Source organism: Amblyomma maculatum, chromosome 1, assembly GCF_055883805.1.
Source record: "Amblyomma maculatum isolate TAMU_Amacu chromosome 1, ASM5588380v1, whole genome shotgun sequence".
Taxonomy (NCBI): Eukaryota; Metazoa; Arthropoda; class Arachnida; order Ixodida; family Ixodidae; genus Amblyomma; species Amblyomma maculatum.
Window position 1 is genome coordinate 310,827,969 of NC_139344.1, and position 250,526 is coordinate 311,078,494.

The window sequence follows — 250,526 nt, forward strand, 5'->3', positions numbered from 1 at the left end:
ACATTTCAAAGTATAAGACACATATTATTGTATGCATGTCTACAGATTGCAGATTATGTTGGCTTGCTTCTGAATGAGACTGCAAAATGCTGCAAACAGTGGCCACCTTTCAAAGCAGCTTTTGCAGAAAACCGTTTGATTTTTCTATTCCCCATGAGCCACTATTTTTCGAGGCCGTGTAAAGGTGAACGCGGCCACTAGAAAATCTAGGTTTGTCAGTGCCACAAGGACCACCACTTTGTAGTACATTTGGGCATATCTAATGTTACCAAATGAGTGTTAAAGAGAGACATGTTGCTTTCAAAATAATTTATTGGTTGGCCGCTGGTTCATCAGTGCACACAAAATTTTTAGGCTAGAAGGAAGTTGACCTAGAGCAAGACATCTTTTATTCATGCTTCTTTGCTGTCTTCCTCCCTCCTAAATATACAAATGTGTATATACAGCTTCACAATCATGATGTGTTGAGGTCAGTGCTAAATAAAAAAAAATGCATCCGACAAAGGTATAGTTAGAGATTGAGTACAAAAAATTCATTCTAAGTGAGCCTATATATGTCTTGTAGATTCCAAGGGAAGGCAAGTATAGCAGGGGGCAGCAGAAACTCAGGCAGGCAGGTGAGATTAAAAAGTTTGCGGGGATCAGACGGATGCAGCTGACAGAGGATCGGGTTATTTGGATAGATATGGGAGAGGCATCTATACAAGCAGGTATATATACAAGTGCTCAATTATGATGCATTTGCGGTCAGTGCTAAAAAAAATTCCACCCATCAAAGGTATAGGTGGGGAGTGAGTACACAAAATTCATTCTAAGTGAGCCTATATATGTCTTGTAGATTCCAAGGGAAGGCAAGCGTAGCAGGGGGCAGCAGAAATTCGGGCAGACAGATGAGATTAGGAAGTCTGCGGGGATCATATGAATGCAGCTGACAGAGGATTGGGTTATTTGAATGGATATGGGAGAGGCATCTATTATGATGCCTCCCCCATTATGATGTATCTGCGGTCAGTTCCAAAAAAAGAAAAATTCTACCCGTCAAAGGTAAAGGAAGGGAGTGAGTACACTAAATTCAAAGTGAGCCTATATATGTCTTTTAGATTCCAAGGGAAGGCAAGTGTAGCAGGGGGCAGCAGAAACTCGGGCAAGCAGATGAAATTAGGAAGTTTGCGAGAATCATGCACCTGGCACTGGATCGGGTTATTTGGATGGATATGGGAGAGGCATTTGCCCAGCAGTGGGTGCAGTCAGGCTAGTGATATCAACAAGACTAACAACTGGATGAGTTGGTACTGATTCATCTTAAAACCAGCCAGAAGACGAAACACGTGAGAGGAGCGCAAGACAAAGTTTGACTAACAACTGAAATATTACTGAAGGAAAGAGGCAAAAGATGATTCGCACAGAAATGCACCTGCACGAAAAACCCCCAAAGCAGTGAAAGCGTGGAAAGCAGAAAGGGTCTAAAAAATCATCTAAAAAAAAGCAAATTCCTTATGGTCAAGAACCACTCGTTACAAAAGGGAAGCCACAGATTCAAATCCAAAGGCACACTATACTGCAAAGGCTAAGGACGTGTGTGTGGCTAAGAAATCAGTCAACAGTCTTTTGGAGCCTTTTTTACATGTGCATCTCTGTGCAAGTCTTCTTTTGCCTCTATCCCTTAGTAAAATTCTAGTTATTAGTCCAGCTGTCCTGCAATTCTCTCTTCTCATGTTTTCTGGCTTATTTCAGAATGAATAAGGTGATGACTACAAACCTTGTGCAAACTGGAAACCAGTGTAACTGTCAGATAGAAACCTTTCCCTTATTTGGCTTGCATCACAAATAGGGAAGACTTTACTGTGATGTCTGCCGAGGCATCCTCAAAGCCAGTGCGCAAGCTGGCTGTAGCAGATGTAGCAGTGCCTCCTGTTGACAAGAGAAAAAGCAATATTCACAATTCAGCATAGCAAAATGAAAATATGGTTTAGGTCTTTTACAAATTTGAAAGTTATTCATGCATCTGTACAATTCCCGTCTAACAGAAGCTGTACAGTGTAACTTTCACTGTCAATTTATTCTCCCTAGAAGTATGGCAAACTTTGAATTCTGCTGCAGGTGATTGAGAGAGAATGAGACCCACCCAATATTAGAACTCCAGTGCAATCACAATTTGCTACTGCAGCAAAATAATGCCTGAAGGCAATGCAGCTTTTGACTGACAAAACCTGGTAGTCGTCTTACACCCTTTATACTATTGTGGCCGATGTCAATGTCCACGCTGATATCATCTGCATAGCACTAAGATGTTAAATATGCGACTTATGCATTAAGCAGCTCTGTGCATGGAGTCATTCTATTCGAAGGAGGCATAAGTCCACTTCTGTCAACGGCTCTCAGTTGTTTTCCCAAAACACGCCACGTGCCAAACTTTCTGCAAGTGCCGCAAAACTACTCTATAACTTCATTTGCTGACTGTAAAATTTCCAACACTTACTCAAGCTGTGGAAGTTTCAGTGTACTGGCCTTTGGAAGACCGTCTTTCTTTTGTTTTTTGGTTGTCACATTCCAGCACATGTAAAATGTCAGTGTCAAAACATTTTGGAGAGGTTTACTGTGTGGAGGTGTTGATGATGGTATCAGTGAAGTCGGACAATTTTTTAAAATTATATTTGCACACTATACAACACTCACCTAATGTAAGTGGGTAAAAAAACAACTAGGAAATAAAACTTGAGTTCTGGTATGGTGATTGTTCTGGCAGCAAGTGGGGACAGGCTATAACAAGAGTTGTCGGGCTAGTTAGTGATTGTCTGCAGAAGCAAGTCCTGCTCTGTGTGTTTTTCTCTTATGTGTCATTTTTTAGTGCATTTTCCCACGGTTTCTGCAGGAGACAGGCTACTTCACTGCATGCAATTTCACTTAGCACAGAGTCCTCCGAAATGAGATTGTTTTTGTACTTATTTACTGCATTTCTTGTGGCATTCTTTATGTATTCATGTTTTGAAGTGCTGCACTTGCTGAAGGTCATACCTGGCTAATAAAACAAGCAAATGTGTCCGGACAGAGCTTTTTTTTTTTTTTTTTTTTTTTTCCGTTACTTCACATCAATGTGCATGCCCTTTCTATTTAGCAAGTTCACACTATCAGATGATGCGTGTTTTCTCATTTACTCGTGCATGGAATTAAGCAAACCAGTAATTTGCATGGTGAAACGTCATGCTCATGCGCACCTTCTACGACAACAAGAAAATTATGAAAACCAGCGATGTTGTGTTCGCGCTAACGTGGCGCATTATCGACACTGTAGACAGTGTAGGTGATCGCAAGTAAGTAACGTTAAAGGGGAAGCTTTCTTTTATTAGCACTGCCTTCCGCAATAGATTTCATTACAGCATTTCTTGCTCGAGAAAATGAAAAACAGGTGGCCGCTTGTTCAAGTTATGTCGCCTTTCGCTCAAGATTCTTACCTTGTGTTCTCGACTAGCAGTCCATGATCAAGAAGCATTTGGAGTAAATGCGGATGATCTGTAACACCCAGACGGCTGCTTCAACTACGTAGTCGCCGCCGGGAACTCGCCAGATGCTCTCAAGAGCAGTCGGCATCGGCAAGCGCCGGCCGCAGCTGCACCTATTCGAAAGCTTCGGTTAGCGATTGCGCACTCTCGCAACGGTCAAACGTAGGCTAGGCTGCAAGACTCGGACATACATACCAATGCGTAGTTCCGAAAAGGCTGGGATCGGGAGGCTGACGGTCGGGGCTTCTGCAAGCCGGAGTTGTGCCGCGGTTACCGCGGCCTCTCGACACAAGTGTTACTGTACCGGTCGCTCGCAGGCTCCATCCTCGCCGACCTGGCACCCGAAAAGTTGCGTCGGCGTAAGGCTCAAAGCCCACGATGTAACCATGTTTTAACAGTAGCAACTATATTCTAGTTCACTATAGCAGCACAGCGACGCTGGAACCCACAGATACCACAGAGGAACCTAGGCGTCGGCCATATTAAAGAAACCCTGTGAGAACGTAGCGTAGAGTAGGGCACAATTAGAACCTCTAAAATGCACCGAGCTCGGTCAACTTTAGTTCAGCAGGCTCCGGCAACGAGAGCTTCTCATTGGCTTAGCGCTGTGACATATCTGTTGAGTTGAGGAGGACGCGCGCTAGGAAACCGAAATTCTGTTTTTGTCGCTATTAAATCAACGCGGGCGATGAAACGAATCGCGGTATATTATATGATGCAGGACAAGGATTCCATTTAACCAAGCCGTGCAAAATTTCCGGAAAACGTTTCACGACCCCTTTAACCTCGTCCTTCATCACTAGCGGAATGTCTGACTGTTCATTACTGTCCTGACTACTGTGGCTACTGCAGAGATCAGTATAGAACTCCTCAGCTACTTTGACTATCTTGTCCATATTCGTGATGACGCTGCCCACCTTGTCCCTTAGCGCATACATCTGATTTTTGCCTATGCCCAATTTCTTCACCGCTTTAAGGCTTCCCACATTTTTTACAGCATGCTCAATTTTCTCCATGCTATACTTCCTTATATCGGCTTCTTTGCACTTTGAAAAAAAAAAAAAAAAAGTTTTTGAAAGGTGCCCCCTCATCCAACTTAGCCTTACATTACAGACTAATCTTAATGATCCTGCTTCGTCGCAGGTGTCGGATAAATCATGCAATCCGCTCCTTGATACGGCTAAGATTATTTTCAGGCATCACGATAAATTGACTAGGAAACTCGGTGAAGCTCATTGCATTCATAAAAATAGCGACACGTGTGTAAGCACACCGTCAGTAATCATCCATGATTGTAAAGTGGATTCATAGCAGTATGTTTAGTGGTTCTGGAAGGAAAGGGTAGCGCATGCGCTTCTGGTGGTCATATGAGAGTATATTATCCATATATACGTTTCAATAAACTTTCAGTTGTCAGCAGCGCTTGTCCTTTCGTCTTTTTCTTGTTCCCTGTCTCCTGTCGCAGCACTGATGAAAGTGATGAAGATGAACTAACTATATCAAAATTCCGCGTTACTAGCTTTACCTTACGCGCTAAATTCAACACCGCCTTTTCGAATTTTAATAGTCAATCCCGGATGTAGTAAAATCTCGTTACAAGAGACACTTGAAAATGGTTTGATTGGTTTTCCTATGTTTGCCACGCTAACAGCATTGCATATAAGAGACATGGTTACAAGAGACACTCTGTTACTAAGGGCAACTTTTGCAGGCCCCTAAAGTAACTTCTTCACTATTCAGAAGAGACACAATTAACCCAGGTGTGCTCATGCAATGCAGCTGACTCGTACCAACTCATATGTGTGGCAGTTTAGACTTTTATATCCCATATTGATGTCCTTTTTTTGTTGTAATATGTCAGGAACCAAGGAGGAGTGCCTCTTCTTGACTGGGAAGTTAAAATGTCCCTGTTGTTTCAGTCACACAGGAATGTGATGACAGTGGCTGAAACAACGTGGACATTTTCACTTCCTAGTTAAGAGGAGGCACTCCCCCTCAATTCCAGACATATTGCGGAAAAATAAGACTCGTATAAAACAAAATTTAGCTGAGGGAATCTAAACTGCTGCACATGAGTTGGTGAGAAGTTTTGGTTACAAGAGATCTTGCTTAAGAGAGACATCTTTTATAGGTCCCTTGAATGTCTCTTGTAACGAGATTTTACTGTATTGGATTATTGCTTATATATCTAACTCTCAAAATAAGTTCTTGAAAATCCCACGAAAAAGATAGCAACATTGTTCGCGTTTATCGAACTCCTGTTCAGCGGACTTTAGATGTATCGAACTGCGTGCCGAGCCCCTTCAAAGGGCGCTTCTCCGAATTATCAGTCTATCACTTCTCGCGCATATGTATCAAGGCGGGTCGGTTGCGTGGCTCTTGGCAGCAGCTCTGTGCTAACGCATTAAAGCCAGTTCACGAGGTCTATGTCGGGTAAAGTTCCCTGCGGTTTGGCCTTTTTTTTTTTCATCGTGATACTTCTGTCAAGCGGTGCAGCCAGCATAGCTGATTGAGATGGCGGCTTTGCTGAAGGAGATTCTGAAATCTACAGTATTATTGCACTTGCAGGTAACATAACAAGAATTTGATCTGTGATGGCTGTGAACTGCAGCACTGACGTGCTGCAGTGTGTTCTGGTCTGTCCCCGCTCTGGCGGCATGTGAATCCAAAATTTGACTCTTGGGAGGAGGCAATGCTCGTGTGTACGCCTCTACTGGTGTGCCAACTTTATCTTGATTCTTATAGCGCTGACGAAACACCACAGGAAGAAAGGTGTTTCGTCAGCGCTATAAGAATCAAGATCATGTACCAACTAACCCGTCAAAAAGTCCTGCCGCCAACTTTATTCGCCACTTGGGGCGAGGACAGCACTTCACCGATGGCGTGGGTACATCGTATTCACACTTCTGGATTATATCTGTTGGCATTCATTGTTATATATTGATATATTTGCCATCTCCTACGAGATCTTTCTTTTTACGATTTTGGAGAAATAAAGATATATCTTTTTGGTTGAAATTTATAAATTGAACAAACCTGCCGCAGTGGCTCAGTGATTAAGATGCTTGGCTACTGGGTTCCAACCCTACAGAATTTCGATACAAGGCGAAACACAAAAAATTCAGTGTGCTGTGTACCTGCGATGTCAGTGCACTATATAAAAATTCCCAGGTGGTCGAAACTACTCCCTGCATTATGGCACCACTCTTCTTTCACTCCCACCCCTCTTCCCTAAAGGCGCAGTCAGGTGTCCGATTATAGAAAATAAAGATGCAGTATCTGTCACAGTTCTCAGTGGACACCTGAGCTGCACCACGACACCACCTCAAAAAACCCTATGCTGTCCTTTGTCTCAGCAGCTGTTGGCTCCTTCCTTATGCACACACTGCCTATGTGAAGTTATCAACCTGCAAATACCAACCTGGATATTAAATTAATTTAAACCAAATGAAATAAAATTCAAATAAGTTGTTAGTTAGCGCCTGTCCTTGTGTTTGCCTCTTCTTTGTGAATCGTCTTTCGTTTTGCACTTCAATTTACTTTAGGAATTCCAACTTGTCGCAATCGTGTTTTGCCCCTTTCTATTTCATTTATTAGAGGAACACTATTGATCCTCAACAGGTTTCTGTCACATCAAACTAAAATACTCTGCTAAATGTGGTTGTTGTACAGGTGCAGTAGTGTTGCAAACACACCAGTATTGCTGAAGAATTCTTTATTTTTTTTTTCTTCCACTTGCACTTGTTGCACATAACACACAAGAAATAAATCAGCCAATTGCAAATTCATTATTTTCCAAAGCCCATTTCCGCATTGCTCATACAAAAATTTTCAAAGCTCTGGTATGCATACTTTTTACAGCTTCCTATGAGCAAAGGTGGCTGCCTTTACAGTCAAGCAGCAACTATACAGCAACAATGGGCACTGCTAAAAGAAAAATCTTGTATCACTGACAGAGTTGTACACGCAAGTGTGACATTCTCCTTTGCTCAGCACAGTCCATAAGTATGTACAATAAAAATTCAGTCTGCTGTCTCACATACTTTCGTACATAAAAGACAGTAAGTACAGAAAAAAAAAAAGAACATAGGAGAACAACAACATGCTTGCTGTGACAGAGGTGAAGGCGGCATGCTCGCACTTGTGGGGGAAAACGAGCACTGTCTCTTGTTAAGGCAGCCATCACAACCCCACCACTTGCGGTGTCCACGTAGGGGACCTGCCATCTGAACAGGATGGTCATCGTTTTAATGTCCTTAAATACATATACACTCACGGGCGACCTAGAAGAGCAGCGTGCTCATGCCACCCATGTCTCCCTGTTCCTTGATGAAGATCTCAAAGTACTGGTAAATGATTGTGACAGCAAGGAGGATACCAGTACCACTGCCAATAGCACCTGCACAAAGGAAAATAAAAGCAATAATTTCACTATGTGGGCTTTGGGATGGCATGTTTCCCGCAGCTGTAGAGGCCTGAGTATAGTAAAATCTTGCCGATAAGCGCAGGAAGAAACGCATTACTCAGAGGAACGTCCTAATTTCGAAAGGTACTATTGACAATTTCACGCTAGTATAACATTTCTTGGCATAAGGCATGAAAAGCTCCTTTTCTAGTGCTCGCAGAATTCAGACATCAGCTGTGTTGTACAGTAAAATCAAATTAAGTCAACCCCCGTTAATGGAGAACTATACTTCGTCTCACAAGATATCTGCAGCACTGCGAAAGGTAGAGGAGCGCTTGCAATTGTGCTCCTAAGTGCCTCTCGCCCCTGCATACTGTAATAGAGAATTGCACTCCTTCTGTCACCACCGCCAATTTGGGAAGGGGGGGGGGGGGGGGGGGAGTGAGAGGTGCGTAGGAGCACAATTGCCTTTGTAGTGCGAGTGATCCTGATTGGACCGGGGTGCCTCTGCCTTTTGCAGTCCTGCAAACATCTTGTGAGACGAAGTATAGGATTGTAGTTCGAGCTGGGAGGGCTCACTACAGTTAATTCTGAATGGGGATTGCGTCGAGGTGTGACCCACAGCGATCACCAAAACAGCCTCCATGATGATTGTGCAGTAAAGAATCCTCAAAACATGACAGGAAGAGGCACCACTGCTACTGCGTCATAATGCGAAATGGGTTGAGGAGGCCTTTGCGATTTTTGAGCAGTTGAGTATTCCTGACAGTGCACAAGGTGAAGCACCTCACGAAACCAGGAAATCCATTCATTCTCATTGAGGTTTGGTTTGTGAGGTTCCATAGTGGCTCAGGTTATGAGAGATAGTCATTTAGGTTCCATCTCAAATGCAGGCAGGTATCATATAGTTGTTCACTAGAAAAACTTGCTGTGATGCAAACGGTTTTTAGCAGTTTTACAGGTCCAATCAAGCTATAGCTAAATATTTTTTCTGGTCCCTTGGAGGTTGAATTAACGAGAGTTTACTGCAGTACTCTGCAACATATCCGGCCCATCGATGGCAAAAGCTGCCAGATTCTTCCTTGGTTGTTTTTAGATGCAGCTATACACTGCCAAGTAGGCTCATTGTTATGACAGAGCTCTCTCTCTATCCTTCTTGGAATCAAGTCAGACATGCTTATCCCACACACACGTGTATGGCCTGGTTAAAGCAGAGCCTTACATCAGGTGGCCCTTCAAATAATGTGGCAAGGAGTGTGCAAGAAATAAATCAGGCATAAATCAAGGAGGGGGGGGGGGACAAGGTCCAAGAAAGAAAACGTTCATGTATGTCACATGAATTAAATCCTGAAAGAACATGTACCGTAGAAACCCACATAGAGTATAAGGTGTAATTTCGGAATAGCAAAAACGAGAAAAAAGTTCATCCACGTATAATGTGAGCGAGGAAAGATCAATCAAAGCATTTATTTGCACCAACTTTCACAGTTTTCCCGTGAGTCGTACGCAGTCCATGCTTTTGCGTTCAACACAACCCCGCACCAGGTGTCGAGTAGTGCCCCGAACCTTCGTGTGTGGGTGCTGGTCCGCCCCCCTTGCTCGTGCCGACAGGCTTGATCGGAGAATTTCGTGTGCCACGAGGAGATGCAGCTCACATTCGCTCGGCAATTGCGGAAGCCACAGGGTCCTCCAGCTGTTCTAAAACCAGTAGGCAGCTTCCAGCTCAGACGTGGGACGACAGTGCATAAACCTGTTGCCCATCATGTATTATGCTCGCGCCTGTTCGCGTCTAGCACCGGGTGGCGTGTGTGCCCACAATGTTCTCAGATTCAAGGTTTTTGCGATCATTGTCATCCGACCGTTGTCATCTATTGTAGGATGACAACGCTCGTGTACAGCGCGCTGCACAATAGACCTCTCCCTGTTTGCAAACAATGGGGGGCGCACCGAAGGAAAACCGGCTTGGTGGACAAAAGCGTCCTCTTTAGCCGAGTCTTCCTGCTGCAAGGAGCGTCGGGGAGCTGCAGTTTTGCCTCATATTGTGCATTAGCTGTATTCAGATCCGGCACAATATGCATCACCCCTTAGTATATGTACCCATTAGCAATTCTCACTTTGAAAAGGTAGTCTGGGCAAGCATGCAATTATTTTTCTGTTCCATGAACAGGCGTGGTCCGTTGTGGACGGTCTGAAGTCTTACCAAACGCTTGAAACGCATAGAACTTAAGCATGCTGGAAAAGGGGTCAATGCAGGCCTATCATAGGCTTCAGGTTTTTTTTTTTTTTATGTCCTTCACAAAACCCGACTTCTGGGCCCCGCAAAGGTTGGAAAATTTTGAGCGAAAACAGCAGCGCATGCGCGAGATAATTCGCGCTTAGTTGGGTGATTTCCCTCCCTAGTACAGACATTTTTAGTTTGTGTTATGTTCTTCCAGACAAACAATATACAGTCAAACCTCGTTATAACGAAGTCTCATTTTGCGCGGAAATTCGTTCGTTATATCCGATATTCGTTGTAAAAGTACACACAAATTCCTACAAAAAAAAATTCTGTTCATAAACCCAAGTAAAGGCTACCCTAAAATGGAAAGCACAGAGCTGAAAAAAAGCATTTTTTTTTCTTTAAAGCTGGTATAAGCACGCGAAACCTTACCTTGCATTTTGCACTGCCAAGCAAAAATGAGCACACAAATCGGGATTTAGGCCACGCAGAACTGATTTATTTAAAAAAAACGACGTAATCTTCATTTGGCGGCACTTCACACTATTCGATAGAATAAATTTCTCAACGAAATAGACATTGTACAGCGCTTTCCCAATGTCAGCTGATTTGGCCACAGGTAGGTTCTCAAGGTACCTTCTCAATTTCCTCGCCATATCGGCGGCCTCTGTGCTGCTGACAGCTCGCTCTTCGCCTTCTTCACTCTCATCGCTGCTCGTAGCATCATCTGTAGGAAGCAGCTGATCGACAATTTCTTAATCGGTCAGTTCGGGCACCACAGCCAAGTTGTCATCGGCAGCAATAAAGTCCTCGAACGTAACATTCGGAAATACGGAACGTTGAGCTAGTTCGTACATGATTGCAAATTATGAGCGCTGCGACGGAGAACAACAACGAGAGAGTAATGAGCGCCTGTCCTTGTCCTTACTCTCTCGTTGTTCTCAGTCGCAGCGCTCGTAATTTGCAACATTCGGAACCGCCATGTCGTCTCGTCGAAATTGTCCGCTTCACCTTCAGAATCGTGGGCGTCGTTGGACTCAGTCTCGCTGGTGGATGGGGCTAGGCCAGCATCAACAAAGCAATTTCTTATTGTCGACTGTGCCACTTCGTTTCGTGCACCGTACAGCATGTCCAGCGAAGTTTTGAGGTTTATGGCCGTTGATACGCCCCTGTCTATGTCAAATACGAGCTGCGTAACCAATCGCTTTCGGTAGCAGCATTTTAGTGAGCGTGAGCGAATGATGCCCCTGTCTAATGGCTGCAGCACTGAGGTCGAGTTTGGCGGAAAAAAACTAGGCGGACCGCTTCAAGTGGTACAGACACCTTATGGGCAGAGCAGTTGTCCAATATAAGGAGCACTTTCCTGCGCTGCTCTGCCATGTCTTTGTCGAAGGCCTTCAGCCATGCTTCAAAGAGTGACGACGTCATCCACGCCTTTTTGTTCGAGCGATAGTCTGCTTGGACATACCGGGTGTTGCGCAGGCCCCTGGGGCGAGCAGATTTACCAATAACAGTTAGCCGCCTTTTATCTGACCCATCCATGTTGACACAAACAACAACGGTGACGCGGTCTTTGCTTTTCTTGCCTCCTCGGCACAGTTCGTTCTTCGCAACGAGTGACCTTTCCGGGAGCAGCTTAAAAAAAAGCGCAGTCTCGTCCACGTTGTAGACATCGCGCATCTCGTAGCCATCCAGTTGCATGCGGAAGCTTTCTGCCCACTTCTCGCAGTTCTCTACATTGACGGCTGCTTCTTCGCCCGACAAGGTGTGGCAAACAATCTGGTGGCGGTCTTTAAATCGCTGCAGCCAGCCACTGCTTGCATAGAAGTCATCGTAGCCTAAGACGCAAGCGAGACTTCTTGCCTTCATTTGAAGCACGGCACCAGACACAAGCAGGTTGCGCGCTCTAACGTCCTTGAGCCACGCGAACAAGGCATCTTCAACATCCTGGTGCCTGTCTTCTTCACGGCGCCTGCAGAGTGCACGTTTTCTATCTTCTGCCTTGCGCTCAGTATGGTTGACAGAGTGCTAGGCGTAACGCCGAAGTCTGCGGCAATCTCTTTCTTCTTGCGCCCGCTGTCGACCGCCCTGAATATTTTTATCTTTGTTTCAAGAGAAACTGCTTTGCGTTTCGGCGCCGCCATGCTGCAAGACGACGGCACGACCTCGAGGAAAGTGAGCACACGCGTGAGTCGGCAAAAAGTAGGGGCAGGGCCACGCGGGCGGTGGTTCGATCACGTGCAGGTCACATGCCAGGCAGCCGTTGATGCTAGATTCACTCGCGATCCCTAGATGGCGTGGCGTGCGAAAGCGCGGGTGATTCAAACACATTTTAGGTGGAGGCGACGCGGGCGGTGGTTCGATCACGTGCCGGTCACATGCCAGGCAGCCGTTGCTGCTAGATTCATTTGCGGTCCCTAGATGGCGTGGCGTGCGAAAGCGCGGGTGATTCAAACACATTTTTGGTGGAGGCGATTGATAAAACCGAAATTTAGCATTTTGAAAATATTTTTCTTTTGCTTCTTTGCGGATTTTGAGTCGTGTGAATACAAAATATGCTTCGTTATAACCGATTTAGTGTCAAATTTTCAGTTTTTCATTTCGTTATACAGATAGAACTTGAGCAAAGTAGAGTTCTGGGCTAGTTGGTAATACATAATTAGTGGGAGGCTCGTCCTGTGTGCCTCTCTTGTCCTTGTCTGTTCCGCGCTAAGCCTCCCACTAATTAACAGATAGAACTCCCATAGAAATAAAGCACAGCCAACCAAACTTTGCTTTTACTTCGTTTTATCCGATAATTCGCTGTATCCGTGTTCGTTATAACGAGGTTCGACTGTATTATCGGTAGTTTATAGTCGTTGAGTGTGCGGGAAAAAACATTATTTCCGCCTTCTCGTGCAATTCAGTCACTTAAACTGTGTTACGAGGAAGTGTGAATTTTTCCCGCAGCTATCAATACCACATGAATGGGTCTCGCGGTATGGAAAGTAACAAAGCGCGTTTCGTACCACATAATATTCATGCAAGGCGTAAAAATATTCATAAGTGCACTTAAATGATTCCAGTAAAATCACTTTTCGATTGGGACATGACAGCCTTTGAACGTGCTATAAGTATTATTATTCCGTCTAGGGATGCGGCTGTACTAAGTGGTCATGCCGCTGACATGACCTTGCCGAGAAAGAATCTCTCAAAGCGCTGCCATTGATCGCATGCCGTCTGCATGCTTTTAGAGCATGATCGGTCAGCATTCAGCACGATTCGCTTGGAAGGGCAATAAAGCAAACTAATACATGCTTGTTCGTTCTCCCAGAAATACGGGAACGCATGAGTATACCAGAAAAATGTGCTTACTGTCAAGTACAAAATCGAGGCCTGCGAGCACGTGACTTTTGCCGCTTCGCTTTTTGCACAGCTGAAAAACGCATTTGGGCGCTTCTCGAATGGAACAAACACGTGCCGCTGGTCATCTCCGATCGAATATCGCATCATACCACACGAGAGCTTGACGGCATTGAGAAAAACACAGCAAGTTGTCACCAGACGAGACCAAATCTGCCGCACCACGCCACCAGCACCCGAATGTTTTGCCCGCCAGGCCAGACTACGCCCCCTTTGCTCTTCCACAGATACGTCATTCGTGACGTCGGCCAGGAGAGGTCTGTTATAGGTGCGCTGTAGAATGCTTCTCTAAGCTAAACACGGAATCCTCGCAGCTCAAATTTCGCAGAGAAATGGCATTTGGTTGTCAGTGCCCCTTCTTGGACCACTGCCTTGTCGTGGCGGAGGGGCTTGCGAAACTCGAAGTCGTGAGCTCTGCTATGTAGGGCCACCCAAGATACACAGGTCACGGCAGAGAGTTCTGACAAAATGTGATTCACTGGAGAAGGTAATGGCAACCCACTCCAGTATTTCCTGCCAAGAAAACTTTATGGCCAGTCACAATACCATTAAAGATATGGCGCCGGAAGATGAGCCCCCCAGGTTGGAAGGCGTCCCACGTGTTACTGGGGATGAACAAAGGGCGATTCCTAGTAGCTCCAGGACGAATGAAGCGGCTGGGCTAAAGCCAAAAGGACGCTCAGTTGTGGATGTGTCTGGAAGCGACCAGAAAGTCCGATGTTGCAAGGAGATATATCACATAGCAACATGGAATGTAAGATCTATGACGCAAGGTAAACTGGATGTCGTCAAGCGAGAAATGGACAGTGGCGATTTCAAATATGCCGTTTATTTCTGCACACAAGTCCTTGTGCACTATATTAAAACTCTTTTCCAAGTGTTTTCAATAAATTCTGCAGTGTAAAAATTGCCAAAATGCATGCCATTGGTTTCTCAACACCAAGTATGGAATAAGGCAAAAATATCACCCTGCCTATCACATAACTCGAGATACCTGACTTGTTATACGCAGTCGCCCGCCAGGTGAAGGCTAGCCGAACCAGCGATCAGTGTTCTAAAGTGCTTGTGCTGCCCACCATTCATGAATGGGCTGCTAGGCATCATTAAGCCCGAGAGGCAAACGAGGCAACAGCTTTCAACAGTGTATTTTTCTTCGGTCACTTTTGCAGCATACCACTAACAATGTCCAGATTGGGTATCGTTGGGCTCTGGTCCAGGACAGTGACAATGGAAAACTGGGGGTCACGAATGCGCTGCTACCACAAACTATCACTACAATGAAAATTGGGCCATGATTGCAATTTTGGTATGGCGGACCACAGCTGATTAGCCCTAGGGCTATCTGCCACTGCCATGCGCTGGGAGCAGCTCCAGTGAAAGCGTTCCATTGTACCAACTCAAGATACTAAAGGCGTGGTTACATACCCAGAAAGTCTGCCAGCACAGACAAGGCTCCAATGCAGAGGCCTCCAAAGGCAGCAGCTGTAGGGATGTACCTGTTGAGTTCATGGATCATAGATTTTTCTCTGTGGCCACGCATTACCATCTGCTGCTCCTTCAGCTGCTTGGCAACCTGCAACCAAAAGCAAGCCTCTGTTGGCAGTTGAATGTGGATATCGGATTACTACTGCTTGTATCAAAGTTACCACCAATGTTCACTACTGAACTTAATGAATGTTACATGGGCACTCTCACAACCACACTTAAGACCTGCCTGCAGTGCTCTGAACATGGGGTGCACATGGTCGATGAATTGGCTTGTGAAATGCTTAACCACAGACAGTGGAGTAGGATGACAACTTGAACCGGAATATCTGCCCTGAATTCAATGAATACCCTGGTCTACTTGTGTTGCACCCACGTGAGACAAAAGGTGAATAAACTGATAGCTTTGTATAAGGCTATTAATTCCTGCTATTTTGTACACAGAGGCTACAGTTTGACGCTTGCTGCATCTAAAAAAGCGGCAAATGAAAGAACTCCATAAAGGAATAAAAAAGATAGAAAATGCAGTGTTTGTGCTCGCGCAACTACTACTTGGTGCTCACAGTGGATTTTGGGCACAGCCTGTAACACTGGAACGATTAAACTAATTATCCACCTGAAGAGGACTCACAAAACAGCAGGCTGCAGCGCACGTGTTACCACATATTCAATGCTCTCGCCAGAAGAAAAAACATCTGCTTAGCTTTTACTTCAAAATTTGAATTACATGACCTCATCTTCCGCAAAACATTTTGAAGGCATGTCTCTCGTAGTCCTTACATCACTGAAGGTAAGTGTACAAGCCAAAAATATTTCATTCACTTTTCGAATTTCCTATAACTGTAGTGACTTCAAAAGGCAATTCGCTGTGCATCCCAACCAAACCTGGAAGGCATCCAGTGCGAAAAGGTCCATCTGCGGCTAGAATTTGAAAGCAGTCTGTTCCCATATTTTGAATTTGCATTTTACCGCACAGTATGAAAATGCAAAACTACATTGCCATGCAAGCAGAATAGGCAAGATGTGCACGCGACATCTGTGGGAACGCAACGAGTGTGGCATCTGGCAGGAGTGAAAGGAAGCAGGCAGCGCCTGCTACTTTTTCAGTTCGCAGGAGCAAGTTTCTCCTCTTAAGGGGAGACGCGGGTCTTAAAACGGTCGAAAATGGTCAAAAAGTCGATTTTGGGAAAAACTCATTTTCGGAAGGTTTATCCTTTCGAGCATCTACAGTAAAATTATTAACGCTGAATTCGGTCGGGAAATGCGATAAAATCGGCTTTCAAAACACCACGGCAGCGACGAAATGGCCCCGAAAAGAGAGACTTTGTTCGAACTTCCCGCGCGCGCCGCCGGCGTTGCAGCCGGCCGATCGCCGCCATCTTGGGCTTGTTTTGAAGCTGGTTTCTTTGTGCGCAATTTGAGCTATCTCAAAATGGCGTCGCTCAAGCCGAGCGGCGGTTCGGGCCGGTTTCCCGAAGGCCGTTTTCGGGTCGCTGATTGGCTCGCACGCGGCGCGCGAAGCGCGCGCGCCGTTCTGCGCCTCCCATTGGCTGGTGTGACCGTCTACGTCATTTTTTTTTCTTTCTCTTGCGTTCGCCGCTGTGGCTGTCGCTTCGTGCGCGTCTGTTTTTGCGCTCGTGTTTCTCTACACGCCGTGTTTCCGCCTTGTGCCGGGAGTTTCTCTTTGCGATCGAGATGCCGGGAGACAGTCGATTGAAACCGAGCACGCAACGAGCTTTTGGAAGCCGGAAGAAACGTCCGTGGAACAAAAAACAGCAGGCAGCGGCCACCAGTGCGTCGCCGGGGCCTGCAGTGCCGGACTCGTTGGATCCGCCGGGTACATCAAGCACGCTGCCCGATGACGACACCGCGGGACCAAGTTGCAGCACGAATCGTATCTCGGATCGTGGTACACTTCGTGTTGATGCTGTGTACTATTCGTCGACCGAGCAGGCGCAGCGTGTTGAGCGATCGGCGCAAGCAAAGTCCGTTCTGTCGGAAAAGTCAGCAACCCAGCGCAAGTTTGACCTTCTTGGCGTCAGTGCGGATTACCAGACAGCTGATGCCGGTACCCAGTTCGTGATTGTGGACTTGAAGGTTTTGAACAATTTTTTCGCGCAAGCGAAGTGCGGAACCTGCGGCGCAGGAAGTCTGCGTTTGAGCAAGGCAACAGATAAGAAGTACGGCCTTGCTGTAAAGCTTCTGCTTGTCTGCGAAAACTGCGATTTCGAACAGAAGCAGTTCTCTTCCCCAAGAATAAGCGAAGCAGTTCTCTTCCCCAACTGTTTGCCCGGTGGAGCTCTCGTCTCCTTGGCTCCGGTCCTCACTTTCACCTCAAAAAAAAAAAAAACAAAACAAAAAAACAACAAAAAAAAAAAGTCAACCCCTAACTTCTCGAAAGTAACCTCTATAATTTCATCACACTTACACATTCGACATTTTTTTTTTTAAATGTTTCCTTGGATGGAATAAGACACTTTTTGTTTTGTTTTGTAGGGAAACTGATAGGGAACATCTGAGTAACATCCGTTGTCGAAGATTCTTCCCAATATTTTCTGCACTCAGTGTCAAAACTTCAAACGAGTTTTTCTCAGCTTCATGTTTTTTGGTGACATGACTAGCCTTACGGAACTTTTCATTGGGTTTTTGTGGTGCAATTTTAATAAATCTTATACCGTTGAATTCAGAAAGGTTTGAACTGTGGAGCTATGCTATTTTTATATTGCTAAGTTGAACATATCAAATTTATTGAACAATAATGTCAGCTAATTATATTTTCGAATTGTGGGGCATCTACATAATTGAATATTTTTATACTGTGATGTACATCAATGATAATATAAATAGCATAGCTCCACATGGCAGGTCTTTGGCTACAACTACATTTTAATCGGAACGAAAAAATATTGAGGGAAACTGTCCTAACGACCCGTAAGAAATTACCAAATTAGGCTTTGGTTATTTCCCAATAAAATTAGAACTAATTGAGATAGAGTAAAACTAATTACATTTTTGTAAACAGGAGGAATAAATACATATACACACCCAATTTCGTTATTATATCTCTAAAAATAAAAATTTTCATTTTAAGACCAGTGTCTCCCCTTAAGGGGGGACACTGGTCTTAAAACTATTTTCCTTATTTACCAATCAAAATTGATGCAACTTGGTGGGTTTGTGTAGTTTTTTGTGCAGATTCCAAAACTGCAATTATTTCTTCTGTGATCCAATTATTTCATGAAATAATTATACCAATTAGTCTAATCTTACAAGAACGATTACAAAATGACCAGTGAAGAAAAACATCATATGAACACATTGCTGGACACTAGAAAGAATGAGAAACACAATGTTGCAAGCAGTTTGATTGAGCAATTATTTATTGTTTTATTGCATAACAAAGTTCAAAGGTCAAAATATAGCATATACTGGCCACAAAAAAAAAAAAGCCATTTTGAAAATTTTGAACAAGAAATTAAAAAATCTACTTGCAACATTGTATGCTTCATATATTTGGCTTTATGTTGAAAAAGAAATTATTACTCTATCTGCAGTAGGTGCCGAGATATTAAGGACGCAAAACTGCAAGTGGTCGACAATGCATGTTTTGAGAAAAGAGCAAAAAAGAAACGGGATTATTTGACAGACATTCACTCGTGCAATGCACACATTTACAATTTAAAATGGCTAGAAACCTCCAGGAATGTAGTCTCTTTGCTTTCCAACGTCGAAGTGTCGTCTCTTTCATTTTAATTTGTAGTTGCAGCATATTCAATTGTCACTTTTTCGACTGCGCGAGTCACATGCAGGCAGCGACCTTTTATTTATTTTTTTACGGCCGTCGTTTTGCTACGTCCTCGCATCAAGACCGCGGTGAGGAACGTTTATTAAAGAAATGTAACTTAGAGCTGTTTGCTGCTTCTCAGTGCTCTGCATTGCACTGGAAGCAAGTGCATTCACTAAGGACTATGAACGAGGTCCGATCGGTGCAAACGCGCGGCATTTGGAGAATTACGCATTGGAGAATAAGTTTGAACGGGGATAAGAAATCGCCGTCACGTTTTTAAATGCCAATATCGCCGCCGTATGTTTTACGCTTCATCAATCTCTGCAAACTGTTATCTGACGATCGTGAACTCCGCCTCGCCAAGCGGACTGTCCGCCGTGCTGCCGTCATCGTCACGAAAACAATCCGTCTACAGCTTCGTTGCTGGAGCTGGCGCGAGTTCAAGCCTTTTCTGTTTTGAGCTTATCTTTCTGCTCATCTGCGGCCTGCGATATCACCGTCGCGGCGGGTGCGACCGCTGGCAGTAGCAGTCTCCCGTGCTGGGGAACGCGCTAGGCCTACTTCAGGCTCGTACATACAATCGTTCGGCGCACGACTTTCGTCGGCCTGAGTGTACACAGCCGGGGCAGGGCATCACTTGAGATGATTAATCAACTATTTTTTTTTTCACTTTTGTTCACGAATCCTTGCCGTGAACGCACCTCGCGGTTCGGAACCAAGAGCGGCCGGCGTCACGTCTCCGCCGTCTCCCCGCGGCTCGGGCGCGCCGAGCAGACGCTGTCAGCCAGCTCCACCAATGCGGTGACGCCTTATCGTCATGTGCACCCCGAAAGCCAATGAGATTGCAAATGCCACGTTTTCTTTTTTGCCATTTTTTATGCGACCAATGGGTGAATGTAAACAGCAGAGGCGGCAATTTGAAGACGAAAGGTGGCTCTTTCGAATGAGACCAAGATGGCTACGGTGCCGCGCACAAAATGGGAGCTATGCCTCGCGGAAAATGGTTGTTTCGGGGGTCATATTCGGCCCAAATTTGGGCGACATTGATTATATAAATTGCCATTGTGACTAAAATACCGACCCTAGAGACGAAAAACTTAGCAGATAGGTAGATAAAGAGCTACTGATTTCGCAAATCACATTTTCTAAAAAGTGATTTTTTCGCGATTTTTTGGTCCGAAAGACCCGTGTCCCCCCTTAAAATATGTGACCGTCATCCACATTTCTGAACATGTTTCAGAAACCAATTCTGCATTTGTAAGAAATAGCTCAGCAGCTGCTGCAGCAGAAGCAGGCACTAGACTGCAGTGACTATTGCCACGCTGTACAATACAAATCCACCACGTTCGAGTTGAGAGTGCAATGTCAAACTTGGTGCACCAGAGTTATGAATGGAAAAAGGGCACTTGCATCTTTGGCACTGGAGCCAGACACTTCGATCCACGTCTTGGAGAAGAAAGCGCAGGAGCCCAGCATAAACACAATGTAGAGCACCGCATGGACGGGGTCTTCCAAAATGTGGGCCAGGTTCTCTGGTGGCGACAGGTAGTAACAGAGGCCCCCAATGGGATATGCCCGGGCAGGACCAGCACCACCCACATCCTGCGGCCAAGGTCAGTGCACACTAATGAGCACCTGAACACAGACGCCGACACCTCCATTGCACTGCAAAATTGGTACACACAAGGGTGGAGGGCAAGAAATATACCTGGGAAAAGTTTGATGGAGCCAAAACATGCAATACCCGCATTCATCCTATCGAGGTTTGAGACTGCACTGAAAGCAGGGTGAAAAACGTGCTTCATGCCAATCTTGACTTGCAATACTTCATGAAGTCAGTAGATTTATGGAGAAAGTTTTCATTCAAAGGCCTCGTAAGAGCTGTTCAGTAATGAAAAAAGTAACTGCATGGCACCATACATTAGCTTTACTACTGTATTTACCAAAGTCTAACGCGCCCCCATTCTAATGCACAGCCAATTTACATGACCGAAAGAGAAAAGTGGAAGCCTTGAGTCTAACACGCACATGGCCAACTGCTGTGAGCAATCGGCCTGATCTGCCATGAGCTCACCTTCAAGATTGGGAAACCTTCCCACTCTTGGAACATGGCTGCCTTTGCTTGATGTCCGGCTCTCAAAGATTGACTTTTTCAGTCTTCGCTAGTCACGGACACAAGTCTCAGGTACGCCAAAATGACAGGCTGTTTCCCTATTGCCGCTCTCTTCAGCACGTAGGATAACCTTACACTTAAAACTGTTCTCACCTCGGACACGACGCGCTTCGTTGCCGCTGCGGTATTCATTCTCGTACAAGAGAGCCTATGGATTGCACGACAACACTGAATCGAGTGCAAATGGCTCCCGCGATGCCAAAAACAATGAGCAAACGTGCCGCTATGGTTGCCAATCGCACATGAGCTGCTGAACCCGCATTATGGCGATGGGCAGCTATAGGCCAGTTTCAATTTGTAGTTGAATCTAATGCGCATGCGATTTTAGTACCTATTTTCGCCGAAAAAAAGGTGCACATTGGAATTGGGTAAATACGGTAGTTGTTAATTCAAAGTTGAAATGAAATTTTCGAAGCTCAGAAAGTTCTTCGTACTGCCATTCACTATGCTGTATTTGTTTCACTGCATGCCTTGGTTTATGCATTATTAATAAGCAATTTATGAGTTAATTAGACAGTATAATGTGACTAGAAGCCATGTTCTGTTTAGTAACACCAATTATTTTGCTGCATTTTATAACTCGTGCTATGGTCTTTCCAGTTGTGATGTATGGATGCGAGAGTTGGACTGTGAAAAAGGCTGACCGCCGAAGAATTGACGCATTTGAATTGCGGTGCTGGCGAAGACTCTTGAGAGTTCCTTGGACTGCCAGAAGATCAAATCAGTCGATATTGTCGACCATAAACCCTGACTGTTCATTGGAGGGTCAAATTCTAAAGTTAAAGCTCAGCTACTTTGGTCATCTGATGAGAAGAGAGGAGTCGCTGGAGAAAGATTTGATGTTGGGAAAGGTTGAGGGTCGCCGGAGAAGGGGTAGGCAACAAACGCGATGGTTAGATGGCACCCTCGAGGCACTGCAGATGAAGTTATGTGATGTTAGGAAGATAGTGAGAGACCGGAATGCGTGGCGTGACATGGTCCATAGGGTCACGAAGAGTCGGACATGACTGAACGACTGAACTGAACTGATGTTTTTGGAACCACTCTCCTCTCTAATGCCTCTGACCATGAGGGAATAAATAATTGACACTTTTTCCAGTGCCACTAAATTTGCTTGTGTGATGTGGTTGACTGTCAAGAGAAAAGAGTCAACATACCGCCCAGACTCCCAGAAGGTTGACGAAGACGTTTCCGCTGAACTTGACAGCAAGCATCTGGGAAGTGTGGACAAAGCAACATAAGTCCAGGTGAGGAACTCTGAAGAACACATAATTAAGCTAAGAAATTCTGGCTTACCTGAGAAATGACGTAAAGGTTGGACACGAGTGCAGACTGCAGGATGATGGGGATGTTGGACGTGTAGAAAAGTTTGATGGGGTACGAACTGTACTGTCCACGGTAGCGGGCAGACTTTATTGGAAGATCCACACGGAAGCCCTGCAGAGAGGAGAAAAAGTCCCAATTAATTCTGGATGGGAAAAGCAGGATACAATCAGAGGAAAAGCATGTCATCCAAACTGTGCCATGCTTCCGATGCCAAGAAATATACAGCACGATCTTGACGATAAAAATTGTCCTGAACATTCCCCTGCACTGTTGCTATGAATGACAGGAATGTATGAGCTGTGACCGCAACCTACATGCTGCCCGCACAGGGAGCAGTTCGCAGAGGCCACTCGTGCTGTGCTCACCGCAAGTACAGTAAAAGCTCGTTAATTCGGACTTCTAGGGACCGTAAGATATGTCCAAATTAACCGAATGTCCGAATTATCGAGTCTTGAAGGCCGGGTCTTGAAGGCGGAAAAATCGCCCAAAAATAAATTTTTAGAAAACTGAAGTATTAGAATCTACAACTATTATTCTCTGATTCCACCAAGTTTCTCACCTCTCGTGTCAATATTTGAGGCGTAATATCAATTTATAACAAGTCGGCTGGCTCATTTCAAGCTGATGTTTTCACTAAAATAGCGCATTTTCAAAAAAGTATAGCTTCCGTTCCACGGCCGCGCTCGCGGCGATCTTGGTCTCTTTCGAAAGAGTGGCTTTTCGCCTTCAAATTTCGCGCTCCTGCGCGTCGTTTCGCTCATTGGTTCGATACAAACAAAGAAAAGAAAAAAAGCCACAGCACACGTTCCTATTCGTTGCTTCGGTGCATGTGACAAAAAGGGACCCTGTGATTGGCCATTCGCGTCTCGCGTCGTCTGCTGCGCGCGTCAGGGCAGTCGGAGCCGTGCCCTTAGACGCCATCTTGCCTAGCGCTGTCAGCCTCGAACGCCTCGGAGATCTCGCAGCGATGTCTACGCCAACGAGAAAGTTTGCGATGCGTCATAAATACGGCAAAAAAAGGAAAAAGTCGTCGATCGGCAATTCTAAGAAAGGTGATTTGGTGTTGCGAGACGCCGAAAACGAGCAGATTCCTGCGTCCAGTGACCGTGTCGACGAACCTACGGATCAGCTAGGCCTAGCGGGCCCGTCAAGCGAGCACACTTCAGACGTCGTCAGCCCCGTTCGTCACGATACAACGCTTCTGACGCCTTCCGATCTGGCAAGTGAAAAGAGAAAAGCCGACGCCAAACTGCGGGAGTTGGATTCAACGCCAGCAACGAAACGTAAGACAGACTTTGCCGCCAGCGATGCCGCGATCTGCCCGCTTGATGAGACGAGCTTCGCCGTGATTTGCATCGAGTCGATCAACAGCCTTCTTGACGGTGCAAAGTGTAAAACGTGTGGAGGGAGTGTTAAAATCGGCCGAGGTGATCGCGAATACGGCCTCGCTGTCAAGCTTTTCTTGACATGTGTCAACTGCGGTGACAAGGCATCGGCGTGGAGATCGCCGCGTGTGGACGGAAAGCAAAGTGTAAATCCTTTCGCTGTGAACATTCTGGCTGCGCGCGCGATGCAAAGTACCGGCAACCGGCGGACTGCATTCAACGACATCTTTGCCGCGATGAATATTTCCCATCGTGGACTGCACACGAAAACGTGGCAGAGCTACGTAAAAGAAAAGCTGACGCCTGCCGCGACGCGTGCAGCCGAGAAAGTGACCGTTGAATGCGCGGAGTCAGTCCGGAAGCTGTACGATGAACTGAACGTTGTCATGTATGCAAGGCATTGCGACCAATTTATGAGCGCCTCTCTGACAAGAAGCTCCTTGAGCGATGTGCAAGGGGAAAAACCCAAAATAATAATGAGAGCCTGCACTCTCTCATATGGGCACTGGCACCAAAAGAAAGGCACGCATCCCTCTTCAGTGTTGAGGCCGCAGTTGCAGAAGCAGTCTTGAAGTTTAATATAGGGTACCAAAGGACCTCGGTAGGAATTTTGAACGAGCTGTGTTTGAATCCTGGCCAGAGAAGTGTGCGGCGTATGGTAGAAAAGGACAAGCTTCGGTCCGTTGCATCTACAAGCAAGCGTGCATCGGCAGAAAATTTGCAGCGTGCTCTGAAAAAGCGCCACAAAGGTGGTAGTGCTCAAAATGACTATGCCCCTGGGGCATATTAACAATGTCTGGTAGTTGACATGTACATATTTTTTACTTTTAGTGATTAAAAATGACTTCCGTTTGTTTTTCTCATTTTCTCAAGATGTGAATTTTGGTCTCCTGTCAAGTTGGTGAATGCGATATCTCAACACCCATTGCAGATACAGCAATGATTTTTGTTTCAGCATTAAGCCAAATATGTGGAGCACACAATGTTGCAAGAAAATTTCTTAATTATTGCTTTAAAATTTTTTAAAATGGCACTTTTTGTGACCACTGTGTTTCCATGTTACGACTACTAAACTTCAATGTGCAATAAAATGAAAAATAATCATTAAATCAAAAATCTGCTTGCAACATTGTGTTCCTTATTCATTCTAGTATATAGCTATATGCTAATAAGAAGTTTTTGTGAAGTGGTTTTTTTCCTATTGTTTTCACAGCAAGTGCACCATTGTTCTTAATTATCTCAACGCCTAATTGGTTCAGAGAAAAACTAATTATATTTTTGGAATCAGCACCAGGAACTGCACACGTGTGCCAAGTTTCATCACTTTAGTTCAAAAATTAAAGAAAATGGCTTTAAGACCAGTGTCCCCCCTTAATTGATGTCCATGGCGATGCTGCTTTTGGGTATCGCTATTGCGCTGCGTTCGTCTTATTTTCGTTTTCGAGCCTCGGTAGCTGCCCGAAGTTGTCCGAATTACCCGGTGTGCGGTCAAATCCGTCCGAATTAACGAGAGTTTCGTCGCATAGACTCCTATACATAATTGCGGGGACCAGGCACTAAGGTCGAATTAGCCGATTTTCCAAATTAACGGGAGTCGAATTAACGAGCTTTTACTGTAGTGAGCTGTGGTCGCAAATAAATTTCCTCAGATCTGGTTTGGCTTGTGGGGCTTAATGTCCCAAAGCAACTCAGGCTATCAGATGCCATAGTGGAGAACTCCGAAAATTTCGACCAGCTGGAGTTCTTTAATGTGCGCTGACATCGCACAGCAGATGGCTGCCTTGCATTTTGCCTCCACCAAAAAGTGGCCACCATGGCTGGGATTCAATCCCTGATCCTTGGGCACAGAAGTCAAGCGCCCTAATCACTACACTACCATGGCGGGAGAATTCTCTCAGATCTGCGTGAATGCAGGGGTGGATGTGGTGCTCCATTTTGCTCCAAACTGCTTTTCATGTTCCAAAACTACTCCAATGGGTTGCCACAATGTTTTACTATCAAAAATAGGTTAACAGGAGAACGATGGCAGCGCACTGGTGGTAGAGGTACAATGCATCTTGCACTGAGCCACAAATAAAATTTTCTAAAACTAGGGGAGCACGGAGAATAATAAACATTTCTTCGCAAGTAAATCTAATGTGAGCTACAAGCGATTGGAGGGAATTAACTGCAAAAAAATGCACTGCACATAGCACATCCTCCCAGCCTTTTGAATCTGACAGAGAAGTGAGATCAGCAAGCAAGGCAGACAGTGCGAACTGTCGCGAGCCATTAGGAAACTTGTCTGGGTGCACAAGCTACATGAGTTGTTCTAATGCTTTTGCTGTCAAAACAAGCAGGTGCTTCACCATCAAGCCTCTTCGTCAATGACAAGCGTGTCAGGCCCACGTCAGACAAAAGCATGCTTGAAGCATTATGGGGTGGTGCATGAAAAGTGCCAATCATTAGAAACCTTCTGAAGAGTATTGGAAAGCCATACAGGACTGCCAAGATGTTAAAACTGAGGCTTCAGCATCGCTCAAGCAAGAACATGAGGAGCTACTGGTAGGAGGCAGTGAAGTAAAGAAGCTGAAGGATGAAAAGGCTACCCTTGAGTGCCATCTATCCTTCCTGATGGCATTACTAGTCAGCGCTTTGGGAATTAATCAGCAGAGGTGAAGGATCAGAAAGGATATACACAAGATAGAGAGCAGAAATATGCTGCTCACTGATGTAAACTCCAATCTAGTGCGACTGCTTGAGTGCATTTAAGTGGTAGACTCCACGTTTGAATGTATCAAGTTAAAATAGGTAAAAGCTTTAGGTGAAATATGGTGTTCAGCTATGAAGCGTACAAGCAAGCATTTCGTTTGCTGATAGTCTGTTTCGAATTGCTGCTTAGATCAGTCTGCATTATTTTAAACATCTTTACCTGTTTTGGCTGTTTCTCTTGCCTTTCAGAGATGAGTGCATAGTCGGAAAAGCATTGAAAATTGCATAAAAAGGAATCAAATTGGAGATTTTGTATGTCAGGAGTATAAAACAGCAATTATTAATAGTGTTTGAGCCTAGAAACATGCTCTAAAATAAAATATGAATGCTTCAAAGCTGCCCCAGAATGGCATTATAACTGCTCCCTGAGCTGCTCCAAAATGCTCGAGCCTACTTCCACCCCTGTGAATGTGTTTTGATGATACAATGCCCTTTGAGATCACCAATGTCATCCTCACCTGGAAGTATATGACTATGGCAAAGACGAGCACTGTGGCCAGCAGGTTCATGAGGTTTGGCAGGTTGGCCCGGTAGAAGGCTTCCCGCAGGGCCCGCACTTTGTCCGAGCGAGTGGCCAGCAGGTGGAAGAGGGCAATGATGGCCCCTTCAAACTCCGTGCCTGCACAAGAGCAGTCATTTCATACACCTCATTGTTGCTGGCTCTGAATGGCAAGCAGCTGTCCTGTGACCATCGTAACATGGGCTATCCCAACGGAACACAAATGTTTTCACTGCTCCCACAGAGGTCTAAAATGAGACTGCCGTGGCGTGCCATTTATACAGAGCTTTATGGCCGCAAAAATGACCAAACACAGGGCAGTTTATTTTAAAAAACTCGTTCCTTTGATAAACTTCAATACGTGCAAAAAATCAAATGCCTGTTTACCCAAAAGCAGCACAAGGTGCAAGTTGTGTGAGGTGTGCGTGTCCTACACAAAAGCAACATACAACTACTGCGAGAAGTTCCTCGTGTCTACATGACTTCTCCCAAGAAAGGCTTTACAGAATGCAATTTGTTCTTTATCTCCTCTTTCCACATGGCCTGCCCTTTATCTCTCAATTTCCTGTTACAGTCGAACCCGGATATATCGAACTCGAAGGGGATCGCGAAATAGTTCGATATATTGTAACAGTAAAGAAGAAGATGAAGTTTAGAACACAAGTGAAGGAGAAAGACGTTGGAAAAAGACTCTCGTGCCGGATGCGCTGCCGTTGACCAGCTGAGCTCCCTACCCTATCGTCTTGTTGTTCAGCGCTCCGACGTCTTACCCCCTTCGTAACAATAGCGATAATTCGATATACAGAAATCGGCTTGGGACAGCACTTACAATGCGGAAAAAAAAAAACGATACCGCATTTATCGCGTAATCAACGCACTCGCATAATGAACCCACCCTTCACTTTTGCACTCCGTTAAAGCGTTAAGGCCAGCTCGCTTACATGCAAGCGATTAAGCGATCTCAGCGACGAGCGGCAGCGACAGAGCAAAGATTTTCTAACTTGTTGGAACTGCGTCCCTCTGCTGCCGTTCGAGCCACCGCGGCAGCTCAAAACAAGGTTTCTGTGTGTCGCCGCGGCTGGCATGTCGCACTCCGTTTTGATCGTCTCATCCACAGCTCATTTCTTGGCAGCGTGCCAAGATAACGTCGCAACGTGTTTATCTTTTTACAGCTCCTGCGGCGGCAGGGAGTGAACTTGGTAGACTGCCCGTGATGGCTTGATTGCACAAGCCTGGTTCGATTTATCACGCAGCGCTTGGGGCAGGCGTAATCCACTGCCCCAAAATATTGGAAAGCGTGATACAGTAGCTGCAAATGCTGTTTGAAGCGAAAAATGCTAAAAGCCGGTGTCATGATCGCAGCTGACCGCGTGCTTTCATTAATTCATACACACAAGAATAAACGACTCGTGCAAAAAAAAAAAAAAGCCGCTTCGTAACGCCATATCTTACGCTACGCCGCGCGTACAGCACAACGATAAAAATAGACAACTCTCGGAAAAAAAAAATCTGCCACTTGTTAACTTCCGCAGGCGCCATAGCCACGTCAGCCGCTGCGCAGAGGGTTCGCAACACACGCTGGGGAAAGCGTCCGACGTTCTGTCTAAAAACGGGCTGAGCTGGTTTGGCGCATGCGTAGAGCGTGCTACTGAGAACGAAGGCCGGGAAAGAGGAAGGAGAGAGATAGCTCGGCAAAAGAATGGGCACACCCTTGCGCTTCGCTCTGTCGCGTTTTTCTCCACTCGTTCCCACCGGTTCTCTCTGGTTCATTCACGCACATGGCTTGCAAACGTCACGTGCTGGCGCGCGGGAAACGATAACCGCAAATGCGCGCGCCTTAAGGGAATGGGCGCGACGCTGCCCTAGCCGAACTGTCCCCTCTCATTACTTCCGAGCGCGGCTTGAAAACGTCACGAGGCAAACGGCCAAGGGTGATGGGATCGTGTTTGGGAAAGGCACACTTTCCAGTGCGTGGTGCGGAGTTCGATATATTGAACGACCGGTGAAATTGAGTTCGATATATGAAGCGGATTTCCTATACTTTTACATGGGATTTTCAAGGGGATATTCTGCGAGTTCGATATAATCGAAATTCGATATATCCGGGTTCGTCTGTATTAACACCGAGGCACAGCCAGCGAGCCAAGCTGTTTAATCATCATCATCATCAGCCTGACTATACCCACTGCAGGGCAAACGCCCCTCCCATATTTCTCCAATTAACCCGGTTCTGTGCTAGCTGCATCCACTTGACCCCTGCAAACTTCTTAACCTCATCTGCCCGCCTAACTTTCTGCCGCCCCCTGCTACGCTTTCCTTCCCTTGGAATCCAGTTTGTTACCCTAAGCGACCATCGATTATCCTCTTTTCGCACTACATGTCCTGCCCATGCCCATTTATTAACAATCCCTATCCAATCGGGCTTGCACAGCCCATGCATGAGCTTTCTCATTATCTTCAATCCCAACACGCTTGAGCACCTAATATTAGGTGTTTGCGAATACTCGAATAACGAATTGAATGCAAAGTATTCGGATGTATTTTGTAACAGACTCGGCACCCGTGTACGGAAAATGTAATACGTTAGAATCTCGTCGAATTGACCTACCGTATTTACTCGCATAATGATCGCACTTTTTTTTTTAAAAATACTGACGCAAATTTCGGGGTGCGATCATTACGCGGGGTAAATTTTCTACAAAAAATTTTTGAGCACCGAAAACGCAAACAAGTTGCAGGTCAGACGTCTTAGAACATATATCTCGATTACAACCAAAAATAAAAGCTGAGTAAGGCTTACCTTCGCAATAAACACGCACATTAAGCATCACATGGAGTGCACAATGCCCATTTATTTTTTTTCGTCAGTACTCTAATCAAAGTCTGAATCCTCGCCATCCTCGCTTTCACTGCTGCACGACTCATCGGAAACGGCAGTGTCGTCACTGGGAGCATCTTCACAATCCCACAGGAAGTCATCTTCCGTTCCATCCAAAGCGTTAGATATGCCTGTCTTCTTAAGGGGAGATGCGGGTCGAAAAACGCGGGTTTTTTCGAAAATGACTGATTTTTTTGTTTTTACTTGTTTTGTCAAGTTTAGTATCTCTACTTTCATGAAAATAAAAATCAAAGCTGAGTTTAAACAGGAAATGGGCTGAAATTACGTTTAAAGAGCGCACAGTGGCAGTTAAATGACCGAAAGTATGCTATCTTCGAGCATCCCGCGGTCGGCATAGCGCAGTTGATCGCCGTTGCGGATCACGTGAGGAGATCAGCCAAGCCGCATTCTCCCAATCACCACAGTTGCCCGGCGTCTAAAACGCAAGCAATAATAAAAAGAAGCATGCCTACGTCGCGTTTTTCGAGCGCTGCGACTGGTTTTTAAATCACGTGGTACGAATCAAGCCTCGCCATTGGCCGCCGCGCGCGCGCATGTGGCGAAGCCCACTTGCTGGCTCCATGCTACGTCGAGGTGCGTCTCCGAGTGACGATCGTTCAGCAACTTTATCTTCGTCATGGATGAAGCACAATTGAACCAGCGCAGTCACCGAGGAGTGAAATACTATTCTGTTCACAAATATAGAGGACGTTGGCGAAAATCGAAAGAGAAGGCTCGTCCAGTGACAACTCGACCTGTGGCAGTTAGGCCTAGTGGAACCGACGCCGATCCCTCCAGCGTTTCAGATGCCTCCGAGGAATTTGAAGCGGCGTTAGATTGTGTGAGTGCCTCGGAAAAAAAGATTGGGCATTTCTAAGGTGAGGAAATAGCCTGCGATGAGGTGTCGTCTGTAGTTACTGACTTGGCAGCGGTGAACGTTCTTGTGGGCGGCGCGATTTGCCCAAGCCAGCGTTCAGGACTTCCAGTATTCGGGAACTGGCCGCAAAGCGCAGACTCGCTTCGTTTCTTGAACTACTCTGTGAGAACTCTGCCTGCCCGCAATGTGTGCTTTCCACAACATACTGATTGTGGCGAGTTATGGCGTGCAGGGATGCGAGCAGAGATTGACAGCGGGAGCTCGGATGTAAGCTTCGCCGTCAACGTCAAAGCTGCTGTGGTGGCCTGTTTTATAGAAATTGGATATGAGCAGCTAGTGCGATTTTCCTCAATTATTGGACTCCACAAGCCAATGCATCATAGCTTGGCACATCCAGAGAAATAACAATGCAGAAACAAATGTCCTTGAAGCTGACTGCGGAAGCGAATGCAAATCGCCGCACACTGAAGAAAAAAAGCGCATGTCGGAGTCCACTCGCAAGGGTCATGAGGGAGCGACATATGCTGCAGGAAGTTTCTAGTGCCAGTGGCTGCTTTATGGACAATTTTCTTCTTTTGTTCCAAAGTTTGATGGGAATGGAAGCTCTCTTTTTTAAATAAACATGCAATTTTAATTTCAAATGCATTTTTCTCAAAGTGCAATTTTGGGCAATTTTCAGTGTTTGCCCTTCATGTTTTTGGTACTTCTGATGCTCATATCTGAATGAAATTTTGCACACATTTTCTCTGAGGTATGAGGAGTGCCATTATCTCTTTCAAGAATAAATACTGATCAAATATTTACAAAAAAAAAAATAATTACCACATGGTGGTGTCTTGACAATGTAGACTTTGCCAGGTTCAAATTTTTCATGTCATTAGCATACTTAATATGTATTTTATTATTAGTTTTTGGCACTCTACAGTTTATATGGATCAAAATGAGCCATCAACGATGTGTGTTTATGGAATTTTAGTATGACAAAGAAGGGGGGCAAAAGAGTGTATATTTTACACACTGTCACTGAACAGAACAAAAACTATGCAACTTACAATAAACCTAATTGCAGATTTGAAATCAGCATAAAAAACTGAATTATTAACCAGAGTTTCATAGCTCTAAGTCAAATATTAAAGAAAAAGTGTCTTCGAGTAGCATCTCCCCTTAAAACTCTTAGCCACTACCTCGTCGGGGGCTGGGAGCCGCTGGCACAACGACGTCTGCCGCCTCAGGGAAAGTCCATTCCGTCGCATAAAGCGAGTCGTCCAACCGGAGCTAGCGCGGAAATCCTTTGCGGCGATTCCCAGCTTCCTGGCAGTTGTGCGCGCCTGCGTCTGTATCATTTCTAATGACACTGCACAACCATCCTTGCGCAGGTCCCTCACGTATTCTAGGACCGCCTCCTCAACACGAGGGAACTTGCCCGTTTTGGGTCCACGGAAAGCCCGCCGTGTCTTGTTCGTAGCCATCAGCTTCTCGCGCTGCTTCTTCCAATAGCGTATCCTCATTTCGTCCACGCCGAAATGCCTACCAGCAGCGCGGTTGCCATGCTCCAGTGCATAGTCGACAGCCTTGAGCTTGAACGCGGCGGTGTAACTGGCATACCGCCCCATGGTGAAATGGCGTAAACTCGCACAAAAACACAAAGCACGCTACGACGCTGCCGAATTGCAAAATGGCGAACGCCGCAAAGCATGGAATCATGGGAACTCCAACGTTACTAGACTAGGTTGGGAACTCGTCGGAATGCATTCGCTGCGGGATGACTGCAGATCAACCACCAGGCGGCTCCATGTTCGGGGTGCGATCATTACGCGGGGAATTAAAAAAAAAAATGGAATTTTGACCTCAAAATTCAGGGGTGCGATCATTATGCGAGTAAATACGGTATTTAGTTAGAAATACGGATAGTTTGAACAAGCAGCCCGTCCGGGACGATACCCATGAAAATTTGTGGCATCATATGCTCATTTACACGGACAGCGGTTCACATTGAGGAGCAATCCGAGAAGACTGCGAGCAACCAAATAGACCTCCCTGAACATGAATTGCTTGGAACAGTGATGCCTACGCACCTCAGATGACGACAATCAGAAATCCTGCATAGGTAACCCAGCAGCACAGTTTCAGTTTCACTTCTCCTAATTCACATCATCCTGCCGCTGCCACCAGGCATTGACCAGCTGCACACTGCTTTGCTTGTCATGCCGCTCTAACAGTTATGTATATTTCCCTCTCATATCCACGTGCTTCCTCCACACTTCAAGAATGATGAGCCGTCTCATTTTGAAGGTCCTTCACAGCACAGGTATTACTCCACAGTCCATGCGCTGAAGCATCTTCAAAATACAACGGGGCCATTTGCGAAGAAGTCCCACTTTTATCGCACTGCAAATAAGCAGCAAATGCGACTGGCATCCCTAAGAGTGAAACCAATCCACACAGTGTACCCACCTCGGCCGGTGTTGACGGTGGCCGGGCTGAAGGCCTTCCACACAATCGTCTCGCAGATGTTGGTGGCAATGAAGAGGGAGATCCCCGAGCCCAGACCGTAACCCTTCTGCAGCAACTCATCCAGCAGGAGCACGATGAGGCCCGCCACAAAGAGCTGGATGATGATGAGGAAGCAGACGCCCGCACCAATGTCTGCCGGGTCGCCATACATGCCTGTCATGACGTACACGATGGCCTGGCCAATCGTGATCACCATGCCAAACACTGGGGAGCAGCCAAAAATAAAATACTGTCAGCACTTGGCTCAAACATCATTTGCCTAAGCAAATTGAAAAAAATTACATTTCTCAGGAAAAACGCTGCACTTTAAGCACTCTTCTCGATTCATTGCTGATTAAATTCAAATTGCCAGCTAGGTCCAGGCACTCCCAAAACCCAGGACCAATTACGGCAAATTCACGGTTAATTTCTCTGCCTCATTTTTGTGGAATTCATTACCATTCAGAATAAAGCAATTATCTAACATTCATGCCTTTAAGTGTAGTTTTCGTACTGTTCTGCTATCGCGCTAAATATATATATATATATTTTTTTCATTGATACAAAATACTTATCCCACATTCAATTGTTTGTCTTACATTTATATAACATGTTCTCAACTTATGTTCTGTTTATATTTACGACATCTTGTATTTCTTTGTGTTCTACATTTATATTACATAACATTTCCAGTTTTCACCCGCTGTTGTTTGTACTTAATCATTTTTGTTTTGCATACTTGTAAAAGGAGGTCCCCTGTGCAGCCATTGGCTTCGGGACCTCCTCCTGTATTTAACAAAATCTTCGTATTCAGTCATTGCATTGAATAAATTCTGAATTCTATGGCATACTTATTCGAATGCCTTGCACCTCTTCAAAACGTACGATCCATACCTAGCTGTAGAAATTGTCAAAAAGAGTAGATCACGGCTGGCAGTTCGCGTTCAGTATCGCTTCTTCCCACGATACCAACCAGCATAACACAGTTGAGCACAACCCTAGATGCCGATTGGCAAGCCACTGGTGTTTCCTATCATTTTCCTTCCTCCTCGCCACCATTTTTTGTTCTCCATCTTAAAGCCGATGATAAATGTTTTCCCATCCATCCATTCCTCCATTTGCATTCGAATGGTTTGATTCTTCCAGTGCGCCAAAACTGTGCGCTCATCAGCTCGGTGATGCTTACTCACATGCGTATGATGAGTAGAGAACACCTCCATCGAATAGTGAAGGATACGGAGGCAATGATGCTTCAGTTCCGCTTCAACACTCTGGACAGTAGGCTAAGACTAAACGAAATTTGAAAAACAGTCACTGCCGCAGTGTTCTAATCTCAAAACTGGGAAACCATTACCCAGTCTTCCACTAAATGCATTTACTGTGATGCAAGCAGTTTTTGCAAGTTTTCTTTTTTCAGCAAATTGATATTCAAAAAAAATTTTTTTTAACCCCTTTAAGTTCAAATCAACGACTTTTACTGTACTGTGATGCAATATGTGCTTTATAAGATTTCTTCACTCAGGTTTAAGAGCAGCTCCAGTGTTTCTATAGAGGTTACAGATTTCCAACGAAACTTACATTGCATGTTTTTCTTTCATTCTTGATTACTGCTACCAAGTCTGGCAGCCATGGGAGACTGAATTGTGGTGCAAATCCATTTTAAAGTTTAGCAGTTTGCTATTTCAGTGGCCTCAGATGACTTCTATGGTGAACATCACATTTTTAATGTTGCAAACATTCTCAGCACATCACTAACACACCACCCTTGAGGCTTGTGATAGATTGCACGAAACATTTTACGCAGGGGACTATTGTTTACAGTCCCTACTTCAGTCATCGTACCTGGCCACAAATTGAGTTTCAGCCATCATTTTTAAAATAGTTCCACTCTGATATTTTGAAAGACAGTTTGTTGTGTCAGAGAGAGAGAACATGATGTGATGGGACATAAAACATTCAGAAAATCTCCCCTTGTAACATGTCTGGCAGACATACTGTCTGAAGCAATGTGCTACGACAGTAACGCAGCCTTTCTTATGATAGCACACTTACGCTTCTGTGCACCATTGAAGAGTGCCCTATCTTTGGGTGTGTCGCCAACTTCGATGATCTTTGCTCCAGCAAGCAATTGCATGATGAGACCTGATGTGACAATGGGCGAGATACCCAGCTCCATGAGGGTGCCCCTGTTTGAGGCAAGGATCACTCGCATCCAGTAGAAAGGGTCTGCCGAGTCTGAAGACATGATTCCAAATAATGGGATCTACAAAGAACAAATAAAAAGTAAGTGACACGCCCACTCTGAGCACACATGACCTAGAGCTGAAAAAAAAAAAAAAAAAAGTGCACCAAAATACCAGATTTATTTAAATCAAGACATCACCCAACAACCGACAATCTATTACTCAGCCTCCAATAATGCCCGTTCCCAAGCAGGTAACGTAGCTCATATAGAGTACAAGCTATTTTAAAGTTCCAGACATATATGTATCCGTCAATACAGGGCCTGTCCTCATTTTCTTCTCCCGTACAAGCCATAATGCAGCGCAAGACAACTTTTTGGATGTGCACTGGATATCTACTACTTCCGCAGGCAAGGCAAGCAGCCCTGCAAGCCTAAACTAATTGCACTAGCACAGATGGCGACAACTTTAGGAGGGATGGCTCGCACAGAAAAGGAAAAAAAAAAAGCTGGGTGTCACCAAGAGACTTCTATCCCACTGCGGGCTATAGTTTAACTAGACACTGCTGACAAGTTATCCACTTCAGTAACTAAACCATAAAAACTCAAGGAATGTCAGTCGGTTTTTTGTTTCTACCAATTCTATGTCAGTAATCTAAAGCAGTTGTGAATCTAGGAGGCCTAAATTTAATGAAATTGAACTTTGTCACTAACGTAGCCATCTGGGCGTGTTGGGACATATGTTCTCCACAAACACTAACTTCTAGTTCAGATTTAGCTGGTCAGTGTGGCGACAGTTACCAACTTAAAATCAAATGCAATATGTGCAACACTCACATGCAGCACAATACTTAACATATCACAAACACGTTTTCAGGCTTACCTGACAGCAAACAAGGAAGATGAAGAGAGTTATCGCTGTCCATAGCACCTTTTCTCTGAATTGAATCTGGAATGTCAAAAAGGAAAAAAATGCAGCATTACAATTGTGGTCACAACTCGAGCCACCAGGTCATCACTCACCTTGCGTTCCGGCTTTGCCACTTCTGGCAAGATTCCGCAGAAGGGTTTAATAACTTCCAAAAACTTTACTGCAAAGATAAAGAGGTGGAGTTTGTAATTCAAACCAATGCGACGAAAAAGTTTGTTGTGCAGCTTTTTACCGCGGGGTCGCATAGGGGTTATTCAAATACAGCATCGAACGTACTCAGACCGGCCAGAATTTATGCTGCTCTTTCTTTAGAAACAAACGGCGACGACTCAGCACGCGCATCCAACTACACATGGCTTTAAGCGCCACGAACCGCACAGGATTAAAGCGCTCCATTGCAGAGTTTAATGTCACCGGTGTTTCACGGTCAGGGGCACAAGTGACCCAGACTTGCCAGACATGCGCCCATGTCGCTTGCCTCAAAAACAACACAACCCGGAGAAACTTAGTTATGCTTCGACAATAATGGACAAGCGAAATGGCAAACAGTCTGTTGCAGGGCACCGGCAACGTGTCAACGTCACCAGGCTGACAGTGAGGTTTTGTCTAAGATGACCCAAAAAATCCATGATCAGTGGAGATCATGCTTAAAAATTAACCAAGCGATTGCACGAGGATGATGCATAAAAACAAACAGTGCATGTCAGCGTGACACAGTCACAAGACGACTGTTAAATTAGGAGCTAAATCGCTTAGCTACAAAAGCCGGTAAAATGTGCTCAAGGCTTGTACGCCAAGTGCCAATCCTAGCAAGAGATGCTCAATAATTCGTGCAAACGGCAAATAAAAGTTCGGCGCTGCCCGAAGGTTTCTCAAAACGACGGCGTACTTACTACCCATGTTGTGCGCTTGAGAGACCACCGCTTAGGTATGTGTAGAGTGGAAACGACGACCGACAACTGACTGTCCTACCACGCAGACACAGCCGCCAGCGGCAGCTAACAACCGGATAGCGTAGAGTACACCGGAGCAAAAGAAGTGACCACGTCGCCAGCGTTGCGCATGACGTTGCAGCTCGCCCAATGTGGAGAACGTTTGTAAGTTATATGACTGATTTTGGGCTAAGCAGAACAAGAACACCAAGTGCTGCCGAACTGCAAAAATGTTTATTGGAAAACAAATTACTTTTTTTTTAGCATTAAAAATGCATGAAAACTTAAAAAATTTAGGTGTAAACAAATAACAAGAGATAAAACTTTTTGTTTTCGATATGGTGGCTAGTTTCGATACTCGATTACAACCACTTCTAGCTTCTCGTTTCCTTTGGATTCTTTTTTTGCTGACTTTGCCTCATTGTATTGGAACTTGCTTACTGGCGCGTTGTGCCGCGCACGCACCCGCGTTTTTGTTCCTCACTCAGCGGTGTGTTTGTCGCGAAAACGATTCATGTGGCCATCCTGTGATCGTCGACGGTGCCATTCCCTCCGATTAGCGAAGTTGTAACGAAGCCTTTGTGCGCTCGTCGCTTACTGGTTCGGGGCTGACCAACCAAGTGCTGTCGCTTCCAGGTTTGTCCTTTTATTGTGACTTTGACCAATAGGTTTTCTGGGCCGTCGTTCGAAGCTGATGGACTGAATTAAACACCGCCCGCGGTACGGAACACGTGCTAAAGTGAAACAGCATGTGCGGCAAAGCTTATTTCGGTCGACGTAGGGTGTTGCGTCGTTAGTGTGGCTGCGATGTTTCAGCCGAACCAAATAAATGTCAGCGCAGGCGAGCATAGCTGGCGTTCGTCACCACACCTTATTGTGATGGGGGGCCTTTGTGAAAGCATGTATCGCCGTTCACGATGCTGCTCTCTGGATGGGGTCGTTGCATCAAACAAAAATGCGCCATTAACGCCGTTTGGCGATTGCATCGTCCTTTGAGAGAAAGGCCTAGCCCTTCTTGGTAGACTGCTTTCGAGAGCAAGTTTTCCTGTGCCTTTTCTTGCACGCTCTTGTTACTCTCTATTGCGAGTCTGCCAAGGGCTATTTTAAGCACGACCTGTTGGATCGTTTGGCCATACACGTAGTGACCTGCTAACACCTTTCCAGCGCTCTTTTCAACTTGTCAAATCTTTCCGCCTTTGATTTTTTTTTTGTAATTTTGTTGCAAAGTGCCGTACTGAGCAGACTTCGGGTGCCTCTAGAATACAGAGCAAGTTGAGTTTCACTAAAGGCACGTCATTAAAGACGAAGCGTGACTTTGAAAGAATTTTTCCATCTTAAGTTATGCGCGTACACTCAAAAATTTAGAGCCCAGCGGGTAATCCGCTTCTAAGCCGCGTAGCAGCGCTCTTTTATCATTCATGGAAGTCCTCGCTGGAGAGAGTGGGATGAAAAAAAAAACCTTACCTTCAGGAAATTTGGAACACTGGGAATGACATCGCTGCGACCACCTGCCCATCCACATTTTCTAACGGTATAATTGCTATATTTAATAACATTTTTTGTTTATACCTGTACCCACTCCTCATGTAGTTATGTGATGTAACGGTGTGGCTCAGAAGCAAACCCCTTGGCTCTAATCATTTGATAAGGACTACATGGATACAAAAGCTAAGGTTGCAATATTTGATGATTTATTTTAGGTGACCTTGTAATGCTGTGAAATGGCAGACTGGATATTTCAAGCTCTCTTTCTGTTTGCAGGCATGCCATTGATTTTGGCGTGTTATTCGTTGCTGTTAGAAAATGTTGGGTCATTGTATGCTTTGACCATCTTACACGTTACTGTGAAACTGCCGCCATACCTTCCGCCACCGCCGCTGACATCTTTCTTCTTCACGCTGTCGTCCTCAGTCATGGGCCTCCTCGTGTCATTATTAGTGACCGTGGCCGCCAGTTTACGGCAGATGTTGTGGAACAGTTTCTGCGCTTTTGTACTTCACTCTACACCGTACCACCCCGGCAAATGGCCTCGTTGAACATACGTAAACTAGACACTGACAGACATGCTTGCGCTGTTGCAGGACTTTTTGACGGGTTAGTTGGTACATGATCTTGATTTTTATAGCGCTGAAGAAACACCCCAGGAAGAAAGACACAAAAGGACTGAAGCGCAACTTCCAGCTTTAATGAGCCGAAAAGGAACCCAGGCACACTTTTATAATCTCTGGTCTGCATGAATGTGCGATAACCACCACACTAAATTCAGAAAACCAAGCTTGCGCTGTATGTCGGCTCTCAGCACAAGAATTGGGATGATGTGCTTCCCTTTATTACATATACCATAATACCTCGAAGCATGAAACAACTGCTTATAGGCCATTTTTCCTTCTCTATGCCCGTCCAACTTGAAGTTCTCTCGGCATCATTTTGCCGTTCTCTCTTGACACCGAGCCTTCTGTTTCAAGCACTCTCTGCCGCGCTGAAGAGGCTCGCCTGGTTATGCACTCTGGCCTCGCAGGACCGCCGCTGGCTCTGGGTGCCTCTCCAGAAGTGTGGTTTGTCCCAGAAACTGTTGTTGCACTACACAGGCCCATTTATTGTGCTCACACGCATCAGTGACGAAATACGTGGTGTCTTGCCAATGTTCTCAAGGCCGCCGCGCTCGAAAAACGCAAGTTCTGCATGTCGCAAGAATGAAGGCCTGCCACTCTCCGGACTCTGACTGACAGCCCAGGGGGCTTCGTCTGTAAAGGAGAAAATGTCAAGCAGTGCTGAGGAGAGAAGAAAGAAGTGTGAGAAAGAGGAAGCTTGCCAACGTTCAGTGAATGCACCAGGCTTAGGTGGAGTCATCACTGTAAATAAACTTAATATAAATCATCATCATCATCATCAGCCTGATTATACCCACTGCAGGGGGAAGGCCTCTCCCATATTTCTCCTCCTAACCCGGTTCTGTGCTAGCTGCATCCACTTGACCCCTGCGAACTTCTTAATCTCATCCGCCCACCTAACTTTCTGCCGCCCCCTGCTACGCTTTCCTTCCCTTGGAATCCAGTTTGTTACCCTCAGCGACCATCGGTTATCCTCTCTTCGCACTACATGTCCTGCCCATGTCCATTTCTTCTTCTTAATTTCTACTAGAATGTCGGTAACTTGAGTTATTTCTCTGACCCACTCTGCACGCTTTCTATCTCTTAATGTTACCCCTACCATTTTTCGTTCCATAGCCCTCTGGGTTGTCCTCAACTTAAGTAGAACTCTCTTGGTTAGCCTCCACGTTTCAGCCCCATAGGTGAGTACAGGCAAGATGCAACTGTTGTATACTTTTCTCTTGAGCGATACCGGTAAGCTGCTAGTCATAATCTGCGAGTGCTTGCCAAATGCGCTCCATCCCAATCTTATTCTTCTTGTTATTTCCTTTTCATGGTCTGGATCTGCGGTTACTACCTGTCCTAAGTAGACATACTCGCCTACTACTTCCAGTATTTCGCTACCTAATGTAAACTGCTGTTCCTTCCCGAGGCTGTTGAACATTACCTTAGTCTTCTGCATATTGATTTTCAAGCCTACCTTTCTACTTTTCCTGTTTAGGTCATCAATCATTATTTGCAGTTCATCCCCCGAGTTGCTTAGCAAGGCAATGTCATCAGCAAATCTCAGATTACTGAGGTATTCTCCATCTACCCTTATCCCTAACTGCTCCCATTCCAAGTCTCTGAATACTTCCTCTAAACAAGCTGTGAATAGTACTGGGGAGATTGTGTCTCCTTGCCTAACACCTTTCTTTATGGGGATTTTGTTACTTTCTTTATGCAGAACTATGGTTGCTGTGCAGTTGCTATGGTTGCTGTACAATATAAATAATTTGGTCTATATCAGGATTACCTTTTTATTTTTTTGATGTCCCAGAGAAACTCAAGCTATGGGTACGCTGTAGTGGAGAAAATTTCAATACCTGGGGTTGTTTAATATGCACCGACATCACGCAGCTCACGGGACATGTCTTGCAATTCGCCTCCACTGAAATGTTGAAATCTTAGTGTAATAATTGCAACTCAATCTGACCAAATATTGTTTTAAAGCTCCGTTATTTAGAACAATGCTTAAAAGTGTTTGTGCTCTGAATTCAGTTCAAATGCAATTAGAACATTCAATGTGCGCAAACAGGGGTACTGCTATGATTCAGCAGTACATGCTTCTAAATGTTAATAGTGCTAGCACGATAGTTCACAACATGGTGCTATGGTTCACACTTTTTTTTTTGTACATTTTTGTTCACACTTTCTAGCAGTTGTGCAGTTGAGTAGGACATATGGCAAAGAGAACATATATTTTAGTTCTCTGCAGCTGTGCATCCTTCCTTTATTATTTTCTAGATTCAGATCTGCTGGTTAGAACGATGCTTAAAAGTGTTCGTGCTCTGAATTCAGTTCAAACGCAATTAGAACATTAAATGTACGTAAATAGGGGTACTGCTAGCACGATAGTTCACAACATTGTGCTGTGGTTTGTACGTTTTGTTCACAATCTCTAGCAACTGTGAAGTGGAGTAGGACATATGGCAACAAGAATATATATTTCAGTTCTGTGCAGCTGTGCATCCTTCATTTTCTAGATTCAGATCTGCTCGTCACCTCAGAACCTTCACAATCGATCAGATAGTAGGAGAAAGAAGTGAAACCTTGCTGAATAAGAGTTTGAGACTGAGGTACTACTTTGAAAGAAGGTTGGGTAACATGGATTCTAAGGCACCTTCCTGTTGGATGAGTGGGTTTGGGCTATTCTGATTCTTCACAATCGATCAGATAGTAGGAGAAAGAAGTGAAACCTTGCTGAATAAGAGTTTGAGACTGAGGTACTACTTTGAAAGAAGGTTGGGTAACATGGATTCTAAGGCACCTTCCTGTTGGATGGATTCTAAGGCACCTTCCTGTTGGATGAGTGGGTTTGGGCTATTCTGATTAGTACAGCAGATCATCTGGCTCATCTTTGATAGGCGCTACATGCAGGTGTTATTTGACACCTCTTTTTTCTTTGAAAATGTGTGGATTTTAAGCTTAATCTGTTATTTCTCGTTCGATTTTCTGGGTCGAGGCAGTTAAAAAAGAACGAAGTGTTTAAAGATACGTCCGACGTTACCATTCAATTCTCGTAAAGATATGGCGGACGGCGGTATACAGGCTTATAGCTATATGCACGTCGAACGCGTATGTCCGCATTCCGCTTGATACGCGTGAATTAATCTTATCCTATATGATATCAGCTAGCCGCAACTCTCGATGAGTGCTTTGAACAGTTCGCCCATTCTAACATAGATCACGGTCTTACCTCAGGATTGTGTACGGCAAGCATCGCTTGTCACGCACATAGCTGCAGGCAATGCGGCGTACTGCACCAGCTCCACCAGCTGACATTGAGATACGCACATTCAGCTTTCTCTTCCCACTAAACTATCACCTCGATCTGTCCGTAATGCAGGCGAGCTATTTCTAGCATTTGCGCTGTCTTAGATCCCGCATCGACCTCCGAAGATTGTGCGCCTGCGCAACACACACACCTCGCCGTGCAGAACATTTGGGCGTCCAAAGTATGTATATACGCTGTATGTGAATTGCCATGCTCGTTCTTCACATGCAGACAGAGGAAATAGGATGTTTCTAGTTAAATCGTTCCATTAGATTGTAGCTCAGAGCCGTGGCAAAAGACATGCCGAATCTACTAGAAGCCTACGTGGATACATGCGGCGAGCTGCACGTTGACTCGCCGAGGCGAAGACCCGCTGCACCGCAATACATGAGTGCACAACCGGAAAGCCGGAAGCGCGAATGATCCGCTTCTCTACGAACCGCAATTTTCTTTGGTACTAGCCTTGGTGCAACAGGCAGCCGACCTGTTGGACGCCTAATTTGAGTCCTAAATAAAGTGCATTACTACTACTACTTTAGGGGAAGACCTCACAAGTGCTCAGCCTGCATCTTTTTCTCATCTTTGAATTTTGCGAACATGCACCACATGCTCGAGGTTAGCGTGATCCGACTGAGCAGCCTCAGCTTTGAAGCGAGCCGGCGATATGCATGTGTCGCCGGATTTCGGTATGTGGTAGAAAATGTGCACTGCACATTTCGTTTCAAAAGCTGACTCTTGGAATTTTGCAAAGGGTGCCATACAAGCGATGGTTGCTACAACCACGCATCCGTGTTCCCACGGCTGGCCTACCCTGAGGCACATAAATGCTCTACTGTGGACATATCAATGATCGAAGAGCAGACGGATTTTCATAATATTCACAACTCAGTGTTTCAGGTGTGGTCAGTAGCTTTCAGTTCGAACAGTTCGCCTTTCAAGTCCGCGGCCATCGCTGGACCGGCGGAGCGATTTTCCACGCTACACTGCTGTCCTGCTAGAAAGCCTACCTAGGCGGCATTTGACATTCAGCTGCTTTTTGTGGGCTCCGTAATGGAAAACAACGCCTTCAGAAACGCACTAAATGTTCAAAAATGTTTTATCTTTAACACTCTCACTCCAGGCTGTCTTCAAAAAACAAAGCAGGCGGACGCTGATAAAACAGTTGAGTACTCTAGTCAAAACCAAACACCCGCACGTCTTTAGAGATCTGTAAAATCACCTTCACGGTTCTTAAAATTATGCTAGAATTTGGAAAAGGTCACTTTTCGATTGCTGGGACGTTAGACCCGCATGACGGCGCTGTCATGTGAATAAGGACCACACCAGACCGAAAGCTTATCTCATATAAAATAGCTAACTAAGGTATACCTTACGGCGTTGTGTTGATTTTTATAATGCATAAGCGACTAATACTGCCATGTACCAAGAACAAGGTTTAATGTATTTATTTTGTGTGTAATGACTAAAACATTGTTTAGGGTGTAGCTTGTTTAGGAACATTGCTTCATTTTAGGAAACCAAAAATGCAGGAGATTTGAACTAGTGCGGTCTCTCCTAGGATCATGCTGGGATGGAGAGGGATCTGTTGCAAAATTGTACAAGATGTTTTCCTCTTATTTAAGTCTGGCGCTTATGTAAGAAATATATGGGTTATTGTGAGTTTATCTCCACGCTCCTTGCATATTGGTTTGTCCTCTTTCATAAGTATGAAGCTGTGTGTCAGGTGTGGGGGTGTCTTTTGTGAAGATGACCTAAAATGTCCTCCATGATATGTTATTGATGACTGCATGATTTCCATTCCTCAATGACAGGTTTGGCAAAGTGTACTTTGTTGTTTATTTCAATAGTTCAAAATTCCCGACTCTCAATTATCTTTGTACAAGCTTCTTGGTATCTTCATGCAGCATATTCACCCTGTCCCGCTTTCATAAAATGTAGGGCTTCTGACGACAGGAACTCCTTGGAAGTCATAGAAATAAATGAGACCCACAATCATAAGCTATCTAAGATATGCATATATGTCCATTGCTCAGTGGAATGGTGCAAGCATTCTGTTAGAACAGGTCTTGTGGTAACAACCATTGTATGAGGTGGTCCTTTAATGGGCATTGAAGTTCCATCTAACTGCAGGTATTGACAGAGCTCTTGATCATGTTATGTGATGATGCCGCCCTTGCATGCATATAGGTATACATTTCAGAATCTGCAGTGCACCGCTTGACCATTTGCGACCAATGTTTCTGCAAAAATGTCTTTTTCATGCATGTTAACCAGCATGAATAACAGATGGACCCTGTGCACAAGCCAAAAGTGCCACAAACCAAATGCCACGAGGCCACACGAATGGCAGGAGCTGTTAACTCGAGCTTATAAAGTTATATTTAGAAATATGTTCTGGGACCTTCAAGCTCCGAGTACAGAGATCTATGCCAGGTTGTCTATCACATAACAGGGCAGCCTAAGACTGTATGCTAATGAGCATGTGTAAGATAACAGAGAATAAGTTAAGGAATTGGTAATTAAGCTTGTAGCAAAGGGCATGTAAATTAATGGAATCCACAGTGGGATCCGCAAACAAGAGCCATTAATGCTGGCGCATCATACCCTTACAGGCTGAGATTAGGTGTCTCTATAATTTTTTGTCTGCTCAAGGCTTGTAATTTTCTTCGTTCTTCCAGTTGAGGAAGATGTGAAAATGATAGCATCAAGAATGCTTGAGACCATCGCTAACGAGGATGCTGATTTGAACAGCATAAAAAAAAATATTTCACAAAAGATGGGTGACACAGTTGAAGCTAAGTGAAAAGGCATGAAATTGAAATGCAACAAATGCAGAGATATGTTGCGAGACGACCAGTCTGAGGCGTGTGACATCTGTCTCTGTTAGTTTCATCAAGTGATTGGACAAAGCAGATGGGGCTTGTGGTATTTTTTTGTGAGAAGTGCAGTGTAGTAGCATAGATGCAACCTTGCCCATTAACAATTGGAGTGCAGTAAGTGCATTGTTTTGTTTTTGTAAGATGTTCATGGTTTTCATACAAACATTATGAGAAATTTCTTCCCAGAGAATGTTTACTGAAATGTGAATATAATGTGCAATAAAACTAGTGGTTTTTTGCTATTTACTTTTTCTTGTATACATTAGTTCTGTGAAGGAAACCACAGGCTAGAAGTAAATGTAATGGCATGCATTTTGTTACTTGACCCTGTTGTGTTGGCTCAGGCTGCTGAACCCATAGATGGAGATTTCATTCCAACCACAGCGGAGGCATTTCAATAGAGGCAAAATAGGCTGTCGTGTACCGTGCGGTGTCGGCGCATGTACAAGATACTGGAGCCCTCAGCTGTTGCGTCCATCATAGCTGTAGTTGTTTTGAGATGCTAACCAGATATTAATCACATCATACACTGAGTAAGAGGCTGTTCATGGTCAGTTAATCATATACAAGTTGACCAATTTTTTTCTGCATGGGACAGCAGCTGTTGTACAATTTTATTTTAGGCTTCATGAAGAATACCACACTGGCTCCACATGGACTTTGTTGACCCTTGATATGTGTCACAATCACACACTCGATTATGTATTTGTCTAAGGGCATCTGTGCATGCACCTCCCATGATTAGTTCCACAAAACCCCGGCCCTCAGTCACCAACGGCTGCGGAATACCTGACCACGGCGGCAGTCAGACCTGTGACGCAGCAGGAGGTGCTAAGAATTCCTGGCTCCGCTGGACAGGCCGCCATTGGAAACTGACCCGAGCAACGTTTAACGCTAGAACCCTAGCTAGTGAAGCTAGTTTAGCAGTACTGTTAGAGGAACGAGAGGGCATGAAATGGGATGTCATAGGGCTTAGGAGATTAGGAGGCCGAATGAGGCGTACTACTATACTGTACTGAAGGATGGGCATGTACTGCATTATCGAGGTTTACCGGAGAGGCGAGAACTAGGAGTAGGCTTCCTTGTCAATAAGTATATAGCGGGTAATATAGATGAATTCTATAGTATTAATGAGAGGGTGGCAGGCATTGTAATTAGGCTTAATAAGCGGTATAAACTGAAGGTTGTACAGGCCTATGCACCTACTTGTAGTTATGATGACCAGGCAGTTGAAAGCTTCTACGAAGATGTAGAATCGGCAATGCGAAAAGTAAAGATGCAGTATACTGTACTGGAAAAGTCCTAACAGGGAGACTAAAAATGAAATTGACTTCATAATCTGTTCAACCCCCGCCATTGTGCAAGATGTAGAGGTAATCGGGAAAGTGCGATGCAGTATCCACAGGATGGTGAGGTCCCGAATGAGCCTAAATCTGAAAAAGGAAAGCAACAGATTAGTAAGAAAGAAACCCATCAACGAATTAGCGATGAGGGGGAGGGCAGAAGAATTCAGGATCTCGCTACAGAATAGATATTCAGCTCTAACCGAGGATGGCGACATTACCCTAGAAGCAATAAACAATAATTTCAGGGATATCATTACTGAGTGTGCGGTAGAAGTAGGCGGTAGGATAGTTAGGAAGGATACCAGTAAGCTGTCTAAGGAGACGAAAGATTTGATTAAGAAACGCCAGAGTATAAAAGCTTCCAATCCAACAGACCAGATCGAATTGGCCGAAATATCAAAGCTAATCAATAAGAGCAAGGTGGCCGATATAAGGAAGTATAACATGGAGAAAATTGAGCATGTTGTAAAGAACGGGGGAAGCCTTAAAGCGGTAAAGACGAAATTGGGCATAGGCAAAAACCAAATGTATGCGATAAGGGACAAGGCGGGCAACGTCATCACGAATATGGACAAGATAGTCAAAGTAGCCGAGGAGTTCTATACAGATCTCTACAGTAGCCAAAGTAGTCAGGACTGTAACGAGATTGGCGGCAGGGAAAAACAGTCAGACGTTCCACCAGTGACGAAGGACGGGGTCAAGAAAGCATTAGAAACTATGAAAAGGGGGAAATCGGCTATAGAGGATCAGATAACTACAGATTTGTTGAAGGACGGGGGGGATATCATGCTAGAAAAACTGGCCACCCTGTATACGCAGTCCCTGGTGTCATCGACGGTACCGGAACCATGGAAAAATGCAAACATTATCATCATTCATAAGAAAGGGAACTCTAAGGACCTTAAAAATTACAGACCAATCAGCTTACTGTCTGATACGTATAAGGTATATACTAAGGTAATTGCTAATAGAATCAGGACAACCTTAGACTGCAATCAAGCAAAAGATCAAGCAGGTTTTCGGAAACAATACTCTACTATTGATCATATCCATACCATCAACCAGGTGATAGAAAAATGCTCTGAATATAACCAGCCCTTATACATAGCATTCATTGATTACGAAAAAAGTGTTTGACTCAAACTTCAGCGGTGATACAGGCATTGCGAAATCAGGGGGTAGACGAGCCGTACGTGAAAATACTGGAAGATATATATAGTGGCTGCACAGCAACCATAGTTCTGCATGAAGAAAGTAACAAAATTCCCATAAAGAAAGGTGTTAGGCAAGGAGACACAATCTCCCCAGTACTATTCACAGCTTGCTTAGAGGAAGTATTCAGAGACTTGGAATGGGAGCAGATAGGGATAAGGGTAGATGGAGAATACCTCAGTAGTCTGTGATTTGCTGATGACATTGTCTTGCTAAGCAACTCGGGGGATGAACTGCAAATAATGATTGATGACCTAGACAGGAAAAGTAGAAAGGCAGGCTTGAAAATCAATATGCAGAAGACTAAGGTAATGTTCAACAGCCTAGGGAAGGAACAGCAGTTTACATTAGGTAGCGAAGTACTGGAAGGACAGGTAGTAACCGCAGATCCGGACCGTGAAAAGGAAATAAGAAGAATAAGATTGGGATGGTGCACATTTGGCAAGCACTCGCAGATTATGACTAGCAGCTTACCGGTATCGCTCAAGAGGAAAGTATGCAACAGTTGCACCTTACCTGTACTTACCTATGGGGCTGAAACGTGGAGGCTAACCAAGAGGGTTCTGCTTAAGTTGAGGACAACCCAGAGGGCTGTGGAACGAAAAATGGTAGGTGTAACATTAAGAGATAGGAAGCGTGCAGAGTGGGTTAGAGAAATAACTCAAGTTGCTGACATTCTAGTGGAAATCAAGAAGAAGAAATGGGCATGTGCAGGACATGTAGTGCGAAGAGAGGATAACCGATTGTCGCTTAGGATAACAAACTGGATTCCAAGGGAAGGAAAGCGTAGCAGGGGGCGGCAGAAAGTTAGGTGGGCAGATGAGGTTAAGAAGTTCGCAGGGGTCCAGTGGATGCAGCTAGCACAGAACCAGGTTAATTGGAGAAATATGGGAGAGGCCTTCGCCCTGCAGTGGGTATAATCAGGCTGATGATGATGATCTATGCATGCATGGAGGGGACCATTACTTTCCATTTGACAGAATTTAAATGCATGATCCACATCATTCCTGTAGTTGAACCGCCTGCTATTTGAACTGTCCAGCATTGATGCAAGGTCCAAAGAACTGCAGTTAGCAAATTAATCCAAGCAGGAAACCATGCCAAGAACTGCTTTGGTTTTATCTTCAACAACTGTTTGAGAACTACAATTAGCCAAATGTTGCACAGCATAAATGAGGTTACAAAATTTAAAAAACAATGCGCCCTACTTGTGGCATGTAGGGTTGCACATCCTAAAGTGACATGTAGCTATGAAGAATACTGTAGTGGAGAGCTCCAGGTTAAGTTGACTGCCTGGGCCTTGTACTTTGTGTTGACATCTCGCAGGAAACAGATGCATTTGCATTTTGCCTCCAACAAAGTGCGGCTGCCATCACTGGGAGTAAATATCACGATCTTGGGGCAAGTAGCCGAACGCGCCTCAGCGTGTACGTACATACTATACATGTCAACCTTTTCAGTATTACAGCTGTCACATGCATGGCAGATATTCATGTTCAGCTAGCATGAAAAAGCAAAATAAATGAAGGGAAAACTAAAAATAAATGAACATAATACATTGAAAAAGCACTAGTCATTAACACATAAAGCATATTCATTCCTTTATTAATGATAAAATGGCCTTCGACAATAGTACAAAACCTGAACATTTAGGAAGGTGCTGTGCCAGGCAGCTAATATTTTACAGAAGCCTGAACCATTTCACCTGTAGTAATGCGCATCTCGGCAGTGCGGGGTGGGCACTTAATTTTCTCTTTACTCCAACATGCGATAACTGTATCATGCGCATTCCCAACAACTTTGTGCAAGGCCAGGTTAAAGTATTGGCGTTAAAATTTTTTTTTCGAAGCTTCAAAGCACACAAATGTAAACTATAGGTTGTGTACTTTGTAGAAATATCATTTTCCGAGTTTTGAGCTCTGTAGTGCAGTCTGATAACAAATTGTCGATGACTTATTATCGTCTGGCAGTTGCACAGTGTATCTAAATAAATTCCCACAACACTCTTTTTACGCGACATTCTTGGACTTAGCACTGCACCTATGACTGCACCTAATAAACACTGACATGCATGTGGGACATCGGCGCACTCATCACATCACTCCCGTAGTCTCACATAGCAGTCTTGTAGGACATAGTCCGGACATCACAGCATCTCACGGAAAGCACAAACCGGCGCCTACACCTCCAGTCGTACAGCAAACAAAAATGATGTGACGCTTGGGCTAGAGACACGTCAGCAGTACCCAGCTTTTTCAGTGCCGCTTGTATGTATGTAGAATTTGCAGTACCGCAAAGCACATTTAAACCTCAATACGAGCAAAAAAGCGGCGTGTTACGTGACACATTTCATCACAGATGATAGTGAGAAAACTTTGAAGAATCAAAACTACATGACTATGAGGACCAAATGAGTGGGCGTGTGGCCGCGGGCTGGTTGTCAACACCGCGATTACATGCGCTTGCACTCTGGTCATGCTTGCCACCCTGCCGCAGTCCAACTCGCGTAAACCTATCATCATGCCATAGCATAGTCTGTCACCCATTCTAGGCACTATTCTTGCCACTCTACTATTCTTCGTAATTTCACATTTCACGCATGCAGTACATAATTCTTGCTCCTCGCACACCTGGTATCAACTTCGATTTGACTACATTTGGCTATGCTACCAAGTTGTTACTACAACCACCCTTGAAACCACTACAACCACACATTCGGGGGTCTCGGATCCGTCCTGCTTTTCCTTTGTATCCCAAGGCCCATCTACCTTGCGTATCCCGAAGAAAAATGCATCTGGTCCGTCAGACGTAAACCTGCACCCCACCGATCGGGTCCCTCCGCCGTACCTCTGAGAAATATTTCCCGGATCCGTCCGACATATCCCGGAGAAAAACGCACCAGGTCCGTCCGACGTACCTTTAGCCACAGCCAAAAAAGCAACATCATTTAAAATTTCTTTCATACTATGGTGTTGGCATCACAGGAATTTGGTAATGGTGTAATATTCTTTTGTTGAAACATAACAGGAAAAATTCCTTTATGTAGCCACACATTGGACTCAAAAAACATAGCTCAGGAAAAAAGACAGGGACGACAACGAGACAGGACAAGCGCTAGCTTTCAACAGAGAATTTATTGCGGAAAGGACCATATATACCCTTGGGGATCAGCAGGGGAGGGGAAAAAAACGAACAAGCTGCTGACAAACACCCACGTGCTATACTTATAAATCAAGCTCTTTCTTTGACAATGCCACAGACGGCTTACTGATACACTTATCCCCCACCTGAGCTATCTTCAATACTTCCACGATCTCCCTTGTCAGCTCATTGCGATGTCGATGCAAGATGATCTATCAAACGGAGGATGGCAAGGTCTTTCCACGTCACATTTCCATTGATATCAAGGTTTTGATTTATTCATTGCCTCATGAAGGGTTGCTGTCCTGCGTCGAGGCTGCAATGGACGAGTGTGGCGTTGTCCAATTTCAGAACGCATGTGGTATAACTATGGATGGTTTTTTTAGAGCTTTTATCATTGTATTTGACGTCTGCCATTGTGGTTTTTGACATTTACCTGCAAAAGCAGGGCGTTTGCATAGCGTCATGTATTGCACCCATTTTAAGTGATTTGTTTTTAGCTCGATGTGACAACGCTGTTTTTGAGCGGCTAGGTGACCTTAGGATTTTAAATATTTTCTATTATGTTGATGACTTTTTAATTGTTTTAGACAAATTTGATTTTACTGACCCTATTGTCTCGCGTGTTTTAGACTCTTTTAATGCGTGCTTTGGGCCGCTTACATTTACCTGTGAATGGCCCACACAGAACAGAATCAGGTTTTTAGATTTGCTATTGGCTGTGATCACACATATTGATTGTATGAGCCTAGAACCAACAAGCCTCCTTTGCCGTATAGCTCTGCACACTCAAGGCTGGTCAAGAGAAGCATTATCCTTTCTTTCTTGTCTAACGCTCTCAGCAAGTCTTGTGATCATGTCATGGATAAAAGTGCCAATATGCAGGTGGTCCATTTGCAGACGGCGGGCTACCCTAAACATGTTATTGTATTAGTCACTGAAAGTCCGCATCAGAGAAAGAAAATTGCATCACGCATGAGTGACGAAAAGCGAGCGGAAGAGATGAGAAAGAAGGAAGAAAGAAAAAGTAGCCATCATTCCCTCATAACCTAAAGAAGGTGGGGCAACTTTCTAGCTTTAAGGGCTTGCTTGTTTACAGTGTCAAAAAAACGTTTGGGTTTGTGCAGGAAGAGCTGTCCTATGTGAACGCGGAAACCAGAGTGCCCGATTGAACACAAAGGTCCCATCTATGTGCCCTACAGGAGGGGGGTTGTTTACAAAATTTAACTTTCATGTGGAAAGCACTACATTGTCCAAACTGGCATATGTTTAAACGTGCGTCTTCTAGAGCACAATAAAATAGTTGGTAGCATTGCCACAAATGGCCATCTGGCTGCACATTAAAAAAATTGTGATGTGGAACGACCTGGCCATCCTTTGTTTGATAAGACGATCATCTTCTATCGACATCGCAATGAGCTGACAATGGAGATCATGGAAGCATTGGAGATAGCTCAGGTGGGGGATAAATGTATCAGTAAGCCATCTGTGGCATCGTCAAGGAAAGAGCTTGATTTCTTAGTGTAGCACGTGACTGTTTGTCAGCAACTTGTTCTTTTTTTTCCCCTCCCCTGCTGATCCCCAAGGGCATATATGGTCCTTTCCTTAATAAACTCTCTGTTGAAAGTTAGCGCTTGTCCGGTCTCATTGTCGTCCCCGTCTTTTTTCCTGCGCTATGTTTTTTTAGTTACGATGTCTAACCAACACGCCTAATCCTATCCACTTCTGAACACATTGAATTTCTGATTTGTTAAGGCAAACCAGCAGCAGAATGTGCTTCTACTTTCTATTAAATTGTTTTTCAGCTGTAAAATAATTGCGCTATTATTTCCCATCAACAACACGAAATAAAATTTCGTACATTTCATGCCACTGGGTGTTCCCTGCAGTCTGTCCAGACTATGGATAACTGGTGGTAAGGTTGAAGGTTGGGCGAGTTGAATCTGGTTCATTTTGAAGGTAGCGCGAAAAACGAGGACCAAGAGTGTTGTGTCCTTCTACTCTTGGTCCTCATTTTTTGCGCTACCTTCAAAATGATATCTGGTGGTTGTGCACAAAGCTTGAAATTGTGGTATGCTTAAAGGCATGTTCTGTTAGCGCAGTTCTGTGAAATATCACTACCTGTGTTTGTGCTTTTTCCTATGATTTCCTCTATATTTCCTCCCTGTAGTTAAGAATGCAGGAGCTGTTCTGAGTTGATTTTTAGAACTAGGCTAGGCGAGACCAGCCCTGCACTCAACTACTGTTTAGAAAATGAGCCCACCCCACTATTTATGAAAGAATTTTAACTGAAAATATGCGAAGGAGCCTTGGCCCGGCAAACATCGCCTGGCAGCCGGGAGAGGGGTGCGTTTCTGGAACATTAGAGCTGAACACATGCAGCTCAAAATGCATTTTTATATATCTCAGATTAAGTGCGGTGATTTGCATTGACTACGGCCCTACCTAGAGTTTTAGCATCTTCACCAAACACCACTCTGTTCCGTAACAGCTTCGCTGTTTAAGTAATAGTAAGAAATATTCATCTTGTTTGCTTAATTTGCAAGTTCTTGATGTTTAATTGTGGCCACTTTGTTTTTCCCAGGAATATCTGAAATAAATATATTGGTCAAGCAAATTCATTTTTTTTTTTCACTCCTAGAAGTGAATTTTAAGTATGCTTATCTGCTTGCGCCTTATAGCAGTAAGAAAATTGCCACTATTGAAAATAATAATGGGTTTACAGGAGAGGAAAGGCGCAGTGTCTGTCACAATTTTTTTGTGGACGCCTGAACTGTGCTGTAAGGGAAGGGAGGAAAGCGGGAGTGAAAGTTGAAAGAGAGAAATAGCTGTAGTGGGGAGGGCTATGGAGTAATTTCAACCACCTGGGGATCTTTAACGTGCACTGACATCGCACAGCACACAGGCACCTCTTCGTTTCGCCTCCGTCAAAATGCAGTTGCTGACGGTCGGGTTTGAAAATGGCACTTCTTTGGTTTTGCGCATGCAGCATCATAGTTGGTGAGAATTTGTTTTTCCTTAGGATGGACAACGGCGACAATGACGGTGGGAATATTTCTGACTCTTTTCTCACTGCAAGCGGCCAGTACATTGTACATGCAGAAGGTACGTCCCATTTGTTCTTGTTCTGCTGTGTGACTTTTCAGGTCTTTTTCTGTTGCATCAGAAAGCCTTGATGCACAAGTGCTTGAAGACCCTACAGAACAGTGGCATTAATATGACTATAGAAAAATTAGTCGGCACACACATTTTGACATTTTGTGATGATAGAAACAATGTTGCATGAATGCAGTGAGGATCGGCAATGATAGTAAATCAATACAACTCAGTCATCATGATAGAAAAACCCACGACTGTTATACTTTATGTACTATACATGCAATCACATGATTGGATAGTGCCAAGGTTTTGGAGCAGAATATATTTGGAAATATTTAGTTGTGAATTGAAATTACCATTCCTGACCTACAAGGCAGTCTTGCTTTATTTTTATTCATTAAAAAGTGGTGTCTTATTTGTATCATTATCTGTCCATGGCACTAGTTTTTGCCCTTGCGATGAATAACCTGAGGTAAATACTGGCCTTGGGTAGCATAGCATGGTGAGGAAAAAGAAAAATGATCAGGGAATACTCTGCCAGCAGAACTCTTATTTTTCAGTGAAAACTGCCATGGGTAGCATTATTGTTGCCATCTTCATGAGGAGATTATCAAGAAATGAAATCCTGTACTGATTCTAGTCTACAGCAAACTACGGTAGCTTGAAAAAGGAAGTGATAGCTACCCAATTATTTGCTTCCAGGATCCCTGTCTGGCACAGAGGGTGAGGACGGTCTTGGAATTGCTGGTGATGGCTCAGACCAAGGTGACAGCCAGAAAGACACTGAGCCTTTACGGGAACAGGTATTGACATTGACGATGTGTGCGGGGTGTGTTTTGAAGAAGGCTCTTGTTTGCAGGATCGCTTTCTTCCTATTGCTAATGTTGCTCGAATAATGAAGAATGCCATTCCTAAAAGCGGAAAGGTGAGAAGCTGCTTCCACCATTTCATGTGTGCTATTTGCTGCCTGGCACAACTATTTTTCCCCTCTCTCAGATTGCCAAAGATGCGAAGGAGTGTGTTCAAGAATGCGTTTCCGAGTTTGTCAGTTTCATCACCAGCGAGTATCCTTTTTGCACCAAGACAGTTCGCACCAAAGATTGAGTAACCAAAGTGGAGCTGTTGCTAGGCCATTTGCTTTGAAAAGGTGGTCCCATTGACATCACCCCACTGTTGCATTCCTGGTTTTATGCACTACGTCTGCCATGCAGTACAGGCTTGGCTGTTTTTATCACAGCTGTGGCAGTGTTCCCGCATGACGAATGTCATTTCAATCAGTGCTGGCATGCGGGTACAGACTCAGTACAGAGTACAGTACAGGCATGCGAGTATCATGATCTGAATGCGAGTACAGACTCGCATTCAGATCATGATTTGAATCATGACTGAGCCCGGACTTGCTTGAGTGAGTCCAAACTGACCTTCAGCTCATGATCTGATTTATGGGTGTGGACTCTAATTCACATCGTGAACTGCGTCATGAGTTCAAACTCTGGCTCAGATAATGGTCTGCAACTTCGTGACGACACTGTGCCTTTTTACCCCTCTGCGAAGGGAAGGAAATATTGCCACAACAAGATCTCTTTGTGTCGGAGAATTAAAATTTCATGGTACTTCTATCTGCATGCACTCCTTGGCGCATTTTGTGCATTTGGCACACTATGAATGCTGCCGCAGATATTCAGCTTAGAGTAAATAGAGGTCCAGTCAAGCCCTTTCAGCCTTTGTGTTTATGTCTGCTGACAGCCTTTATTACTAAACCTTGATTGCATTTGATAAAAGAAGTAAACATCTTATGTTGTGCTTGACTCACATGAAAAACGATCAACAAAATCAAAGCATAAGAAATGAAGCCTCCTATCTAAGGAGTTCAAGTTCGCTTGGGCATATGAGATTGATCAGCTCAGTGAACGAGTCCAGATGAATCGCGAGTAGAAGTGAGTCGCAATAAGTAGTTCACTCTGGATGCGTCGTGAGTCTAAATGAATTTGAGTTTATGAGTTCTGTGAGAACCAAGCGTGTGTTAGTCTGAGTTTGAGTGAGCTCACAGGTTCACCAAAATTTTGTGAATGAGCACTCATGATTTTGCCAAGATGTGGTAGTGTAATATTAGCTGCTGTGTTACCCTAATGGCGCTACCATATTTCCTGACTTTTTTGACAACTTTGACGTGTAAATTCCTGTCTAAACCAAGAGTTCTGCCCACCCTAGTTAGAGAAACCAGATGCCTCATTCCTGAGCTGGCCAACACAGAGCCAGCGATCGTTGCCACCAAGAGAAGAGGAAAACAATCAATGGGGAAGATATCCTTTTTGCCATGTCCACCTTGGGGTTCGACAACTACATAGAACCGCTGAAGCTGTACCTCCAAAAATACCGCGAAGTGGTGAGCACACTGGTCTTTGTTCGCTCTTAACATGCGCTGCTAAAGGAGGCCTGGTCTTTTGTTGGCTTGTGCAGGCCATGAAAGGTGAGAAGAACGTTGGCACTGCATCTGCATCCGAGACCTCGCTTGAAGAGCTTGCAGATGACACCTTTCGTGAGTGTTGCATCCCCTTCATAGAGTTAACCAGCACCTGCCTATTCATGCAGGGCAATCTACTGCCTTCACAGTTGTGTTTGGATCCATTTTTACCTCAACACGTCTGCTGTAAAAACTAAGGCGGAGGCCACGGACATTAAAAGGGGGAAAGGATGACATCAGCATTAAGCTCAAATACATGAGTGACATGAGGCCTGCATATCATTTGTGCAACCTAAGAGCATCCAAAGGATGGCAAACTATAAAACAGTCACCATCTCTGTCTTTATCAGTCTGGAATTTTCAAGAAAAGTAAATTGGTTCACCTTTCTCTATAAACAGGAACTATCAGTAAAAGGCTGTGCTTGCAAATGCTTGCTCACCTATTTTTGCCAAAACAAGTGCATTTCAGAACTGTTATGTGTCCCTAAAGCCGTGGCAGAATGGTTTATTTTGCTTTAGCATGTTTTTAGACAATGGTAGTTGCATTATCGGCACATGCTTGACCAAACGGGGCATTTGCGTTTCCTTCCTGTGCTTGCAGCCAGCATTCTTGCGCAGGAACCGACGGCTCAGCAGAATGTCATTTTCACCGCTTTTCCTAACCAGGCAAGTATCTTCTTTAGCACCTTGCCATAGGAATTTTACAGTTTCTCCTTTCTTCAACAGGATCTCACATTTTGAGCTGCAGCCTAGGACAGGTGTCTGCAGCAGCAGCATGTTCGGTGCCACTCCCATGTGTACATAGTGTTGTTTTATTAAACAGCAATCTTGCCCGTTATTTCACACTGTTGGCTGTGTGTGTGAAGATGAAACAAAGAATGTCCGCAACACGTGTGCATTGCTGGGAATCATTTGTGTGAAGGAGGAACAGAGTGGAATGTTGTAAAGCTCATGATGTTCGTCTTCACGCTAATATATAGTGGCATATGCAGTCATGGTTTTCAGCAGCACACAATGCACATTAGCTGTAAGTAGCCCTCTGGTGGTGAGGCAAAGAATGTTTCCTCGCAAAAGTTCGCTTAAAACCTGTGTTTTGAATTAGCTTTGCTGACCCCGCAAATGAACCCTGCAAAAAGCACTATTAAAAAAGAAATCTGCACAGATGCTAGCTACAGTTATATGCTGCCACCTTTCACAAAATTAAGGTAATAGACGACATTACTGCACTATTTTTTGTATTGCAACATCTGTGGCAGCAACAGCTATTGGAGGGCCCTCTCAAGATTCCTTACATCTGTATAGCATGAAAATCACTACAGGTAGTATGCACTGGTGCCCACATGGTGCCCAACCACGCCGCTAGCCGCCATTTTTGTGATGCACGTAGCAGACGAACTCCTGCCAGTCGTGCTCCAAAAGCGCATTTTCATCGTGTTACAGCAAGGCTCGCGGGCCATATTCTCTTCAGTTAGAATCTGCATGCATCGGAAATCTGAACCTAACAGCTACATGTCATACGCGATAGCTGCATTAAAATTGATCGTTTAAACGCCACGTAAAGGTGGGCACATGAGCTGGTTATAGTGCTGCTCGAGTCGGGGTACGCGAAAAGAGCGCAGTGCCGAATGTTCTTCGGTTTCTCTCTATTCCGAAATGAAAGCTCAGACAATGGTGACAACAGCCTTTCTGTGAACCCAGAAAGTACACTCAAGGGAAATTAGGAGGACGGGACCAGATGGCTGCAGCTGGCCTACGGTGCTCTTGCGTTACTCTGGACAAACTATCTGCGCAGAACCCTCGATTTCCATCTCTTCTGTTTATGTGACCTGGACATAGCGCTTCAGAATTTAACCTCAGGGTCACCTGTGAAACTGAGGTACATCCAGAATAAGTGCAGGAGGGGCAACAATTAAACTTTCTCAAAAGCTGTACGTATGAAATGATAGGTGACCTCATCCTGTTTTGGACTTTGAAATGAGTCTCTGTTGCATGAGCTTTGTTTCTTGGGGATGTTGTGGCCACCCTGGCGATGACTTTTTTTACTTGTACACTACTGGAAATCTATGCCTGTATCAGGGCGATAATGCAAGCTCACTGCCTAGCTCGGCAACCTGCCAGTTTCTCAGTGACTGTACCATGCGTGCGTTGTGTTTACAGATGCCAGCATGAAAGACGCACAACACAGTGATGAAGAATGGACTGCTAAGTACTGGCTACACTCATGTTGACTTGTCGGCACGTACGTCGCACAGTGTAAAAATGTACCACTACCGTGCACTTAGCCTAGTTTGGTGCCTTAATGAGCGACCATTGCGACAGTGGACAGCCGCCTGTGTGTAAAAAATATTTCTTAGTGTGGTAATGATGAGGCGTCCAAATTCTGACTCTCCAATTTCACGGAAGTGTTGTGGCCATTGCCCATTACCTGCGCTTTAAGTCAGCCCATGCGTCGTGAGACCCGTTTCTCAACCTTGGCTCGAGCAGCGCTAAGCAGTGCAGCTGCCCATCTGAAGCAGTGTTTATTTGCGACATAGTTTATTGCTGCTGTCATGCATGGCGACGGCTGGCTAAATCTATCATGCTCGCGAATTCTGAGTAGCAATCTGAATATGCTGCACAAGAAAAGCATGCTAGCAGAGGCGTTCATATGCTGTGTGCGCTGCATAAATGGTGGCTTCAGACGGCATTCTTAGCGCAAAAAAAACACGCACACGAGAGAGAAGGAGCGACACGGACAAGCGTGTCTCTCCTTTTCTCTCGTGTGCGTGTGTGGTTTTTTGCGCTAAGAATGCCGTCTGAAGCTGAAAACCATCTAGCCCGTCTACAAGTTCTTTTAAATGGTGGCTGGCAGTGTGTTTGGGTAATAGTGCACATTACCTATATGCAGTGGTTGTTGGCCACTGTTGTATAATTGATACAAACTAAAATATAAATGGGGTGTTAACGGGAGCACATAACAGACAGCCACCCAGTGGCACAGTGATGAAAGCATGGAAAACTGCAAAGAAGCATAAGCAGGAAGAAATGGGCATCTGTGTCACTTTTCGTTCATGTTTCTGTGCTGTTTTCCACCTTTCCAAGATGTGTACGAACAACAAACCTTATTACCACACTTCACACTGGCAAGCAAGTGGACAACAAACACATTTTGCCCTTGCCCAAAGGTAAGCTTTCCTGGTCCATGATAAATGGCTTACGACATGTCCTTGAGGGCCCCTATCACCTCTGGCCAGAAGGCATTGCCTGTCATGATTTGCTATGCTGACAATGCTTCTAATTGAGACAAAAGCTCTTTTTTTCTGCTTTCACTGGAAGGTTGTGTGCAATTTGAAGTACCAGCATGCACCAAATCTTTTACAGAAGCCATGTCGCCAAAGAGATGGCCAAGCAGCATCATGAACAGAGAACTTAAGGCGCACAAGGCTTTGCAATGTGTGTTCAAAAGCCTTTCAGAACATTGCTTCATGCAAGTTATTCTGCACTAGTACTGTTCATTCTTATATTACAAAGTGCTGACAAGGGTACCGTCTGCATAATATGCAGCTGTCACCTTGGTAGGCTGGTAGCAGTTTTAAACTAAGAAGTTCCAGGATTTCAAGTGATGTGGGGTTCTAACCACTTTTAAAGTGCAGAATTCACATTGAATATTTCACTAGTTGAAATTTTTGCAGGCCTTGTTAAGTATTTCAGAGAGGCGATTGTGCTTGCGGCTGCTACTACTAAATTGCTCTCAAGTAATGGCTGCTGGATAACATTATGAAAACCAAGTTTTTCTGCCATTACAAAGTGAGTGGCTTCAGGCTTCTGTGACTTTTCATCCCAATGGCTGAAGGAGCCTTGTCGGATATGTGCCCATATCCTCTCGGCAGCACTCATTCAAAGGCAACAATAAATGAAACATCGAGATGAATCCGCTAATGGTATCTAGATCGATCTGGAACAATGTATAGAGCAGTCACATATGGCTGTGATCCTTCGAATCTTGCATCGTCCTTGCCGTGCTCCCTTCTACCCAGTTTTTTTTTGTCTGTTTATTGTTTCCTTATTGTCTCTTTATTTTACCTTTGGCCTGTGCACCAGTTCTGGTGCCGACCTGTTTCAAAGGGTATGGCCCCGAGCATCATCATCAGCTGCGCGCGGAGAGCTGCTCCTGACTGCGCTTTGAATGAGGCGTCGGCATAATAGGAGCCTGTTATTTTATACCCCGGTCAGACGAGCAAGTTTAGTGTCATTTTCAACGAGTGCACTCGCGTTTAGTGCCATTCGCATCGTGTCACACGATGAACTTTAATGACACTTGCTGCCGAACACACTGAGTGAAGTGAGTGAGTTTGCGGTCTGCGCTGTGAGCCGGCTGTCAGTGAGAAAGTGATCATGCAAATGCAGAATTTGAAAGAGCAGTGAGGCGGTGAAAGTGCAGTGAGTCACGACAAGCGGAAACGCAGGAGTTTCAAGCCGGGCCACAGCATGGGTAAGGCACGGAACACCGTGCCACGGAGCAATCAGCATGCCGAGAGCGAGGAGGATGGCGATGACTGGGTCGCATGCACGAGCTGTGACATGTGGCTGCAGCTTCACGACACTCCCTTTAAAAAATTGGAAGAAGCTAACGCCGCATCGCACTACGTGTGCAAACGATGTGCAAGGATGAACGTTATAGAGACAGAGTTAGCACTCAAGTTGAGTCAGCAAAAGGAGGAGTGGACCCTGCGTATACAGAATATGGAGGCCAGAGCGGAGAAAGGCTCGGGCACAGAGGAAAGGTCGAGGGTTGAGGACCTACGGCGCCAACTGGAGCAAGAGATAGGCAGACGCGAAAGTTTGGAAGCGCAGGTGCAGGAACTGCTGAGGAGAGTAAGCAAACAGGGAGAAGAGTTGCAGAGACTAGGGACCCTTAGAGCACTCGGCAGGCTGGACGAGGTGTCGGGGGAGTTGGACAAAGCGATTCCGGGCCGGTCGTATGAGCCAGAACGGACGGCGACGGGGCCGCTAAAGAGGAGTGAAGGGCATACAGATGGCAGCGGACCCATCGGAAGGGTACAACCCGAGCAGGGAGGACTAAGGACGAATAAAATCAGCGAGGGGAGCGAACTGCACTCCGAAGTGCAGTGCGCCGGGGAGAGCGACTCCTTGCAGGGGCTCGCCGATCCTCGCTCTCAAGACGGAGGCGGAAGTGTAGGCAGGAGGGCGAACAACGAGGATCAGGAGAAACCACACGGGAAGAAACATCAGATGAAGGACACTGAAAAGAAGATGCGCGAGAGGGAAACGGGAACACTGGAGAGCGGGAAGCCCAGTGAGCAGCAGGAGAGCCCGCAGAAGCTAGGAGCGTCCAACGAGAAACGGGCCATACAGCCCCGAAAGGTTTTGGTGGCCGGGGACGAAAATGCGTTTAGACTAAAGACGGGCGTCCTGACCGTTGTGGACAGGGACAGTCGAGTGTCTTTCTTCACAAAGGCGAGAGCGACACTGGCAGACACTATGGAGCGGGTACACGAGAAGCTGCAGGCACGTCAGGATGACCAATGTCTGGTGATCATACATGCCGGGCTGGAGGACGTAGAGGAGGGAACAAGGCCCGAGGAGATGATGGGCTCCCTGAAGAAATGGGTGATGCAGGGGCAGGAACAATTCCCCGATCTTTTCTATGCCATCTGTGCGCTTCCAGTGGGCGGGGAAATGGAAACAGGTCCGAGAGAAATGCAGGACGGCGAATGGACTGATTGAGGGGGTATGCCAGGAACTGGGACCACGAGTAGAGTTCATTCGTCACAGGGGAGAGGTGACACAGACAGGAGCCGGCAGACGGCTGTATGCGAGAGAGCCTGCAGGGCAGTTAGGAAGAAAGCTGGGCAGACGAGCGTGCGCTTTTTTAGGGCGTCCGTTGGGGACCGGCAACCAGCGAGAAGCCCGTTCCCAGCAAGGTGCAGGGGCAGCGAAACCGAAAGGCAGCCCCAGGGGGCCCCACCACGAGAGGGTGGGGCGACCGGACAATCAGCGCACTCAGAAAATGGTGAGGGCGCTGGCGAAACTGCTGCTTCAGGCGGGGGTGGGTTACTGACTCGCTACCGGAGGCGCGGGGACTCAGATGGGCTTGAAGATAACGACTCCCCAAAACCAGGCGTGGGTAAGCGTCAACCCCAGGGACAGCGTAGTTCAAGAGTGGGAACCCGCACACGAAGAGGTAAACACCGCAAACAGCGAAGGCCAACGAATATATCGCCTTCCTGAATATGCAAGGAGGTCGGAGGGCGCAAAAATGGGCAGAGCTGAGCACGGAACTTGCAAAACGCCAGATTGACGCTTTCGCAGTGGCAGAAACGCATCTGCGGGAAGTAGAAACTCCCCCTCAAGTCGATGGATACGGGTGGGAGGGCTGTAACCGCCAAGGGTCGGAACGCCAAGGGGGAGGAGTAGGGTGTTTATGGGTGGAGTCGCACCAGGCAGTCGTGCCAGGAGCACATGTGGCTAGCTGGAGCGATAGGAGGTAAACCAGTGGCGTTGGCAGTGGTATACATGCGCTCGGGCGGGGCTGTAGAATACAACGAGGGTCTGTACGAGTGTCTAACGCAGGACATACGAGCGCAGTCGGAAGTCGTGATAGTCAGGGACATTAATGCTTGCATCGAGGACCTCGACGGGCACACAGACGCAAACAGCAGGCAGCTGTTAAAGTTGGTGGAAGGGGAGCGGCTTGTCATGGTGAATGGCCCGGGCAAATGCGAGGGGCGCACAACCTTGGCGTGTAGGGGCATGCAGTCGTGCATTGATTTCTGCCTGATGACAGAAAGACTCTACGAGGAACTAGAGCGAATAGTCGTCGATGAGGAGGGCGAAGGAAATTTGGGGAGCGACCACAATCGGTTGCGCCTGCTGTTTGGGCACGTGCACCGGAGACGGGAACGGCCCCAGAATTCAACACAAGGGCGGCTTAGCGAGGCCGAGCTGCGAAAGATAGCAAACGTTCTTAGACTCCTACGACGCGATGATAGGAGAGATGGTGGGACAGCTCACGGCATGCAGGGGGCGTACCAGAGGCCATCATAGGGCGAAAGCTCGGTGGAGCCCAGAGGTGGCGGCGGCCATACTCCGGCGCCGAGCGGCGAGTATAGAATACACCGCCAAGCTGTCAAGGGGCAGGACAAGGAGGCCATTGCCAATGCGTGGGACATATATAAGACCCGGAAACAGGAGGCAGCGGCATTGATCCAGTCGCGGCTCCACATCTTTAACCGCAAGATGATGGATGAGCAGCAGGCCGGCAGGCGCCTCAGCGTTTTTGGCGCTGGGTTAAAGAGACAAAGCATACCCAGAGCCCAGCAGCGTTGAAAGCGGCCCCAGGGGGCGAGGCGGTTACAGGGCCGGCCTGTGTCCCAATCCTGGAGAAGTGGTGGTGCATGATGCAGGGGTCGCCGGTGAACACGGAGCTCGAAGGCAGAGAGATGAGCGAGCCCCGAAAACAGCAGAAGACCTTGCGGCAGACCTTCGTGCAGCACCTACGGATCGGGAGTGGGAACGGGCAGTAAAGAGGGTGGAGGTCAAGACCGCAATGGGGTGCGATGGCATTCCCATGAGCCTGATCAAGGCACTGGGGCCTAAGGCACAGTCTAAGTTGAAAGACTCCATCGCACAGGTGCTGGAGGATGCAAAGATCCCGGAGGACTGGAGACAGACAAGAATAAAGCATCTGTATAAGGGGACTGAGGACAAGGAGTGCCTGGAAAACTACAGGCCAATAGCAGTGACCCCGGTACTAGAGTAGCCGCACAGGTGGCAAAGGCCCGATTGCAAGCGTGGGCAGAGAGAAATGGGGCTCTTGGGGAGCTCCAAAATGGTTTCCGGGCGGGACGGCGCATTGAGGACAATTTAGTTGCATAGAATAGCACAGCAGACGGGAAACCCACTCTTCGTGGCGTACCTGGATATCGCTAAGGCTTATGATAATGTGGACCGAGCCATATTGTGGAGCATCCTGCGGGGTTTTGGCCTTGAGGAGTCCAGCATCGAGCTACTGTAAGAGCTGTACGACGATGTCAGAGCTTGCGTGGAGTGGGTGGGTCAGAGGACTAGTCTCTTGGACAGCCCGAAGGGGCTACGGCAGGTGTGTCCACTGTCACCACTGCTGTTCATGTTGTACGTCGCAGGGGTCACGGAGCAGCTGGAGGTGTCTGGGCACGGATGTCGGTTTGAGCATCTAGAGGCCGGGGTGAAGGTCGAGCGACGTATACCAGCGCTGGTGTATGACGATGATTTTGCGGTCCTCGCAGGGACACCAGAAGAGCTGCAGAGACAACTGGACATTTGTGCTACGGGAATGAGCGAGCATCGACTGAAGTTCAGCCCAGCAAAGTGTGTAGTGATGGCATGGGGCGAAAGGGACAAGCTGAGCGGGCACAGGTGGGAACTTCAGGGAAATCAGATAGAGAGGGTGGATTCCGCCAAATACCTCGGCGTCCGCGGTTGTCGGCAGGGGCAAACTACCTCGGGCAACACGAGAGGGAAATGCGGGGGAAAACGGCTCGCTGTAAGGGTATGTTGGGTCGTCGGTCGCTCTGGGCGTTTAACCGCTACGAGGTGACGAGAGCCCTATGGAAAATGGTGACGGTGCCAGCGCTGACATATTCAAATGCAGTTCTGTGCATCTCCGCCGGCACCCGGGAGTTTCTTGAGCGACAGCAGAGGGCAGTCGGCCGGGTAGCTTTATCGGTGCCCAAACACATAGCAGTGGAGGGAGTCCAAGGCGAGGTCGGATGGTCCTCTTTCTCAGCGAGCGAGGCGGCGGCCAAAGCAAAATATGAGGACCGACTGATGCGCCTCCCGGCAAGTAACCTGGCAATTCAGACGCTAATCCACCTGGTGTATGCTGGAATAGCAACGAAGTAGACAAGGCGGATAGCGAGGCTGCAGAGACGGTACCATCTGCCAACAGTATGCCTCTCGGATGTACCGGCGGTGAGCCAGGGGAAGAAGCTCAAGGTGAAGGAAGCTGAGACAGCTGAGTGGATGCGCAGGGCAAAGGAGAAGTCATCCCCGGCATTGTACAGCGCGCAGAAGACAGGGATTAGCCCAGAACCATTTTATGACAACTCTGTGGGGAGCGGGCTACTAGCTGAAGCCAGGTGTGGAGCCTTGAGGACGCGGCAGTGGCGATCTAGGTTCACTAGCAATGATGATGATGATTTGAGGCTGCACTTTTTGTAACGGGTGGACACTAAACTGCGTCCCAGCCAAAAAAGAAAAAAAAAAGAAGAGTTAACGGTGGACGAGTGTCCACCACATGCGGAGACGGGATTTTGTGACTGATGTAGCACTGCCACTGTTGTCACCACGTTCACTGCACTCCGCTGCTGTGAATCCAAGTGCTAGGGGTAGCGTGGTGCCCTCTCTCGGCTGGGGCGACAACTTTGTGCATCTGAGGACTACGTGCTCCGTCGATTCTTCTTCGATCCCGCAGGCTCTGCACAGCGCCGCTTGAACTTTCGGGGCGGTGTCGAAGTGGCGGCGGTACACCAGTGTGCGAAGCGCTCCCGCTCGTGCTTCAAACAGGAGTGCGCTACTGGTGCTGTTGTCGTACAGCTGTTCAGCGGAGATCGCTCTTTTGTGTGCGCTGTATAGCGCCAGAGTCGTCTTTTTTGGGGCAGCAGCACTCCACTGCGCGTTCTCCGCCTGCTGTATGAGGGTGCGTATGGTGGTCTTGGGCAAGGCGGTCTGGTCCTGGGTGTCCGTCTGCGCGCTGTACTTCCGTCGTAGAGTCTGCACACGAGCACACCATTTTGTCCGAATGCCAGCAATGTGTATATACCGTAACAGCCTCCTCGCCCATCTGTTATTGTCCATGGCGCGGAGTCTGGTCTCGTACCCAATTTTGCTTTGGGCTTCGCGGGCCTCGAACGTTGACCAGCCCATGTCCCCCTGGATGGCCTCCACAGCAACGCGACCGTGGCAACCGAGCGCCAGTCGTCCCACCTCGCTTTGTCCGCGTTCCAGCCATTCCCTCGTTTGGGCAGATATGCACAAAGTGGCGTTTGCGAAGGTCAGCCCAGGCACATGTACTTCCACAAATCGCGCACCATCATATATCGATTGCACCCCCAAAGGCATTGTCGTCTGAGGATATGGCACGCACGAGTTGAGGTCATTTTCAAATGTTTTTCCTGCGCCGCGTACAGGGCACCTTGTGTGTTGAGGAGCACTCCAAGGTAACGGTACTCCACGGCGCGCGGTATGGGGTCTTCACAGGGCAGCAGACCGTAGGGGTGTCTTCGGGCGAGCCCGAAAAACGCAGCACAGCTGACTTGAGAGGATTGAAATTTAGCCCCAGAGTAGATAGGTGGTCAGCACATATGGTCACCAGGGTCTGCAGTTGTGCCTCGTTCTCGGCTAGTAGCACGAGGTCGTCCGCATACGCTAGCCCTGGCAGCGTCCATGTCTCCGGGAGACCTGCCCATGAGAAGGAGAGCCGAAAGCCTGTGCCCGACGCGATAAGCAGCCGTTCCATCTCGGAAGTGTACAGCATGTACAGGAGTGGGGACAGGGGACATCCTTGCTTCAGGCCTCTTCGGACGACGACTGGCTCTGAGCTGCTGTCGTTGAGGCTGGCCACCACGGTATTGCCGGTGTATAGGCGGCTCAGCAAATCAGTCCACTCCCGTGGCATGTCGATTGTCCTCATGCGGCGTAGCAGGGGCTCATGTGGGACGCTATCATACGCCTTTGCGACGTCCAAGAAGCAGCCGACGAGACCCCGCAGTTGTTGACGTGCGATCTCGATGCACTGGGTCAAGGTGAAGATGTTGTCCTCCAGCCGTCGGCCCTGTCGGAAACCAGCCTGCAGTTCCGTGAGGTGGCCGTGTGCTTCGGCCCAGGAGACCATCTATTTCTTGATAATGTGTGCAAAAACCCGGTACAGCACGCTAGTCACCGTGATTGGCCTGTAGTCCCGGAGAAGGCCTCGGTCACCTCCTCTCTTAGGGACAAGGCACACGCGCCCCTTAGACCAATCACTGGGCACAGGGTCACCCGATATGATGCCTGTGTATATTGCGGCCAGTTGTTCTCGTGACTGCGTGTCTAGACATTTGACCAAGCCTGCTGGAATGTCGTCAAGGCCTCGTGCGGTTTGCGCCCCGATGTGTGCAATGGCCTGCTCTAATGCTCGCGGCGTCACCTGCCATGATATATCTGTTTCGGAACTGTTCAGTTCAGGGCGGCTTTCTGCGTCATTTCCACACGGTTCGCAGTGTGGTTGGTCATACACTCTTTGCATATGCCGCGTCAGATGGCGGGGGAGGTCAGTGATCGGTAATCCCGTCGCTTCATCCCTTGCGTGTCCGACTGCGCCCTCTGCGGAGCGGAGGAGGAAACTTTGGAGCACGTGATACCACGGCCGGTATCACGGCCGGATACCACGGCGCGCGCCAACGCGCTCTCCCTCGAGACCGGCCGTGGTGATACTTGGATGACTTGGATCAACGTTTTTAGATTAGGGACTTGGATGTATAGTGTTCTTGGATGTGTTGCGATTTCTCCCGCCCCTCGCACGGCGTCGCTGCCGGTCGCCCTTGGCTTCGCAGGGAAGCCGACGGGGCTGCGGCGTCACCCGAAGAGGGGAGCGGAGTAGAATCATAGAATCCCTTGGTGCAGTCGTGGAATGTACGAAGAGACGGCTGGAGTTCTGGTGGGCACGAGTAGCAGTGCGGCCGGAGCGGCGCAAAGACGTGGAGTGAACTAACATCTATTCTCTCCTCTTTCCTTTCCTTTTTTTTTTGCTGCCATATCGCCATCGCCAACTCACTACACCATAGAGTTAATACAAAGACTATACTTTGCACTTTGTCCGGCAGGCGAGTGTGTAGTGTCTACAGCAGGGCAGTGACATAACACTCATACATTTTTTTGAGAATTACAATGTTTTGAAATGTTTATCGTAATTTCATGAGTGTTTCTATTAATAGGCAAGAGATTTAAACTGTCCCCAACTGAATACGATACATTGACCTTGAAAACGATGCGTACACGTGAATAGCTACCCTCGGTCTCTGTGCTTGCGCTAATGCGAAGGACGTTCGTCTGCTGCTGCACTTCGATGGTATGCGGTATCTCAAGCTGCATCAACGAAGTTGGAGTTATTTGTAACCCACTCTCTAGAAAGTCGTCACTTAACAGGCAGCATATTGCTCAAGTTCCGGCCGGAGACACCACCGCTTTTCCTCCCGCAAGCCGCCAGCGCCAAGCTAGCACCTTTACGGCGCATCCTGCCCCGCTGTCACCGGCGTCAGAGAAGTGCGCAAGAATTTGTTTCTTCTGTAAATAATGATCCCTGAAGTAAAGCAGTGTCAGTAATTAATCCTTCTTGGGGATTGTTGGCCTATACCAAGTCGCTAGTAGGTGTAATTGCTGCGACACAAGCAAATTTCTGCTCACAACTTCATAGCCATCGTCGTCGGCGGCGCGGCGCAGCTCACCTTTGCAGTACACGTATACGCTATCTAAGTCTTCGATTTGAATTGCACCTGTCTCTTGTTATGAACAGACAGCAAGGTTGACAATAAGGCAGTGCCACGAGTGAGCCATATATCCTATTAAGCTGGCCATACAAAAGCGCCGCCCACTGATACTTCGATGCGAAACAAACTATAGGCCTATAGAGACGACGGGCTTTAGAGACGACCACGGAAGAGCGCACGGCCAAGCGCTACTTGCACCGCGCGCTCTGCCGTTCACGGGTGCTCGCGGGCGGTACTACACAGCGGAAAGCTAGTAGCATCCGATGCTGTTTAACGCTGCGAACTTCTCGTCTACTTTCGTGATGCTGCGGAAACTGCGGACCTTTTTCGACGTTGTGTACAACGGCAAGCAAACGCTGCGAAGACTTGACGATGCTGCCGTACGTAGGTGCTGCGCCGCTGGACATTTTAAGCTGCATAGAAGCGCCGCCGGACATGAATTCGAGTGAAAAATGCACGCTGCTCTTATACTTCTGTCACACGGGCAAGTCCCAACTCCCTCGAACTTTTCTATAAAGGACCACGCATGGAGTTGGTTCAGCCCCAAAGGAGTTGTCGCCGTGTCACACGGCTAAGAACGAGCTACTCAAAGACGCCGTTAGGGTCCCATTAGGCGCTGTTCGTTTTGTGCATGCATATAAAATAATCAAGTTAGAAACACGTAAATTAATTTTTATCTGCTTTCTTTTCAACAGTTTGAATTGAATTTAAAATATAAATGTACCTTCATTCATATGAAAGGAATGCGCTGGTACGTTTACTAGCATAGTGGGTTTGTCCTTTCTGCTGGCCACAATGTGCTTGCAAAATTCTTGCGTGTATGCTTAGATATTAGCGCATTTCCTTTTTTCCATGCTCTACGTTGTGCTACAGTATCAAAATTAGTTAAAAACGCAAAATTAATGCTTAAGTGCTTCTTTTAAAACCTGCACTAAAGCTCACGGGGAACCAGAGTACTCCCTTTACCTGCTCGAGGGAGATGATTGGAACTCCTTACGCTAGGAACTTCCTTAAACTTCCTTTCCTAAAGGACTGCCGTGTGACACGGTGCGTATCTCCATTGAGATAAGGACTACCTTGGTTGAAGGGAGTTAAAAGGAGTTCAGCCGTGCCCGTGTGACAGCAGTATTAATCATACTACCTCGATAACTTTTCGCGCTCGAACAGCGGTGACTCCGCTCCATATGTATACACGCTACCGGCATTTTCTCTGATAACGAGTTTCTGAATATAAGTATCTCGGCGTATATTTCACATCTAACCTTGCGTGGACGAGACAAGTTGAGCAAATTACATCGAAAGCCTGAAGAATTTTTAATTTTTTAAAGCGTAATTTCAACAAAGCGCAGTCAAATGTCAAGCAGGTCCTGTATTTCACTTACATATAGCCAATTCTTGAATATGCATGTCCTGTATGGGATCGCCAGTTTATTTACTTATCTGACATGCTCGAATGCGTCCAAAATAATGCTGCCAGATTTGTGTCTAACAATTACAACTTTTCATCTAGTGTCAAATCTATTAAACATCTTGGTTGGGAATCTTTAGCTCACCGCAGAAAACATTTCAGATTGCAGATCATGTATCGCATTTATTTTGGAAAGCTCAGCATTGATAAAGACCGGTACCTGCTTCAACCACACTTTTATCTAGACGACTTGATCATCAGTGGAAGGTCCGAGAAATAAAATGCCGGACAGTTCAGTTCAGTCGTGTCCGACTCTTCGTGACCCTATGGACCATGTCACGGCACGCTTTCCGGACTCTCACTATCTTCCTAACATCACATAACTTCATCTGCAGTGCGTCGAGGATGCCATCTAACCATCGCGTTCGCTGCCTACCCCTTCTCCGGCGACCTTCAACCTTTCCCAACATCAAATCTTTTTCCAGCGACTCCTCTCTTCTCATCAGATGACCAAAGTAGCTGAGTTTTAACTTTAGAATTTGACCCTCCAATGAGCAGTCAGGGTTTATGGTCGACAATATCGACTGATTTGATCTTCTGGCAGTCCAAGGAACTCTCAAGAGTCTTCGCCAGCACTACAATTCAAACGGGTCATTTCTTCGGCGGTCAGCCTTTTTCACAGTCCAACTCTCGCATCCATACATCACAACTGGAAAGACTATAGCACGAGTTATACGGATCTTGGTTGGTAATCTTGGAGCCCAAGAAGAGAAACTCTGTCACAGCTTCCATTTCTTGTCCATTGATGCTCCAAAAATGCCGGACAGATGTATATAAAACCTCGTTCTTTCCAGCTGGCATCACTGAGTGCTGCATAGAAAATTTATTTCGAGCTTTTTTATCAGATGTGTGACGTAGCGCCCAGTTCGCTTGCGTGTGTTTCATCACTTTGTTTTTAAGTGTTTTCATCACTTTGTTCGTCGCGCAGTTGCCCCCTTTAGATGCCTGTTTCTCATTCTGCATTATCACTTGTGTCGTGTTATTTTCTTCATTTTTATGTATTTTCATTGTACTACTGGCGTTTCTAGCAATGCTATTTGTCATCTACCCCCCTGCAATAATGCCTTCGGGCACTGCAGGAATCTGTAATAAATAAATAAATAAATTTACCTAAATTGTGCTTTATCCAGCATACGTCTGTGACGTTGAAGCCTTTCAATTACAGATGTGCAGAAACAAGTTTCAGCTGTGTGTATTTTGTCCCACACTGTGTGCTCATACTTGATAAAAACATGTTCAAATAGTGGAGATTAGTTCGGCATGGTCATCATTACCTATATCCTATAAGAAATGTAACATTGCTTCATTTTGATATTTTCTTTTTTAGTTTCAGGCCAATGAATTCCTTGATGCCAACACAATCAGTTTTCATATTCAATTTACGGCTGACTTGCTTTTAAGCCAGGCATCAGCTGTGCTTTCTGTAGCTTCTTGGTCCTGTCCTTATCAAAAGAAAATGTATAATTGGGTGCAAACTGAAGTAAACGTCAAGAATTGTACACTTTGTCTTCTTGGTGACAAGAATGATCCATGTACACTGCTCTATTCAGTTTTGCATTACCTTGTTCAATTTCATATGCTGCTCAGTAATTAGGTTAACACCTGTAGTGAGTACGATGTGGTTCTGCATCGCTGTTACGGTATTTCTAGTGTGTCCACACATTTAAATAATGTAGCTTGTAAAGCTGTGTAAATCTTTTTGGCAAATAGTTTTGTTGTTTTTTTTCACTTCGGGGCATGAAAATTCTGATAGCCGTGTTAAGTTCGGATAGCATCCCAAAATATCCCCTTTTCCGGACATCGGAAAGATAAGTTTCATATTAGATATTTTCTAGACTTTTCCTGAACATGCGTTATCTCCCATCCCGGACTTCCGACCGCCATCCCTAGGATACTGATGCATTGTCAGGGTTATTGTGGCAAGTGGTGACAACTTGCCTTGCAACAGCAACTGCCATATGCGCAGCGTGCTTTTCATTGTAATAGGGGGGGTCGCTACAATATCACAAACAGGAATTGAATCAAAGAAACAACTGCAACATTGCTAGAAATATATCCACCTAGGCCTTGTGACAGTTTCTCTGGGACCAAGAAAGCACGCACAGCTTACAAGTCACCAACGCGATTGCTTGACCAAGCCAAGTAGGCAACCGGAAGCTGTGGTTGAGGTGTTGCCAGACCACTAAACAGTTTCGCTTATTTGCATGATTCTCACAAGGCTCCTGCAAAAGGCAGGGCCTAGAACAATATGCCTAGGAAACCTCCTAAACAATGTCCCAATAAGCTTCTATAACACCCCAAACACGTCCCACAGCAGTACTGTTTGAGACGTCCTAGAGAGGCTTGTTTCATTTGGTATGCGTTGGGATTTCTTTGGGACTTCTCTGGAGTTCGATAGGACATCCCAATCTCCCATAACCGGAGGCAGTGGGCCGCGATGCGTGAATTCGTCTTTGTTACTGACGTTGCTGCGCTCTTGAAGGTGTGTTGAGACATCGTCCTGTGTGTCCCATGTAGTTGGCATTGCAGGAGAGGTCGAACTGATACAGGTCGCCTTTGGAGGCGTCGACACTGTCTCATGTGCTCACTATTGTTCGGAACAATTATACTCGGGGACACTTTTTCTTGGCAATGAGCGCAAAGGTAGGATGGCGGGGCATCTTTAAACGTGTCACTCCGCATGTAGTTCGACCGCGCGGCTTTCGGTCTGCATGGACGTTGCAGATCATTTTCTTCGTTTGCTTCGACAGCCAGCGTCTCTTGAACTTGACTCGAATCTTGTCTGGTGAAAACGCTTCCAACCCTTGCGGAGTAGAAGATCAGAACCGGAATTACCCGAACAGGCGACTGTCGCCATCTTGTTTGTAAAGTCTGGGAGTCTCGAAAACCCGCGACAGACAACAGACGAGAAAACCCGGTGGGACCAAGAAAAGTGTTTTGGGCATGCAAGTTTCATTTCGGAAAATTGGTTCCGTGATAAAAAATATACCGTAAATAACTAGCACTATGATTTCAATTTGTTTTTGCAGAGATTGCTCACATAACTAGGGTCTATATTCAGCTGCGCAGGAAGATGATGCGTTTCGGCTCCGTAGCTTTGGCTCTATTGCCAAGAAAAAGTGTCCCCGAGTATAGAATATTGTATAGGCACTTTGATGATGCAGGTTGTTGTTGTGGCTGTAGGAAGAAGGAAAAGAAAATGCATGGGCCTGCTACTGGCTCTGTATACTCCGTTTCATACATCAGGTGCAACGCAGCGAAAGCTACGCAAGTAGTCCGCAAGAAAAAAAAACAGGAGGCGTATCACTACGCGCTCGTTCTGTAGGCGAGTGGTTCCTGCCGAAACGGGCTGTATTCCGAGCATATACGTTTGCAATAACATGCTTCGCATGCTTAGACATCTTCACAGAGCGGATCTTATAGAAAAAATGCGCACCAAAGAACCATTTTTTCAAAAAGAGATGCGCAGCGCTGATGATGATGATGATATAACGGTCGTGCCCTTTGCAACGGGTGGACGTCGGGCTAACCGAGTCTGACCAAAATGAAAAATTAAAGTACAACACCAAAAAAAAAAAACCCAGTATGTGCTGTGCTAGCGGTGCTCCGGGCACCATCAGTCAACACCACGCACCACGGCCCACCACTCAGCCAGGCGGCGCTTGCAGGCTGCTACTGCTGCCGGTTTAACCTGTCCAAACCCGAGAGCTTCTGACAGCGTAGCGCCCTCTAGGGGCGGTGTCTCGAGTCCGCGACAATGGAGGACGAGGTGCTCCACTGTTTTTCCCGCCACCCCACACACCTGACACTGCGTGCACAACACTGCTGTCTCGAAGTGGCTGCGGTACTGCAGCGTACGGAGAGCCCCAGCCCGGGCCTCGAACAGGAGGCTGCTAGCACCGCTGTTCTCATATAACGGCACAGGCGCGATGTCTGTCTTGTGCAGGTGGTAGAAGAAGAGAGTAGACTTCTCCATATTTGCAGCCCACACCTCCCGCTCAATGTGCTGCACACGATCACGCATTTCAGCCGTCCACTTCGTCACGGTGTCGGCCACAATTCGATCCCGAAAAATGCCGCAGTCCTTCTCTATCGCGTAGAGGCGACGTGTCCATGCCGTGCGGACGCATGTTGCTGCCAGGTATTCAAACACACGGCGGGCCCACCGGTCTCGGGGCAGGAACCGCAGGCGGCCAAGGTAGACCAACTTGCTCTTGGCCTCCCGGGCTTTGAAGGTCGACCACCCCAGGTCACCTTGAATGGCCTCGTTCGCCACCCGGCCATGGCATCCGAGCGCGGTGCGGCCCACATCTCGCTGTCGCCGCTCCAACCAGTCCCGCGTCGCCGCCAAGAGGCACACCACCGCGTTGGCGAATGTAAGGCCCGGCACATGCACCAGCTTCCACAGATCTCGGACCATGATGTAGCAGTTGTATCCCCAGAGGCAGCGGCGGCGAAGTATGGACTGCGCCTTAAAAGCGGCCTGTCGTAGGTGCGCCTCGTGGAGGTCGTACAAGCCCGCTCCTGCGCTTAGCCATACTCCAAGGTATTTAAATGCCCTGCACACCGGGATACTCTCTCCGCCCAGTGTGAGATCCGCAGCTTCGGAGGGCACAGCCAGCGCCATCTGGTGGCACAGCTGGCAAGGTTGCAAGGCAGCAAAACGCGGCACGAACAAAAACGACATAAAAAAACATACAAATTAGCCGAATCCGACCTTTTCTCCCTAAAAAAGGTGCTTTTTATGAAGTTGATGGCAACTGTAAAATGTATTAAGCTTGCAGACAAAGCAACTATTATTTTCTATCGTCAAGAGCAGGCACTATTTTTTATCGCGGATGCGGAGAGCGCAAACAAGAGCTGTAGCTTTGGTAGTGTTGCACTTGATGTATAAAACGGAGTATAGCTGAGCCACCCGCTGCCTCGTGCAGAGAGAAGAGAAAATAGAGAAGAAAAGAAAGAGGGAGAGAAAGACGAGCGCCGCAGCAACGGCCGTCGTCCACCACCGAAACGGTGGCCGGTGCAATGACGGCCTACAACAGATAAAAATTCTGTGGCAGGCTAGCCCCCGCCGCAAGCGGCGGTGACCTACCTGTCCCAGCCCCATCAGGGATGACGCGGGAGGTGGTCGAATCTTCTCACGTCATAAAACATAGGGACACCTGTATCAGCAAACCCATTTTTCTAACCAACAATGAAGTTGCATATCTAGATACAAGATGACTAAAAGTGGTCTACTTTTCATGTCCGTTATTTATATATTTTTTGCATGTTTTTAAACCTTCTTTTCTTTTTTTGAGATTTCTTTTGATAATGCATATAAGTATAGTGTACTATGGCAAATAAAGTTAGTTGAGAGTCAGCACTCATCCAGTGTCGTCCTTTGTTTTCTCGCGCTGTTCGATGCGATGACTACAGGCTATCTCGCCATAAACTACCACCACCTTCTTTCACCCTGTCTACCCAAGAGGCAGCAACTTACAGCTGCCTAGAAACTAACGCCTTTCACCATCTCTCCTCAACCTCTGGTACCCTTCCTTTTTTTTCTCCAGACTTCCCTCATTGTGGGAAGCGGGCATCTCCCTAACACATGGTATCAGCATTTCAAGTTACCCGTGCTATATCTCCACTCCCTCACCTCTGCATAGAAGATTGAGAGGCCGCACTGCAAAAACCTCCCTCCCTGGAGCACAAGCAGCGGCTGGCCTGCTGCGCAGTTACTGCAGCCTTGGCCAGCGGGAGCATGGAGTGAGGGTCCCCCCCCCCCCCCCCCCAAGGCTCACAGAAATATTAGAAATGTTTGTCCTCGTTCAGACTTCTAAATTTTGTGTGCAATTAGAGAACTATGACTGTTATACGCCATTAGCGATGTTTTCATTGAGGCTAGGTGTGGTTAGTTGAGAGTCAGCGCTCATCCAGTGTCGTCCTTTGTTTTCTCGCGCTGTTCGATGCGATGACTACAGGCTATCTCGCCATAAACTACCACCACCTTCTTTCACCCTGTCTACCCAAGAGGCAGCAACTTACAGCTGCCTAGAAACTAACGCCTTTCACCATCTCTCCTCAACCTCTGGTACCCTTCCTTTTTTTTCTCCAGACTTCCCTCATTGTGGGAAGCGGGCATCTCCCTAACACATGGTATCAGCATTTCAAGTTACCCGTGCTATATCTCCACTCCCTCACCTCTGCATAGAAGATTGAGAGGCCGCACTGCAAAAACCTCCCTCCCTGGAGCACCAGCAGCGGCTGGCCTGCTGCGCAGTTACTGCAGCCTTGGCCAACGGGAGCATGGAGTGAGGGTCTTCCCCCCCCCCCCTTCAACGCTCACAGAAATATTAGAAATATTTGTCCTCGTTCAGACTTCTAAATTTTGTGTGCAATTAGAGAACTATGACTGTTATACGCCATTAGCATTGTTTTCATTGAGGCTAGGTGTGATTGGCACACTTTGTTCGCCCGCCGACCCCAAAGTTTTTTTACCAAACTGTTTCTTTAATGGAACTTTTTAAAGCACTGACACATTGCAAGACTGCACTGCTTAAACTTGTTGCACTTTCGGGTAGTTGGCTATATGGAGGCGGCAAGGGAACACCTCTGTAAAACTGCTGAACTGTCAAGAGAACTAGCATTCGTTTTTTTGGCGAGAATTAAAGGATGGCTCTGCGCCGGCCAACAAAAGTGCACAGCCATGTGTGACGGCCATCATTTTTGGCACTGCAGGATGCTGCGCCAGTCAAGTTGCTGCCTGGTGGTGCAACAGCTACTATATAGTCGCACAACTTTTTTTTCTTTAGCTATTTCAAGCTTAGGCAGAGTGCCTGCCTAAGCTTTATATCAGCAGTTAATCTGTAAAGCATGCGCAGAGTGCAGTTTTAAAAACCACAGGACAAAGCTTTTGCACTTGGGTATACTGTGCGACGTTGTCATACGTTTGTAGAAATATTGCGAAGTTTCTTTTCTTAATGGCCAGTCGCTGATCTTGTGAGCTTTACTCCAAATAGAGTTTACAAAATTACCAGTAACTGCTAAATGACTGAAGTTTTAGTGAGCTCCTTCAGCTTTGACATACGAGGACAGCAACTTGGGCATGTTGGTTATGCATTTGTGAACGATGAGCAAAGAACAAGAGGACAAGAAGGAGACAAGCGCCGAAGAGACAAGGGACCAAAAAAAAAAAAAACGCTCGTCTCTTCCTTGATTCTTTCTGCACTGTTGTCACAAATTTGACATATAACCACTGTCAAACAGTTGGGCGGTGAGCTTTGGCAACTGCACCTTGTTATTCAAAACACGCATACTGGCAGCCAAGGCATGCAAGCCGCAGGCTCCAATTTAAAAACATAAAGTAAGCAAAAGAGATGAAAACAAAATTTTCCGCTCCAAGTTGAATAAAAATTTGGACCTTTTCGCTGCAAGAATTTTGTGTGCTTAAAGGTCCCCAGAAAGGGGTCACCAAGAAGGGTAAACAATGCCATAACACTGATAGTTATTGAACCACCCATCATTCTCCCGCAAAAATTTTCGATCTAGCTTCTGCAACACCAGAGATATCGGCGATTAAAAATGACCTTTCCAATTTTCCCTCTCAACTCGTACGCCGAAGGGAGCCATAAAAAAACAAAGAATACAAGCAAGTTCAAAGCTTCGCCCAGACATACGTCACTTCGACGAACTTCCGGTTGCCGCGCGCTCGCTCGCTGGCGTACTCCGCCAACCCGTCCTCGCTTGCACACGCCTGAGGAGTTCGCCAGTTCGCGCAGCGACGGTTAGTGTAACCGCGAACCCGTGGTTATCCTATGTTACACGGCGGACCAAACCATGGTTGCACCACTAACCGCGGTTACCGCAAACCGAGCTTGACGACCTCGGTTTGCGTCGTTAACCGAGGTTATGACGGCGTCTGTTGACGGAAGCTACTCGTCGGCGCCCGAGTGCGCGAAACGTACGAGCGGGTCTGCTTCACAAAGTTATTCATTTGCCCACTGTATCACGTTTAAAGATCGATGTATAGATTATGGTGCCGCCCGACGTCTTCGATTACAGCCGACAGCGCAGCGACTGCGTACTGAAGCCTTGTCGAGCCTACAGTATCGTTTGAACGGCTTGTTGCTGAGCAGAACGCCAAAAAATACGCGGCCTTAGCTATGAAAGTACACGAGTTTGCAACGCTTGCAGCACGGGATGCCGCGAGCAGGCTGAGGTACGTTACACAATTACCGCGGGGGTGGAACGTGCGAGCGCGGCGAACGCCGGCGCCGTGCGTGACCGTCCCTAGTCGTCGCTAGGCCTATTGTTTCGCTTCGAAGCCGCGGCGGTCGACGCTTTGGAACATGATCAACGCTGTCGTAAATCGTCTACTTATGAAACTGCCTTATAGTGATTCCTATCTTGCCATAGTAAAATAATTATAGGATTAACTCTGCCGACGCATTAATCGCAGAGCTAGTACGAGCAGATCGGATCAGCCGAAATGCACCAGCGGCAGCTGGCTTGAGCAGAAACTAGTTTGTATCACGGCATCACGGCTATCGCTCTTACCAGCAATTTGCTGCTGGTCAGCGATCCTCACGAGGGCTTCATACTTGATATTCGGCTCAATATTCCAGACGCCAACAAATTTTAGCACGCTTTAAGCGGGAAACGCATGTGAGCGAAAAAGTGAGCGAAGTGACAAGGCGGCGCGGCGAAAGCGATCATGGTTCGCTCCATCGCCTACTGGGGAAGACGCATGCACGCGACAGCGCGAACCGAGCGAAACGGCGACAACGCTCTGTGTAGGTTGTGTGGCTGGCATTTGGCTGGCATAGTGGCTTAGTATACCGCAAAACTATTGCCAAATCCAACAACAGTCATAACGATTGCAAGAATTAACGTTATTTTGCGACAACATGGCAAAGTAAAATGTATTTACAGCAAACCGTATGGAATGTGTGTGAACTTGCACTGTAATCGGCACGAATAGTCACGTGACCCCTTGGTTCTATTGTTGTTTCGGTTGCGATTAGACGTTCTTTGAATCCTTGGCTATTCATCATTGTTCGTACAAAGCGAAATGTTTACGCGGTAATGCACAATCACAATGCAACACAGCAAAATAAAAAAAGCATGCGAAATGAGCGGCAGTGACGCACGGGTACTTCCGGGCGAACGAGCGAAATTTTCTATTTCGGCAGATCCGAGCGACGAGTCAAGGCTGAATCACATGCACGCGAAAACTCACGCGAACGCGAACGCGACGGCGGCACGCGTCGCGCGAAGCCTTCGCGCGAACAGAAATGCATGTGTCGCTTGGCTCGTCGCTCGGATTTGCCGAAATAGAAAATTTCGCTCGTTCGCCCGGAAGTAACTGTACGTCACTGCCGCTCATTTCGCATGCTTTCTTTATTTTGTCGTGTTACATTGTGATTGTGCAATACCGCTTAAACATTTCGCTTTGTACGAACAATGGTGGATAGCCAAGGATTCAAAGAACGTCTAATCGCAACCGAAACAACAATAGAAACAAGGGGTCACGTGACTATTCGTGCCGATTACAGTGCAAGTTCACACACATTCGATACGGTTTGCTGTAAATACATTTTACTTTGCCATGTTGTCGCAAAATAACGTTAATTCTTGCAATCATTATGACTCTTGTTAGATTTGGCAATAGTTTTGCGGTGTACTAAGCCACTGAGCCAGCCAAATGCCAGCGTTGTCGTTTCGCTCGGTTCGCGCTGTCGCGTGCATGCGTCTTCCCCAGTAGGAGACGGAGCGAACCATGATCGCTTACGCCGCGCCGCCTTGTCGCTTCGCTCACTTTTTCGCTCACATGCGTTTCCCGCTTCAAGCGACACATGCATTTCTGTTCGCGCGAAGGCTTCGCGCGACGCGTGCCGCCGTCGCGTTCGCGTGAGTTTTCGCGTGCATGCGATTCAGCCTTTATTTCGGACATCGGTGCTAACGATCCGCCGTGTGGTTCGCGAACGGTATGCGGGAGGAGTGGCCACAGCGGCGATGTTTACGGCGGTCAAGGAGGTGCTGCCATCGTGCGGTGCTTGACCGTGTTGTTGACGCCTCGTCGGACGACACTCCGATACTCCTGAAACCACGTTATATAAATAAGATATTTGTAAATGCAGCTTCGTTCTGCCGATCCCTGCGTCGCTTCGGTTGTTGCACTTAATGGGCAATGGCCACCTAACCGATAAGGGCGGCGAGCTGTAACAGCCCGCACAGAGTTCGAGCAGCGTACGAGCAGACGACTTTCGCAGCTACCGGAAGTGTGTTCGTGACGTCATGGTTGCAGTGACCGCAGCGAATGGCAGCTTCTAGCAAGCCTTGCCAGTCAACCGACCCGTGACGTCACGGGATTAGGAAAGTTCCATGCGACACCGCCAAGCGACATTTCCTCTGCCCGCGAATTTCAAAAAACGCTGTTTTTAAAAATTAATAATAAATCGCTGGCTATGTTCCAAGGAGTTATACTTTGCGTTAATGCTCAAAAGAATGTGTTCTACACACTGAACACGTTTATCAGTGGTTTCTTGGGGGCCGTTTCCGTGGACCTTTAAAGAATTTTTGCACCAATAATCACTACACTCTATGCTTTGTACACACAACTTCAAGAAAGTTTAAAGGGACACTAAAGACAGCCAAAGATGGTATGAAAATCTAATAAACTACATTTGGTGACACTATCGCCGCATATCCGGCAGCAAAAAATCGAATAATTGCTGAGATATTGCGATAAGAATAGGTTTTTTCTTGTTCCCACCGGTCGAATTCAAACTGGCCCCCAACTACGTAGTTGGAGTTGAGTGACGCACACTATGACGTAAGCGGAGACTCCGTGATAGCTAGCGAGCCGGCGCGGCCCGCGGCGTCGCATCTCTCAAAGGCCAACTTGGCAACAGCGTACTCGCAATGACGGCCTCAGCCGAAATAAATAAAACGATGAAGAGAGTAATTTACCGAGCGATGGGCCCATAAAGGAAGAAAAAAAAAACAGAGCGCTTGTAATGCACAATACTTTACATGTTTCTCAAGCTTTTGCGCTCCTTCTTGCACTGTGTATAAACAAACCGAGCCCTCGGTCATCGCAACGCTTCCTGACATGTTTACATACAAATAAGATTTAGTTACCAGCAAAATAGTGTCCTCGCTGCTGCGCTTGTCAGTTTTGAAGCTTCATCGCACTTTTTTCCTTCAAGGTTTGTGCTACAGCTCCGTGTTCAGCGAAAATTACGTCCACGGTAGCAGAACATGACCGAAGTGCCGGCGCCACTACATTTGCCAGCGCTGTGAAATTCCACATGTTAAAATGGATCCAGTCCAGAACATTAGTTGCAAGACGTGAGAGCAGGCAGCATACGCCGATGATCAAGAAGTTGTAATTTTTAGACCGGCAGCAGAAACACTTTATTGTAAATGGGGCCATGACACAAAAACTTAAAATATTTCCAGTGTAGTTGTGGCGCGACGTAGCCGAGCGGTTAGCGCCGAAGCTACGGAGCCAGTAGGGGCGAGTTCGAATCTTACCTCTTCTGGCGTTTTTTTTTTTTTTTTTTTTTTTGTTGTACAAATCGACTTTTTTTAACCTTTTGTAATGTATTTCTGGTGCTTCGTTATTTTTAGTTTTTACTTTTTACCCGAGACCTTTTTTTTTTTTTTTTTTTTTTTTTTCCGGGCGACGAGCGCAATATATCGACGCTCTCCTTGGTATGAGCGGCAAGTATGCCCCTTTTGTTTACGACGCCTGCAAATAGCACGTTGAAGGTCTTGTTGACGCAGTATATGTTGGTCAGATGTGCCATGATTTAGTGAACAATTGAATGATAATGCGTTTTTCCTTCGGTACTTAGCATATGTATGCTTTTCGTGGCGTACGTAGCTGCAGTCAAGCGGACAGGTCGCAGTCGAAGCGGCAACGGCGGCGATATGTTGGCGCAGAAGTGTGAACGAAGGAGTGTGTCGGCGGTAGCGGATTTCACTCGCTCGTGCCTCCGAATGCTCAAATGGGAACCATCAAGGCGCATCTGCTGCTCCAAGCTCGTAATTCAGGCGCTGCAGGTTCAAACAAACTATCCGAGTGCGCACGAAATGTCTGAGCCGAAACATAACCAAAACTGAAGTGGGCGCCTGTGGCGCCTCCAAGTATAGTTTTGTATTTGCCTTGCACCGTTTACGTTGTCTTTTCGCCGTCGTTTACGTATGATAAAAGCGTGTTATCATGTTTGAGAAAAAACGTACTACCGCATTCAAACATGCAACGTAATTCGCATTTGTCAGCCTCCGGGATCACTAGCGCGTCACGTGATTTGTAGTTGCGAGCCTCGGCCGTTTGGCTGTGGTGGTGATACCTGTATTTCTGTTATTCTTCTTTACTACCTTATAACAGCTCTGTTTTCAGTAAGAGTGGTCTTTTTGTAATCAGGAACTGGCATACTATCGATGCAAACCCACTTCCTTTCTCTCTTTAGTGTCCCTTTAAAAAGCAGAAAATTTTCAAAAGATAAATTCCAGAAAGTACATGGCCTAATTATGAGGCATGAAATGCTGCAAGGCTTCATATTTCGAAACTTTGGTGTTTAACATGCACTAAAATCTTGCAGTAGTGCATGAAAGTCCTGACATTTCATGGGCACGAAAGGAAGAGGCTTTTTGCACAGCAAAATTGATGCTACATAGTTCACTGCTGTTGAAAGTAATATTGCACTCTTCAGAGCAAAAGAAATGCACCAACACTCTGGCGAGGCCTTTAAAGTTGAGGCCAATGGGCTTTAATCCATGCGACTTGGAAGCAGAATCACAGCCCCAACCAGAACTGCAGCGCAACGAAGACAAACAAGAAGAAACACGACATAGGCGCACACTACCAACAGTAGTCTAAAACGAAGTTGGTAGTATGCGACTCTGTTGTGTTTCTTTCTTCGTGTTGTCTTCGTTGCACCGGATTTCTTGGTATTATGCACCAACTCGCCCCAAAAGCTGTTATTCAGAATCACAGCTGTCAGGGCACGTTAATGAATCTCTCAGTGCATCAAAAACAAGGCTGGAATTTCACAAAGTTAATAACAGTATGCACTGTTTTGTTACTAGCAAGAACTTTTTCATCATTCCAAGCAAGGACTAGTATTGGTGTAATTTGGTGCATACCACCCACTCGTTTTATACCCCAAGGCAAGGAATTTGAGACGCTTCCTAGCACTATACCCGAGTGTGAATAGACATGGCCTCATCATACTACATCATACTACAAACCTCAAGGTTCATTTGAATACATGCTGCTTGGCAGTAAATGTGGCAGAAAACGATGATAAAGGTTTAATGACTTCTAAACGACATGGTAGTGGTGATGTGGTCGTTGCAAAAGCAGGTCCTTCATTTCATGTACTTGTCATTGTTCTCTGCCAGGATCTTGGCCGAGGACTTGGCATCGTGGAAAAGATCGTTGACCTCCTTGACATCATCTTTGCGAATAGATGTGCGACCATTCACCTTGGCAAGCAGGCTAGATGGGCTAAGCAGCTGTGCAGCATACCTATTATGGTAGAAGCATCCCATCAAACATGTACCGAGAACTTACACTGCACACATGGTGACATATTGTGCAGATACATTGCAACACTCCTACATAGCCAGGCTAGTGTGGATGCAGAATCCACTGATCCCCACTCTGCATTAAAAGAAAATGTATCTTTGTGGAAGCTTTGGATCATAATCTCATGCTGGGTTGAAGGTGGCAAATACAAACTCTCCCACAAGCTGCATTCTTGGTTTAAATATTTGGGAGGGTAGTAACTTTCTAGAAGGTTTTTGCTGCCCACTGATGGATTTTGCAGACAGCTAACCTTGACCTGAAATCAAACAAACTAAATATAACGGATTTGAACCTGCGGTGGCACAAACTGATAAGCTTTGCTGGTCAATACATAAAACCACCATCAGTATGCCATTGTGTTTAACTGGCAACCTGATGTTCCATACAATACAAGTCTGACACTAACTGCTAATGCTAGGCAGTGATTTCGCCAATATTTGCCACTCGATGACCTTGCCCGCTCGATGACCTTGAAAACCAAGCCTTAATGCGAAGTGGTAATTCATGTTTGACCTAACCACGCTAAATCATAAAAAAAAAGAGAGAAAAGGAAGAAGACACTCTTGCACTGTGAACCCGGGGAGACAAACGCTTCTGCATATCTGCATACAATGAGGCTTCCCACTCAGTGTGGGTCCTCAGTAATCCTTTACTGTTTGTTTATAAGCAATATGTGGGGACACTAAAATCTACACTGGCCATTACCTATACCAAGTTCTGTAATATGCATGACCAAAGAAATAAGCTTACATGCTTGTTAAGAACTAGGAAAACAAACACTCCCATGAAAACTCAACACCATAAAGGCTATGATGCTTGTGTAGTGCTATGTCGTCATTCCCAATTCATAGCACAAAGATATGGTCAAAGGACTGTGAGCTAAACTAGGATATAACTTGAGCAAAGTGGAGGTTTGGGCTAGTTGGTTGCTCATGCACTGAAAAGGAGACTGTGTGCAAGAAACAACAGGGACAAGAAAGAGAAACAGGATGAACACTAACCTACAAGAGCTGGAAACAAAACATGGGCTCAAAAAACAAAACATGCATACCCAGACATCTGTCAATACGCGTCTCTCTCTTTCAGGGTTCGTACAGGCTGCAGAGAAAAATGTTCAAAGGCTTTCAATGCCCTTCTGGAGATTCTTTAAGGACTACTGCAGCTCTATTAATCTTGAGACACAACACTTTGAAGAAAATATAGCCATCACATTTATTGCACTCGATGGCCAAGGAGTACCAAGCAAAGTTCAAGGGACTTCCCGAAGCTTTGTCTCAGTCTCTTGCTTCAGACTTAACAATTTTTTGGTCTTGGCCCTGGCAGCTTTTCTCAATGAGTTCGATTTTATTATGTAGGTAAGGTCATTAGTCGTTTCTGCCTTCTCAGTATAGTCATATGCTGATGCAGTCAAGCCACTGATTGCTACTTCAAGGATCCCCCTCTTTTTGTTGAGACTATTAAGCTGGTCCTCAGCACAGCGCTTGTTCAACTGCTTAGCACGTTCTTGTTCCTACCTCTTCTGGGCTTCCAAGCAAGCCCTATAATGACGTCTTGCAGCTAACACAACCTCCCGCAAATCCCTTGCGATGACAATGTTTAAAATACCACTAGCTTTTTTCCACTGCATCCCACACAATTCGCTGCAAGATGTAAGACCGACCTTTCAAGTTCTCTATGCAGATCTGTCGATTGACACTGAAGCCTCTCTCAACCGGTGCTCGGCGATGGCTCACCACAAGCAATAACTTTACAACATTCCAAAGTGCTGCATAAGCACTGAGCCAAACACTCACTAAAAAATGTGTCTAGACTGGTGGCTGTTTTGAAGTCGCAGTTGATGTTTCTGTTCTTGCAACAGCTCAGTGTACTCTGCAAATACTGTCTCGCTGCTGGTCTGTGTTGTTATGAGGGCTTCGAAAACTTTCTTGAGGCCTGCCAGGCACTCGTTAGGCCTGCAGCACGTTTACCAAGGGTAATGTGAGGAATTCGTTCAAACTGAGTGAGCAATAGCCCAATGCAATAGCCCAATGAAATGCTTTACCGGATGTTATTGTTTCATGCAAAGATCATAAAATTTTCCGAGCAAAACTAACGAGTCACCTTCAGTGTTCTTTTTGACAATGCACACTAGTCTGCTCTTGTATATTGTGTTACTGTTTGCTTGTTGGTTTCGTTTTCCTTTGTTTTGTTTCTTGAACTGGTGTTGGTATGCTGTTGTACAATGTTATTGCCCCAGCCTTATGTAATGCCCTTGAGCCTTAAAGGCTTCAATAAATGAAATGAAATGAAAGACCTCTAACTGCTTGGAACCTCAAGGAGCTCTTTTCAAGGACTTTCTTTGTCACTGCGACTAGGAACTGTTTGCATTCCATCCTAAACTGATATAATAATTCCACTTGCTGGGTTCAGGTGGCGCCTGAGAGAAGAAGTTAGAGACTCGTGCACTTCTTCTTCTAGCTGGGACTTACGGTAGATTAGCTAGAAGTGCATGAGACATGGATTTGGTGGAGCCGGCTGGGCTTCTGGCCTCTCAATGTCGTACACCTCTCCGCAAACCAATGACACCGAGCTCTTGCCTGTGGACACGCCAGTGCATAGCGTCAGCCGGGTAAACCAGAGACCTTAGAGTCCACTTCGCAATGAACCTCTGGCCAGCACCGCAAAGCACCACTTCAATGATGCAAAGTACTCCTGTGTACACCCTTCAGAATCCCCGAGTGCCGAAGTCGTTCCCTGGCACTCCTCACCAAGACGTGGAGGACTGGCTCACTCAGTTTGAACGAGTCGCATTTTATAATCAGTAGGACAACCACTTAACAGAACGCCATTTTCTGTCTTAAAGACTATGCTTCAATATAGTATGAGAACCGAGAAGGCATATTAACATCGTGGCCGCAATTCCGTCGCTTTATCCTAGAGGCATGTTACTCTGGATAGGCATGAACGAGCAGAACGGGCTCTACAATTCCAAATACAGATGCCAAACGAGTCCGTCATTATGTATGTTGAGGACATGACGGTACTCTTTCAACGAGCAGATCCAAATATGTCCGAGGACAAAAAGCAGCGCTACCTGATGCATGGGGTTAAAGAACAACTTTTGTAGTGAGAGCTAAACTACGCTCCAGAGATGCAGAGCGTAATAATAATAAATTGAGTCACATGAAAGGAAGGGTGCAGTATCTATCACACTTGCTCTGTGGACACCTGACCCAAGCTGTAAAGGAAGGGAGGAAGGTGAGAGAGAAAGTGGAAAGAGCGAAAGAGGAGCCGTAGAGAATGGCTAGGGAGTAATTTCGACCACCTGGGGATCTTTAACGGGCACTGACATCACACAGCACCGCAGATGCCTCTTCCTTTTGCCTGCATCGAAACGCAGCTGCCGGCAGAGCGTAAAGTGGTGCATAGCAGCAGCAAAAAGAGAATGACTGTAAGAAGGCTAAAAGAGCAGCAGAGACACCCGAACAGAGAGGAACGGCTAGCATAATGGTGATGCCAGACTGCCAAGCATAATAGACGGCGCATAGCCACCAAGATGGGGCCTATGGAAGAGTTCAGTAAAAGGGAACCAACAGAAGAGGATCTGAAGGCACGTCGTGTGACTGATCACTCCACTCGTGTTTCTGAAAGTGCATCTGCGAGCTCCACATTTGAAGCAGACTTTGTGAACAATCCGTTTGGACACTTGTAGTGTGTGAGACTGTGGCACCAAATGGACTTGACAACGGTGAGTATTTCAATGTCTGAGACTGTGTTTGGAGATGCTACAAAATAGAAGTACTGTACAGACAAAATTGAGACCGCATGCTACTTCATAGATCATCGGGAAATCTTTGTCTCTGTCAAACAAAATGAATAAAAGATGTGTATACCCAATGTCGCTCATTGCTAAACGTACATGACCACAAGCTTAGCCAGGGAAACAAGCCTCTCGCTACATATATCCTGGCATAGCCAAGCTAAGCCATCGCCTTTTTGCTCGCCTTGTGCACAGCCCATCAACTACTGTTACCTCGTTTTTAACAGAGGCGGTCACAATGGAAAAGATGCTCCACCAGCACTCGACTGTCTACGATACACCAGTCCTGGCTAAAAATGCTGCCAAGCCTCTTACAGCCTTTGTAAGCAACACCGACCACCTTCTCAATCTTATTCGTGCCATTGTGCGTGAGGAACTACAGAATGTTTGTGACACATCCCACCTCAAGGGCGATCCTCTCGCGTATGTCATCCGCGAAGAGATTCAGCAAGTGACGGGGCCATCACTGCATATTGCTGAATCTCGAAGTTCCCCTGTCCCTGTCTATCCTCGTCAGACTAACGCCGATGTCCTCCGACACACAGCTCCAGTTCAAGCTCCATTCTCTCCCTTACCCCAGATGCCACCAACCCAGTGCATGCCTGTCCAACAGCCAATACGGTATGTGCGGCCACCGCGGTCACCGGTAAGAAGAACGGGCGTCTGGTGGGACTATGACAACCGGCGCCTTTGCTATCACTGTGGGGAACCTGGTCACATTTTCTGGTGGTGTCTGCATCGGGAACTCGGACTGGATGGTTTTTCCGGCGACGCGACATCAGTACAATGAGGTCCCCAAATAAGAGCAGAGATGGATTTTGGAGCAGCAACGACAGCATTTGGTTCACGAGACCGGTTATCAATGGACATCCCAGTGTGTATCTATGGTCATTACATCAGCGCTTTAGTGGACACTGAAGAAAACTTTTCTATTTTAAGTGGGAAACTAGTAGCGCATCTTAGGAAGGTTATGACACCCTGATGTAGCATGCATGGCTGGGGGGCACGTAATTACCATATTTTCCAGTGTACAAGATGCACTCCCCATATATGCAGGCTTTGAATGAAAAGGTTGGTATATAAGACGCACCTTAATTTACCTATTTAAGGCAACGAGACTCGACTATACGTGCTTGCGCGGCCATCGCTAAATGCTCCGTGCCTGTGAGAACACTCCTTACACGGCGCGAAAAGATATATAAAAAAAATTTGGAGGACGCTTAAGCTTCGCCTTCAAGAGTGGAACGCGATAGCGTTATTGCACCTCGTCGAGAAAACTTACTAAACGCAAGGGTATTGGGGCATCCTCGCACCGGTACCCGCGCGGCCCGAAGGGGAGAAGCGGGTGAGCGAAGATAGTGATCTAAAGAAAGGAAAGACGCTTGATTCTACAACCTGTGAGGGTGCACGGCGAAACGTCAGGGGCGAGTGGCGCGCCACGTATCGGGGCAGCGCCGCACAATGCGAGGAGGGGTTCTTCTGTGTTTGCCGCAAGATGGCTCTGCATGTGCGCAGAGCGCAGAAGAAATGTAGCGGAAACGTACTTTGCTACTCGTGTAACTGCGACTTCTGTAAGTAACATGCTCATAATTACCGATATACACTGCAGTATAACGTTCTACGGCATGTTTCTAAGGCAACACCGCATTCACTAGAAGCGCTTTTGTACTGCTTTCAAGCATCGAACTCGTGGCTGAGTGGTAGCGTCTCCGTCTCACACTCCGGAGACCCTGGTTGGATTCCCACCCAGCCCATCTTGGAACTTGCTTTTTATTTATAAAGTGCATGTTTATTTATGAAGTGCATGCCGGGATTTATCGCTCACTGGACGCCGACGACACCGGCTTTTCTGCGACACGAGCTCCTTAACGCTACCGCGTTAAAAAGAGTCACTACTCACGCCCCAAAAGAACTTACATCGGCACAGCAGCAACACTTCATTTTCACTCAAAGCTTAATAAGGCGGAGAGTTGGAAAGCATTTGAAATCATCCGTCCTGTTCTTACGTGTTCCTCCTTCATCTAATGTCCCTTTTGTGTTAAAGAAGCGCTAGAAAAGATGATTTCACTCAAAGCCTTCAAAGGTTTCATCTTCGGAGGCACTATCAAAAAGTTTGCCGATTTCTGGTGGCAGCATTGCTGGAGCAACTTCTTCGCACTCAGAATCACTGCCCTGATCGTCGTCTCGCTCAGGCGCCGAAGAAGTTAGCAGGCCAGCCTTGCGCAAGCCTGCAATTATCGTTCCTACTGTAACTGAAAGGCCTCCTGGACCCACTTCACAACTTCACTAAACGAAGCGTGCCTCATGCGTCCAGTTGCGGTGTAGCTATGTTCACCCTCAGTCATCCACGCTTCCCAAATGTGCTGCAAAACAGCTTTAAAGCTGCGGTTCACAAAAATATCCACAGGCTGCAGAATCTTGGTCATGCCACTGGGTATTATTGCAGGGGTGCAGTTCTTCGCCTTGATCCGTTTAAGGGTTCGATCTGTCAAGTGCACCCGCATGCTGTCCATGACCAAAGGGCCCTTTAGGGCACGAAAAAATCCATCCGTGCGCTTAGAAAAGCATTTCTTAAGTCAGACTCCCATCATCTCTTCGTCCATCAAGCCCTTTCATCAGTTACGACAACAACACCAGGCGGAAAGCTTTCTTTTGGCATTGTTTTTCTTTTGAAAATGATCATCGCCGGCAGAGCCTGCAAGTACAACAGTTAAGTGCGACTTTTCATGCCCAGTGGTTCTGATTGTCACTGTCTTACCGCTTTTCTGCGGGACACTCTGACATAGGAATATCGAACATTAAAGGCACTTCATCCATGTTAACAATGTGGCTGTCAGTGATGTTATTGTTGTCAACTTCCCTCTTCACGATTTCTTGAAACTTCCCCACTTTTTCTGTGAAGTCGTCTGGTAGCTGTTGGCACATCGTCGTTCGCGTTCTGACTGACAATGCTTTGTGGCGCATAAATCTGTACCACCATGAAGGCCCGCCAACAAAGCCAGTAGCACCCATTTCATTGGCCAGTGCGTGGGCTTTTAAGTGCAAACTGCACGGTCGACAATGCCCTACCTACAGCTCGTGTTCAAGAGCCCACTCGAGGAGCCGGTCTTCAAGTTCAGGCCATCGCGCCTTCTTTCCACAGTCTGCCCTTTTCCCGCTTGTCATTGCCTGTAGCTTGCTAGACGACTGCCGCCACGTGCAAATCATTTTTTCAGTGACTTCGAAACGGCGTCCCATGTTCGACAGTGTATGCGACAGCGCATAACTAGAACTTCGCTGTGTAGCTCTTGCGCGATTTCGATGGCATGCTGTAGCAGAGACACGCGCAGTACATGCAGGAAGTCAAAAACACACGCAGTAACAAAGCTGCAAATGGCGATTGTGGAAAAGTGAGTCGGCTTGTCCTGGCTTACCTTTGCAGTGTGAGCGGACAAGAAGCGCGGATGTCACCATCTTCTGGCAATTAAAACAAAACAAAAAAAAAGCACATATAAGATGTACTAGCAAAATTTTTGAAAAAAAAAAAAAAAAAGTCGCATCTTATACACCGGAAAATGCGGTACTACCATTGGACAGTGCACGGCTACAATCCAGACTCGTACGTAAACGATTGTTGTCAGCTTCGTCATTCTCCAGGAATGTTCCCGTGATTCAATTCTCGGTGTGGATTTCCTGCGGGAATATAGCGCCATCATCGATCTCCGACAGCGAACGGTCTCTTTCTAAATGGAGAAAGCGGCTGCCAAGCCCCACTAACGGCCAATGTACATATGACCGAGTTTCAGCCGTGTGTTTCGGTACTTCCCCGCTCCAGCGTGTTTGTGAGTATTGTGTGTGACTGGCTACGTGACGGGCCAATAGTTGCCGAAGGCAACCATTCGCTTTTATTTTCCCAGGGCAGCTGTGCAGCTCGAAGCTTAATTATCCTCTACAATAGTCACTCTGAGCTTCTGGTCCCGAACTTCACGATTGAATCTCTGCACCTCTAACACTCTACTGCCATTGCGCTTGCCAAACTGTTAAACGAAGTTTCCAAATACTTTGCGTTTGACATTATTGATGCTCCGGGTGTTCTTGACCATATCAATATTAGCAGTGACCTTTCAGCCTGCCAACAGCGTGACCTGCGTGCCTTACTGCTGGAGTACGCCCCATGCTTTACCTCATCATTGAAAGTTTGGCAATCTTATATTACCAAGCATCGCACCTAACATCTGATGATGCCCATCCTATTGGACAAGAGCCATACCACATTTTGACAAAAATGTGAGGCAATCCGAACACATGTCCAGGAAATACTTAACGATGGCGTTATTCAGCCAAAAGTCCGTGATCGTCACCAGTGGTGCTGGTTAGAAAAAAGGATGGCACGCTGCGCTTTTGCGTTGACTACAGGAAACTGAATGACATCACAAAGAAGGCATATCCTGTGCCGCGTACCGACAATTCGCTCGACCGACTTCGCAATGCCAAGTTCTTTTCCTCCATCAATTTAAAAAGTGGTTATTGGCAGATAAAGTTGATGAGCACGATTGGAAGAAGACTGCCTCTGTCATGCCCGATGGCTTATATGAATTTAAAATACTGTATTTCGGTCTGTGTTCAGTGCCTGCGATGTTCCAGCGAATGATGGACACTGTACTTGCTGGCCTGAAATAGCAAACCTGTTTGGTTTATTTAGAAAATGTCATCGTGTTCTCAGAAACGTTTGACTAACATCTTACATGGCTGCGAACAGTATTGGATGCTCTCTGCTCGACTGATTTGACACTCAAGCAAGAAAAATGCCACTTTGGATATCAGCAGCTAGAATTTCTCGGTCAAGTGGTTAGTGCTGATGGTATCTGGCCTGATCCTGACAAAACAGATGCTGTCGCCAACTTTCCCATTCCTACCACGAAGAAAGCAGTCAGATGTTTCTTGGGTCTGTGCATGTACTATCACCGTTTCATTGCTGATTTTGACAAGACTGCGGAACGGTGTCTGACATGTGATGAGGTCCTGTATGTCTTGTCTGTCGAGCAGCAGGAGGCATTCACCGAGCTGTGCCAACGGCTGCACAACCCCCCTGTTCTAGCACACTTCGATGAGGATGCTGCCACCGAAATTCACACAGTCAGAAACGTCGGTCTAGGTGCTGTTCTTGTCCAGCACCAGCAAGGCGAGGAAAAAATTGGCAGTGGCTTAGCTCTGGTTAAGCCTGGTAAATTGCGTTAGCAATGGCGGCATGGCTACGCTTGTGTGTTCGCTTAAGGCGTAGCTTGCTTGGTTTGATAGTTTGGTTATAGAGTAACACATGACACACAATGGTTGCGACTGTTCTTCCGGTGATTCTTCAGCGCACTGTCTTTGCTTGGTGGCATTGCGGCGTTCCTGAGCAGTCATGTGTTCATCAGTAGCTGATTAGGTGGAAGCACTCGGAGAGCTAGAACGCAATCGCCGAGCTTCATCTTGTGCACGACGTTTAGCAAGACATTCTTCACGTTCTTCCACTGTCTCTTGCGCACGTTGTCGCTTCCTTGCCGCAGCTTGTCGCTGACGCCTCTCTTTAGCAGCCTGCATAGCAAAGCAAACACGGCGAGGCCGAAGCAGCGGCGAACCATCTGTTCAGCGCAGCAGCGTGCAGACGGTGCCGCCATCTGGCAGAGCTCAGCTAAAGCGGTTGCTAGGCAATGGCGCACCACCTGCTCGGCTGTTCAAGGTCAAGTGTGACATCCGCCGGGGACACACGACAGCTCGAAACCTGGTGCAGTATTGCTATCGCAATAAAAGTGATCGATGCCAGCTGCACCCTTTTTCAGGCAGAATCAAACTATTCAACTTCTGGAAAGGAGTGTCTTACCGTCATTTGGGCAACAATGTAATTTCGACCTTACCTCTACGGCTGCGAATTTAAAGCTGTGACAGACCATCATGCTTTGTATTGGCTGGCTAGTCTCCGAGACCCATCAGGACGCCTTGCAGGGTAGAGCCTCCGTATGCAGGAATTTGATTACTCCATTGTATATAAATCTGAACATAAACATGTAAACATGAAGATGCGGACACACTGTCTTGAGCACCCGTGTAGTTGGCCGATGACAGTACGGACGAAGATGCCAGTTTTCTTGGCATCATCAGTTCCTCTGATTTAAAGGCCCGGCAATGAATTGATGCAGACCTCAAAACTGATCGATCACCTGGAAGATATCAATTTTGCAGTATCCAGACTGTTCGCTGAGAACTTCTCATCCTTCTGTATGTGCGATGGGATCCTCTACAAGAAAGAAGAACAAAATCACGTTTGGAGAAAAGAAAGAAGAAGAGGAGAATGTGGAGGGTGGCTCGAGGAGCGCAAGGCACGAGGAGAGAATAGGCGAGCAGTGGAGCCGATCGGTTGTATGCGGAGCTCGCAGCGGTGCGTCTTCTGCCAGGCCTGACCCCGCCAGTCAGGCCTGGCAGTCTCACCAAAGTCTCACCAAAGCCGCGAGTCAGATTCATGAATTGCCCTCATGCTCAAGTATTGCCCAAAGTGCAGGCGTATGCCGCATTTCCTCGCCGGTTCTAGTACACTTCGCAATGCACTTTGTACGTCATGCGGACCATTGCTTAATCCCAAATTTCAGTACACATGGGCTTTCAATGGCAAAAAGGCTCGAAAACTGTTAAAGGCAGAACTGAGACAGAGGCCAGATAATCCATGGCCGTCCCAGTCATGCAAGTCTCCACGCAGAGATTGGCAGGCATACCTGAGTGTGGTACGTGTGCCTATTTCACCAAGTTCCTGTAGAGATTCCTCGTCGATTTCAATACCTTCTGTCTGCGCCCTTATTCTGAGAATCTGCGAGACAGAGAAACACATCAGTCAAGCCCAACGCCGCAAAAAAGGAGTCAAAAGCCCCACCTGAACCATTTCCTCTCGTGTGTACGGCATTGTTCTGACAATCAGCAATCTGTCCAGCAAGTCCAGAGGAATTCCGTGAGGAGAAATGACATCTTCCGTTCCCCTGAAATGCAAGACATGCAATGCAATATGTTCATAAAGTAAGAAAATAAATAAGCAGCAAGGCTGGATTTTCCACGAGAAACAAACAACACCACCTTCAATGCTCCACAGGTAAAGAACAGCACCCAAACTGCACAGAAAACATATGTATGCCAAAACAACACTGTGCAAAATTAGTACTATCACAGGGTTCATACAGGCTACAGAGAAAAAAAATACAGGATATTCAAGGACTTTCAATGCCCTTCTGGAGGTTCTTCAAGGACCTACAATGCAGCTCTATTAATTTTGAGACACATCATTTTGAAGAAAATATAGCCATCACAGTATCCAGCAATGTGGCGCAACAAACACACACAATCACATGCAAAGAGACACAATACAGGCGCACACTACCAACTGTAATATGGATCTGAACATACACTTCCTCTTCACCACTCCTCCTCTTCTACACCCAAGTACATCTTCTCATCATCCTCTTCTTTGCCAAGGAGATACAGTCGAACCCGGATATATCGAACTCGAAGGGGATCGTGAAATAGTTCGATATATCGATAATTCGATAAAAAAAAATCGGCTTGTGACGGCACTTACGATGCCAAAAAACAATACCGCATGTGTCGCGTAATCAATCCACTCGCATAATGAACCCACCCTCCACTTTTTCACCCGAGAATTTGAAAAAAAAAATGTGTTAAGACCAGCTCGCTCACATGCAAGCGATTGAGCGATCTCAGCGACGAGCGGCAGCGACAGAGCGAAAAATTTCAAACTTGTTGGAACTGCGTCCCTCTGGCCGCTTGAGCCACCGCGACAGCTCAATACAAGGTTTCTGTGTCGCCGCGGCAGAAATCGCGAGCGTTTTCGCTTGCATGTGGATGGCGCGCGTCACTCCGTTTCGGTCGTCGCATCCACAGCTCATTTCTTGGCAGCGTGCCAAGATGCTGCGCAGCGATAACGTCAGGGCGCGTTTATCTTTTTATAGCTCCTCCGGTGGCGGGGAGCGACTTGGCAGAGTGCCCGTGATGGCTTGATTGCACAAGCCTAGTTCGATTTATCACGCCGCGCTTGGGGCGGGCGTCATGATCACAGCAGCAGACCGCGTGCTTCCGTTGATTCATACATGCAAAGATAAACGGCTCCCGCCAAAAAAAAAAAAAAAAAAAAGCCTGCCGCTTTTTTTTTCATCACGCATCAATCGCATCACGGCCAAGCGTGATGCGATTGTCTTTGGGGAAGGTACACTTTCCAGTGCGTGGTGCGGAGTTCGATATATCGAACGACCGGTGAAATTGAGTTCGATATATGACGCGGCTTTCCTATACTTTTACATGGGATTTTCAAGGGGATATTCCGTGAGTTCGATATAACCAAGATTCGATATATCCGGGTTCGACTGTAGTAGCAGTTTCGTCCCCGCAGAACATGAACATCGTCCAAGCATGACAGTCACCAATTCTACTCACATACATCTCCACACACCTCTTCTTTGCCCAGCAGCTAATACCACAATCGTCCCAGTGTACCACAACCATCATCCAAGCTGGACAGTCACAAAGTCCACCACATAGTCACACACATCTTTCAGTCTGCCCTATATATATATATATATATATATATATATATATATATAGGGCAGACTGAAAGATGTATCAACGATAGAATAAGGGAACATGAGAAGTCCATAGAAAATGGGAAGGGGTCAAATTTACCCCTGCACTGTCAGAAGTGCAAGTGTGAACCATTGTTTAGCAGGCTTAATATTTTAGGGAAAGTCGGGATAAGATGGCGCGCGAAATTTTAGAGGCATTCTGGATACAGAAGAAAGACATACGTGTTAGTGAAGCCTAGCTGAGTTTAAGTAGGAAAGAATTTACTTTTATTGAGGAATCTTTTTGAGTAATAGAAAGAATTGAGTTTATTATTGGCCCTGAAGCTGTTATTCTTAGACACCTGTATTGTGGCCATGTTTGTTTATTGATCCTTCTTTCCCTCAAGTACATGTACTGCTCATTCTCATGTACTCCGTTGCTTTGCAGACATGCTGGGCAGGTTACAGTTTTTTCATTACATAGGGACTTCACAAGTGATGTGTTTTGGATGGACATGTCTTACTGCACATGTCTTACTGCACATGTGTGGTGGTTGTTTGCTAGTGTGTGACTATGTGGTGGACTTTGTGACTGTCCAGCTTGGATGATGGTTGTGGTACACTGGGACGATTGTGGTATTAGCTGCTGGGCAAAGAAGAGGTGTCTGGAGATGTATGTGAGTGTAGAATTGGTGACTGTCATGCTTGGACGATGTTTATGTTCTGCGGGGAAGAAAGTGCTACTACAGTTAAACCCGGATATATCGAACTCTAAGGGGATCGCGAAATAGTTCAATATATCGATAATTCGATATACAGAAATCAACTTGAGACGCCACTTGCGACCGTGAAAAATGATACGGTATTTGTCGCGTAGTCAACCCACTCGCATAACGAACTCCCTCCCCATATTTGCTCCCGAGAATTTGAAAGGAAAAAAAAAAAAAAAAAAAAAAAGTGGCGCATCCCTTCGTTTCGACCTTGCATCCACAGCTCATTTATTGGCAGCGTGCCAAGATGCTGCGCAGCGATAACGTAACGACATGTTTATTTTTTGACTATACTGTTCACAGATCCTGCGGTGGGAGGAAGCGAACTTAAAGGCACATTCCGTGAGTTCAATATAACCAAAATTCGAATTATCCGGGTTCGATTTATCCAAGTTCAACTGTATCTCCTAGGCAAAGAAGAGGATGATGAGAAGATGTACTTGGGTGTAGAAGAGGTGGAGTGGTGAAGAGGAAGTGTGTGTTCAGATCCATATTACAGTTGGTAGTGTGCGCATGTGTTGTGTCTCTTCGCATGTGATTGTGTGTTTGTTGCGCCACATTTCTGGGTACTATGCAGCATCAACTTGCCCCTCAAGCTGTTATTTTGATATAGCCCTCACATTTATTGCACTCGATGGCCAAGGCGTATCAAGCAAAGTTCAAGTGACTTCCTGAAGCTTTGTCTCAATCTCTTGTTAACAATTCTTTGGTCTTAGCCTTGGCAGCTTTTCTCAATGAGTTTGATTTTATTATGTAGGTGAGGTCCTTAGCCGTTTCCGCCTTTTCAGTATAGTCATCTGCTGATGCAGTCAAGCCACTGATTGCTACTTCGAGGATCCTCCTTTTTTGGTTGAGCCTATTAAGCTGGTCCTCAGCACAGCGCTTTTTCAGCTGCTTAGAACGTTCTTGTTCCTGCCTCTTCTGGGCTTCCAAGCAAGCCCTATAATGATGTCTTGCAGCTAACACAGCCTCCTGCAAATCCTTTATGATGACAATATTTAAAATACCACTAGCTTTTTCCACTGCATCGCACACAATGCGTTGCGAGATGTAAGACCAACCTTTCAAGTTCTCAATGCAGATCTGTCGGTTGGCACTGAAGCCTCTCTCAACCGTTGCTCGGCAACGGCTCAACACAAGCAATAATCTTACAACTTTCAAAAGTTCTGCATAAGCCCTGAACTGCCAAAGCTCACTAAAAAATGTGTCTAGACTGGTAGCTTTCTCAAACAGTCGCAGTTGATGTTTCTGTTCTTGCAACAGATTAGTGTACTCTGCAAGTACCGTGTCTCGCTGCTGGTCTGTTGATCTCCCTGCTGCTATGAGGGTTTCCAAAACTTTCTTGAGGCCTGCCAGCCACTCGTTAGGCCTGCAGCACATTTGCCAATTTGCATTCTAGTGGAAATTAAGAAGAAGAAATGGGCATGGGCAGGACATGTAGTGCGAAGAGAGGATAGCCGATGGTCGCTTAGGGTAACAAACTGGATTCCAAGGGAAGGAAAGAGTAGCAGGGGGCGGCAGAAAGTTAGGTGGGCGGATGAGGTTAAGAAGTTCGCAGGGGTTAAGTGGATGAAGCTAGCACAGAACCGGGTTAAGTGGAGAAATATGGGAGAGGCCTTCGCCCTGCGATGGGTATAGTCAGGCTGATGATGATGATGACATTTGCCAAGGGTAAAGTGAGCAAAGACCTCTAACTGCTTGGAACCTCAAGGAGCTCTTCTCAAGAACTTCCTTCGTCACTGCGACTAGGGACTGCTTGCATTCCATCTACACTGAAATATATCTTTTGGATTTGCTTTGCACTTCTTCACAATCTATTTCGACTGTGTAACTAAGGTCCACTTTTTCCAGTGGTGCACAATTTTTCGGGTTCTGTACATCAATATGCAGCAAGGCAGTAATCCCTGTAGCTGAAGAAAATATTGAACACTTTATAAACTTTGGCATCGACTTCGTGACGATTGTTTCTATGTCTGTTGCCAGAAGAAACAACATGGGCTTATCTGTTTGGTACTCTGTGAAGAAAGGCTTTAGTATGGTAGCGACACTATGAGAAAAGTTCAGCCTTGCCACTACTAATGTGTCCCGGCTGAATTCAACAATGTTCTGAAAAGACACACACTTTGGCAGCCTCACTTGCTTCTTCCTTGCAGATTTTACATACAGTCGAACCCGGATATTTCGAATTTTGGTTATATCGAACTCGCGAAATATCCCCTTAAAAATCCCATGTAAAAGTATAGGAAAGCTGCGTCATATATCGAACTTAAATTCACTGGTCTTTCGATATATCGAACTCCGCACCACACATTGGACGGTGCGCCTCCCCTAAAGACGATCGCATCACCTCGGCCGTTTGCCGCGTGACATTTTCAAGCCACGCGCGGAGGGAATGAAAGGACACAGCTCGGCGACGGCTGGTATAGGGCAACGCCGCGCCCTTTCCCCAAAGGTGCGCGCGCATCTGTGGTGATCGCTGCCGCGCTAGCACGTGACGTTTACAAGTCATGTGTGTGAAGGAACGAGAGGGAACCAATGCAGCCGTGGTGTTCGGGAAAGGAGAAAAATGGGATAGAGCGAAGCGCAAGGGTGTGCCCACTCTTCTGCTGAGCTTTATCTCTCCCCTTCCTCTCTCTTTCCCCCGTCTCCACAGCAGCACGCACTACGCATGCGTGGACAAGCCAGCTCAGCCCGTGGCAGACGCTTCTCTAGTGTGTGTTGTGAAAGCTCTCGTGGCGGCTGGCGTGAGATGAGCGTCTCGTGTCGTCTCCGGTCTCCGCAGCAGCACGCACTACGCTTGCGCGGACAAGCCAGCTCAGCCCGTGGCAGACGCTTCTCTAGTGTGTGTTGTGAACGCTCTCGTGGCGGCTGGCGTGAGATGAGCGTCTCGTGTCGTGAGATGAGTGTCTCGTGCCGTGTGAAGAAACAAGAGGGAACCAATGCAGCCGTGTTGTTCGGGAAAGGGGAAAAACGCGATATAGCGAAGCACAAGGGTGTGCCCGCTCTTCTGCTGAGCTTTATCTCTCCCCTTCCTCTCTCTTTCCCCTGTCTCCACAGCAGCACGCACTACGCATGCGTGGACAAGCCAGCTCAGCCCGTGGCAGACGCTTCTCTAGTGTGTGTTGTGAATGCTCTCATGGTGGCTGGCGTGAGATGAGCGTCTCGTGTCGTATCCATACCCTAGGCAAAAAAGTTGTTGCATTCATGAACGCGTGTAAGCTACGGCGGCCGCGGACGCTAAATAAAAACGGCAGATCTATTTCTTTTTTTTTTTTTTTTGAGAGTCGTTTATTCTTGCCATCGGGCTGAACGTATGCGATAGCGGCTGTGGAGGTTAAGAAGCGGCAATTTTCTTGTTTTTCTTTTGCGAGAGTTGTTCTTGGCGGCCTGAATGTGTGGCGCTGCGTAAGCTATGGCGGCTGCGGACGTTAAGAAGCGGTAGTATTTTTTATTTTGCGAGTCGTGCATACTTGCATCTATGAATCAACGAAAGCATGTGGTCGGCTGCGGTCATGCCACCGGCTTTTAGCATTGTTTGCTCCAAACGGCATTTGCAGCTATCACGTTGCCAATGATTTTGTAGCAGTGGACTATGCCTGCCCCACCCCAAGCAGCGCGGCACGATAAATTGAACCAGGCTTGTGCAATCAAGCCATCACGCGGGCACTCTGCCAAGTTCGCTCCCTGCCACCGCAGGATCTATGAAAAGTGTAGTTAAAAGATAAACATGTAATGGTGTTATCTCTGCGCAGCATCTTGGCATGCTGCAATAAATGAGCTGTCGAGGCAACGGTCAAAACGCGCCACCGAACGCTTTTTTTTTTCTTTAACAAATTCTCGGGGGCAAAAATGAGGGGTGGGTTCATTATGCGAGTGGGTTGACTAAGCGACAAATACCGTATCATTTTTCACGATCGCAAGTGGCGTCTCAAGCTGATTTCTGTATATCAAATTATCGATATATCGAACTATTTCAAGATCCCCTTTGAGTTCGATATATCCGGGTTCGACTGTATTTCCGCACATCGTTCCAAGGTTCCACAGCTCTTTCAATGACAGGCACATTTTAAACCCAGTGATGCACAACATATTTTAAGAGAAACTTTGCCTGCCCAATGACTGTTGAAAAATCCTGTCTCCTAGCTGGGGCATTCTCGAACAGTGCACATAGACTAGACAAAAAGGTGTCAAAGCCCCAATTGTGCGCTGCGATGCCTGCTTTGTAGGCACTGTGGATTGTCTGGAGCCACAAATGCACAAGTCATCACACTGGACTTCGTAGTTTTCCAGTAGGTGGCATTGCAACATTTTGAAGGACTTGGGGTTCACATTAGGTCCATTCATTGAGATTTGAAGGATCTTTGCCAGTGCCAAAGGTTCTAGTGCACTCAGCAGTTTCTCTCGGACGTCGTCTGCAGTTGAATACCCCATAAACACAGATGTGTAGTATCTCGTGACCACCTTTTTTCGCGAGTCCCAATATCTATGTGTACATCCATTGGTTTCTCTTGCAGGCACTTGTTTGCAGACTTGCTCAAAAGTATGACACAAGTTTCAAAGGGTCAAAGGCCGTGACAAACACATAACCAAATTTCTTTCCACTGCATGAAAAGCCTTTATCGACCTCACTATCAAGGAAACATGCGTTTGAAAAGCTCGCCTGTTGTGGATGACGATCTGTAGGAGACGTGGGATGAGACTAACTTCAGCGTCCACAAAATTTCCGCATTTGTCACCAGTTCGTTGACCTTGCAAGCGCTGTCGACGTCACATGACCGCGACAAGGTAGTGACGGGTCGCACGTTCATGCTTGCAGTAAAACATTCGCGCACCGAAGCTGCCGCTGCTCTCTACATACTTGCACTGTGCTTCCCACTCTTCATATTATTTTTAAATGCACCCTCTCCCATGGAAACTAGATCTAAGGATTTCCCACATGGCTTGCATTTCACTCGGTGTCGATTCATTGCATCCGGAGCCACCCAGTCCTTGTAGTCGACGTGGCTCTGCCACGCGCTTTGAAATTATACTTTCCAGGTGTTGTGTATGCTAACCGACCCACTGCCACACCGCCTCCTAGCAAACGGACGCACGGCCGCTCCAGTTGCTATGCCTCCTTGCACCTGCAGCCAGCCGCTTCGGAGAGACCAACGGGGGTCCCCCTGCCTGCGCCAACGATGACGCGCGGACATAACCCGAGCCGTGCATTGCCTCGGAACTGGACCATCCTGGGACCATGTGCGCGACCAGGGCACGAGAAGCAATGCCTTCTTTACAGGCGCTCGCGCTTCTCTCTTTCCTTCTCTTCCCCTCTCTCCCAAAGCACAATAAAGTAGTCTCTACCCAGCAACCGAATCGAAAGGTTCCTAGCTCACGGGGCTCCAACGCCCCAAACATAACACTGGCGACGAGAAGTTGGATTTAGAGCTGACACAGTTGAAAGTCAGGCCATGGCTACAGGAGCGATGCACGGCGCCATCGAGCCATTTAACGGCAAAAATTGGTCTTCGTGGGTGCAGCGCCTATTTTTCTACTTCGTTGCAAACGACGTCTCCAACGAAGTGAAGAAGCGCGCACTCCTCCTGACGCTTTGCGGAACCGAGACTTTCGAGACTGCCTGCGCGCTGGTTGCGCCGAAGACTCCGGGAGAAGTCGGCTATCAAGACTTAGTCGCACTTCTCCAAAAGCACTTCGACCCTAGACCATCTGAGCTACAGCCGGTACGTCTTCCAGCGACGTGACCAACTGCCTGAAGAGTCGATCAGCAACTACGTCGCAGCCCTCAGAAGTTTGACAGCCGACTGCAACTTCGGAGTACTGACGACAACGTCTGCAACATCGACTGCAGGAGACACAACTGCTCTAACGAATCCCACCATGCTGCCCAAAGACGTCATGCTTCGCGACAGATTCGTCTGTGGCATCCGCAACGAGCACCTCCAACAGAGACTGTTCGCGGAGAAAGACTTGACGTTTCAGCGTGCTTTTGACCTGGCCATGTTAGCAGAAAGTGCGTCGAGGCAGCAGCGAGGACTCAAGGGAGCGACGAGCTCCGCAGAAGTGCACAAAACTTGACCACAAGAATTCACCGCAGCAACAATGCTGTTATCGATGTGACGGCTGGCACAAGGCTCACACCTGCAGGTTCAGCACTGCACAATGCCGTTTTTGCTCAAAAAAAGGCCACATCGAGAAAGCTTGCATCTCCCGCAAGAAAGAAGCTAAGGAAACCCAAGCCTAACACCAGGCCAGGAATGCACAGTGTGAACGCTCAGTCTACGAGCAACAACACTTCGCACAGCGATCCGTGCTACGAACTTCATGCAGTGAGTGAGCAAAAACCCTGCCCCAAATTCCCAGTTATGTGAAAGTCGAGGGAAGGCCGCTAAAATTTGAAGTCGATACGGGCGCCGCATGTTCCTTAATCAGCGAGGCTATTTACCACCAAACATGGCCAAATATGGGAGAGGCCTTCGCCCTGCAGTGGGTATAATCAGGCTGATGATGATGATGATGATGATGGCCAACAAATGCCCCAAAGCTAACAAGGGAACCCCTTGATTTGCGCGCTTGGTCGGGAGAGGAACGAACTTCGCACTCTTGGATCGGCACAAGTTCGTGTGCGATTTAAATTGAAAGACTATGTGCTACCTTTGCTGGTAATGAAAGGAAGTGGCTGCAATTTGCTTGGACGTGACTGGTTTTCCGCGCTACACATGCAATTGCACGGAATTATACAGGTCACTGAGCTAACACCAGAGCTGCAAGAGGTTCTCGCACGCCATCCTGATGTGTTCAAGTAAGACATCGACGGATTTGGATTTGGAGCAAGGCGCAATGCTCAAGTTCTGTAAGGCGCGTTCAGTGCCCCTTGCTTATCAAGAGCCAATGGAGGAAGAGCTCGACCATTTTCAACAATAAGGCATTCTGGAACCAACGCAACATGCCGAAATGGCCACACCTTTAGTGTGGGTGTGCAAAAAGAACGGAACATTTCATGTTTGCGGCGACTACAGGAGCACAGTTAACGCAGTGGTCAAGAAGACGGCGTACCCGTTACCGACAATCGCGGAGGTATTCGCAAAGTTGCGTGGTGGAACCATCTTCTCGACGCTCGACCTCTACCAAGCTTATCAGCAGCTCAAGGTCGATGACGAGACGGCCGCAGTGCTCACCGTCAACACTACCAAAGGACTGTTCCGAGTGAAACGACTTCCTTTCGGAATATCCGCTGCGCCAGCCATCTTCCAGCGTATGATGGAGATAACACTGGCAGGAATTCCTGGGGTGAGTGTTTACCTTGACGACATTATTGTCAGTAGGAAGGACGCTAGAGAGCATGAGCAATATCTAGACGAAGTCCTATCGAAGCTAAGCGAGACAAGCCTATGCCTCAAGCAAGAAAAATGCCGCTTCGGCATCAAGTCAGCCGAATTTCCCGGACATGAAATTGACGCGCAAGGCGTTCATATAACTGAGGAAAAGGTCCAGGCTATCCTTCAGGCTCCAAAGCCGACTGACAAGACTTCTCTGCAGGCTTTCCTAGGGCTTTTGGCATTTTATAAGCGGTTTTTAGAAAACAGAGCTACGGTTGCCGCAGAGCTGTACAAGCTTCTGGAGAAAAACACACCCTGGACGTAGGAGAAAAGGCACCAGATTGCTTTTGACAAGCCCAAGCGTTAGATTCGCTCTTCCACAGTGCTTGCGCATTACAACGAGACAAAGCCTCTACTTTTGTCAGTGGATGCATCACCATATGGCGTTGGCGCGATTCTAGCCCAGAAAGATGCGTTCGGCAGAGAAGCCCCAATTGCGTTCGCATCTTGAACTTTGGGAGCCGCAGAAAAAAACTACTCCCAACTAGACAAGGAAGGTCTCAAAGTAGTTTTCGGTGTGAGCCATTTTCACCAGTACATCGCTGGCCGGCACGTGACCGTATTAACAGATCACCAACCGCTCTTCGGCATCATGGGAGAAAAGAAACAGTTACCGCTGATACTCTCGCCTAGGATGACCCGATGGTGTCTGAAGTTGGCCACGTACGATTATGATTTGGTGTACAGGCCTGGACGCCTGCACCAAAATGCTGACGCACTTAGCAGGCTGCCGCTGCCCGCTCAAGTAGATGAGCCGCACCCTCCTGCAGATGTGCTCATGCTGGCTTCCACGCTGAGCATAAAACTGTCTCTAAATACACTCGCAGAACTGAGCCGGGAGGATCCATTGCTGTCCCGCGTAATGAGAGCTGTGTCAAGCGGAGATCTGCAAAGATTGCCCGGGCAGGAATTTTCTGCGTTCGCAAGGCTGGGACCTGAACTCTCGCTACAGCAAGGTTGCCTTATTCGAGGTACCAGATTGGTTGTTCTGGCAGAAGCGAGAATAGACGTACTGGATTTGGCACATGCAGGTCACAAGGGCGTAGTAGCCATGAAAGTGTGCGCTCGAGGATGCTTTTGGTGGCTCGGTGTCGACAACGACATAGAGCGGCTAGTGAAAATTGTGCAACTTGCTTCCAGCATCAAAGAACGCCGCCTAAAGCTCCACCTCCTGATTGGAAGCGCGCGACTGCTCCATGGCGCACGGTCCACGCCGACTTTGCTGGCCCCGTGGAGGGAAGGATGCTGCTCATTGTTGTAGACGCGTACAGCAAGTGGCTCGAAGTGCGCTACATGCACAACATACAGTCACCGACTCTGACCGAGGAACTGCGCAACCTGTTCGCGACCTTCGGCATTCTCGAAAGGCTGGTAACGGATAATGGCCCGTCCTTCGTTTCCACGGAAATAGAAGATTTCCTAAAGAAGAACGGTGTAGCGCACATTACAAGCGCTCCCTATCATCCGGCCACGAAAGGGCAAGCAGAGAGATTTGTGTACGAAACAAAGCAGGCATTGCCCAAGAATCAGTCTGGAACATTCGCGTGCAGGCTGGCTCGGTTTCTGCTCAAGCAGCACACAACTGTTTCGGCAACAACGGGCAGAACACCAGACTCACTTATGTTCGGACTAGAGCTCTTGACGGCACTCACACGTATTCAGTCACGACTGCTGAAAAGACCTCGGACAAGAGCGTTACGAGGCGAGTGGCCGCCAGAAAATCGGTCTTCTTCCGCAACTTCGCAGGAAGCCCTGCTTGGATAGAAGGCACCGTACAAAAAAGACTAGGGCATCGATCTTGGCTGATCAAGCCCAAAACCGGAACGGTTCGTCGGCACCTTGATCACATAAAGCCAGGTGCTGAATCCTACTCAACGGAAGATCCACCACTGAACGATCAGACCAACGAACCAGCAGCAAGCGAACAACAGTCCACACTGCCGGCTCCTTACATGATCGCTTCACCAAAAGCAGAAGTTTCGCCTGCTGATGATCTGGCTACAGCGCCCCACTCCGAACACGGAGAAGCTGAGGCCCGACAAAATGACTGCGCTACGCAACCCTGTGAAGACCAACAAAGTGAATGCAGGCAATATAAAGCTCTGCCAAGGCCTCAACATGAACGTCGTCCACCCAACTGATACGGTGACCTAATCTAAGGAGGAAGGGGTGTTGTGTATGCGAACCGACCCACTGCCACACCGCCTCCTAGCAAACGGATGCACGGCCGCTCCAGTTGTAATGCCTCCTTGCACCTGCAGCCGGCCGCTTCGGAGAGACCAGCGGGGGTCCCCCCCTGTCTGCGCCGACGACAACGCGCGGACGTAACCCGAGCCGTGCATTGCCTCGGAACTGGACCGTCCTGGGACCATGTGCGCGACGAGGGCACGAGAAGCAATGCCTTCTTTACAGACACTCGCGCTTCTCTCTTTCCGTCTCTTCCCCTCTCTCCCAAAGCACAATAAAGTAGTGTCTACCCAGCAACCGAATCGAGAGGTTCCTCGCTCACGGGGCTCCGACGCCCCAAACATAACACCAGGCATTCTTGATTTGCATCGAGGAACTGCTGCATTCACATGCAGAGATTTATCTGAAAGTTTGTCTATGCAAAATCGTCGTGTCAAGTCGAACGCCAACGCACATGGTATGTAAACAGCAATATGCCAGATGAATGGATGGATGGAATCTGCTGGGCGTACCCTATGTATTGGGCGGCACCTTGCGCTGTCTAGCCTATAATCCCCCTATTCCTCCTTCCTTAGGAATCAGCCTGTGGTTTCGCTAATTCCCCACTCCCTTGCCCTAATCTTTCAATTTCCCAACCGCCCCTTCATTACACTAGCTTGTTTCTCGTCTAACTGTTCATCTTCCCCAGAAAATCTCAGCGCCATCTCCAGATCTGTCACTTTTCCATCTGGGGTGGTTGGCGAGTTTTGTGCACCTTAGCACTATATGTTCAGTAGTCTCTATTTCAACTCCACAAACCACGCATCATATATCTACTTCCTCAAATTTTGCCCTGTAGGTTTTCGTTCGCAGGACTCCTGTTCTAGCTCCGAATAGCAGTGAGCTGCCTCGCAAGTTATCAAATAAGTTTTCCCACCTTATGTCCTGCTTTCACTTTCTATACACACTCAGCGCCGATTTTTCTTGCATTCTTGCCTCCCACAACATTCTGTCTCTTTTACCTCCCTTTCCACGTTATTATTTTGCTGAGTCCAGTCAGTCGCCTGTATGTACTTAAACCTTGGCTTTCTGGTTAAGTTTGCCCACTGTGCATTTATGCTTTTCATATATAAGTACTTGTATATTTTTCTTTCCGGACAGTCTCTGATCATACTTTAGTTTGCCAATTGCCTCTCCCGCCTCCTATGACGACCAGCCCTTGTTTCCCTGAACACCCTCATTCGGAGTGTTTCCATGGGCCCACAGAGCTATCCTGCCCACCCGTCTCTGACTGATTTCAAGGCTTGATCGTACTTCCAATTTCATGCACAGAACCACATTCCCAAAAGTGAGACCTGGTACCGTAATTCCTTTCACCTACTCGTATTATAGTTCCAAAGCGCCTTGTGTTTCATAATATCTGAATTCCTTTTTTATTTGTCTTTGATGGTTCTTTCTTGTTCTTCCAGATAGTATTTGCCTTCATTTAGCTATATGCCTAGATATTTATACTTCTCCACATGGCTGGTGATGGCGATATGACTGTACTTTTTGGAATGGCAATGGCAATGAGGCCATACCCTTTTTAATGGGTGATCACACAAAGGGATCTGACAAAAAAGATCTCAAAGCAGGTCTTCCCCCCCCCCCCCCCCCCCCCCCCCGCAGCCTTCGAGTAGTCAAAACGCACTTCACATTCTGTTCAGCCTGACTTCCCGCACTTCCTGATGACTCTGTGCGTTTCACTGATCTTGCTGCTCCTCGCATCCACCAGAACTCCAGCCGCCTTTTTGTGCACTCCACAAAGACCCAGAAAATTCCACTTCATTCACATTTCCGGATGAGTTCGGCTCGCCTTCCGTCGTCGCTGTACTTATGGTGCCTGAGAAGCCAAGCACGAAGGGTAGTGACGCTGTGCCAGGGACAGGGGTAATTGCACTACATTGCAGAATCACGTGCTCTACAGTCTCCTCCTCCACTCCACAGAGGCCTCTGTGCAGTCCAGTAGGCACTCACTCATGAACTTCGCTCTCCACTGCCCCATGCTCAGAGCTCCATACCAAGTTTCCGCCAGTAGCGTGCTCCCCATGAAGTTGTCATACCGTGGCTCTGGGCCGATCCCTGTCTTTTGTGTGCTGTACAACACCAGCGATGGCTTCGCCTTGGCCTTGAGCACCCACTCAATCGTCTCCGCTTCTTTTACTCTCAGTTTGCTTTTTTTTTTTTTTATGGCTTACCGCAGGCACCTCCGAGAGGCATGCCGCTGGCTGGCGGTACCTTTTCTGCAACTTTCCTGTCCACCTAGTCCACGTAGTCGAAATCCCAGTGCATACCAAGTGAACTAGTATCTGATGTGACAGGTTGTTCTCCGAGAATCGTATCAGTCGGTCCTCATAACTTGCCTTAGCTGCCGCGCTATGAATGAAGACCATCCAGCTTCCCCCTGGATTCCCTCCACTGTAGTGTGCTTGGGCACTCCTAAGGCCACCCGGCTGACTACGCTCTGCTGTCACTCGAGAAACTCCTGTGAGTCGGCGGAGATACACAAAATTGCATCAGCATACGTCAGAGCCGGCACCGCCCCAATCTTCCACAGGGCTCTGGTCATTTCGTAGCGGTTGTATACTCAGAGCGCCCGATGGCCCAAGACACCCTTGTAACGTGCCGTTTTTCCCCCGCATTTCCCTTTCATGTTGTCCAAGGTAGTTTACCCCGGCTGACAACTGGACACCGAGGTATTTTGTGGACTCCACTCTCTCTATCTGATGTCCCTGTAGTTCCCACTTGTGTCTGCTCTGTACATCTCCGTTGCCCCATGCCATCACTACGCATTTTGAGAAGCTAAACTTCAAATGAAGCGAACTCATCCCCGCAGCACAGATGCTCAGCACCTCTGCAACTTCTCTGGCATCCCTGCTATTACCACAAAGTCATCGGCATACACCAGCACTGGTATATGCAGCTTGATTTTCCTCCCGGCCACCAGATGTTTAAGGCGACAACCATACTCAGATGCCTCCAGCTGTCTCGTAACTTTCGCGACATACAACATGAACAGTGAAGGCAACAGTGGACACCCCTGTCGTAGCCCCCTAGGTACCTCAGAAAACCGATCCTCTGATCATCCCGCTCAATGCATGCTCCTAAATCAGAGTAGAGCTCCTGCAGTAGCTCAATGCAGGAATCCTCGAGGCCAACAATCTGTAGGAGGCTCCAAAGAATGGCTCGGCCCACACTGTCGCAAGTTTTGGCAATGTCCAGGAACGCCAGGAAAAGTGAATTCCTCCTCTGCTGTGCTATTTTAATGCACTGAGTGAAGATAAATAGATTGTCCTTTATGCACCGCCATGCCTATAAACCATTTTGGACCCCCCCCCCCTCAAGAGTTCCAGCCCTCTCTGCCCACAATTGCAGTGCATGCCCACAGGCAATTACACCACCTAATTGTGGCCAAGCAATAACGCACATATGCCAAACTTGTGAAAATTCCAAGAATTTTTTTTTAAGGGGGGACATGGCTAATTTTTCCTAATTTTTGTCCAAACGTGATAAAACCAGGTATTCTGATTTTAAATATGTAACTATTTTTTCTAATTGGCCTAACAGCTCAAAAGATAAATGAAATTGTTCATAATTTACGGAAACAATGAAAAAATAACCGCACTATAAAAAATTCACACAGGCACTCTGCTAGGTACTAGAAAGCATAATGAATACAATTTTAGGAGAACTTTTTTGATATAGCAAATATTAGCGATGTTATAGCAGTTCAAAGTTCACTGTTCCAAATGTGGGAGCCCTTCTGCCTGAGTTAGAGCAAAATTGAAAAACTTTGAACTGCTATAACATCGCTAATATTCGCTATATCAAAAAAGTGCTTTTAACATTGTAATCGTTACACATTTTAGTACCTAGAAAATGTCCATGTGAATTTTTTGTAGTACGGTTACTTTTTCATCGTTTCTGAAAATTATGAGAAATTAATTTCATTATCTCCTGAACTAAATGGCCAATGGAAAAATAGTTACATATTTGAAATAAGTGCAACACACTGAATCAAAATATGTTTTATCAAATTTGGTCAAAAATTGTAAAAGTAACTTTAAGACCCATGTCCCCGCTTAACACTTTCCTGTCCGCGCCTATTCCCATCGATAGCCCGCTATTGAAGGGCTCCTTGACAAGTGGCGGCATCCAGTGGGTAATAGAACAACCCTTTTTTCAATTTCGCTTTCGCTTTTATGTTTTTTGCCACGTCGCGCCCGTTCTTATAGTTTAGGAGTGACATAACCGGTGCTCCTTGCTTGCAAAATGGCGTTGACGTTGCGCGCTGCTGCTGCTCGGAAGCGGCCCGTTTCCACGGATACTGACGCATCTGAGTGCTCATCTGTGAATGCTACCAGCAACAGTGATGACTCGGAAGACGAATTCAGCTCTTCAGACTTCAGCAACGGCAGCGAAACTGCGTCAAACCGACCAGGAACGTCAACGGCCATGCCCCGGTAAGCTTCGTTTTCTCTTTCGAAAAGTTCCGCTTTTGCTGCGCGCTGATGGGTAGAAATCAGTGTTAAGTTCACAACTGTTATCTGCAGGGTGTCAACATCATTCGGGCGGGACTACTTGCCGCCAGCAGCGCAGAGAGTCCTGTTTTCTCCTAGAATACAGCCAGAGGTCAACTTCAGAATTGCACGCCGCAGCACCGCACGGCGCTACTCCAGAGCCATCATTTTCTTTTTGCTATTCTTCACCACAGAAATTATCAAGGAGATAGGCGTGGATGCATATTTTGGAAAAACCTTCCTACGGCGAAAAAGACTGATCTTGGCGAGATGTCCATAACATTGCTGTGTTTCGTTTGTACTTTTGCAATTGTGTTGTTCATATTTAAGATCGTTGTGTTGTTTCCAGCATTGATGTACTTCCATAATGTGTGCCCACCCTGCGAAGGTCTTGTAAAAGATCGCAGTATCAATAAATAAAAAAAAAATGTCACTCTAGAAGAGATGAAAACAAAAAATAATAAAAAATTGGCCGAGCAACTGTTGGATTTGGTGAGCCACAACCTGCAGACCCCGATGTTTGCCATCTGTTTCCACTTCATGGTCAACCACAGGGGCTGCAGCACAAGCCCCCCAAAAATGAAGAAGTACGAGAACTGCAAATTGTGCTATGAAGAAAGCAAGGTGGAACAAAAAAGTGTTTTCTGTGAGACACGTGCAGCAAACCCCTGTTTCACGGCAACAAGGAACTGTTTCGCGCGGTGACACGATAGTCATGTCACTCATATGGTCTAATGTTTTCTTTCCTAACTTGAGTAACTGTACTTAGAACATGAACTGGAGGGCTAGTTGGTCTGACATCTTCAAGTGGTGCAGTGCAACGGCACGAAGCACCTGTCTGTCCCATTCTCTTGTCTAGGCTTCGTGCCGTTGCGCTGCACCACTTGAAGACTGTACATAGAAAGCTAGAATTTGCAGCATTGTTACCTCAGTCCTTTTTCTAAAAAACATATACAGTCGAACCCGGTTGTATCGAACCCGGATATATCGAATTTTGGTTATATCGAATTTTGGTTATATCGAACTCACGGAATATCCCCTTGAGAATCCCATGTAAAAGTATAGGAAAGTTGCGTCATATATCGAACTCAATTTCACCGGTACTTCAATATATCGAACTCTGCACCACCACTGGAAAGTGCGACTTCCCCAAAGACGATCGCATCACCCATGGCCGTTTGCCGCGTGACATTTTCAAGCCATGCGCGGAATGAATGAGAGGGGACAGTTCGGCGACGGCTGGTCCGGGCAGCGCCGCGCCCATTCCCCAAAGGCGCGCGCACCTGCAGTCGTCCTTTCCCGCGCGCCAACACATGACGTTTGCAAGCCATGTGCATGGGTGTGCCCATTCTTTTGCCGAGGTATCTCTCTCCTTCAGCACCCCCACAGCATGCGCCAAGCCAGCTCAGCTCCTTTTCATACAGACGTCGAACGCTTTCTCTATAGCGTGTGTTGCGAACCCTCTGCGCGCGGCTGCGCGGCGGCTGACGTGGCTATGGCAAGGTCTATGTACAACTGGTCGCGCAACTTGGAAGAAAACGCGTGCAGCTGCCTACTGCCAGCGGCATCAACTCGATGATGAGGGCTCCTGCTAACTGCGAGGCAAATTACAGTAGAACCCCGCTGTTGCGTTCCCGGGTGCTGCGTTTTCCCGGCTGCTACGTCCTTGTGGTCGAGTCCCAGCATGACTCTCATACACTTCCATGTATTAGAAACCCCGCTGTTACGTCGTAGCTTGGGACACGTTCCCGCATGATACGTTGTGAACTCGCACCCCAAGCCAACCCGAAAAACAAGCAGCGACGGCCATGTTTACTTTTTCGGCGAATTGACTTGGCCTGGCTTGGCCTAGCGTTGCTGGCGTGTCTACAGAGGGCACTAGTGACGCTTGGGCAGGCTGCGTCATCATCATCAGCAGCAGTAGTTGCGCTTTTTTTTTTTGCGTCTTGCTGTCTTTCATTACTCCATGCTCCATCCTTTGTGCGGTTGGTGTGTGTGCAACTGACTTCACGATTGCCGAGCTTAGGACTCTTTCCGCGTGTATTTTCCGGCTGTGAATTCGTTCCGCGGTCGTGTGCACACGTGTCCAGCGCACTCAATCGCCCACCTGGCACGTGCCAACCGTTCAGCACGTAAATACAGCAAGATGGCATCAAGAAAGCGCAAAGCGCTATCCTTGGAGGATAAACTGAATATTCTCCGCACTGTGGATGCAAACCCAACGCGGAAGCGGGTGTGCATCGCTAAGGAACTGGGACTTACGCCATCCACCCTCAACTCTATTGTTTCGAAAAGAAACGAGATCGAAGCGAATGCCCGGTCCTTTGATATCAAAAGCAAGCAAGCCCGCGGTGCGGAGCACGTGCAGCTTGACGAGGCGGTGTAGAAATGGTTCAAGCAAGCCAGAGCTGCAGGTGTTAATTTTGATGGCACCATTTTGCACGAAAAAGCACTGGAGATAGCAGATAAGCTCGGGATCGTCGATTTCAGTGCGTCAAACGGCTGGATCGACCGATTTAAACGAAGGCACGGAATTTGCTACCAAATCGTGAATGGGGAGGCCGCAAGCGTGGACGTGGCTACTGTAGGCAGCTGGAAAGAGACCGTGGCGCGCATTATTAATGCCGATGAAGCGGGCCTCTTTTTCAAAGTACAGCCCTCGAAGACGCTTAGCTTGAAAGGCGAGGCTTGCCACGGCGGAAAATGCAGCAAACACCATCTCACCGTTTTGTTGTGTTGCAACTCGGATGGCTCCGAGATGATGAAGCCGTGGGTCATCGGCAAATTTCGAAACCCACGTTGCCTAAAGAATATACGTTACCTGCCCTGCCCCTACAAGAACAACAGCAAAGCTTGGATGACGTGCGCAATTTTTGACGAGTTCCTCGCGTACATGGACTCGAATATGGGCTGTCAGGACAGAAAAGTCATTCTTTTTTTAGATAACTGCTCCGCGCATCCTAAGGACACTAAGTCGCTGCGGAACATCAAGGTGGTTTACCTTCCGGCCAACACGACCAGCCACCTTCAACCCTTAGATGCTGGCATCATCAAAAACGTGAAGCATTTTTACAGGAAATGCATCGTGAAGCGATCCCTGGCCTCTGTGGACCGCGAGCAACAGCCAACTGGCATTGCGATCCTGGATGCCATGCACTATCTGGCCACGGCATGGAGTGCTGTCACCGCCACAACGGTCAGGAATTGCTTTGCGAAGTGCTTCGGCGACGCAGACAGCGCAGCAGAACCAGGAACCGTGGACAACCCCGGAACACCCGAGGACTGCGAACTGGACACGGCCATGGAAGCGGTTGGCGCGAACGGGATCGTGTACAACGATTACGTGTCTGTGGATGATGCCGTTGCCACCTCCGAGATGATGACTATCGACCAGATCGTGGCCGAGTGTGTAGACGCGCACAACAGTGGCGACGAAGAGGAAGAGGAGGAGGAGGATGCGCCGCAGCCGGAACCGACGTTTACATCGGCTGTGGCGGCATTGGACCTTCTCGGAAGGTACGTTCGCGACGATCGCGAGAGCCACATGGCACTGCAACTTTTGGAGAAGCGAGTTGTGCTCACCGGACGTGAAAAGATGCGACAGACAACGCTGCATGACTTCTTCAAGTGATAACATGGCAATAAATGCATTCAGTTGCCCACTACTGTCATTTTTCAATTTGTCCTATTTCCCGGCTCTTACGTTTTTTTTTTACGGTCCCATGAAAAACGTATCAGCGGGGTTCTACTGGGAGGGTACTAGCGCACAGAAAATAAGATCTGCCAGAACTCCAAAGAACTAGAAAGTAAACATAATATTCGCGCTCAGGAATGAATGCAGTTTTTGTTTCTTGAGTAAGAAAACACGTGTCACATTTATAATAATATTTTCACTTGTTTCTAACGGCCTCTCTCGGCCATTTATTATCCGCTACGTAGTTGCCCAAAGCTCAGAAATGGCTCAGACCAAAGCTTTTTTCATCCGCGGAATGGGTGCGTCATCTGCCCCGGTTCAACGTTCATCGTTGCATGCTGCGTACAGAGTGGGTTATCTGTACCAAACAGTCAGTATTTCATTCTGCTGGTTGTGGTAGAGCTTTACAGCAAGGCGAAGACTGTGTGTGCACGATGAGAAACTGATTGTTGCTACATGTGCGCATTTCTGGACGATGGGACAATGCTGCGTCACAGCTCGGCGGCTCGGCTCGGCCTCTCAGGCACGTCGCAAAAGTGGTGGCTTGTTTTACGGATACACATCTGCATGAGCGGCATATCGCTGCATGTTTTAATTGAACGGTGAAGGTGAGATTTTATTGCCCCTAAGACGCGTGTCGCATTGCTCAAAGCCTTCCGTTCCGCTCCCTTTGCTGCGTGTTTTGCTTACTGTGTTGTATTACCGCACCAACGTTCACTGAACGTGCTTTAGCTGTTATCACAGTGATGTTCCTATTTTAAATGGGATCTTTCTCATGAACATGTTAAATACTTAAATTGTAAATTTGTAACCTCACATTGACTCCTCTCAGTGGCAAACGAAGCGCGAGTAAAATAATGAAATCGTGAACAGGGCGAGATTTATTGGAGCGAAGCTATATCGTAGATATTTTCACTACTCAGACGCATTAACTTCTAAATACTAGCAATCCCAAAATACTAAATACTTCTAAATACTAGCAACGCTAGCGCTAGAACGCCAAGGTTGGCGTTCTAGCGCTAGCGTTAGTTATTCCGTTCGTTTGTTTTTTGATCTTTGACACTGATATGTGCTTAGTTTTTTAGCAAGATCTTTTACCCTTTTATAATCTCACCGCGTCTCGTTTGGAGACCTACGCTCAGGTCATTTTGTTATCACGAGGATTTCATGAAGACCGTGACGAATGAGCGCTGGTCGCTTTCCTACACTTAAAAGATTTCATTGTCGTGAAGCGTCTATGTAAGTAATCGTGAATTAATAAAGCCTGGATTTCTATGCAGCACAGATTCACTCATTTATGCTCTTAGTGAAATGCCTCAAGCCATGTGATTCTATCCATGTGCTTGCCGAATTCACTTGAAGGCCTTTGTTCACAAACGTGCCCGAAGAAATAAGCCCCAGATTGCGTTTACATGACGCGCGAAGAAAGACTAGGCTAATGACGACGGAGGCAGAACGATGCTATGATAAGGTGGTTAAAGATGCCGTAACATTTCAGTTAACGTAAAAACTTGACAGTAGAAATCCATGTCAAGTAAAGTTGGCTGAACAGTTACGGTGTCCATTTTTCTGCCTTATCTGAGAATCGTTCTGCCTCCGTCGTTGTTGGCCTTGTTTTTCGTTCATAAGTAAAAAGACAATCAAATTCCCCGCCAAAAGTATGTCACTGTGACGTCACAAGCAACGTCACGTGTTTGTTTTGCCTCACAGTTCGCAGGGGGCGCCGGGAAACTAAAGCCTCGCTCAGAGTCGGCACGCAGGCTTCTATGGGAGTTACGCTACCATTTGTTCTTCTACCATGGCTATGGCGCCTGCGGATGTTAAAAGTGGCAGCTCTCTCTCTCTCTCTCTCTCTCTTTTTTTTTTTGGCAAGAGTCATTTTTTTTATCGTTGTGCTGTACGCGCGGCGTAGCGTAAGATATGGCGGCTGAGGACGTTAAGAAGAGGCGGTTTTTTTTCTTTTTTATCGTTTATCCTTGCATGTATGAATCAGCGAAAGCACGCGGTCAGCTGCTGCGATCATGACGCCCGCCCCAAGCGCGGCGTGATAAATCGAACCAGGCTTGTGCAATAAAGCCATCACGGGCACTCTACCAAGCCTGCTCCCCGCCGCCGCAGGAGCTATCAAAAGATAAACGCGCCCCGACGTTATCGCTACGCAGCATCTTGGCACGCTGCCAATTAGCTGTGGATGAGACGACCGAAACGGACTGACGCGCGCCATCGACATGCAAGCGAAAATGCTCGCGATTTCTGCCGCCATGGCGACACAGAAACCTTGTTTTGAGCTGCCGCGGTGGCTCGAGCGGTGAGAGGGACGCAGTTCCAACAAGTTTGAAAATTTTCGCTCTGTCGCTGCCGCTCGTCGCTGAGATCGCTCAGTCGCTTGCATGTGAGCGAGCTGGCCTTAACGCATTTTTTTGTTTTTTTCAAATTCTCGGGTGCAAAATTGGAGGATGGGTTCATTATGTGAGTGGGTTGATTACGCGACAAATACGGTATCGTTTTTTCGCATCGTAGTGCTGTCATAAGCCGATTTCTGTATATCGAATTATCGATATATCGAACTATTTCGCGATCCCCTTCGAGTTCGATATATCCGGGTGCGACTGTATTTAAATTTTTTTTTTTATGTTTTATTTGTGTGAAGAGATTTTGCTGTTTTTTGTGAACTTTTTTATTTCAGCTTCAAATTTTTCCGATAATTTCTTTTTCATTACCTATGCAATAAAGATGTTAATTGTCACTAATACCATTGTGAAGAGAATTTCCTTCTCTACAATTTGCTACCATACACTCCTGTACCAAGCAAGTTTTTGTAAAAAAGAAAAAAAAATTATGACACCACTCAAAAACCTCTACTTGTTCCGCGGACAGGAAAGTTTGTGTTTGTCTGTTGTGTGTTGTATGTTGGGGTTTTTGGCACATAAGCGACTAAGGCTATCATGCGCCAAGAACAAGGTTGTTTGTCTTTACTTTTTGGATGTATTAATTCATTTTTAAATTGTTATAGCTTGTAAAGGATCATTGCTTATTTTAGGAACCCGAAAATGTGAGAAATTTCAACAATTGCATCTTCTCCCAAAAGCAGTATGGGATGAAAAGGGAGCGTAAAACGGTGCAAAATATTTCTGTCTTAATTTCTCTAGTTTAGTGCATGAGAGTAGAATGTGATTTGTTGCTAGTTCACCTCCACACCCTTCACATAAAGGTTTGTCTTCTTTTTTAAGAATGAAGCCATATGTTAGGTGCGTGTGCCCGATGCGAAGCCGACATAAAATGACTTCAACAAAATGTTCTTGGTGACTGCATGATGCCCATTCTTTAATGACTGGTTTAACAAAGTGTAATTTATTGTTTATTTCTCTGTTCCATGAAACCTGCCATTTAAATCTCAGTTTTCTCTTTATGAGCTTCATAACATCGCTATGTGGCATGCTGACTAGTTGTACTTCATCATTACAGGGTGCTGCGGCACATGTATCAGCTCTCTCGTTGCCGCGGAATCCAACAAGGCTTGATAACCAGCAAAACTTAATGGACTGCCCCTGTGTTTCTGCAGCTATTATGTTATGGGTTCTGTAGCATTTCTGTGATGCAGTGCTGCGATTACGCTCAGAGAATCTGTATAAATGATGCTGTTTCCAATACTTTTCTGTAATACTTCTTCTACAGCCACAGAAATGGTATGACACTCAGCTGTGAAAACCGATGAACACTCAGGCAACCATACTACACTCTCCCATTTACCTTGTATTACAGTGCTTCCAGTGTAATGCGCCATCTTAGAACCATCTGCATAGAATTCTGTATAATCTTTGTATTTTTCATTTAGTGCCAAAAACCCTTGTACTATGTGCTCGTGCGGTGTTTGTTTCTTTTGAAAGTGGGTTAATGTGAAGTTGCACACAGAGGGAAAATGGTACCAGGGTGGCAGTGGGCTTGGTTTCCGGTCAATATTTGGAAGTGAATCCATTATGTTTAATTCCTGGCATGCCTGTTCAAAACGGAGGATTAGTGGTTTGATTGCTTGGGGTTTGCTGTTGAAGAGGGTTCTAGATGGGCAGCTCGTGACTATCAGGCGACATAGGTGTTTCGGTAAGGATCTTATTTTCAGTACATATGCACATGTAAGCATTGTTCTCCTGTCTTTAAGGGGTGGTTCATTTGTTTCAACATAAAGGCTTTTTATTGAAGATGTCCTATATGCGCCAGTTGAGAGGCGCAATCCCATGTTGTGTACTGGATCCAAGCGTTTGAGATACGATGGTCTCACTGAACCATACACAATACTTCAATAATCTAGGGTAGAGCGTATTATGTAGAAGGCATGTCCTGTCGGACCCCCAGTGGTTTCTTGACAATACTTTAAGTATGTTTAATGATTGAGAAGCTTTCTTTTTGAGGGCATTTATGTGGGATAAAAATGTCAACTTTTTATCAAAAATAATTCCCAGAAATTTATATTCATTTTTTTAACGGTAGTGCGGTTTTCTTTAAGTGTAGGGCTGGGGCAGTATGCAAGCCTCGTTTCAGGGTGAACAGAACAGCTATCGATTTCTGTGGAGAGAATTGGAACCCATTTTTATCTGCCCATGTGGCTAGTCTATTTATGGTTAGTTGTACTTGCCATTCACACGTGGTTATGTTAGACGAAGTACATGCAATCTGCAGATCATCAACATAAAGCGAGTACATAATGGATTTCGGGATTTCTCTGGTTATTTAAAGCTTTACAACAAACAAAGTAGTACTTAAAATGCACCTTTGGGGAACTCCATTCTCTTGAATAAAGCTCCTCGAAAGGGTTGAGCCTAGGCGTACTTTAAATGAACGGTTTGATAGAAAATCATTTAGACAGTTTAATATCTGGCCTCGAATACCTAGATCTGCTAGGTCACGTAAAATGCCAAATCTTCAGGTTGTGTCACATGCTTTTTCCATGTCAAAGAAGACGGCCAGACAGTGTTGTTTGTGTATAAATGCTTCTCGGACAGCATTTTCAAGTCTAAGAAGATGGTCTGTCGTTGAGCACGCTTTTTTAAAACCACACTGATGAATGTTTACAAGTTTACCTGATTCTAAAATAAAGGTTAACCGAATGTTCAAAACATTTTCGAAAGATTTAGTAAGGCAAGTCGTGAGGGCTATAGGCCGATAGCTATTAGGGGAGTTTGGCGGCTTTACGGGTTTGAGAAATGGGACTATAACAGCTGTTTTCCAAGCTTCTGGTAGTTTTCCTGACATGAATATTTTGTTAAAGAATTTTAAAAGTGCATGTACAGCAGGATCGGAAAGATGGGCCAGCATTTCATAATGTATTCTGTCGGGCCCTGGGGCAGCTTGTTTTCCGGGACAGTAATTTGGCTGTATTTTTCAGCCATGTTTTTGCGTTTTAGAAATGACCGCGTGTACTGGGAAGAACTAGAAACTGCTGCAAAGTGTTCGCCTAATATGTTTGCTTGTTCCTGTAGGGTTGTTTGCGTACCTGGTGCTGTTAAAAGAGGAAATGTAAATGGTGAGAAGCTGCCATTTAGCTTCTGCACCTGCCCCCACATTTTTTTCGACTAGTTAAGCTATTTATAGACAATATATAACTTTTCCATGAGTTTTTCTCTGCATTTCGCCGGATGTATCGTGCTTTTGCCTTTGCTTTCTTGAAATGTATTAGGTTGTTGTAAGTTGGGTACCTCCTGAAAGTTCCCCACGCTTTATTTTGTTTCTTTTTTGCTTCCCTACATTATTAAGAATACCAGACTTTGTGGTTGCACCATACTATTCCAGAAGATTGAGGGATGGTGGCTTCTTCTGCAGCGAGAATACAATTTGTGAACTTCTTGTTCAGTTCATCAATGCCAAGATCCTCTGAATATATTTCATGCAAATTAGCTTTTTCTTTAAAAGTTCCCCAATCTGCCAAATGCAGCTTCCAACGTTGTGGTTTCGTTAGGATGACAGCTGGTGATGATAATAAATTAATAAAAACTGGTAAGTGATCACTCACGTACGGGTTATCTAAAACATTCCATGTAAAATCGGTAAAAACAGATGAACAGAATGAAAGGCCTAAAACGCTCATTTTCCCGGATGATGCAGAGCAGTATGTAGGTTTACCGGAATTCAGCAAACAAACGTTATTAGATAGTATGAGCTCCTCCAAAATTTCACCTCTGCTGTCCGTTTTTTCACTACCCCAAAAATGAGAATGCGTGTTAAAATCTCCAACTACCAGGTATGGTTCTGGTAGTTGGCTTAAGAGGTCTTCTAATTCTTGCAAAGTTATTTTGAGATGTGGTGGTAAGTATATAGTGCATACTGTAATGGTCTTATATGTGAGGAGGGTGGCTGCTACAGCTTCAAATCTGATTTTCAATTTGACTTCACGAGCTGCGATGCCTTTTTGCACGATTATAGCTACTCCTCGTGAGAGCCTGTTTGTCTGCTCTCGGTCGTGGCGGAAGACATTGTATTTTTTCAGTACACTAGTATGCTTCGGGCCTTAGTTTGTTTCCTGCAAGTACAGGGCTACAGAGGAAAACGACGCTAAAATGTCTTTAATGCCGGGTAAATTATTTAACCTTCCTCTGCAATTCCAATGAATTAGGAATTCCATTTTCTGAATAAAAAAGGAAAAATTAGGTTAATTCAGGCCCTGTGATTCGAGCCTTATCTTTTTTGTGCGATCCAAGGAGTTTCGCCGTCTTTGCAACGGCAAAGAGCTGCCTTGGGTTGTGTTAATTGTGTCGTCAGAGACGGTGGACGTGGGTGCATGCTGCATGTGGACATTTTCATTTGACCTCGCCCCGTGGGCAGAGGTCTTGGGGCCCGCAGACCCTGAAGGCCACGTGGCCTGCCTTGAGGGTAGTGGCGCAGCAAGAGCTGCTTCCACGGAGCCCAACTAGGGAACGAGACAAGAACTTCAATATGAGCCATGCCTACGACAGCCGTGCACCGTGACTATAACCATATATGGCAGAACTCAGGGTAGTTTTGGCCCACGAGGTTAACCCTCGCCGCAAGGAAGAAGGAAAAAATCAAGAAGAAAGGAGGACAGTTTTAAGAAAGGAGATAGGAAAGTAAAAGAAGCAGGGGAGGACAGAAAAAGGCGACTGCCGATCTCCCCCGGGTGGCTCAGCCCGGAGGTGCCGTCTACGTGAAACTGGGGCCAAAGTGGTGTGTTGCCTCCGCCGAGGGGCCTTAAAGGTCCGAACACTCAGCATCAGCTCAACCACCAGGATCCCCTTTTCCCCAGACACGGCGATGCCACGCACAGCTAAGCGTGGATGCTCGGGGTCTGTGGTGTCGCACAGAACACGCAAACACCTGCTTTAACAGGTGCCCCCTGTGGGGGCGAACAGGAAAGTGTTAAGCACCGAGTGGAAATATATGTGCCGAAAAAATTAACAATTTTCTGCACGAGTTTTGCGAGCTTCCTTTAGCATAAATTGTGATTGGAACATAATTTTTCAGGGACTTTCAAGGGTTAAAAAAAAATCAAGTATAGTACTTTTAGGGGCCTTGAAAATCAGACCCCAAATTCAAGGGTTTTCAAGGACCTGTCATTGCCGCTTATTTAAACACCAAAATACTTTGAGGAATCTTGTATGGGCCCTGCAAAGCAAAGTAAACACAACTTAGCTTCTAGTTTCTAAAACCGGCAGCATCAACACCCTTGCATAAAGTTGGAGACTATCCTAGAGGTTGCCAAATGTGCCCACTGTCAGCTTTTGGTGGCCACTTACCGGATTGTGCAACGCCCACGGTTGGTGGCAAATATGACGATGGGTGCTATGGAGGACTCCAGGGCCCGGTGGAGGTATGTGAAGCACTCAATGTCGAGCATGTGCACTTCATCTACAAAGAGCACGCCAGGCACCAGCTCGGCTATGCCCTGGTCAATGTACTTGTTCACCACCTTGTTGATCTCCTTGCGCAGCTTGTCTGCAACGAGTAAAATATACTCTCATTCAACCACCACCTTCAATGAGAAGCAGTCAACATGTTACTGGGGCCTTTAATAACCGTAATTTGCCATAATAAATCCCAATTCGGGGATCACATAATTACCATTTCAGCTAATGCTTCCCGGTCATTAGGCTTCCTGCACCGCAACTTACATAGCGCTCCTTCTAATGTGCGTAAACAAGCCTATTTAACATTTGTTAGATCTCAACTAGAATACGTCTCTTCCATTTGGTCTCCCCATCTGAAATACTTAGTCGATATAATAGAATCAATCCAAAACAGGGCCAGTCGTTTCATTACACGAAATTATAGTTATCATTCAAGCGTAACATAAATAAAGCTGGAACTTTCGCTCCCGCCGTTAAGACTGTGTCGAGATATTGCCTTTCTATCTCTATTTCACAAATTAATCCATGCTACTCATTCACCGTTATAGCACTGGTAACAACCCTCTTATTCGTCAACCAGATCCCACACTAACTACAGTTTTACACACATTTATGGCAGTACTCATGCCTTTAACTTTTCAGCGTTTCCACGTGTTAATACGCCTGTGGAATGACCTTCCAAACCACATCGCCTCTCAGCACAATCGTGAAATTTTCAATGATCATCTATTCAAACAATTTATCGACAATTGTACTTAGGACGTTCCCATCTGTATCAGGAAGTCATGACTTTGTTTTACTTTATTTTTCCCCGTCTTATCACATGTGGTTGCTATGTTGTTACTGTTCTATTCCCCCATCTGAAAGATATGCATGTTTTTCTGCCAGGCTACTTTTTATTATGTTTTTTATTTAATTATTTTGTTCATGTTGCGTTTTTTCTTTTGCGTGGTTGTTATATTTGCAATGATTGCTTAATATATTTTTGTATTTAACACTGTTCATTGCTGCGGATTTTGCTGCTTCTTTAGGCACTCTTTATGTATGAATATTTCTTCTGTACTCCCCTTACACACTGCCTCCCTGGAGGCCTGTAAGGTATTGTAAAAAAAAACAAAATTCATTCCTTTTTTTTTTTTCCAAAAAATGCTTTGCTAGTTAAGCACGCATCTCTGACGAGACAAATGGCCGAAACATGCAGAGATGTTTAAAATAACACAGCTGGCCTGACAATCTGTAACCAGAGCTTTTCGATCATACCAGTTGGGAAACTCCGCTTCAAAAAGTGACTAGTTTTAATATGCAGTTTTCAGGTGGTTATGGATGTGTCAACTAGAAGCATATTGCTGCCACTGCCTTCTGTATTTTTTTCTTTCTTCTTTCCTATCTAATTAGCTCTACGGCTGTTGTTTAAGAATTTTCCAGGTGATTGTGCATTTATCAGCAATGGGAAAGTTTGCAACTTAGACACAGTTTGCCTTGATGACTGCAAGTACCATCACTATCATTATATACGCCTGAATTTGAACAATCAAGACCACCATTTTTTGAAACATGGGCCCTATGGGAAGTTTAGCAATTGGCAATATTAAAGAGCTCTCTTTGGAACAGACTAACAGCAAACGAAATGACAACTTTTGCACTTATAGGTGAACGCTAAGTGCCTATTCTGACTTGACAGATTCAAACCTGGAGTCGGAGTCTACAACTTTGATGTGCTCAAGCACCACTAATGAGCAACACCTTTCCACTCTCGTGCATATCCTTTCTGATCCTACGCCAGCGCTGATCAATTCCTGGACGCTGGTCAGCAGTGCCTCCAGGGAGGATGGACAGCACAGCCCTTTCCTCCTTCAGCTTGTTTGCGTCACTTCCTTCTGCCAGTGACACTCTGCATTTTCATTTGAGCAGCCCTGGGACTTTCTCAATTTCAAGTTGTTGGTGACAGGCCCTTTATGGCTTTACAAAACTCCTTTCTAGTGATCGGTACCTTCGTGGCGCTACCCGAATATAATGCAAATACAAGCTTTTGTATTCTTGACCTGCTTGTTATTAACAGAGGGGCTCAATGATCAAGTATGTTCCCGTTTGCTTTCATAGCAGAATCATTCAAAAATCTCCTGTACTTGTATTTAGCCAGACAAGTTTCTTAACAACTCGTGACAGTTTTCAGAGTCCAACTGGCTTGCTGCTCTCTCCATCGGTGATTCAAAAGGCTGAGAGGAGGTGCTGTGTCACATTTACACAATTGTTTTTGTGAACTGATTACCCTCAATTACTTGTAGCTCATTATAAACTTCACTTTACTGGCAAACTAATATTTATTATGCCCCATGTTTCTCTAGTTTACAAAAACTCGATTTTTATTACGCCCAGTGTAATATGTGCTGTGATCGTTTCAACTATAGTGGTCCCCAAAGCAAGTCACAACATGCCACCGGCGTGCTGCGCTTGGACCGCATTTGTTGTATACAATGAAACGTTTTAGACCAGAATGGAGCAGCGCTTCCATCCCTGGACAAGAGGGCATACCAATGTGCAGCCACAAAGATCAGTCCTCTGAAATGTGGCGTAGCCATATCGCGAATCACTGCTCGTGGACTGAAGCAGAGCAGTGGCAATCAGTGACGTCCAAGGTGGATTTTCATGTAGATATGCATGCTGCAGTTTACCTTGAATTTTTACGAGTAAATCATCTAAAAATCAACATGCCTTTGTCAACATGCTAACATAAAAAACTTGCATACTTTCTTCTTTATTATTCAAAGCCCCATAGATCAATTCATGAAAGTGCTAATTTAATTAGGCAACTAATATAACAGCTTGCTCAAAATAAAATACAATTCAAAAGTCTGCCCAAACAGTGGCAATATCTTTCTATTCTAGGAAAATACAGTGCACTAGCACAAACATGAGGAATAAAGGGACGATACACTGCTAACAACTGATTGTTCTATACAGAGCCCCTCTGTTTAAGTACATGTAGCCACCACTGATAAACCAGAAAGAAATAAACAAGGGGAAAACATGACAGCATCATTCCCAAGAAAATGAATTCTGGATGACACAAGAAACTCGCGTTCATCTTTTGATATGGCAGTGAACGCTGCCTAATATTTGTGCTAGTCCTTCACATCTAGGGGAGGAAAGCCATTATTGCCATACTGTTCCAGCTACTTGCGATATGAGGCATTGCTGCGTCCTGCTTTAACAACACCCTCAAGAAATCTTGTTTGCATATGATTGGTCAGAGTTTTTTGAGCCAGGTTAACAGCCTCATTGCCTCTGGTTGCCCTCTTCATATTCTTGCTTCTGCAAATGAGGGAATGTTAAAAAAGTTGAAATGTGGCACTTCGTCTCCTAGGAGCAAACCAAACGCGATGGTCATTCCGTATCTTCATGCCATGTCTCATAGTTTGAAACGGGTTAAAAGCATAGGGAAAAAAGTTGGAGTTGATGTAATTTTTGTGGCTCCACTGCGATTTTGTAGTATGTGCACAAGTGTAAATGCTCTGGAAAAGCAAGCAAAAACTGTCCCCATCTGCACGAAGAAGTACCAAAACAAGTTTGCACCCTGCAAATTGGCCGTTGTCTTAGCGACAGATTGCTCACAACAGACTGCCGTTCGAAACACAGGGATTCATTTCCATGACTGTTCTTGCCATCTGCTGGTCGAAGAGCATCAAGTTGTAGCGTATCACAAAGATACTATCACAAGGTATCATTGAGGCTTTAGAGATTGCGAAGTTAGATCCGGTAAGCGTTAGCACTCTGACCATCACAAAAACAAACAAAAAAAGAACGAACACAAGTTTTTTGTCTCATCCTAAAATTCATTTTCTTGTGAATGATCAGTGTTTGTCATGTTTTTCCCAGGTTTTTCCTTTCCGGTTTATCAGTGGTGGCCGCATGTAGTACTTAAACTCTGAATAAAACAATCAGTTTTTAGTCAGCATTGTGTCTTGTCCCTTCCCCCTCGTGTTTGTACTGGTGCGCTGCCTTTTCCAGAATGCCATACCAGCTCGCCCATCAGTTTGCAATTTCTATTATTTAATATTTCATGCACAAGTAAGGAACATCCTCCTTCAAGTTATGTCGACAAGTGTCACCAACTGTTGTCAGTAGCATAAACCACTGGGTAAAACTGCAGCAACAGTGACAGCTACGAGCCCAGTCTGCAATGACACCCCTAATTCAAAGCAATGTCCTAAAGAAAAATTTCAATCACACTCCACTGCAGCAAGTGCATCCGTACAGGGGTGGAAGCAGGCTCAGGCATTTTGGAGCAGCATTGGGATATAGCTAGATGGCACTGAAGGGTAGCTTTCCATCCTACAGTTTTTTTTACTTCACTGCCTCCTGCTAATATAGTTCATCATTCTTTGCTTGAGCAATGCTGAGGCTCATTTTCAATATTTTAGCGATAGACCCCGTATGCCTTTCCAACACTCTTGAGATGATTCCTAGTGATTGACAGCTTTGACGTACCAACCCATAATGCTTCACGTATGGTTTTGTCTGCTGTAGGCCTGGCAAGCTTCCGACTGACAAAAAGGCTCAATGGTGAAGTACCTGCTTGTTTTCACAGCAGATCTATTAGAATAGCTTATGCCATTTTTGCAGTCTGACAAATTTCCTTCCGGCTCACAGTAGTCTGCACTACCTGCTTCGCTTGCTGACCTCGCTTCTCTCCGCTGGCAATTCAAAAGGTTGAGAGGAGGTGCTACGTCACATGAACAGTGCATTTTTTTTCGCAATTATCTCCAATTACTGGTGGCTGATACTAAATTTACTTGCGAACAAATATTTATTATGCTTCATGCTTCCTTCCCTTACAAAAATTTCATTTGTAATAAGCCCAATGCAAGATGCGTTATATCTTTGCCATTGGTGCAATGACATTTTTCCAGTGTTCTGCTAAATTTGATGGCAGAACATCAAAACAGCCAGTTTTGGAGCAATATTGCATTTTCGAACAGGATTGAGCAGAATGGAGCAGCATTTCCACTCCTGATAACACTATCTGTATTTACACAACTGTAACAACAAGTGTTTTCTTTTTTCTTTTAAATTACATAGTTAAGAGTGCACTTCATGTTATATTTAAAACGAAGATATGAGCATAACACTATTTTTTTTTTTCTGCTCGTCAGAACAGCTCTAACACTAGTATCGTGAGTTATGAGGAGGAGGAACCAACTTTTTAGCAACCTCAGGGCCGTAAAGCAAAGCAGGGTAAACTGTGAGGAAAGTGCGAGTGAGAGGAGGACTGCAACTCTCCCATCACACTCAGGGTCTATGGGCAAAACATGCAGCGTAGCGTGGGAGGGCTCTTAATGGGAGAAGAAAGGCAGAGGATGTACGTTTGGGGACAGTGATAAGGAACTGAGTAGCGACGATGAATAGACCGCTCGCAGGTACTCGTTTCTTCCTAATATTTAAGTGCAGTCTCCTTTATTTTCGCATCCTCGACTATGGTTGCTCTTAAAGTTAAGATTCCGCATTATAATTTTTATAATTTCTTTTCTCCTTTTCTTCCAAGCACAAACTGCCTGCTCGCATTATTTACATGTAACCATGGTACTATGCGATGCAAGCACCTATTCTATGTTGTGTGCTTCACGCGCTCAGTGAGGCCTCAAGGGTAGTAAGGCATGACCAATACCCGTGATCTCCGTCTTGCGAGGCTTGATGAGTTGCCCCATCATAGAGAGAATGTCCTGGCCACCCTGGGGCCGAGCATTGGCCACATCCAGATCGTGCAAGGTCACATCCTGTATGACATCCTTCTTCTTGTGGACATCCCCCTTGGGAAGGGGCACATACTCCTCCGCCTGCATTTGAAAGGAGAAGGTAGATGGAAACCTGCCAATCTAGTGAGACTGAGCTGGTTGCAACTGACTGGGAACAATGCAGCAACTGCATACACCATCGGGCCTCCTTGGGTGAAACACCAATAAGGCTATGCGATCCCATTAGTAGCATGTGCACCTTTGCTATGCAGTGAAATGTTTTACAGCACAATGCCTTTAGCATATGCACTAAGGAAACCATGCTAGCACTAATTACAGCTTCCACAATCCTACACACATGTTACAGTGCTCACTGCAGACAAAGATTTGTCAGTAAGCAAGCATAGCGTAGCCCATACATAGTAGTCAGCAATGTGCCACTTACCTCAAGATCAAACTCGGTGGCATATGCATCGGACCTTCCTTGCCTCTGAAAAGTGAGAACTTTAATCAGCGCAACGAAAGGGGTGGCTTCCCACTCTGGATGAAGGATAGTACCGTAGCCTCAGATTCAAGTTAGTTGGGGTCTTAAATCTACATGTGTTCTCAGGCATGGTAAAAGAGCAAGTAGCAGGGCTGAGTGGCACCGAGGAAAGCCGAGTGAGATACCCAGTAAAGGCACTGTGCACTCAAGCTATTCAAAATACCAACACACAATTACAGCAGTCATCCATGGTAGGCTTAAAACTGAGGCTGACTTAGTTTAGATAAGTATGGTGCCCATCTAGAGGAAATTCTCAAGTGAGATCTCTGAGCTCATTCCTAGGCTTTACTGCTGGATAACCTCATTGGCTGAATGACAAAGCTGAAATGATTCAAATAAAACCACATATTTAAATGAACAAAAATCAGTCAATATGTACATCATGACTGATGTGACAGTCAACAAAGGCGATGTTCATTAGCATCTAAATGAATCAGATATGTAAAACTTGTCTTGTATGTGTTCCTAGAAATCAACTGAACAAAGTTGGAACCACTGTGCGTCATTAGAAGCAGTGTATTCACCTTGACGGCTCCGCTGTTGGCCTCAATGTAGATGACGTCACCCACCTCCACCTTTTCTCGCTGCAGGCTCTCGTAGATCGTGGGGTCCAGCTTGAGCTGCTTGGTCCCTTTGGCAGTCTTTAGACCAATTATCACATGGCTCACTGTTTTGCCATAACCTGGAGGAGGGACCATAATCATTTTTCTGCATGGCAAAAGTGTTGATAAAATGCATTTAATAAAAAGCAATGTGCATATGCAGTAAAATAATCCTTGAAAAATATCACCCACATGATCATTACAGATGAACTGTTTCCGGCCCACTGCAATACTCAATTCAAGCTCGTGATCTCGGTTAGAGTGCATCGTTCCAGAAAACTTGCAATAATTCAAATCCACAGAACTGCAGGGGCTACGGGATACCTCATTATCTGCTCTGCACATGGCCTGGGCTACACATGCTAGTTCTTGCCTTAGCTACCAATTTCAGCGTGAGGGTCACTAACTGACATGTCCAAAGAAGGTGAAAGCTTTTGAAAGGCATTTGTGATAAAGGTCTGACATCCCATGTTCAGCAGAAAATGTACGGAGTCTTAAGAAATGTGAAATAAATGCCTTTAGGAACTCTTGCTTCCATTGATCAAAATGAACCATGTTTAAATTCAGCAATATTAAACCTGAAGCGAGTCATGCTATGAGACATGCCGCAGTGGAAGGCTCCGAAAATTTTGACCACCTGTGGTTCTTCAACGTGCTGAGATTGCAAAGCGCCTCCATCATGCCTGGGCACAGCAGTCAAGTGCCCTAACCACTGCACCACCACCAAGCTTTACAGCTGTCAGCAGCTGCACTATGTTCCTGGAATGTGCCTTCCTTGCAGGGACATAAGTATGGTGGGGGCACTACAGCCTGGACAAAAGGCAATCCTAGTCTGGATCAGGAAAGTCATTGAGGAGCCATTCCCAATAAACCTCGCAGCCTGCAGGACCCCCTCCCACAATTACTTGTTGTACTAGCAAGACAGACTGTGCTGCACACATCCGAATCAGAGACAAGGAAGACGACTTACCACCCATAGGGTTCTCAGTTTCACATGGTGTCAGCTCAGTTACCTCACCTTCGTAGACTTCTTTGGTTTCCTTGATTCGCAAGCCTGAAAAGACAAATGAGGACTTTAATGGAAAAATACTTGGAATGAAATAAGGGTACTCACCAATGGCTCGCCTAAAGTTCTCCATGAGCACCTCAGTCTTTTTCACCTCGGATGAATACACCTCACTGCCCACCATGGGGCAGAACGGCACCTTGTTGCCCAGTTCTTGGGATATGGCCAGGGCAATGGCAGTCTGCAGACAGACACACACCACACAGTTCTGCCATGCTGGGTTTTAAGGCATGCACAACTACTTTCATCGGTTTAGAAGGTATGCATCTCTTACGAAACACAAGACGAATTTCAACAAGTGAATTTTGGCCTAACTAGGATAAAATGAGTTGCGTTCGTCGTTAAACTGTGGAGAGCATTTTTTCCTCGATTTGTGGTTTACGGTCATCCTTTCTCCACACACAACTCCACACATTGGTCTGTCTTGTTTTGCAAGAATAGAACAAATTCAAAGGCAACATTAAATGACCCTAATGAAATGTTTCTGGTGGGAGCATCACTTCCATTCACCCATAGCAGGTCGTCCTAGGTGTAGCTTAATATTTACTTCAGTGCTGAATTTTGTCTACTACATTTCTTTTACATTTAAGGCATATTATAGACTTTTGCATCGGACGAGGAGGTTGTCCAAACGCCTCCTCTCTAGACTGTTGCAAACTGCTTCCGCTGCCGCCTCCACCGTGTTGACGTCAGGCACACACAACAGCCCAGCGTGCAATATGTTGATGCCTAGGAGGCCCTCGTTGCAAAGGTCTATAGAGCTTACTCACGTGACGTCATTGCAGCTTTACTGGCAACCACGGCACACACACAACGCAACATCGGAGAGGGGGAAAGAAAGAGAGAGGGCCTACGGCGAATCATGACAGGGCGTCGAAATCCGATCCACTGACTGAATTTTATGCCTAGTGCTATGGCTGAGAAGGGAAAAACAGAGAGAGGGCCTACGGTGAATCATGACAGGGCATCGAAATCTGATCCACTGACTGAATTTTATGCCTAGTGCTATGGCTCCTCTTACACTGTGCTAGTATCTCCGAATAATGATGTAACTGCATTTCTAGAGTGCCCTGAGAGAATCAGCGTACTAAATATTGCAATATTGCTCTTTAACACTCAATGACCCTTTCTTGAGTGCTGAACAAGGAGTGCAAAAATCCATAACTTTATTTTCCTGGACTCTTGTACGGAAGCTGAAATTTTTGCCTTCCTCAAAAGCTTATAAAAAAAAGGAAAGAAAACCACAGCAGCTGGAGATGATGATCTGAAAGCTGAGCCCATTACAGCTGTCACTGATACATTATGTGGTCCATTAATACACATATATAATGAGGCTTTATTGAGCGGTCATTTCCCTGCTGGCATGACGGTAGCCAAAGTATCATCATCATGATCAGCCTGACTATACCCACCACTGCATTGCGCAGGCCTCTCCCAATAACCCGGTCCTGTGCTAGCTGCATCCACTTGACCCCCTGCGAACTTCTTAACCTCATCCGCACACCTAACTTTCTGCCGTCCCCTGCAACACTTTCCTTGCCTTGGAATCCAGTTTGTTCCCCTAAACGACCAACAGTTATCCTCTCTTCGCACTACATGTCCTGCCCATGCCCATTTCTTCTTCTTGATTTCCACTAGAATGTCAGTAACCTGAGTTATTTTTCAGACCCACTCTGCACATTTTTTTATCTCTTAATGTTACCCCTACCATTTTTCGTTCCATAGCCCTCTGCGTTGTCCTCAACTTAAGTACAACGCTCTTCGTTAGCCTCTACGTTTCGGACCCACAGGTGAGTACAGGTAAGATGCAACTGTTGTATACTTTCCTCTTAAGCGATACTGGTAAGCTGCTAGTCATACTCTGCGAGTGCTTGCCAAATGCACTCCGTCCCAATCTTATTTTCCTTCTTATTTCCCTTTCATGGTCCGGATCTGCGGTTACTACCTGTCCTACGTAGACATATTTGCCTATTACTTCCAGTACTTCGCTACCTAACGTAAACTGCTGTTCCTTACTGAGGCTGTTGAACGTTACCTTAGACTTCCGCATATTGATTTTCAAGCCTACCTTTCTACTTTTCCTGTGGAGGTCAACAATCATTCTTTGCAGTTCATCTCCTTAGTTACTTAACAAGGCAATGCCATTAGCAAATCACAGATTACTGAGGTATTCTCCACCTACCCTTATCCCTAACCGCTCCCATTCCAAGACTCTGAATACTTCCTCTAAGCAAGCTGTGAATAGTACTGGGGTGATCGTGTCTCCTTGCCTAACACCTTTCTTTATAGAAATTTTGTTACTTTCTTTATGCAGAACTATGGTTACTGTGCAGCCACTATATATATCTTCCAGAACTTTCACGTACGGCTCGTCTACACCCCGATTTCGCAATGCCTGCAGACCGCCGAGGTTTCTACTGAGTCAACGTAATCAATGAATGCTATATATAAGGGCTGGTTATATTCCGAGCATTTTTCTACCCCCTGGTTGATGGTATGGATATGATCGATAGTAGGATACCTTTTCAGAAAACCTGGTATGGATACGATCTATAGTAGGGTACCCTTTCCGAAAACCTTAGCTTCTTAGCGTCCTTTTTCTTAAAATTTGTGATAATTCTTGCGTTCTTCCATGGTTCCGGTACTGTCGATGACACCAGGCACTGCGTATACAAGGTGGCCAGTTTTCCTAGCACGATAACCCCCAGTCCTTCAACAAATCTACAGTTACCTGATCCTCCCCAGCTGCTTTCCCCTTTTTCAATGCTGTCTTAACTTCGTCCTTCGTCACAGGTGGAACGTCTGACTGCTTCTCCCTACTGCCGATCTCATTAATGTCCTGACTACTTTGGCTACTGTAAAGATCAGTATAGAACTCCTCAGCTACTTTGACTACCTTGTCCATATTCCTGATGACATTGGCCGCCTTGTCCCTTAGCGCATACATCTGATTTTTGCCTATGCCCAATTTCTTCTCCTCTGCTTTAAGGACTCCACTCTTTACAGCATGTCAATTTTCTCCATGTTATACTTCCTTATATCGGCCACTTTGTGCTTATTGATTAGCTTTGATATCTCTGCCAATTCTATTTGGTCTGTTGGATTGGAAGCTTTCATACTTTGCTGTTTCTTAATCAAATATTTAATTTCCTTGGACAGCTTACCGGTATCCTCTCCAAATATCCTACCGCCTGCTTCTACAGCACACTCAGTAATGATATCTCAGAATTTATTGTTCATAGCTTCCAGGCTAATGTAGTTATCCCCAGCTAAAGCTGAAGATCTATTCTGTAGCGAGATCTAGAACTCTTCTACCCTCCCCCTCACTACTAATTCGTTGCTGGACTTCTTTCTTACTAATCTGTTTCGTTCTCTTTCCTGATTACCTCTACATCCTGCATAACAGCAGAGTTAGAACACAATATGAAGTCAATTTCATTTTTAGTCTCCCCGTTAAGACTTTTCCATGTCCACTTCCGGTTCTTCCATTTGCTGAAGAAGATATTCACGATTCTTAGTTATTGCGCTCTGCAAAATCAACTATTAACTCCCCCCTGCTATTCCTAGAACAAATGCCATAGTCACCCACTGCCTGGTCTCCTGCCTGCTTTTTCCCTACTTTGGCATTGAAGTCGCCCATTAGCACAGTATACTGCGTCTTCCCTTTCTGCATTGCCGATTCTACATCTTCGTAGAAGCTTTCAACTGCCTGTACAACCTTCAGCTTAAACCGCTTATTAAGCTAAATTACGATGTCTGCCACCCTCCCATTATTGCTATAGAATTCATCTATATTACCAGCTACATAATTATTGACAAGGAAACCTACTCCTAGCTCTCGCTTCTTTGGTAAACCTCGATAACACGATATACCTTCAGTACCTTCAGTACAGTATATGCCTCATTCAGGAATCCTAACCTCACTCAGCCCTATGACATCCCATTTCATACCCTCTAGTTCCTCTAATAGCCTTGCTAAACTAGCCAAAGTATAGTTATATACATAAAGGCCAGTGCGACGGCAGAAACAACTACCGAGCCATCTCAGTCTTGCCCGTTGTACAACTGCAGAGATCTCCAGGCAAAAAAGCTGCAAAAGCAGCTTGGCAGGGCCCAGAAAACCGTTACAAAGCAGTGGTATCAACGCGTAAGAGAAATACTACACGAGAATGATCACTGTAAAAGAGAGGAAAATATAAACTAGACGATACATAGAATGAAAACACTTGTTAAATGTATTTGTTTGATGTAAACTATGCAGGTTTTAGGCTCACCTACTAACTAGAAGCATGTGTAAGGACAATAGAAATTTCCCCCAGACATGCTGACGGTTCTTTAGTGTACGGTTTAAGTAGATGTACATTTATAACAAGCAAAATGATACATCAAATAGTACAACACAATCAAAACTTTACAGAGAAATGCATAAAATTTGTACATCAGTGTGTACCTACAAGATCAGAAGTAACAAAAATACAAATATCTCACAACTCAACAAAACACCGCTGCAATTCTTTGAATTTGGAATTTGTAGCACATATAAGGAAGGCTTCGTTTTAGTGTTTGGAATTTATAATTAGTTCTAAAAGAAGGGACAAACCAAGTATTGGCGTTAGCAGAAGTATGCTTACTACCGATGCCATTTCGCTAATAAAGGCCTTGTAAGAGCAGTTAGAGAAAGAAAAACGTAGCATGTGGAAGTCATACATGCAGTCAATTCAGATAATATGATACATTTGAAACAAAATCTGTTGGGGATAAGTACATTTGCAGTATGACGTAGGGTTTTCTTCTGGAGGCAAAGAATCTTCGCAATATTTGTTTTGGTAGTGGTTGCCCAGATTAAGCTACAATAACTAATATGAGAGCTAAAGAGTGCATAATGAATATGACACTTAACCTTTGAGGGCAATAGTGTTTGGCATCGTGACAATGCTAACATTGTTGCAGCAAGCTTTTTACAGATGTTATTCATTTGCGCATTCCTGTTCAGATTATTCGAGAAAACAACTCCCAGAATTTCGCACCCATGCACAACTTCAATTTCACTACAAGCGTACCTAATAAAGTTTTGATTTTCACATGGTTTATTTTTTTTGCTCGGAAGATAATTGCTTTAGCTTTTGTTGCATTAATATTTATATTGTTGCGCTATGACCAGAGCAAGAGCTTTTAAAGTATGCCATTACATGTTACTACTAATTTGGGTGCATTTGGACTTGAAAGTAATACAGTGCTGTCATCTGCAAAAATTATAAACTTCACTGTTTGGTCTATTGTAATGATGTCATGTATGTATAAGTTAGATATAAAGGCCCCAAATACTCCTTTGCAGTGCACCATGTGACTCTTCTCTACCGACGCATACGCTCAGAGCTCAACCACACATATACTATCGAAACAGTTGCAGTGGGATGCTGCGAATTCCATAAAGTGAAAGTTTATGTAGTAGTATTTTGTGATTAAGGCAATCAAATGCCTTTGTGAAGTCAATAAATAAACCTAAGGCATAATCATTACTATTTATATTTTGCAATATGTTTTTGTTTAGAGTCTCTGTCTCTGTTGATCTGTTTTTTCGAAATCAATCGGTTAGCACTCTATGCTTATCTAAGAAAGGCATTGCTCGATTATAGATTAGTTTTTCTAGTCCTTAGAAAATACAGGGAGAACAGATATTGGTCTGTAATTTGAGACGAGATTTTTATCCTTTTTTTTTTACCCTCCTTTATACACTGCAGTTAACCTAGCTTTCCTCATGGCATATGGAAATACACCCGCCCCGAGTACAAAGTTATAGATATGAGTTAGAACAGGATTAACAAGTTCCAAGACATATTTAACATGTTTTATTTGTACATAATCCGCATCTAGTGCAGTACTATTGTTCAATTGAATAAATTTTGTGTAGATTTCTAATTCACTGGTTGGCTGCAAAAATAGACTTTCGGGAACACTATACATAGACGCATCTAAGCTAACTAGATTATTGTCTCACGGTATAGATCGAATAAAATGCTAATTAAAATGTTCCGCGAGTGCCCTTTCAGACAACACGGACAACTTGGAGTTGTTAAATGTAATTTTGTTTGGCTCGGTGCTTTTCTTTCCGCAACCTAACACCTTATTTACTACTTTCCGAACAATATCTGGGCCCTTTCGCGTGATATCACCGAAAAATTTCTTTGCCTGTCCCAATTCGGCATTCAGTCTATTTCTGGAGGCTTTAAAACTATATAGATCAGCAGGCGAGCACGTGCGCAGAAAATCACGACAAAGTTTATTTTTCTTTGTTATCATGCTTATGTGAGCCCTAGTAACCTATGGTTTCCCCACCATTTTTTACTTCTTAAAGCTCCTAAATGGAAAGTGTTTCATGTATATCTTTACGAAAGCTTCGATAAATGCGGTGGAGGCATCGCTTGCATTTTTAATTTGAAAGATGAAAGACCAATCATGAATGGCGACGTCACGTTTGAATGACTCTAAAGCCAGGTCCGTTATATACTGAAATGTAGTCTGCTTAGAATTATCGGTTTTACTTTTGCTTCTGAATTGTAGACCATAAAGACTGGACAGTGGTCATTAATATCTGATGTGACAGTCCCACGATCGGAAATGACCATCTCTATGTTGGTTATAAGTAAATAAAGTTAGCGTATCCTCGGGCTGAGGCACTGGCGGCTTATTTCCTTCCAGGTGGGTGTGCCCCATAGTCCATAAGATGTAAACATCTGGGAGGTGGCATGCTGTGGTGCAATGAAGAATTTCAAGTGCTATGCTGAAAATTCTTCCCTTTTGGTAATTCCTGCATGCAGACAGCGAAGTATTATGGCATGTTCATTGCACGTCGAGATGACTAAAACAATTGCAGCCTCTTCTGCTGCGTCATTTGCTTGGATAATTGCAGAGGTCTTTTCTGTAAATTTTGAGTGCTAAATGTAGTGGGCTTCCCTTCCTGGGTAGTATCTTGCTGCGTCAGTATACCTGGTTTCCCAGTTTATTCCGCTTGCTTTGCTAAGGGGCTGAACTGTTGCCTGGTGCCGGTCTTTGTGGTATGTAGGATACATATTTCGAGGGATGAGGGCTGCAGTGACATATAAGCTGATCTCATCGGGATACGCTGCTTGGTGCACTCTGGTTCAACGCCTTCTCTGTATCCGAGTTTCTTAGGGCTAAAGGAGGCCAAGGTGGAGGAGGCATTGCGTAGAAACGTGTACAGATATACTAATGGCTATTTTGATGGCTTTGTGGATGAGTGTAGAGTTTTTCAACTTCTGCTTTCTTTAGATCCAGTTCCTTTTTTTTGGAGGGGGTCCCCCTCATACCTGATATGTTGATATGCTGCAGGATGTGCATGAGATTTGGAGGTCATTGATGTAGAGTGAATACAAAAATGGACCTTGGAATTATTAAGGTGAAAGCCTTTCTAGGCTCATGGAATGAAATTCCATGCGCTAGAGTTGTGCACGGGGTCTGTCCATCTGATCTGTGCGTCAGATCTGTGTCACTTGTTAATAACGGATGTATAAGGAGGGAGATTAGCTGTCACCAATCCTGATGACGTCATCAGAAAATTAAAAATCCTGTCTCCATCGAGAATGGAGCCTCCATATTTCAGATCCCCAACTGAGCACTTCAACGAACAGCGCCACACCTGAGATCGTGAGACATACATCATAATTCTCCTTGTATACCATGAGTATGATAGTAGTGATGACAATGATGCTGCAATTAGTGATATTGATGCATAGAAGACGACGCAAAAGATGACATCTGAGACGCTTGTCGCGAGCTTGGAAAAGAAAGAAGCTTGAACGCAAGACTCGTTCTGGTCGACCATTCAAACGATCTATCGCTAGGCTCTCCTTGGCGTTCTACCGAGACGTGACACTGGTGGAGCGCGCAGGGGTATGCACAAGACTCCTTCTGGCAGTCCACAGCGGATCCCAAACATCAACACGCCTGTCCATCGTGCTAGCCGCCGCCTTCTAGGCCTAGCGCCGAAGTACAGCCATCTGCCGAACGACTCCTCAAATGCCCAAGTTCCTCAGACCTCCCAAGCTAAGGCAAATCCCAACCCTACGCCGGTGACTCTACAGAACACCAAGGCGCCAGAGTGCTTTTGCGGGGAAGCGTTTGAAGATGTGGAGGACTGGCTCGACCAGTTTGAGCGAGTGGACAAAATCAACCAGTGCAGCGCAGACCAGAAGCTTTGTAATGTTTATTTTGCCCTTCAGGATAATGCTAGAACGTGGTTCGAAAACCACGAGGCCAGCTTATCCACATGGAATGACTTCCGCTGCCAGCTGGTCGACACTTTCGCGAGAACTGACCGATGAGACAATGCGCTGCGCCTGCTTGAAGTGCGCATCCAGAAGCCGAATGAGAGCGTGGCTATGTTTGCGGAAGACATGGCTCGCCTTTTTCACCGTGCCGACCCTGATATGAGTGAGCCAAGGAAGCTGCGGCATCTCATGCATGGTGTCAAAGAACAGGTGTTTGCCGGCTTGGTACGCAACCCACCTAAAACTGTGAGAGAGTTCGTTAAGGACGCTACGGCTATAGAGAGAGCCCTACAAGACCGGTGCCGCCAGTACAACCGACCCGTTAACTGCGCTTCGACGACTGCGGCGGCGCTGAATGCAACCGATAGGACCACTCTTCAAGACCTCATTAAAGAAATTGTCCTTGAGGAGCTCCAGCTAATTACGGCTACGAAGGCTCAGTCATCACAGGCCCTCGTGGAAGCCGTCAGGAATGAAATTTGGTATGCCTTATCACCGTCTGCACCATGTAACCAGTCTCACCCTGTCGACAAGGCGGCAGATATTTCAGAGCCATACCACGCTCCACAACCGGTCAGCCTCACGGCCGACGTTCCTGCACCTTACCACGAGCCACAACACGAGCTATGCCGCAGTCCTTCGCCGCCCGCCTCCAGACTATGCCCCACCAAGCTCATCGAGCCGCCAAGAGACGCGATTCTTCCATGGACCTCAGTGGGCGCTTTCCAGGCACTTTCAACCACGCCGAACTGACAGGTGGCGCAGTTATGATAACCGACCACTCTGTTTCTACTGCGGACAACCTGGCCACGTGTATTGGTACTGCCGCTACCGCGAAGAGGGGCAAGCCTTTCCGCCTGCTTCTGCTCGCCAACACCTCAACGCCAACTCTGCGCAAATCGAGGACGACCCTCCGGTCAGCAGGCAAACCAAATCCCCGGGCTTCCGCCACCGCTCCTCCCCATCACCACAGCGTTATCTTTCGCCGATGCGTCGTAGCATTGCTGACGTTAGCAGACAGCGGTCCCCAAGCCCTCACCGGGGAAACTAAAAGCCGCAACCTCGCGAGGGGAGGTTGCAACCAGTCGAAAAGTGCCAAACCCCTCACCACCGCCGCAACCGCCGACAACATGTGCTTTTGACGCCGCTGTTAACATTAACATTGACATTGTCGCACTACCGCCGAAAATGCCGCCCAAGATGAGCAGCCCCGACGACAAAGCTGACAGCGCCGACCTTGCCGCACTTCCGCCACAAATGCCGAAAGAGACGAGCAACCCGGATGAAGTTGTTAGTGCTGACCTCGCCGTTTCTATTGACGGGCTGAAGGTACATGCTCTAGTGGATACCGGAGCGGATTTTTCAATTATTAGCCAGAAACTGGCTGATACGCTGCGTAAAGTAAGAACCGCATGGACTGGGCCAGTAATTAGAAGTGCTAGGGGTCAGCTACTGGCACCGACAGGGAAGTGCACTGCCCGGATAGGAATAGAAAACGCGGTGTTAGTTGGCAGTTTCGTTATTCTCCCTGACTGTTGCAAAGACCTCATCTTGGGCATGGACTTTCTGAGCCTTCATGGGGCTGTAATCAGCATTCGGGACAGCGTCGTTGCCTTCACCAAAAATCATGGAGACCTTGGTTATGCGGAAGTACCACTGATGCCCTTACGCGTCGCCAAGGAGACGGTGATATTACCTCCGCAATCATGCTCTCTTGTTCAAGTGAAGTGCGACGTGGCGCATACCGGCGATGGAATCGCCGAAAGGGCAGTCACCCTGGTACTAAGCCGAGGTGTTTCTATAGCTCGGGGGCTAGTCAACTTGACCGATGGACAGACCGAAGTGCTGCTGACAAACTTCAGCGACGAGCGTCAGCAAATTCCGAAAGGCACAACTGTGGCCTTTTTCGACAGCATCCCATATGCGCAGCACTGCTTCTCACTGCAACAGGAAAGGCCAATGTGCAAGACGCCCGTAACTATCATCGATGTGAGCCCATATTTGTCTTCTTCAGAACGGGACCGCCTTTTGGGTCTCATAGATCAATTTCGAGACTGCTTTGCTTCCGAATCGCGGGTTGGCCAAACGCCCTTGACAAAACATCGAATCGTTATGGATGACTCGATTCACCCAATTCGACAAAATCATTACCGTGTGGCTCCGAAAGAACGTGAAGCCATTCAGCGCCAGGTGGCCGAAATGCTTAGAGACGACGTTATCCAGCCGTCACAGAGCCCCTGGGCACGGCCGCTCGATGGAAGCGCACTGGGTGCGGCCTGCTGCGGCGCGCCGCCGTCAATGGGCAAGCGCATCCTTGGGGAGTTTACAGTTGCGCCCGCTATTTCTGCTGAGGGTGCCACTGTTCGAGGACACGTCGCCGCCGGGGTCGCCGGCTCCGAGCACGCGGTTTGCTTCCTTTCAGGGCATGTTCGCCTCGCGTCTGCATGGTAAACGCAAACTTTTTTGTGTGTGCGTGTGCAAGCATGTTAACGTTGATACTGGATGCATTTGTTTTTTAAGGCGAAAGCCGTTCTAGGCTCATGGAGCGAAAATCTATGCGCAGAAGCTGTGCCTGTTATCTGTGCATCGCATCTGTGCACTGGTGTGCCAGTCGCAAAAACGGACATGCAAGGAGGGAGATTAAGAATGAAAATGATTGATGGTGATAGGTATTCAATAAAAGTTATAAATAGACATTGATAGAGGTAATGACCAATGCTAATGAGTAATATGTGTAAAATGACCAATATGTGAAACGACGACATGTAATGACGACTGCTGATTCTAAATGAGTAACCTGCTTAGTTATGAGTGATAAGGGCTACAATGACTACGCAGGCAGACTCATCATGACTCAGAAACGACCAATATATTAAACGACGACTTGAAATGACGAACTGTGGCAAAAAATGAGAGGCAAATGATAGGAGAAGGGTAGGCTTTCGCCGTCCTGCGCTTAAGAGACATCTAAGAGACCCTCTAATTTTATCTGCTGAGCTCGCTTCAGGTAAAGGCAGCACCGAGGAGTGGAAATGCACTCGCTTCCTCTGAAATGAAAGCGGCACTGAGGTTAAAAAGTCCAGATGCTGAAGCATAATGCCCTATCAGCTGCCATTGAATTTGCTACAAGGGACAGCAGATTGGACTTGTTGGTGATTAATTATAGGTTAACCGTGCAAACAACGTGATGGGAACACAGGAGCAGAAGACGGCAGAACCGCGCTAATTGTGTCGTCCTCTTTTTCTGTGTTCCCGTCACGTTGTTAAACCTATTTAATTACCAGGGAGCTGGCCAGTGAACTAGGATTTTTAACGATGTGTTGTGAAGCAGATGAACACGATGAGGTAGCACCAGAAGCTTTTCTCGCAGGTTATGTTGCGAGGACATATCAGAAAAAGCTACGAAGGGTTTTTTTTTATATAAGCTTGCAATTGGTTCTAAATTTTGCAGCGCTAGTCTGAGTGGCCTTGCAAGTAAAGGAGCCTGTGCATACAACATGTGTTTATACTGTTGAGACTGTTTGAGCCGATGCAATAAAATGAAAAGCCACGTTCCACACCACAGAAAATCCGGCGCCCGCTCTGTCGGCGGAAAGTGGGAAAAAAACCTGTCTGGTAGGAGGCACTTTAGTTGGTGATATGGCCAGACACCTTTGGCGCAATGAGAACACATGACATGTTCAATGCAGCAGGAGCTGTCAAACCAGAGAGAGTCAATAAGATGTAAGGGTGAAATGGGAATTATTGAAAGCGGGACCCTTAGATCCCAAGTTAGGCACACTATACTCCTATAGAGCACGTTCGTACGGCTTTGGTAAAGAGGGGCATTATAGAGCTATGTGTAGGGTGCTATTTCATATAATGCGGTGGCTTAAGGCTGCATTCTAATGATATGCGACAGAGGCAGCAATTACGGGATACAGTGAATAAGCAGGTAGCAAAGTGCGGGCACTCTAACGAGGCTCCTCAAGGAGACTTAAGAACCCCAAGTTTTGTTTATCACTACCAGGTTGTTGCTTAATTTATGCGATATTTGGTAATGGTTTTGAGGCGACATGTCAGTCGAGCAAGAGCCTGTTGCAGGAAATATAGTCAACTGGACCAGTTACAGGTTAATGAAAACCAAGGACAATGGAGGCTTGATGTACCCCGCAAAGGAAGTAATCAAGCTTTGTCAGCTTACGAGCACCTTCATTAACAGGATGATGAAATCTGAAGAGGTCCGGTGAAGTAGCAAGCTGTGTAAACTTTTGGTTTCATCATCGTTTTCTCACTGTACACAGTACCTGCAGCTAATCTATAAAAACAATGATCGTGCCCATGCTAAGGCGCTATGTAAGATATCATTAAGTTGCTGCCCCCACTAATAGCGAGCTGGGCTGGAAATGTCAACTCAACAGTGGAGCGATGTTTATGGCTATGGCATAAACCTCTCTCAAGAAAGGTTTTCCGTCTGCGATTGGTAATTTTCTTCCTTTTTTTCTGTGGCCATTAAATAAGCATACTCGGCTGCTCGCTGAATCTCGGCTGCAGTTGCGCTCTGACGCGTGAACATTCTTGTGATCACAGCTAAGAGTTTCACAACAGCAACATACGATGCGCGTTCTGCCATTGAAAATTACGAACCAGCAAAATTATATGGCTTTGCGAGCAGGCAATAAAAATAGTAATAAACACTTTCGGCGCATATACGTAGCACCTTGAGGCAGACCGGCTCTATCAAGCGCGCTTACTTTGTCCGGTCATGCAAAATGCAAGAAGCCATGACGAATAGCGTTCTGGCGTACAAAGTTTAAGGTCTCCAACTGAGCAGAAGATCCCAGGTTATCATCTAGATTTAACCTAATAAACATCTTCATATTTCCACCGTAAAATTTGTCATAATGAGATAGAAAGGTGGGTTACATGTCGCATTTTCACAGAGGTTGCTCATAGTAGGAGATTTTTTTATTGGATAGCACTGGCAGCTTAGAACAGGTTGACATCAATTTGTGTATAAAAGCTGTATGCAGGAATAAGTAAGTGGTATGAAAATGACACACGGAATTCGCGACATAGTTAATTAAGTGGTTGTGCATTAGGCTACCATGGCAGCTGAACAGCTTCGAATTGTTAACAGCCGGGTCGATGAGAGAAAAGCTTGTGTGAAGCCATAGGGACCGGGCAGCTGTACGGGTGGCGCCGCCTCTCGGTGCATCGCTCAAACGCCGGAATGCGCCAACCCCGGCCGGCGCATTGCCAGCGCATTGGAGCATACTGTTTGTCGTTGGTTTGTGTGGAAATTGGAAATCCTAAGGTTTAGATGACGTTGTGCGTGAATATACTATCCTCAAGAGAACAGAAAGTTGGGCTAGTTGTGTGAATATGTCCAGTGAAATGAAGTCTGGCCAAACAAGGCTGGCGAAGCGTGGTGCGTTGTTGGCTCCACTGGCAGCTACGCAAACTCGTCGGACGTTTTTAAGTCGATTCATTTCTACGGGTTTACACAGAAGCATGAGTGGCGGGTGACCTAAGCATGGTTCTTTGAAAGGCAAAGGCACGAATCTACGTATTTGGTTACTGTGTGGTCATGGAAAGTGCCGAATTTTTAAAATTCCACTTGCTACTGGATGCTCAGTGCCTTCTGTTCCCCAGGAGTGACGGCACGAGAGTCTCGGAGTCGAAGCCACACTCCTTCATCTGTAGTCACTTTATTGACAATTGGACATCGAAGTAACCCAACAATGTAAGTTACAACGCTAGCATTTCCCCGCCTGTGTACAAGAAAACCCCAGCACGGAAAAAGAAAAGGCAGCTCCAGCATCGTCGTTCGGGCTGCGTTACGATCTTCAGTGATGGGCAGAGACAATGTTTATGCAGATACTTTCGCTGACATAGTCAAAGATAATTTACTTTTTTCTCTTAACAGAAAGCAGATAGGAGACATGAACATTTCCTATTACCATGATCTTGTCATTTTTCCTCTTTTCGTTTGTCAACCAATGAAAATGCGTTGAGAGCTCTGCGTTGATACTCTTAGAATTTGTTAACATTTGTTTGTGGCATGCCCATTTTGCCTAATAAAATCACTCATTTCACAGCTCAATCAATACCGCATGGTCACAAAATCTGCTATCGGCTTCATATAAAAGTCGAACAAGAAAAAAAAATACAATTTAATGTGTGGAAACGAGCATAAACATAGCAGGACCCTATCTAAAGCAGAAGCAAACTACTCGACAACAGAAAAAGAATGCCTTGCAGTGGTATGGGCGGTTATGAAGTTCCGCCCTTATTTGTACGCTCGCCCCTTTGAAGTCGTTAGCGACCATCACTCTCTTTGTTGGCTGACGAACCTAAAGGACCCTTCAGGGAGACTCGCGCATTGGAGCCTTCGATTACAAGGATTTGACATGGCCATTATTTACAAATCTGGAAGGAAGCACACGGATGCTGATTGCCTTTCCCGAGCGCCGGTCGAACCTTCCACTATGACTGATGAAGACACTGCGTTTTTAGGTGTCATAGATGACGCAACGCTTTCCCAACAGCAGCGAGAGGACCAGCATTTTTTTGCTCCCTCTTATTGATTTCTTGGAAAAGCGAACTACGGTTGTGCTTAAGATTTTCGCTCGAGTAATGCCTTCGTTCTTTATTCGCAACAACATGCTTTACAAGAAGAACTTTCGCCCTGGGGAAAACAGTCATTTACTCGTCGTCCCATCAGCTCTCCGCAGCGAAGTTTTGCAAGCGTGTCACGACGAGCCAACCGCTGGTCACCTAGGCTACACCCGCACTTTGGCTAGAGTACAGCATGGATACTACTGGCCAAAACTGCCGGCGACAGTGAAACATTATGTGCGTACGTGCATAGACTGCCAGCGCCGTAAATCACCCCCTGTAAAACCAGCTGGCCTACTCCACCTTCTTCAAGTGCCAACGACACCTTTTAAACAAATCGGCATGGACCTCCTGGGACCATTTCCGACATCCACAACAGGGAATAAATGGATAATTGTCGCCACCAATTATCTAACCCGCTACGCGGAGACCAAGGCTTTGCCAAGGAGTACCGCCGCCGAAGCAGCTAGGTTCTTCGTTGAGAACATTGCCCTGAGGCATGGCGCTCCGGCACTTATTAAAACTGACCGAGGAACTGCATTTACGACCGAACTTTTGGAGACCGTTCTCCGCCTCAGTGGCACCAGTCATCGTAAAACTACAGCCTATCACCCTAAAAACCAATGGGAATGCCTGAATAAGACCATCGCAGACATGCTTTGCATGTACGTTGACGTGAACCACAAGAATTGGGACGAAATTCTTCCCTACGTCACGTTCGCCTACAATACGGCACGCCAAGACACCACTCGTATGACACCATTCAGCCTCCTTCACGGGCGACCAGTAACAACTATGCGTGATGCAATGTTGCTCCCGAATGCCGACACCGATGATCTCTATCAGGACGCCAAGGAATTCGCTCAGCGTGCAGAGGAAGCTCGACAACTAGCGCGTGTGCGGATCAAAAATCAGCAAGAGCACGATGCACGACGCTACAATCATAGACACCGACATGTCATGTACGAACCTGGCTACAAAGTGTGGGTCTGGACGCCTATTCGCCGCCGTGGACTCTGCGAAAAACTATTGCGGCGATACTTCGGGCCCTATGTTGTTCACCGATGTTTAACCGACGTCACTTATGAGGTGGTGCCAGACGAGGTGTCGACATCAAAGCAACGCCAGCAACAAGCAGACGTCGTCCACGTTGTGCGTTGAAGCCGTACAACTCGGACTGATCTCATCGAGACAATGCTTCCTGAGGAGGGGGGCAAATGACGCATAGAAGACGACGCAAAAGATGACATCTGAGACGACAAGCGCGAGCCTGGAAAAGAAAGAAGCTTGAACGCAAGACTTGTTCTGGTCGACCATTCAAACGATCTATCGCTAGGCCCCTCTTGGCGTTCTACCGAGACGTGACAATATGATGACATATTCCTTGCTTTCTGTTTATGTATACTGTATGTTTTTATTGCGCAACACTCACTCTTCTGTTCATACACACAATGTGCATTTGATTTATTTTGTCACTTCCTTTACCTAATGCAACTTTTATTTTTTTTTTTCATCTTTAGGTTTTCTCAGGTATGTATTTTCACTTATAAACAATGTCTCATGTAGTTCAAATAGTTCTTTTTTTTTTTCTGATTTCTAGAACCAAATGATCTCACCGCTGTAAACAAGCCATTCCTGTATTGTCATTAGTGGTTTTGCTGTTGTTGTTATGTTGCTTTGCCTCTATTTTGAAGTGGAAAGCTTCACTAGGCTAGTCAACTCCAAGTCTCATGTGTGCTCCGTCGTTAGAAACACATATAAAGCCCCGCTTTAACCAAGCCATATGAATGTGCCCTAGTGGCCTATAGGGGTAACGTGAATGCAACGGTCCTGGCAGGCTGAGTCTGACATAATCGTCCCATGTGAAACGAGACCCAAGTTGGCAGCTCCTGCCAGGGGACCACGGTCATGGACACGGATACGGCACACAGCGACAAGCGGTTAGACCTGGCGTAGTATTGCTTTCGCAATAAAAACCACAGCTGCGCATGCGCAAACCACCAGATGTCACAGGAAAGGCGCAGGTGGTCGGAGCCACCGCTGCAGCCGCAACCGCCGCCGCGAATCCGCCGGTGGACCTTTAGCCGGTTTCGCGCGCTTTCACCGAGCTGTGTTTACATCTATACAGAAGTGTAACGGTGATGATAATGTGGAATCGGAATAAAGTTTAATCTTATGTGTAAGGTGCAACCGTGAACAACAAGGTAAACCACAACTACGCAAAGGAAGCACAAGCTAAGCGATGGCATCGCCGAAGCTTTTCGCTTCTGATATCCAGCTAAGCTAAGCCACCAAAAAAAATATTCTTTTGTTGTTTTGTTTTTGTTTCTTGGTGCTGAGAACTAGTCAAGCTGGATTTTCAGCTTTCTTTTCTGCACTCCCCCACTTCATGAGTGAAATAACGGATATATGTATAATCACAATGATAGCAGTAGTGATGATAATGATGGCGCATTTAGGTGATAATGATAATGAGAGAAAATGTGACACACCAGTGCAGCAGCAATGCTCCGGCTTTCGCATTTCTGCAGCAGATTCCATAGTGCTCTCGAAATGTTTTTTTATCTATGGAACTCATATTTACTATGACAGTGGTGGAACTGGCAACTGGCTTCGTGTAGCAGCTTTTGTAGCAGAAGAAATCGCAGTTTGTAGCAGAAATTTCAAGTTTTGTAGCAGGAAATATGGCATTTTGTAGCAAATATTCGAGCTTTCGTAGCAGAAAAAGAAAACCTTCTGCAGTAAAATTTCAAATTTTGAGAGGCATAAATAAAGGAGGCTTGTTTTATTTCTGGAACTAAATTGTTTATATGTTTATAACAACCATAGCCATGCAAAAACAAGCTTCAAGCTCAAATGCAGTTTAAAGTGCTGTTCTTTCCTTAAAAAGCCCCAAATAAGCAAACAGGAGGTTCTGCTACAAACAAAGCCGTTTTTATCCAGAGGGAAGGCATAACGAGATATGCAACTACACTATAAACATTGCAACCTTGGAAAGAAGGTATACCTAGCTGTCTTAATATAAAAACTCTGCAGAAATTCAGAACTGCCGCTTCTTAAAACTGCAACTTTAAGGCCCTATTTCTTCTCTTGCCTTGATGACTCCAGCTTGGACAGTGCCGCTGCGAGCCTTTCCTGTCCATTCTACAGAAGGGCTTGTCCACTCTCAACGTCTGCAAAATTTTTAGACTTGACGCCTTTTGAGAAAAGCAGCTCAGCATTGGTGCTCTTATTCCTGGCCAGCCTGGTCTCTTCCTGTACCTTTTCCTGATTCTGACCTTTTTTCTGGGTGTCCTTATCCTGTACATCAAGGTAAAGTCGATGCGCCTCTTTCCTTCAAGACCCATGCTGATTGGAGGAAAATGGGGAAGAATACTCTTGCAGATCCCGGAGAAGATTTTTCTTTTTTTCCCCCGCTGCTGAGGCTGCTCAGTGAAAAGGCGCGATGCGCGGGGATGCAGAGCGAGCGCCTATTCCGTGTGTTATTCGCAATCTTTGCTTTCATTCTTTTTCTTCCGGTGGTTTGGCGGAGTGGCTGGTTAATCAAAGCCATGCAGGGACTCGGAGTCATGAGCCTGCTTCTTCGCAGCACACTGCAGGGATTCTGCATATGCTGAGTGAAAATGTCCAAGGATACCCGTGTGCAGGGCTGCAAATATATTGAGCACCTGCGCATGAGTTAAGCTGGGAAATTATACAAGATGTTCCATATAAGGTGTTGTACTTAAGGTACAGAAGCGGCCAACAGAGTCCAGTGCGCGCGAACAGAAGCAGTCGAATCCTTAGCACTCCATCCGCTGCTACTCAGGCCATCGCAGCCCATATCTCACTGGTACGGGGGAAAAAAAAAAAAAAAAGGAAGCAAGCGTGCATACTGTATGCGTTGGCCAGCCTGCTCGCACATCCTTTGCGCGCGCGCGCACACACACACACACACACACACACACACACACACACACACACGCGCGTGCGCGCATGCACACAAATATCCGCGCATTGGATATCTTCAGCCCCCTCTCACTCACTCCCAGTAGATCGAAAAAAACAAAACAAATACAACAGTAGGAGACACAGAAGTGACGTAGACAAACGTCAATTTTGTGTCACGTGATTGTCCGCCCAGAATCTGAAAAAATATTCTTCCACCTTGCACAGTGTTGCCAGCAGATGTCAGTTTTGATTTTGCGGCAGTTCAGTTTCACTACCGGCAGAGTTATTCAGCAACTTTTGATGCAGGCAGGGCGCAAAAGTAGGCCAAAAGTGATTCATGTAGCAGGATTTATGATTTGGCGCAGTTTGGCACTCTACCACTGCTATGAAAAGTGTGGTGCCTAAACTAAACCCCTGAGGTATGTTGTTCTCCTGAATGAAATTCCCTAAGAAGATTGAGCCCAGGTGGACATAAAATGAATGGTCAGACAAGAAATCCTTGAGGTAAATAAACATCCTCTCAATGCTCTAGCAGGTGTTGTAAGCCTTCTACACATCAGGACAGATTGCCAAACAGGGTTGTGTATGTATAAAACTCTATAGCCAGACGAGATGACCAACTGTAGAATGTGCTCTTTTTTTTTCTTCTCTTAAAAGCTACATTGGCGACGTGAAGAAGATTGGAGAGTGCAAGCTGTTTCATCACATCCTACTGAGCATGCTTTCGTAGGATTTGATGAAACAGCTTGCGACTATTATTGATCTATAACTACCAGGGAAAGTTGGCAGCTTTCCAGGTTTGAGAAATGGCCTTTGCCCAAGCCTCTGGTATTTTTCTCATGACTGATATTTTATTAAAGAATCCATATAAAAGAGCCGGTACAGCAGGTTCAGACACGTATAATAGCCTCTCGCAATCAATTTCATCATGGCCAGGTGCAGTCGGTTTACCTGTGGACAGTGCTCTATGGAAATCTTATAGTAACTAAATTATTACAAGGCTGCTGCCATTGGTGAGAATTTCTTGTTTTTCAGGGTATTTTTGTGCTTCGAAAAGAAGTCTGTGTGCTGTAATAAACTAGAAACTAAAAAAAAAAAAACTGTTCCTCTACTAACATGTCTGCCTCTTTTTGTATACTTCTTGTGTACTAGGCGCTGTCAGAAAAGGCTGTTAAGCATGCAAACTAGCTCTCACATTTTAATACTTCTTTTTTAACGTGAATAAACTGTTTACGGATGATACACAGCTTTGCCAGGAAGCCCTCTGAGCACTGCTCTCAATGCGCTGTGCTTGGGCTCTACCACTCGACAGTAATTTAATAAAACTAAATCCTTAGCAAAAACAGTCAGCCTACAAAGACTTTATCTATCTTTATTGATAGCTTTCTCTTGTCTTATTATGATGTAGGATACGTATAAGGTGAGAACAAAGAAGGAGGCCAAAACCATACCAGCCAGCAACATCCATATATTTGAAATATGCACCTTGAAAGTGAGTAATACCGGAAGAAATTTCTTTAGAGAATGCCAGTATCCGCAACAAGCTTCAGCAGAACCCATTAGAGTCTCAGCACACTGCCCTGTGGTTTGTAAAATGCAACCAAGCTTTAGACTGCACAGTTTGCACCTGACGTCACGTGGCCCTGCGTATGAACAGAATTTAAACAGGACAGCATAGTTATAGGCATATTTGTCAATCTTACCAAGGTGTTTGGTCTTATAAATAATCACCTATTTATTCAGAATATTGAACTCACTTATCAGATCATATCTAGAATATTGCCAACGAGCAGTTGCTGGGGATGGCTTGGTGACACAAACTTTCCCTCTTTGACACAGTGTTCCACTAAGAAGTATACTTGGGCCATTCCTTTTTAATATTTATATTAACGACATCATCAATATATTTCCTGTCGCAAAGTTTTTTATATACACAGATGATACAAGCATATTTTTACCTGGAGAAAATGTCCCATGATTTAACCGATATCGCAAAATTGCATGCTCAAACAACTAGATGAAAGGAACACACATATAGAAACAGAAAAAAATATACAGCACTTTACAAATTAATGCAAAGAAAAAAAAGGCAGTTATTTTTTGAGCCAAGCATGAAGAGGCTACTTCAACAAAATGCATATTTAGAAATAGCGCAACAATTCAAAACTCTTGACATTGTGTTTCGCCAGCAACGTCTTGGGATGACCACATGTCCCATATTATTACCAAGTTGTCACAAATTACTGGTTTCCTCTATCGCAAAGGTGATATCTTATTGTCCTCTGTCACATCGTTAATTTATTGCTTTTTACTTAAATCACACCTTAGTTACTGTAGTCTTATCTGGGGAACTAAGACCCAGAAAAATATGAATAAATTGCTTATACTGGAAAAAAGAATGTTAAGGACTGTTCAGAAATTGCTTAGGCTGCATCACACACGAAATATTTTTGTAGCGTAAAATTATTCCAGTAACAAACATATATGAATATCATCTCAGCTGAACACCTAAGGGGAGACACTGGTCTTAAAATGAAAATTTTTATTTTTAGAGATATAATAACGAAATTGGGTGTGTATATGTATTTCTTCCTCCTGTTTTCAAAAATGTAATTAGTTTTACTCTATCTCAATTAGTTCTAATGTTATTGGGAAATAACCAAAGCCTAATTTGGTAATTTCTTACGGGTCGTTAGGACAGTTTCCCTCAATATTTTTTCGTTCCGATTAAAATGTAGTTGTAGCCAAAGACCTGCCATGTGGAGCTATGCTATTTATATTATCATTGATGTACATCACAGTATAAAAATATTCAATTATGTAGATGCCCCACAATTCGAAAATATAATTAGCTGACATTATTGTTCAATAAATTTGATATGTTCAACTTAGCAATATAAAAATAGCATAGCTCCACAGTTCAAACCTTTCTGAATTCAACGGTATAAGATTTATTAAAATTGCACCACAAAAACCCAATGAAAAGTTCCGTAAGGCTAGTCATGTCACCAAAAAACATGAAGCTGAGAAAAACTCGTTTGAAGTTTTGACACTGAGTGCAGAAAATATTGGGAAGAATCTTCGACAACGGATGTTACTCAGATGTTCCCTATCAGTTTCCCTACAAAACAAAACAAAAAGTGTCTTATTCCATCCAAGGAAACGTTTAAAAAAAAAATGTCGAATGTGTAAGTGTGATGAAATTATAGAGGTTACTTTCGAGAAGTTAGGGGTTGACTTTTTTTTTTTTTTGTTTTGTTTTGTTTTTTGTTTTTTTTGAGGTGAAAGTGAGGACCGGAGCCAAGGAGACGAGAGCTCCACCGGGCAAACAGTTGGGGAAGAGAACTGCTTCGCTTATTCTTGGGGAAGAGAACTGCTTCTGTTCGAAATCGCAGTTTTCGCAGACAAGCAGAAGCTTTACAGCAAGGCCGTACTTCTTATCTGTTGCCTTGCTCAAACGCAGACTTCCTGCGCCGCAGGTTCCGCACTTCGCTTGCGCGAAAAAATTGTTCAAAACCTTCAAGTCCACAATCACGAACTGGGTACCGGCATCAGCTGTCTGGTAATCCGCACTGACGCCAAGAAGGTCAAACTTGCGCTGGGTTGCTGACTTTTCCGACAGAACGGACTTTGCTTGCGCCGATCGCTCAACACGCTGCGCCTGCTCGGTCGACGAATAGTACACAGCATCAACACGAAGTGCACCACGATCCGAGATACGATTCGTGCTGCAACTTGGTCCCGCGGTGTCGTCATCGGGCAGCGTGCTTGATGTACCCGGCGGATCCAACGAGTCCGGCACTGCAGGCCCCGGCGACGCACTGGTGGCCGCTGCCTGCTGTTTTTTGTTCCACGGACGTTTCTTCCGGCTTCCAAAAGCTCGTTGCGTGCTCGGTTTCAATCGACTGTCTCCCGGCATCTCGATCGCAAAGAGAAACTCCCGGCACAAGGCGGAAACACGGCGTGTAGAGAAACACGAGCGCAAAAACAGACGCGCACGAAGCGACAGCCACAGCGGCGAACGCAAGAGAAAGAAAAAAAAATGACGTAGACGGTCACACCAGCCAATGGGAGGCGCAGAACGGCGCGCGCGCTTCGCGCGCCGCGTGCGAGCCAATCAGCGACCCGAAAACGGCCTTCGGGAAACCGGCCCGAACCGCCGCTCGGCTTGAGCGACGCCATTTTGAGATAGCTCAAATTGCGCACAAAGAAACCAGCTTCAAAACAAGCCCAAGATGGCGGCGATCGGCCGGCTGCAACGCCGGCGGCGCGCGCGGGAAGTTCGAACAAAGTCTCTCTTTTCGGGGCCATTTCGTCGCTGCCGTGGTGTTTTGAAAGCCGATTTTATCGCATTTCCCGACCGAATTCAGCGTTAATAATTTTACTGTAGATGCTCGAAAGGATAAGCCTTCCGAAAATGAGTTTTTCCCAAAATCGACTTTTTGACCATTTTCGTCCGTTTTAAGACCCGCGTCTTAGAACCTTTGAATAATATATCTTTCATTAAAAACCTCTCAGGCTTAAAAAAAAAAATGCCAGGAAAGTTACAAGACAACAAATAAAGATGTGTAGAATACTAAAACATTTGAAACAACGAATGGTCTGCAAACTTTACAAAACCGGCTTCCACAACTTCTTTGTTGATGCAGGTCATAACACTGCAATCTACTACATTTATCTTCTAATATTTCCTTGGTTATTTGTATCCTTTCTGGAATGAAAGCCCAATCCTCTCCTGAATACCACTCTATGTTATTTGTTTACTAGAATGACTTGTCTTTGCATTTGTAAATGACCAGTGTGGGATCAAACTTAAAATAGAAAATGCACAATGCGAAGTAGCCAGGTTTATCTTTAGTTTTTAGTTAGAACATTTCCCCAGCAGCCCTACTGCAAGCCACAAGATTTAAGAGCTGGCCATGCGTCGTCATCGCGAAATATTAGTTATTCTAATTATTTTATCACAATAAAATAAAAATAGAGTAAGGAATATTACTTGAGCCCATTTCTCGTCATCCTACACACTCCTACCATACTAAATAAGTTGCCATGTTTTCATGTAAAACTAATGTATTTAAGTACTCGTTCTTTTCCCATACCCTCGCTAAAGGGAATGGTCTATCCGCAGATGTTATCAATTGCGAATCAGTCAATTTATTTTTACAAACTCTAAATGAAGCATAGGGCTATATGTATCCCTGTTTTAGGCCAAGTTCGATGCCAAGTTTGATGTCAATTCTCTACCTCTGCACACGATTTAGTATTTTGTTTCGTGTTCTGGTTTTGACCCTGTTCGCCTGCTATTTCTGTTGCAATGTACTCCTCATTTTATCATTACGTCTCTACTCCACTCCTGCTTAAGGCCAGTAACACAGGCCGGCAGTATCTGACAAACAAACAAGAGTCATTACATTTGCATTTTCCAAGTGTTTGTTTTTATTCCTTTATGCATATAAGCCCAGTGCTTGTTTTATGTTTGTCTATATAATGCTCTATAGCGCTGTGTGATGAACGTATACAATACTTCATTTTTCATGAGCATTATCTTCACTTACATTGCCAAGCTGTTGAAAGAAAGCCTTTACTTTGGTAACCCTGCATCATAATGTATGATGTGACGATGAAATAAATATTATTAACTGCGCGCGGGTTACCTCATATGCTCCGTGCTGCAATGGGCTCCCTTCTTCTCTTTACATGGAACAGCCTCCTAGGGCTACAAATCACAGCTGGTCGCAACAACCAGCGAGAGGCTCAGCAAGGTGGTCCTTCGCAATGGACGTCAACACAGTCATGTGGTTTTCAGATTCTCGAATGAACGCATAGTAAAAGGGTGTTTCTCTCTCTGAAGGGCTCAACTTATCCTGAGGCATTATTGTGAACTCGTTCGAATATTTATGGGAATCCCTCAATTGCAGCCATACGGCTACAAAGAAAAGCTATGCAGCTTTCTGATAAACTTTTTAGTGAAACTATTTGAGCAACACCATTCCCACTTGAAGTCACTGATCGCTCTTGCCCTACCATCTGATCTGCTGATGAGCTAACCATTCTGATAAGCTCAGTTGGTAGAGTAACTGAAAGGGTTCGATACCAGGTCAAATTTTTCTTTCACAACGAAGTTTGTAGCCGTATGGCTATGCTTGAGTGGATGACAATGGCTGTGTTGGTTCCTTCCTGGACACCATAGTAGCAAAGTTCACACAGACACTGATTTGAGCTGGTGTGGAACAAGGTACAACTTTTCTGGACTCTCTTTGTCTCACTGATGGTGCTGCAGCCATGCTTTACCCAATGCTCCTCAGTGAGTGTGAGTCACCATTCCAGTGCAAACAATTTGGTCACACAGAGAGGCAGCTACTGTCCCACTAGGTTTCAAATGCACAATCACCCATCAGGGATTCTCACGGTCACAGTAGCATGTTTCATGTGCACTGCCTCTGTCGCCAGTGTGCCTTCATTCGCTCGCACTGGCCTAAGTGGAATCTTCTGCGTAGAGAAGGTGATTTTGTGCAAATACTGCTTCACCTGAAGCAACCAGGTATTGCGTAAATGTCTGTATGGAGCTGGTGGTTCGTAAACATGGTGCACACACATCCCAGGATTCCTTTCACTGACATCAGTGCAGGCTATGTATAACTTCCTGCAGGGTAAAGCCATGACACTGCTGAAATGCTCAGAGCCCACCTTGAACCAAAGTGCAGATCATTTTCCACATTTTAATCTCTGACAGTCAACATGGGTTTCGAAAGTTGTTTTCTTGTGAAACGCAGCTTTTAACCTTCATGCATGATCTAAATTCATTGCTTGACAGGTGTTCCGTTGTCGACTGCATATTTCTTGATTTTTCAAAGGCTTTTGACAAGGTCTCTCATCAACTGCTTTTTCTGAGACTAAGTAAACTTAACCTTGACCCTAACGTTCTCAGGTTTCTTACAGATCATTCACAGTTTGTCACTGCTAATAACACATCATCCTTCACTTCTCCAGTTGGATCAGGCGTGCCACAAGGCTCAGTGCTAGGGCCTCTTCTTTTTCTTATATATATCAATGACTTACCTGATAACTTATGCTCAACAAATCTTTTCGCGGATGACTGTGTCATATACCGTGAAATTAACAGTGATTCCGACGTTGCTCTCCTTCAATCCGATATTAATCATGCCCTTTAATGGACTAACAGGTGGAACATGGAACTAAATATTAACAAATGCAAGTATATGCGTGTCTCTCGTCGTAACACTTTATTACCCTCATACCTTCTTAATAATAGTAGCCTTGAGTCTGTGCCTTGTTATAAATATTTAGGTGTATTTATTTCCCATAATCTTAACTGGAAGGCTCATATAGATCACATAACCAACAACGCTAATCGCATGCTAGGCTATATACGTCGTAACTTTAGTCTTTCCTCCAGTTCCGTAAAATTGCTCCTTTACAAATCGTTGGTTCGTAGTAAACTTAAGTATGCTTCATCCATCTGGGACCCTTATCAAGAGACACTAATCTATGAACTCGAATCTATTCAGAACCGTGCGGCCCGTTTCATTCTCTCTAACTATCATCGTAATTCTAGTGTCACTGCTATGAAATCAAGCTTACCACTGCCACTACTGTCTCAACGTAGAAATATATTCCGTCTTTGTCTATTTCATAAGATCTACTATAATAACCCCATCCTTAAGAGAAAATTCATTACGCCACCTTGCTACATGTCTGCTCGGATCGTTCGTCATAAGGTTGGTATTCCTCCATGCCAAACAAATCACTTCTACAACTCATTCATCCCCAGCACATCGGCACAATGGAATCGCCTTCCCCCATCGGTTGTTGAAGTGAGTGACCATTCTGCGTTTAAATCTGCTTTAGCTAATCATCTGATGTTAACATAGAACATTGAATTCTTCCAAACTGCCATTTGTTTATTGTTTTTAGTTCAGCTGCTGTTTTTATAAACTTTTTTTCTCTTTTCCCCCCGAATTGTGCTGCTGATTACGTGTATGATGGTATATTTCAGCAACTTTGTTTCCTGCCTGCTAGTAAAATTGTTTGTTTTGCTCACGTGGTATATTTGTGTGCTTATATAATTCGCTCATACGTCTGTGTCAGTAGCTAATAATTTGTATTCTTATATTGCTGTAACTTGCATATGTGTGTCAACAATACTACTGTTCAAATTTGTTTTAATACTGATTGCTGTTCTTTTCCTTTTTTTTTTTCTTTTATTATACCCCACTCCCCTCTGTGATGCCCTCGGGCCCTGAGGGTACTGAAATAAATAAATAAATACACTTGTGAGTGTGTTCTATACTTCGGTCGCCCCTTATTCTTTTTGCTTGCATGTGTGGTTAAAAATGGATGTTTTCCAGAAAATAAACTCAGCTGGTAGTAGGCACCAGTCCCCAGCTTGCATGAATGGGAATTGGTCCAACATTTCAGCAGCTTTCAATATGAGATGGCTATGATGAGAGAAAAGCTTGTGTGAAGCCATAGGGACCGGGCAGCTGTACCGGTGGCGCCGCCTCTCGGCGCATTGGAGCATACTGTTTGTCGTTGGTTTGTGTGGAAATTGGAAATCCTAAGGTTTAGATGACGTTGTGCGTGAATATACTATCCTCAAGAGAACAGAAAGTTGGGCTAGTTGTGTGAATATGTCCAGTGAAATGAAGTCTGGCCAAACAAGGCTGGCGAAGCGTGGTGCGTTGTTGGCTCCACTGGCAGCTACGCAAACTCGTCGGACGTTTTTAAGTCGATTCATTTCTACGGGTTTACACAGAAGCATGAGTGGCGGGTGACCTAAGCATGGTTCTTTGAAAGGCAAAGGCACGAATCTACGTATTTGGTTACTGTGTGGTCATGGAAAGTGCCGAAATTTTAAAATTCCACTTGCTACCGGATGCTCAGTGCCTTCTGTTCCCCAGGAGTGACGGCACGAGAGTCTCGGAGCCGAAGCCGCACTCCTTCATCTGTAGTCACTTTATTGACAATTGGACATCGAAGTAACCCAACAATGTAAGTTACAACGCTAGCATTTCCCCGCCTGTGTACAAGAAAACCCCAGCACGGAAAAAGAAAAGGCAGCTCCAGCATCGTTGTTCGGGCTGCGTTACGATCTTCAGTGATGGGCAGAGACAATGTTTGTGCAGATACTTCGCTGACATAGTCAAAGATAATTTACTTTTTTCTCTTAACAGAAAGCAGATAGGAGACATGAACATTTCCTATTACCATGATCTTGTCATTTTTCCTCTTTTCGTTTGTCAACCAATAAAAATGCGTTGAGAGCTCTGCATTGATACTCTTAGAATTTGTTAAAATTTGTTTGTGGCATGTCCATTTTGCCTAATAAAATCACTCATTTCACAGCTCAATCAATACCGCATGGTCACAAAATCTGCTATCGGCTTCATATAAAAGTCGAACAAGAAAAAAAAATACAATTTAATGTGTGGAAACGAGCATAAACATAGCATTTTCTTTTTAATTTTGAAGGCCGTGTAGCAGTTTTTTGTTTCGCATTCACGTTGCACCTGACACGGCTTTACGTATTTTCTCAGCAGCGTCCATTTCCTGGCCCGCCTAAATACATGTGTTTCTCATCGGCGTTTTAGTGAACGTGAGATTTCCTGATTGTGGCGTAGTATGACAAGACCGTTTTACCTCTCTCAGAAATTGCTTCTCTGGCCAATGTAAACAGATTTAGCAGCAGTCCGGCAAGCTGCAGTGACAAAGTTGTAAAAGCAATGGCTTTCCGTTATCCGGATTCCTTTACGTGCAAATAGAAAACTACATACATGGTTGTGTCCCCTCACACTCATCAGGTATCGAGGTCAGCTAGGTATTGGCCCCGTAAGTTCGTGGTACGCTGAGAAAGTAGACCACCTTAGCAAACGAGCCATCAGAGGCATTCATTTAACAATAGAACGCTCTCTTAGTTGTCGGTGGCTTATCTTACAACACAGCACACTGTGTTTTTTTTTTTTTCGATTGTATTTAACAGTTTGGCAGTATTGGACTATTGCCTTCAGATGTTCAAGGCAGGTGCGGTCAATCGCATTGAACTTCCTGCGCTGAGAGAACGCTAGCAGGAAATTTAATTTTTTTTTCTTTGCAGAACCTCCGCAGCATGTCGGAAGAAAGGCATGTATAGTATAATATTTTTTAAGTCAATTATATGTATCAGCTCCGACGTGTTCAACAAGAGCAATGTCGTATATGTAAAAATGATGCTGAGGTGGTATTACTCACTTGGCTTATATTATGATTGATAGTCTCAAGGCCGGGTTCAGTGAGCTATTGTAATTGTGCAGGAAGTCCTGGAAGTATATGTGTGTTTGCTATCCCAACCATAAATAGGATCCTACTTTTGTCTTGCTTGTTTATTTTTCTCCTTTTACAGCTCTCGTTGCAAGGTTGAAACTGGAATGCCATTTGCTATTATTCTACTCTGAATCGTTTGAGCCTATCTATTACCAAAAAAGACAGGTGCAGCATCTTTTTCATTTTACATGAACGCTGACCATTACAACTACCACTACTACGGCGCCACGGCTACACGGCTCGGCGGTATTTGATCTTCAGGCTGGTTTCGACTAGATCTAATATAAGATGGACGCGCAGTGCAGGCGCAATTCCCGTCTTCGAAGTCGCCTTAACAAGTGCCTAACGAAGGTGTTCCTAGCGCATGGTGAAATCACGCGCGCAGCATTTTCGAGTATATAACAGAAATACCATGCGCCGGGCGGTTTCAAAAAACAAAACACACACAAAAAAAAACACGCACGCCTTGTCGAGAACGGCCCTTTTCTTTTTCAAGATTTCCCGGTCAAAAAATACTCCTTGCGATTACTCAACGCAGCTCAAAGCTCTCATAGCCACACCGCAAAACGACGGGTAGGAACAGGCTCAAAAATGCCTCGCAGAACGGAAACGACTGCGCCGCTCAGCTGCCTCGGCATTCCGCTGTTTCGGCACTCCGCCGCGGGCGGCGCTGTTCCACCGAGGCGACGGTGGCGCCATACAACGGGCGCCCGGTCCCTATAATTAACACCAGGTGGGGATGGGCTGCAAGTGCTTGGGCACTGTGAAGGGAGGCCAACTTGGTAAGATGGATGCCCATTTGTGTATCTGCTCACCTTCCCAGTGCCGGGGGGTCCAGCCAGTAGCACAGCTCTGCCAGCCATCTTCTTGGACTTGATCATCTCAACAACGATGCCTGCTGCCTGCACCAAGAAGCAAGCACCAACAAGTTAAAGAATACACACTGAGTCATGACAGTTCATTGTTAACGCTGTCGAGAATGAGGGCACCATGTGAACCTGTTGTATATAGCAGGAAGCAATGCTGTACCAGACGTGAAGGGCTTAGGGACTCCAGCCATGTCTCACTAGTCCTCAGGCATTCCCTGAGCTGTGCATGCTCACAGTGCCTTCCACAGCTCAAGAGCGGCCATCAACAACATCCAGGGCTTGAAAAACCAACAGGTGAACATGCTGAGTGCATCTCTTAAACACTGCTGAATCACTTAGCTACCTCACGAAAATAAAGCGATTCAGGTACGTTAAAGACAGCATCTTGCTCTTGTTCTTTTTTATTTGGTCAGTGTTCCTTCCTTCTTTATTGCCAAACTTGCTCTCAGCAGAACAGGGTCTCTGAGAGTGTTGCAGCAGTGAAATTGTCATTCTATTCGGTATTATTTCACTGATTCAATCTAATCGCATTTCTTCGAACGTGATTGCGAGGCTATGTAAAGGGTCAATATTTTAACTTTCAGGCTTGACTGACCATTGAGATGAGTCAGTTTATTACCATTAGTTTCACCCAAACTTTGTTGTAGGGCAAGCATAGAGTCTGGCTCTGTGGACACCCGGCGTGAGATTCAGAATGTGGCACTGTCTGTACCAAGAGTCCATTTAAAAACTACTGGCACTATCAATTTCCCATCTGAAATGCACAACACACGCCCTGTGGTACTGTATTATGGGCCAAAGATTTCAACTCTCATTCCACAGTCTCAGAATTTCAGCCAGAGCCTGCAGTATGCATCTATGGGGGACTAGGCATGTGTAAACAAATCTAACCTGCATGAACATGGGTCTGCCTATTTCTCTCCGAGACCAGTCAGGCTCTGTATTGGATTCAACTTTCCCTTCTCTGCAGGTTATACTTTCTTTGTGTACTCGGCTACAAAGAGTGATCATTTTCAATCTTTTTTTAATGTTGCCTGCCTGCTTCTTCCTCAAGTGCAAAAGTTTCAAAAGCCCAGTGGACACACAACTTGAATCCATGCCTAATTTGTACGGTGAGGCAACGGCATTAGGGATTTAGGTATAGCACCTAAGGAATCAAAATTGATAGTGTGGGCTGGTAAAGATAAGAATGCACAAAGGATTACGGGTGGAACCAAGCAGTCTGGAGGAATCTCATTCATGTCCCAGAAACTGGAAAGGTTAAACATTCATTGCAGCTCAGTTTAAGCTCATTTCACATGCTCATAGGAGGAATATGATGAGAAACATTGATTGAAAACATACTTTTATTAGTATTAACTCCAGGAAGAATTGCAAAATCACTAAAAGAAACTGGTAGAGGCTGAGAGAATCGCTTTACAGCTCTTCTCGGTCCACCCTAGCTTCTAGGTTTCCCTTTCCAAACTCTTCAAGGTTATTTGCCGGTTACCTCTTGCAGCACCTGGCCCTGACTGTGTTACCTCTGTGATGATCAGAATCCTTTTTGATGAATCTTCCAATGATTTATTGGTGCTTGTATATTACTATATTGGAAGAATTTCAAATGCTTGGCATCTTTCCTGGGATGTCCCTGTGATTAAGAAATGTTTCAGGGCAGTAGTCCAATGACCAAGTCTAGCATCACTGGTTGCTGAACCTCTTCCAAACTGGCTTGGAGTGTTCCATAACAATCTGGGTAGCGAACTCTTGACATGAGCAAAGCCTACAGAGATAACAGATTATGGATTTCCCAAATTATTTTGTGGCTCTCCTTCCTCACAACGAATATTATTGTTTTCAAAGTAGAGCCTCTTTGTCAGTCTAGAGGAACTGTTCTATCTGCTGTTCTACTCACTGTTTTGCTCAGCTCTATTCCAATCACGATGTGGCAACACATGTGCATGTTGATGGTACATTTTAAGATGCCTTTGGTCAGTGGTTAGCTGGGATTCACCTTTGTCTCAATGCAATGCAAATAAGTGTGCATTATTCATTTTTATAAAATCTCAATGAGTAAAGATCTATCTCAGTTATTCAGGCACACCCAATCAACTGCCTTGGCGATTCCTTTTCCTCTCGGCTGACACATATCGATCAGGTTGCTGTGATGAGAGTATGAACAGTCGGCATGCTGCGCAAGTTCAGGCGTGCGAAGGTGCTCTCTCCTGGCGATTTTTAACACCCCATCTTGAAATCTGGCTCTTTTATTCTCTGGCGCCCTTCATAGGGAGGCCTCTCCTAAGATTTGTGGCCAAGAAGGCTTTGTATCAAGGATTCCATCTCTGCTATCCACATTTCTTTGCCTTGCAAACATAATGCTATTCGGAACAGTATATATCCCAGCCCTTTTTTCCTTTCTTTGGGCCTGACTTTAACAGTCCCCAGATCTGTTTTTCTTACTGCAACAAAATTTTCCTTCTGTAAAAGGAGCATTTGCTAGTTACTAAAAACAAAGTGACATTTGTCATGTTTCAGGAAATGCTAGCAAAAACTGTTGTTTACAACTGGGAAAAGCGCGGTCATTACAAGAAGCCAGAAATTACTTGGCCGCTGTAGCTGTAGCGGCACTTTGGTGGCTGCTTGCAGAAATCGCAGCGAGTGGGCATGTGTTATATTCAGGTATTGTGAGGTATCTAATAAATTTACAACAAATGCCAACAAGGACTACGATTTGTTTTGCCCTATGTTTGCTGTACTTCTGAAGCGCATGCTCCCTATTACTGTACAGTGTTCTGGTTTGGCAATTGCAGCGGAAATTATAAAGAATGGAAAGTTGGGCTAGTTGAAGGTTGTTCATGATAAATAAGTGGGCGCAAACGGAATGTAGACCCAGAAAAGGAGACAACAGGACAAGTGCCTGTCCTGTAGTCTTCTTTTGTGTGTCTACGTTCCATTTGAGCCCACTTATTCATCAGTTAATTATAAAAACGACTTTGTAACATACCTTGGACCTCCACCTGCAAGCTACATTTCTGCCCTTTCCTGCATGCCGTCCTCATTCCCAACTGACCTGGCCTACTGAGGACAGTTCTTACGTCATATCTGGTCTCAGGTCTGCGACACGGCTACTCCCTTAAAGGCCCACTGTCCACCCTACGATCAAAAATATTTTCTTCCCCGTGACTGTGAGACTTCGCCCCCAGAACGCAAGGCCGCAAAATGTTTTTGAAAAGAGTAGCTAATAACGCAGTTACAGCCACCCCAATCACCCGATTCTGTCCTGTTTCTCTCCTTCTGTTTCCTCGCAAAGGTTTTCCACTCTCCTACCCGGTCGTCTAGCCTCCGCAAGACAAATTCCCCTTCCTCCTTCGCGTTGGCGGGAGGTGGGGCGTGGCACTCCGCCTGCGCGAAAAAAAAAAAGAAAACGGGCAAGGGAGCGTGCGCCTCTGGATTCAGTCGGGCCGTGGCGAGGGAAAAGCGCGCAGCGAGCGGTAGACACCCATCCTTCACCCTCAGACAGCGGGACAGACCAATGGACGTCGTTCGCGGGAACTACGTCATTACTGTGGCTCGACGGGCCGGCGCAGGAAACGGGGAAGCTGGCTTCCCGAAGGAGAGCATGAGAGAGCTTTGATTTGTATTTTCGTTGCTTTGCGGCGCGCGTGTCACTGTAGCATTTTGCACAGACTATCTCCGGTACCTGATCGGAACACTGGGCTCCTTTGCCTAAAAAGTCCTTCCCTGAACAGTGGCCCTTTAAGAACCCTGTTATAGCTACTCACCGATCACATTAGCAGGCATTGTAGCCAAAGTAAATTTTGTAGGCCTTTAAATGTTCGAATATAGGCATAAGTCCCAGTACAAGCCGTTGATTTCAGCCTTCAAATTATGATGTCTTACCACAATATGTCAAGCTAGTGCTGTTCTATTTCTTAAACAATATGCTGCAAGATTATGACGTATAGCTCCCACGTTCTAACAGCGACTGACACCTCGTGTAACGAAAAGCCAAGTGTACTCATTTTTTTCGCAGTACCTTAACTGGTCCTACTCCCTTCTGTTATATCGTGACTATTTGTTCGTTTCAGTTTCATGAGTTGGCTACGTACTTAGGTACGTGTATGTGTACTTGTCTATTGGCTGTCTTGTGCCACTTGAAATAAGCATATATGTAAATACATGTGCCCGTCAAACACCAGTCACTCTTTGCTCATGGTCAAAGTCAAGTAAGTCCCGGATCCCTTTGTCACGGCTGTTGTGGTTGATACATCTCTGTCTTCCAGACTCCACCCCCTTTATTTGGCAATATTTCTGGCAGTGGTCCTTGTCCTGAATAAGCCAGATATCCCCTTTTCAGAAGTAAAAACAGATACCAGAATAACAGACTCATTGTCCATAATTATGCTCTTCGTAATCCAGATCCTGTGAGTCGCAGACATTTTCTGACACTTCAATATGCGCTGTCAGTACACATCATATGGGCCCCTGGTAACACAGCTTTGGCGAAGGCACTCCGGAGAGACTAATCGTTGATCTCCTTCGCACACACTACAGCACCTATGTTTCGAAGGGATTTGAGAAATTCGCCCCTCTGCTCTTACTTCTCCAGAGGATTTTCAATGCCTTTTGTTCCCTGGGTCAAGCAAGCTGGAGATATCGTTTACATGGCTATGCTGTCACTAAATTTCTACCTTTAGGGGCCTGATTTGATGATCCCTCCATTGTGCCTGCATTGGCTCAAGCCAGAAACAATAGACCCTTTCTTCTCTTCTGTCGCCACTTTTCTTCGTGAGGAATGCGCCTGATAGAAATCCCAATTGAGCAGCACAGTTCGTGCCTGTCATTTGTGCTTGTTCTATCCCCTAGTGCATCTATGCTAGAACACAGCAAAGGAAATGTCTGCTCTGATTAAAAATTTATTTATATTGTAACGAGTACAAGGCAGCACATACTGAACGGATCAGTTCCACACACTACACTCAGCTTCGTCCTCTTTTTCCTCGGTTCAGACAGGCACGTGGCATTATCACCCCTCTTCGAAAGCGGCAACTCGACGCTGGGAGTGTCCTCAAACTAGGGGCGCACAGGAGAAGCAGGGAACACAAAGCTGCACATGCGCAAAAGATCACTGCCTCTCATAGTACAGTTTCACCTGCACTATGTGAACAGTTTCAGCACTTGAATGACGCCGTGTTGAAGGCCATTGACCCCGAGGAACAACTTCGTAGGTTACGTTACTAAGATGCCGAAGGACCTCGTATGGGCCAAAGTAACGGCGAAGTAGCTTCTCGGAGAGTCCTTGACAGCGCACTGGTGTCCAGGCCCATACAACATCGCCAGGCTTATAGTGAGTGTCTCGGTGTCGGAGGTTGTACCGTGTCACAGAATAGGCGGCATCCATTAATTAGCCCATGCTGCATTTATACACACGCGGAATTGTTGTTCTGTAAACCCCATATGTTCACGGGACCTGTATATGTGACCATTGGTCGGGCGCACAAGAACGCGTACGTGCACGTTGCCTCGGAACGGTATAGCTGTCCCTGTGTTAGCTACAACTCTCTTTATGCTCGAGCAGAAGAGTATGTGCTGCCTGTGTCCTACGATCCCCACTTAGTCACCCCTACTACTTCCTTTGTATATCCGTATATTCTTTTTCCTCTGGCAATGTGACCCCCAGAAGAACCGAAGTTAGGGGCGTACGTGACTGTTGTTTTCGTTGTGCGTTATGTTTTTGAAACCTAAGATGGCGGCCATGCAGTGTTTAAGTGTGGTGTGTCTACGTGCGCCTTCCTCTGTGAGTGAACTACTTTGTGCGCTCTATGTGTGTGTTTTGTTTCGGACTCCGACCCTGCACACAAGGCATCGTTTACAAGGGTTTAAAAAGGAGCCGCCGAGCCCCCTAAAGTCAGACCGCCCAGTTCGCTCCCGAAGAGGGTAACTCGAGCTGCCGCGTGCTCCCAGGGGGTACCCCAGTACCACCGCCGGCACCGCTCAGGCCGCAAGCTGCACTGGAAGGACCGTCGCCTTCGAGTGCCGCCCGTCTGCGTCGTCTCAGTGATGGACTGCCGCCGCGCTCCCCGGTCAATTGTATGTTCGAAACTGCTATGAACTTTCTTTCCCTTACTGTTGCTTGAATTGTTACTTCCATCCCGGAAAAGCATGACCCTGTATACGTAATTCCCAGTATTTAATTCGATTGTTTCTTCACTCGTGTCATTGCCTTCTAGAATGTTAATTGCTGCCCTCTAAATGTTTTGTGTATTCCTCGTTCTGAGCCTATAAACCTTTTGTTATTGTTGTTTCAAGTCAACGCGTCTTCGTCTCATTCTCCACGTTTGCTTACCGGCTACGCCAGGCATCGAACGACCACCCCCTCTTTTGTCATGTCTCGGTGATGACCTCCGGTGATTATCGAGTGCGTGACATACAGACAGGCATCGCAGTGTTGTTGATGTTGAATACAGCACTGTGCAAGCTGGCGCGCTTCTTCAGCCCGCTGCAGAAATATGTTGACGTCCGCATAGGCGTTGGTGGCATCGTCGCCGTGACCTATGGGTAGCATAGCGTCCAACATTGTGGTGACGGGGCGATCGTAGACTAGCTGGAATGGCGCAAGACGCGCCGTCTCCTGTTCAGCAGTATTGTATGCAAAAGTTGCATGCGGAAGAACTTCATCTCATGTGCGATGTTCAATGTCGACGCACATGCAAATCGTGTCTGCGAGTGTTCTATTGAGGCGTTCAGTCAGTCCGTTCGTTTGCGGATGGTAAGCAGTAGTCCTACGATTACTTGTGCTGGTAAGACTGAAGAGAGCCTGCATTAGTTCGACCGTAAAGGCTGTACGGCGGTCAGTAATAATAACCGATGGGGCACCGTGGCGCAATGCGATGGTTTTGAGAAATAACTGGGCTACTTCAGCAGCACGGGAAAGTGCCTGTGTCTCAGCATATCGCATTAAGTAGTCCGTTGCCACTACTATCCATCTGTTCCCTGATGCGGATATTGGGAAAGGGCCTAGAAGATCCATGCCCACTTGCTGGAAAGGGGCTGTTGGTGGAGGTATCGGCTGAAGAAGCTCTGCAGGTTTCAATGGAGACGTCTTTCGCCGCTGGCAATCTCGGCAGGTTCTCACGTAGTGCTGGACTGAAGGCAGCAACTTAGCCAATAGTACTTTTGTCTAATGCGTGCCAATGTTGGCGTGACTCCTAAATGACCAGCCGAAGGCTCATCGTGGTATCCGTTTCTGGCCTGAGGTCAAAAGGCACAACGAGAAGAAATGTTTCCTTGTTGTGCTGAAAGTTTATCTTGTATAGGACGCGATTGCGAATGCTGTAGGAGGATAAACCCAATACGAAAGCATGTGGGACAGCTACATCAAGTAGTGATGCAGAACTATAGATAGTACTATCGATAGTTGGGTCACTATCGAACTATCGATGGTAGAAAAAACTATCGATAGCGCTATCTATAGTCCGTCGATAGTTTATTTTGATGGCGTTATCGATGGCACTATCGGTAGTAATTTTTGTAGTGCTATCGGCAGAATAAAATCAACCGTACGAACTCATTGCAGCAAAACTTGGTTCCCTGAGTGCATGGTATGATGGTGGTGGTAAATATGACAGGACTCTCCACTATCGCAGTCTACGCATCACCGAGATCTGAAGATGTGCAGTCGAGTTGAAAAAAAAAACATTAGCACTAATGACGTGTTTCCGGAGCGGCCGACAACAACCCTCGGCGCCACGGTTACGACCGGGCCGACTACAAGATTGCCAATCTTGCTCGCAAAGCACGGTGCAGCGCCAGCCGCGCTGTGCAATGTTCGCCGCTCTGGTGACGTCATTTTCTTAATCTTTTTTTCAACACATCTGTACCCTAGGTAGAGTTGCTGGATAGTGTTAAGTGTCGCATATTTCCTAGTTTTGCTGGCAGCAACGACCCGAGATGTACCGTTTGGCGTGTCTACTTCTGAGCCGAAATCGGTTGAAAATAATTCAGCGGGTATGCCTGCCGATTATGAAAAACATTTATTGCTGAGATCCATGCTCCCTGTAGCATAGCTCCTAATTTCAAAACAGTAGCAACTGCCGGTTGTACCAGGTAAGCTTGTACAGAAAGTTCAACGTCTGGACACAGACTATGTCAATTAAGGTAGTAAGAGCAGCATTGTTAAAAACCGATTCTAGTTTCTTAGTAGACATTTTAGCCTGTGTTGTTCTGGGGTGGTTCAAAATTAAGAGATTCCTCAAAAATAAGTAATCGATATTCAGAATGCAGTTCGAGTAATTTTTTCGCTGGATGAGGCTGGCTGCACACTAAAGGCCGGAATACATGGAGTGTTTTTGCTGTGTAAAGCCGGCGATTTACGCCCGGCGGCGCGCACTCGACGCCCGGCGTCGGAAAAACGCGCGCCGCCGCCGATCTGGCCCTGCCAGATATTTGACGCGCGGGCGGCGCGGTGTCCTCTCAAACTGGAAGCTACTGCCGACGCGAGCCAATAGGAGCGCGGAAAGCTAGCATTTCCGGTTTGAGCGGCCGCTGTCAACATGGCCGCCATGGCTGACGAGGTGTGCGGCAGTTTGGCTATAGTGCCTAGTTTGGCCACAGAAATGTGATTATCGTAAAAATAAACGCTTAATCAAGCACGGAATGTCGCTTTTTGTGAGTATACGACCTACTCTCGGATCATAATGTTTTTGTTTTCTCCCTGAAGCGAAATTTGTAAAAAAAAAAAAAAAAAAACCGTGCCGCTGGTATCTGAGCGGGCATTCCGAGGTATCTTCGTTCATTCGAGCGAGCCAAATCCTTGTGCGACCTGTGTACACTTTCTACTTTTAGCACAGTAGCGTTGGAATGCGCCCTTTCGCGATTTTAGCACAAGGGACAGCGTCGCTTCTCTCACGTACCTCGCTCTGCGGTTATTTCCGCTCGCTGATGTATTTGCTTTCGCATCGAGTCATCCGCGGCGGTGCTCGCGCCTCTTCGTCGTTCCATGTATCTCGAGCTGGGCGTCGCGTCGGCGCGGCAGTTTTCGACGCGCGAAAATCGTGGAAAAAAACACTGCATGTATTCCGGCCTTAAAGGGCCACTGTCCAGGGAAGGACCTTTCAAGCGAAGGAGCCCAGTGTTTCGATCAGGTACCGGAGATAGTCTGTGCAAAATGCTAGTGATACGCGCGCCGCAAAACAACGAAAATACAAATCAAAGCTCTCTCATGCTCTCCTTCGGGAAGCCAGCTTTTCCGTTCCCTGCGCTGGCCCGTCGAGCCGCAGCAATGACGTATTTCTCGGGAAGGACGTCCATTGGTCCGTCTCGTTGTCTGAGGGTGAAGGATGGGTGTCTACCGCTCGCTTCGCGCTTTTCCCTTGCCATGGCCAGACTGAATCCATGCGGCGCGCGCTCCCTCGCCCGTTTTTTTTTTCTTTTTTTTTTCGCGCAAGCGGTGTGCCACGCCCCACCTCCCGCCAAACGCGGAGGAGGAAGGGGAATTTGTCTATCGCAGGCTAGACGACCGGGCAGGAGAGTGAAAAACCTTTGCGAGGGAACGGAAGGAGAGAAAAACGACAGAATCGGGTGATTGCGGTGGCTGTATCTGAGTTATTAGTTACTCTTTTAAAAAATATTTTGCGGCCTTGCGTTCTGGGGGCGAAGTCTCACAGTCACCAGGGAAGAAAATATTTTCGACCGGAGGGTGGACAGTGGGCCTTTAACGCATGCTACTTCGACTCGGGTGAAGTAAGAAAAAAAAATTTTGTTGATAGGAAAATTTTGGTAAGATCAGCAGTGGTGCGTGAGAGGTTATTTTTTTTTTCTTTTTATTTCTTTTTGGACATCAGTGCACTCTAGAGGCATATGTCTATTGATACATTGGTTAAAAGCCACACCGCGGTCGTCTTCCAGGAGCTTGATTACTTGCACAATAGAGACTGGTAACTTAGTTACAGCTCGCAACAAACTGCTTTCCTTGTTTTTTGTTTTTATCGTACATAGTGACATTCTCCGCCGATGTACCAAATGCATAAATAGCAGTTATTAGCACTCTGGAAAATAAACAAGTATCAGCTGCTTTTTGTTCTGTATATTCGCAATATGAATTCATATCATTGCAATAGTATGCGAGACTTGCAAGCCATAGGGCATCATAGAACACAGTAGCATGATATGAGACACGCCTTCTCAGAGAGAATCAAACAATCCCTATTATGTCACATAGCATGACCTATCAGCATCAAGTGCAACCCGAACGGGAGTGTTTTGCGGTCCGCAAAATAAAATATCAAAAAACAGGAGCGGCAGGAAACGAGCGCATTTGAGAGAGTAGGATTGAGCGGATAAGAAAACGAGTGAATTGCACCGAGCCATGTCGAGTTAACTCGTCGGTAAGGGGCATGCAAGCTTACTCGATAGACCCGATCGGTAAACTGCGCCTCACCTGTTTCATTCCTGGGAGTTGGATTACCTACAAGTGAAAACCGCAACAGAAACCTGCATCTACAGCTCGCGTCATCGCGAAAGTGCGCACCTCAACTCGATGGCGCAGCAATGTAAGCAGGCTTGTATCGAAGCTCTAGCGTGCAATTGACAGTACTATCGATTGGGGACTATCGATAGTTTTTTTGCATTATCAATAGTTAAAAAAAAAAAAAAAACTATCGATACTGTCGATAGTCAATTTACCGATAGTTCTGCATCACTAACATCAAAGCCTTCAAGATGCTCAATAAGTAGTCACGACCATGTCGGTGGTCGTGACTACAGTAAGAAACGGGAAGTCTTGAGTCGGAAGGGGCAGCATCAACTGGTGCATGCGACAAGCAATCGGCATCATAGTGCCTAGGGACACACTTGTATACAACCGTTATGTCGTATTCTTGGAGACGTAGGCTCCACCTTGCAAGCCGTCCAGAGGGGTCTCTGAGGTTGGCTAGCCAGCATAACAAATGGTGGTCACTCACACCTCTGAAAGGGCGGCCGTAGAGATGGGGTCGGAATTTGGTTATTGCCCAAACTACCACGAGACATTCCTTTTCCGTTATTGAGTAGTTTGCCTCTGCTTTTGAAAGAGAGCGACTCGCGTAAGCGATAACTTTCTCAGTAACATCTAGCCAATGAATCAGGATGGCACCGGGTCCAAAATTACTGGCATCGGTATGAATATCCGTAGCAGCGTTTTCATCAAAATGGGCAAGTATCAGGGTGGCCTGCAGGTTCGTTGAAAGCATCCTCTTGATCATCTTGCCACGCAAAAGGAACATCGTCTCTGGTAAGAAACGTAAGAGGCTCGGCAATCGCTGAAAAATTCTCAACGAAACGCCTGTAATAGGCACAAAGCCCCAAATACCTTTTAACGGACTTTTTGTCAGTTGGGAGCGGGAAGTTTTCCACAGCAGCAGTCTTGTCGGGATCTGGTTTCACGCCCTAAGCACTAATAACATGGTCAAGAAAGCGGAGCTCCTTGGAATCCAAAATGGCATTTCTGTGGTTTTATCGTCAGTTGGGCCACCTGTAGCACCCGGCCGAGGTGCTCCTCAAAACTAGCCGCAAAAATGACATCGTCGAGACACACTAAACACGCTTGCCACTTCAGACGCTGCATAGCAAAATCCAGTTTGAACAAGCCACTCCGTGCCGTCTGTATCCACGATAGAGTTGTCTGAGTACTTTCTTTTTCTTTTTTTGCTGTTTAATCTCTGTCGCGGTGTCTCAGTGGTAGAACGCCCAACGCTCGACTGCTGATTTCGAGAACGGGGGTTTGATCCCAGTCGTTTCAAAAGGCACTTCTCGGCTGTGGGATTTAACTGCCACGTGGTCAATGACACCGAGGCCCGCCCCTACATCATCCGTCATAAAGCCGATGTCGCATGGTGCGTTAAACCCATATATGCATTTCATTTCTTCTTTTTCTGTTGAAGGATTCTGCGCATCTGTAACAGTGATAATGAGCACATTTCGCTTTAGAGAAATGCTCGAACGCTTCAGAAACCAATCTTCGCAGCACCTGTTACACTAAATATTACATAATGCACATAGCCCATTAGAACCCCTTTTTGTCTGTGCTGTCTTAGGAGAAAACTGGTTGTTTCTGACAAGGGGAGTAAAATAGCTTCATACGGGCTTAATTATCGGTGTTTAGTTTGGGAATAAATAATTTATAGTCACATGATAAGATGAACTCCATTTCTTTCAGGATATATATCCGGTGCCTGTTTTGGAAGTAAACGACAGAGCCGCCCCGAGTAACTGCTCAACAATAACTACAATGATGAAATCTTCAGCCATCAAAATAAACATGACAGCGACCAAGCACAGTTTTTATGATGTCTTCGCAGCTACTGATTTGTAGTTTGTACTTTAACGTTTCTGAAAATTATTCGCTGATAGTCCTAAACTTTGTGAAGTAAGTAGAAGTTCTGTCACATGGTGAAATTCATTGTCATCGAAAAAAAAAAATAGCTACACTAATTCATTCATAAACATCACAGACATCAGAAATTCCTTATACTTCCCTCGGTTTCAAAAAAATAATTTAGGTTCATTTCACAGTGCAATACCAGATTATCTGCCGCAAGAAGCATCCGCCTTGTTGTGAGCTCGGCAAACTCAATCCACTCACTGCTCTACACGTGAGGTCTCTACGATTTGGCTTGCACTGGCTGCACTATATCCGAAAAGTGCTGCAGCGACAGCAGCGGTGCCAGGCAGTCTCATGATTGTGCAGTGCCAGTTCCAACACTGCTGTGCGACGGCAGCTGCCAAAACGAGTACGCAACTGTAGGACTCTGCAACCTAGCAGACACCAACGTGAGCGCAGTTACATTTCATGTATCACATGCTATAACATGATCACGTCCAATTTCGAAGCCAGCTGCCGTTCACACTTGCGACTAGCAGCGGTCGCGCGACCGTTTTGGTCGAAAAGCGACAGTTGCAAATGGTCGCATCGGTCGAAAAGCGACTGCCGCGGGCCGATCGGGCGCAAAGACCCGTTCACACTTGCGACTAGCAGCGGTCGCGCGACCGTTTCGGTCGAAAAGCGACAGTTGCAAATGGTCGCATCGGTCGAAAAGCGACTGCCGCGGGCCGATCGGGCGCTGCTCGAATTTCCAGTCGCGCGGTTACTAGTCGCAAACCATTTCACCAATCAGCGAGGACCCGGAGTACTCGATCGAGCACCTTCTCAATGCAATTAAAGAATACCCCTACCTTTCCAACAAACGGCACCCGGAATTCAAAGGCAGGGAGAAGGAATATATGGACTGGGAGGAGATTGGAAAGATATTCAGACTATCCGGTTAGTACCATGAACTTTTGAGAAATGGGTTTTTCACGCAGGTGCAACATTTTATATTGACACCGTCTATTCGTCGTCGGCGTTCTCCTGGAAACACGAGAGCGGCTGACTGCGACCAGTTGGCCGCAACGCGCAACTGCACGATCGTCATATCGGTCTGCGAAGATGCCAGTCATGCGCCTGGGTACGAGAGAATTAACATTGCCACGAGTATTAGTTTAAAGAAGACCGCCTAACGAGATGCTTGATTGATTCAGCAGTATAAATTCAAGGAAGTGTGACAGATACTACGCCTCTTCCTTCCTGTGAACCAATTATTATTAATACACACGCCGCGTGTTTCTGCGAGCGCCGCCGGCTGCCGATCCACACTATCGGAGCGACTGTGGCGTCACCTCTACGTCTATCTCGCGGCGCTCGCTGCACGCAACTGTCGATTGGGGACCAACAAGCGCCAGGGTGGTACAAAGGGTGTCCTCATCCTGAAAGCGGAGGCGAAAGGCATTGAGGGGCCTACGGCTACTTCGAAACTTGGCTTTCTGTCCGGAGGCGTTCTCCGGCGCCATTATTTCCGGGGACTTTTTTTTTCGGGACGTTTTTACCATTTACTGGAACCCATGGCCAATGTCCCCTGTGGGTATGTGCCATTCATTCACATATCATCCCTTCTCTTTCTCACCTCATCTTGGACACCTTGGGTCCTAGATTCGGGTACAGTGCCCAGAATACAGTAGTTCGGGCACAACTAGACTCTAGCGGTGGCCAGAATGCGCGCCGTAGCTCGAGCTTTTTGCTACCTATGCATGCCTGGGTCACCCGCAATAAATGCTGAATGAAGTATGATTATTATTATTATGAAAACAACTGATAAGCAGCGCTCCTGAGAGGATGATCAGAAAGCATAGACACGAAGGCAATGGATGGTATCTAAATACTCGTCTTCAACCCCTCGACCGCGTCTCTGAAGCCACGCGACGGCAGCTCACCTCCCTTGCTTGTTCCTGGCCGACCAAACCGCAAGCAACAGGGATCGCCACGCCGTTTTCATCGAGGCCGATTCCCTTGACATGACTGTGGGCGGCAATCCGTTGAGTCTTTGTGGTACTTTTAACTTCCTCTATCTTCATTGTGCAAATTGTGATCAAAACCGAAGCAAGCTTTTCAATACCACGCACTAACTCGCTGCAAAACACCAGTAACACTGGAGTAACTGGAGAGATGCACCGACGTACGGGCAGCACGGGCCTTGATGCACTTGATGCACATACAACTAGATCGAAGAACACTCTGCTTGCGTGTGTAAGCCGGCATGTAAGCCGGCATAAAGGCGCATTTTTTCTTTCTTTGGCTTTACAACTAGCGCTATAAAACCATTATAATTTACTTATAATGCGATTATTATTGTTTATCAAGTAATATTTTTAATTGGAAGGTAAAACAGTTTTGCTATATAGTCGCTTTGTTTTTATTCCCAACTGCGGCTTTAAACTGGGGGTTCATTTCGCGACTCTGCAACGCGAAAATAACATGGGTGATTCGGCGGCAGCAGAAGGTAAAAAAAATTGCACCTAATTTTATCCCCCTGAAAATTAGCTAATTTAGTAGTTAAGGAGCATGCAAATATGTAGAAATGTGGTCGAAGACGTTCCATGTTCGTGCTTTTCATCAAGTTCTAAGCTCAGTAGAGATGATCATTGTCATGTGGCAGGAAGAGTTTTAGGTATGCTGCATGCGTGTTTAATCTATTATATTTCACATAACACGTCATTACATTCCCCATACTGAGCAGCCTGTTCAACGTGACCCTTCCGCTGCATTTTTTTTTTTTTTTTTTTTTTTATGTGCTGCTAAGATATGTTTTCTTGACGTGGGCCATAATCGTGTTCGTGTATTTCTGTATTTCGGTTGGAGCGCTCTGCAGCCGTCACCATATGTTCGGAGGCTGGGGTACTCAGAGCGTAATTTCGAATGGAGGTGTTGTATCTTGTTGTCACAGTAGTCCGTAAATCATGCCGCAAATGGGTGTCGGGGCACTAGTGTTGGGAGGCTTCCTTTGTACTGATCGGGTGCCAGTGGATAGGAATGGAATTATCTTTGCTTTGTAGTCATAATAAAGGAACGTTATTGTTGTCCTTTTGAAAACATTATCCCGTGAGCGAAGATATTTGCGATCATCTTCAAATTCCAAAAGGCGAAGTACTTCCGGGGAAGATTTTTCTCTGACCAAGGAATGTAATTTCTTTGCAGCGATGGCATCGCATGGGTGTAAGATAAGCTTCCCGGAATTTTTCGTGCCATTTTGTACCGGCTTTGCAAAAGTACAGCTTACTTATATTTACCTCCTTTATTCAACAAAGATGCCCGCCTTCCTACGTGAAGCAGCTCAAAGTGTGCCTCTGTGCCATCCTTTTGTGCATATTACGCTGACAGGCAATATAAATTTCATCATCGCGGGCGCATGCCAGTGCACACCCAGCCACCGTGCCCAGTACTAAATGTCGAATGTTCACTAACTATTTGCAGTTTTTGTGTGGTTAACTTTCTTGTCAGATGGACATCAATGCAGTTAAGAGCCCAGGGGGTCTACTTCTGAGAGGTGCAGTGGTCTTTTGCACTTGTAGATGCCCTTTTTGATGGAGAGGTTTAAACAAAATATCTTCTTGCCTTCAGGAGATTTGGAACACTGGGAATGCGTTACAAGCCACACAATAGGAATTGGAAGCAGACCCCCTGGGCTTTAAGCTTTTGACAAAGGCTGTACATGTTATTGTACAAAATCACAGTTGTGTCACAGATTGACCTCGGTAATGGGAACTGCAGCCAAAACCTGTGTGTATCGAGGTAGTAATCAATGTTTTGAGCTGCATGCGAACAAAAATTTACGGACGCAGTGCCATCTGTAGTTCCTTCTAAGTCGCAAAATGAAAAAGCACTCATTGCAAATACCTATGTGCACTTTGTGGTAAACTCGGTCTGCAATTACTGTAGCAAGGGCACAGAGGAAACCTTGCACATATAATGATAATAATAATATAATGATCCTGTATAATGATGCTGCAGAATAATTTTTTTACTCAAGTTATTATATTATGTTAAAACCTTTTGGGCATGGTTAATTCTCTAATTCCCTCTGCATGGGCCATGAGGGAATCTGAAGTAAATACATAAAGAAAAAAAAAATGTGTAGAGCTGTGCAGGTTTATAATTATACACTCTACTACTTGCTGTATTGGTTTATGTTGTCCTGTATTCTTCTGAGACGTCATTCATGCCCCTTTCTTGTAACAGCTGTTGTAGTAGCAAACAAACCGTTGAAAAGAAGTTGTGTAGCAAGTCATATTTCAGGCACCACTGCCGCTCGATGCCTGCTAGATTGTCCTGCGCGCATTGATGTGCTTCTATTAGTTGGCCCTTCATCAGCAGTGGGACCTTTTGATTACTTTTTGGATAATCTGGCTGCTGCAAGTGTCAGGGAATGCTTCAGGGTCGCATTCACTCTATCTAATGAAAGCCTTGGCTTGTCTCTTGACCGGGACAACCGTACGTTACCCACCATGGTGGCTTAGTTAAGCTGTTAAGCCCATGGTCTTAAGGTCAAATCATGGCTGCAGAATTTGATGGAGGTGAAATTGAGAAATGCCATGCACTGAGCCAAGTCAGTGCGCAATAACGGAATCCTAGACAGTCTAACCATTCCCTCACTAGAACTGCTCTCTGTCATGGTTCATGTACGACTTTAAGATTTTATGAGTCCATGCCAGCTCCTGAGAATAGTGAGGATAAATTTAAGTTGGAGAGATTACAACATCTTTGTGACAAAAAAACACTGTTGTGACTGAAAACGGAGCTTTTCTAGAAATGATGTATAGCCACCACTGGCTGCTTTGAAAAAGAAGCTGAGGACAGTATTCTGCGCACAAATCCCAGAGGCTGGTCTTTTTCAGTGTACATGACACAATTTTGAAATGTCTAAATTGCGTGCTAGTGTAGAAACAGCAGCATTGTTAGAAAGAGCCACATTAAAATTTGGGAGACACTCAAGCTCCGCCTTTAAAGAGGTATTGTGACATTTTGGTCACTGCCCATTGTTCTGGTTAAATAGATGTCTTGCACTGGCCTGACAGCAGTGCAGAAAGAATGATTGAAATCAGGTCATGTAAACAAAATTTGGAGCACTTAAAAACTTAACAGATCATACAAAAATGTGTTTAGTAGCCCATTTCAATCACCCAGTTCTGAAACTGGGCACTACCACTCTGAAACGCGCATGTGGTCAATTGTTGCCTCGCCAGGGCAGGCCAGAGCTGCCCATTTTGATGAAATTCTTATTCCACGTATGTGCTGCAGGCAAAGCAAGGGCAACAAAGTTAGCAAAGGAAGCTCCCCTGATGTTTCTTTGTTAGCAGAATTGGAAGGCGCACTGACTCCTCCTGCCCCATCTCTTGCTCAGCCTTTCTCTTTGCATATTTGGCTAAGGTGCATTACTGGCGTCTCTTCTTCTTCTTTTTTTTTTTTCTGCCTTTTCGGTGCAGTTTGGGTAGCATGCCTTTGTTAAAGTTTGAAGCTAAATGTAAAGTGACATTATTGTTACTAGTTATTGCTCAGTTTCATGCCTTCATTTCAGGTTTTGTCCCAAAGCACTTACACATAACACCGTTGGTTTCTATTCCATAGGTGGTAACGGGCATTTCTGGGGAATATGCATATTACTGCAATATCAGTTTGAGTCCACGCTTAGGCTTGGTGCCGTATTGTGCATCCTAATGTCGCTGTGTCCATTTGAGGAGGGTATGATGCAGATTCCCGTCTTGGTTTGCCAACTTGCATTCTGCTATACCAGTTAATGTTCACATCTCCTGTAATTTAGTGGCCCTCAATTTCTGCCTTTCTAGCCTCACCTCATTAACCTCAGTAGCATAGATACCAAGCAAAACCAAGCTTACAAATGGGCCCAGTAGGATGTTTGGGATTCAAGGGTTCGATTCCCACCCTTCATAACTTCTTTGTTCCACCGCCCCACTCTCCCATTGAAATTGTCCCACCCATATTGCTCCTTCAACTGTAGCAACTGCAGGCGGGTCAGCCTTGCCCGACCAGATGGCTGGTGATTCCAAGGCCAACGGGCCAACCTCGGCTGCTCTCAAGACGGCAGATGGGAATGGCTCTTTGCACGACAGCCCCGCCAGGCGGCAGGAGACCTCCGACTCGGACAGGAGCCTGTCACTGCTCACCAATGGGGACGGGGACTACTCCAAGACAGTCTCTTCGCCAGAGCACTTCTCCACTGCTGACGAAGGGGACATGGAAGAAGAGACTGCGGACGGCGATTCCGAGGAGGATAGCTTTGCCTCACGAGACACAGGTGGCACATTCTCTTTTGTAGTCCTCTTGCAGAAAAAAATGCCTTGTTCTGTGTACTGCTGCAGATTGGATCAGGGCACCACCTGGTGTGTTCAAGGGTGCACTGAGTAGTAAACCCTCAATACCGGCAAACGGGAAGTTCTTGTGATTGTTGCGTGTGCTTTATTTCACTGTTGCTCCATTTTCTTTTTCACTTACTATACAGGGTGCTTCACGTAACGAACTAGGGAAAAAAAAAAAAAGGCAGTACAGTGCAGCTTGGTAAAACCAACAGTAAATCATGTAGTGCAACTCAGAGTATTTTGACATTCTGCTCAATTCGTTAATTAGCTAAGGTGAATTATGCAGTCTTTAATATTTAGTTTGGGGTCAAATGGGTTTTATCAAAAATTGCAAACAACCTATCTAATTTTTTCTACCAATGTAACTCCTGCGCTACTGTTTTTCCCGTCATTTGTAGAAAGCCCATGAAATATGGAAAATTGTCGTGACTGTGCTTGTGCGTTATAATATTGCAGCACTCTCAGCAACGGTGGCGAATGTAAAACACGTTCAATTTTGTCTTTTTGTTACACAGTCTCCCGTGTATGCATATCTTTCCCTCCAGTTAATTTGTTTTGGCTGTAGCATTGCACCTCATATGATAGTGTACTCTCTCCATTTACCATGTTGTGAATTTTTGAACCACATTGCCTTGAAGACCGCTGTCATCAAAATGATTTATCGGTGTTCCGTATTTTGTTGTGAATTTCTTATTACAAGTGTGTCTAGCTGTTTTGGCTTGTTTTGACATTATTCATTTAAAGCGCATGTTTTCCTGTAGTTGTCTCCCCCCTCCCCCCTGCAATAATAATTCCCTTGAGGTGCTGCAGGTATTTGTATAATTAATTAACTAAATTATTGAAACAAAACGTGTGCTCTGACCATGCCGAAGTGAGCGGCTGCCACTCACTTCTACGGGCTGCAGCATGACACAAATAAAGAAAACCAAGTCTGTCTTGAATTAAATGCATGCATTTATTGCATGTGCCCAAACTAGCAGTTTGCTAATGGCCCAGGTGTTTTTGTCACCTGCTTTTGTAAAATTTATTTTCTAAGCAAATAAATTGAATTGAATTTAAAAGCTTTGCCCAAGTTGGCTGTCAGTAGCCAGCCCATAACCTATTGCTGATTGTGGCTGAGGCTTTCCCTGCTCCGGCAGATTATGCTGATGCACTTTTGAGGCTATGCTGACTGTGGCTTTGACCACTCAATTTAAAGACAGTGAAAGTAGACACTTTGGTGATTTAAAATGCATTTGGGAGCACTATAATAAGGTGGCACAAGGCTACAATCACGATATTCTCTCTTTTTTTTTTTTAATGTTGGAAAAGATGACCGTGTAGGAGGTACGTTAGTAAAAAATGTTGGTTGTTTCTGAACCCCCTCTGCACTTCATGAAAGGTGCTTGGCTCTAAACTGATTATAAAAGGTTTTCCATGATTCAGCGTAGTTAATTGACTAATTACATAAAATGTAAAAAAGTACTATGAGGCCTCTGAGGGGCAGTATGTGACGACCAACAACATGTTATTGGTTTCAGCGAACTGCAGTGCTCCACGTTTTCTTTAAACCTTGGGTCAAGCTACATGCAACACCCTTACTGCTGTGTTACTAAGGGTAAACCAAGAAAATAATTCTCTTGGCTCACTCATGCTTAAATTTCGCACATATGTGGCATCCTTGTTTTATGCTGTGTTTGGTACTTGTCTGATGTGGTCCGAGCAGCATACTTTCTCAACATTGGTACAGATAGCGTTATCTCACACCCCTAAAAGGAACTGAGGAGGCTCATTTTTCCTATAGGCGCCAGATGACTCTACCAGTACCACTGCTGTGAAATTTCACTGACCACATCAAGAAAGAACCCCGTCCAGACATTGCATAAAACACATTTGTGCAGTAGGCTGAGAGAATTATTTTTTCGGTATGCTCCGAGTAACATAACAGTCAGTATTTTCACCAGGAACAGTTAATAATGCTTGTGCAATGGCATAGGAATGATATGAAAGCATTGCATATTTGTTTGGCTGGACGCTGTTATAAGTACACCTGTAATTACACATCAAATAGAAGAGCATCTTTATATGCCGTTGAGATGGTCAAGAGAAAAAATTGCCATTTTTGAATATTGCAAGAGTTTTATGGGAGGATAGAGTTGGATCACACTTATACAATATGTACTTTTCATGTGCCTCAAAATTTCCACAAGTTTTCTGGGACCACAAAATATATTTGTGTGCTGAAACACAGAAAATGCATTGAGGTTGTATAAAAGGGAGTCTATTAATGGTAACTCGTTGTTTAGAGTGTGTTTTGCTTGAGTGGGTGTTGCAACCTGGGCAGTGTGAGGGTAGCAGATGTCATATCATCTGCAGGAAAGCAAGGAAATTAAAAATTATGGGGCCTCTTGTGCAATAGCATTAGAGAGTTGACTACTATTGCACATACCCCAGTGGTCCTAAAAAGTAGCACAGAAACAAACCTTTCTTTTTGTTGTTGACAATTACGTGCTCCATCAAACCACTAAAATATATTTGCAAATATAAAATGCCTTGAAACATACAGCCGTGTGAGGTGTACAGACAACAACCTATGTTTCACTCAGGATCTATTGTTCGCATTTGGTTATTTCCCATCATCAAAGAGGGCATCTTTATCACCACAGACATCACTATCGGCATCATTGTCGAACACAAGAATTGGCTCTGCCCCTCAAACCACAATTTCTGCATGACCCTCTGATTTGCACAACACAGACTTTTTACTGCTTGAAAAAAAAAATTAAAAAGATAAATAAATTGGACCATCTCATAGAAAACATGTCAAGCTGAAGATTTGCAATTTCAGCAATAGTAGCCGCCTTTGAAACACTGTCAATAATGGCCATTCTTCGAGCTGCTCACAAGAGCTGGTGGATTGCTGGCCGCGGGTAATTATCTTAAATGTCCTTTACTTTAAACGTGCTTTACCCAAGACACACACTTTGGGGGTGCAGTGGACGGCTGCTTTTCGATGGAGGTCAAAAGCAAGGCTCTCATGTGCTATGCGACATCAGTGCAAGTTAAAGAACACCAGGTGGTCCAAATTTTCGGAGCACTCCACTACAGCCTCTCTCATAATATCCGGAGTTGCTTTGGGATGCAGGTGTGCAACAGCTGCGCCAATTGCACCATTTTGATACAGCTGCATATTTATGCGCCAAGCTGCATCATAAGCGTGAAATTTGTTAAATTTGTGCCAGGCTGCGCCAAAATGTTAAAAATTGCCAAAAATGTCAGGCTGCAGAAGTTTGCCATAATCACGGACAACTTTCTGTGATGTGGCAAGTCACGACATTTCAGACACTGCAGCATGCGTCATTGGCCTTTTAGTTTTGTTTTGAGATGACATCCTGCCATTCTAAGGCCTACTCATATTTTTTTCTCTTCCATCCACTTGCTTCCTCCGCTCTTCGAGTACACTGAACAGTTGCGGTTTGGGGATGCTTCAGCGCATAGATTACTGTCCGTGCGGTGAAGCATCCTTATAACACAAAGGGGCCGTTTGTAACAAGGCAGCACTGCTACTGAGTCACATTGCGAAAAGGGCCGCCGTACTACTTGTGATTTTGGATCAATACTTCAACACTGTGTTTTAACCGCCGCATGCTTTTAATGACTGTATCTCTAGTATTCTTGCTCTTGAAACTTTACGGTATTTTGTTAGGCCATTCGTCTAGAGCAATGTTGTTTTTATCCTGTCTCGTCGATCGACTCACTCTCCCGTCGTCAGATAGTGTAGGAGGTACATCAGTTATGGCTTCTGTGTTTCTGCTAATATAACCTGAGGTGGTACATGTGAAATTTATTTCTGGTGTCATCAGGTCGGGAAACTCGCAGCAGCCTTATATTTTCAATTCCATAACATCACAGTGGAGCCCCAGAGTGCCAATGTTGGGACGTCGAAATACTATAAAGTCTGCTCCATTCATGAAACATATAACCTAATATCCTGAGTTATCACCCACTTCCCCTTAATCAAAATATTGAATCAAAATGGCTGAATCATCGCCAGCCCCTAGAAAGTGTAAATCACAGGCCAAAGACGGGCTGGCTCACTCGTCAGTTTGACTTGCTTTCTTTCCTGCTTTTGGCATTTGCCCTTTCGCCTTTTGGTCACAGTTTTTATATTAGTTTTGTCTTTTTTTTCTATGTTTGCTTTTGATTCAAGATTTCTTTTTGTTTCTTTAGTTTTTGTAATGCGCTCGCTTTTGGGCACAGGCTGATCGCAGTCATGGCTTCGAATTGAGCTCTTCTGGAGCTGCCCTCGTACAACACGCTGTGGATTTTTCAGACCGTAAAACATTGTTTTATGAGTCTTGCGAGCAAGATAACATCCTGTGATTAAGATTGTCAAACCGCACTAGATTCAAAAAAAAAGAAAAAGAAAAAAAGAAAAGAAAAGAAGGAATGCATATTCTCTAGCTTTTTCTATTTCTATTCAGTCATCGAAGTTTGAAACCTCCTCAGTTTTATGGCTCTTTCTTTTAGTGTGATAGCATGCTTTGCAGTACAAAACGCTTATTTACAAGAATAGGTACACACCAGATTCCTCAAGGAAAATTTTTAGAAACACACAGCGCAACAAACGGAAGGACAAGCGAGTAGACGGGAACATCGCTCCCAACCACCAACTGAGGCTAACTGCACAGCTCTTTGCTTCTAACCACCACTGACAAGTCTAAAAACACCTCAATAGTTTAAAAATAGGGCTAAAAATCTCGAAAACACGCAACCATCATGTTGAAGATGCCTACTTACAACAAAAACAAAAGACAGGAAGAAGTTTGCCCCTTCTATTCTATCCTGAAACATTGCAAACACAAGTAAACGGGAACAGCGCTGTTCCCGTCTACTCACTTCTCCTTCATTTGTTAAGCTCTGTGTGTTAAAAAAATGATGCACCAACTAGCTCAACTATCAGTATTATTGCAGTTCCTCAAGGAAATATACCAAGCGTCATTGACAGGTGGCCCTTTCTGATTTCAACGGATCACATTCATATGGTCCAGGCCTCGGCGGCCACTTTTCGATGGAGGCGAAAAGCAAGGCGCCCGTGTGCTGTGCGATGTCAGTGCACGTTAAAGAACCCCAGGTGGTCGAAATTTCCGGAGTCCTCCACTACGGCGTCTCTCATAGCCTGAGTTGCTTTGGGACGTTAAACCCCACAAACCAACCAACCAACATCTTCATTTTTTTTGTGTGTGCTGAAAGTAAGGTTTCGTCAAACGACTCCAAAATTAAAATTTGTGCTGCAACGTGCAGTATTGTTTCCTTGTGAGCTGCTCCAGAATTGGATTTTACTGCTCTAAAGCTAAGATTTTGCTTCTCCAAAAATGGCTACAAATCCTGTTTTAGCTGTTGCACCCATGGGGATGTTAAACCCCATAAACTATACTAAACTAAGCTTTGCTCCAGAATTCTTTTATCTCAATGGTCACTTACCTTCAAGGTCTTTTACCTCAAAGGTTCTTTATATCCAAGGTTCTGTTTTTGGGAGCCCATTCAATTTTAGAAAGTCCACTTTCAAGTTTGGCAGCATTCTCTAATTGGTCCCTATTGATATTTCTTTTGACCAGTTGGGGAATTCTGTTACATTCTGGAGGGAGTTTTTTGGGCAGTCGCAATTCTAACCATATCACATTAAAGTTTTCTACACTGCACCTTGCCAGGGGGATTTTACTTATCACTGTCATAATGAAATTCCTATCGGCTGCGTTCGTATCACTTAAACTCAGCTGCACACTTTTTCAGTGTGCGTGTCAAAATTGCTCTCATTTATTTCTATATTGTGTTAGGTGCCACCTGCTCATGAGCAAGGGAGTTGGGATATGTTCTTGTCTGTAGGAGTCTCCATATGTTCTCTTGCTCTTCGTTTATTTTCTGTCGGCTGGTGGGTATACCGCTCGACTTTGTCTTTATATCATAGTCAGTCCTGGCCACTATCGCTATCATGGTAGGGGCCCTGGGTCACCCACAGAGTTAGACACTGGGCAAGCTCGTGAACCCCTTCATTTTCCTGTAGCTGGGAATGGGCCCAAGCCCATATTATTTGAATGTCTCTTTTCAATTAGCCTAGATTTAATCTATTGTTTGCTTCTTTTAAGATTCTCCATTTGACTTTATTGTTGACCACGGACTTGAAATCACTGATTAAAAAGCACTGAAGACATAGTTCACATGATTTAGACACGCCTAAACAAAATGCAAACACATCAAGAAAGAACAGAGTCCTCCTGAGGGGCTCTGATGCTCAGCTCAGACCCAACAACGCTAAAAACCCCGCCCAGATCCAAGCGCTCTGTGTCGCCGGTTAAGCGGATGGGTATCCTAATCTTTTGGTCAATGATTTATTTCTATCCTAAGCCTCATTATGACCACATGTAAATGCTGGCACTGGTAAGGCATGCCAGCCTATGTCCTGGTAGATGCAGTTGTAGTTCCTCTACAGATGCTGGCAAAAAAGACAAGCAAGCTTTGGGCATGTACTTTGGTGGCCTGATATATTTGCTGTGTACACTTTCAGAGATAATGCTCACTTGAAAGTGATGTTATGTTGTTGACTTGTGCTGCAGTGCAGCAGCCAGCAGTGAGAGGAGGAAGCTCTTCTCTGAGTTTGGGGTATAAAATTAAGCCATCTAAAGTTTACCAACATGTGTCTTATCTGTGCAAAAGACGTGCAGTCTGAGAGCGAGTCTGAAGGCCTGGAGCTGTGCGGTAGGGATGCCAGGCACACAGTGCCGGTGACCGTGAAAAGAGTGCGCAAGGAGAACCCTGAGCTCCCCGAGACAGTGACCGTGCTGAAGACGCAGGAAGGGTCAATCGTCTACCTCGTGGGCACTGCGCATTTTAGCCTGGAGAGCCAGGAAGATGTAGCCAAGGTGAGTGTGGGCGTTGAAGGGGCCGTGGTGCACCCTAATCATGGGTACTTATTTTGTCCCTCTCCATTTTTAATACCACGTTTTCCAGTACACCATCCTTTTGTCACAAAAAGGGAAACTGTGGCAGCTTTTTCACAATTGTGCTATGAAAGCCACGGAAGTGTAAATCTGCAGCACAGCTCATTGGAACCTCTTGTCAGCTATGTCAGCATGCTGAAACTACAAAGGACTGGTTGCTGTTTCTTAGGCAGAGTGGCTACAATCAGAGGTGGATCATGCCAGCATAGACGCTGGGAAGTGATAAAGCTCTCGCTTCCTTTCTTTTTTTGGAGTGGGAGGATAGTTAGTCGATAGCTACTGTGGCTCGGTCTTGAAAAAACGTAACTGATCTTGTTTCTTGAGAGGATGTAGCTCTCTTGATTATACACTATCATGACCACCTGCTTCAAATGCTTATGGTACAGGGATACATTGGACACGAGGCTGATAACTTTGTTACTGGCATTTCAATTTCTGTGTTTTCAGTCAGGCTGTTCACTCTCATCTTGAGTTTGTTTTAAGGTGGAAGCCTTAACATTACACGAATGTCGATCTGGAATTTCTGTTTTGGTGTTATGAACAGAGCCCATAAAGATGGTGTGCTGCACCACTAACGGGCCGCCATCCAGCATTGTGACTTAACCCTTCTTTGGACAGTGTTCGAGGTGGTATCTTACTACTTGGCTTTACGTTTAGCATGGAGGCGAGTTATAAGGATTCGAATTCAGGACACATACTCCAATGGTGAGCCCTAAACACCTCACCACACCACGTGGCATAGTCGTGGCAGCACATCCTTGTCTCTGCTGAAATTTATTCTTGCACGAAAAGAAGTGGTGCCCCAATTAAGGAGTTTCAAACTTAGGTCCCAGCATGGGCTGCATTGACAAGCATTGTCTCATATCGAAGAAACAGAAAAGGAGAAAGAAGACGACACTCAAGACAAGACAAGAGAAGAAAGAAAAAAAAAAGCCAAAGTATGGAAAAGTGAAAAGTAACAAAAAAAAGAATTGAAATGGATGGATCAAAATATCGTAAAAACCCACATATAATACGGACCTGCATATAATACAAGGTGTGATTTCGGAATAGCAACCCCCCAGGGGCACCTTGTGTAATGAGGTGTTGGTGCTTGGCGCCACCATGGACCCTGAGCCCCCATACCGAAGCTGTAATCCGTACCGTGGCGATAGGTTGAAAGGTGGAGGGAAGAAACCGTGAACGGTGGTGGTCGAGGTCGTGGTCAAGCCTCGGCCGACGAGCTCTCCGCCTGTCTACCAGGTGAGGAGCTCTGGGACTTTCCTCTGCATATAAGGGTGAAACAGAGGCGACAGAATATTAGGAACCCTTCAGTTCAGTTCAGTCGTTCAGTCGTGTCCGACTCTTCGTGACCCTATGGACCATATCACGCCACGCTTTCCGGTCTCTCACTATCTTCCTAATACAGTCGAACCCGGTTATATCGAACCCGGATATATCGAATTTTCGTTATATTGAACTCACTGAATATCCCCTTGAAAATCCCATGTAAAAGTATAGGAAATCCGCGTCATATATCGAACTCAATTTCACCGGTCGTTCGATATATCGAACTCCGCACCACGTACTGGAAAGTGTGCCTTCCCCAAAGACGATCGCATCACGCTTGGCCGTTTGCCACGTGACGTTTTCAAGCCACGCGCGGAAGGAATGAGAGGGGACAGTTCTGGACAGCGCTGCGCCCATTCCCCAAAGGCGCGCGCATCTACAGTTATTGTTTCCCGCGCGCCAACACATGACGTTTGCAAGCCATGTGCGTGGGTGTGCCCATTCTTTTGCCGAGCTATCTCTCTCCTTCAGCACGCGCTACGCATGCGCCAAGCCAGCTCAGCCCGTTTTCAGACAGACGTCGGACGCTTTCTCCAGTGTGTGTTGCGAACCCTCTGCGCGCGGCGGCTGACATGGCTATGGCGCCTGCGGACGTTAAGAAGCGGCAGCTCTCTCTGTTTTTCTTCTTTTTTTTTTTTTCTTTTTTGCGAGAGTCATCCTTTCTTATCGTTGTGCTGTACGCGCGACGTAGCATAAGATATGGCGGCTGCGGACGTTAAGAAGCGGCAGGCTTTTCTTTTTTTTTTTTTTTTTTTTTGGCGGGAGCCGTTTATTTTTGCATGTATGAATCAACGGAAGCATGCGGTCTGCTGCTGCGATCATGACGCCCGCCCCAAGCGCGGCGTGATAAATCGAACCAGGCTTGTGCAATAAAGCCATCATGGGCACTCTACCAAGTTCGCTCCCCGCCACCGCAGGGGCTATCAAAAGATAAACGCGCCCTGACGTTATCGCTACGCAGCATCTTGGCACGCTGCCAATTAGCTGTGGATGAGACGACCGAAACGGACTGACGCGTGCCATCGACATGCAAGCGAAAACGCTCGCGATTTCTGCCGCAGCGACACAGAAACCTTTTATTGGGCTGTCGCGGTGGCTCGAGCGGCAAGGGGGACGCAGTTCCAACAAGTTTGAAATTTTTCGCTCTGTCGCTGCCACTCGTCGCTCAATCGCTTGCATGTGAGCGAGCTGGTCTTAACGCATTTTTTTTTTTTTCAAATTCTCGGGTGAAAAAGTGGAGGGTGGGTTCATTATGCAAGTGGATTGATTACGCGACACATGCGGTATCGTTTTTTGGCATCGTAAGTGCCCTCACAAGCCGATTTTTGTATATCGAATTATCCATATATCGAACTATTTCGCGATCCCCTTCGAGTTCGATATATCCGGGTTCGACTGTATCACATAACTTCATCTGCAGTGCCTCGAGAATGCCATCTAACCATCGCGTTCGCTGCCTACCCCTTCTCCGGTGAGCTTCAACTTTTCCCAACATCAAATCTTTCTCCAGCGACTCCTCTCTTCTCATCAGATGACCAAAGTAGCTGAGCTTTAACTTTAGAATTTGACCCTCCAATGAGCAGTCAGGGTTTATGGCCGACAATATCGACTGATTTGATCTTCTGGCAGTCCAAGGAACTCTCAAGAGTCTCCGCCAGCACCACAATTCAAACGCGTCAATTCTTCGGCGGTCAGCCTTTTTAACAGTCCAACTCTCGCATCCATACATCACAACTGGAAAGACCATAGCACGAGTTATAAGAATCTTGGTTGGCAGACTAATGTCTCTGCTGTTTACTAGGCGGTCAAGGCTAGCCATGGCTCTCTTTCCAGAAGCAGGCGTCTCCTAATTTCATGGCTGCAGTCTCCTTCCGAGGTAATCTTGGAGCCCAAGAAGAAGGGAAAACCTGTCACAGCTTCCACTTCTTGTCCATTGATTCTCCAGGACTTGATAGTTCAAGACGCCATGATCATTGTCTTTTTAATGTTCAGTTTAAGCCCAAACTTCTTACTCTCTTCTTGTACGCGCATCAGCAGTCTCTTGAGTTCCACTTCACTTTCTGCCATTAAAGTGGTATCATCCGCATATCTAAGGTTGTTGATACGTTTTCCAGCAATCTTCGCTCCAGCTGAAGATTCGTCCAGACCGGCCTTCCTCATGATGCACTCAGCATATAGGTTAAATAGGCAGGGCGACAGTATGCAGCTTTGTCTCACTCCTTTCTCAATCGGAAACCAATCAGTAAGACCATGCCCAGTTCTGACTGTGGCCTCTTGCCCTTCATACAGGCTCCTGAGGAGACAGATGAGGTGAATTGGAACTCCCATCTCTTGGAGAGCTTGCCACAGTAGACCACCCATAATGCATGGAAAAACAATCATCAAAAAAACTTGATCGACCTCCGAAAAGGAGTCGCACCGAAGTCACACAAATCGTGGCACCAACTGAGAACTTCCCAAAGTTTCTTGTTCTACGCTCTATAACGGAGTCTAAACCTGTGAATGAACTATCAGTTTTTCTGATTGCCAGCTCACTGAAGGCCGTCATTGGGGCAAACTATAAAGCCAAGAAACTAGGATCTGGTGACCTACTAATAGAGGTATCAGACAAAGCCCAGTCAGACAAGCTCGTCATAACAAAGACATTTGCTCAACCTGACTTTCAAGTATCGCCTCACCGCAGTCTTAACAGCTGCCAGCGAGTGATTTCTGAATGAGACTTCCTAAACGAAACAGAATCAGATCTCCTTAAAGGCTCCAGAACCAAGGTGTAACTGTGGTTCGAGGGATAACAATCGGGCGAAAGAACGAGGAAATAAGAACGAAACATATTGTTCTCACTTTCAACCGGAGCACACTTCCTGAATTCGTCGACGTGGAATTCATCCGCTGCAATGTTAGCCCATACATACCAAGCCCCCGCAGGTGTTTCAAGTGCCAGCGGTACGGGCATGGCAGCCAGACATGCAGAGTACACCTTACCTGTGCAAAGTGCAGCGCACACGACCACACAACAGATAACTGCAGTGCAACTGACTACAAATGTGTGAACTGTGAGGGCACCCACCCTTGCATACTCACGGTCCTGTGCAGCCTTTCAGGCCGAAAAGGATGTAATCAATATAAAGGTAACCGAGAAGATAACATACTGAGAGGTGCGAAGAAAGCACAGAATGCTTTCCTCCGCTCCCTATGCTGACGCAGCCCGCAGAGGGGCAGGCCGCGTCTAGTAACAGTGGGCACGTAGTGCAATGCTGCTGACGTACTCCCACCATGGCTCCTCACTAAGCAGCTATCAGCTGCACCAATCTTTGCAATCCCGGAGGTCAGTTTCTCCCAGACGTCCGGGACACCAAAGACATCTGAGAGGGACTTGGTTCCTCTTGAAAAATCTCCTGCCTCCATGCCTTCACCAGAGGTGATGGAGGTGAGCATGGACTCCGCAGCGTCAGTGGCGCCTTGGGAGTCCGCCAATGAGAGGCGGGGCCTACTATACCGCTTCAAATAAAAAAAAAACATGCACCAGTTAAGCCACCGGATAAGGGTGGCGAGTCTTAATCCTACTCTATATTCTTTCCACACCTACCAAAATGGCTACCAAGAGCATTTATTGGAACTGTCGAGGGCTCCTAAAAATCTGGATGACATATATGAAATCCTCGCCAAACACCAACCAAACATAGTTTGTCTGCAAGAAACGCATTTGAAACCAACAGACTCAAGTTTTCTTAAGCAGTATCGTGTATTCAGAAAAGATAGGCAAGGCAGTACTCACCTCTCCGGTGGCGTTGCCATTATAACACAAAAGTCAATCGCTTGTCGAAACATCTCGCTTAACACAGACTTAGAGGCAGTGGTAATACAAACCTTAATATTCGGTAAAATAACAACAGTATGTTCGCTGTATATTCCGCCAGATCATCGACTATGCAACAAAAATTTTGAAAAGCTGATGTACCAACTTCCAGAACCATGGCTGCTGGTCGGAGACTTTAATGCCCACCACCCATTATGGGGATGTACAAGAACGGACTTCCGAGGTGCACTAATTGAAAAGTTCTTGTTGTCCTCAGAATCATGTTTGCTCAACTCAAAACAGCCAACATACTACAGCTCGGCTCATAATACGTTGTGGGGATTCATAATCCCCTGCCCCCATTATAAAGGGCCGTGCGTAGTTAACACGCGTGATTACGTGCGCTCTTGGGGAGGACCGCGAGGAGAGGGCACATTGGCCGCCCTCCCATCCTCCCAGGCTCCCGCGGCGACACCGCACAAGTTTTCTTCTCTCCTACCGGCATACCCGGGAAACCTCCTCTCCCCGAGAGCCGAGGTGAGAAGCGCGTCTGTCGCAGCTCCCTCGATGTCTTTACGGTTGGGCGTGCACGCGCACGGATCAGCAATTCCGTTGGGAGACCGCTGCCTTCACCCTCTGCTCCCGGTTCAGCGCGCACTTACTGCCGCGGGCCGTGAGCACGAAGCCGCACACAGGTGAGCAGACTACCTCTCACTCCTTGTGCGTGCTTCTCCCTTAGGTGGTTTGATTTCACCCCCGTACGCGGCGTTCGCTCGCTACACGGCAGTTGTTCTTGAGTGTATTTTCCTTGCCGTTACTCGAGCACAATAAACTGTTCGAGTATGTAACTCGGTGTCTGTCCCCTCTGGCTCGAACTTGCCGCAGTAGCGACTTCTCGCACCGCGGGTTGGGGGTCACAGCTCTGTCTGTTGGGGCTGCACGTCGGGGCTAGAAGGCGACTATAGCGTCTAGCCCCCCGTGGCGCATTCTTGCGAGAATAACCCCCATATTCTTGGCGCCCCACGTTGGGCGCCATAATATGGGGGTTCATTCTCTCAAGAATGCACCACGCGAGGGGGGGGGGCTAGACGCTACAGTCGCCTTCTAGCCCCGACGTGCCAGCCCTAGCAGACAGAGCTGTGACCCCCAACCCGCGGTGCGAGAAATCGCCACTGTGGTGGGTTTGGGCCAGAGGGGACAAACACCGAGTTAGTACTCGAACAGAGTTTATTGTGCTCGAGTACACGGCAAGGGAATAGCAATCAAGAACAACCACCGTGTAGCGAGCGAACGCCGCATACGGGGGTGAAATAAAAACCATCTAATAGGGAAGCGCTTCAAAGAGGTGAGAGGAAGAGTCTTCTCACCTGACACGGCTTCGCGCTCACATCCCGTTGCGGTAAGTGCCTACGGTGTGTGGGCGATTCTCGGTGACGGCGGTGGTCTCCTCGGCGGAAATCATGAACTGCGCGCGTGCGCGCCCAATCGGCGAAGAACCCCGAGCGAGTTGCTACAGTCGCGCTCCTCGACATGGAACGGGAGAGGAGGTCTCCCGGTTACGCCGGCAGGAAAGAGGGAAGCATGCGGCAGTGTCACCACAGGCCTAGGAGGCGGCGGGGGGTGGCCAGCATGCCCTCTCCTCCGCCAACCTCTCTGCCAGCGCACGTAATCACGCGTGTTAATTACGCGCGGGCGTTATAATGGAGGAAGGGGATTGTGAATCCCCACAATGTACACAGCCATTGATTTAGCCATTGGCTCTCCAATGCTCTTGGCAGCTACAGAGTGGGTTGTTATTGACAATCTATATGGAAGCGACCATTTTCCTATCTCTGTGAAGTACACAGGCAATAAAAATTTAAATGTGTCTAGTCCCAGGAAATTCAAAGAATATGCGGCCAACTGGGAGATGTTCAGGGAACACTCAGCTCTGCCCTGTTCATCAGTTACTGCCTTAGGCGTTGACGAATCTCAACTCTTGATCACGCTGTACATTATAGATGCTGCAGAAAAACACATTCCACAAACATCAAGTAAGCCACGAAACAAACGAAGGCCGTGGTGGAATGCAGGATGTAAGACTGCCCGTGAAACATAAAACAGAGCATGGTCGAAGTTACGCCGATACCCCACGGCTGAAAACCTAATAGGATTTAAGCGCGCAAAGGCAAATGGCAGGCGTGTTCGACGCATCTCCAAGCGAGAAAGCTGGTCATCATTTCTTTCTTCTGTGAACTCTTATTCTGATGCACACAAAGTATACAACAGGATAAGAGCACTCAAAGGATATAGCACTCTCCCAACACCCCTTGTCAGCACTAGTGATGACTCTCTAGAACATCAAGCAGACACACTAGGGCAACACTTTGAATACATATTCAGCTCAGGGCACTATACAGATTCCTTTTTGCGGCACAAGGTAACTGAGGAGAGGAAGCCTATATGTGATAAAAGATCGTGCACAGGAGGGTACAATAGCCCTTTCACCATGCAGGAGCTGAAGGTTGCACTAGGCACATGTGGGAACACAGCACCAGGTCCTGACAGGATCACATATGGAATGCTCAGGCACCTGCATGTGGACACGCTTGAAACCCTACTTTGCCTGTATAATAAAATATGGGCCACAGGATGCTTTCGTAAAGCATGGAAGGAAGCAATCATTATCCCGATATTAAAACCCGGAAAAGAACCCACTCTTGCTGCCAGTTATCGGCCTATTGCTCTAACCAGCTGTTTATGCAAGCTTTTTGAAAAAAATAGTAAATCGTCACCTTCTACATTTCCTTGTAATGGTCTTCTTCATCAAAACCAAGCTGGTTTTAGAGCTGGGTGGTCAACAGCTGATCAGCTCATTGCATTTGAGTCGTATGCAAGGGATGCTTTTGTACACAAACAACATTGTTTATCTGTCTTTTTTGATCTTGAAAAAGCATATGATACCACTTGGCGCTATGGTATCATCCGCGACCTCTTCTCTCCTTGTATCACAGGGAACATGTTGAATACAATACGAAGTTACTTGTCTGAACGGACCTTCAAAGTTCGTGTTGGTAATGCATACTCAAAGCAGTACATACAGGAAAATGGTGTCCCTCAAGGTGGTGTTCTCAGTTGCACACTTTTCATAGTCAAAATGAACTCTCTAAAAAGCGTGCTGCCAAAAACCATTTCTTGCTCTGTATAGGGTGATGACATCCAGATAGCTTCAAATCTTGCAACTTTGCCATCTGTGAAAGACAGATTCAGCTAGGTGTTAACAAATTGTCCAGGTGAGCTGATGACAATGGGTTTAAATTTAACTCTGAAAACAGTGTTTGTGTACTTTTCTCTAAGCAGCTTGGCATCAGACCTGACTTCAACATTACACTGAATGGTCAGAGCCTTGCCTTTAAAAAGGAACATAAATTTCTTGGCGTAGTTGTTGACGAAAAACTTTCCTTCATTGCCCACATAAAACAGTTGCAACTGAAGTGTCGGAAAGCGATGAATCTGCTAAAAATTCTCTCTCACCTTTCATGGGGGAGCACAGACCGCAATTGCCTTCTGAGCCTTCTGAATAGTGTAGTTCTACACGCATTGACTATGGCTCGATGGTCTATGGGTCCGCATCATCCTCTGCTCTAAAATTGCTTGATCCCGTGCACAACCTCTGCCTTCGCCTCGCCACAGGCGCTTTTCGAACTAGCCCAATTGCTACTCTTTATGTCGAGGCGAACCGATGGTCACTGCAACGGAGAAGAGAATTCACTTGTGTAACTTATGCTATGAAGGTACTATGCCAACTGGATCATCCATGTCGCCGGCTCCTGCTTGACAAAACTAGCACAGCACTTTTCTCAAGAAAACCATCTCTGACACCACCATATCCAATCAGAGTTTCCACGCATATTGAACATCTGGGCATTCCGGTTACCAGTCTTCATACAATTTCCATAAAAAACTTAATTCCTCCTTGGGAAATGCACGCTGGTAATTGTGACCTGTCATTCCTTGAAGTGGGGAAACATGCATCTCCTATTGCCATACAGCAGCACTTCATGTCACTTCAGGTGAAGTACACTTGTGATGAATATTACACTGATGCTTCAAAGTCTGCTCAAGTGTCCTGTGCAGCACATGGACCGCAATTTTCACTTTCAAAAACACTGAACAGACATACAAGTATATTTACCGCTGAATGCCATGGAATCCTGCTAGTTGTGAGACACATTATTGAAAACAAAGTACATACAGCGGTAATCTAAACAGACTCCCTCAGCGTTTTAACCTCTATATCTTCTTTGAAATGGCATAAGAACCCAGTCCTAAATTCTCTCTTTTACAACCTAGTGTCTGCCCATAAATTAGAAGTTAAAATTACGCTATGTTGGGTACCAGACCACCGTTGTATATCAGGCAACGAGGTTGCTGATAGGCTTGCTGCCTCAGCTGCCCTTCGAAATGACACAGACATTGACAAGATAACTTATTATGACCTCAAGCCACACATAAAAACGTGATTTGGCAACAATGGCAAGAGGAATGGGACGCTGCAGCAGAAAATAAACTACACACAATAAAGCCAAGGATAGGCAGGTACACCACAGAAAAACGAGATAGATTTAAAGAAGTAGCTCCGAGCAGGCTGAGAATTGGTCACACATACATAACACATACATATCTTTTAACAAACTCTCCTGCACCACACTGTTTGAGATGTGATCGGCTTACTGTAATTCATGTTTTAATTATATGTGCACAGCTCGAACCAGAAAGGAGAAGTCATTTTCCCTCCTTGTACACTTATCAAATACCTGCACACCTATCCATTTTTATTGGTGAGCACCCAATGTTTCCTTTAAAACATGTGCTTAAATTCTTATCACAAGTAGGCTATTTACATGGAATTTCTTATCGACGTGGGTCTCAGCCCGTTCCTCCTTAAGAGGACGGATAAAATCTTTTAAAGCATCTATATATATTTTTTAATTTTTTCCCAGCTCATTATACATCGCGAATTTTAGGCCTATACACCACTGTTTTTAGTGATATTGCAAAGCGAATGCATTTTTGGGCCCTATACACCACTGTTTTTTATCCCTTCATGAAACATCACAACTAGCACATTACATCAGCTTGAGTACACCGTTAACCTTGTGTTTGGCGCTCTTTGGCCTGAGACGCCCTTGTGCCATTAAAATCCATCATCATCATCATAATTTCGGAATAGCAAATACGGAAAAAGAAATTTTCATCCGCGTATAATGCGAGCAAATAAAGATCAGCAGAAGTACACTCGCGTAATGGGCCCACTTTTTATTTTTTCCCCAATAGTCGTCAAAGAAAGCACGCGATCATAACGCGGACTTTTAGCATCATTCGCTTCAAAAAGCGTTTGCTGCTGCACACGTTCCAATGATTTTGTGACAGTGGACGCGGCCACCCCAATCGCTGCGTGGCAAAGCGAACGCACTGAGCAACCGGACGAGCCGAGCAAGCCACCGCTGGTGCTTCCACGAAGGCCACTGGCACACTGGCACTCTGCGAAGTCCCCATCCCTCACCACTAGAGCTAACGCCAAGAGACATACTGTGATATGGCTGCGGGAAATCTGGCGCGCTGCCAAGAAATACACTGGACGGCGACGGCGCAGAAAGGAAGAATGTGCTAACGGCTGGCGGGGTTTTTTTTTTCTTCAAGTTCTCAGCGGCAAAAGTGAGAGGCGGTTTCTTTATGCGAAGAATGGGCTCATTGCGCGAATAAATACGGTATTTATTTGCGCTACATTTCATGGATGTCACGCGAATCGTACGCGCTTCCGCACCTTCGCGCCCAATGCTATCCCGCACCAGAACGGATCTTCATGTGCCGCTGCTGTATCGCTCCCCTTCTTGCGCCGACACACGTAATCAAGGAATATCACTCATCAAGAAGAGCACCTCACAATTCGCCCCTCTAATCGGTCATCCGGCTGTTCTAAAACCAGTAGGTTACTTCCAGCAACGGCTTCCAGCGCAGACGCGGGGCGGCAGCGCACGAGCAGCCGGTCGCCATGCGCCGCGCTCGCGCCTGTCGCGTCTGGCACCGTGCGCAGGCGCATGGCATGTGTGCCCCGGAAGTGTTTTCAGATTCGGAGTTTTCACGATCGCGTCGTCCGGTACGTGTATCGTCTGCTGAGAGTCCTTTGCTAAAGACAGCTTTCTGTATAAAATCTTTTTCACAATATCCTGCATTTCTCAAAAGCGTGACCAATGCGCTCCTTGGGAGTACTGGTCAAGCATCCGCGTTTTGGCTATAGGGCACGGCAGCATGCCTGGAGAGGCCCGTGAGACGCCTGTGCGAGGTATGAGAGATAGTGCGAGGTGTGCTTGGCCTGCTTCTGGCCACGTACGAGTCTCGGGCACCATAGTCGCGATGATCGCGGTCTCAGTGTGGTGAAACCGAAACTATCGAAACAGCCTGCCGACGCCATTGCTAGATAGCACCTCCACTCGCTGGAAGCCTGATGCTGATAGCACTGATTAATAACGAGGCCTGAACAGTGAATTTAGTCAGAAATTTTTTCGGATCCGCATATAATACGTGGCAGAGATCTGACATGATTAAATCGGGGGAAAAAAACTTCATGCGGGTGTTTACGGTAGTTTTCACTCTAGGCAAATTGTAAACTAAGCATTTTAATCTTTTTTTTTTCTCCTTTTGCAGTTTCTTTATTTATTAGGTAAGGTTTATAAGTCTTTCCTTATAAAAGGCAGCTATTGATGAAATAAGGTGTGAGAGAAACTTTGTGCTTTACCATTTATGGCGACAGGCATTGGAGAGTATAAGTGGAAATGTTTCTGTTGACTGAGCTGCAGGTTCGTGCCTCTGGTCAACTTGGTACACTGTTGCTGTATTAAGGGGCCAAAAAAATACTTGACAGCCATTTTGTCAGAAGGGTAGACAGTGCTGATAATGCATGACTGTGATGGTGAAAGAACCATGATAGGGCATACTGCTCAGCACAGGGCAAAGATTTTTTCATTGACACTGGTAGCATCATGTTTCCAAACATGAGGGATGTCTCAAATGTGTCACCTTAGGCGCCTTCTGAGATCTGTGTTAGTGCTAGGATTTTTAAATTTGACATGTAAATTGCCAGCTGTGTGTTGTAGTAAGCACTTTGAATATGAATTTTCTGAGACAAGCTTTTGTGTTATTTATTGTTTTGTTTCTGCTTTCTTTCTGCTTCACATTTTTTTAGACAGTGCAGGAAACTCAGCCTGACATTGTTCTGATAGAGCTGTGCAAGAGCCGGTTAAACATTCTCTCCTTTGACGAAGAAGTTATTCTCAGGGAGTCGCAAAGCATGAACATGGAGAAAATGATGACAACCATCAAGCAGGTGGGTGTGCGTGCTTTTTCCACTAGTTGAAATGAGAGTTTGTCTTTGGCGCCTGGAAAATACACACTTGACTTGGGAAAGAAGTAGTACATGCTCTCTTCTTCCAGAACGGCCTGGTGCAGGGCATCATGTACATCCTCCTGCTGAGTATGTCTGCGCACCTCACACGGCAGCTGGGCATGGCCCCTGGCGGAGAGTTCCGCCGTGCAGTCCAAGAGGTAAGCAGCTGCAGTAAGGCACTACTAGGTTGTCATTGATTGATGAGAAAACAGGAAAGCCTGCGATGGCCGGTCGCAAACCTTGTTATAACAAACAGGTAAAAAATAGGAAAGTAGTTCATTATATCCATAATTTGTAATATAAAATGTCATGGAAAATACATGAAAGAGACGGTGACTCTGAGGACACTTGGATCATGTTCATTTTTTTATGGGCAAAAAACTGCATTGTTGCAGTCTTTATCTGTGTGTTGACCATGTTGAGTATCACACCTTTTTCTACAGTTTCCAAGCACTCAGCCAGAGAAATAGCACTGCAGTGGTGATGCAGCAAATCCAAGGCAGCAAGCGCCTCTTGTGATGTCGGAATGTCCTCGTCCTCTGCATGGTGTTCAGTTCAAACTGCCACAGTGGTTTCAGCATCCATCATTTCAGCTGTGGTCACTGCAGTATTGTCGCCGCCCACAAAGTCATTGATAATCACTGTTTCGGGCATGCTACCTGCAAGACACAACCAAGTTGATAGAGTTGAGCTTCTGCTTCGTCGAGATACAGTCCAGCCCACTTATAACGAACTTGATCGTCCTGCGGCATTTGTTCGTTGTGTCCAAAGTTCATAGTAAGTGGACCACCTATAATACGGGCAAAAAGAGCAAGCGAGACGAAAGTTAACTTTATTTTTGAAAAAAGTTTGTGGTGCATGTCTGCTTCTTCAAAGCTGATCGCATCACTGCCGTTTCTCATTTTTCCAGCACGGTAATATGTTCATCGCCAAGGCCTCTGCTGCACACGAGTTCCTTAAGCGACGCGATGTAACCGATCGCGGTTGAAGCGTTCACAGCAACCGGCGGTAGAGCAGCATCCTCGTCACCGTCATCGTCGATCTCTGGGCAGTCGGGAAGGGCTCGCACTTCACGCACAATAGCTTCGTCAGTGCATGGCTCCGCAAAGTCGGCGTCGTCATCAGCAGAAACGAAATCGTCCCAGGCAACGTCGGGTCCGGCCAGCTGCGCGTTGAGGCAGCCTTCAACTCCCCGATCTGGGAAAGGCACAGATGCGGCAACGATGTCAACGCAGTGCCATCGCACAGAAAGAATCGACGGCGTAATGCCCTCAGCGCGGGGTGGCAACGGAGCAACAAATGGAGAACCGGTTTGAGCCGATAGAGCAGGCGCCTGATGTTCCGGATTGGCCGACGCAGATCACATGGATGCATCACAGCGACGCGGGCGGCGCCACTTTCTCTTTCGTCACCGTGCGCGTGCGCTTTTTTCGTTTTCATTTTTCAATGCACGCTTTTTTTTTTTTTTTTTTACTTTATTTTACCCGCAAAGGAGCGCCGGGGGACGCTTTGTGTGCTCTGTGTTCGCGTTGTGTCAGGGAAACACAAAGTGTGCGAAATGCGCCTGCCGCGGGTTCGCAGTCGAGCGAAACCGCACCAAACACCACCGGCTCAGTCAACTACGGGGGCTCGACAGCTTCGCGTTCGCTCTAACCGAGTATTGAGGCCACAATAGTTCGTTCTATGTGAGACACTGTGCCATTGCCCCAGTATATATTTTGACGGTAGCACCGCCCTCGTTCGTACTAAGCGAGCGTTCGTTATATTGCGTCTGTTATAAGTGGGCTGGACTGTAGTCACCGTCATCACTTGATGCCTCTGCAGGTAACATAAGACCTGCATGCCAAGAGCATTCATTTCACCTTTCGCTTTGTCCCGGGTTAATTATCCTGACCATCTTCTTCACGTTGGTCTAGCTTCGTCTTTATTGTTAGAGCTGTCCTCTTCTTCATGCTCACCTCCATGACAACACACACGACTGACTCCCACGCGCACACTGCAGACAACCACAGACTGCCGCCACTGCTGTGGCTAGCACTGCAGCTGTGACGAGAAAAGGTGAAAAGCAGCACGCAGTCATACTGCAGCTGAGGAGCATATGATTTCTTAATTTCTGCATGCCAGGCCTCATGTGGCGCTTTCAACGTCTGCGAGGTAGTTGTGGGCACTTGCTGCACCAAACAGAGCTGGCGCAGTGTAACAAAGCCTGAAATGAGAGAGAGAGAGAGAACCTGCTTTGTGCGGAACTGTGTTTCCTATAGGAGGTTGAAAATACATGCATCTGTCTGACAAAAATATTCTGGAAGAATTCGATATAGCCAAAAAGTTAGAGCTCACTGCAGAAACTGCATTAGGAGAATGCGAAAGCACTAGCACTGCTGTGATGTTGTTGACTTCTAATCGACGACTTTCGGCGTCTACTTACCACTCCTCGACCTTCGATGCTACCACCGAATGATGTGTAACTTTTTTTTTTGAATGAGACGTCAGTGTCTCGCGGCATTCAGGATACAGTTTGATGCAACCTTCTGATTGGCTGGCTGTGGGACATCACCAAATCACTGATGTCGTATACTTATGACTATGACAATGACTGAGGGACATCATCAAACCACTGACATCTCTTCACTTCATATGACTAATGATGTCATCAGGTGTAGACATGACCAGTTACCTACTTCCAGTGACTCATTTTGTTGACATGATTTCACGAACTTAGCCATCTAATGCTTTATCATTAATAATTCGTTATGCACACGTTTGTTACTGAAGTTTGACTGTATTTGGGTTTTGTTGAATCAAGTTGTGATTGCATTTAATGGATGCCTTGTGCACCATCATTGTCCCATGAAAGAGGAACGGTGCTACTGAGGTGTGAACATGAGTAAGCAGAAATATTATCCACTGAAGGAGAACAACAAGCAGAGTCAATTAACACTTGCACTCTGTCATCCCCTGAGGTGCGTTGAGATAATTGCACTGCACCCCTCAACTGAAATGTGCTCTTTTTTTTGCCATCACTTTTGTTCGCATCTAATTTGATTCTGACAGGGAAGCCTAGCAAATTAGAATAGCTGAATGGCAGCAGCTGATTTATTCAGACTGAGGCTTTGGCCCTGACAGCATGGAAGGCACTATTAAGAACACTGCAGAAGCCTCAATGATTTGATCAAGTTCCTGGTCTCTTTTCGGGTTTTCAATTATGGGGTCATCCTCAGTGCATAGAGCAGAGCTGTGCATGGAAGGCAGTCGGTATGGTTAGCCAGTAGAATCTTGATATAGCAAACTGGGCTTTAGTAAAGTGAAACTGAAGCTTGTTCATCTTCCATGGTCAACTGTACCTTTTTTCACCTTTAGAGCAAAGGCATTTTTGATAAAATTCATTTATAGTAAAGTGCGTCTGGTGCGTTGACGTGCTTCCCATGAAACGGCATCGTTGCAGATGCGCAACCGAGGATGGTGAGAAATATTTTAAAGGGAAAAGCTTTTCTTGGCTCATGTGCGCTGTGTACTGTGATCAGAAAACATCCATCACACTGCCACTTTAAAAAAACAAAAGCTTGGCCGTCTCCATCAGGCGAATCACCATGCCTCCGATGCTCAACCAAGCGCTCAAGCCACCCGGCTCATGAGAAACCAATCATAATTCTCTTTGTCTAGTCTGCCGTCTTCATGGCAACGTAGGGAGCGCCACTGTGCATGTCGCGCCACCACGGAGAGCTTCGGCCATGCTTCGTTAAAACCCTACGCATGTGCAGGCTGTCGCACTAGCTGCGCACAATCACAAGACATCGGGTGATGGGTGCGCGGTATTTGATCAATGTCATTTGACGCGCGTAACTATAAAGTGGGACATTGTCTGCGTCGTATCTATAGTCATGGATTCTAATTTTGGTGCCGGGCTTTGTGTATCGACGGTCCTGTAGAGACGTAGCGCCATTTCTGACGCTCCTGTGATCATTGTAGATGAAATAAATCTATGAAATAAACATTAAAACCAGCATTGTGTCTTATATCAGCAGAGCTATTGCTTGACATTCAGTACAGCACCAGTGAACGACTCAGTGTGTCTCAAAAAAAAAAAAAAAGACCTGTGAAATAATTTCTACAGTAGAACTAGCCCCAAAGGCTTTCACCTTTTCGCTCTTAAAGGGCAACTCTGGAGGTTTTTTCGATATTCACATTTCTGGTAAAAATTTTACTGTAGGATTTCCTCTCCACCCTGACACATTCTGCCATATTTGAACGCCGTGCAATAAATCATTCGCGCGCAACTCGATTTTAAAATTTGCAGTTTTGTAGATTAGTTCAGATGATTTCTGTGGGCAACACTGGATTTGTGACGGCACGAACATTATACCTGCATTACTGCCCGCTCCCCGCGTGATCATGAAATCTTAAAGCCTGTATTAGGCTATCGCAGGCATTTTATGTACTGCGTCATGATTTTCAGACTTGATTTAAGTACTGTATCTGACGTCACCGTTTCATCAACTGGAACGTTGTTTCAGGCCATGAGACCAGTTCCGGTTTCGATTTGCTGTTCTTTTATTTTAAACATAGTTCTACTTGGAATTTAGAGGAGTCGTCTTTTTTTTAGCTCCTGTTGTGGCGGGGAACTAACTTGGCCAGAGTGCCCGTGATGGCTTGATTGCACAAGCCTGGTTCGATTTATCACGGCTCGCTTGGGGCGGGCATAGTCCACTGCCACAAAATCATTGGAAAGCGTGATAGCTAAATGCTGTTTGAAGCGAAAAATGCTAAAAGCCAGTATCATGATCGCAGCTGACCGCGTGCTTTCGTTGATTCATACATGCAAGGATAAAAGACCCCCCCCCCCAAAAAAAAAAAAAAAACATTGCCGCTTCTTAACGTCCACATCCGCCATATCTTGCGCTACGCTGCGCGTACAGCACACCGATAAAAGTAAACGACTCTCGCCAAAAAAAAAAAAAAAGAGAGAGAGAGAGATCTGCCGTTTCTTGACGTCCCCAGGCGCCATAGCCACATCAGCCGCCGCTCGCAGAGGGTTCGCAACACACGCTGGAGAAACGTTCTGTCTGAAAACTGGCTGAGTTGGCTTGGCACATGCGTAGCGAGTGCTACTGCGAACGAAGACCGGAAGAGAGGAAGGAGAGAGATAGCTCAGCAAAAGAATGGGCACACCAAGCTTGCGTTTCGCTCTGTCGTGTTTTTCCCCTCTCGTTCCCACCGGTTCTCTCTCATTCATTCACGCACATGGCTTGCATACTTCATGTGCTGGCGCGCAGGAAACGATAACCGCAGATGCCGCGCCTTTGGGGAATGGGCGCGGCGCTGCCCTCGACCAGCCGTCGCCGAACTGTCCCCTCTCATTCCTTCCGCCCGTGGCTTGAAAATGTCACGCGGCAAATGGCCGAGGGTGATGCGATCGTCTTTGGGGAAAGCACACTTTCCACTGCGTGGTGCGGAGTTCGATATATCGAACGACCGATGAAATTGAGTTCGATATATGATACGGCTTTCCTATATTTTACATGGGATTTTCAAGGGGATATTCCGTGAGTTTGATATAACCAAAATTCGATATATCCGGGTTCGACTGTATATACATATGGCAGTTTTTCCAGCTCCGATTTCAGTCGACAATTAATTTTTCTGACCCCTTAGATACGCGAAAAAGTCCGGAAAATTAAATTTTATAGCAAAAAATCACTTTACATAAACTTCCAATTGCCACTCATTATGGTGGAGGAAGGGGTCAGCAGTTGTGTGGCCCATCTGATGCTTGACTGTCTGTTTCGCCGCGCGGTGTTTACACAAACGATAGGCGGCAATCATCGTTTGATGGCTGTACTGCCATCGATACTTTGCAGGCAAACTTGCGAGCTTAGACCAAGTCCAGAAGCAAAAGCATACATGCCACTGAACCGCCGCATTCTGAGGATCCTTCAGGGCACAATTCTAAGTCTGGCCTCTGAAGTATCTTCAAAATGTGACAGGGCCATTTGTGAAGGCTTCTTCGTCTCACTGCATCAGGGCCCCACATCTAATATCTTTCTAGCTTGGCCCCGCCGGGGTGGCGCAGTGGTTATGGCGCTCGACTGCTGTTCCCAAGGGTGTGGGATCGAATCCCGGCCTCGGTGGCCGCTTTTCGATGGAGGCGAAAAGCTAGATGCCCGTGTGCTGTGCGATGTCAGTGCACATTAAAGAACCCCAGGTGGCCGAAATTTCCAGAGTCCTCCACTACGGCATCTCTCATAGCCTGAGTCACTGTGGGACGTTAAACCTCACAAACCAACCAACCTTTTTAGCTTGAAATTCGCTTTAATTGACCACATTTTCGACCCACTCGAAGCCTGAATTAATGACGTGCCACTATGCATATTGTCACGACTCAAGCCACAGGGAGCCGTGAAGGTACACGTAGACGAGGACCCGAGAATAAGGTCGGCTTCTAGTTCCGATCACAGAGTCTAGCACCAGCGCGCCTCTCGAGCCAACAACCACTTCGTCGTCGTCGGCACCAAACACGGCAGTCGCGCGGCGCTAGGCACGTGGCAATATTATATGGGCAGTTGGCTATTGGCAGCGGCGAATACAGTTCGAGAAATCGAGGAATCAATCGCGATTCATCCGAAATTTCTGGTTATTTCATATATATATATTAGTTTCATGTCACATGTTGCAGTGGCACAAAAGAAGTCCAAATAATCAAGCATGTACAAAATATTAGGGGGTCCGAATTTTCGATCGGCGACTGTATTTGTGCTTTAGTATTTCTGACATTGATGAAAACTAGCTTCACACCTCATAGGGACAAGTACATTCGACATACCATATTTACTCGGATGTAACGCGACCGCGAATGTAACATGAGGGGCGACTTTTCATATTGCCCAGTGGGAAAAAAAAATAAAACCACGAATGTAACACGAGATAATCGCTTGAAAAAGCACCTTTAATAGCATTATAGCAATTGCAGTCTAATCAAAAATGCTCATTAGTCGTCGGCGGCGGCACCGGAGGCTGAGTTCTCGGGAACAGAGTCTTCCTTTTCACTCTCATCCTCCCAGATGATTCAGAAGCCTTTGCAGTCAGGTTCACATTTAAAAATCACCTCTTGCTGCATCCGCCACCCATATATGGTAGATTAGTAGTGTCTAGCCGTCGAGCTGCCGCAGAATTTCTGATTTCTTCTGCTGTCACAATAGCTTTTTTTAGGCAAGCGTCGTACCGTTTATGGCACGTTACCATCGTGCGAAATGCGATAACAGAAGTACACGCGCTAATCCACTGCGAAAGATGCAAGAAGCGCGTGATCAAGGGAACAACGTGATTCTGAGCCACAAACAAAAGGCGCAACGTTTTGACTTTGGATGGATTGGGTTTTGGCTGGTTTGGCTTCCCTGGTACCCACGTTGCCTACATAACATCGTAATACCGCGGAAACCGAAATAGAATTATGGATTTAATATGGCTGCACCCCGGCGCTGCTTTAGGCCAACCGAATCGCAGGATACGATTATAACGCGAGGGTAGACTTTGAGAGCCAAATGTCATGAAAAAAACTCCCTATTTCTAAATGCCTAAAAAACACTCAAAATAAACCTCGCCACTTGCGCAGTCGACCGTTGCTCCGCACAGCTTAAAAAAGTCTATTCCTAAAATAACTTTATGGGTAGAGCTAAGGATAACGACAAATTCCATTTGATAAATTGCTCCACCCAATCCAACTTCAAGATTACACACTCCAAGAAGGCGCAACAGCTCGGCACTCACACCACAAAACGTTGAGGTTTCATCACACGTGAAAATCACTTTGCGTCCCAGAAGACATTTAAATCGCATACTAAACAAAAATAGTCGCACTGGTATCAACGAGAGCTAATGTAGATACGCCATTAGCGACCACACAAACTTTTGTTCTTGAGCATTGAGACGGGAAAAGGAATATCAGAACAGATCGAAGTTCCAGCGGCCTCGCCCCATCAGTCGCACTGGTTAGTATTCTGGAGAAGGTGGTGAGGACCGGCGACGAGGTGACAGAGACCGCCACATGCAAAGCATGGGAGGAGGAGTGACACTCCGATCGACGCCAGGGATGAATTGCAAAGGGTAGTGTGCCTAAGATCTGTTGGAGGAGTCGAGTACGCAGTCATTGTAGATGCACCCTGGTAAGCAAGTCGCACTGAGAACATTGGTGGCCCGTATCTGTAAGGTTGATGGTAATTGCAGAATCTTGCGATATGGCCTGTATTCCCACATTGGAAGCAAACAAGAGGCAGGCGATCACCGGTCTACGCCTGGCGTTCTTCGTCGGAGCGATCAAATGTCCGTGTCTGGTAGCATTTATCGGCAACGGGACCCATTGAAAAGGCATCACGCGATGCGTTCTGGTCGTGAGCGGGCGGTGGCCGCTCATAGTGTTGGTACTGGTGTGACCTCAGAGCGTTGTGTGGTCAAGAATAGTGTGACATGTGCTGCGTACCGAAGTCCGCCGCATTGATGGAAGAAGACTCTCCCGATCGCTGCTTAGAAGTGGAAGTGTGATCTAAAGAGTGTGCATGGGAGCGGGCCAATTTCTCTCGAACTATCCGACAGATAGTAGAGACAAGATCAGTGGCTTCGGATGTTGTGTCAATAGCAGCAATGATTGTGACTGTATCCAAAGGACTGAACTTTGATGTCATTCGGCGCATCTTCAAATTCTCAAGTATTCAACAATGCCCTACCACATCAGCTACGGAGTTCAGGCTTTCCTTGCTGATAAGGAACGTGCATATATCCTCAGCAAAGCTCTTGGGCAAATGGCCCACTTTGTCCTTGTCAGACGTACGAGGCGAGGCGACCTTGCAGAGCTTCAGTACTGCCTAAATATACTGTGTACAGTCGTGAACAAAAGTGGTATACAACACTCAGCCCGTAACACAACTCGAGAAAACTGCATCGAAATGCTATTAGCGACAGCGTAAGGGGCAGCGACAGTGACACAATCATTTGGATCAAATTGGGCACTGCCACTATTGTCTCGATCTTAGATAGCTGTTCCTAAATAAAGTTGGCATGCAGTTTTCTCAAGCTTCGCTACCGGGTGAGTATTGTATACCACTTTTGCTCACGACTGTACGTGTCTCAGCGGGAAGTTGAGCCCGATGAGCCAATGTCTGCTCAGCCCTCTTCTTTTTCACCGAGGAATCACCAAAGCACTTTGTTAATTTTTCTACAAAGCGAGGCCAGGATGTCAAGGTATCCTCGTGATTCTTGTACCATGTGAGGGCCATGTCTGTGAGCGAGAAAACGATGTTCGCCAGCTGGTCGTTATTATTCCACTTGTTATAGCGGCTTACTCGTTGGTAGTGGGTGAGTCATTCGTCAACGTCATCACCAGCTGCTCCCGCAAACGAGCGGGGCTCTCGGTAATGCGGCTAGGGACTGCTAGGTGCAGGCCTAAGTGTGGTTTCTCCGTCCAGAGACATCTCGGGCACATGAGGTGGTAGGCCGGCAATACGTCGACTCCGACAAAGCTCGGGTTGATCCGTTAATTAGGACGTACCCAGCAAACCTCCACCAAGGTGTTACGGCGTAAACTCTTTTCTGAAAACTAGGTCGCACCAGACATGCGAAGTGAGACATGAGGAACGAGAAGTAAGACCACCGCGGTGGGGAAAAAATCGAATTTTCACTGCTGCAGAAGCCTTTGTGTCTGTTTCAGATAGGATTGAACTGGATGAATTGTAGATGTGCAACCCTGGGCATGTAGCTCAGACGATACTGCTACTCCTGGTTAAGGGGAGGGGGGCATTCAAAAGTGCAACGGGGGAACTGCTATCGCCCACTCTTATTTCAGGAGGCGGGGCAGCATTGCAGGTGCACATACACAATTTGTTCTTCTAATTGTGGTACTGCATCAGTGGCGCGAGGTGACCTTTGGCTTAATGATGGGCTACTATTCCCACTCACAAGTGGAAATTGCACTTTTTCAAACCATGTATTTTTCTTCTCATGTTTAGGGATCTTTTGGACTGAAATTTGCTTTTTCATGCCATTTATGGGGGGTGTGTGAGAGATCAATGGGTAAATGCAGTTCCCTAAGATGTTGTCAGTTTGAGTTGCAGGTGTACAAATGGAGCCAAAGCAGCAGCCTGTTAGCTTCCACTTGGACACTGTCCATTTTTAATTTTTTTATTTATTTATTTTCAGATACTGTCAATCCCAGTCGGGGATTTTTACAGGAGTGGGTTCTTTGCTCATACAGGCATGCACACATATGTACAGAAGGGTAAAATCGAAAACTCTTACAATACTAGCAAAAAGAAAAGGAAGCAAGCATATAAAAAATGAAAGATACAGTCATTCACAGGTTGACATCATCACAGGTTCACATTATACATAGAAAATAAAACAAACAGATAATGATGTCATCACTTCCTCGTGGTTGACAATATACAATTTCCGGCAAGTTCAACAAATTTGTCGATAGTGGACTGTGAGACCACTTCCTGATCTAAAGAGTTCCAATCTCGCACAGCTCGCGGAAAAAACGAGAAACTGTATGTGTTATTAGCAGAAAAATATTCTTGAAGTGTGAGATGATACTTATGACGGGTTTCTCTGGAGGTATTAAAAGAAATATAGGTGTCAGGATTTACTTTAATCTTGTTATGCAGGATGAGATACAGAAATTTGAGATGTTGTAGCATCGCTCGGCTAGATAATGTATGAATACCGATCTCGGCCAGCATCTGCGTCGGCGAGTCGGTTCGCCTATACCTGTTACAGATAAAACGCGCGGCTTTTCGCTGGACAGCTTCGAGCGTAGATATTTGATTTTGGGTGAATGGAAACCACGCCATGTTCGCATATTCAACTGCTGGGCGTATAATCGTCTCATAAGCCAGAAGCTTGGCTTCCTTTGTAGAGTAGCGCAGGGTCCTTTTCAGGAACATTAGCTTTCGCATCGCCTTGTTTGCCACATATTCCATCCACATGAGCCGCCCATCCGAGATCTGGTGATATTACGACGCCCAAATAGTTATACTGAGTGACAGAGTTCAGGATGATGTTGTCGCAACTGTACGAAAAACAAAGCTTGGATTTCTTTTTTGTAATTGACATTGATACTGTTTTATTAAGGTTGCCGGCCATTTGCCAGTTTGAGCACCATTGGACTATCAAATTAAAATCCTTGTTAAGAGCAATTTGATCTTGGCGCTTTTGCACTTCTCTATATAGAACGCAGTCGTCTGCGAATAACCTAATCTTGGATTCCACCTTGCTAGTTATGTCGTTTATAAACAGAAGGAACAGGATAGGGGCAGTGCATCTTCCCCTGGGTAGGTATGTGAAGGGATCTTTTGCTTAATTTAATCACCTTACATGTGCTTGCAGGCAGAGAAGGTGAAAGGCTGCCTGATCCACCTGGGGGATCGCCCCCTGCAGATCACCCTCCAGAGGGCACTGGCTGCGCTCACTGTGTGGCAGAAGCTGCGCCTGGCCTGGCACATGATCACCGCTAAGGAGCCCATCAGGCAACTACTCCCTTTCACATGTGCCTTTTGCCCTCGTTTCGTGGTGCTTCACCAATATTGAGTAGTGTTTGTGTAACGAATGTCACACTGGCTACCAAAATGGTTTTTCATGCATTCGCCCCTGTTTGTGCCTCGCAACAGTTGATACTGAAGCTTGGAGATATTTCGATGTTGATGAGGCAAACAGATGCATCAGAATCGATGCTTGGGCCACCGAGCAAGTGAAGCATAACTTGCATAAATATGTTGACCGCCAGCACACTGGGCAACAATGGATTAATTATTAATTAATTGATATTGATCCAACACACTGAGGCCCTAGTGAAAGTGCTTTGGAGCTAACCACCATGGAAGGTTTAATGCTGTTACCACTACTCACATGATACATTGAAATATATCATTCTAGAATATTTGTAGTGTGCTCATATGGGGGCTGCACTTCATGTCAACCCCAGCGGATGGCGCTGTTCGCAGCATTACCTGAATCTAAACAGCGCGGCAAAGTAGAGCGTTTATTGCGCATATTTGTGAGATTTAATGCGTTATACAGTACAACCTCGTTAATTCGAAGTCATCGGGACCGCGAGAAATCTTCGAATTAAGCGGGTTTTCAAATTAACCGAACACACCAAGAAATAAGACTTAACAGGCAAAAAAATTCGTTGCAGGAACGTGTTACCTTTATTCGGCATATTGTAGCGTGTGCAACAGCAGCCGCTAGGCGGCTGCTCATCGAGAGTCTCGTGCGCGGACTCGAAGAAGTGGCCCCGTGGCGTTCGAGAAGAAGCTGAAGTCTGCTGCTGTCACTCAGTGCTCTCTGGACCTGCTCTTCTGTGCTTACTAAGTTAACCCCCTATTAAAACCAACCTTCTGGTTACGGGCCTGAACGGCTTTGTGACACTGGTGGAGGTGAGGCCTTGAACTACATGTCTCGGGCCTCTCGCAGCCGCTCATTGAGTCCCAACCGGCTTCCGCTCGTGTCGACACCCGTTCATCGCTGCAGCCGTCGCCTCCGAGGTCTGGCGCCGGAATTCGCTCCTCTACCTGAACCGACGCCAGCTGACCATCAGTTTGAGACTTCTGTAATGGCACAGGCAAGTCAGCATCAGTTGCTGCTTCAGCAGCCTCGTACGCCCCCCAGTTTCCATGGCGCTACTGCGGAAGATGTCGACGACTGGATCGACCAGTTCGAGCGAGTGGCGCAATTCAATCAGTGGAGCCCTGCTCAGAAGCTGCGCAATGTATATTTCGCCCTTGAAGACTGCGCAAAAACGTGGTATGAGAATAGGGAAGCCAGTCTTCAAAGCTGGGATTTCTTTCGCCAGCAGCTGCGGGACACTTTTGCCAGCCATGACCGCCGTGATCGCGCACGCCGCCTCCTAGACGCTCGTGTGCAATTACCTAACGAGAGCGTGGCCATGTTCGCTGAGGACGTGACCCGTCTCTGCCGACGCGCTGATCCCGACATGACAGAATCAGCGAAGTTGCGCCACCTGATGCAGGGCGTAAAAGAACCCCTCTTCGCTGGTCTGGTTCGCAGTCCACCCCAAACCGTCGCGGACTTCATCAATGAAGCTACCCTCATTGAGCGAGCCCTGCAGCAACGATACCGGCGCACGGAGTCTGCCTGTCGTCAACCCTTCAGCAGTGTGGCCGCATTGAACGGGTCCACTGAAGATCACTCTCTGCGTGAGCTGATCCGCGAGGTAGTTCGCGAGGAGCTCCTGAAGTTCAATCTTGGATCGCCTAACCCGACTGCCGCGGCTGTCACCGAAGCCGTGCGTAAAGAAATCCGTCAGACATTTTCACCGCCTGAGTCACTGTTGGAGCCACGTTCTATGAACTACGCAGCGGCTCTTCGTCGGCCTGCAGTGCCTCCTGCGCAACAGCTTCGTTTCGAAGCACAGCCGCCGCCCACTCTGCAGTCACCGTTCTACCAACCTTCCTACCAGCCGCCAACCCAGCAGAGCGTCGTCATGCAGCCGTCCGCTCCTCAGCCACTATCCTACCAGCCTCCCTACCAGCTGCCATCCCAGCAGAGCCCCGTCATGAAGCAACCGGTTCGGAAGGCAGACGTCTGGCGCACTCCTCGCCAGCGGCCACTGTGCTACCACTGCGGAGAACCCGGCCACTTGTACCGTCGTTGTCCATACCGGGAACTCGGTCTTCGGGGTTTTGCTCGTGATTCCCCGCGTCCCCGGGTCGGCGAACGCCCTCCAGAAATCGAAGAATATCTGGCAACCCGGGCAACCTCTTCGAGCGACAGTACACAGTCTTCCCCCGTGCGCTACTCGTCACCCGGCCGCCGTGAGTTTAATCATGTGCCGAGGCGCCGGTCGCCAAGCCCACACCGGGGAAACTGAAGGCGGCGACCTCAGGGGGGCAGGTTGCTTGCGAACGGAATCGATGTCCCGAAGACCCTCCCGTGACGACTCAGCCCGATGCTGTGACTACGATGCCTCCGCCTCCCCATGAACCCGAAACTCCCAATCAACCTCAAGCCGATCGCGTTGTTAGCGCCAACCTTTCCGTTCTCGTCGACGGACACCCAGTAACCGCTTTGGTAGACACCGGAGCAGACTTTTCAATAATAAGCAAGAATTTCGCAGATCGGCTCTCCAAGGTGAAAACTGAATGGCTGGGGCCGCAAATTCGTACTGCTGGCGGTCACCTTATGACGCCGATCGGACGATGCACTGCGCGAGTAACCATCGCCGATTCAGCCTTTGTAGCCGTTTTTGTTATCCTGCCGCACTGCTGCAAGGACCTCATACTCGGCATGGACTTTTTACGTGAGCATGGGGCCATTATTAATGTTCCTCGCCGTACTGTAACGTTTTCGACGCCTGCAACATTGACCGCTGACTCAGAACGACACCACGCACCTTTACGCATCGTTGACGCGGATGTATCCATGCCGCCACGTTCGTCAGCTCTCGTCACAGTCAGGTGCGACGGCCAGTCCTGTGCTGCCGGTGTTGCCAAACAGAACACAGAGCTTCTGTTACATCATGGAGTCTGTGTTGCACGCGGTATAGTTCATCTGACTAATAGCCTAGCTCACGTGCTGATTACGAACTTCGGAAACGAACGGCAACGCATCGTTAAAGGCACCACGGTAGCTTATTTTGAAGGTGTCGCAGAAGCTGCCCACGACTGCTTTGTTCTTGAGACCAACACGTCTACCAGCCAAACGCCCAACTTCGACCCTGATGTGAATCTCGCTCTATCACCGGCAGAGAAGGAAAGACTCGTCGGGCTACTCTTTCAGTTCCAAGACTGCTTCTCATCCGCCTCCGCGGTTAAACAGACGCCCTTGACCAAGCACCGTATAATAACCCCGACGACCGCACCCGACCAGTCCGGCAGAACCCCTACCGAGTGTCACCGCGGGAACGCGAAGTCATTGCTCAACAGGTCGATGAGATGTTAAATGACGGTGTCATCCAGCCATCGAGGAGTCCCTGGGCTTCGCCTGTTGTCCTCGTTAAGAAGAAAGACGGAAGTTTAAGGTTCTGTGTGGACTACCGTAAGCTCAATCAGGTCACAAAAAAAGACGTCTACCCGCTGCCACGCATTGATGACTCATTAGACTGGCTGCGCCACGCACGCTACTTTTCATCGCTTGATCTTAAGAGCGGTTACTGGCAGATCGAAGTCGATGAACGTGATCGCGAGAAGACAGCGTTTGTCATGCCCGATGGACTTTATGAATTCAAAGTCCTACCTTTCGGATTGTGCTCCGCTCCGTGGACATTTCAGCGAATGATGGACGCAGTTATATCTGGTCTTAAATGGCAGATGTGTCTAGTCTACCTGGACGACGTTGTTGTGTTTTCACCAACGTTCGAGGAACACCTCCAACGTCTCTCCGCTGTGCTACGGACTATCAGATCTGCCGGCCTCACGTTAAAACCACAAAAGTGTCACTTTGGCTATGAAGAGCTCCTGTTCTTGGGCCACGTCGTCAGCCATCGAGGAGTTCGTCCCGACCCTGCTAAAACAACAGCCGTCACCAAATTCCCTACTCCATGTAACAAGAAGACAGTTCGCCGTTTCTTGGGCCTCTGCGCCTATTACCACAGATTTATTGAAAACTTTTCACACATTGCCGCTCCGTTGACACGTCTCACCCGGGATGATGTCACCTTCACCTGGACGGACGAACAGCAAAAGGCATTCGACGAGTTGCGGCACCGCTTGCAGACAACACCTGTGCTTGCCCATTTCGATGCGAATGCCGAGACTCTGGTCCACACAGATGCCAGCAACGTGGGTCTAGGCGCAGTACTCGTCCAGTGGCAAGACGGTGCCGAGCGAGTTATCGCATACGCCAGCCGGACTTTGTCCCGTGCCGAATCGAACTATTCCACCACCGAAAAAGAATGTCTGGCTGTTGTATGGGCGGTGATGAAATTTCGACCCTATCTTTATGGCCGGCACTTTCGGGTTGTGAGTGACCACCACTCTCTGTGCTGGTTAACGAACTTGCGAGACCCCTCCGGACGCCTTGCACGATGGAGCTTATGGCTACAGGAGTTCAACATGACCATCGTGTATAAGTCTGGACGTCAGCACAACGACGCTGACTGCTTGTCCCGTTCACCTGTCGAGGCTGCGCGGGAAGACGAAGAACCAGACTTTCCCCTTATCGCAGCCGTCGACGTGCTCACTGTTTCGCAGCAGCAACGTAACGATCCGGCTCTTGCACCACTTATCGATTTTCTGGAAGCGCGCACTACAGAAGTTCCCCGTCTCTTTGCCAGAACGCATTCATCGTTCTGCATGCGAAACAATGTCTTATACAAGATCAACTTCGCTCCGACGGGAAGAGATTACCTCCTCGTCATACCACAGTCTCTTTCCGAAGAAATCTTACAGGCATGTCATGACGAGCCCACCGCGGGTCACCTGGGGTATGCTCGAACTCTGGCCCGAATTAAGAAGAGTTATTACTGGCCAAACCTTGCGGCCGCAGTACGACATTACGTGAGAACATGCCATGATTGCCAGCGACGGAAAACACCGCCTGTGAAACCGGCCGGTTTACTGCATCCTGTTCAAGTGCCAAGATGCCCATTCGAACAAGTTGGCATGGATCTGTTGGGTCCTTTTCCAATCTCCAATTAAGCGGGTTTTCGAATTAACGAACACACCAAGAAATAAGACTTAGGCAAAAAAATTCGTTGCAGGAACGTGTTACCTTTATTCGGCATATTGTAGCGTGTGCAACAGCAGCCGCTAGGCGGCTGCTTATCGAGAGTCTCGTGCGCAGACTCGAAGAAGTGGCCCCGTGGCGTTCGAGAAGAAGCTGAAGTCTGCTGCTGTCACTCAGTGCTCTCTGGACCTGCTCTTCTGTGCTTACTAGGTTAACCCCCTATTAAAACCAACCTTCTGGTTACGGGCCTGAACGGCTACGTGACAATATTTTGAATTACTACTGAAAGTAATCAGAGATGCTGGTTTGCCGCGTCCGGTAGTTTGCGGCTCCTAAGGTCATGCTCTCGAGTTGATCAAATAGACGAAACATCTCTGAACTTCCACCGCGGCACTCAACAAAACTGCGGATAACATTCAGCGATCCGATAACTTCACCAAGAGCAGGTGCTCGGGAAGGCTCGTCGGTGTCGTCGTCGCTATCGTCGCTGTCATCGCGCATGTTCGTACCAGCAGTGATCTCACTCTCCAAGTCAGAGTAGCCAGTCTGCTCTTCGCTCTGAATGTTGATATACTCGGCGAAGCCGACTGCGTTGGACTCATCCTCTGCGCAGAGCGCATTGATGCGGTCGCAATACTCTGCTCCTTCTTCGTCAAGAGTAGTAGTACATGGGTGGTCTGCATCGGCATCAACAGTGCTTTCACTGGAAAAACCAGCGTGTTCAAAACACCGCCTGATCAATGTGGGCTCCACTTGTTTCCAAGCGTACACCATGAGGCATATGGCTCCGAGGAGGTCGATGGAGTACTCCTTGCCATTGTCGTAGCAAAGGAGCATGCGCTTGAGCAGGTGGTACCGATAAATCTTCCTAGTGTGGTGAATGACGCCTTGGTCCATCGGCTGTGAGATCTAAGTGGTGTTCGGAGGTAAAAATACCATCCTGATGGCCTGGAGATGTGGGATGTCGCCATGTGCCGGGCAGTTGTCGAAGACAAATAGGACATTCCTGCCCGTGGCAGCGAACTTGCGGTCAAGTGTCCGCACATACTCTTCAAATATTGCACCTGTCATCCAGGCTTTCTTATTGTGCCTGTAGACGAGTTCATCCTTTGGCGGCAGCCGCGCATTTTTGAAGCAGCTAGGCTTCCCCGTCTTCCCGACGACCAGTAGCGGCAGCTTGTGTTTACCGCACATGTTTGCGCCGAACAGCACAGTAATCCTGTCCTTGGCCTGTTTCCTACCCTTGATGGCGGTGTTCTTCACTGCGAATGTTTTTGTTGGCAGCATCTTATAAAAAAGTGCAGCCTCGTCAAGGTTGTAAATGTCGTCTGCACCGTACTCGCTAAGCAGCGGCACCAATGTGTGGTTTCTCCAATCCTCGACAACGCTCTCGTTAGTGCTGCCGCTCTCACCACAGACGGTGAGAAAGGTTAAATTATTGCGTTCTTTAAAACGGCAAAACCATCCATTGCTGCACTTAAATTCCTCGTGCCCAAGTTGTAGAGCTAGGTCGTTGGCCTTCTCCCGCAGTAGCGTTCCATTGACGGGAAGGTGGGCAGCGTTTGCTTTCTGCAGCCAGCGAAGCAGAGCAGCTTCCACATCTTGATACGTGGGAGCCCGCACTCGTGACCGCTTCGAAGATTAGGTCTTGCTGTAAGCCTCTAGTATTTTTGACTTGTTGCTCAATATTGTGGACAACGTCGAGAGGGGCACGCCATGCCTTTTGGCCAACTCGGTCTTCGAACAAGCGCTCTTGCCTGCTTCCTGGATCAAGCAGAACTTCTGCTGCAGCGTTAAAGTCTTGTACTTTGGCATTTCTGCACTGCTACGGTCACAAAGCTAGCACTTCTGCACAGTCCAGCCCAAAAAAACGGCACAGTAGCCGACCCCTAACCACAGCGCACAACACAAAGAAATGGCGCAGGCGAGACCGGCGCGACGGTGGTGGTGGCGTACTTGCAGCGTCGGAGGCACGGGGGAGGAGTGGGCGAAGCACACCAAGGGATGGAGTGGGGGCGAGGTCACGTGATAAAAACCGGTATGCCCGCCGTGTTGCAGTGAAGCACGTCTTCTCCTCTGCAGGCGCGTGTTTCGGCGGTGCGCGAGGCGCACTGTGGACCGATTTTTGTGCAGAGAGTGCTCCGGCTGGGGCGCTTCGCCTATAAATCATCACCATTACTATGTGGCTTTGCCTCGCGGCTCCGTAGGGCCGTCGTTTCGCTGGGTTTGCGGCGAAACATGGATCAGGCATTGCCGCATAGCAGTCCAAATTTTCGAATTAACCGGGCTGGCGCAGGCCACCTGTTCGAATTATCCGGCCAAATTTACATTGGAAAATACGGGACCACAGAAAACCTTCGAATTATCCGGGATTTCGAATTAACCGAGTTCGAATTATCGAGGTTGTACTGTATTGTCGTTTTGCTCTATCTTAGTGTGTGCAGTAAAAAAAATTACCACCGTTATGGAAGATCTACGGGGCACGGGCGCTGCTTTACACCGCAGACATGAATGAGTTTGTGGAGAGGTCATCTACATGGCGCGAACGGTGCCGTCAAAATGTGCACAATGGTTTTGGCAATGTCATGACTGTGTTTCCACGATTCAAATACTATTGACTAGAAGTTTAACATGACTGCTTTGCAAGACCAACGTTTCCGGGAACCGCAAAAGAACTGGATAAATCACAGTTAGGAGCGTCGCCTCACATGTTTAAAGAGAGCCCAGCTGGACTGCACTATTGGCAGATGCTCATATTCAGCTTAATGCAAGTTTTGCAGCATAAATGTAGACCTTTACTCCATGGTATCAGCGGGCCAAGAAAACCAAGCCATACCCCGTAAAAAACAATGGACGGATTGGGAGGCAGCCCTCTCCAGCGTAGACCTTGTGTCGCAAAGGTCCTTAACCCCCTAAAAAATTTTCTTAAATGTTTTATACTGTAACTAACATTACTTTTTTTTTTTTCACCACTATCAGTCTGCAGCGCGAATGCAGCAGGAATTCTGCCAACCACACACGGCATTCAATATTAGACCATTGCTCTTAACATTGTCAGCCTACTGGACCAGTGTTTCTCAACAGATCCTACAAGAGCGCTTAAGCTCCTATGCCAGCGGCTCGAGGAGAAGCAAGCCAATTACAAGCATTATGCCGATCAGTGGAGTGGAGCCAGGCACCGAGACTTTCAGATTGGAGACTATGTGAGAGTTCGTAATCCAACTGTATGAGGCAAGCTGGCTGCTCAGTTTTGAGAGCCTTGTAGAGTTGTACAGCGATGTGGTCCCGCCTCATATCTGCTGGATGATGGGCATGTGTGGCACTCATCCAAATTTTCGCCTGTTAGTCAAGCAGTCATGCAGCGCCAAACTGCATCCTCAGCCCTGGCGGCTCTTTTCGCCGACATTTTGCTGCTAACAGATTGCACACGAGTGCCGACCAGTTCACAACATGGACCACAGTTCGACCTCCACAACCCCTCAGAGTCCAACCTCGTCTAACACCAATACTGCTGATGTTAGCCCGAACATTCCCTCTCCCTCATGCTCTCTCCCCGATAGAGCCAACATATGACCCTCCTTAACCCACGTGTGCTGCAACAGTAGCAACTTCTACTCCTCATCCTGTGCCCCGCTGAAGCACACATGAAAAGAAACTCCCGGCAAGATTCAAAGTGATGCATTAGAGGACCTTTAAACATTCGCCAGCATTCTTTTTTTTTTTTTTAAAGTGCGTGGGGAAATGTTATAACGACGAAGTGCTATTGCATGCGTGCACATCGCAGAGCGAGCGAGGAAGAAAAAGAATACAGAATGGCTGTAGTGCAGTCGATTGCTGCATACTGTCTCCTTCACGATACAACAGACTGTAGCGCCTAGCCTCCACCCCTCACCCGTGGCACATTCTTTCGAGAATAACCCTCATAACATTGAGTACACTTCCACTGGAAATGCCCCGCCAGGTTGGCAAAATGGTTAGGGCGCTCGACTACAGTGCCCAAGGATACGGGATTGAATCCCAGCCTCGGCGGCCACTTTTTGATGGAGGTGAAAAGCAAGGCGCCCATGTGCTGTGCGATGTCAATTCACGTGAAAGAACCCGAGATGATCAAAATTTCCAGAGGCCTCCATTAAGGCGTCTATCATAGTCTGAGGCGTTAAACTCCATAAACCAAACTTTCACTGGCAATTTCAGTAGCACCACTGAGTGACTGCAGTAGCCATTATGGGTGAAACTCTCACTTGGTTCATACGGAGCAGGGCTTAAAGTCGGGCTGTATCTAATAATTTGGGTAGAGAGAGGAAGTGGCTGGTGCGTCTGTTCCAGCCTTTGATTATATAGTTTGACTGACTATTTTTCTCTGGCTCAGTCTTAACGATTGGCACAAAAACTCAAAATTCTTGAAATGGTGGAGACGAAATGTTCCAGCCACCACTTACAAGAGGAATAAAATTTCGGATCCACGCAGTCTCTACATTGTAGCGCGGAGAGTCGTAGACCTCTTTTAAATATGGGGGGGGTCTCCTCTATCCCCCTTCCGACTTTAAACCTTGCTATGGAGGAGAATGATTGCATTGATTTATGTGGTTTGGTGATGTGAACATTTTGTTGCAGCAGAAAGATTGGACTGTGTTGTCAGTACACTGAGGCTGACTAATGTGACAATGCCTGTGTGACTGCAGCAAGGAGGAGGTGGAGCGATGCAAGAAGCAGGACCTGTTGGAGGAGATGCTGGCCGAGATGACGGGCGAGTTCCCCGCCCTCAGCAAGGTGTTTGTGCATGAGAGGGACATCTATCTTGCCTATTCCCTGAGGCTGGCCGCCGGTCCCATGCCCTGCATGGGCAGCCCTTCTGGTAAGAAAGCCCTTCTTTTAGCTCCTTCCTTGCAGAGGCAGCATTTAAAAAGTTCTCTTAAGGTTATCAGCTGACTTCTGAAGAGTCACAAGCGCCACTGGCACCCTGCACTGGCTTTGGCAAAGTATTGTGTCTAGTCCTCAAGTTAGCAGCACTTGGCGTGATTGTTGCAGGCATTTATGATAGTCTCTAACCTTGCAGCCTAGATTTTGCATACATAAGCGGTGTTTTTTGGTAACACAATTTTTTTTTTTTTCTTGTTACTGAACGCCAAGTAGGGGGGCAACCCTAACATGAGTATAAACAGTGACTGCATTGTTGCCATGTGTTTGTACTGTTCTTGTATTCTTTTATCCTTGCTTTTTGCATTTGGTCTTTAGTAAATACTATTTTTCACTGGAGAAGGTAATGGCAACCCACTCCAGTATTTCCTGCCAAGAAAACCCTATGGCCAGTCACAATACCATTAAAGATATAGCGTCGGAAGATGAGCCCTTCAGGTTGGAAGGCGTCCCACATGCTACTGGGGATGAACAAAGGGCGATTCCTAGTAGCTCCAGGACGAATGAAGCGGCTGGGCTAAAGCCAAAAGGACGCTCAGTTGTGGATGTGTCGAGAAGCGACCGGAAAGTCCGATGTTGCAAGGAGATATATCACATAGCAACATGGAATGTAAGATCTATGACGCAAGGTAAACTGAATGTCGTCAAGCGAGAAATGGACAGATTGAACATTGATATCTTGGGTATCAGCGAGCTCAAGTGGACCGGAATGGGAGAATTTAGCTTCGGCGACCATTATGTCTTTTATTGTGGGCACGAATCCAAGAGAAGGAATGGGGTCGTTCTCATAGTAAACAGAAGAACGGGCAAAGCAGTGCCAGGGTACAACCCCAAACACGACCGAATGATTTCACTTCGGATCCAAGGTCACCCTTTCAACATAACAGTTATCCAAGTCTATGCACCGACCACTACTGCTGAAGAAGCTGACGTTGAGAGATTTTATGCGGACCTACAATGCCTTTTAGATCGCACTCCATCATCAGACGTCGTTTTTCTCATAGGAGACTGGAATGCTAAGGTCGGGAGTGAAGAAATATCCGGAATTATAGGCAAGTTCGGTCTTGGCGAGCCAAATGAAGCTGGGCAGAGGCTAGTAGAGTTTCGTCAAGAAAACAACCTGACCATAGCGAATACTCATTTTCAACAGCACAAGAGGCGCCTATACACATGGACTTCACCGGACGGTCTGTACAGGAATCAGATCGATTATATTCTTTGCCGGCAGAGATGGAGAAGCGCTATACAAGCAGTAAAAACAAGGCCTGGGGCCGATTGTGGCACCGATCATCAGCTTCTTGTTGCCAAAATTAAGCTTCGATTGAGGAAAACGCTGAAAACTAGAAGGCCTTTCAGGTATGATCTGGATCAGATTCCATTAGAATATGCTGTGGAAGTGAGGAATCGATTTCAAGAATTAGATCTAGAAGACAAAGAGCCCGAAGAGATGTGGACTGATGTTCGTGATATAATACAAGAAGTTGCTATTAAGGTAGTTCCAAAGCAAAAGAAATGCAAAAGAGCAAACTGGTTATCTGAAGAGGCTTTGCAAATAGCTGAGGAAAGGAGGATGGCAAAAGGTATGGGGGAAAGAGAAAGATACAAGGTTCTCAATGCGGATTTTCAGAAAATATCAAGGAGAGATAAGAATGCCTTCCTGAACATACAGTGCCAAGCAGTTGAGGACAACAGCCAATTAAGGAACACAAGAGCTCCGTATAAGACAATCAAAGATATCAAAGGAAGCTTCTGTGCTAAGCTGAGCGTGATAAAGGACAAACGAGGCAAGGACCTCACTGAAGCCTCAGAGATAAAGAAGAGGTAGCAGGAATACACAGAAGAACTGCACAAGAAGGACCCGAATGTGCAAACCCAACATAAGACGGTTGTGATTACTGATCTTGAGCCGGGCATCCTGAAGAGTGAAGTTGAATGGGCCTTAGCCAGCCTTGCTAAGAACAAAGCTAGCGGAATTGATGGCATTCCAGCTGAGTTGCTTCAAAACCTCAACCATGACGCTGTTAACATTCTGCATACATTGTCAAAAAAATTTGGACAACCCTGCAGTGGCCACAGGATTGGAGGAGGTCAGTTTACATCCCCATTCCAAAGAAAGGCAGTGCCAAAGATATTTCCAACTACCGCACGATCGTGCTTATTTCGCATGCTAGCGAGGTGATGCTGAAAATCCTCCAAGGAAGGCTGCAGCAGTATGTGGATCGGGATCTTCCGGACGTGCAAGCTGGGTTTCGCAAGGTCAGAGGAACTAGAGACCAAATTGCCAACCTTCGCTGGATCATGGAAAAAGCAAGAGAGTTCCAGAAACCCATCTACTTCTGCTTTATTGATTATGCGAAAGCGTTTGACTGCGTAGGTCACAGCAGATTGTGGCAAGCTCTCCAAGAGATGGGAGTTCCAATTCACCTCATCTGTCTCCTCAGGAACCTGTATGAAGGACAAGAGGCCACAGTCAGAACTGGGCATGGTCTTACTGATTGGTTTCAGATTGAGAAAGGAGTGAGGCAAGGCTGCATACTGTCGCCCTGCCTATTTAACCTATATGCTGAGTGCATCATGAGGAAGGCCGGTCTGGACGAATCTTCAGCTGGAGCGAAGATTGCTGGAAAACGTATCAACAACCTTAGATATGCGGATGATACCACTTTAATGGCAGAAAGTGAAGTGGAACTCAAGAGACTTCTGATGCACGTACAAGAAGAGAGAGAGAGGTTTGGGCTTAAACTGAACATTAAAAAGACAAAGATCATGGCGTCTTGCCCTATCAAGTCCTGGAGCATCAATGGACAAGAAGTGGAAGCTTTGACAGACTTTCTCTTCTTGGGCTCCAAGATTACCTCGGAAGGAGACTGCAGCCATGAAATTAGGAGACGCCTGCTTCTGGGAAAGAGAGCAATGGTTAGCCTTGACCGCCTAGTAAAGAGCAGAGACATTAGTCTGCCAACCAAGATCCGTATAACTCGTGCTATGGCCTTTCCAGTTGTGATGTATGGATGCGAGAGTTGGACTGTTAAAAAGGCTGACCGCCGAAGAATTGACACGTTTGAATTGTGGTGCTGGCGAAGACTCTTGAGAGTTCCTTGGACTGCCAGAAGATCAAATCAGTCGATATTGTCGATCATAAACCATGACTGCTCATTGGAGGGTCAAATTCTAAAGTTAAAGCTCAGCTACTTTGGTCATCTGATGAGAAGAGAGGAGTCGCTGGAGAAAGATTTGATGTTGGGAAAGGTTGAGGGTCGCCGGAGAAGGGGTAGGCAGCGAACGCAATGGTTAGATGGCATCCTCGAGGCACTGCAGATGAAGTTATGTGATGTTAGGAAGATAGTGAGAGACCGGAAAGCGTGGCGTGACATGGTCCATAGGGTCACGAAGAGTCGGATACGACTGAACGACTGAACTGAACTGAAATACTATTTGTGTCAGCAGCACAAACACAATCGGGGAAAAAGATGCAGGAGGACAGAGTACTGAACTTTCAACTTTATTTGAAAAAACTGAAACCTGCGTTTATATACATACGCCAGGTAAAATGCCACCAGGGGAATAATCAGGGCAACTTGACAGCCAGGCCACGCGAACGAACTGGTAATCACGCGTTTTCCAGGACAGCAAAAGATAGGAGAGGCATCATTTCTAAAAACCACACTAGACAGTGAACTTCATGACGTACAGAACAAATGACAAGTGGAAAAAAGGATGCAAAAACAGATTTGAAGATGCACGAATGACAAATAAGATAGAATGGAAAAACAGGGTGGAGGGTGCAGTTATGTTAGAACAAGGGAGGGCAAGAAACGATAAAAAGATTAGCAGTATAGGGAGGAGCGCCAAAAATGAATACAGCTAGAATGAAAAAGAGCAACGTGTGAAGGGTGCCTCTAAAATTCAGGTGAAGTCAAATAAAACCAAAGAGGGAGGTGATTGCTTTTTTCAGATAGTGAGATGGAAGGAGTGCCGACGCAACCTTCCCCAAGCCCTGAGAGGAAAGCGGCTTCAACAATTTCGCGCGTCATTTGGTTCAGATGTTTCTTCAAGATGGTTGTTTTCTTAAATTCGTGAATGCATTTCCTTTTGCTGTCAGCCCTTGCAATGGGAAGGCAAATTTCCCCAGATAAGTCGTTTTCATAGATCATCCTGTTTGGCCTATGTATGCCTTATCGCAAGCAAGAGGAATGGAGTAAACAACGCCCTCCTCACAAGCCACAAAAGGGCTTCGGTGCCTAATTTTACAGCCACTTTCCATTTTCTTTTTGTTGACCTTGTTGCACAGGCTCGACAGGCACAGTGGAGCTGAAAACACTACATCTACACCTGCTTTTGCACCAATTTTCTGCCGTTCTGCCATACCTGAACCAAATATCTCATGATCTGAAGAAAATTTAGCCATTTGGCCTTTGAGATATGATGTGGCTTCCAGGATTGATATTCTGCACATGTGCGCGGGAGCTGTGTGTCAAAGAAACAGATATAAATGTTTTGATTTTCGCAGTGAAGAATAGTTGTGAGTCGGCGCTTGTCCGTGTGCATCTTGGTCCTCTTTCCATCGTCCTTTTGCACTGTGTTCTACCCAATATGAATTGCATTCCTTGCTTTCTTTTTTTATTTGTGCCGTCATTACTGCCTTTTGACGTGACTGCAGCTGAAGGTGGCACGGGCAGCACAAAGAAAGGAGAAGGAAAAACCGCATATAAATGCTTCCTTCCCGCAGTGAATTCCAGTTGCAAGTCTAGCGTCGCACTGTGAACAGGGTAGCGGAGGTCTTTATACAACGTTTCCCACAATTTCAGGAAGCGCACAATATGTGTTTGCTTTTGCTTCAATTGCTTGACACTGCTTTTGCTATGAAAATTATAATTTTTATTGAGAAAAATACCATAGTTTTATGGGCACGGGGATAAAAGGGCTCTGCGATGTGTCACATGCTTTAGTGTGAATGTACATGGCTCCTCTTTACAAAACGGACAGTCTTTGTGCTGCTGTTTCTTAGTAGCAAAGCACTTGACCAGACTGGGTTGTTCTCATCGGGCTTTCATCTCAAATGCAGACAATCATCGGCAAGATAAAAAATGACTGGTGAAACGGTTTTCGGCAGTTTTCTCAGGCATAATGTGACCTTTCGGTTAATTCAAGCACTTTTCTTTCTGGTCTATCAAAGGTCAGATTAACAAGTGTTTACTTATTCCACAGCAATATGACAGCTCCATTTGGCTTCACACAAGTACCGTATTTACTCGCATAATGATCGCACTTTTTTTTTAAAAGAAACTGACACAATTTTTAGGGTGCGATCATTACGTGGGATAAAGTTTCCACAAAAAGTTTTTGAGCACCGAAAACGCGAACAAGTTGCAGGTCAGACGTCTTAGAACAGATATCTCGATTACAACCAAGAATAAAAGTTGAGTAAGGCTTACCTTCGCAATAAACACGCACATTAAGTATCACATGAACTGTACAATGCCCATTCATTTTTTCTCGTCAGTACTCTAATCCGAGTCTGAATCTTCGCCATCCTCGCTTTCATTGCTGCACGACTCATCATCGGAAACGGCAGTGTCGTCGCTGGGAGCATCTTCACAATGCCACAGAAAGTTGTCTTCCGTTCCATCCAAAGCGTTCGATATGCCTGTGTTCTTGAAACTTTTGGCCACTACCTCGTTGGGGATATTGCTCCACGCTTCGGCGATCCACTAGCAAAGTATCTCCACGGATGGCCTTCTGATCTTTCCGCTCGCGTCAAATCATGCTGGCCCATCGCCATCCACTCTACATAAAGTCTTCGAACGTTGTCCTTGAACGGTTTGTTCAGTGACACGTCGATAGGCAGCAGCAGCGAAGTCAGACCCCCAGGAATTACTGCAATGTCCGTACGCAGCTCTTTAAGCTTAGCACGCATGCTGTCCACAAGGTGACCCCTGAAACGGTTCAAAACCAGAAGCGAGGGAAGCAGAAGTGCTCCTGGTCTTTGTCTCCAAACAGTCTTAATCTAGTCGACCATCAGGTCTGCAGTCATCCATCCTTTCATTTGTGCACTTATATGGATGCCACTGGGAAAGTTTCCCTTCGGAATAGTCTTCTGTTAGAAGATGACGTATGGTGGCAGCTTCCGCCCATTGGCCGTCACAGCAAGCATGACGGTGCATCGCTGTTTTTCTGTGCCAGACGTCTTCACGAAGACGCTCCGAGCACCCTTCTCGTTCACAGTTGTATTCCGGGGCATGTTGAACGTCAGTGAAGTTTGATTGGCGTTTCCAATTTGCAATATGAGGTTGTGGGATTCTCTACGGGGCTGCAGCTCCGCTCTCAGAGCAAACAACGCTCCGCTAGCTCAGACCACAGTAGTGGCCCCAAGAACAACACGAACACCGAGGACCAAAGGGTTGACCGTTTAATGGGCTTGCTCGGCCGCGCACGCGCGATCAAGCGATGCTGTGTTCACCTGAGCAGTCCGTCGTCTCTCCCTGGACACGTCCGTTCACTTGGCCCGTCCGGTCCACACTGTCGAGCTCGTTGCACACACCACATGCCTCACTCACTTGCGCCTCGGCCGAGGAAGCTTGAGAGCCACGAGGGGGAACGACCCCTTGCCATTGGGCACCACAGGTGGGGCGCCTTCCCCACGTTCTTCGCTGCAGAGGGCACCAGCGAGAGGGAGGCAGCCCCGAGAGGAGAGAGAGGAGAGCAGCGAGCGACGGGCCCAAAGTGTGACTTGTTCTCCACACCCCTCCTCCCTTAATTATGACGCCTCCCCCGCAGGCGCCCTCGCGGCTGCTGACTGCTGATTACAGATCGGCCAGCAGGTCATCCATGTCGGAAAACTCCATGGCAGGCCGTGGGTCAGCAGGCCCATGCACTGGGTCGGCGTCGGCCCGAAACACAGGGGCCATATAGGCAGCAGCGGCTACCACGGCCTCTGCCGTTCGCCCGTTGTCGCAGGCTGGATGCCCGTTTTCGTAGAGCGTTGGGGCCTTGTGGCGTCGTTTTGAGAGTAGCAGCCCTCCACACTGGCTGCAGTATCTAGCACCAGCGTCAGATGCCATTCCCGAGTTCGGGAACGCTGCTTCGTGGTCCCGCGGGGTGCGCCCGTGGAAGGGATGGGGCACAGCTTGCAGGGGAAGCTTGGTTTCCACCTTTCGCTGCATCTTCCACGGGGCGTCACTGCAGTAAGTCAGCGGCGGCGATCCCCCCCTCCTGAGAGGTCCACGTAGCCACACTGCGGCGGTCCCCACCAGCCCGGCGAGCACCTTGGTGTGACGACGATCGCTGCCTCTGCTGGTGGCGTTCAAATCGGCGGGGTCCACCCGTTTGGCCCGCGCTGGTGTTCTGCGAGCGAGGGCCGCTGTGGGCTTGCCCTGGCTGGGCAGCCCGGCTGCTGTGGCGGCCCCGGCCATCCCTGGATTGCTGGCCAGGGAGACGCCGACGGCCGTCGGCACCAGCAAGCCTGCTCTCGACGATGTTCGTTCCTGTTCATCTCCAGCCCGAGTCTAGCTGGCGGGCGTCCGTCTGCGAGCTCCGGGATTGTGCTGGGAGGGTCAAAGTGCACTAGCATATCCTCGCCCTCCCGCTTGTGATATATTTGTTCGAGCTCGAATGCGAGCTTCTCCAAGAACGAGCTCGAATTCGAGCTGTTCCGGGAACCACTGTATGACTGCGCAGCCACTGGGCTGCCAGACTAAACATCACCTTCGCCGTTCATCGCCGCCTGAACGCATACAGCGTGGCTCATGCACCCGGAGCACCGGTGTCATAAATAAGGCCAGTCGGCGGGCTAGGTCCCTCTGAACCTGCTCAGCACAGGCTTCGCATACAGGAACACTGCCGGCTTGTGTATCGACACGCGCCAGATAACTTCGCACAAGGCTTCTCTCTTTGCGGTTGACATTAGGTGACTCCGCCTACCTTTCGCACTGTAAAATCGCGGAAAGGGCTGCCTTCCCTTCTATGCGCTCGCGCGCGAACTCGCGCATCTGGCGTTCCTACATCAACAGCTCGGATGCGAACTGTGCAAGCAAGGATCGCGTTTGGGCCTGCATGTGCGCTCTCACGCATGCAGCCTCAACGATTTCGCTGGCTGCGGGTGTTATAGCGATGCCGGTAGAGACTGCTCTCAGCATTGCCAGCCTCGGCACTCTCCTTAACTAGAGGCGTTTCGTCTTCCACAGCATCTCTCTGGAAATGCTGGTTTAGCTCTCCCACATAAATGGGTCTGCTTATTCGGCCCGACTGCGGGTCTTTCAGTCGGTAAATCAGCCGCGACTGTTTCTCTGCGATCACAAAGGACCCATGGGGTGTAAGGCCGGCTGCGAGTCCTGCGGATGCTTCGCTGAGAACATGATTTCGCCTCAGAACCGTGTCTCCCAACTGGAACTCAAGGTCCCTGTGGGCTTGGTCGTAGCTCGCCTTCTGGCTTGCCCTGGCCTTCTCACGGCTGCGGCTCGCCTCTTTAATGGCACTGGCCAAACGCTCTCGTAATCGCCGTGCATAGTCGTCGACATTGGCCTCGACCTTGCGATCATCATCTGACCTGTGGGTCAGGACTGTGTCCGTTGGCGTGTTCAGCTGCCTGCCAAACATGAGAAAAGCCGGCGTGAAGCCGGTCGAGCAATTTACACTCGTGCGCCGAGCGAAGGATATGGCGTCCAAGTGCTCATCCCAATCATTAAGCGACTGTGCATATGCGCCCAGGAGCGGCTTGATGTCCCGATTTCGGCGCTCGCTCACGTTGGACTGGGAATGATAGCACGTGGTTTTCTGCTGCCGTACATTCATTGTTGCGCACATATCACGAAACACCTTGGACGTGAAATATGTGGCGTTGTCGGTTATCAGTCGCTCTGGAAAGCCAAAACGACAAAACACTTCCGACAGTTTTCCCAAGATCTCCCGGGCAGTAGCTTTCCGCAGCGGGTACAGTTCAGCGAAAGCGCTGAAATGGCACGCAACGACAAGCACGTATTTGTACCAACCCTTCTTGCTGCGCGGCAGCGGCCCCATCAAATCGCACGCCAGGATCTGCCATGGCTTTGTGCTTATGATGGGCTGGAGTAAGCCAGGTGGTTTGCCACCTCGAGGCTTTCTCTCTTGGCAGATGTGGCATGTTCGCACGTATCGACATACGTCAGGCTTCATTCCGGGCCCGGTAGCGAACCGACAAAACTTCCGCCATGTCTTTGGGGCGCTCTCGTGACCGTCGGCATCGTGATTATGCCGCATAGCGGCGCGGCGCAGTTTGCGCGGAATCACAACTTTAAAGCACTCACTGGAGGCTTCTTTGTCTAGCACATATTTTATCAAAGCTCCTTCACGGTCCAGCAGGCCGTTCTCCAACTCACTCGTAGCAATACCAGCTACACTAGAGTTAGCGCCAACCACACTACCAGTGGCTTCACAGCGCAATTTGGCCTGAGTTGTCAGAGCATCCGTCTCTTCACTAAGACAATTGATTAACTCCTGACAGTACGAGTCATCCTGCTGAGCTCTGAGAAGCTCTTCTCTTCTAAACGCAACTTCGAGGGGGACTACTGCTCCCACAAAGCGCACATGTTTTGGGGGCTTCGCAGGCGGGGTACTGCCCACTGCGCGCTCCCTACGCAGAGGTGGAGACAGCTGCCCTTCCGTCTCCTCGTCTTCGCCTGCCGGTTGGGTGTCAGTGACCGGCGCCCGTGACAGCGCATCCGCGACTGCATTGGCAGTCGGCAGTCCCTTTTCGATAGCGCACTTCGAACTCGAAGCGTTGTAGTGTCAGGGCCCACCGCGCAAGCCGACCGCTGGGCTCGCGCAGGTGTTTCAGCCATGTTAAGGCCATGTGGTCGGTCTCGACCGTGAACCTTGTTCCTTCTACATTTCGAGACGTCGCAGTGCGTAGATAATGGCCAAGCATTCCTTTTCCATCGCTGAGTAATTGCATTCTGCCGGCGAGAGTGCGCGGCTCGGAAACAACACTGGTTGCAGCTGATCCCCATCCATCTGGAAGAGTACAGCGCCCACTCCGATATCACAGGCATCGGTCTGGATAACGAATGGCTTGTTTAGGTCAGGCAGCTTCAGAGCTGCTGTCTCAGCGATGGCGTGCGAGAGCTGGCGAAAGCTCCTTTCCTGCTCATCTCCCCATTCCCAACGGGAAGGCTTTCTTAGCAATTGTGCCAAGGGCGCTTGCAGTCGCACATTTAGGAATGAACTGTCGGTAGTATCCCACCATACCGAGATATCGGCGAACAGCGGTGACATCTGGAGGCGTAGGAAACTCCAGGATCGCTCGAAGTTTCTCTGGATCAGGAGACACTTGCCTCACGTTGGGCGCCAAAATGTGGGATTCTCTACGGGGCTGCGGCTCCGCTCTCAGAGCAAACAACGCTTTGCTAACTCAGACCACAGTAGTGGCCCCAAGAACAACACGAACGCCGAAGACCAAAGGGTTGACTGTTTAATGGGCTTCCTCAGCCGCGCACGCGCGATCAAGCAACGCTGTGTTCACCTGAGCAGTCCGTCGTCTCTCGCTGGACACGTCCGTTCACTTGGCCCGTCCGGTCCGCACTGTCGAGCTCGTTGCACACACCACACGCCTCACTCACTTGCGCCGCGGCCGAGGAAGCTTGAGAGCGGCGAGGGAGAACGGCCCCTTGCCATTGGGCACCATGGGTGGGGCGCCTTCCTCACGTTCTTCGCCGCAGAGGGCACCAGCGAGAGGGAGGCAGCCCCGAGAGGAGAGAGAGGGGAGCAGCGACGGGCCCAAAGTGTGACTTGTTCTCCACACCCCTTCTCCCTTAATTAGGGCACCTCCCCTGCGGGCATTAATACCGTTTCTTGGGCTAGTTGGTTCATATTTGTACTGTGAAGAACTGCGCCGAAATAAACACACCACAAGAAAGAAGACGGGACAAAGGCGCTACTCACAACTGAATTTATTGAAACCCACGAGTGATCTTATATAGGCGAATAGGGGAAATCATCAATCGACCATCGAGAACGCAAGGAAAACTCGGTTAAGGATAACAGAATCTAAAAACCTAATTTCGGAGGCCAGAAGAGATAATGAGGGGATGCTGATACACCTGCTGTCAAACTTCTTAATGTAGAAAGCCTCCAAACTAACACGTGCCGTTTTATCCTTACTCTTTCCAAGAATCTTGGTCTCATTCAACCTGGCCCCGCATCCGTTGCAGTTGATTACGTGCGCAACCAAATGTGCGTACTTGTCTTTTAAATCTGACAAATTTCGTGCATGTTCCCCCAAACGCTCGTTGATGCATCGGCCAGTTTGGCCTACGTACAACTTTCCACACGTCAAGGGAATAGCATAGACCACTCCAACAGAACACTTTGTAAACAGAGAGTCGTGCTAAATCTGGCAACCCCCTTTTCTTGGGTTGCAAATTCGGGGGCACAACTTTCCCAACTTGTTAGGAGCCGAAAAAGCGACGCTCACGCCATGCCTGTTGGCCACTTTCCTCAGGTTGTGCGAGGTTCTGTGCATGTAAGGCACAACAAGCGGCTTCTGCGTCCTCCGTCTATCCTCTCCAGTACATCTTCGCGTACCGCTCTTGATCTTTTGAAGGAGGGTCTCGCAAACTGCAACCAACACAGAGCAGGGGAACCCAGCCGCCGAAAGCCGGCTCATCTGATTATGGAAGCTGGTTTGCAACTGATGCGGGCACGATTTCCTGAGCGAAGACTCTAAGCAATGCGAAGCTATTGCTCTTTTCACAGTTTTCGAATGCATAGATGGCAAAAGATCTTTTTTAGCACGCAGGTAATAGCCCCTGCGGGCGTCCTCGCGGCTGCTGGCCGCTGATTACAGATCGGCCAGCAGTTCATCCATGTCGGAAAACTCCATGGCAGGCCGTGGGTCAGCAGGCCCATGCAGGGGAAGTAGGAGGGGGAGGGGGAGGGGGGGGGAGAAGATGTGAATCAAGCCTGTGAACCCATCTACACAAGCTGCGCAAGAAGTTCTTTTCCGCATTGTACATAATAACAGGCGTGTCACTAATTGCCTTTGAAGTACGCTTCTAAAAGCTCACAGGCTACTTTGTCTTTTCTCCTGCCCAGGATCTTAATGCCCCTGAGACGTGGTTCACACCCTTCGCACACAATGCAATGAGCGGTCAAATTCACTCCTTCTCTAGTCCGAGTTGATCCCCTGCGCGTACATTTGCGCAGTGCCCTGTCTGGCCAACATACACGTTACCACACCTGCGCAAGATTTCATAAACCATGCCCATGGCACATTTCACAAAAGTTTCGGCACCTGATAGGGGCCGAAATGCAATCAAAGTGAAGCCTAATTCGAAGGGTGGATATGAAATTTGGAATCTGACAAACAGAAACAGGAGAATAATCAACCATGATGAAGTAATGGTGGTGTGGCAGGGAGCTAGTAAAAGGCAAATTAAATGGCTGAAAAGAAGGCCAACGTCAAGTCTGCTAAAGCATGCTAGACTGCAAAGTACAACTACTAGAACCACCACAAAAACCATGGAACTACATTTGTAAAAAAACAGTAGTAAAAAGAAAGAGGCTACACAAGCCACATTTCACTTGAAAGGTTCAGCCTTTCGTATGGCTCCGTTCCCACTACCGACGCGCAGAAGCCCAAGAGCAATCGCTTGGCAGTGATGGACGCACGTTGCTTGCCCCGTGTCTTTTTCTGTTATTTTTGGCCGCTTTTAACCAAGGACTATTGTAATTTCATGTTCCGACAGCAAAAGCAGCGGAGACTGCTGCACTGCCAAAGAGATGCGGCGTCGGTGCTGAAACGCGAAATGCGAAGCGCGCTGTATCAGCGGCGGTCGCTCGTTGCTATAGTAGGCGTTCCTCTCACTTCAGTTCTTGTTTTACCGTCCTGAAACTTGCGAGGTTGTGCCAAATTTCCAGTGACTCGGCACTAGCTAAGAGATAGTCGGTGCCACGAGTTCATTATATCAAGGTCAACCGCCGCGACATCTTCGTTACATGGAGTTTTCAAATACATGCACTTCAATGGGGGCTTGGGGAATTGAAAAACTTTTTAATGTTAAGGAATTCGCTACATGGAGGTTCGTTACATAGAGGTTTAACTGTACTTGCTTGCAGCACGCTAACGTAATTTGCTTAAACCGCTATTACTAAATATCTCTGTTGTGTGAGCAAGTGTGGTACTTCTTTCGGGCTCTGATTTGTTGGCAACTCGAAGTGGGAGATGGCAATGACTGACTTTTTCAAATAAAGTTCTTTCGCAAAGTCAGGTTCGTGCTTGTTTATCTGTACAGTCCTGTTTGCATGAAAAGGAAAAATTTGTCGTTATAGGCGATTTTGCAGTTTCAAAGTTCAGATGTCATTTAGAACATGGCCTTCCTGCTGCTGTCTTTGCACTGCCAGTGCAGAAGTTTGTTGTGTGCATGTAACACGCTTCCTAAACTGTTGGGGACATATCTTGAAATAGCAGCAGAGCAGGGCTCCTGTTTAGCGTTTTTTTCTAGCCAGGACTAAATGCTTTCACCGCAGGGATGCAGCCGACCGTGGTGGTGGGTGTGGTGGGCATCGGCCATGTTCCTGGAATTGTGGAGAACTGGGACAAGGTGTCCGACTCAGACATACCTCCCATCATGAGGTATGCTTTCACTCCAGTCCATCTGAAATCACAAAAGATGCATGCAGGTAGAATGGGAGGAACAAGATGGGTATCAAAAAGACGCCTCAGTTCGCAGGTCGAGCCAACGTTTCGACAAGTGGACTTCTCTTTGTCGGGGCAGGGGTTTAAATACGCTTTTGCTTCCGAAGAAGAAAAGCTGGAGAGGGGGAGGGTGGGTGAGAAGAAAGTAGGTCAGGGAGCGAAAAAGTTTCTTCAGTATGTATTTCTCAGCCTGGAACCGGTGATCCTGTGACTTGAAAAAGAAATAAAAGTGGCAGTACCAGGAAGAACCCAGCTTTTCTCGTTTGTGCAGCACACAGCTCACTTTCTTCGAATAATTGAGCATATTACAGTCGAACCCGGTTATATTGAACCCCGATATATCGAATTTTGGTTATATCGAACTCACGGAATATCCCCTTGAAAATCCCATGTAAAAGTATAGGAAAGCCGCGTCATATATCGAACTCAATTTCGCCGATCGTTCGATATATCGAACTCCGCACTACGCACTGGAAAGTGTGCCTTCCCCAAAGACGATCGCATCACTCTTGGCCGTTTGCCGCGTGACGTTTTCAAGCCACGCGCGGAAGGAATGAGAAGGGACAGTTCTGGACAGTGCCGCGCCCATTCGCCAAAGGTGTGCGCATCTGCAGTTATCGTTTCCCGCGCGCCAACACATGACGTTTCGAAGCCATGTGCGTGGGTGTGCCCATTCTTTTGCCCAGCTCTCTCCTTCAGCACGCGCTACGCATGCGCCAAGCCAGCTCAGCCCGTTTTCAAACAGACATGGGACGCTTTCTCCAGCGTGTGTTGCGAACCCTCTGCGCGCGGCGGCAGACGTGGCTATGGCGCCTGCGGACGTTAAGAAGCGGCAGCTCTCTGCTTTTTTTTTTTTTTTTTTTTTTTTTTTTTTTGCGAGAGTCATTCTTTCTTATCGTTGTGTTGTACGCACGACATAGCATAAGATATGGCGGCTGCGGACGTTAAGAAGCGGCAGGCATTTTTTTTTTTTTTTTGGCGGGAGCCGTTTTTCTTTGCATGTATGAATCAAGGGAAGCACGCCGTCAGCTGCTGCGATCATGACGCCCACCCCAAGCGCGGCGTGATAAATCGAACCGGACTTGTGCAATCAAGCCATCACGGGCACTCTGCCAAGTTCACTCCCCGCCACCGGAGGAGCTATAAAAAGACAAATGCGCCCTGACTGACGTTATCGCTGCGCAACATCTTGGCAGGCTGCCAAGAAATGAGCTGTGGATGCGACGACCGAAACGGAGTGACGCGCGCCATCGGCATGCAAACGAAAACGCTCGCGATTTTCTGCCGCAGCGACACAGAAACCTTGTTTTGAGCTGCCGCGGTGGCTCGAGCGGTGAGCGGGACGCAGTTCCAACAAGTTGGAAATTTTTCGCTCTGTCGCTGCCACTCGTCGCTGAGATCGCTCAATCGCTTGCATGTGAGCGAGCTGGCCTTAAAGCATTTTTTTTTTTTTTTTTTAAAATTCTCGGGCTCAAAAGTGGAGAGAGGGTTCATTATGCGAGTGGGTTGATTACGCGGCAAATACGGTATCGTTTTTTCGCATCGTAAGTGCCGTCACAAGCCAATTTTTGTATATCGAATTATCGATATATCGAACTTTTTCGCGATCCCCTTCGAGTTCGATATGTCCGGGTTCGACGGTAATAACACAACCAATCTTGCAGATGACTGTATGGTACTTGCCACACTTGACGCCACGGCACTCTACACTAATATTCCTATCGATGAAGGTATCTCAAGCATTAATTAACAGCCCCCACCCGCATGTCTTTGAAGTTTATCTATCGCTCCTTAAACTACCGTATTTATATGATTCTAAGTTGACTCGAATAAAAGTCGACTCGCCACTTCCCACCCCACCAAATTGCAAAGCAAAAAAATATTGCCTGGCTGTACTACTCATCTCCACTTCAAATCATGTATTTCGGTGATATACGCTGCAAGCTTGGCCTCCAGCTCTGAATAGCACGCCAACTGTATCCCTTGGAAGCCTCTTAACTTGGCGTTGAAAATTGTGTTCACTGCCACTGCCATTCCCGCATAGCCCGTTTAGAACCTTCGAGCTTGCAGTCCACACCGCAGTTCTTTTTTCGGCATAAATTATAGCCACCTCCTTGAACGTTGTGCGGGACAAGCGCCAAATGCTTTTTGGACTGAAGAGCATCATGACAAAACGTGGCCGGTCGTAAAGTCAAAAGTGCGAACACGTGAACTTCACGTGAACTCAACACTGCGTCATGTGACCCGACACGATTGATGCGCTAAAAGCAAGCATAGCTGTGATTCGAAAAATGGCTCTTCCGTAAACAATCGGCACTCCCGCAGGTGCAGTCGTGCTGTGCAGTAAAAGTTAGAAAACTCTCCCTGAGAAGCACGCACAGTAACTTGATTTTGTACTTGAAGTTGTAGAGCAAATAAATTCGCTGTATCCTCCCTGATATAGTTATTATCGTGCTCTTATTAAGGGTGCCATGCTTTGGTTTTGATTCTAAGTCGACCCTCCCACTTCTGATTTTCGAATTCTAAAAAAGGGGTCGGCTTACAATCGTGTAAATACGGTAGTCCTAACTTTAATTATTTCGAGTTCGATTCATCCTATTATCTGGAGATATTTGGAACCAGCATGAGTACTCCATTTGTGCCGACTTACGCAAATATATTTATGGGAGTTCTAGAATCCAATATACTAAATTCATTTCCGGAAAAACCATCTATATACCTTCGCTATATTGATGATAACCTCATGATATGGCAGCATGGATCAGAATCACTCCAGTTGTTTGTCTCGCTTCTTAATAATCATCACAGTAGCATTAAATTCACTTGTCAGTCGTCGCAACTCAATCGACTTTCTCTACACCAAGGTGTTCGTGGAAAATGGAAAACTTAAAACTAGCTTGTACAGAAAGCCAACAGATAAGCAACAATACCTAGATTTTACCAGTCATCATCCGAGACATTGTAAGCAAGGAAGATTTGTAGGACAGGCAACACGGCTTAGAAGAATATGTAGCGATGATAATGACTACCTAAACGAACTACTACATTAATTGAAAGCAACAGTGATTCAGAGGAACTATCCTGGTAACTCTTAATATGGCCCTCGAAAAAGAAGCACTTTAAACCGCAATGATGTACTCACGAAACGACCAAAGGCCAACACTGAATAAACCGCAGTGATGTACTCATGAAACAACCAAAGGCCGACACCGAATGCCAGCGTTCTTTTGTAACTAAATGCTTCAGTGCCCTTCCAAACATAAACAATATTCTGCAGAAATACCACTCCATGCTAACGTGTAATGAACGTCTGAAGAAAATATTCCCGGAGGCACCAAGGGTAACATACAAATGTAATATACAAACCTCAGAGGTACTCTAGTACATTCTAAACTCGACAACAAGCATCCAACACAACCACATCCTTGTTCTAGACTTAGATGTAAGGCATGCAATCATATACAAAAAGACACCGCAGTTAGTACTGCAAGCGATTTCACTTTTCACATAAAATCAGGCTTTAATTGCACATCTTCAAATGTTGTCTACCTTCTGGAATGATCCTTCTGTCATAAACAATACATTGGAGAGACAAGGCAATCAATGAACAAAAGGCTTAATGGCAATCGGGCAGGCACAGGCAAAAACCTCCCGAAAGCATTTCGATCAGAAAGACCATAAGTTCGAAGAAATTAAATTATATATTCTCCAGTCAGGCTTTAAATCTGCAAGGGACGGAAAATATAGAGGGATATCTAATCCATAAATCTGGAACATTGGAACTAGCAGGACTAAATATCTCTAAAGCAACGTTAGAATCCCTTAAATACTATATTCCCTTTGCATCATAACTAGTCGAAAAAACAATTCTATATAGTGTTAATTGTACAGTTTCACAGCACGTGTACAATCTATCCCCCCTCCGCAATAGGATAAGCTGCACGTTTCTCCAAACACGTCTCCTTCTTATCACTTCTTAATTTAGTTGGCTCTTGAACTTTTTCTTTTTGTGTGTGTGTGTGGCAGGTGCGGGTCACTGTCCTGTTATTATTCTGTTTTTGTCCTCCCCACTTTGCAGAAAGCTTTTGAGAATTGTTTCCTTGCAGATATATTCCTTATCAGCACCCTTTGGAATGCCTGTCCCCTTTTCAAGAAAGGTGTGTCTGCATGGAACCTGCTCTAGGTGGTCACTAATCTTCCACCCCGCATTGTAGTTTTTCCTTGTGCTGCTGCTTTTCTTTTTCAAGCCACAGGATCACTTGTTCTAGGCTGAGAAATACATACTGAAGGTTGTTGTTGTTTTTTTTATTTTTGGGCTACTTTGTTCTCACCGACCCTCCCCCTACCCAGCTTTTCTTCTTGGGAAGCAAAAACGTATTTAAACCCCTGCCAGTGATGATCACTCTGCCCAGAGGAAGACAAGTCCACTTGTTGCAATGTTGGCTCGACCTGCAAACTGAAGCTTCCTTACCCCCCCCCCCCCTCTACCCTTGTTCAGTGCTCTTTTTGATAAAAGATGCATGCGTTGCACATTGTCACACAGACGCACTCAGGAAGAGAGTGAAGGGCTTCCTAATGAAACGTTTTGTGGGGCCAACTTGAAAGAAAGGAACAATGCAGGGAACACGCTTGGTGGTTGTCAAACTTTTAGGATACCTTTTTCTCTTGCTTCATGGGAAAGCTCCATCCCCAAGTTAACAAGTACTCTGCTGTGGAGCTTAAAAGCTCTGCAGAATATGCTAATCTTGTTTTCTGACTGGTAGTCCGCACCTGCGAACACTGACGTGCACACGACATACAGTTAGTAGAGTAACTATGCAGCTCCATGAACACAACTGCCGCACTGTGTGAGTTGCGTGCTGAGCATGCCGCACATATTTTGTTAAAACCATAACTGAAAGTACCAGAATAGCATGAAACAATGTAATTAATAAATAAGCTAAATAAACACGGTGACATCTACCGCAGATACCAACAACCATTTTTGCCTATAACAGTGCTGCTGATAGCAGCACCACTAAAAGTATGGCGGCATCTTTGGTTGTGTTGTTTTCGGTTTTGAACGTGTCATAAAAGCAAATCAAGCAAGATTAAAGAATAAAAGTAGGTGTAATTTTTTTTTAATACAAAAAAAAAGAAGGCCGCATTAAGTTTATATGAACACAATACCTGTCTGTACAATGTTGCGGCATAGACGCTCCAAACAGATGACGACGTAGTAGCAATGAAAGGACACAGTATGGCACCACCATCTGCTAAAACTTGACTTTTTTTTTTCAATTTAAAATATAAATTTGAACCACGAGTTTTTTCCTCAGTGCCAAGTGGTAAGATCTACCAGTATTTTTATACTCATCTCTGGCAGTAGAGTGTTCCTTTCAAGCTGGCAGTGAAACATAGAGGACTAGAATGATCTGGAAATCGTGCCTAGCTGCGATCTTTTGAGATAAATCTTGCAGAGAAAGGAGACAGGCTCCATGGTGCTTAGTGCAAACAGACTGACAAAGCTTCTCGGCAGGTGCATTAATTTGACTCGTGCTATTGTTGGAATGGGTAATTTTGATGCCAGAATCGTAAGTGTTGGAAGCTTTTGGTTTCTGGTAGTGATTAATTTGTTTCATTTGCCCATTTATAACTGGCTTTAAACTAAATATTATTTCCACAGAGTTTTATACCCTCCAGCATAGGAAATGGTGGAAGCATATGGAGAATGCAGAGTTTAGCAGTAGCATTTGGCCTGCATTGCCTAAGTTAAAGCTGTTAATTTTATTGCTGCTTATGTCATCAAGGCATTGAAAAGAAGCCGGAGCGCACAGCTGTAGAAAGAAGAGGGGAGAAGTTAGCAAGTCACAAAGTCCCCTTGGCAGGCTTGCACTGCCCTGCCTCTGATGGCTTCCTTGCTGCATTCATTGATGTGGCCACCTCTTTAGATCGCTTCCAGTTACTCACTTGGCCCATGCTCTTGCTGGGTCCACTGAATATGCTCTGTGTAGTGTTACTGAGTTGTGTCATGCTGAGCACATTCTTGCTAAGTGTAGCCCAAGCAGAGGGAACTTAACTAGGTAGTATTCAAAGTTTGTAAACTGGTGCCATGACCAGCATGGTCATCAAGTTGCAGTGCCCGCTTCGAATAAAACACTTTGCGGGGCATGTTCGTGCATAGCTTCTAAGAATTCAAACACAAAAATGATGGCACGCAAAGGAGAGACGGAGACAAGTGCTTGCAACACTTCATTCATACCACAAATGGCCGCCTATATAGCTATTAGGTAGAGGGCGAGGGGACAATACAATATTGATCACACACGAGATAACGAATAACACACCAGAAGGGACAAGGGTGATGTACTGCCCATAAAGTTGCACATAACCTGAAGCATCATCATCATCAGCAGCAGCAGCAGCAGCCTGACTATACCCACTGCAGGGCGAAGGCCTCTCCCATATTTCTCCAATTCTGTGCTAGCTGCATCCACTTGACCCCTGCGAACTTCTTAACCTCATCCGCCTACCTAACTTTCTGCCGCCCCCTACTATGCTTTCCTTCTCTTGGAATCCCACCTGAAGCACGTTGCTGTCAAATACAAAGGTCCCATCCTCATTTCTGCCCCCACGAAACTCTCGTCATTGTGCCAAATGATTAACTCTGGAAATGTTTAGAAGATAGTGTGTGAAACCAAGCATGCAAATCCTTTTGTGGAAAATACTGTTGGGGTTGTGTGCAGCATCCCACTGACTCGTGGAAAGATCTACATTGGACAAACGGGCAGTTGTATTAATGAATGCTTAAGAGAGCACAAACTTTCACTGAAGAATGAAACAGGTTTGAATCTGTCGTTTCACAGCAAGAAATGTGGGAAGAAAGAGGAGAAGACACGCGAAGCAAGGCTTCAAGAAACCAGTATTAGTACAGAAATGTGGCGCAACAAACACAATCACATGAGAAGAAACACAACACAGGCGCATTTCTGGGTACTATATAGCACCAACTTGCCCCTCAAGCTGTTAATTTCAGTATTAGTACGTATCAGCATAAGTAGAGATGAAATTGCACGCGAGTTGATAGAGGCCCACAAAATCAGAGTGGGAGTGCCTGCATTAGCACTGCCTCGATCATGATATACAACAAAGAATGTAAGGCTTTAGATATGTTTCAGATTCTGTTATATCGTCCTTGTCCCTTCTAGTGCATTATTCGTGATCTTGCATGTGATCAATCTTGTATTGTTCCCTCTTTTTCGCCCTCTCCCTAATGGCTATATAGGCGGCCATTTCTGGTATGTATAAAGTGTTTCAAGCGCTTGTCGTCTTGTCTCTCCTCTATCTGCGTGCCATCCTTATTGCGCTTGAACCCTTAGAAGCCCACCTCAATATTTCACATGAGTCGAGGGGCTAAAATTGATAATGCACGACAGGCAACTCATTTCCGAACAGGGAGTAGTCCTTGAGTTATGCTCCTCTGATGAGAGTAGACAGTCACAGCTGTAGTGTGTCACTGCAGTAAAGAAGTCACAATTTATTGTCCACTGGTGAGGGCCATTGGCTACTCTCGGCTTCCAGGTGACCAGGGGCTAGTCATAGGATGATTTTCGACGCTAATTCGCTTGTCGGGCAAGTCCACACTGTTGAACACCAATTTGTTCTGCATGGTATTTCTGGCAACTCACGCATTCTCATCATAAAGGCCCAAGTCACCCTGGCAGTAATGGTAACTAATAAAGTGGTGTTGCCTTTCACTGAATATAAGGAAAGAAAGAAGGGCAAAGCCAAAGTCCTCCATACCCTGTATGTGTTGATATTGATTGCCGTTTGGTAATATGTATATACCATGTGGCATATTGCATTCGGCAAGATTGTGCACAGTAGGTGCTTCCGATGTAGACAACAAATGTCTTTTTCACCCATTGTGTGCAGAGTTCCGGAGCCTTCACTGCCGTCCAAGGTGCTAAAGTTTGGAATCAAGGCCTCCCTAATCACGCTAGCTGTCTGGGGAAGCTGGAAACTGTTGCCGCACTCGGTCACCCAGAAGCCCATAGAGTGGGTGTCCGCATTCTGCCACCACTAGATTGCCACATCTCTGGTTTTGTTGTTACTGATCGCGAGGGAACCCATCGCTGTTATAATGGTCCATCATACATTATTACCAAATTCACGAACCTCATCATATGGTTCCAGAGTCGTGGTCTAAAAGTGCTGCTACTACAGTGTTTTGTGATATGGCACTACTATAAGGTAACAAAATAGGACTGTGGTCATGCCTCCTCTGTTTGCTCCATACTGCAGCCTTTTGTGTTGGACAAAAAGGAAATTTGTTTATTCAGCTTCATTTCTAGCGCTCTTGTCTTTTTATGTACTTGAAAGTGTACTGTGTGTCCATTGCAGCACAGTGATATGTCATGAAAATTAAAGTGTGTTGTATTTATTATTTGGCGGCTGTCATTTATTTTTCTCACACAACTCCAATTCATCAATACATTGCATGCACTAATGTAAGGTCAGCAAGTTAGTTTTCTTTGCGGAACTAATAAAAAAAATGCTTTTGGCCGTGTTGAAAATGCGAGACTACCAAAAAAGGCTAAAGCTGACGTGGCCTTGCCCTGTTAGTAGAGACATTCAACTGCTGCAATTAGTATATGCTTTTTTTTAGTTATGATGGCTTTATTGCATCTCTTGATTTTACTCTTGTATCTATTCTAGAGTTAATTCAGTCACTGTCATGCACCTGTGATTTAAGTAATCATAGCACAGTGCTTTTCAAATTTCAACCTCTCCGTTGCTGTTCCATCTCAACAATGTTCAGTAAAGCATAATCGCGACAACAGTGAAGCCAATTTTTTAGAGATCTTCACTTCTTCACTTCACTTTATTACCTTAAAGACCCCACATTGGGGGTATTACATAAGGGGTGGGAGTACAAACATTGATTGAATATGATTGCCTACATGATATTTATGAAGTGCATATTTAAACTGTTTACAAAACTTGATGGGCAGGTGATGGCATCAACATCGTGGGGAAGGCCATTCCAGTCTTTTGCAGTGCGAAGAAAGATTTGCAGTGCGAAGAAAGTCTTTTGCAGTGCGATGAAGAAAAAGTGACTGTGCGGGCGCGCTGGCATGAAACTACTAGTGGATGGCCGATGCGATGAGATATGCGAGCTGGCGGTGTGATGTAGGGTGGTTGGCCGAGGGAGCTGTAAAAAAACTTATGGAACAGATTAAGAGAAGCAATGTGACGACGATGGGCAAGAGTTGATAAACCTGATTGCCGTTTAAGTGACGATACACTGATGTCATACGAATAGGAAGAATGAACGAACCTCATGGCTCGATTTTGGACAGATTCTAGTGAATTGATGAGATATGCTTGTTGCGGGCTCCAGATAGCAGACGCGTATTCTAGTTTGGGTCGGATGAGCGATTGGTAGGCGAGAAGTTTAATACTTTGAGGGGCGTGCCGTAAATGGCGTTTCAAAAACCCAATGATCGGTTAGCTGGCGCGACGATGTTCGTTACATGTGAGCGCCAGGAGAGATCCTGGCACAAGGTGACGCCTAAGTACTTGTATGAGCATACAGATTCTAGTGGAGTGTTAGCAGCCGAGTAAGTGAAAATGTGGGGGTTACGCCGGCGGTGAAAAGATACGAGTTTACATTTATTAGGATTAAGCGACATTAGCCAGTCATCGCACCAGACGTATTGCGTTAATGTCGTTTTGGAGCTGTGATTGGTCAGAGGTGTTGGAAATTGTGCGGTAAATAACGCAGTCATCTGCAAACCGACGAACATTGCAAACCAGGTTTGAGGGTAAGTCGTTTATATATATTAAGAATAGGAGGGGAGCTAATACAGAACCTTGGGGTACGCCTGATGTTACTGGAAGAGGGTTAGAACTGTGTCCATTAATGAGAACGACAAAGAACTGGTTACATTTTTTGCAGTACTCTGAACAGTCCACTTCCAAGAGATTCATCACTGAAAACTGGTACCATGAATTTGTATTCATAGTGCATTTGGAGAGTTCTCATTTACAAACTGGTTAATAAAAGTAATGCAATAAGTGAAGGCGGCTATTGAGGGCAGCCAGAAATTGAATTTCAGCATTTAAATTGGTGTTGTCTGGTTACTTGTGCCAATTTGCCCTGGGGCACGGAGCAAAAATCCTTCAGGAGTGGAAACTACGCTGTTTGTGGCGACCAGAAAAGGTCACAAGCTCGCGGCGCCACTATCATGCTGGCGGCACCTGTCGGCGTAGAAAGAAATTACCGCCATTTTGGTTGCCAAAGCAGCCAGTCCAGGTTTCTTCTTTGTCGCTGCGGCTTCTACGACGCGCCGCATGCCGCAGCCACTGCATACGGTTGCGTCCTGCTCCGTGCTGTCGGCGCTACAATTGTGACCTTATCTGGTCGCCCGCGCTCGCTCGCGCTGACGGGAGTTTCACCTCCCAAGTGGTTTCTTGCTCCGTGCCCTGGGGCCAAAAGGAAAGCCTTATATCTTCTGTTATAGCCCCATCTTCCAGTTGTACCGGTTTATATATTTCTTTTACCTGGACCTCGTACCCCTAAGGACCTTTGTTCTAACATATGTTTTTCACTCGGTCCAATGCTGGAAATTTTTTGTATTGTTAGCTCAAATTTCTGCAGTTGTTGAGTCAGCCAAAGAAATTTATGAGCTCGTTAATCTACAGCGATCCAGTGCACATGGGCCTGGCAATGCAATAATTTTTAAAGGTAACGCATACATATCCAGCCATATTCTGCAAGCTATTATTATTATTATTCCTAGCTATACAATTCTGTCTGAGTGGAAAGTAACCAGAAACATTCAAGGCAGGCCACTGTTAACGTGCATTGCATTCAAGCTTCTCAAACATCTGGATAACTTGGCTATTTTACTTTTCCTGTGCGTGACAACCACTGCTTTTCAAATCCACCTAAAGCCTTTTTCCACCTGCTTTTTAAATCCACCTAAAGCATTGATTCTGTTGAAACATCGGCGGTGATGCAGGCATTGCGAAATCAGGGGGTAGACGAGCCGTACGTGAAAGTGCTGGAAGATTTATATAGCGGCTGCACAGCAACCATGGTTCTGCATAAAGAAAGTAACAAAATTTCCATAAAGAAAGGTGTTAGACAAGGAGACACAATCTCCCCAGTACTATTCACAGCTTGCTTAGAGGAAGTATTCAGAGACTTGGAATGGGAGCAGTTAGGGATAAGGGTAGATGGAGAATACCTCAGTAATCTGCGATTTGCTGATGACATTGCCTTGCTAAGCAACTCGGGGGATGAACTGCAAATAATGATTGATGACCTAGACAGGAAAAGTATGAAGGTAGGCTTGAAAATCAATATGCAGAAAACTAAGGTAATGTTCAACAGCCTCGGGAAGGAACAGCAGTTTACGTTAGGTAGCGAAGTACTGGAAGTAGTAGGCAATTGTCTACTTAGGACAGGTAGTAACCGCAGATCCGGACCATGAAAAGGAAATAACAAGAAGAATAAGATTGGGATGGAGCGTATTTGGCAAGCACTCGCAGATTATGACTAGCAGCTTACTGGCATCGCTAAAGAGGAAAGTATATAACAGTTGCATCTTACCTGTACTCTCCTATGGCGCTGAAACGTGGAGGCTAACCAAGAGAGTTCATCTTAAGTTGAGGACAACCCAGAGGGCTATGGAACGAAAAATGGTAGGGGTAACATTAAGAGATAGGAAGCGTGCAGAGTGGGTCAGAGAAATAACTCTGCCGGCATTCTAGTGGAAATTAGAAGAAGAAATGTGCATGTGCAGGACATGTAGTGCGAAGAGAGGATAACCGATGGTCGCTTAGGGTAACAAACTGGATTCCAAGAGAAGGAAAGCGTAGCAGGGGCCGGCAGAAAGTTAGGTGGGCGGATGAGGTTAAGAAATTCGCGGGGGTCAAGTGGATGCAGCTAGCACAGAACCGGGTCAAGTGGAGAAATACGGGAGAGGCCTTCGCCCTGCAGTGGGTATAGTCAGGCTGATGATGATGATGATGATGATGAAAGCCTTTTCAAGCGGACATCGGCTGCCTTGGTTTTTCGATAGCTTTTAAAGTAGAAATTTTACCAGCCTCATTGACCGAAGGACCCCCATCAGCAGCATGAAACTTTCACGGTCCGTTGGCAGAGCGGGAAAGAGCACTTTGAACCATGCATGTGAGGGCACATGGAGTCACGGGTGTCTGACGAATGAGCAGCGCGTAGCTGCGAAGGCTCAAACGCCAGGCTGTGGCTGCAACTACAGCCGCAATGCTGGGTCGACATTGTGATCTTTTAATAAATTTTTTAGAGATTACAGCATGTGAGTACTTGCATAAGTACGGGAGTGGCCACTGCAGCGCCGGCAATGTAGGGTGCAATATGAAGAGGCTCCTGTGACCTTTATTATCATGTTCATGCTTTCATGTATCACTCCTAAGCAATCTGAAGTGTGTCCGCCAAATATTTATAATCACATTCTCAATCAGTAATGTCCCACGAAAGTGGAAATCGGCCAGGATCTGGCAGCTCTATCCAGCACAAACCTCACAAGAAACTCCTCGACAAAGAGTATGCGCAGTAGCAACAGCCAGTGGAGTCCCAGTTATGTGCCCCACGTCCGTCAGTTCTCTTCAAAACTATTTTAGCCTCTGGCAGTCCCTGTTCATCTGCTGCTAATGTTACTGGCAGTCTCTGGAGCTCAGTATTTTATTGCGAAAGCAATACCACTCTAGGTTTTGAGCCTTCAGCGTAGCGCAACTGTAGCCACGTGTTACCCACGTGACGCTGTGACGTCGCACCCCGCATGACATGGCTGTGGGCAGGCAGGAGCTGCCAACTTGGGTCTCATTTCACATGGGACGGTTATATCAGAATCAGCCTGCTAGGACCCTGGAATTCACGTTACCCCTATAGGCCACTAAGGCACGTTCATACGGCTTGGTTAAAACAGGGCTTTATATGTGGGCTGAGGAAGAAGAACGCTCGGTCACCCGCAGCTAATGCTTTCGCTCAATATTTAGTTCAGCAGCATTGAACCCTTGTAATTTTTTTTCTCCCTGCTCTGCTAGTCTACCTTCCTGTAGGAATGTCATTGTCCATCCACTGCATACACGCACTTTGCTATGAAGGGCCCCCTACATAAATATAAGGCCTTGATTTAACCAAGCGTGCCTGCATTCTGTCTCAAGGGTAGCTTATGTCTGACTCGGGATCCAATGGTCCCGCTTCCTTCCATCTGGAAGGAAAAAGCCCAAGTTGTCAGCTCCTGCCACCTCATATTTTCATTCAACCTGATGAATGCCACCTGCCAGAGCTAGGAGAACTCATTTCTGTCGGACAACTTGCAAACTCATGCACATACCAAACATTCACTATCCATACCCACAGCAGTGCTGTCTGATCAGAATCGTATAAGTATAGTATTTACTTGCTTAATTGGTGCATTTTTTTCTTTGTTCGAAAAAGGAGTGTACAAATTATGTGATTTCAATTCAATTGAGTTTATTGTTCCAGGAAGCCTGTATGGTTTCGGGCTAAAAACTTCTCAAGCAGCTTGACTATATGATCCAGGAGACCACTTAATTCATGGCAGCAGCTGTTCAAATATATCAGTGGTTGGCACAAATAAATTAACAATTTGATAAAATTTGAAAAACATCCAAACTAGAACAAAACATTTCAATGGAATTACACTTCAAAACAATAATGTGAATCAAGTAGGTGTCTCGTAAAGGTACAAAAAAAACAAACTAATCTACGTACGAAATAAGGACCTAACCTCTACTATTCAAACCTATTGTATATGTGTTTAGTAAGGATGGAAGATCATTTTAGGACACGCTGTAGTATGTCTTAAAATACTCTATGCAAGTGTGATGGCGTACAATATGAGTGCTGGCTGCATCGAAGGGGATTCTCTGGCGAGCGGCTGGCAGCCTGCTTGGCACATCATTGTATACAAAGGGGAGAAATAACTTTAAAAATGGTGCTTTGCTCGATTTAATTATGACTTGGAGCTCAAAAACAAAAGGATCCGTATGTTAAACTGGTGTGCATAGCGGTTTCTGATGCAAAATACCTATAAGGCTAAAAGTTAAAAAGAAAAATATGGAGGACAGTTAAGCTCTGCCTTTAAGTGTATGCCGTGATAGCCTATAGGCTACCAGCTCAAATAAAAAAAACAAAGGAAAGGCGAAAATCTGAGTGCCACATTCTGCTACGCAACTGACGCTAATACTAATTAAATAATTAAGTGGGTAATTAATTAATAAACATTAACTTGTTAATGATTTGCTTAAGTAGTTATCAATTAGTAATTGATCATTGATTGACATATGGCCATATAGGGCACGCATTCGCACATACTGTGGTGGTGCTCTGTAATTAGTAGAGACCCCTATGACGTCATATCCCGCCTCGGCCAATCGAAGCCGCCGCAAAAGCGGGACACATTTATTTATTTATTTATTTATTGTATTTATTTATTTTACCTACAGCGCCCATGAGGCATTATTGTAGGGGGGATACAACTACATACAATAACACATGCAAAGAAGATATAGGGAAACTTTTTAGCAAGGTAACACAACACACTGATAGAATACTAAATGAATTCACAAGCAGTATAAGTGATAACATAAAATACATTAACACAGCGCTGGCAAACGCACGAGATCTGGAAGAAATATATCACAACAGCATTTCAACAGCACTTTGGAAGTCAGGTGCACAAACTACAACATTCGCAAGCTTATTCCAGTCCAGAATTGTGTTAGGGAAAAACGAATGCTTAGATACATTAATGCGGCATTGATAACTCTTAATCTTTTTCGTGTTGTTTAGTCTCTCCGAAATGTAATATGGCTGCTTTAGATAAGTGTTTTTATTAATACCGGTACAATCATTGTAAAATGCTGTACAAGAACTTCAGTCTGCCGATTTTTCTTTGAGTTGCTAAATTCTTCCACCCAATACGGTCGCGAAGTTCAGAGCTCTTGATACGAAAATTATAATTGCCTGTCACAAACCTTGCAGCGCGTTTCTGTACCCTTTCTAACTTGTCAATGAGGGCACCCGTGAAAGGGTCCCATGCAACACAAGCATATTCTAATACAGGCCTGACATTTGTTACATATAATGTTTCTTTTAGTGCCTGGGGAGAGCTTTTAAAATTCCGCTGGAAAAAATACAAAAGACGAGAAGCTTTGGCCGTTATCATGTCGACGTGGGCTGTCCAGTGGGATGCTGTGAGTGTAACACCAAGATATTTAACCTTATCAATATAGTTTGAATGGTATCGTGGCTTAAAAGATACGATCCAAGAATTTTCATTTTTTTTTGTTTGTAAAATGCACATGGAAACACTTTGATACATTCAATGCCATGCCCCACAGTCACAGACTTTGTCAAGGTCAGCCTGTAATACGTACAAGTCATCAAGGCACGTGACAGGCGAATACAGAACGCAATCATACAGTCTGACAGTGGATCTGAGGCCGATAGGTATATAATTGATGAATATGAGGAACAGTAATAGTCCGAGCACAGGACTTTGGGGCACTCCAGATAAAACATCCACAGGTGATGTACCATTGATTACAACGCTGCTGCTGGCGTGCGCTTAAATAATCCTGCAGCCAACCGAACAGGTAGTCAGGAAGGCCAAGGGAAGATATTTTTTTCAGAAGAAGATGGTGCGGCACAACATCAAAAACCTTTTTAAAATCTAGAAATATGGCGTCTATCTGAAAACAGACTTGTTAATACCAGATGCAATATAAACTCAGTTAGATGCGTTGCACATGACAGCCCTGATCGAAAACCATGCTGCGCTGATGTGAAAAAACTGTTATCTTGTAGGTTTTGCAAGTCCAGAATAGATTATGTGTTCTAGGGTTTTGCAGCAAACAGATGTTAAAGATATATGAGGCGGTAATTGGAGACATGGCTGCGATCACCTTTTTTG

The 250,526-nt window shown here is 46.3% G+C and overlaps 4 protein-coding genes and 1 long non-coding RNA gene across 13 annotated transcripts; 2 read left to right on the forward strand and 3 right to left on the reverse strand.

Moving 5' to 3' along the window:
* Positions 1–286: 286 nt before the first annotated feature.
* LOC146207074 (uncharacterized) lies at positions 287–3,997 on the reverse strand. The gene is made up of 3 exons (XR_014705429.1): positions 3,696–3,997; positions 3,453–3,613; positions 287–1,911 (listed from the first exon to the last, which is right to left on the reverse strand). It is a non-coding gene; the product is annotated as an uncharacterized LOC146207074 (long non-coding RNA).
* A 3,201-nt stretch (positions 3,998–7,198) lies between these two features.
* Positions 7,199–37,346, reverse strand: Sec61alpha (SEC61 translocon subunit alpha). The gene is made up of 11 exons (XM_084596065.1): positions 37,189–37,346; positions 36,388–36,455; positions 36,248–36,313; positions 35,235–35,445; positions 33,144–33,407; positions 26,894–27,054; positions 22,270–22,410; positions 22,131–22,187; positions 20,211–20,402; positions 14,954–15,101; positions 7,199–7,899 (listed from the first exon to the last, which is right to left on the reverse strand). Exons 1-11 carry the CDS (start codon positions 37,193–37,195, stop codon positions 7,784–7,786), a joined length of 1,431 nt encoding a protein of 476 aa, XP_084452191.1. The 5' UTR covers positions 37,196–37,346; the 3' UTR covers positions 7,199–7,783.
* A 280-nt stretch (positions 37,347–37,626) lies between these two features.
* On the forward strand, positions 37,627–57,612 carry Nf-YB (nuclear factor Y-box B). 2 transcript variants are annotated; one of them, XM_084596139.1, is made up of 9 exons: positions 37,627–37,863; positions 54,234–54,316; positions 55,013–55,113; positions 55,170–55,235; positions 55,307–55,374; positions 56,564–56,696; positions 56,771–56,849; positions 57,376–57,440; positions 57,501–57,612. In XM_084596139.1, the coding sequence occupies exons 2-9, from the start codon at positions 54,235–54,237 to the stop codon at positions 57,513–57,515; spliced, it is 609 nt and encodes a 202-aa protein (XP_084452265.1). In that variant the 5' UTR covers positions 37,627–37,863; position 54,234; the 3' UTR covers positions 57,516–57,612. The 2 variants fall into 2 exon arrangements, with proteins under 2 accessions (XP_084452265.1, XP_084452308.1); XM_084596182.1 differs by lacking the exon at positions 37,627–37,863 and adding an exon at positions 49,476–49,497.
* A 26,412-nt stretch (positions 57,613–84,024) lies between these two features.
* Positions 84,025–175,612, reverse strand: pont (RuvB-like helicase pontin). 3 transcript variants are annotated; one of them, XM_084596653.1, is made up of 12 exons: positions 175,337–175,611; positions 161,021–161,107; positions 131,116–131,248; positions 130,972–131,055; positions 129,924–130,081; positions 129,301–129,345; positions 128,789–128,957; positions 123,013–123,211; positions 95,013–95,115; positions 94,858–94,949; positions 85,382–85,428; positions 84,029–84,270 (listed from the first exon to the last, which is right to left on the reverse strand). In XM_084596653.1, the coding sequence occupies exons 1-11, from the start codon at positions 175,475–175,477 to the stop codon at positions 85,413–85,415; spliced, it is 1,227 nt and encodes a 408-aa protein (XP_084452779.1). In that variant the 5' UTR covers positions 175,478–175,611; the 3' UTR covers positions 84,029–84,270; positions 85,382–85,412. The 3 variants fall into 3 exon arrangements, with proteins under 3 accessions (XP_084452688.1, XP_084452779.1, XP_084452739.1); XM_084596613.1 differs by lacking the exon at positions 85,382–85,428 and adding an exon at positions 94,309–94,385 and having other exon boundaries at positions 84,039–84,270; positions 175,337–175,612; XM_084596562.1 differs by lacking the exon at positions 85,382–85,428 and having other exon boundaries at positions 84,025–84,270; positions 175,337–175,609.
* Positions 174,838–242,980, forward strand: LOC146207078 (traB domain-containing protein). 6 transcript variants are annotated; one of them, XM_084596448.1, is made up of 9 exons: positions 174,838–174,987; positions 179,416–179,712; positions 186,467–186,672; positions 199,101–199,241; positions 199,349–199,459; positions 210,672–210,811; positions 220,652–220,824; positions 234,387–234,492; positions 242,470–242,980. In XM_084596448.1, the coding sequence occupies exons 1-9, from the start codon at positions 174,975–174,977 to the stop codon at positions 242,618–242,620; spliced, it is 1,338 nt and encodes a 445-aa protein (XP_084452574.1). In that variant the 5' UTR covers positions 174,838–174,974; the 3' UTR covers positions 242,621–242,980. The 6 variants fall into 6 exon arrangements, with proteins under 6 accessions (XP_084452574.1, XP_084452471.1, XP_084452515.1 ...); XM_084596345.1 differs by lacking the exon at positions 174,838–174,987 and adding an exon at positions 175,765–175,902; XM_084596389.1 differs by lacking the exon at positions 174,838–174,987 and adding an exon at positions 175,845–175,902 and having other exon boundaries at positions 179,425–179,712.
* The last annotated feature ends 7,546 nt before the right edge of the window (positions 242,981–250,526 follow it).

Coding starts and splice junctions, on each gene's coding strand:
- Sec61alpha (XM_084596065.1), bottom strand. Junction 35,446..36,247: donor TCTTCCTTGTTTGCTGTCAG/GTAAGCCTGAAA, acceptor TGTTCTTTGTAG/ATCCCATTATTTGGAATCAT. Junction 33,408..35,234: donor CTTCAATGGTGCACAGAAGC/GTAAGTGTGCTA, acceptor GCTGCTCCCCAG/TGTTTGGCATGGTGATCACG.
- Nf-YB (XM_084596139.1), top strand. CDS start 54,235: ATGGACAACGGCGACAATGACGGTGGGAATATTTCTGACTCTTTTCTC. Junction 55,114..55,169: donor CTGAGCCTTTACGGGAACAG/GTATTGACATTG, acceptor TCTTGTTTGCAG/GATCGCTTTCTTCCTATTGC. Junction 56,850..57,375: donor GCTTGCAGATGACACCTTTC/GTGAGTGTTGCA, acceptor CTGTGCTTGCAG/CCAGCATTCTTGCGCAGGAA.
- pont (XM_084596562.1), bottom strand. CDS start 175,477: ATGAAGATAGAGGAAGTTAAAAGTACCACAAAGACTCAACGGATTGCC. Junction 128,958..129,300: donor CCACCGAGTTTGATCTTGAG/GTAAGTGGCACA, acceptor TTTCAAATGCAG/GCGGAGGAGTATGTGCCCCT. Junction 94,950..95,012: donor CACGAGAGGAAATGGTTCAG/GTGGGGCTTTTG, acceptor TCTGTCTCGCAG/ATTCTCAGAATAAGGGCGCA.
- LOC146207078 (XM_084596242.1), top strand. CDS start 175,965: ATGCAAATATGTAGAAATGTGGTCGAAGACGTTCCATGTTCGTGCTTT. Junction 199,242..199,348: donor TGATGACAACCATCAAGCAG/GTGGGTGTGCGT, acceptor CTCTTCTTCCAG/AACGGCCTGGTGCAGGGCAT. Junction 199,460..210,671: donor TCCGCCGTGCAGTCCAAGAG/GTAAGCAGCTGC, acceptor ATGTGCTTGCAG/GCAGAGAAGGTGAAAGGCTG.